At 44.3% G+C, this 251,799-nt stretch overlaps 1 protein-coding gene across 2 annotated transcripts; it reads right to left on the bottom strand.

Annotated features, from left to right (window-relative positions):
• Positions 1–10,415: 10,415 nt before the first annotated feature.
• NQO2 (N-ribosyldihydronicotinamide:quinone reductase 2) lies at positions 10,416–140,944 on the bottom strand. Of its 2 annotated transcripts, none has more exons than XM_040431968.1 (6): positions 140,747–140,944; positions 138,378–138,542; positions 134,531–134,661; positions 133,591–133,701; positions 120,361–120,462; positions 10,416–10,680 (listed from the first exon to the last, which is right to left on the bottom strand). In XM_040431968.1, exons 1-6 carry the CDS (start codon positions 140,751–140,753, stop codon positions 10,660–10,662), a joined length of 537 nt encoding a protein of 178 aa, XP_040287902.1. In that variant the 5' UTR covers positions 140,754–140,944; the 3' UTR covers positions 10,416–10,659. The 2 variants fall into 2 exon arrangements, with proteins under 2 accessions (XP_040287902.1, XP_040287901.1); XM_040431967.1 differs by lacking the exon at positions 10,416–10,680 and adding an exon at positions 110,914–111,996.
• Between the last annotated feature and the right edge of the window lie 110,855 nt (positions 140,945–251,799).

Below are 251,799 nucleotides of genomic sequence, written 5' to 3'. Positions count from 1 at the left end.
TGAAGTATCTAGATAAGCTGTATACATCATGGGATATTAGATGTCCCTTCCTGACCACCTCATAGTAGCCATTTCATCTGAACATTCCCGCTTTTTTATGGGGTTAATGACAGCACACACTTCATTATCTACCTAAAAGGATGACGACAGCCAGCCAGAGGTGCATCTCAACACAAGGACCACCCCGGAGTAATCCCCGGTGAAATCACGCTTTTAGGGCATTGACTCTTCTTGTAGGAGTGGTGCTCAAACTGCTAGGGTGCATCTGTGGGACCCTCTTTCAGAGATGATGTCCTCCACCCAACTCTCAAAAAGCTGAGGGGTCTTCAGGAGAGGTGGGCAGTCGAGCTGGGCTATCAGACGGTCAACTCTGTAGCTGTGATGTCATCCTTCCTACAAAATGGAAATATACACGCCCTCAACTAGGAATATAACATATTAATCATTTCCAAGCAATAATTGAATGTTATATCAATAGAGGAGAAGTAGGAAAGTGGAAAGAAACCAGACATGAACCAAAACCCTGATAATCATTGATACAAGAAATAAGAGTTATTTCTTTCCTTTCACATTTTCTCCTCTTTTGATCATTACATTATTACTCATATATGCATTTCTTATTGAATTGTTAGCTAACTATCTGTGCTAGCTGTCTAGAAAAGGCCCCTTAATGTGCATGTACTGCATGAAGTATCTAGATAAGCTGTATACATCATGGGATATTAGATATCCCTTCCTGACCACCTCATAGTAGCCATTTCATCTGAACATTCCCGCTTTTTTATAGGGTTAATGACAGCACACACTTCATTATCTACCTAAAAGGATGACGACAGCCAGCCAGAGGTGCATCTCAACACAAGGACCACCCCGGAGTAATCCCCGGTGAAATCACGCTTTTAGGGCATTGACTCTTCTTGTAGGAGTGGTGCTCAAACTGCTAGGGTGCATCTGTGGGACCCTCTTTCAGAGATGATGTCCTCCACCCAACTCTCAAAAAGCTGAGGGGTCTTCAGGAGAGGTGGGCAGTCGAGCTGGGCTATCAGACGGTCAACTCTGTAGCTGTGATGTCACCCTTCCTACAAAATGGAAATATACACGCCCTCAACTAGGAAGATAACATATTAATCATTTCCAGGCAATAATTGAATGTTATATCAATAGAGGAGAAGTAGGAAAGTGGAAAGAAACCAGACATGAACCAAAACCCTGATAATCATTGATACAAGAAATAAGAGTTATTTCTTTCCTTTCACATTTTCTCCTCTTTTGATCATTACATTATTACCCATATATGCATTTCTTATTGAATTGTTAGCTAACTATCTGTCCTAGCTGTCTAGAAAAGGCCCCTTAATGTACATGTACTGCATGAAGTATCTAGATAAGCTGTATACATCATGGGATATTAGATATCCCTTCCTGACCACCTCATAGTAGCCATTTCATCTGAACATTCCCGCTTTTTTATGGGGTTAATGACAGCACACACTTCATTATCTACCTAAAAGGATGACGACAGCCAGCCAGAGGTGCATCTCAACACAAGGACCACCCCGGAGTAATCCCCGGTGAAATCACGCTTTTAGGGCATTGACTCTTCTTGTAGGAGTGGTGCTCAAACTGCTAGGGTGCATCTGTGGGACCCTCTTTCAGAGATGATGTCCTCCACCCAACTCTCAAAAAGCTGAGGGGTCTTCAGGAGAGGTGGGCAGTCGAGCTGGGCTATCAGACGGTCAACTCTGTAGCTGTGATGTCATCCTTCCTACAAAATGGACATGTGCACGCCCTCAACTAGGAATATCACGTATTAATCATTTCCAGGCAATTTTTGAATGTTATATCAATAGAGGAGAAGCAGGAAAGTGGAAAGAAACCAGACATGAACCAAAACCCTGCTAATGATTGATACAAGAAATCAGAGTTATTTCTTTCCTTTCACATTTTCTCCTCTTTTGATCATTACATTATCACTCATATGCATTTATCATTGATTTGTTAGCTACCTATCTGTGCTAGCTGTCTAGAAAAGGCCCCTTAAACTCCATGTACTGCATTAAGTATCTAGGTAAGCTGTTTACATCATGGGATGCTATATATCCCTTCCTGACCACCTCATAGTAGCCATTTCATCTGAACATTCCCACTTCTTTATGGGGTTATTGACAGCACACACTTCATTATCTACCTAAAAGGATGACGACAGCCAGCCAGAGGTGCATCCCAACACAAGGACCACCCCGGAGTAATCCCCGGTGAAATCACGCTTTTAGGGCATTGACTCTTCTTGTAGGAGTGGTGCTCAAACTGCTAGGGTGCATCTGTGGGAATCTCTTTCAGAGATGATGTCCTCCACCAAACTCTCAAAAAGCTGAGGGGTCTTCAGGAGAGGTGGGCAGTCGAGCTGGGCTATCAGACGGTCAACTCTGTAGCTGTGATGTCATCCTTCCTACAAAATGGAAATATACACGCCCTCAACTAGGAATATAACATATTAATCATTTCCAAGCAATAATTGAATGTTATATCAATAGATGAGAAGTAGGAAAGTGGAAAGAAACCAGACATGAACCAAAACCCTGATAATCATTGATACAAGAAATAAGAGTTATTTCTTTCCTTTCACATTTTCTCCTCTTTTGATCATTACATTATTACTCATATATGCATTTCTTATTGAATTGTTAGCTAACTATCTGTGCTAGCTGTCTAGAAAAGGCCCCTTAATGTGCATGTACTGCATGAAGTATCTAGATAAGCTGTATACATCATGGGATATTAGATATCCCTTCCTGACCACCTCATAGTAGCCATTTCATCTGAACATTCCCGCTTTTTTATAGGGTTAATGACAGCACACACTTCATTATCTACCTAAAAGGATGACGACAGCCAGCCAGAGGTGCATCTCAACACAAGGACCACCCCGGAGTAATCCCCGGTGAAATCACGCTTTTAGGGCATTGACTCTTCTTGTAGGAGTGGTGCTCAAACTGCTAGGGTGCATCTGTGGGACCCTCTTTCAGAGATGATGTCCTCCACCCAACTCTCAAAAAGCTGAGGGGTCTTCAGGAGAGGTGGGCAGTCGAGCTGGGCTATCAGACGGTCAACTCTGTAGCTGTGATGTCACCCTTCCTACAAAATGGAAATATACACGCCCTCAACTAGGAAGATAACATATTAATCATTTCCAGGCAATAATTGAATGTTATATCAATAGAGGAGAAGTAGGAAAGTGGAAAGAAACCAGACATGAACCAAAACCCTGATAATCATTGATACAAGAAATAAGAGTTATTTCTTTCCTTTCACATTTTCTCCTCTTTTGATCATTACATTATTACCCATATATGCATTTCTTATTGAATTGTTAGCTAACTATCTGTCCTAGCTGTCTAGAAAAGGCCCCTTAATGTACATGTACTGCATGAAGTATCGAGATAAGCTGTATACATCATGGGATATTAGATATCCCTTCCTGACCACCTCATAGTAGCCATTTCATCTGAACATTCCCGCTTTTTTATGGGGTTAATGACAGCACACACTTCATTATCTACCTAAAAGGATGACGACAGCCAGCCAGAGGTGCATCTCAACACAAGGACCACCCCGGAGTAATCCCCGGTGAAATCACGCTTTTAGGGCATTGACTCTTCTTGTAGGAGTGGTGCTCAAACTGCTAGGGTGCATCTGTGGGACCCTCTTTCAGAGATGATGTCCTCCACCCAACTCTCAAAAAGCTGAGGGGTCTTCAGGAGAGGTGGGCAGTCGAGCTGGGCTATCAGACGGTCAACTCTGTAGCTGTGATGTCATCCTTCCTACAAAATGGAAATATACACGCCCCCTCAACTAGGAAGATAAAATATTAATCATTTCCAGGCAATAATTGAATGTTATATCAATAGAGGAGAAGTAGGAAAGTGGAAAGAAACCAGACATGAACCAAAACCCTGATAATCATTGATACAAGAAATAAGAGTTATTTCTTTCCTTTCACATTTTCTCCTCTTTTGATCATTACATTATTACCCATATATGCATTTCTTATTGAATTGTTAGCTAACTATCTGTGCTAGCTGTCTAGAAAAGGCCCCTTAATGTGCATGTACTGCATGAAGTATCTAGATAAGCTGTATACATCATGGGATATTAGATATCCCTTCCTGACCACCTCATAGTAGCCATTTCATCTGAACATTCCCGCTTTTTTATAGGGTTAATGACAGCACACACTTCATTATCTACCTAAAAGGATGACGACAGCCAGCCAGAGGTGCATCTCAACACAAGGACCACCCCGGAGTAATCCCCGGTGAAATCACGCTTTTAGGGCATTGACTCTTCTTGTAGGAGTGGTGCTCAAACTGCTAGGGTGCATCTGTGGGACCCTCTTTCAGAGATGATGTCCTCCACCCAACTCTCAAAAAGCTGAGGGGTCTTCAGGAGAGGTGGGCAGTCGAGCTGGGCTATCAGACGGTCAACTCTGTAGCTGTGATGTCACCCTTCCTACAAAATGGAAATATACACGCCCTCAACTAGGAAGATAACATATTAATCATTTCCAGGCAATAATTGAATGTTATATCAATAGAGGAGAAGTAGGAAAGTGGAAAGAAACCAGACATGAACCAAAACCCTGATAATCATTGATACAAGAAATAAGAGTTATTTCTTTCCTTTTACATTTTCTCCTCTTTTGATCATTACATTATTACCCATATATGCATTTCTTATTGAATTGTTAGCTAACTATCTGTCCTAGCTGTCTAGAAAAGGCCCCTTAATGTACATGTACTGCATGAAGTATCTAGATAAGCTGTATACATCATGGGATATTAGATATCCCTTCCTGACCACCTCATAGTAGCCATTTCATCTGAACATTCCCGCTTTTTTATAGGGTTAATGACAGCACACACTTCATTATCTACCTAAAAGGATGACGACAGCCAGCCAGAGGTGCATCTCAACACAAGGACCACCCCGGAGTAATCCCCGGTGAAATCACGCTTTTAGGGCATTGACTCTTCTTGTAGGAGTGGTGCTCAAACTGCTAGGGTGCATCTGTGGGACCCTCTTTCAGAGATGATGTCCTCCACCCAACTCTCAAAAAGCTGAGGGGTCTTCAGGAGAGGTGGGCAGTCGAGCTAGGCTATCAGACGATCAACTCTGTAGCTGTGATGTCACCCTTCCTACAAAATGGACATGTGCACGCCCTCAACTAGGAATATCACGTATTAATCATTTCCAGGCAATTTTTGAATGTTATATCAATAGAGGAGAAGCAGGAAAGTGGAAAGAAACCAGACATGAACCAAAACCCTGCTAATGATTGATACAAGAAATCAGAGTTACTTCTTTCCTTTCACATTTTCTCCTCTTTTGATCATTACATTATCACTCATATGCATTTATCATTGATTTGTTAGCTACCTATCTGTGCTAGCTATCTAGAAAAGGCCCCTTAAACTCCATGTACTGCATTAAGTATCTAGGTAAGCTGTTTACATCATGGGATGCTATATATCCCTTTTTGACCAACTCATAGTAGCCATTTCATCTGAACATTCCCGCTTCTTTATGGGGTTATTGACAGCACACACTTCATTATCTACCTAAAAGGATGACGACAGCCAGCCAGAGGTGCATCCCAATACAAGGACCACCCCGGAGTAATCCCTGGTGAAATCACGCTTTTAGGGCATTGACTCTTCTTGTAGGAGTGGTGCTCAAACTGCTAGGGTGCATCTGTGGGACCCTCTTTCAGAGATGATGTCCTCCACCCAACTCTCAAAAAGCTGAGGGGTCTTCAGGAGAGGTGGGCAGTCGAGCTGGGCTATCAGACGGTCAACTCTGTAGCTGTGATGTCATCCTACGAAATGTAAATATCCACACCCTCAACAAAAAATACAACATATTAATCATTTACGGGCAATAATTGAATGTTATATAAATAGAGGAGAAGCAGGAAAGTGGAAAGACACCAGACATAAACCAAAACCCTGATAATGGTTGATACAACAAATCAGAGTTACTTCTTTCCTTCCACATATTCTCCTCTTTTAATCATTACATAATCACTCATATATGCATTTCTCATTGATTTGTTAGCCATCTGTCCTAGCTGTATAGAAAAGTACACTTAGACTACATATACTGTATGAAGTATCTAGATAAGCTGTATACATCATGGGATATTAGATATCCCTTCCTGACCACCTCATAGTAGCCATTTCATCTGAACATTCCCGCTTTTTTATAGGGTTAATGACAGCACACACTTCATTATCTACCTAAAAGGATGACGACAGCCAGCCAGAGGTGCATCTCAACACAAGGACCACCCCGGAGTAATCCCCGGTGAAATCACGCTTTTAGGGCATTGACTCTTCTTGTAGGAGTGGTGCTCAAACTGCTAGGGTGCATCTGTGGGACCCTCTTTCAGAGATGATGTCCTCCACCCAACTCTCAAAAAGCTGAGGGGTCTTCAGGAGAGGTGGGCAGTCGAGCTGGGCTATCAGACGGTCAACTCTGTAGCTGTGATGTCACCCTTCCTACAAAATGGAAATATACACGCCCTCAACTAGGAAGATAACATATTAATCATTTCCAGGCAATAATTGAATGTTATATCAATAGAGGAGAAGTAGGAAAGTGGAAAGAAACCAGACATGAACCAAAACCCTGATAATCATTGATACAAGAAATAAGAGTTATTTCTTTCCTTTCACATTTTCTCCTCTTTTGATCATTACATTATTACCCATATATGCATTTCTTATTGAATTGTTAGCTAACTATCTGTGCTAGCTGTCTAGAAAAGGCCCCTTAATGTGCATGTACTGCATGAAGTATCTAGATAAGCTGTATACATCATGGGATATTAGATATCCCTTCCTGACCACCTCATAGTAGCCATTTCATCTGAACATTCCCGCTTTTTTATAGGGTTAATGACAGCACACACTTCATTATCTACCTAAAAGGATGACGACAGCCAGCCAGAGGTGCATCTCAACACAAGGACCACCCCGGAGTAATCCCCGGTGAAATCACGCTTTTAGGGCATTGACTCTTCTTGTAGGAGTGGTGCTCAAACTGCTAGGGTGCATCTGTGGGACCCTCTTTCAGAGATGATGTCCTCCACCCAACTCTCAAAAAGCTGAGGGGTCTTCAGGAGAGGTGGGCAGTCGAGCTGGGCTATCAGACGGTCAACTCTGTAGCTGTGATGTCACCCTTCCTACAAAATGGAAATATACACGCCCTCAACTAGGAAGATAACATATTAATCATTTCCAGGCAATAATTGAATGTTATATCAATAGAGGAGAAGTAGGAAAGTGGAAAGAAACCAGACATGAACCAAAACCCTGATAATCATTGATACAAGAAATAAGAGTTATTTCTTTCCTTTTACATTTTCTCCTCTTTTGATCATTACATTATTACCCATATATGCATTTCTTATTGAATTGTTAGCTAACTATCTGTCCTAGCTGTCTAGAAAAGGCCCCTTAATGTACATGTACTGCATGAAGTATCTAGATAAGCTGTATACATCATGGGATATTAGATATCCCTTCCTGACCACCTCATAGTAGCCATTTCATCTGAACATTCCCGCTTTTTTATAGGGTTAATGACAGCACACACTTCATTATCTACCTAAAAGGATGACGACAGCCAGCCAGAGGTGCATCTCAACACAAGGACCACCCCGGAGTAATCCCCGGTGAAATCACGCTTTTAGGGCATTGACTCTTCTTGTAGGAGTGGTGCTCAAACTGCTAGGGTGCATCTGTGGGACCCTCTTTCAGAGATGATGTCCTCCACCCAACTCTCAAAAAGCTGAGGGGTCTTCAGGAGAGGTGGGCAGTCGAGCTAGGCTATCAGACGATCAACTCTGTAGCTGTGATGTCACCCTTCCTACAAAATGGACATGTGCACGCCCTCAACTAGGAATATCACGTATTAATCATTTCCAGGCAATTTTTGAATGTTATATCAATAGAGGAGAAGCAGGAAAGTGGAAAGAAACCAGACATGAACCAAAACCCTGCTAATGATTGATACAAGAAATCAGAGTTACTTCTTTCCTTTCACATTTTCTCCTCTTTTGATCATTACATTATCACTCATATGCATTTATCATTGATTTGTTAGCTACCTATCTGTGCTAGCTATCTAGAAAAGGCCCCTTAAACTCCATGTACTGCATTAAGTATCTAGGTAAGCTGTTTACATCATGGGATGCTATATATCCCTTTTTGACCAACTCATAGTAGCCATTTCATCTGAACATTCCCGCTTCTTTATGGGGTTATTGACAGCACACACTTCATTATCTACCTAAAAGGATGACGACAGCCAGCCAGAGGTGCATCCCAATACAAGGACCACCCCGGAGTAATCCCTGGTGAAATCACGCTTTTAGGGCATTGACTCTTCTTGTAGGAGTGGTGCTCAAACTGCTAGGGTGCATCTGTGGGACCCTCTTTCAGAGATGATGTCCTCCACCCAACTCTCAAAAAGCTGAGGGGTCTTCAGGAGAGGTGGGCAGTCGAGCTGGGCTATCAGACGGTCAACTCTGTAGCTGTGATGTCATCCTACGAAATGTAAATATCCACACCCTCAACAAAAAATACAACATATTAATCATTTACGGGCAATAATTGAATGTTATATAAATAGAGGAGAAGCAGGAAAGTGGAAAGACACCAGACATAAACCAAAACCCTGATAATGGTTGATACAACAAATCAGAGTTACTTCTTTCCTTCCACATATTCTCCTCTTTTAATCATTACATAATCACTCATATATGCATTTCTCATTGATTTGTTAGCCATCTGTCCTAGCTGTATAGAAAAGTCCACTTAGACTACATATACTGTATGAAGTATCTAGATAAGCTGTATACATCATGGGATATTAGATATCCCTTCCTGACCACCTCATAGTAGCCATTTCATCTGAACATTCCCGCTTTTTTATAGGGTTAATGACAGCACACACTTCATTATCTACCTAAAAGGATGACGACAGCCAGCCAGAGGTGCATCTCAACACAAGGACCACCCCGGAGTAATCCCCGGTGAAATCACGCTTTTAGGGCATTGACTCTTCTTGTAGGAGTGGTGCTCAAACTGCTAGGGTGCATCTGTGGGACCCTCTTTCAGAGATGATGTCCTCCACCCAACTCTCAAAAAGCTGAGGGGTCTTCAGGAGAGGTGGGCAGTCGAGCTGGGCTATCAGACGGTCAACTCTGTAGCTGTGATGTCACCCTTCCTACAAAATGGAAATATACACGCCCTCAACTAGGAAGATAACATATTAATCATTTCCAGGCAATAATTGAATGTTATATCAATAGAGGAGAAGTAGGAAAGTGGAAAGAAACCAGACATGAACCAAAACCCTGATAATCATTGATACAAGAAATAAGAGTTATTTCTTTCCTTTCACATTTTCTCCTCTTTTGATCATTACATTATTACCCATATATGCATTTCTTATTGAATTGTTAGCTAACTATCTGTCCTAGCTGTCTAGAAAAGGCCCCTTAATGTACATGTACTGCATGAAGTATCTAGATAAGCTGTATACATCATGGGATATTAGATATCCCTTCCTGACCACCTCATAGTAGCCATTTCATCTGAACATTCCCGCTTTTTTATGGGGTTAATGACAGCACACACTTCATTATCTACCTAAAAGGATGGCGACAGCCAGCCAGAGGTGCATCCCAACACAAGGACCACCCCGGAGTAATCCCCGGTGAAATCACGCTTTTAGGGCATTGACTCTTCTTGTAGGAGTGGTGCTCAAACTGCTAGGGTGCATCTGTGGGACCCTCTTTCAGAGATGATGTCCTCCACCCAACTCTCAAAAAGCTGAGGGGTCTTCAGGAGAGGTGGGCAGTCGAGCTGGGCTATCAGCCGGTCAACTCTGTAGCTGTGATGTCATCCTTCCTACAAAATGGAAATATACACGCCCTCAACTAGGAATATAACATATTAATCATTTCCAGGCAATAATTGAATGTTATATCAATAGAGGAGAAGCAGGAAAGTGGAAAGAAACCAGACATGAACCAAAACCCTGCTAATGATTGATACAAAAAAAATCAGAGTTACTTCTTTCCTTTCACATTTTCTCTTCTTTTGATCATCACATTATCACTCATATATGCATTTCTCATTGATTTGTTAGCTAACTATCTGTCCTACCTGTCCATAAATGGCCACTTAGACTTCCCGTACTGCATGAAGTATCCAGATAAGCTGCATAGATCATGGGATGTTAGACATCCATTCCTGGTTGTCTGATAGTAGCCATTTCATCAACATTCACAAATCTTTATGGGGTTATTGACAGCACACACCTACATCATTATCTTATAGAATGATGATAGTCAGCCAGAGATGCATCCCAACACAAGTACCATTCTGGAGTAATTCCCCAGTGAAATCACTCAGGGCATTGACTCTTCTTGTAGTAGTGGTATTTAAACTGCTGGGATGCATCTGTGGGACTCTCTTTCAGAGATGATGTCCTCCACTCGACTTAAAAAGCTGAGGGTCTTCAGGAGAGGTGGGCAGTCAAGCTAGGCTATCAGACGGTCAACTCTGTAGCTGTGATGTCATACTTCCTTCAAAATGGACATGTGCACACCTGCAAGGAAGAATACAACATATAAATAATTTCAAGGCAATTGTGGAGGCATTAGAGGAGATATTTAAAACTTGATGTAAACTAGAAATAAACCAAAACCCTGATAACGATTGATGCAAGAAATTATTTCAACTTCTAGAACAATGGTCTCCAACCTCTGGCTCAGCAAATGCTGCTGTAGAAATACAACTCCCATCATCCCATAATAGCCTGCAACTGTCAGAACACGTTTGGAGTGGTTTTCCACTCACCAAACATCTCAGGGGAGATTTATCAAGAGCAAGGATGCATTTAATTTATCATGAAGTTCATGCCTGGTTAAAAATTAAGTGCATCCTCTGACAGTCTATGCGCCCTGAATGAATTCTTGGCCAGCTCGCAGCTGCCATAGATTTCGGTCATCATTTACAGCAGAAAACTGGCATACATCAAGTAAATCTGGGGCTGCTGTCCAAGCCCACCCCTTTCAAAAAATGGAGAGGGTGGCAGTAAAATTCCATTTACAAACATTTTAAACAGAATTTGCAGCTTTTGTTTATCAGTTTTCTGGTGTACAGGAATGATAAATCTCTCCTTGTGCCAGTGGCTGATCCAGGAAGGGGGCAACGGGGCAATTGCCCCCCCCCAGCTGGCGGCGGGGCACAGGGAGATGAGCGCTTCCATTGTGGAAGCGCTCATCTCCATAGTCATCTGTATCGCCGTCCTCAGGACAGCGATACAGATGGCTGTGCTGAGGCCGGGGAGGGAGAGGCGTATCCCTTTCCCTTCCTCTGATAGGCTGCAGGCACTAGTGTCTGCAGCCTATCAGAGGCCGGCGCAGGTGGCGCGATTATGTCATCGCGCCGCCTGAGCCGTACAGCGCGGGACACAGGCCGGAAGAGGCCTGCATTGCATCGCTGACATGGAGGTAAGTATAAGTGTTTTTTTTTTTTTTCTATATACAATACTTTTATTGGCACATGGGGGGGCTGTTATTGCTGGCACATGGGGGGGCTGTTATTGCTGGCACATGGGGGGCTGTTATTGCTGGCACATGGGGGGGCTGTTATTGCTGGCACATGGGGGGGCTGTTATTGCTGGCACATGGGGGGGCTGTTATTGCTGGCACATGGGAGGGGGCTGTTATTGCTGGCACATGGGGGGCTGTTATTACTGGCACTTGGGGGGCTGTTATTACTGGCACATGGGGGGGCTGTTATTACTGGCACATGGGGGGGCTGTTATTGCTGGCACATGGGGGGCTGTTATTGCTGGCACATGGGGGGGCTGTTATTGCTGGCACATGGGGGGGGCTGTTATTGCTGGCACATGGGGGGGCTGTTATTGCTGGCACATGGGGGGCTGTTATTGCTGGCACATGGGGGGGCTGTTATTGCTGGCACATGGGGGGCTGTTATTACTGGCACTTGGGGGGCTGTTATTACTGGCACATGGGGGGGCTGTTATTGCTGGCACATGGGGGGGCTGTTATTGCTGGCACATGGGGGGGCTGTTATTGCTGGCACATGGGGGGCTGTTATTACTGGCACTTGGGGGGCTGTTATTACTGGCACATGGGGGGGCTGTTATTGCTGGCACATGGGGGGCTGTTATTGCTGGCACATGGGGGGGCTGTTATTGCTGGCACATGGGGGGGCTGTTATTGCTGGCACATGGGGGGCTGTTATTGCTGGAACATGGGGGGCTGTTATTGCTGGCACATGGGGGGGCTGTTATTGCTGGCACATGGGGGGGGCTGTTATTGCTGGCACATGGGGGGGCTGTTATTGCTGGCAGGGGGGGGCGGTTATTGCTGGCACATGGGGGGGCTGTTATTACTGGCACATGATTGGGGGGGTTGCTCTTGTTACTAGAACATCATTGGGGCACTATAGGGGCATCTACTGAGGCCACAAATAAGGGGTATTTTATATGGGGACACATTATGGTGGGTACTATGGGGAATGGGGGAGAGGACTACTATGGGGTCATCTACGGGGGGCACTAAGAAGGGGTATTTTATACTTGCAAATTATGGTGGACACTGAGGGCATCTACTGGAGCATTGTATACTGGTGCATTATGGGGGGCACTAGGAGGAAGGAGGGTGTGGAGCACTATGGGGGCATTTACTGGGGGCACTATATAGGGGTATTTTATACTGGCACATTATGGGGGCACTATGGGGACATTAGCTCACCTGGGGCATTACAAGGGGGTATTTTTTGCACATTATAAGGGGAATTATTTCTACTGGGGGGTATTATGGTGGGCTTTATTACTCCCCCATGGTATGACCCCCTAGTAGCAGCACCAGCCTCTCCCTGCTCTGCTATCCCTCTGCCCCTTCTCCAAATCCTTATTATGAAATCTTTCTCATTAGGATAAAACACATCAGCTCCGCCATGCCCCCCGGTCAAAGTGTTGAAGTGGTGTCCGAGATCCCCAAGGGCCAAGCCAATTAATTGTAAGTTTTCATGTGGAATATGTTTGTTATACACATATAGCATACACTGTGCCACACAATATACAGTATACCGCTACACTGTGTAGTCTGTTCTATAAGCACCATTGTTTTGTGGCAGCGGACAGAAAATAATCTGGAAGTGCCCCTCCCGAGACCAGGCTCTGGATCCGCCACTGCCTTGTGCTGTGAACTACCAAAAGCAGTGGACAGGGAGCGTGGCTTGCTCATAGCGGAGTAGGACGCAGGATAGTGAAGCTCTCCCGCCATCTCCGCTTGATAAGCTATTTTTGCCTACATTCCTGCTCACTCACGATTCCTGATGGGTCGTAGGACTGCCAAGGGGTAACAGGAGCCTGCACAACAGCCGGAGGGGTCCGGAATTGAGAAGTTCTTTGGATCCCAGTCGAGTGGCACAGGGCCGGCAGAGGCGCCCAAGATGGCGACCGGGAAGAGTGTGCCTGCGACCGCTGGTAACTCTAGCCCGCCACATGAGGACAGAGAGTCAGAAAGCCCGGTGACCGTCACTACGGACGGCGAATGGGATATCCGCACGTTTTTGCAGGCTCTCCCTACCAAAGAAGATCTAGCCCAATCGGTGCAGAGGCTGGAGCAGACATATCGCTCAGAAATGGAGACCCTGAAAGGGGAAATCAAACACCTGGGCACCAGAGTCGAGGCTGCTGAAAAGACACAGGAGTCCTTTCAAGACCAGCTGGATGATCAACACAATGTACTGTCGGCGCATTCACAGCAGATCAGCCACCTTCTATCACATGTGGATGACCTAGAGAACCGCCATCGCAGGAATAACCTGCGGATCCGTGGGGTGGCGGAATCAATATCCACGTCTGAATTAGAGGCAACGATCCAGACCTTTTTTAGTACACTGCTGGGGGAATCAGCACAGCTACCGGTGGAGTTGGATCGCCTGCACAGGGCCTTGGGGCCTAAATCTACGGATGTTTCCAGACCAAGGGACATAGTGTGCCGTGTGCATTTTTTTTAAAGTAAAGGAGGAGATATTAAGAGCAGCTAGGCAAGCGGACACTCTGGAACTTGGAGGTTCTGTGGTACAGATCCTGCCGGACCTCTCTAGACGTACTCTTCAACTTAGAAGGGCGGTGAAGCCTCTACTCGCCTTACTCAAAGAGAGAGAGATACCATATAGATGGGGCTTCCCCTTCCAACTGCATGTTAGGAGAGATGGAAGATCAGCGGTTTTCAGAGATCCGGAGGACCTTCCCAAGTTTCTGGAGACTTTGTCGCTCCCACGTGTCTCATTACCGGAGTGGCCGTTGGTTCTGGAGCCTGCACCTAGGCCACAGAGAGAAAGATGGTCTGAGGTCTCCCCAAGGGCTTCTAGGCAAAGAAAGTCCCCATGAAGATGGTCTATTTAACCTTGGGGTTACTTATCTTTTTACAGCGGTCGTATAGTAGACCACTTATGTGAATTATAACCTGCCCCATACTAATGCGGTTATAGCCGATAGGCTTCCCTGTTATGTTCGCACATGATGTGTGCAGTTGGTTCAGGATAGTATGGGGGACGAAGGTTATTATGTCATGGGATACGTTGTTTTCCAGTGAGTTCCAGCCAGGAATTGGGTGGGCCGTAAGGGCCTATATAGTTCAAGTAATGCAGGATGTATTTTAGCATTATTTCTATGTTTAGCTTTTCTTTAAAATATCAGTTGATAATATCGGATGGAGATGGGGGGGAGGGCCTGCTCTGTCATCTTGGGCTTCCTCTTCTCCCTTAGATGTGTGGGTTGTGGATGGTTGCTTTATTCCACTACCTAATGTTAATTACAAGAAATATCATTTTCATCGCCCAATATTGTGGGGGCTTATTTGTTATACGTGTTGTTTGTATGTCCCCCCTGTTGTGTCTTGTCTCCCCCAGGGCAGTGGTTCTGCCTTTATATGTTAGGTATCCAGCAATTTCATAAGCATATCTCCCAATAGTTATGGCATCCATTAAGGTATGCTCCTATAATGTCAACGGGCTAAATGAACCGGTCAAGAGAAATCAGGTACTATATAGCCTGCATAAACAGAAAGTGGGTATAGCCCTCCTGCAAGAGACCCATTTTAAAGAAGGTCACATCCCCTCATGTAAAAACAGGTACTTCACCACATGGGCTCATAGTACTTATGCTGAATCTAAATCAAGGGGGGTTGCCATAGCTATACATAAAAATGTACCCTGCACTGTGCTGGATACCCGCCGAGACGATAAAGGTCGTTTCCTGTTCCTGAAAGTTAATATTGCCTCCAGAGTATTGATTCTTGCTAATATATATTGTCCCAACACAGGTCAGAGTGGCTTTGCGAATTCGGCCTTTGCCGCATTGGAGGACTTTGCGGATGGTGTAAAGATTATCCTAGGTGGTGACATTAACCCCCCTCTTGAGGCTAAATTGGACACGTCCTCAGGTGAGTCCTCTGCTTCTCCTGGGGTAGCCCGTGGTTTCCAGAGACACTTACATGCATTGCGTTTGGTTGATGTGTGGATAATACTGCACCCGTCAGGGAAGGACTTCACATTTTTCTTTTATGACACATAACTCATATCACCGCCTGGACTACGTGTTCATTTCACATGAGCTATTAGACCTACATCCGACTGCGGCGATAGAGCCTATCCTCTTCTCTGACCATTCAATGACCTGGGTAGCTTTAGACCTAGGAGATCCCACTCGTTCAAGGAGCTCTTGGAAATTGAATGATAACGTATTGAAAGACAGTGTGTGTGTGGCTGACATTAAGAAGGTAATTGAGGAATTTGTGGAGGTTCACAAGGGGGACTCCTCCAGGTCCACTATTAAGTGGGAGGCGCTTAAGTGTGTGATCAGAGGTCATCTGATTTCCCACGCGTCCCGACTCAAGAAAATGAGGGCCGCTAAGATTATTGAACTATTAAGGAAAGTAGCGGATCTGGAGAAGTCCCATAAGAACAGTCTGGATCCTGGAGTGTTTCAGGAGCTCTGCGACACTAGAAGTGCGTTGCAGAAACTCATTGACCAGAAATATTTGGGGGCCAGAGACAAATTGAAAAGTTTGTTCTATGGCTTAGGTGATAAGAGTGGTAGACTCCTGGCGAGGGTGTTGAGACCACGCACAGCTTCGGGGTATATACCCTCTCTCAATTGTAGAGTAGGGGGGAAGGTCCATGCTACGGAGGACATTCTGAGGGAGTTTCGGGCCTATTATGAGGAGCTTTATAGCTTAAAAGGGAAATATGCTGATTTAGCTTCTGAACTTAAAGCCCAAAAAATAAGACAGTATCTGAATGAGCTAAAGGGACCTAAACTTTCGTCTATAGATAGTTTGGACTTAGAGAGGGAGGTGACTGATCAGGAGATAAAGGGGGTGGTGAAGTCATTGGAGGTAGGCAAATGCCCAGGCCCCGACGGGTTTACGCCTCATTTTTATAAAAAGTTTTTGGCAGAGATAGGAGGGCCTCTGAAGGATATGTGTAATTCTTTAGATCATGGAGATGTGTTTCCGGCGCAGGCAGTTACGGCACACATATGTGTCATCCCTAAACCAGGGAAGGACCCCCTGGCCTTTTGTAATTACCGGCCAATTTCTTTAATCAACGTGGATGTGAAAATCAACGCGAAAATACTGGCAAATAGACTAAGGGGGCATATTCCTTCCCTGGTTTCGGCAGATCAAGTGGGGTTTGTACCCGGCAGGGAAGCTAGGGACAATACCATCAGATCTCTGGCTCATATCGCTAAGGCTAGAGCTGACGGGTCGCCTTTATGCCTTCTCTCAGTCGACGCGGAAAAAGCATTTGACCGCGTCGACTGGGATTTCCTCAGGGAGACCTTGTTGGCGTTTGGGCTGGGCCCTAATATGTTGCTCAGAATAATGGCGCTCTACAATAAACCACGAGCTCAGGTGAGAGTAAATGGCGCTTTGTCTTCTCCTTTTGAGATCCACAATGGGACTCGCCAGGGGTGTCCGCTATCGCCATTACTATATATTCTGGTCATGGAGTTTCTGGCAAGGGCACTGAGAGCTAATGCATCAATTAGAGGTCTGTATTTTGGTACATTGGAATCTAAAATCGCAATATATGCAGACGACTTACTGATATACTGTACAGATCCAGTTGTTAGCTTACCAAATATTACTAAATAATTCTCCATATTTGGAGACTTGAGTAATTTCAAGGTGAACTTCCACAAGTCTGAGATATTGAATGTCACGGTTCCACACACCACAATGCATGCTTTGAAACAAGCCTTTAGAGGATTTATATCAGCTAAATTTCTCTACGTTAATAGAGGAGATTAGGAGGGATCTGGCGGTCTGGAAGGGCTTACCCCTGTCGTGGTTTGGCAGAATACACGCATTAAAAATGAATGTACTTCCTAGGATTCTTTACATTCTTAGGACTATTCCCATCCCACTGCCGGGCGTGTTCTTCAGGACCATAAGATCCTTGTTTATAAATTTTATTTGGGCCGGATCCGCTCCTAGGTTGGGGATCAAGTTCCTCTTTAGGACTAAGGATAGGGGCGGAGTCGAGGTCCCTGATATTAAATTATACCATAGAGCGGCAGTTCTGGCATACATATTTGACTGGTTTCACAACAGCTCCAGCAAGAGATGGGTTGGATTTGAGAGGAGCGAGATGGAAGTCCCCCCTCAAAATCTTCTGTGGATACCAAAAAGTTTGCGTGGCAAGGTACTCCCGACTATTACAGCTGGGGTACTACAGGTGTGGGACAGGTGTGCGGCTGCACTCGGTTGCTCATCTTCCCCGAGCCCTATGATACCATATTTGATAATCCAGCTTTTCCGCTGTGTAAGGGTAGGAGAGAAATACTGGGTTATCGAAAAGAGGAAGGACTTAGGGTACGACAATTGATCTCGGGAACCTCTATCTGTACTTTAGATGACTTGCTGGGGTGTAGGAATAGAGGGGCGTGGATTTTGTATAGAGGACTGAGAAATTACATACTATCCTTAGGTCCGACGGAAGCCCTTGCTAGGGATCTGACCCCCTTTGAAGCAGTATGTTCACAGTCATCTCCTCCTGCGCATTTGGTGTCTCTGGTGTACGGGCTGCTACAGGAGAGTGCTGGACCTGCCTCTACCTTGCCTTATGTTCGGGCTTGGGAGAAGGAACTGGGAAAAGTGTTCTCTAAGGATCAATGGGAGAAATCATTTATGTTGTCTCACAAGTCCTCCATATGCTGTGGGGTGCAAGAAAAGAATTTTAAAATACTTTCTAGATGGTACAGGACCCCTGCTATTTTGCATTCCTTTTTCCCGGAGTGCTCTGACCTGTGTTGGAGATGTTTGGAGGAGGTGGGTACAATGTCCCATATTTGGTGGCGGTGTAAGAAAATTGTTCCCTTTTGGTCGGCCCTGAATGAATTGTACAACAGTGTGGTGGGTACGACATCTGTTTGGACTCCGGAGGAAGCTTTGTTATCAATGTTTGCCGGTCCCACTCTGGTAGTCAAGAGGGGCCTCCTGAGATTTTTCATGCAGGCGGCTCGTCTGGTGTTGCCTAGACATTGGAAGTCACAGGACGCTCCGAGGATGTCAGAATGGCTAGAGACGTTTGAGAACTTACGTAGAATGGAGGAATTGATTGCAGAAGATGCGGGACTGGACCAGAAATACTTGAAAGTGTGGATGCCATGGATTTTGTTTAAAGGGTCTCAGGGATTTTCTGAATGGCTGAATCGGTACAGTTTGTCTCCGGTTGTATAAGATTGTAGATGTTTGCTTATATGGAAGATACCTAGTAGTTTGTCTTTTTCCTTATGTGTTTGCCTGTGATGTCTGTGTTTGTCTCCCCCGTTTGTCTCGTTTCATGTTTATGCATAGGCTTCAGGAAACACTCTTTGTTGTGAATCCTATAGATGTAAGGTCTACTTGCTTAAGTTCTGTAACCTACTGATGTCATTTTAAATATGATGTGTTTCTCGAAGTGTACTGATTCATGTTGTTACATTTTTATGCCTAAATAAAATTGATTGAACAACAAAAGCAGTGGACATAATAATAAGGCTACTTTCACACTCGCGTCTGGTGCAGATACGTCATGGATCTGCACAGAAGGAACCGTTTAGATAATACAACTGTCTGCATCCGTTCAGAATGGATCCGTTTGTATTATCTTTAACATAGCCAAGACGGATCCATCTTGAACACCAGTGAAAGTTAATGGAGGACGGATCCGTTTTCTATTGTGCCAGATTGTGTCATAGAAAACAGATCCGTCCCCATTGACTTACATTGTGTGTCAGAACGGATCAGTTTGGTTCAGTTTCGTCAGACGGACACCAAAGCGGAATGGAGACAGAACGAAGGCAAACTGATGCATTCTGATCAGATCCTTTTCCATTCAGAATTCATTAGGCCAAAACTGATCAGTTTTGGACTGCTTGTGAGAGCCCTGAATGGATCTCACAAACGGAAAGCCAAAACGCCAGTTTGAAAGTAGCCTTAATCATCGCCTCTCCTGACCTTGGTGTTATGGTTGCTGTTGTTTGTGTGACCAGTGACAGTGACCAGTGAAATAGGGGGAACATTGACCAGTGAGGCTACTTTCACACCTGCGTTCGGTGCGGATCCGTCTTGTATCTGCACAGACGGATCCGCACCGATAATGCAGAATGGATCCGTTTGCATTATTCTTTAAAAAACAATCGGATCCGTCTTGACTTACATTGAAAGTCAATGGGGGACGGATCCGTTTTCAATTGCACATATTGTGTCAGTATATTGTGTCAGTGAAAACGGATCCGTCCCAATTGACTTACATTGTAAGTCAGGATGGATCCGTTTGGCTCCGCATCGTCAGGCGGACATCAAAACGCTGCAAGCAGCGTTTTGGTGTCCGCCTCCAGAGCGGAATGGAGACTGAAAGGAGGCAAACTGATGCATTCTGAACGGATCCTTATCCATTCAGAATGCATTGGGGCTTAACTGATCCGTTTTGGGCCGCTTGTGAGAGCCCTGAAACAGATCTCACAAGGGGACCCAGAAACGCCAGAGTGAAAGTAGCCTAAGGCCTAGTTCACACAAACGTTTTTTTTTGCGAGTGTACGGGCCGTTTTTTTGTGTTCCGTATGCGGAACCATTCATTTCAATGGTTCCGCAAAAAAAAAACGGACTGTGTTCCGTATGCATTCCGTTTCCGTATTTCCGTTTTTCCGTTCCATTGAAAGATAGAACATGTCCTATATTTGGCCGCAAATCACGTTCCGTGGCTCCATTAACCTCCTCAGGACCGCCGTACGCAGGATTGCGTCTTTGCGGCGGTCCTGTTACTCTAGGTGGACACGCCGGTGCGTCCTCTCGCGAGACGCGAGATTTCGGGCAAAGCCGGACCGCACATGCGCATCGCGGGCCGGCAAAATTTAAAAGACAAGTTCGTCATCAACCTGCCAGCCAATGATCGTCGCTGGCAGGTTAATGATTTTCAAAAAAACTAATCAGAAGCCATCAAACACATTATATTTATAAATATAATGTGTTAAATGGCTTCTGTGCTCCTCTGCTGGTCCTTTTCGTCGGTTGGTTCCAGCAGAGGAGCACACATCACTGTGAGTACCCACCAACACCACACTTAGCCCCCAGATCACCCTCCATCACCCCAATTAACCCCTTGATCACCCCTTGATCGCCCCTGTCAATCACCTAGTGAAAGGGAAAAAAGTGATCAGTGTAAACTGTCACTTTTTTTCCCCACTGGTATTGACTTATAGTTTTAGGATAGTTTAGGACCCTTGGTCGTTTAGCGCCCAGCCCACCGCACCGCAGTCACTGATTCGCTGATTAGCGTAGTCTCAGGGAATACCCCTAAATTTAGTAGTCCAAATGTCAAACAGGAGGTATTCTTCTGAAGAGGCCTACAGGCTTCTGACCCAGTCGGATGAGGAATGGGAACCCTCATCTGACGAATCTAGCGGGTCAGAATATGAACCTGTAGAAAGCAGTGGCAGTCTGACCCAAAGTTCGGACGAGGAGGTTGAGGTCCCTGATAGCACCAGGCGTACCCGGCCCCTTGTTGCTAGACCACAGGTTGCGCAGGATCTGTTTCAAGGGCAGCAGAGTGGGGCTGGCACTGTCAGATTACGCGGTGAGGCATACACCAGCAGCGCAGCCCATCCTGGACCTAGTACCAGCACTGCCGTACAACATGGTGAAGTGGCGAGCACCAGAAGGGCAGTTAAAGCTGGTACGGTGGCACGTGCAATAGTTACCCCGTCGCAGCCACCGCACAGACAGGCCCGTAGAGCCCCTAGAGTCCCTGAGGTGCTGGCAAACCCTGATTGACAGTCCCCAACTTCAGCCGCACCTGTAGTTCCCCTTTTCACCGCCCAGTCTGGAGTTCGGGTTGAGACAGCTCAGATCGGTTCGGCCCTGGGATTTTTTGAGCTGTTCTTGACTGCGGAGCTCTTGGACTTAGTCGTGGCAGAAACAAATCGGTATGCCACTCAATTTATAGCCGCCAACCCGGGAAGCTCTTATGCCCAGTCTTTCCAGTGGAAACCCGTCCAAGTTTCCGAATTTAAAATTTTTCTGGGCCTTCTCCTGAACATGGGTCTAACCAAAAAGCATGAATTGCGGTCATATTGGTCCACGAACCCAATTCATCACATGCCCATGTTCTCTGCTGCTATGTCCAGGACACGTTTTGAGACCATCCTGCGTTTCCTGCACTTTAGCGACAACTCAACATCCCGTCCCAGATGCCACCCAGCTTTTGACCGGCTCCACAAAATTCGACCCCTCATAGACCACTTCAACCAGAAATTTGCAGATTTGTATACCCCTGAGCAAAACATCTGCGTAGACGAGTCCCTTATACATTTTACCGGGCGACTTGGCTTCAAACAATACATCCCAAGCAAGCGCGCCCGGTATGGGGTCAAATTGTATAAGCTCTGTGAAAGGGCCACAGGCTATACCCACAAATTTCGGATCTATGAGGGAAAAGATCAGACCCTGGAGCCGGTCGGTTGCCCTGACTACCTGGGGAGCAGTGGGAAGACAGTCTGGGACTTGGTGTCACCCTTATTTGGCAAGGGGTACCATCTTTATGTGGACAGTTTTTACACAAGTGTGCCCCTCTTCAGGCATTTGTTCTTAGAACAGATTGGCTGCTGTGGCACCGCGCGACCTAGTCGCCGGGGCTTCCCCCAACGGCTCGTTACCACCCGTCTTGCAAGGGGGGAGAGGGCTGCCTTGTGTAACGAAGAACTGCTCGCGGTGAAATGGAGAGACAAGCGTTACATTTACATGCTCTCCTCCATTCACGCAGACACGACAATCCAAATTGAACGGGCAACCAGTGTCATTGAAAAGCCCCTCTGTGTCCACGACTATAATGCGCTCATGGGAGGGGTGGACTTCAATGACCAGATGTTGGCTCCCTATTTATTTTCCCGACGCACCAGACGCTGGTATAAGAAGGTGTCTGTATATTTGATTCAATTGGCTGCATATAATAGTTTTGTTCTCTACAGTAAGGCTGGGAGAACAGGATCCTTCCTCAAATTTCAGGAAGAAATCATTGCGAACCTCCTGTATCCAGGAGGTTCCGTGGCCCCAACCACCAGTGTAGTGAGCCGTCTACACGAGCGACATTTCCCCAGTGTCGTTGCTGGTACCTCAAACCGACCGCAACCCCGAAAAAAATGTCGTGTTTGTAGCAGGAGTGGAATAAGGCGTGACACCCGCTATTTCTGTCCTGACTGCCCTGAAAAACCCTGCCCTATGCTTTGGAGAGTGTTTCCGGAAGTACCACACACAGGTACACTTAGCATAGGGATTGCATCTCACAGGACAGGCACACAGGGCTATTAGGGCCCTTTTACTCACACCTGCTGCAAACCTCTCCTTTCACCTGGGATAAAGTGCATAATGTACTTCGCCACATCTTTGGGCTATTTGCGCTTTGCACATTGACCCATGGGGAAGGAGAGGTTTGTCCTATAAAGGTAAAAAAATAAATAAAAAAATCACCGGTAAGCAAAAAAGTTAACGTTCAATTCAAAAAGTTAAATAAAGTTTATATGTTCCGTTCAAATTTTATTATAAAGTTAATAAATTTATTGCGTTGCGGCCTGGTTTTTTCTTTTTTGTTTTGTTTATTTTACCTTCCAGGTGGACCAACCGATCGACTAGCTGCAGCACTGTTGTGCATTCTGACAGAAGCATTGCGCTGTTGTCAGATTACACAAAAGTCGGTGTATGCGGCGCTGCAAGACGAGATTTCTCCTCTGCAGTAAAAGATACGTTTGCCGAGGCATATGAGCTAAGGAGGCGGCGGTGTTCATATGCTTTGGCAAACACTTTGCATATAAAAAATAAATAAAAAATCCCGGCAATGATTTATTCATTCACATCGATTGATGTGAATGGAGAAATCTTGTTTGCCAGGGCATACGGGCTAAGTGGGTATGGATGTTGGGCGGAGCTCCTATGTCCTGGCAGACGCCTTTCCTCTCCTTTATTTTTTTTTTGGCTGAGATTTTTTCATCCACATTGATCGATGCGAATGAAGAAATCTGTGCCGTTCATTTTTTCTTTCAGCCCAGAGGCTGAACGAAGAAAAAAATAAATCTCATTACCCGTATGCTCAATATAAGGAGAATAGCAGAAACTCCTAATGCTGGCCATACATGTAATGATTGCGGAGACCCTCAAATGCCAGGGCAGTACAAACACCCCACAAATGACCCCATTTTGGAAAGAAGACACCCCAAGGTATTCACTGAGGGGCATATTGAGTCATGAAAGATTGAAATTTTTGTCCCAAGTTAGCGGAAAGGGAGACTTTGTGAGAAAAAAAAATAAAAAATCAATTTCCGCTAACTTGTGCCAAAAAAAATTATGAACTCGCCATGCCCCTCATTGAATACCTTGGGGTGTCTTTCCAAAATGGGGTCACATGTAGGGTATTTAGACTGCACTGGCCTTTTAGGGGCCCTAGAGCGTGAGAAGAAGTCTGGGATCCAAATGTCTAAAAATGCCCTCATAAAAGGAATGTGGTGGCGACTTTGCGCATCTAGGCTGCAAAAAAGTGTCACACATGTGGTATCGCCGTACTCAGGAGAAGTTGGGGAATGTGTTTTGGGGTGTTATTTTACATATACCCATGCTGGGTGAGAGAAATATCTCGGTCAAATGCCAACTTTGTAAAAAAAAAATGGGATAAGTTGTCTTTTGCCAAGATATTTCTCTCACCCAGCATGGGTATATGTAAAATGACACCCCAAAACACATTGCCCAACTTCTCATGAGTACGGCAATACCTGATGTGTGACACTTTTTTGCAGCCCAGGTGGGCAAAGGGGCCCACATTCCAAAGAGCACCTTTCGGATTTCACCGGCCATTTTTTACAGATTTTGATTTCAAACTACTTCGCACGCATTTGGGCCCCTAAAATGCCAGGGCAGTATAACTACCCCACAAGTGACCCCATTTTGGAAAGAAGACACCCCAAGGTATTTAGTGATGGGCATAGTGAGTTCGTGGAAGTTTTTATTTTTTGTCACAAGTTAGTGGCATATGAGACTTTGTAAGAAAATAAAAATAATAAAAAATCATCATTTTCCGCTAACTTGTGACAAAAAATAAAAAGTTCTATGAACTCACTATGCCCATCAGCGAATACCTTAGGGTGCCTACTTTCCGAAATGGGGTCATTTGTGGGGTGTTTGTACTGTCTGGCCATTGTAGAACCTCAGGAAACATGACAGGTGCTCAGAAAGTCAGAGCTGCTTCAAAAAGCGGAAATTCACATTTTTGTACCATAGATTGTAAACGCTATAACTTTTACCCAAACCATTTTTTTTTTACCCAAACATTTTTTTTAATCGAAGACATGTAGAACAATAAATTTAGAGAAAATTTTATATATGGATGTCGTTTTTTTTACAAAATTTTACAACTGAAAGTGAAAAATTTCATTTTTTTGCAAAAAAATCGTTAAATTTCGATTAATAACAAAAAAAGTAAAAATGTCAGCAGCAATGAAATACCACCAAATGAAAGCTCTATTAGTGAGAAGAAAAGGAGGTCAAATTCATTTGGGTGGTAAGTTGCATGACCGAGCAATAAACGGTGAAAGTGTAGTGCAGAAGTGTAAAAAGTGGCCTGGTCATTAAGGGTGTTTAAGCTAAGGGGGCTGCAATGGGTCTGCAAAAGAAACGGAACACATGCGGAAATGCATCCGTATGTCTTCCGTATACGTTCCGTTTTTGCTGAACCATCTATTGAAAATGTTATGCCCAACCCAATTTTTTCTATGTAATTACTGTATACTGTATATGCCATACAGAAAAACGGAACAGAAACGGAAACACAACGGAAACAAAAAATGGAACAACGGATCCGTGAAAAACGGCCCGCAAAACACTGAAAAAGCCATACGTTCGTGTGAACTAGGCCTAAGATAGAGCAGCATCCAGTAAGATTGGGGAGATAGTAAGCAGTAAGATAGGACAGAGACCAGTAAGATAGGATGAATAATAACCAGTAAGATAGGGTAACGACCAGTAAGACAGGACAGTGGAAATGTTAGACTATTAAGACCACTGATAGATACGATAATTAATAATGGGTAAGTTGTGAGAGTCACCCACAATAAATATCATCCATAAGCCCAACTGTAGTTTAAAAAAACTGATTTTACTGATTCGTGACCATATCCAAAAACAGGACATTGAGATAACCCATAATTCCCAACATATCTTCTTTGGTGTTCTATATCATCAATCTCAGTGAATTGAAGATAGGACAGTTAGCAATAAAATAGGGCGGATAGAGACCAGTAAGGTAGGGCAATAACCAGTAAGTTAGGACAGTGACCAGTAATATATGGAAGTGAATTGTGAGATAAGGCAGTGATCTGTAAATTAGGGTGGGAAGTGACCACTAAGATAAAGGGGGCAGTGAATAGATGAACCAAAGGCACTTTCCAAATGGTCTGAAAGCTGGAACCTTATTGGCTGCTATGAACAAGCTCCACTCGTCTTATTCAGTGGTTTAGATGAACCTCTTCATACACATAAATCATCCCATACAGTTCCCTGGTATAGTAATGACCCCCTCCTGCAATGTCTGACTGAGAACTTACCATGATCTAAAGAGGGGTCGCAGACTTCACTACAGACACGCGGATGCTTCTCTCCTGCAGACAGAGAAGGGAGACATCTTCCTCCTCCTGCAGCCGGCAACCAGGAATGACAGTTTGTAACAGCAATTATCATTCATGTTTCTGAGGGGAAGTGCTGATTGGTTGATCAGATTCTAATCCACCAATCAGCAGCTCTCTGTTCTCTACAGCCTGGGACTGGAGGAGCACACAACAGCCCGAGCCCTGAGTGCAGTACAACCGATGTGTGCGACTGTGAGGTGGACCAATTATTACCCCCATAGCAAAGTGTTGGTAGGTTTGATGTAAATTAAATTTCATATAAGTGTCCATACTTTTGCTCTTTTTCCCCACTTTTTTTGTTTATAGCAGGGTACATATGGTTAAAGAAAATGTTTTTTTTAAATTTCACTATGCCATAAATAAGCATTATTATTAATCCCACTAGATGGCTTTAATCCCGTTCCTGTTATTTTTCACCTTCCTGACGGAGCCTAGTTTTAAAAGTGTTTAATAGAATGCTTTAATGAGAGATCTATTGGATGAGATGGCAAACATCCTGGGCATCATGGAAGCAGCCTGGCACTTCCCGTACCACAGTCCCCCATGAACCTGTGTGTGGGATCAGATGCAGGCCTGGCACCCAAATGTACACCGAGGGGGCAGTGCCATGTCATGAAAAGGATGTGTGGCCTATTACAATTGGGCATGGCCTGCAGAAAGGGGCTGTGCATTGTGCCTGTGTATACTATGAAGGGGACATGGCAGACTCCAAGCAATCAAACACTGATGGCCTAACCTAAGGATAGGGCATCAGAATTAAAGTTGCAATGAAAACTTGCTCTGCTATATGGCTGCCTAACTGCAGTGCACAGTACATTACACACCAATCAGCCATAACATTGGAACCACATACCGTAGGTGAACTGAATAACATTATATTGTGTCAATATCAATTGTGGATTATACATATAAGGTGACAAGTGAACATTCAGTTCCTGAAGTTGATGTACTGGAAGCAGGAAAAAGGAGTAAGGATTTGAGTGATTTTGACAAGAACCAAATTGTAGTTGACAGACAACTGCATGGTCGGACTGAGGTTTCTTGGGCCCACTAGAGCAAATTTTTTGGGGGCCCAAACCCCATATCATCAATAAAGTCTAACAGATTTTGATTGAAAGAAATAGACCTTAGTAGCAACGTATTGGCTCCAAAGGCAGTTCCACATGTTTTTTTCTCTTGAATCTTTGGGGCCCACTATGGCATCAGAAGCTGGGCCCACCAGAGGATCCTCTGGTTGTCTGGTGGGCCTGTCTGATGCTGGACACCTGAGTCAGAGTATCTCCAAAATGGCAGGTCTTGTGAGTAGTTTAAGGAAGGACAATTGGTGAATCTGACAACAGGGTACCCAAGACTTATTGATGCGCAGGGGGAGCAAAGACTAGCCTGTCTGATGCAATCCCAAAGAAACAATACAGTAGCACAGACTACTAGGAATGTTAATGCTGAATGTGATAGAAAGGTGTCAGAGCGCATCGTGCATTACAGTTTGCTGTATATATAATTGAGACCCCAGACCTGACCTCTGAATTAATTCAGACCCAAACCAGGCCAAAAAATTTATTCTAACCTCTGACCAGAACCCTAAATTAATTCAGACCTGATAGCAAAGCCCTAAGTTAAAGGAGCTGTCACTCCTTCACTCTTTGTTCACTGAAAATGTGGCCGCTGGAGTCATCAGCTGATGTTCTCTCAACATCTCCAGAAAACCACTAATTTTGCTGGGGAAAGCCTCGACCATCCACATCCAGCCAGGTATTTCATTTCAGATGAATGACTGTCCTTGTAATATAAGGGTGGCCTAAGTCTGACTGAGTCAGGGATGCTCATACAAAGCAGCTCTAAGTTTTAGCTCTTAGAGGGGAGTCCCAAGCCCTAGCACAATGTCCTGATGCCAGGTTTCCTTTCTACTCCAGAAGAACGGGAATTCCAGGCCCAAATACAACGTTCTGATGCCAGTTTTGTTTGCTAGTCAGGAAGAACGAACTGCAGTGTGTAACCCCTATCAGTTGTGAGACACTTAGTAAGAGGATGGAATGCTGGCAGGGAATTAGGTTCCAAGGTTGGGCCCCATTAAGCCTGGGAATTTAGGTACAGGGCTATGCAGTGAACTGAATCTTTGTGTAGGAAAGCCTAATTATGATTCTGGAGTCTTGGATGAGGGCGACAGGGCAGACACGCATCTCTAGGCATGTGACTACACAAATCAGCATTGAAAACTATTGGTACAACGATGGTTCTGCTGTCCTGTGGCCAAATGTGCTTGAAGTTTATAGTCAGGGAATAGCTCCTTCTGCTTACAGAGAAATGACATTTCTTTAGTTTTTAATCGTCTGTAAGTAAATGACAATAATTATTGACCAATTCAAGACCATTTACCTAACCCCCCCCCCCCCCCTCCCCTTCCCTAACAGACACATCTTCCATTTATTTAGTACATGTGTCTTCAAAAGCCATAACTTTTCTTTTCCTATCTGGTCATTTAGATAATGTCTGCGTTTTTTTTTTTGTTTTTTTTTTGTGATAAGTGAGACATTTAATGTCGTTTTTATTTTTTATTGTTTTTTACCTGGGAAAATGAAAAATGAAAAAATAGTCTGTTTTCATGTTTTCCTAAGTGTTTCTGTAAGTATTCCCACGGTCCCAACCACCAGAGAGGCTGACACTTTTTCCTATGGTGTGCAAGCACGACCACCGCTGATGAATTGCAGGGTGGTCATGACACCTGGATATTAGCAGTGTATAATGTGATGGAAAATTGAATCAAGCCAGCAAAGGAAGCAATATAGACAATCACAATACATTAGTAAGTGCCTTTCATTAATTTTGTTTACGTGATATATGACATTTGTCAAATTGAGTTAAAAAACTTGAAAACAGACTATTTTTTCTTTTAACCCCTTTAACCGCTTCCCGACCGCCTAACGCACGGATGCGTCCTGGCGGCGGTCTATTCATTCCTCCTGGACGCATCCGTGCGTCATCTCACGAGATGCGAGATTTCCTGTGAACGCGCGCACACAGGCGCGCGCGTTCACAGGAACTGCAGGTAAGCGAGTGGATCTACAGCCTGCCAGCGGCGATCGTTCGCTGGCAGGCTGTAGATGCGATTTTTTTAACCCCTAACAGGTATTTTAAACGCTGTTTTGATAACAGCGTCTAATATACCTGCTACCTGGTCTTCTGGTGGTCCCTTTTGCTTGGATCGACCACCAGAGGACACAGGCAGCTCTGTAATAAGTAGCACCAAGCACCACACTACACTACACCCCCCCTGTCACTTATTAACCCCATATTAACCCCTGATCACCCCATATAGACTCCCTGATCACCCCCCTGTCATTGATCACCCCCCTGTCATTGATCACCCCCCTGTAAGGCTCCATTCAGATGTCCGTATGTGTTTTACGGATCCACGGATCCATGGATCGGATCCGCAAAACACATACGGACATCTGAATGGAGCCTTACAGGGGGTGATCAATGACAGGGGGGTGATCACCCCATATAGACTCCCTGATCACCCCCCTGTCATTGATCACCCCCCTGTAAGGCTCCATTCAGACGTCCGTATGTGTTTTACAGATCCATGGATCGGATCCACAAAACACATACGGACGTCTGAATGGAGCCTTACAGGGGGGTAATCAATGACAGGGGGGTGATCACCCCATATAGACTCCCTGATCACACCCCCTGTCATTGATCACCCCCCTGTCATTGATCACCCCCCTGTAAGGCTCCATTCAGACGTCCGTATGTGTTTTACGGATCATCGGACCCGCAAAACACATACGGACGTCTGAATGGAGCCTTACAGGGGGGTGATCAATGACAGGGGCGTGATCACCCCATATAGACTCCCTGATCACCCCCCTGTCATTGATCACCCCCCTGTCATTGATCACCACCCTGTCATTGATCACCCCCCTGTCATTGATCACCCCCCTGTAAGGCTCCATTCAGACGTCCGTATGTGTTTTGCGGATCCACTGATCCATGGATCAGATCCGCAAACCACATACGGATGTCTGAATGGAGCCTTACAGGGGGGTGATCAATGACAGGGGGTGATCACCCGATATAGACTCCCTGATCACCCCCCTGTCATTGATCACCCCCCTGTCATTGATCACCCCCCTGTAAGGCTCCATTCAGACGTCCGTATGTGTTTTGCGGATCCACTGATCCATGGATCGGATCCGCAAAACACATACGGACGTCTGAATGGAGCCTGACAGGGGGGTGATCAATGACAGGGGGGTGATCACCCCATATAGACTCCCTGATCACCCCCCTGTCATTGATCACCCCCCTGTCATTGATCACCCCCCTGTCATTGATCATCCCCCTGTAAGGCTCCATTCAGACGTCCATATGTGTTTTGCGGATCCACTGATCCATGGATCGGATCCGCAAAACACATACGGACGTCTGAATGGAGCCTGACAGGGGGGTGATCAATGACAGGGGGGTGATCACCCCATATAGACTCCCTGATCACCCCCCTGTCATTGATCACCCCCCAGTAAGGCTCCATTCAGAGGTCCGTATGTGTTTTGCAGATCCGCTAATCCATGGATCGGATCCGCAAAACACATACGGACGTCTGAATGGAGCCTTACAGGGGGGTGATCAATGACGGGGGGGTGATCACCCCATATAGACTCCCTGGTCACCCCCCTGTCATTGATCACCCCACTGTAAGGCTCCATTCAGACATTTTTTTGGCGCAAGTTAGCGGAAATTAATTAATTTTTTTTTGTTTGTTTTATCTTACAAAGTCTCATATTCCACTAACTTGTGACAAAAAATAAAATCTCACATGAACTCACCATACCCCTCACGGAATCCAAATGCGTAAATTTTTTAGACATTTATATTCCAGACTTCTTCTCACGCTTTAGGGCCCCTAAAATGCCAGGGCAGTATAAATACCCCACATGTGACCCCATTTCGGAAAGAAGACACCCCAAGGTATTCGCTGAGGGGCATATTGAGTCCATGAAAGATTGAACTTTTTGTCCCAAGTTAGCGGAAAGGGAGACTTTGTGAGAAAAAAAATATATATATCAATTTCCGCTAACTTGTTTTTTACCCAAACATTTTTTTTTTATCAAAGACATGTAGAACAATAAATTTAAAGAAAAATTTATATATGGATGTCGTTTTTTTTACAAAATTTTACAACTGAAAGTGAAAAATGTCATTTTTTTGCAAAAAAATCGTTACATTTCGATTAATAACAAAAAAAGTAAAAATGTCAGCAGCAATGAAATACCACCAAATGAAAGCTCTATTAGTGAGAAGAAAATGAGGTCAAATTCATTTGGGTGGTAAGTTGCATGACCGAGCAATAAACGGTGAAAGTAGTGTAGTGCAGAAGTGTAAAAAGTGGCCTGGTCATTAAGGGTGTTTAAGCTAAGGGGGCTGGGGTGGTTAAAGTCAATGGGTTCGCAAAAAAAACGGAACACATACAGAAATGCATCCGTATGTCTTCCGTATACGTTCCGTTTTTGCTGAACCATCTATTGAAAATGTTATGCCCAACCCAATTTTTTCTATGTAATTACTGTATACTGTATATGCCATACAGAAAAACGGAACAGAAACGGAAACACAACGGAAACAAAAAACGGAACAACGGATCCGTGAAAAACGGCCCGCAAAACACTGAAAAAGCCATACGTTCGTGTGAACTAGGCCTAAGATAGAGCAGCATCCAGTAAGATTGGGGAGATAGTAAGCAGTAAGATAGGACAGAGACCAGTAAGATAGGATGAATAATAACCAGTAAGATAGGGTAACGACCAGTAAGACAGGACAGTGGAAATGTTAGACTATTAAGACCACTGATAGATACGATAATTAATAATGGGTAAGTTGTGAGAGTCACCCACAATAAATATCATCCATAAGCCCAACTGTAGTTTAAAAAAACTGATTTTACTGATTCGTGACCATATCCAAAAACAGGACATTGAGATAACCCATAATTCCCAACATATCTTCTTTGGTGTTCTATATCATCAATCTCAGTGAATTGAAGATAGGACAGTTAGCAGTAAAAATGGGCGGATAGAGACCAGTAAGGTAGGGCAGTAACCAGTAAGTTAGGACAGTGACCAGTAATATATGGAAGTGAATTGTGACATAAGGCAGTGATCTGTAAATTAGGGTGGGAAGTGACCAGTAAGATAAAGGGGGCAGTGAATAGATGAACCAAAGGCACTTTCCAAATGGTCTGAAAGCTGGAACCTTATTGGCTGCTATGAACAAGCTCCACTCGTCTTATTCAGTGGTTTAGATGAACCTCTTCATACACATAAATCATCCCATACAGTTCCCTGGTACAGTAATGATCCCCCTCCTGCAATGTCTGACTGAGAACTTACCATGATCTAAAGAGGGGTCGCAGACTTCACTACAGACACGCGGATGCTTCTCTCTTGCAGACAGAGGCGGGGGGGAGGGGGTGATGCAGCAGAGCTGGGAGAGATCTTCCTCCTCCTGCAGCCGGCAACCAGGAATGACAGTTTGTAACAGCAATTATCATTCATGTTTCTGAGGGGAAGTGCTGATTGGTTGATCAGATTCTAATCCACCAATCAGCAGCTCTCTGTTCTCTACAGCCTGGGACTGGAGGAGCACACAACAGCCCGAGCCCTGAGTGCAGTACAACCGATGTGTGCGACTGTGAGGTGGACCAATTATTACCCCCATAGCAAAGTGTTGGTAGGTTTGATGTAAATTAAATTTCATATAAGTGTCCATACTTTTGCTCTTTTTCCCCACTTTTTTTGTTTATAGCAGGGTACATATGGTTAAAGAAAATGTTTTTTTAAAATTTCACTATGCCATAAATAAGCATTATTATTAATCCCACTAGATGGCTTTAATCCCGTTCCTGTTATTTTTCACCTTCCTGACGGAGCCTAGTTTTAAAAGTGTTTAATAGAATGCTTTAATTATCCAAGCCATTAAAAGACCCTTTTTCAAAATTTTCTAAATTTTGATTTCTCTGCTCTTGTATTTCACTTTTTTTGCGATATGTTTAATATAATTCTGTATTTGAGCTAAAAAGAAAAAAAAGAAAAAGAAAAAAAAGAAGAATATCCAGGAGGCTGCTGAAAAATGGAGAGATCTATTGGATGAGATGGCAAACATCCTGGGCATCATGGAAGCAGCCTGGCACTTCCCGTACCACAGTCCCACATGAACCTGTGTGTGGGATCAGATGCAGGCCTGGCACCCAAATGTACACCGAGGGGGCAGTGCCATGTCATGAAAAGGATGTGTGGCCTATTACAATTGGGCATGGCCTGCAGAAAGGGGCTGTGCATTGTGCCTGTGTATACTATGAAGGGGACATGGCAGACTCCAAGCAATCAAACACTGATGGCCTAACCTAAGGATATGGCATCAGAATTAAAGTTGCAATGAAAACTTGCTCTGCTATATGGCTGCCTAACTGCAGTGCACAGTACATTACACACCAATCAGCCATAACATTGGAACCACATACCGTAGGTGAACTGAATAACATTATATTGTGTCAATATCAATTGTGGATTATACATATAAGGTGACAAGTGAACATTCAGTTCCTGAAGTTGATGTACTGGAAGCAGGAAAAAGGAGTAAGGATTTGAGTGATTTTGACAAGAACCAAATTGTAGTTGACAGACAACTGCATGGTCGGACTGAGGTTTCTTGGGCCCACTAGAGCAAATTTTTTGGGGGCCCAAACCCCATATCATCAATAAAGTCTAACAGATTTTGATTGAAAGAAATAGACCTTAGTAGCAACGTATTGGCTCCAAAGGCAGTTCCACATGTTTTTTTCTCTTGAATCTTTGGGGCCCACTATGGCATCATATCACTGTCGTTTGGAACGCTATATTACTGTTAAAACTAATATTTTATTGATTCAACACAAGAAAAAGGGAAAGGGAACTACCTATATTAAAATACTAGAGCACCATCTAACCAGTGTACGGTCGATGATATGGACCTATAGAGCCGCAGATTGCGGTACATGCGGCTATAGATGGGGTCACTAGAAGTGCCGCAACTAGTGCTATACTACAAGCTGGATCATAAGGCCATGGGGCCGTGCTAGATCCAATCCACCAGAAGTAGGCACTGTGGCGCGGTCAAAAGTGCTCTGAACCAATCCCAGCTAATAGTGCCCTAAACTAAATTTAAGATGGACTAATCCATTGATAAACATCTGCCTGCAGAAGCCGACCTCACTGGAGACCATCCGTTCAGGGTGAATCAGATGTCTGAGTGTTGGCTCTGCAGGCACGAATCAAGGGACACTAGGCTAAGCTGGGTGGAACAGAAAGCTTGATTGCATTTGCTCATCAGCTGCAGAGGGCTGAGAACCGCAGACCTCAACTGCAGTGTGAGCACAAACAAGCAGTAAGATCATTGATTTATCCCCACACCACGCTCGACGCGTTTCACCGATGTCGGATTTCAGAACGGCATCTAGTGAGCTACAAACCAGGTTTAGGAGTAGGGGGTACCCGCAACATGTATTAGCCAAGGCATACCATCACTCGCTGGCCCAAAATCGGGATGCCCTTCTTACCCCTAGGCCAGGATCATTGGGAACAGAGCAGTTGCGCATCATAGCCACATATGATGAAGCACATAACACAGTGAGAGAGCTGTTGAAGACCTATTGGGGTATTTTAAAATCAGACCCAGATATTGGAGATATGATAGGCGACGCGCCATTGATTACATACAGGCGTGGACGCAGTTTGAGAGATCGCTTGGTCCACAGCTTCTTTCAGGGTCCTATTACATCTACTTGGCTGAGTACCAGCCTTAAAGGGACCTTCCGTTGTGGCGGGTGCGTGGCTTGCCCTGCAATTCGGACTGGCGCAACATTTACTTGCAGCGTCACTGAACGGAGATTTACTATTAGATCTTTTGTAAATTGTAAGACGAGAGGCCTGGTATACTTGGCCACCTGTGTATGCGGAAAACAATATGTGGGTAAAACCACAAGGGAATTCCGCAGAAGAGTAGCAGAACACCTAAATGACATCCGCAATGGGGCTGATACCCCTATCGCCAGACATATGTCAACTGTACATAACGGTGATGCGGATGCCATTAAATTTCAGGCTGTGGAGGTGGTTAGAAGATCGCCAAGAGGAGGCGACTTTGATAGGCGTCTGTTGCAAAAAGAGACACAGTGGATCTACCGCCTGTATGCGCTCCAACCTCATGGATTGAATGAATATAACTCCTTTGCGTGTTTTCTCTAACCTCCATGACAAGAGAGTGCAGCAGGGGTATAAGTAGATCCCTGTGTCTCAGGAGTATTATGCATTAGACAGCTTATCATTAATAAATTAATATTTGACTCACTTTTGTGTCACCACCTGAGATCAATAAGACTGCATGGTCCCTTTAAGAGGTGACCCTGTGGTATTGTGTTGTCTGTTACCGATTGATGTCCTCAACAGGAGGAACTGATGACCACTCAGCAGTCCTCATCCCGATCGCTGCTGTACTGTGCCGCTGGATCAGTAAGCCGCCGTATGCATCAGCTCTATCTTTAATGTATGAATGTTGTGACATTCATCTGGGCCCGCCTCATAGAGGGGGCGGTACAATGGGGGCGGGACGGATGATGCGGCGGTGCCGCGCCTCCTGCAATCTCATTGGCCGCCCTGAAGGCGTGACTCAGTAGAGGGGAGGAGGACTCTCCTTATATTCCGTGCACTTGAGCGGCCGCGTTCGGCCACCTCGTACTGACAGCTGCAGCCTCTGTCACGGAGGCTTAGCAGCTTTGACCATTTGTCCATGTAACCACAGAATTATGCTCCTGACGAGCCAAATATGGTGAAACGCGTCGAGCGTGGTGTGGGGATAAATCAATGATCTTACTGCTTGTTTGTGCTCACACTGCAGTTGAGGTCTGCGGTTCTCAGCCCTCTGCAGCTGATGAGCAAATGCAATCAAGCTTTCTGTTCCACCCAGCTTAGCCTAGTGTCCCTTGATTCGTGCCTGCAGAGCCAACACTCAGACATCTGATTCACCCTGAACGGATGGTCTCCAGTGAGGTCGGCTTCTGCAGGCAGATGTTTATCAATGGATTAGTCCATCTTAAATTTAGTTTAGGGCACTATTAGCTGGGATTGGTTCAGAGCACTTTTGACCGCGCCACAGTGCCTACTTCTGGTGGATTGGATCTAGCACGGCCCCATGGCCTTATGATCCAGCTTGTAGTATAGCACTAGTTGCGGCACTTCTAGTGACCCCATCTATAGCCGCATGTACCGCAATCTGCGGCTCTATAGGTCCATATCATCGACCGTACACTGGTTAGATGGTGCTCTAGTATTTTAATATAGGTAGTTCCCTTTCCCTTTTTCTTGTGTTGAATCAATAAAATATTAGTTTTAACAGTAATATAGCGTTCCAAACGACAGTGATATAATTTTGATAGGTGGAACGTATACCTCATACCAGTTGTATCAGTGAAATCCACTATGGCATCAGAAGCTGGGCCCATCAGAGGATCCTCTGGTTGTCTGGTGGGCCTGTCTGATGCTGGACACCTGAGTCAGAGTATCTCCAAAATGGCAGGTCTTGTGAGTAGTTTAAGGAAGGACAATTGGTGAATCTGACAACAGGGTACCCAAGACTTATTGATGCGCAGGGGGAGCAAAGACTAGCCTGTCTGATGCAATCCCAAAGAAACAATACAGTAGCACAGACTACTAGAAATGTTAATGCTGAATGTGATAGAAAGGTGTCAGAGCGCATCGTGCATTACAGTTTGCTGTATATATAATTGAGACCCCAGACCTGACCTCTGAATTAATTCAGACCCAAACCAGGCCAAAAAATTTATTCTAACCTCTGACCAGAACCCTAAATTAATTCAGACCTGATAGCAAAGCCCTAAGTTAAAGGAGCTGTCACTCCTTCACTCTTTGTTCACTAAAATTGTGGCCGCTGGAGTCATCAGCTGATGTTCTTTCAACATCTCCAGAAAACCACTGATTTTGCTGGGGAAAGCCTCGACCATCCAGATCCAGCCAGGTATTTAATTTCAGATGAATGACTGTCCTTGTAATATAACGGTGACCTAAGTCTGACTGAGTCAGGGATGCTCATACAAAGCAGCTCTAAGTTTTAGCTCTTAGAGGGGAGTCCCAAGCCCTAGCACAATGTCCTGATGCCAGGTTTCCTTGCTACTCCAGAATAACGGGAATTCCAGGCCCAAATACAAAGTTCTGATGCCAGTTTTGTTTGCTAGTCAGGAAGAACGAACTGCAGTGTGTAACCCCTATCAGTTGTGAGACACTTAGTAAGAGGATGGAATGCTGGCAGGGAATTAGGTTCCAAGGTTGGGCCCCATTAAGCCTGGGAATTTAGGTACAGGGCTATGCAGTGAACTGAATCTTTGTGTAGGAAAGCCTAATTATGATTCTGGAGTCTTGGATGAGGGCGACAGGGCAGACACGCATCTCTAGGCATGTGACTACACAAATCAGCATTGAAAACTATTGGTACAACGATGGTTCTGCTGTCCTGTGGCCAAATGTGCTTGAAGTTTATAGTCAGGGAATAGCTCCTTCTGCTTACAGAGAAATGACATTTCTTTAGTTTTTAATCGTCTGTAAGTAAATGACAATAATTATTGACCAATTCAAGACCATTTACCTACCCCCCCCCCTCCCCTTCCCTAACAGACACATCTTCCATTTATTTAGTACATGTGTCTTCAAAAGCCATAACTTTTCTTTTCCTATTTGGTCATTTAGATAATGTCTGCGTTTTTTTTTTTTTGTGATAAGTGAGACATTTTATGTTGTTTTTTTTTTTATTGTTTTTTACCTGGGAAAATGAAAAACGAAAAAATAGTCTGTTTTCATGTTTTCTTAAGTGTTTCTGTAAGTATTCCCACGGTCCCAACCACCAGAGAGGCTGACACTTTTTTCTATGGTGTGCAAGCAGGACCACCGCTGATGAATTGCAGGGTGGTCATGACACCTGGATATTAGCAGTGTATAATGTGATTGAAAATTGAATCAAGCCAGCAAAGGAAGCAATATAGACAATCACAATACATTAGTAAGTGCCTTTCATTAATTTTGTTTACGTGATATATGACATTTGTCAAATTGAGTTAAAAAACTTGAAAACAGACTATTTTTTCTTTTAACCCCTTTAACCGCTTCCCGACCGCCTAACGCATCAATGCGTCCTGGCGGCGGTCTATTCATTCCTCCTGGACGCATCCGTGCGTCATCTCACGAGACGCGAAATTTCCTGTGAACGCGCGCACACAGGCGCGGGCGTTCACAGGAACTGCAGGTAAGCGAGTGGATCTACAGCCTGCCAGCGGAGATCGTTCGCTGGCAGGCTGTAGATGCGATTTTTTTAACCCCTAACAGGCATATTAAACGCTGTTTTGATAACAGCGTCTAATATACCTGCTACCTGGTCTTCTGGTGGTCCCTTTTGCTTGGATCGACCACCAGAGGACACAGGCAGCTCTGTAATAAGTAGCACCAAGCACCACACTACACTACACCCCCCCTGTCACTTATTAACCCCTTATTAACCCCTCATCACCCCATATAGACTCCCTGATCACCCCCCTGTCATTGATCACCCCCCTGTCATTGATCACCCCCTTGTAAGGCTCCATTCAGATGTCCGTATGTGTTTTACGGATCCACGGATCCATGGATCAGATCCGCAAAACACATACGGACATCTGAATGGAGCCTTACAGGGGGGTGATCAATGACAGGGGGGTGATCACCCCATATAGACTCCCTGATCACCCCCCTGTCATTGATCACCCCCCTGTAAGTCTCCATTCAGACGTCCATATGTGTTTTACAGATCCATGGATCGGATCCAAAAAACACATACGGACGTCTGAATGGAGCCTTACAGGGGGGTGATCAATGACAGGGGGGTGATCACCCCATATAGACTCCCTGATCACCCCCCCTGTCATTGATCACCCCCCTGTCATTGATCCCCCCCCTGTAAGCCTCCATTCAGACGTCCGTATGTGTTTTACGGATCATCGGATCCGCAAAACACATACGGACGTCTGAATGGAGCCTTACAGGGGGGTGATCAATGACAGGGGGGTGATCACCCCATATAGACTCCCTGATCACCCCCCTGTCATTGATCACCCCCCTGTCATTGATCACCCCCCTGTAAGGCTCCATTCAGACGTCCGTATGTGTTTTGCGGATCCACTGATCCATGGATTGGATCCGCAAAACACATACGGACGTCTGAATGGAGCCTGACAGGGGGGTGATCAATGACAGGGGGGTGATCACCCCATATAGACTCCCTGATCACCCCCCTGTCATTGATCACCCCCCTGTCATTGATCATCCCCCTGTAAGGCTCCATTCAGACGTCCATATGTGTTTTGCGGATCCACTGATCCATGGATCAGATCCGCAAAACACATACGGACGTCTGAATGGAGCCTGACAGGGGGGTGATCAATGACAGGGGAGTGATCACCCCATATAGACTCCCTGATCACCCCCCTGTCATTGATCACCCCCCTGTAAGGCTCCATTCAGACGTCCGTATGTGTTTTGCAGATCTGTGGATTTGCAAAACACGGACACCGCGGATCCGCAAAACACATACGGACATCTGAATGGAGCCTTACAGGGGGGTGATCAATGACGGGGGGGTGATCACCCCATATAGACTCCCTGATCACCCCCCTGTCATTGATCACCCCCCTGTAAGGCTCCATTCAGACATTTTTTTGGCACAAGTTAGCGGAAATTAATTAATTTTTTTTTGTTTGTTTTTTTGTTTTTTCTTACAAAGTCTCATATTCCACTAACTTGTGACAAAAAATAAAATCTCACATGAACCCACCATACCCCTCACGGAATCCAAATGCGTAAATTTTTTAGACATTTATATTCCAGACTTCTTCTCACACTTTAGGGCCCCTAAAATGCCGGGGCAGTGTAAATACCCCACATGTGACCCCATTTCGGAAAGAATACACCCCAAGGTATTCGCTGAGGGGCATATTGAGTCCATGAAAGATTGAACTTTTTGTCCCAAGTTAGCGGAAAGGGAGACTTTGTGAGAAAAAAAAAATATATATCAATTTCCGCTAACTTGTTTTTTACCCAAACATTTTTAGAACAATAAATTTAGAGAAAAATTTATATATGGATGTCGTTTTTTTTTACAAAATTTTACAACTGAAAGTGAAAAAAGTCATTTTTTTGCCAAAAAATCGTTAAATTTCGATTAATAACAAAAAAAGTAAAAATGTCAGCAGCAATGAAATACCACCAAATGAAAGCTCTATTAGTGAGAAGAAAAGGAGGTCAAATTCATTTGGTTGGTAAGTTGCATGACCGAGCAATAAACGGTGAAAATAGTGTAGTGCAGAAGTGTAAAAAGTGGCCTGGTCATTAAAGGTGTTTAAGCTAGGGGGGCTGAGGTGGTTAAGTCCCCTTTCAATTTCAGTAATTTTTATATAGGGAATATATGGGCGTCAAAAAGTAAAAACATTCGGGGCTTCGGCCCTGGATGTTTTGTCCTAGGCCCAAATCTACTGCCTGCTGGACCCATATGACTGTACAATTGAATCCCTGCGCTGCAGCACTACCATACTGAATGATTTGCCCTGGGCCCCCTGCTAGGCTGGTCCACAGATAGTGAAAATACAAGGGCGACTACTGACCAGGATGCACAGTAGGAGCTGAAAGCAGGGCCGGCCTTAGGGTTGTGCAACCAGTGTGGCAAAACAGGGTGCATTGCCCTGCATTCCTGAAGGGGACGCCAGAGCAACTTTCCAAAAGGCAATGAAGCTATTTATTTTCACCTTGCTCCATCCCTCCTTCCCCGTCATCAGCTCTTACCTAACAACTGTGACGGCCCCTGAGTTTCCTGTGAGCTGTGAAGTCTCTTTAGAAGGAAAGCAACAACTGCTTCCTCCCACATGCTGTTTTGTTGGGAGCAGTTTGTGTGGTTCACTGTGCCCTGACATGCTTCAATAAGTTACTGAAAAGGCTTCAAGTGGTGAGTCTGTCTATATCTACCTCTATCTATCGATCTATCTACATAATCAAAGAATGAACCAGTGCAAGCTACCATGCTATGCTAACGAGCTATATATATACAAATAAAGTAGCAGCACACCACTAAAAGCACTAAGATACAAGATATCTATCTATCTATCAAATATCTATCTATCTATCCTCATACTGTAAGTATTTATCTCTCATATCTATCCATCCATACCTCTATGTCAGTCTATCTATCCATCTGTCTATCTGCAACGGGCGCCTCCCACCAGGGCCCTCCTATAACGCGTCCCAAATGTAGGAAATGCCAAGTGGTGTAGTGCGGCCTAAATGTCTCTTTATGTGTCACGGTGCTACTACCTGGATACTGCTGGACCACAGGCTTTGGCTCCGAAGCAATGAAAAGGGGGAACAATTAAGGGATTGGAAAGAACTTGAGTCCAGACCTTCAGATAAAGTTTAATGGCAGCTTTACTTTTAATAAACATTTCTTCAAGCAGTTCACAGGCTTTGTCTTGGTTCTAGCAGGATTTAGAATTAAACTGGCAGGCAAACTCAACTCTGCTCTAGCCTTCTCTCACTCTGCTGTACTGACAAGCTGATTGAATAACTTGGCTTCTTCTTTATGCTGCACTTCACTTTTTAGTCGTTCTTATCGTCCGCCAAAGAACTTTACTCCTGGCTCCTGAGGCTTTAGGCTTCTGCCTGCATGGCCAGCAGAGCTTAAGGTGCTCTGGCTGGAGTGGGCACGTCCAGCAAAGACGTGCCCCATCACACCCTTCCCCTTGCAGGGGGTAAACTAAACTAACTCTAATTGGTCCCCACCCTTCTTGCAGGAAGTAGGACTAGCCCACTTCTCTCTGGGGGGGATGGAATGGTAAGTTCCATTCTATCTAAGATAGCTCTGCCAGAAACGATGCCACCTGCTGGTGGACCAGGCACATGAAATGAACAGTTACATAACAATATTATAAATGCACAGTGTTGAGTGACCTGGAAATAAATATATAGGTGACAAAGGTTAGACCATAAAAGATATAAGCAAGGTGCAGAAGTGGTAACATCACTCTGGGGTGTTACATATCCTCATACTGTAACTATTTATCTGTAATATCTATCCATGCATACCTCTATGTCAGTCTATCTATCTGATATCCATCTATCAGAAGTTCAGTGTTTATTCACACGTTAGAAAGTTCACAGAACAAAAAAACACTTTCAAGCAAAAAGGTCACTGTGGCAAACCCAGCCACTGTATATTGTCATTCCTGTATGTACGATGTTATTGCATATGTGTATGCCACTTTAAAGAACCAAGCGTACAGTATATATGTTTTGTGTAAAAATGGTTCAGGTGGGCTGTAACGTTCCTATGCTGCCTGCATGAAAACCGCCAGCATTCATGCAATTGTATGTTGTTATGTGAGGGGACCCAGATAGCTAATTGTATTGTATTTGTGTATTCTGAGCGGCATTCACCTAATGATATGCCCTCAGACTGGAGCTATCTGGGATATGTTAATGTCTGTGTTTGCTGGGAGGGTGTGACATTGTGTGTTTGGGTGGGGATTCCCGTCCTGTTGTCTGCACATGTGTATTGGCGATGTCCTTTGTCCTGAGAGATAATTGAATTACTTCTCGGTTGTCTCCAGGACAGAGGATATTGTGTATTCGTCTGTCTGTGATGATTGCATCAACCCAGTGTGAGGTAATTCTATCACGGACAGAGGGGAGGATTTTGTGGGGATGTGTTGTAATATATTGATTGGTTGTATTTCAAAACCCTGTGGGCAGTACTATGTTTTTGGTTTGTGAATAAAAGAGGCTGTACGTGAAGTACAGTCAGTTCCTGTTTTACACTCAACATAGAGCCTCGTCTCATGTGTATGGGGATTGCTATACGCTGTATACTCCCCTGGCTATTACTCCTAGCTCTTGTAAGAGCTTGCTCCTGGTTCCTGTCTCTGGATTTAGGAGAGGTTCACCCACTGGAGCCTTGTCATAGGTCCAGGGTGGGTAGGAGACGGCGAGACCTCCACCAAGCTTCGGCGGTTCGTGGGGTCTGCAGTGCTGACGGGGTCAAGTGGAGTGCTTGGAGTCCTCTGGAAGCACTAGGAGCATCTATTGACGGAGGTGCTAGGCGTTCCGTTACAGTTCTTGGGAGGGAAGGATTGTATGCTGTACCGGCCTATTTGGATCATTGCCTGCTTTTCCTGTCTACCAGCGGAGACCTTGTGGATCCTGCTACCCCTCCGCTACAGTCACCTTGCAGTATTGGTGTCCGTTCACACCATGTGGCCTGTTCTGCCAACAAGAGTCCATCAGCAGGCTTTAGTAGGCCTGTTTCCCCTCACATGGGGCTCAGTCCTCCTCCTCCCCGACACAAGCCTCAGATCCCAATACAGAGATCCCCTTTGCATGAACTCAGCTGTCTTTTAAAGGCAGTAGGTGTTAACAAAAACCGGACCGGCACCTGCGATCCAGTCCGGTGTTTGACCTTACCTGACTGCTAATTAATCCAGCAGCACACACTGGGAGGAAAATACCTACCTCCACATACAATTCCCTTTAGGCCTCATGCACACGATAGTGTTTTTTCACTGTCAGTGATTTGGCTTCAGTGGTTCGTGTCCGATATTGCTTCAGTTGTGTTTCCTTGTGTCTTCCTTTTTTTTTTGTCTGACAGGGAAAAAAAAGGAAGGTTAATGAAAAGTGTAATTTTATTGCACCAAGGTCTTGTAGAAAAAAACAGACGCGGACACGGATGACATACCAGTTGTGCATTTGTTTTTTTTGACGGACCCATTGACTTGAATGGGTCTGTCCTCCGTCTTCCACTGACAAGAAGAGGACAGGTTATATTTTTTTGACGGACTGGAATCACGGATCACGGAGGACTATCATTTTTTTTTCACAGCTCCATAGAAATGAATGGGACCTCCGCTAAACTGTGAAAAATGACGGAACGGACGCGGATGCACACAACAGTCGTGTGCATGAGGCCTTACTGTGTCACAGTACCTACATAGATACCCCCCCATAATAGATTTGGATTTTTGTATTCCTTTTATTTGGTGTGTTGGGATATGATCCCTGTCCATATGACTTATTGCTCCATCCAATCTTCATGTAGGTGGACACACTGTTCAAGAGAACCAAATCCGCAATGAAAACCTGGCATAATTATGTGTTACATGCAAATTTGTTGTGGATTTTACTGCAGATTTGCCATGGATTTCACCCTATACATTGCAAAGGGCGAAATCCACACTAAAACCAGCACACATAATTGACGCTGTACATTTCAAAATGTTAACGGCAGATCATTTTCTGCTTGGAAAAAATATTCAAAATATACATGAGATGTGTCAGATTTCATTCACTTTGTAGGCACTGTATTATGCAGTGTTTTTTTCCACAGAAATATCCACGTGGAAAAACTGCACATAATCCGCAAAGTGTGCAACCCAAACCTCACCAAAAATCACAAGTGTTAATTGCGAGTTTCGGTGTGCATTAGGTCAGATTTGCCACAGATCTTACCCTTCCTTTAAAAAGAGTGAAATCTACACCAAAGCCACAAATATAGCCGACACGCTGCAGATTTCTAAATCCGCACGGCAAAGTGTACATGAGTTTTGTGCAATCTCATACACCTTGCTGTACATTTAGGCCAGCTGCACACTGTGCAGATTTGTGTGCAGAAAATCCGCATGGATTCCTCACCAAAGCCACACAGTGTGGTTATGTGGTTTTTGGTATAGATTTCCCGCAGATCTCATCCTTCCAAAATCCACATATCAGGTCAATTTCTGAACTTAAGGAAAAAAGAACGTGTAGATGAGATTTGTCTACTCTCATACTCTGGTACTCTATTACGCTGAAAATCTGCACCATGTGCAGGCATCCTAAAAGTGATCTCCATGGTAAAAATATTTAGAAATCTGCATTTCAGGTCAAATTCTGTGCTGAAAATGTTCGCTTTATGTAGATGTGGTTTGTTAAAATATCATTAGGGCTTTTTAGGAAATTAGTTCTTTCTTTTGTCTTTTAAAAGAAATTGTGTTTAGTTAAAGGGGTTATCCCCCGATTAATGTAATAAATAAAAACCAGACATCATATAGTACATGATAATCTCTTTCTAACAAAGCTAGAACCAGCCCTGTACCTCACATGGATCCAGAGATCTCCCCATTCATTGCCCTGCTAGATTTATATTAAGCTGACCGCTCAAGGGGAGTGTCCTTTCTCAGGGGGCGTGTCTTTCTTCTGGAGTTCTCTTCCTATCACAGCTTAGGAGGCAGTTGAAGGATAAAACAGAGCATGTGTGGCTGTCTCAGTAAGTAGAACAAAGAAATAAATTTAAAAAAACAGCAGGTGGCCCTATACAAATACATTTTATTGAGTAACTCAGTGGCTATACAAAATTTTAAATTAAATGCAATTACAACAGTATTCAGATCCAGGTGCTGGTTTGAAAACTGTAGAATATTTTTCATGGGACATCCCCTTTAACACTTACCTGTCCTTTGCTTGGGGATGGGGACGTGGCTTCACGGAGCTGGGGGCATAGTTTATACATTTGGGGCCGTAGCCGGTAAGGTCTGGCTTAATGGGGTGAAGTCAGTGGCTATCCTAAAAGGAGGGGAGTGATGGTATTCACATGGGACTGTATGTTGGAGGGGCTGAAGGCAGGTGAGTGATGTTATTTACATGGGACTGTATATTGGAGGGGCTAAAGGGAGGGGAGTGATGTTATTTACATTTGACTGTATGTTGGAGGGGCTGAAGGGAGGGGAGTGATGTTATTTACATGGCACTGTATATTGGAGGGGCTGAAGGGAGTGATGTTATTTACATGGGACTGTATATTAAAGGGGATGAAGGGAGGGGAGTTATGTTATTTACATGGGACTGTATGTTGGAGGGGCTGAAGGAAAGGGAGTGATGTTATTTACGTGGAACTGTATATTAAAGGGGCTGAAGGGAGGAGAGTGATGTTACTTACATGGGACTGTATATTAGAGGGGCTGAAGGGAGGGTAGTGATGTTATTTATGTGGGACTGTATGTTGGATGGGCTGAAGGGAGGGGAGTGATGTTATTTACATCGGACTGTATATTGAAGGGGCTGAAGGGAGGGTAGTGATGTTATTTACGTGGGACTGTATATTGTAGGGGCTGAAGGGAGGGGAGTGATGGTATTTAAATGGGACTGTACACTGCGTGCAGAATTATTAGGCAAATTAGTATTTTGACCACATCATCCTCTTTATGCATGTTGTCTTACTCCAAGCTGTATAGGCTCGAAAGCCTACTACCAATTAAGCATATTAGGTGATGTGCATCTCTGTAATGAGAAGGGGTGTGGTCTAATGACATCAACACCCTATATTAGGTGTGCATAATTATTAGGCAACTTCCTTTCCTTTGGCAAAATGGGTCAAAAGAAGGACTTGACAGGCTCAGAAAAGTCAAAAATAGTGAGATATCTTGCAGAGGGATGCAGCACTCTTAAAATTGCAAAGCTTCTGAAGCGTGATCATCGAACAATCAAGCGTTTCCAAGCCACTTGCCACCAGTTTGGCCATATTTCAGAGCTGCAACATCACTGGAGTGCCCAAAAGCACAAGGTGTGCAATACTCACAGACATGGCCAAGGTAAGAAAGGCTGAAAGACGACCACCACTGAACAAGACACACAAGCTGAAACGTCAAGACTGGGCCAAGAAATATCTCAAGACTGATTTTTCTAAGGTTTTATGGACTGATGAAATGAGAGTGAGTCTTGATGGGCCAGATGGATGGGCCCGTGGCTGGATTGGTAAAGGGCAGAGAGCTCCAGTCCAACTGAGACGCCAGCAAGGTGGAGGTGGAGTACTGGTTTGGGCTGGTATCATCAAAGATGAGCTTGTGGGGCCTTTTCGGGTTGAGGATGGAGTCAAGCTCAACTCCCAGTCCTACTGCCAGTTTCTGGAAGACACCTTCTTCAAGCAGTGGTACAGGAAGAAGTCTGCATCCTTCAAGAAAAACATGATTTTCATGCAGGACAATGCTCCATCACACGCGTCCAAGTACTCCACAGCGTGGCTGGCAAGAAAGGGTATAAAAGAAGAAAATCTAATGACATGGCCTCCTTGTTCACCTGACCTGAACCCCATTGAGAACCTGTGGTCCATCATCAAATGTGAGATTTACAAGGAGGGAAAACAGTACACCTCTCTGAACAGTGTCTGGGAGGCTGTGGTTGCTGCTGCACGCAATGTTGATGGTGAACAGATCAAAACACTGACAGAATCCATGGATGGCAGGCTTTTGAGTGTCCTTGCAAAGAAAGGTGGCTATATTGGTCACTGATTTGTTTTTGTTTTGTTTTTGAATGTCAGAAATGTATATTTGTGAATGTTGAGATGTTATATTGGTTTCACTGGTAAAAATAAATAATTGAAATGGGTATATATTTGTTTTTTGTTAAGTTGCCTAATAATTATGCACAGTAATAGTCACCTGCACACACAGATATCCCCCTAAAATAGCTAAAACTAAAAACAAACTAAAAACTACTTCCAAAAATATTCAGCTTTGATATTAATGAGTTTTTTGGGTTCATTGAGAACATGGTTGTTGTTCAATAATAAAATTAATCCTCAAAAATACAACTTGCCTAATAATTCTGCACTCCCTGTATATTGAAGGGGCTGAAGGGAGGGGAGTAATGTTATTTACGTTGGACTGTATGTTGGAGGGGATGAAGGGAGGAGAGTGATGTTATTTACATGGGACTGTATATTTGAGGGGCTGAAGGGAGGGGAGTGATGTTATGTATATGGGACTGTATGTTGGAGGGGCTGAAGGGAGGGTAGTGATGTTATTTACATGGGACTGTATATTGGAGGGGCTAAAGGGAGGGGAGTGATGTTATTTACATGGGACTGTTTATTGGAGGGGCTGAAGGGAAGGGACTGATGTTATTTTCTTGGGACTATATGTTGGATGTGCTGAAGGGAGGGGAGTGATGTTATTTACATGGGACTGTATATTGGAGGGGCTGAAGGGAGGGGAGTAATGTTATTTACATGGGTTGATATATTGAAGGGGCTGAAGGGAGGGGAGTTATGTTATTTACATAGGACTGTATGTTGGAGGGGCTGAAGGAAGGGGAGTGATGTTATTTAGATGGGACTGTATATTGAAGGGGCTAAAGGGAGGGTAGTGATGTTATTTATGTGGGACTGTATGTTGGATGGGCTGAACGGAGGGGAGTGATGTTATTTATAGTGATGGACGAACATCGGCCGGGACGGTTCGCGAACGCGATCAAATGTTTGCGAACCACAAGTTTGCGGTGGGCCCCATTCACTTTAATGGCAGGCGAACCTGAAAAACATTCAGCTTATATTTGCAGCCACCAAATAATTACAAGAAGTGCACAAATGGTCCCACAACATGGACAGTGACATACCAGAGGGGGATCAATGGCAAAAATTCCCACAAAAATATGTATTTTAATCAGGGGCCATTTTTATGCGTCTTAAATTGAAACTCTCAAAAATGTGCCATGCTGGAGCCTTTAAAATTTTTATTTTAGGCCATCAGAGTACAGGCCCCAAACATTAGGCATTCACCGGACAGAAAACATTAGTAATTATGTGGCTGGAGGTATATTAGACGTTCTTTAGATATCAATTTTACTGTAAGCCAGTGGAGTACAGGCCCCAAAAATGATTCATTCAATGTACAGAAAAGAATAAGCTTCGTCTTCTTCTCATGGTCTGTCGCTAGTAGAGGCCTAAGCATGGCAGGCAGGTTACCCCAGAAGTATCTTGCTGGATGAGCAGCCAATACCGCACTTGCATCAATCTTGGCAGGATTCAGCTCCAGGTGTAGAGCAATTATTTTTTTGGAATGCTTTCTCCATCGCAGCACCCTCCACGTCGTTGAATAAACTGAAGACTAGCCGATTCTCTCCTAAGAAAAAAATTTAAAGTTATTATTACATTTTTTAAACATTTTGTTATGAAATTTATTCCATATATATTATAAAATTTGTTGTCTCCATGATAAATCTGCATGGGTTCTACACACTGAGTTGTTTGTGAGTCGGCCTTATGCTCCTGTAATTTGCCCACTGGCTCCTGGTATCGCCCATACGGCTCAGGTAGGAGAGTGTAGGGTCCCGGGCTACTTGAGAAACCTTGTCGTGGTGTCCGGGCTTAGACATGTTCTACACCGTAGGACATGTTGACTAATCTCTCAATTTTAAAATCAGTTTGAGGATTTAGTGAGACTGCAGAGTGCACCTGTGTTTGTTTTTGTTTTGTTATATTGTTATATTAATTATGACATCCGCACTTGTTACCTTGTGTAGGATGTCTATTGTGGTACTTGTGGTTCGCCGCGGGCATCCTCCATTGTATGCATTTTGCTGGGGATTGCCATTAGCAACGGGCCACAAGTGCAGGATTTGCTCCCCTATATATATGCACAACTGCATGTGGGTTTGAGCACCTCCTGCTAATGCCAACCTGTCTTCTTAGTTTGTATATATAGATTCCTGGAGGTGTATAAACTCCTATTTAAATGTGCCTGTTTTCCATCTACAGGTCACATTTAGGTGCACCTGTGAGGCCTGGGACATATCAGCAAGTCTTGAGTGGGACTCACAGACTCCTCCCTCCTCCCATTGCAAGCATGGCCACATGCTGGAGGTAACTGGTGAGTTGTTTGTGAGTCGGCCTTATGCTCCTGTAATTTGCCCACTGGCTCCTGGTATCGCCCATACGGCTCAGGTAGGAGAGTGTAGGGTCCCAGGCTACTTGAGAAACCTTGTCGTGGTGTCCGGGCTTAGACATGTTCTACACCGTAGGACATGTTGACTAATCTCTCAATTTTAAAATCAGTTTGAGGATTTAGTGAGACTGCAGAGTGCACCTGTGTTTGTTTTTGTTTTGTTATATTGTTATATTAATTATGACATCCGCACTTGTTACCTTGTGTAGGATGTCTATTGTGGTACTTGTGGTTCGCCGCGGGCATCCTCCATTGTATGCATTTTGCTGGGGATTGCCATTAGCAACGGGCCACAAGTGCAGGATTTGCTCCCCTATATATATGCACAACTGCATGTGGGTTTGAGCACCTCCTGCTAATGCCAACCTGTCTTCTTAGTTTGTTCTACACACTTCCAAAATAAAGTGGGGCGAATAGATGACGAATGATCTTCCCAGGAGCTGCTTTTGGGAGCCGCGGTTCATTTCTGAGACATCTGTGTGGGAATTCAAAGACCATGGCAGGCAGGTTCCACCAGAAGTGTCTTGCTGGATGAGCAGCTAATACCGCACTTGCATCAATCTTGACAGGATTCGGCTCCAGGTGGAGATTAATATTTTTTTTTTATGCTTTCTCCATCGCAACACCACGTCATTGAATAAACAGAAGACTGGCCGATTCTCTCCTGTCTTACGCAACATAAAATTTTTATTATTACATTTATTAAATATTTTAACATAAATTTTATTAAACCAAAACTTTATTAAAATTATAAGAAAGTATACTTAAATTTGCCAAACCTGGCCTAATAACTTAAGTATGAACTCTGCCTTATAGGTCGATGTTAGTGTCAAGAAGAAGTGCACTCCTTTTACACCCTTGTCAGCTGATTCCACATAGATGTCTACAGAACCTGTTCTATTACGCGCTTATACAAGTAGAGCCCCCCTGACAGAGTGGACGTCACTGATTAATTTGCCCTTTCTCTGATCCGTCAGAACAATAACCCACAAAAAATAGATCCTGTCTTTGGAGCATACGCCTTCACTCGGTCAGCATTTGCTCAGTATTGCTAATGCCAATGAAAACAAGAGTGGATCTAAAACAGAGATGACACGTGAATGGAATATTTGCATGTCTTCTGTGTTTTGTACCCACTCCTGCTTTTGTCTACCAAATCACAAGCCAATTCTGATGGGACCATACAGGCCTTACAACTGCTACACAGACAGGATCTGTTGTGCGTCTCATTTTTCCTTCCTTCTGACAAATCAGAAGAAGGGTCAAATAAATGATGATGTCAGCCAGGCGGAAAGCCAAAATAGTGGCCCAGTCATGAAGTGGGGAGGGTGTGAACAGCATGTGAAGTCCACAGAGTGTCCCTATGACAGAGTGGTGAGGTGGAAGCAGCATGAGGAGACCACACAGTGGCCCAATGACAAAGCCTGGATGTGGCGGCAGCATCAGAAGGCCACAGAGTGGCACAATGATAGTGTGGAGGTGGCAGCAGTGTGAAGAGGCCACCGAGTGGCACAATCACAGAGTATGAAGTTAACAGCAGTATGTGGAGGCCAGCGAGTGGCCAGGTTACATAGTGTGGAGATGGCAAAAGCAGCATGATACAACAGAAGTGGCACTGTGACATAGTGTGGACATGGCAGCAGCAGCAGCATGATACAACAGAGTGGCACGGTGACATAGTGTAGACATGGCAGCACCAGGAGGCCACAGAGTGGCAAGGTGACATTGTGTGGACATGGCAGGTGACAGTGTGGAGGTGGGTGGCAATACTAGTACTCGCTGAAAATGGTGGATGAAAGAAGGAGCACTTGGCATCAGATTTCTGGCATCAGGCGGGTAACAGCATCAGAATAGTAGCTGAGGCAGGTAGCCAGAAGAAAACAGTCTCTTTTGGCAAAATGTTGGTGTGGCACCATGGATGATCTAGTCTGATGCATCAGGCATTGCTGTGTTGAAATCCTGGCTGATCCACGCCTGATTCATCTTAATGCAGTGTCCCACTATGTGCTATATGTGGGCACTTTAAACTCTTTCTAAATGTCATATCAAATGTATTGTGGTATCATGCTGATAGGTAATCAATATTAAAATCCTGGAAAACCCCTTTAATAAATATGAAGGCCACTGTGCTCTTGAGAAATTTCAGTGGAGCACATATTTTTGTACCCTTCTCCAGATCTGTGCCTTCACAAAATCCTGTCTTTGATCTTCAAAGGCAGTTCTTTCCTTGTAAAAAATTGCATTACGTTAGTATACCCACTATATGCGTATTCCCTTAGGATTTTTCAGTTCAATTAAAATTCTACATATTTTTAGTTCTCACTCATATCTGGATCTAAAGGGTATGACATTCATGCCCCTGGCCACAAGGCCATATGAGCTGCAGCGGGGTCCAGTTAACTATTTTGGACCACACTGTCATACAACTGTGTTTTACTCTACCACAGTGTGGCCACGTTGCAACAGTGTCAGCACCACGCCATGTAGTTGTATCCTAAAGATGTATTCACATGTTCTGACTGAAGTGTGGTTCTTGCTGCCCTGCAAAAATCGCATGTAGTTTTACCACTTACTATCACAGTTTTAAAGTTTTAACCCGTAGGATACCAGCGCTGTACATGTACGGCACTGATATCCGGTCTGAATTCCCAGCAGGAGATGCGCCCGCCCGATCAGCGGCAGGGGTCCGGCAGTCACTGATAGCCGGACCCCTGCTGTATGTGCCGGCATCGGTGAAAACACCGATGCCGGCGCATTAACCGTAGATGTGCCGCGGTCAGCACTGACCGCAGCACGTGCAATGTGTGGAGAGGGAGGTAGCTTCCAGGGATCGTGACTGCCTTCCGTGACAGCCTGTGAGATCCAGCCCCCTGGATCTCACAGGCAAGCTGGCTGAAGTGTATTATACAGTAGTGTGTAATACACTTACAGCCAATGCATAACAATACAGAAGTATTGTGATGCATTGTAAAGGGGATCAGACCCCCAAAAGTTGAAGTCCTAGAGTGGGACAAAAAATTAAGTGAAAAAAAGTAAAAAAATAAAAAGTAAAAATTTTTTTTTTTAGGTTTAAAGTAAAAAAAAAAGCGTCCTTTTCCCAAAATAAAGTAAATATTTTTTTTTAAATAGGGAAAAAAAGAGAAGTAGACATATTAGGTATCGATGCATTCATATCGACCGGCTCTATAAAAATTTCACATGACCTAACCCATCAGATGAACACTGTCCAAAAAATAAAATAAAAACTGTGCTAAAAATTTTTTTTTTTTTGTCACCTTACATCACTAAAAGTGCAACACTAATCGAAAAAAGGTGTATGTCTCCCAAAATTGTACCAATCTAACCGTCACCTCATCCCGCAAAAAATGTCCCCTACCTAAGACAATCGCCCAAAAAATAAATAAAAAATATGGCTCTTAGACTATGGACACTAAAACATTATTTTTTTTGTCTCAAAAATGCTTTTATTCTGTAAAAAGAAAAAAAGTATACATATTAGGTATAGCCACGTCTGTAACGATCTGCTCTATTAAAATATCACATGACCTCAGGTGAACACGGCAAAAAAAACTAAAAAAAACGTGTAAAAAATGCCATTTTTGTCAACTTACATCACAAAAAGTGTAACAGCAAGGAATCAAAAAGTCATATGCACCCCAAAATAGTGCCAATCAAACTGTCATCTCATCCCGCAAAAATTATACCCTACCTAAGACAATCGCCCAAAAAATAAAAAAGCTATGGCTCTCAGATTATGGAGACATTAAAATGTATTTATTTATTTTTCAAAAATGCTGTTATTGTGTAAAACTTAAATAAATAAAAAAAGTATACATATTAGGTATTGCTGCGTCGTAAGAACCTGCTCTATAAAAATATCACATGATGGATCATGTGATGGACCATGTGATGAGCGTAGTGACATCACAAAAGGTCCTTTTCCTCCCAGGTCATCAAAGAAGAAGAAAGAATACGAGCCGGGCAGCGCGAACAAGTGGATGGTGAGGTGAGTTTAATAATTTATTTATTTTTTTAACCCCTCCATCCCTAATTTACTTAGCAGTCTGTATTAAAAATGCTATTATTAAGGAAAAATAATAATATCTACACAACACCGATCCCAAACCTGAACTTCTGTGAAGAAGTCCGGGTTCGGGTCTGGGTACCAAACATGCTGATTTTTCTCACGCGCATGTAAAACGCATTGCACTCGCGCTGAAAAATCACACATATTCCCGCAACGCACCCGCATCTTTTCCCGCAACGCCCGTGTGAAAGAGGACATACACACCCCAAAATTGTACCAATCAAGCCGTCATCTCATCCCGTAAAAATGAGACCCTACCTAGGACAATCGCCGAAAAAAAAAGAAACTATGGCTCTCAGAATATGGAGACACTAAAACATGATTTTTTTGGTTTAAAAAATGCTGTTATTGTGTAAAACTTAAATAAATAAAAAAAGTATACATATTCGGTATCGCCGCGTTCGTAAGAACCTGCTGTATAAAAATATCACATGACCTAACCCCTCAGCTGAACACCGTAAAAAAAAAAAAGTGTGTCAAAAAAGCCATTTTTTCTCACCTTACATCACAAAAAGTGTAATACCAAGCGATCAAAAAGTCATATGCAGCACAAAATAGTACCAATCAAACTGTCATCTCATACCAAAAAAAAATTATGGAGACACTAAAAAAATTTTATATATTTTTTTTAAATGCTTTATTATATGTTTAAACTGTTTTTATTCAGTTCAGTTTATCAAGCAATTAACATGTCCACATTTCTTCCATTGAAATACATATCATATACGTGTATTGACATGAATACATGACAGCCAAAGTATTTCTGCAATGCGCATGTTAATTAGTATAACATGGGGACTAACCCCAAGACTTTCTGTGAGAAAATAACATTAAGCTTACAACAAAGAGACAAACAGAAAAAAGAGAGAAAGGTGAAAATAAAGAAAAAGAAGCAGGGGGGGGGGAAGAGGACGGGAAGGGGAATGTATGATGAGAGTGCTAGCCATCACGATGCGAGTATTGATATAAGTTCCGGAGAGTCTTGGAACTCGATCCATTGCGACCATATCTTATGAAATTTGTTCGAAAGGTCCGAAGCCTCAGCAGAGATCTCTTCCATCCTATTTATTTGCAACATTTCTTGATACCATTCTCTAATGTTAGGCGCATGTGTAGAGCGCCAATGCCTAGGGATCACTACCCTAGCCGCTGAGATGAAGAATCTCAACATGTTACGTTTCTGAGATGCGATAGAACCTGGTAGGATGGAGAGGAGCGCTATTTGAGGGGTGTTTTCTATTGACTTCCCTGTCATTTTCCTATATAAGTCAAAGACTTTGTTCCAAAAAGGTTGCACCTTATTACAGCCCCACCAAATGTGCAGCATAGTTCCTTTCTCCGTACCGCATCTCCAACAGGATTCTGGAACTGATGGAAATATCCTATGAAGTCTAACTGGGTACCTGTACCATTGCGCCATAATCTTATAGTTTTTTTCCTGTGCTGAGCAAGCCATTGATAGTTTGTGAGAAAATATGAACGCTTTCTGTTGATCCTCTTTTGGTATAGAGGAACCCAATTCTTGCTCCCAACCTGAAATAAAACTTGGTCTGCCCTCATGTGTATCGTCCATCAGATTTCTGTACAGCAAAGAAATCAAGTGAGTCGGCGGAGATGACAGCATAAATAATTTCTCAGTTTCGGATAAGGATGTTCCAAAGGAGCCCTTCTCACCTTTTGAGGAAATATAGGATTTCAATTGTTCGTATTCTAGCCACGATATATGGACATTCGAGTGTTTTGCGGACAGGTCCTGAAAAGACGGCAACGGAGCTCCTGATAGGAGGTGATAAAAACGCGGGTCCGTAGATGCCTGCATCCCTAAGAAGGAATCTCTATTAGAACTCGCTGGGAAAGCTGGGTTGTGGAAGAGTGGTGTTAAGGGACTAAATTTCCTAGAACAAATGCCTTTCCGTACGTATGAGTCCCATAATTTCAGGGTTTGTTGTGTCAGTTTGTTATAATTTTTAAGCTGGGGACGAGTTTCCGCGTCTATCCAAGGAGTGTGATTAAGGGAAAAGGGATAAAGGGACTGCTCTAGCCGGACCCACTGTTTAGATCGATTATGGTATTGCCAGTCAAATAGTCTAATAAAAGAGGAAGCAGCGTGATAAAGTTTAAAATCTGGTAAGCCCGCCCCCCCTGAGGATTTCGGTCTATTCAATGTGTTGAGTGCGATTCGAGGACTAGAAGCGCCCCATATGAATCTGGTTATTAAAGTCTGCATAGAACGAAAAAATGCAGGAGGAGGTATCAGCGGAACTGTTTGAAAGATGTATAGGAATTTCGGCAAGATATCCATTTTTAAGACATTCATTCTCCCAAACCAAGATAAACCTTTTTTATTGTAGTTGGATAAGTCTTTTGTTGTCCGATCTAACAGTGGGAGATAATTTAATGTATACAAAGAGTCTGGGTCTATGGGGATCTGTACTCCCAAATATTTTATCGATGACGGTTGGTGTTTGAATTGGAACGCTGTGAGCAAATTGCTAAATTCTTGTTGTGGAATAGATATATTAAGGATATCCGATTTCGTGTAGTTGACCTTAAAATTACTCAAATGTCCAAAGCGTTCAAACTCCTTTAAGATTGAAGGGAGGGAGATATGTGGTTGAGAGACATATAGCATCAGGTCGTCTGCGTATAAGGCCATCTTATATTGTGTTCCCTTTATCGTGGTTCCGTGTATTGAGGGATTCATGCGGATTGCTTTGGCTAGGTGTTCCATTACAATAACGTATAGTAAGGGGGATAGTGGGCATCCCTGCCTGGTGCCATTACTTACTTTTATTGAAGGCGACAATAGTCCATTCACCTTCACCCTTGCCGTAGGGGTAGAGTATAATGCGCGGATTCTGTTCACAAATTTAGAACCTAGTCCTAATTGTCTCAAGGAGGCGTCCATAAAACTCCAATGGACTCGGTCAAATGCCTTTTAGGCGTCAATTGATAATAGGCACAAAGGGGAGGAATTACATTTTGCCGCATTGGTTAGTATTAAAGTCTTAATAGTGTTATCTCGAGCTTCCCTGCCTCTTACAAAGCCCACTTGATCTGAGTGTATTATCGGTGGGAGTAAAGGGGCCAGTCTATCCGCAAGGATTTTTGAGTATGTTTTGATATCTATGTTAATTAGGGATATGGGTCTATAGTTTGTTGGAACGGAGTGGTCCTTGCCAGGTTTAGGTAAGATGCTGATGTGAGCTTCTAGGGATTGAGTGACGAATGGTGCGGTCGCATCAATACTATTAAAAACCTTCGTCAAAAAAGGAGACAGGAGGTCTTTAAATTGTTTATAAAATGCTGGTGTAAAGCCGTCTGGGCCTGGGCTTTTCCCTGTGGGAGATGCGGAAATGGTATTTGTGACTTCAGTGACTGTAAAATCTGATTCAATGGCCTCTGTATCTTGTATTGGTATTGTAGGAAGTGCTGTTTCCTTTATGTACTCATCGATACGGGTATTCAGAGCTGCAGTAGATAAATCTGCGAATTGTCCTTTTATATTGTATAATTGGGAATAATACGTATGGAACACTTCCAATATTTCTGTGGGATTGTGAGTTTTGTGGCCATTAGTTTTCTTTATGGAAGGGATAAATGTTTGAGTCGACCTAGGGTGTATTAAACGTGCTAACGGTCTGCCGCATTTGTTGGAATATTCGTAAAAGAAACCCTTCCCTCTATCTGTATATCTTTTATATTTTTGGTCAATTAGAGACTTAATGGTATCCCTGACTTTTAGTAGTTCTATGTGAGTTGTTGGGGATAAGGTTCTTTTATGTTTCATTTCTAAGTCATGAGCTTGAGTTAATAATGAGGATAATTTGTGTGCCTTCTCTTTCTTTAATCTAGCCCCATGTTTGATAAATGTTCCTCTCAAAACACATTTTAATGCCTCCCACTGTATTGGTAAAGAGGTGTTGTCTGTGGAGTGAATCTGAATGAATTTATTCACCGTCTTTTGAATATCTGCGACACAAACTATGTCCTTAAGAAGATTGTCATTCAGTCTCCAATTCCATGGTTTGTGGGCAGAGTTGGGAAGGTCTATGGAAACATAGATGGGGGCATGATCGGAAAACAAAATGTCTCCTATGGATGCTGCTGGTTTCCATGCCAGTGTGTGATGACTGACCAGGAAAAGGTCAATGCGGCTGTATGATTTGTGGGGAGTTGAGTAAAATGTGTAGTCTTTACCTTGTGGGTATAGAATTCTCCATACGTCCACGAGTTGTAGAGAATGAAGCTGTGAGAGTAAAGATCTCAGTTACCGTCTTGAGGAGGAGCCCTGACCCGAACTGGAGTCCATATCTGGATCTAGTGTGAAGTTAAAATCTCCGCCGATCAACACCTGACCTTCCGCAAAGTCAGACATCTGATCCAAAAATGATCTACAAATAGAAAGCTGTTTTTGGTTAGGCAAGTACCAGTTAACTACAGTGAATAAGTTGGAATGTACTCTCAATTTGATGAAAATCTAGCGCTCCTCTCCATCCACCTTAACATCTTCCACTGACCCCTGTACAGATTTGTGTAATGCTATTGAGACCCCCTTAGACCTAGCGTCCGAACTTGGACTGTGGAGTAATATCTGAGAGTAATATCTATCTCGGATGGATGGTATGTGGCCGTTTTTAAAATGCGTTTCCTGTAATAATAGTACCTGAACCTTCTGTTTGTGCATATGGTAAAGAATCTGAGATCGCTTCTGAGGAGTGCTGAAATCTCGGACATTCAGAGACCCCAATTTCAGGGTAGCTATCTCTCCTCAATACTGGGAAGGGAGGGAAGGGAAGGAGAGGGAAAAAACAATTAGGGGTAGGGAATTAGGAGAATTAAAGAAAAGGAATAGTAGAAATAATAGAAATGAGATGAGGCAGGGTACTAGACACGTCCAGTGAGGGCACAGGGATAAGTATGACCCCACAACTATGTGATGTGATCCCTGAGTGGGGACGGACTTTCAACAGAGGAGCTACTCCCCTCTGACCATCGTGGAGAGACCAAGAACAAATATTCTAAACATTGCATATATAGCAACAAAACATTGCAGGAAATGTACTAATTGAAATTATGTAACGGACCCGAACTACGCCAACAATAGGGCGTAAGAAAAGTTAACAAACTCACTGGTAAGTTATTAGACCCACATATATTGAATCCCTGAGCTAAATAATTCAGATGAGATACAGCATGAAATAACGTATATCAGCAAACTTGTCCAATGGAGATATACTATCTAGGATGATACCCACTGCATATAAATTACTGGAATCTCATTCATCCAATATTCCATTCCTAACCGCAATCACAGGAAACACCCCCCCCCCCAGCTATCTCCCAGAAATAAACTGAGAAGACTCCAGGAAGCAGATCCCCGCAAGGCAGTCAGAGATGGAAGACCTACATCACCTCAAAAAGGAGGGAAAACATACGCTATGTCACCGACTCGACTGACTATAATTGTATCCTAGTACGGTCTATAATATGACAGCCCTCATGTATATTTCAGTATGACCTAACTTTCCAGTGTCACTGTCCTAGCATCTACTGATGTCTTATGAAGAAATTCTTCATGAAGATACGTGATCGCACGTGAAAGGTCAATTCAGTTATATAACTAGTACTGTGCACTGGGCAGAGAGTCCACTGTCTCATTATATAAGGATATGGAGCTAATCTCCAAACATCATTTCACATATAAATCGTCAGAGAACAGCTATAACTATTATATTATATATGTGCCATCTACCATATTCAGCTGAGGTATCTGAGTTTTACATGTAAGCTTCTGTATATATATTCAACATATATCTGTATAACGGGATATTTATAAGAAACTACAATCTGATCACCGTATCTTCTGTACATCCTTTCAAAATTATACAGTCCTAGAATATTGGGTCTGTCTTGGAGGCGGTGATCTAGCTAACTAACATTACCATAAACAGATAGGATCAGTAGGTGATCAAAGAGCTGATTCTATTCATCCTAAACTTATAGAAGCAAGGCAGTGTTCTCAGGTATCATGACCCTAGGATTCGTATCCCACGATCAGGCTTTTCGTGTCGTGCTGTATAGGACCAGTGGGTCTTAAATTGGGTGATACATCAAAACACATCAGAAATCTATTCTGCGTGAGAGTCATCACCCGCATCCATGCTTCTGGGTGTACAGTGTTTCTTCTGACGAGGCGATCTAGGAGCCCTCTGAGGAAGCGGTGCCCCCCCTTTCATGGGGTCAGTAGGTAAGGATGGCCAATCATGTACCGTCACCGGGGTAATATCTAAGGTTGCTGTAAAAGATGGTATGTCTCTGGGATGACGCAGTGACACTACTTTGCCATTCAGGCGGGTTTGTAAACAAAAAGGAAATCCCCAGGTATACGCAATCTTATTTTGTTGTAGTACGTCTAATAAAGGACGCAGGGCTTTCCTCTTCAGCAGAGTAACTCTAGATAAGTCCGCCAATAATTGAATTGGAGTGTCGTTATAAAACACTTGGCCGGCTTGTCTAGCCTTATTCATGATGGCCGCTTTCAGCTGATAGCGATGGACGCGGCATATAACGTCCCTAGCACTATCTGAGTTATCCGGTTTAGGACCCAGAGCTCTATGGGCCCTGTCCAGTTCCAACGGATTATCAGGTGGTGCTTGTAAAACATTATTGAAAATGAGGCGTAGGGTAGTGTCCAAATCTTTAGAGGCTACAGACTCAGGCAGCCCCCTTACTCTGATGTTATTGCGTCGCCCTCTATTTTCAATATCATCAAGTTGATCTGCAAGATAATGCAATTGGTACGTGTGAGATTCCATCTTGGAACCCTGTTGCTCCTGTCTGGCGTTCACTGCCCCAATGTCCTGTTCCACACATGCCACTCTTTCCCCATAGCGATAATTTCGCTCTTGATGTTGTGGACTTCATTCCTGTAACCCGTTTCCAATCTGGATACATAGGTTTCCATGTCGTCCTTTGTGGGAATAGAGGAGACTCTGATGAGAAAGTCTCTCAATTCAGCCAGGGTAGGTGAGCCCTGGACGGTTTGGGGAGTTGCTAGTGAGCCGTTAACATCCCCTGACATAGGGAAGGTTGGAGGTGTTTTAGGGGAGGGAGGGTTAGAGATGATGATATTTCCCTGTAACGGGACCTGTTCCCCATCTCCCTCTCCCCATGCGTCAGACAGTTCCCCAGCCATGGCGGTTTCCCGCTCTTCCTGGTACTGATCGCAGGATGGTGCGGTAAGTGAATCCCGCGACTCACTCCCTCCCGTTACCTCTGAAGCCACTGTTAGGCTGTGTCGAGGCGAGGGCTTCACTCCACTATGTTCCCGGACCACCGACTTCTCAGGTGGGGATTCGGCTCTGCAGGTCCCGATCTGTGTATCCTGATGGGGATCCCAGGAAGATGGCGCCGATGAATCACGCTGTGATCCAGAGGTCAGGAACTTCTTGATTCCCTGTGGGGTGAGGGACTCGGGTTGGCTAGAAAACACAGACCCACTCTTCTTAGGTCTTTTAGGTCCCATGTTGTCAAAATTTGCAAGGTTTTGGCCGTGTGAAGGTCTCTCCAGAGATCTAAGAGCAGGAGCTAAAGTAGCATGCGTCTCTACTCCTCCATAGCCAGGCCACGCCCCCAATGCTTTATTATATAAAACTGAAACAAACAACCACATATATATTTGGTATTGTTGCATCCGTAACAACCTGCTCTATAAAAATAGCACATGATCTAACCTGTCAGATGAACATTGTAAATAACAAAAAATAAAAATGGTGCCAAAACAACTATTTTTTGTTACCTTGCCTCACACAATGTGTAATATAGAGCAACCAAAAATCATATGTACCCTAAAATAGTACCAACAAAACTGCCACCTTATCCTGTAGTTTCCAAAATGGGGTCATTTTTTGACTTTCTACCCTAGGGGTGAATCAGGGGGTCTTCAAATGTGACATGGCAACTTAAAATTATCCCAGTGAAATCTGCCCTCTAAAAACCATATGGTTTTTCTTTCCTTCTGCGCCCTGCCGTGCGCCCGTACAGCAGTTTACGACCACGTATGGGGTGTTTCTGTAAACGACAGAATCAGGGCAATAAATATTGAGTTTTGTTTGGCTGCCAACCCTTGCTTTGTTTCTGGAAAAAATTTATTAAAATGTAAAATCTGCCAAAAAGTGAAATTCTGAAATTTCGTCTACATTTTCCTTTAATTCTTGTGGAACACCTAAAGGGTTACCAAAGTTTGTAAAATCAGTTTTGAATGCCTTGGGGATGTATTTTCCAAAATGGGGTCACTTTTTTGGAGTTTCTACTCTAGGGGTGCATCAGGGGTTTTTCAAATGTGACATGGCAACTTAAAATTATCCCAGTGAAATCTGCCTTTCAAAAACCATATGGTGTTCCTTTCCTTCTGCGCCCTGCCGTGTGCCCGTACAGTAGTTTACGACGTTATATGGGGTGTTTCTGTAAACTACAGAAACAGGGCAATACATATTGAGTTTTGTTTGGTTGTTAACCCTTGCTTTGTTACTGGAAAAAATGGATTAAAATGAAAAATCTGCCCATAAAGTGAAATTCTGAAATTTCATCTGCATTTTCCTATAATTCTTTTGGAACACCTAAAGGGTTAAGAAAGTTTGTAAAATCTGTTTTGAATACCTTGAGGGGTGTAGTTTCTAAAATAGGGCAATTTATGGGTGGTTCCTATTATATAAGCCTCACAAAGTGGCTTCAGACCTGAACTGGTCCTTAACCACTTCTCATCCGCCCATAAGATATAAACGTCCTATGGGTGGATGTTTATTTCTGAATGGACGTTCTGGAAAGTCCATTCAGATATCGCAGCTGCTTGCTAATCGTGCAGCTGCCGAGCGGGGGGCCCCGCTGTCAGTGACAGCAGGGCAACCCACAGGGAAGGCAGGGACAGTTCCCAGATGTCCCTGCCTTCTAGATCGCTGTATACACAGCGCTCAATGAGAGCTGTGTATACAGATCAGGAAGAGCTATGCGCTTCCGGTCCCGGCCCGGTGGTCATGTTTTCTACAGACCTCGATCAGCCCTGCACTAAGGCTGTACAGCATTGTATTCTGCTGTACAGCCTCTCTGGGGGCTGTATTTCCCCTGTAACTAAGGCTACTATGTCAGCCCCAGTTACAGGAGAAATCAATGGTGAAAAAAAAAAAAGTGAAGGTAAATGTCCCCCAGAGGTCTTGTATGACCTTATGGGGGATGCAAAGTGGAAAAGAAAAAATTAAAAAAATAAAACAATAAAGTGTTTGAAAATAAATAAATAAATAAAAGGTTTCACATGTAAAAAAAACCAACAATTAAGTAATTTAAAAAAATGTTTAAAATAGAAAAAATAAATAAAAATTGACATATTTGGTATTGCCGCATCCTTGACGACCGGCTCTATAAATATATCACATGATCCACCCCGTACGATAAACAACATAAAAAAAAAACTGTGTAAAAAAAAAGCAATTTTTGTCATCTTACATCACAAAAATTGCAACTCCAAGTGATCAAAAAGGCGTATGTCCCACAAAATGGTACCAGTAAAACCGTCACCTCGTCCCACAAAAAATGAGACCCTACATAAGAAAATCGCTCAAAGAATAAAAAAAAAAGTATTCATATTAGGTATCGCCGCATTCGTAAAAACTAGCTCTATAAAAAGTACCAATCAAACAGTCACCTTATCCTGCAAAAAATGAGACCGTACCTCAGACAATCGGTCAAAAAAAAAAAAAAAATATGACTCTCAGAAAATGGAGACACTAACATATGTTTTTTTTCTTCAAAACTGCTATTATTGTATTAAATTTAAATAAATAAAAAAGTAGACATATAAGTTATCACCGCATCCCTAAAAACCAGCTCTATAAAAATATCACATGACCTAACCCCTGAGGTGAACACCGTAAAAACAAATATATAAACAGTGCCAAAAAAAGCGATTTTTTGTCACCTTACATCACAAAAATTGCAACACCAAGCAATCAAAAAAGCGTATACCCCCAAAATAGTACCAATCAAACAGTCACCTCATCCTGCAAAAAATGAGACAGTACCTCAGACAATCGGTCAAAAAATAAAAAAAACTATGACTCTCAGAAAATGGAGACACTAAAATATGTTTTTTTACTTCAAAACTGCTATTATTGTATTAAATTTAAATAAATAAAAAAAGTAGACATATTAGTTATCACCGCATCCCTAAAAACCAGCTCTATAAAAATATCACATTATCTAACCCCTCAGGTGAACACCGTAAAAAAAAAAAAAAAAAAAAAAACAGTGCCAAAAAAACATTTTTGGTCACCTAACATCCCATAAAGTGCAACACCAAGCGATCAAAAAGGCATATGCCCACTAAAATAGTAGCAATCAAACTGTCACCTCATCCTGCAAAAAATGAGAACCTAACTTAGGCTACTTTCACACTTGCGTTCGGAGCGGATCCGTCTGGTGTCTGCACAGACGGATCCGCTCCTATAATGCAAACGATGGTATCCGTTCAGAACGGATCCGTCTGCATAACTGTTTTTTTCAGATCTGATTTTTCAGTTCGTGAAAACTCAGATCCGACAGTATATTCTAACACAGAGGCGTTCCCATGGTGATGGGGACGCTTCAAGTTAGAATATACTAAAAGAACTGTGTACATAACTGCCCCCTGCTGCCTGGCAGCACCCGATCTCTTACAGGGGGCTGTGATCCGCACAATTAACCCCTCAGGTGCCGCACCTGAGGGGTTAATTGTGCGTATCATAGCCCCCTGTAAGAGATCAGGTGCTGCCAGGCAGCAGGGGGCAGACCCCCCTCCCTCCCCAGTTTTAAATTCATTGGTGGCCAGTGCGGCCCCCCTCCCTCTCTCCCCAGTATTATATTCATTGGTGGCCAGTACGGCCCCCCTCCCTCCCCAGTATTATATTCATTGGTGGCCAGTGCGGCCCCCCTCCCTCCCTCCCCAGTATTATATTCATTGGTGGCCAGTGCGGCCCCCCTCCCTCCCTCCCTAGTATTATATTCATTGGTGGCCAGTGCAGCCCCCCTCCCTCCCCAGTATTATATTCATTGGTGGCCAGTGCGGCCTCCCCTCTCCCCCCCCTAATTAAAATCACCCCCCCATCATTGGTGGCAGCGGAGAGTTCCGATCGGAGTCCCAGTTTAATCGCTGGGGCTACGATCGGTTACCATGGCAGCCAAGACGCTACTGCAGTCTTGGCTGCCATGGTTACTTAGCAATTTTAGAAGCATTATACTTACCTGCGATGTCTGTGACCGACCGGGCGCTCCTCCTACTGGTAAGTGAAAGGTCTGTGCTATAAGCTGCCATGGTAACCGATCGGAGCCCCAGCGATTAAACTGGGACTCTGATCGGAACTCTCCGCTGCGACCAATGATGGGGGGGGGTGATTTAAATTAGGGGGGAGAGGGGAGGCCGCACTGGCCACCAATGAATATAATACTGGGGAGGGAGGGAGGGGGGCCGCACTGGCGACCAATGAATTTAAAACTGGGGTGGGAGGAAAGTCTGGCACCTGAGGGGTTAATTGTGCGGATCACAGCCCCCTGTAAGAGATCAGGTGCTGCCAGGCAGCAGGGGGTAGTTATTACACAGTTTTCAGTATATTCTAACTTGAAGCGTCCCCATCACTATGGGAACGCCTCTGTGTTAGAATATACTGTCGGATCTGAGTTTTTCACGATCTAACTCAAATCCGATGGAATATTCTAACATAGAGGCGTTCCCATGGTGATGGGGACGCTTCAAGTTAAAATATACTATCGGATTGGAGAAAACTCCGATCCGAAGGTATATTAATAGGGACTCCTGACTTTACATTGACGGTCACTGGGGGACGGATCCGTTTGCAATTGCACCATATTGTGTCAACGTCAAACGGATCCGTCCCCATTAACTTGCATTGTAAGTCTGGACGGATTCATTTTGCTCCGTACGGCCAGGCGGACACCCGAACGCTGCAAGCTGCATTCGGGTGTCCGCCTGCTGAGCGGAACGGAGGCCAAACGGTGCCAAACTGAGGCATTCTGAGCGGATCCGCATCCACTCAGAATGCATTGGGGCTGTACGGATCAGTTCGGGGCCGCTTGTGAGAGCCTTCAAACGGAACTCACAAGCGGAACCCCGAACGCAAGTGTGAAAGTAGCCTAAGACAATCAGTCAAAAAATACAAAAGCTATGGCTCTAAGACTATGGAGACACTAAAACATCATTTTTGTTTCGAAAATGCTATTATTGTGTAAAACTTAAATAAATAAGAAATAGTATACATATTAGGTATTGCCAGGTCCGTAACAAGCTGCTCTATAAAAATGTCACATGACCTAACTCCTCAGGTGAACGCTGTAAAAATAAATAAATTAAAACTGTGTTAAAACAACCAATTTTTTGGTCACCTTGCCCCATAAAGTGAAATAATAAATGATCAAAAAATCATATGTACCCAAAAATGTTACCAATAAAAACATCAACTCTTCCTGCAAAAAACGAGCCCCTGCACCAGACGATTGGCAGAAAAATGTTAAAAAAATATCGCGTTCAGAAAATGGAGACACAAAAAACTTTATTTTTTCAAAAATGCTTTATTATGTAAAACTGAAACAAACAAAGAAAGAAAGTAGATATATTTGATATCATTGCATCCGTAACTACTTCCGTAACTACTTGGTCTATATAAATAGCACATGATCTACCCTGTCAGATGAATGTTGTAAAAAATAAAAACAGTGCCAAAACAGCCATTTTTTGGTTACCTTGCCTCACAAAAAATGTACTATAGAGCAATTAAAAATTATATGTACCCCAAAATAGTACCAATAAAACTGGCACCTTATCCCCTAGTTTCCATAATGGGGTCACTTTTTGGGAGTTTCTACTTTAAGGGTGCATCAGGGGGGCTTCAAATGGGACATGACATCTAAAAACCAGTTCAGGTATATCTACCTTCCAAAAACCATATGGCACTCCTTTTCTTCTGCACCCTGCTGTGTGCCTTTACATCAGTTTATAACCACATGTGGGGTGTTTCTGTAAACCGCAGAACCAAGGTAATAAATATTGAGCTCTGTTTGGATGTTAACCCTTGATGTGTTAAAGAAAAAAATTGATTAAAATGGAAAATCTGCCCTAAAAGTTGAATTTAGAAATGTCATCTCCTTTTTCCTTTAATTCTTTTGGAACACCTAAAGGGTTAACATAGTTTGTAAAATCAGTTTTGAGTAACTTGATGGGTGTAGTTGGTGTAGTTTCTACAATGGGGTCATTTATGAGGGGTTTCCACTATGTAAGCCCCACAAAGTGACTTCAGACCTGAACTGGTCCTTAAAAAGTGGGTTTTGGAAATTTTCTTAAAAACTTTAAGAATTGCTTCTAAAATTCTAAGCCTTCTAACGTCCTAAAAAAATAAAATTACATTTCTAAAAGGATGCCAACATAAAGTAGACATATGGGGAATGTTAAGTAATAAATATTTTATGAAATATCACTTTCTGTTTTAAAAGCAGAGAAATTGAAATTTTGAAAATTTTTAATTTTTCAAAATTTTTGGTAAATTTGGGATTATTTTATAAATAAAGGTGAGATATATCGACTCAAATTTACCACTGTCATGAAGTACAATGAGTCACGAGAAAACAATATCAGAATGGGAATGGCTTGGATAAGTAAAAACTTTCCAAAGTTATTACCACATAACGTGACACATGTCAGATTTGCAAAATTAGGCTCTGTCAGCAAGGGGGAAATGGCCCAGATGTGAAGTGGTTAAAAAGTGGGTTTTGTCAATTTTCTGAAAAATTTCAAGATTTGCTTTTAAACTTCTAAGCCTTCTAACGTCCCAAAAAAAGAAAATGTAATTTACAAAATGATCCAAACATGAAGTAGACATATGGGAAATGTAAAGTAATAACTATTTTAGGAGGTATCATTATCTGTTTTAGCAGAGAAATAGAAATTGAGAAAATTGCAATTTTTTCAAAATTTTTGGTAAATTTGGTATTTTTTTTATAAATAAAAATGAAATATTTTGACTCAAATTTACCACTGTCATGAACAGGGGAGGGCTGGGCCGGGGGGCAGGGAGGCAATTGCCCCCCAGGTCGCCCTAAAAAAACGGTGGCACTAAGGGGGCATTTTTTACTGGCACATTATGGGAGGCACTATAGGGGAGAGCGGCACTATGGGGCATTATTTGGGGGCACTATGGGGGAGTGGAGCACTATTGGGGCATATGGTGGCACAAAGAAGGGGCATTTTTTACTGGCACATTGTGGGGGAGAGGAGCACTATAGGGGCATCTGCTGGGGGCATTAAGAAGGGGCATTTTTTTACTGCCATATTATGGGGGACACTATGGGGAAGGGGGAGAGGAGCACTATGAGGGATTTACTGGGGCACTATATAGGGGTATTTTATACTGGCATACATTATGGGGACATTAGCTTAACTGCAGGCACTAAGCGGGGGTATTTCATGTACTGTCATATTATAGGGAGAATTATTACTACTAGGGGGTATTATGGGGAGCTTTACTACTACTGGGGGGCTATGAGGAACATGATTACTAGTATGGGCACTATAGGGGCATTATTACTACTAAGTGTGCTCTGGCAGAGAATTATTTCTATTGGTGGGATTTTGGGGAGCACTGTTACTTTGGGGGCTCCCTGGCATAGTATCAGCTTAGCACAATTATTTTTGGGGGCATTATCTTTATACTATTAGTGTCTGGGCGCAGTTATTTTTTAGAGCACTGTGTGCCAATAATTGTTGAAGGGGGCACTATCTGTGTGGTAGTAGCATTTCTAGGGGGACTGTATCTGCAGTATAGTATTGGGGGCACAGCGGGCACAGTATTGGGGGCACTATCTGTGTGGTAGTAGTATTTCCAGGGGGACTGTTTCTGCAATATAGTATTGGGGGTGGCAGGAAAGGGTGTTCAGAAGATGTGAAGATGATGGAAATGTGGGAAACTAATGTCTGTTTCTCAATCTCTGCAGAGACGGGAGATGGCAGAAAAATCATCATGGCGGTCTGGTCTGAATGGAGAAGATGAGGAAAGACAACGTCTACAACAAAGGTGACATCACAGGATGTAAGAGGTATGGGGCGCTATTTAGGAGAGGAGATGCTCTGGCTCCTCCCCCTGCCATTTGCAGAAGGAGGATTCAGAGCTAGGTGAGGACGGCAAAGGGGGATAGCAGGCCACGGGCGGGTGGCAGATGGTGGGGGGGAACCACAGGCCTTGAGCAGGATCTGGGGAGAGAGGAGCTTCCTGGCTGTAGCCTGCTGTTTATTGTATAAAGTGAAGCAGGCAGTGCAGCCAGGACAGGCCTCCCTTCTCTGTATGATGTGTAGAGACAGGCCTCAACTATAGAATGTCAGCTGTACAGTGTTTGTTGGGAGTGGTCTATTATATGTAGGAGGGGCTTTTAATAATGGGCGGGGCTAAAATGGGCCATTTGACTGGATTTGCCCCCCAGGACTAAGGCTGCCAGCCCTCCCCTGGTCATGAAGTACAATATAAGCTGAGAAAACAATCTCAGAATGGCTTGGATAAGTAATTGTCAAATTTGCAAAAATCGGCCTGGGATTTAAGGTAAAAAGTGGCTTGGTACTGAAGGGGTTAATAAATTTCACCTGCATTAGCCATGGAACTATAGCAGCAGTGATGTACCTGCAATAGAGGCAGGCGTCGCTACTGTTATGGGGCCTGGGGGAGGGGGGCCCAGCACAGAATTTGTTCTACTCTTCCTTGCTTGAAAACACAGCATTTTTATGCAACTACCACTAGGGGAAGCTCAATGCAAAGAGATTTTTACAGCTTCCAATGTAGTTGTATTAATTCCTATTTACTGAGCTCCGCTAGTGGTGGCTGCAGTCAGCTAGGTGGATTTGTAATAAAAGAGAAGCAGATTTATCAGTGTATTTTCGCTAGTTTTCTGCTGTAAATACATTGATTTGCAGAAAGAATACCATATGATTGAAACACCTGTTCTACTTTTTCTTATATAAACATAGTATAAGGCCAAAGACAACTTTTTTTTCAATTTGATTAAAAAAAATGAAAATTTATTAGATATCTGGGTAGTGACTGATGCATGTACACTAGGAAATGTTTACACATTTAATAAAAAGGAAACACTAAAATTGTGCATGGACATAAGTATTTAACCCCTTTGATGACCTCCCATTTCTCTTGATCATCTTTAAAGGGTTTCTACCACCACATTTTCCCCTATTTAGCTGTCAGACACTAGCGATCTGCTAGTGTCTGCTCTACCTAACCATGCTATTGTAATCCCTTTCTGTGCGGCGGTTACCCTAAAAAACGTAGTTTTATTGGTATGCTAATGAGCCTCTAGGTGCTATGGGGGCGTCTTTTCAGCACCTAGAGTCTCCGTCTACTCACTATTTCTGCCACCCAGCGCGCACCAGCCCGCCCCTCTCCTCTAGATTGACAGCCCACTCGCGCCTGCACCGTGTGCTTCTGTATTCGGCGCAGGCGCAGTGACTGTTGGACTGCTCCCTGCGCCGTAATCGGCGCAGGCGCAGTTAAGATGCTGGCGCAGGGAGACAGTCACTGCGCCTGCGCCGAATACAGAAGCACACGGCGTAGGAGCGAGAATTCGGCCAAGATGCAGAGAAGTAGTCTTTCAATCTAGAGGAGAAGGGCGGGCTGGAGCGCGCTGGGCGGCAGAAATGGTGAGTGGACGGAGCCTCTAGGTGCTGAAAAGACGCCCCCATAGCACCTAGATGCTCATTAGCATACCAATAAAACTACGTTATTTAGGGTAACCGCTGCACAGAAAGGGATTACAATAGCATGGTTAGGTAGAGCAGACACTAGCAGATCGCTAGTGTCTGACAGCTAAATAGGTGAAAATGTGGTGGTAGAAACCCTTTAAGATGTTTCCACACCTTCACTAGAGTTCACCTGTGGTAAATTCAGTTAATTGGACATGATTTGGAAAGATAAACCCCTGTTTATATAAAATCCCACAGCTGATAATGTAAATCAGAACAAAAACCAAGCCATGATGAGGGGAAAATGCTTTTAGAGCTCAGAGACAGGATTGTGTGGAGCCACAGATCTGGACAGGGTTAAACAAAATTATGTTCCACTGAAAGTTCCTAAGAGCACAGTGGTCTCCATAATTCCTAAATGGAAGAAGTTCGGAACAATCTGGACTGTCTGGTTGTCTCACCAAACTAAACCATGGGGGAAAATGGCACTTGATTTTTCAAAAAGCTTGTTTCAGATTCAAATTGATTCTACCCAAACTAGTCTGCTAGGACTCAGAATTTTTTAGGAAAATATGTTTTTTTTTGTAAATTTTTTTAATGAATTTTAGCATTTTCCCTCCTCCTTCCCTCCTTAAGCTCTTGAACACAATGACAGCATGACAATGACATAGTAACATAGTAGATATGGGTAAAGGCATGGTTCACGTTTAAAACACACTGTGCCCCCACATGTTATAATCTAACAAGGACAGAATGCTTGCCCATATGACACGCACAAGTGTTACATGTCAGAAGAAAGAGTGGCTTGGTGGAAACAAGTCTCCAAAACTTATGTGTTAATGGGGGCAGAATGCTTGCTGGTATTTCTACCTACACAAGTGATAATCGCCAGGAGAAAAACTGTCTTATTTTGAATGAGCCTAGAAAAATTATTTATTTTAATTGAGAGCAGCAGGAGAACAGTTTGGAATGGGTAAGATAATAGTGTCATGTAGCCGCAACAGTAGTGGCAGCAGTAGCAGCATAGCACTGAACAGACAAAGCAGTAGATTGGCTGTTTAGGGGTAGCAGTAGTAAGATGTATAGCGTTAATAGTGGTGGCAGTAGGGGATTAGCAATGAGGAGTAGCAGCTTTGGTGGTGGTGGTGGCAGCAGCAGCCGTATGATATATGATGATGGCAGTGACACTAAGGCAGCAACAGCTATGGGACATGATGGTAGGCAGGCAGACAGCAGCAGTGGCAAGGTGGGCACGGCCAAATCTATTCATAGGCCTCAGGCTGAAAAGTGTACACATCCTCCTGGATCCATTCTTCATTTATTTTGACAAAAGTGATGATTTGGACACTGGTGGAGGACAAGATAATCCGTTTAGGTGTCATCACAACCCCTGTCGCTCTGAAAACTCTCTCTGAGATGACACTGGAGGCTGTGCAAAAAAGAAGAGAGAGCGCATACTTGGCCAATGTTCCAGTCTACCTGCCAAGAAGTCCATGGGGTCAGGAAACAGGGTATAAGTTGGAGAAAGGCCAGGTAAAACTGAACCTGGTAGTTTTCTTTTTGCTGATTTGCTCCAGACTAGAACAGCGTGAAAAAACTGTTCCATCATGTTGAGGAGACTTAACTGGCTACTACTGCTGCTGCAGATGCTGCTGCTGCTTGTGGCAGAGGAGACAGCAGGAGGTTGGTGACTCTGCTGGGAATGTAGAGGGGCCCCCATATCGACACAATGGCAGGCTGCGGCTCAACAAAAGCTGTGGCAAGCTGCGCGCACAGTGTTTCCTGGTAATAAAGTAATTTGCCCTCTCTTTCAGCAGGAGGAAAACATTCCCCCATTTGGCTATCCAATAATCATCAGACTGCTTGATGTGAATGATACGCCTGTCAGTACGTAAGCAAACAAGCATACTGCTTGCCATTCTGGCCAGCATGCCAGGGAAACATTTTTATCTGGCTCTATCCCCCACTGGGAAGATTGGGTATTGTGGCCTGTGACTCCTCCTTCTCCTCAAGTGGCAGCTCATTATCCTCATTTTTATCCTCCTCCTCCATGGGACTTTCTCCTTGTGAGTCCCTTCAGCTACACGGCGGGCAGTAAGATGCGTTAGCTTCCACCGTTGTCGCCTGTTAGATGAGTGTTAGTGTCTGCTCTAAGATAATTATTAGGGGGGGTGACATTGTATGTGCCGCAGTTGTCCGTACTTAATACTTTTGTAGTCTTAACAAATGGCTTCAGCATGCAACAGGGATCTCCTATAAACTGCCACTGCCTGACGTCGATACAACATATGCTTTCCGGCTTTACGCTGCTTGGACAGATGCTCTAGCATGTGTATAGTAGAATTCCAGTGAGTTGGAATGTATGCTGAGGGTGAGACACAGGGGAGGGTATGTGTGTGTGTGGGGGGGGGGGGGGGATGACGTGAATCTCACCCTCTCTTGAAGCGAGAATGCTCAACAAGTCTGTAAAAGATATAGAGGTTTTGTTATGCAATCATTATACATTAATAAAAAAATCCCATTCTCTGTTTAGTCCATTGGGTGTTTAAAGTGCCCAGTTTATGTATCCAATATGACTTCCATTGTTTAAGGAGCCTAATCCTACTACCTCCTCGTCTTGGTTTTGGTACTTGTTCCAGTATCTGGAATCCTAACTGTGATACCACAGGCCCCCCTATTGTCGTTGTTGTTTTCCTGAGTGATGGGTCTTTCTAAGTTAGTAAGGGTCTTTGTTAAAAGAGTCTCAGGATAGCCTCTTTGAAGAATTTAATTGGTCATGTCATAGAACCTATCCTGTTTCATGTCTACTACTAAGGCTCCGACCTTGTTGGCGGGTTTGATGACGATGTCATCGTTTTTACTCAGTTCATCAAAAGAAAATCTCTCCTCAGATGTTAAATTATTGGTGTGTCTGAAGTGTTCAAGTTTGTTCTGTGTTACAATCCCCTGTATTACATCCCATAGGATGTTTGGTTTTTGGGGGCATGAAGGAGCTCTTGTTGTGTAGACCTAGGTGTCCTATGGAAAGTACAGTACAGGTGAAACTCGAAAAATTAGAATATCGTTCAAAGTTCATTTACTTCAGTAATGCAACTTAAAAGGTGAAACTAATATATGAGATAGACTCATTACATGCAATGTGAGATATTTCAAGCCTTTGTTATAATTTGGATGATTATGGCTTACAGTTATGAAATCCCCAAAGTCACAATCTCAGGTACCCTTTGCTCAGGGGGTATAGATTAATTAGCTTACTAGAGTGTGACTCTTTGAGCCTAGAATATTCAACCTTTTCACAAAATTCTAATTTAAGTTGCATTAATGCAACTCCTTTTAAGTTGCATTACTGAAAAAAATGAACTTTTGCACGATATTCGAATTTTTCGAGTTTCACCTGTATATTAGCTGGATTGGTATCCTCATGACGTTGGTAATGGTTACTGGTCCGCCATCTTACCACACCAATTGTTACCTTCCACTACCTACTCTTAAAAAAACTCAGACACTATAGTGGATTTTATCGGCCACAGCAGCCGTTTTATTCAAACATACAAAAATATAAATAATACAACCGACGAAGGAAGGTCCTTGGAGCCTACATAATTAATTAACTTAAATTCCCATGCAGGGAACTCCACCTTGCCTCCAACCGTTGATCACCGGCTCGGAGACACCAACTGATGGACCCCTCAAATCTGCCACCAATCAAGGGAGTCCAGCCCCAACCGTGGAGCCCTCCCCTCCTCAGCAACCAGGCAACTCCGAGGACCTCCCACCGCCACCAACACACAGGCTTGACACCTTAAACCTGAGTGTCCCTCCACCACATAGACAATGCTGTCTCAATTCCACCTTGCAACCCCAAGCACCATAAATCCGTCCCTACCGCATTCAGATGAACCGCATCCCGCCTCCAAAACTCACTGACCCCTTGCTCCAACTCACGATGCCGCACTGCCACAGCACCATTCTTAGCCAAAAAACGTCCCACCGCTCGATTTACTTTAATTCTGGCTTTATTTATGCGCTCCACTGACCTAGCGTCCCTCCATACCTTCCGAGGCACTATGTCGGACCATACCGTTGCCATGCCCGGAAACAGCTCCAGCAACGACAAATTACGCACCCAATCTCTTGAGAACCTCTGGTCGGGCCAGCGGTCCGCACACCATTGACCCTGACAAAACACTCCAAACCCCACCGCACCAGCTGCATCTGAATTCAACTCAAAATCAAATGAATCCACAACTCCAGCCATGCCCAACGCCCACACATTAAAAGTATCCAAAAATGAAGTCCAAACCCGCAAATCCTCCCTCAAATCCCTACCTAACCGAATAAAATGATAGGGGGGAAGCCACCCCAGCAGTAGCCGCTGCCAATCTCCTGCAGAAAATTCTCTCCATCTGCATAATGCGACAGGCAAAATTTTGCTTACCCAGAAGAGACTGTAACTCCCGTAGCCAAATCTTCCTCTTCAGAACTGCCACTTCTTGCCGCAACCCACACAACTTGTCCTCCGGTAAACAACACTCCATTCTTTCCGTGTCGATAACAATCCCCAAAAAACTGAGCTCAGTGGTCGGGCCAACAGTTTTTTCCCACGCCAATGGAACACCAAAACTCTTAAACACCGACTGTAACGGATCTCCTGGCACCCCGACCGGGTACCTCCGTTGATGGATGCTCCTAGTGCTTCCTGAGAACTCCAAGCACTCCACTCGACCATGATACCACCACAGGAACAAGGAACAGGAACAGCTCTTACAAGAGCTAGTAGTTATAGCCAGGGGAGTATAGCAAATTGTCACGGAACCATGAACCAGACGTACAACAAGAGATAAGTGAAAATAAGAAGGCTTTATTGAAAATAAAGCTGTAAAGCAAAAGTCCAAACGAATGGTGAAACCGAAGCAGAGTCTTTGAGAGGCCAGAGATAAGGAACCAGAAGGGTAGTCAGACGAAGCCAGGATCAGGAACCAGCAGGGTAGTCAGACGAAGCCAGGATCAGGAACCAGCAGGGTAGTCAGACGAAGCCAGGATCAGGAACCAGCAGGGTAGTCAGACGAAGCCAGGATCAGGAACCAGCAGGGTAGTCAGACGAAGCCAGGATCAGGAACCAGAAGCAGCAGCAGTCTTAGAAGCATGTGAACACAGGAGGACCAAGCAAGGAACTGAAGCCACAGACCTCCTATATATATGAGCTAGGCATCCAGCTCCTCCCAGTGGGAAGGAGGAGCCGCAGGGTGGAAGGCTACAAGAAACCCAGAAACCAAGATGGCCGCCAGCACATGTCAAACGAAGGAGAACAGCAAGAAGGTAAGACCATGACACAAATCTTCAGCGTATAGCAATCCCCAGTGTCGATCAGTTACCCAAACACCAGCCTCAACATGATGAAGGGTAAAAACAGGAACTCTCTATTGAACACACAAGCATTGACTTATATACACCTGTTCCAACAAGGGTACCACCCCCGTGGACCTGGTTGTGAACTGAGGACATAACATAGCAGCCAATCCTTACAGTTTACAGTTTAAACACAAAAACTATACATTCAACAAACACAATGGCATTGTCTGTGACGCAATTAACAGAATGGCATTACCTGTGATGCACTCAATAACAGAATAGGCATTGTCTTTGACGCAATCAACAAAATACAATTACCAAAACACAATGGGCTCTGCCTGTGATAAAATTACCAAACATAATGGGCTAACTTAATCACTTACAGGCAGAAAACACACATTTTTCTCCAAAACACAGAAACCACCTCAAAACCCCACGTATCCCCAGAATTTATACATCCATTGATAGCTCTGATTTGAGTGAACAACATATCCAAAAATCACCCAGATCCGAGCAGGGGTTCCCGAATTTCATGGAAGTCACATTTGGCCATCCGCAAGCATGGCTTTCCTGCCCAAAACAGTTCCACAGATTTAGGCTGTGCGGCCGGTCTACCTTCTCCTTCAAAGTTAGTATATGGGCCATAATCCTGAGGCAAGAGGCTGGCAAACAGGCCCCTCCAAAACTCAGTGGCGAGGTTATTTTCGCCACACCGACTCCAAAGAATGCAACAATAAGGAACACACTCCAGAATCCGGATGGCCCAAACACAAAAAATCATCCAAGTAATGGATGATGGATGAACAACATCGGACACTACCTATTCTAGGAATGTGCTAAACATTTCAAAGTATGCGCAGGACAATGAACACCCTATAGGAAGGCACCGGTCCACAAAATATCTCCCCTCCCAGTAACAACTCAACAGATGTAAACTTTCCGGGTGCACCGGAAGCAAACGAAACGCCGCCTCAACATCCGTTATTGCCAACAAAGCCCCGATCTCCAACGGCCTGACTTACTCTACTGCAGTGTCAAACGAGGTATAAACCACCGAACAAAGCTCAGGGTCTATACCATCATTGACCGGCGTACCCCTTGGAAATGACAAATGATGAATGAGTCAAAATTTATTTGTGTCCTTCTTCGGCACAACACCCAAAGGAGACACCCTTAAATCCTCAAACGGAGGCAAAGTAAATGGACCATCCCACCAATAGCACATCCTTTGCTAACTTTTACAAAACAACCCCTGGATATTCCCTTGCTGATGGTAAATTCCTAGTGCCCAAAACTGCCCCTGGCGGAACAAACGGAATCCGGAACCCAAACTGAAAACCCTCCCGCAATAACACCGCCGCTTCCTGATCGGGATATCTACTTAGGAACGGCTCCATCTTTTCCAGCCGCACTGGCGTCATTCCCTTTTGCAGCAGCGTCTCCCCATTTCTGCTTTCCCCCTTTTAAAACATCTATTGGCGCCATCACTGCCCCCGCAAGTGGAGCACTCGTGCCTGAACTTTGCTTCAAATTTACATCCCCCTTCATTGAATAGGAAACATAACCCTTTTGAAGACGCTGCTGCAAAACTGGATTGACTCGATCCGCCACCCTCTGAAAAAAAGGACTGCCCCGACCTAACTGGCACGGTCACCTTCAGCCACAAAGCAATATCCTTGTGGTCCCACCTAATACTCGGGCGCACCGCCTTCCGTTGCCTGAATTGCTCATCATAACGCAACCAAGTCTGCCCCCCATAAACCCTATAAGCCTCCCCGATAACTTCCAAATAACAAAACAGAGCCGAACAATTTTCCGGCGATTTCTCCCCCACCACGCTAGCAAAAATAGCGAATGGCTGAAGCCAATTCGAGGAGGTGTGAGGAATCAAACGATATCGCCTCTTTTCCTCCTCATCCTTCTTGCTCTCGTCCTTCTTTACCCTATCCAAATTAAACCGCTCCAGCGGGAGCAGGGAAAATATATCCACATACTCCCCTTTCCAAACCCGCTCTCTCCCTTCTTGTTTCAAGTGCGCCCCTAATGGCCCCTCAAAACAGACATAGACTTCACCCTTTGCCGCATCATCCAAGCACGGACCCTCATCCATGGTACCCCCCACTTGTGTCTGCACAGGCACAGACACAGCCTCCCTCACTGTTGTTGCCATAGCATGCCGCAAAGCTGACCCCACGGACACCCCAGTACCACCAGCCGCCAATCCGGTTCTGCCAGACCCTCCAGCACCCCATGCCTGACTCAGCGATGGCTGAGCGACTCCTTAATTCCCCAGGCAGGATTACCGCCCCACTAACTCCCGGACCGGCCGCCAACTGCGAAAATTGACACATTGCGTACTCACCAAGCTGCCGGGGCGCTGTAAACCCCGCAGCCACAACTCCAGAATCCAGACGCGACGGGCCGCTGACTTCTCCACCCGCAGCGGAACGGTTGTCAGATGATCTTGAACTTCCGCGGACTTGACATTGCGAAGTCGTCTCAGGGGATGAAGGTCCAATTCTGAAGGAATGGGCTCCATGAAAATGAACTTGAAAAGGCTGCCCTCATGCTTCTGGACAGCAGGTGGTGCTGTTACCAAAGGAAAGAGCGTCTATCAGTGCAGGCTGAGCCAGGCCAGCCCCGTGCTGCCCGTTCCCGACTGCTAGGCCTGAAGCCTCCTCACCACCTCCTGCTTGTGGTGCCAATGTCAATCCCACACCGGGCAGGCCCCACAGAGGGCCTGCTGCTCTGGAGGGGGAAGGGGAAGCCCCCCCCCCTCCCTGGGTCCCACGCACAACAGGATTCCACCCACCCCGGGGAGGCCTAGAAGAAGGCTGTCCCCTAGCCCCCTGGCACGGAGGGTCCCCGGAGGGCTTAGACACGTTCATCTCGCTACCTGCTGCGGGGAGGCATCCACCACAGCAGCCCCCAGCACACTCTCCATCTGCCCCAGAAGCCACTCAGGACCCCGGGATTCAGCTGCTGACCGCAACTGCTGAAACAAAGCTTCCAAGTCAGCCATGGATAAAAGGTAATGGGATCTGTACAAAGTGTTACAGGGCAGGTATGGATTGTCCCTTTCAATACCCAAAATGGCACCTCACTCTCCCCCTTGCCTCACTTTTTAACCCTAACACCCACCCCCCTTCAGCCTGCCCCACCTCCCCATTTAAATCCACCACTCACTATCCAGCATGCTTCCCTTAACCACCCCCCGTCATGCCGGCCTCCCCCAAAGCCTCCAGTCCGGTCTTACTGGATAGGTCATCAATATCAGATTGGGGGGGGGGGGTCTGACATCTGTCACTCACGCCGATCAGCTGTACGGGGAGACGGCGTGTGCATGTACTGTCTCCCTTCTCTCTTCCTGTCCGCTGCTGCTGTCCCATAGACATACAGTGGAGAGCAGGAAGAGATAAGGGAGACGGCATGTGAGCACAGTCTTCCCGTACAGCTGATCGGCGGTGGTGACCGGTGTCAGACCCTCGCCGATCTGATATTGATGACCTATCTTGATGTTTCTGAAGTACTCCAGGGGCGCGGCTGTCCTGCCAGGTAGTATAGCTAATAATTTGGCAATGCCATACCCCCCTTAGTCTTTGGACATCTCAGAGTGTCCAAACTCAATTTAAAACTTGAGTTGTCCGCTATAAAAACCCTTGTAAGAGAGTCTAGTTCCCTAATGTAACATTTGCCTATGTGCACTCCCATGGTCTCGGCCACCAGAGAGGCCAGTGCTTTTTACTATAGTGTACAAGCACGGCCACTGCTGCTGGATTGCAAGGTGGTCATAACCCTGGGAAACGAGCAGTTTATAATTTGATGGAAAAATGAATCAAGCCAGCAAAGGAGGCAATATGGACGATCACACTACATTAGTAAGTGCCTTGTATTAGCTTTTTCTACATGATGAATACCATTTGTTGAAATGAGGCAACCCCTTTAAATCCATTCAAATTGAAGATGACTTAAATTTTCATGCCCTTTTTGTCATAGCTATTGGCAAGATTAAGGTGGGTAGATAAATCCTCCCTGGAAATGAGGTAATGGAGGTAAACAAGTGAATAGGGTAATAAGTGAATGTTATCTGAGAAAATACTGTAATAAGTCTATGAAACAAAGTTCCCCTTTGTCATCGTGCCTGTTCTTGAAATCCCATGCCAATAGTTTGGCGCTTGTGCAGAACAGCCCTCTGTCCTGCCTTGTCCTTAATGGACTGTACTGTCCATACACCAAACTTTGAACTTATGGCACAGGTGCAGTCCATGTGCCTAAACTATAGAAGATACATAAAAAATGTACCTCATGTGGTGTTCTGAGTCCCAGAAGTCACGTGCCATTCATGCATACCTACCCGCTTAGGCCATTGATCCACATCAGTGGATACAGAATGTTCTGGTGGAAGATACTTCTGTTCTAGTGGGGGACAGAAACCATGAAGATAAGTGGCCACTCATTCCTAATGGATGTTGAGCAACCTCCACCTTATAAATTCCTTTTTATAATTTCAATGTATAATTCAAAAATGTTCTCACCTAAGTGTACGGCCTTAATGTCGAATAAATGCTGCTTTGTTTTATAGTGAACAAATCTTATCCACATGCTGCATAAAAAAAACATGCAGCGGATATTGTGATGAGGATTTTAATCTGCAGCATTTTACATTTATGGTGCGGACATCCACTGTGGATTTCAACCTTTGCAATTTATAGGTTGAAGTCTGTTACAAATCTGCCACTTCCAAAAATACCACTCTTGGTATTTCTTCACCCACCATTATTTTCAGTTGCTTGCCTGCTATTGCTGCCTACATCTTAAAACATCTCTAAAATCTTCCTTTTCTTACTGTGGAAACAACAAAATCTCTCATTGTTGCCCTAATCCATTCTCACCTTTATTAGGTCCAGTTCACACATCAGTTATTTGGTCAGTTATTTCCATCAGTTATTGTGAGCCAAAACCAGTAGTGAAGCCTACTCAGAGATCAGGTGTAATATTTAGATTTGCAACCTGTCCATTTTTTTGAACCGGCACCAGGTTTTGACTCACAATAACTGATCAAATAACTGAAGTGTGACTTGGCCTCATTGTAACTTATTACTTATTGGCCCTTCCCTTCGTTAAAGGGGTTGTCTCAGCCAAATGGCATTTATCATGTAGGCAAAGTTAATACAAGGAACTTACTAATGTATTGTTATTGTCCAAATTGCTTCCTTTGCTGGCTTGATCCAGTTTTCTGTCACATTATACACTGACCGTTTCCATGGTTACAACCACCCTTCAATTCAGCAGCAGTGGCCATGCTTGCACACTGTAAAAAAAAGTGCTGGACTATTCACACTCCCATGGCCACCAGAGTAGCCGCCACTTTTTCCTATAGTGTGAAAGCAAGGCCACCACTGATGGATTGCAGGGTGGTTGAAAACATGGAAATGATCAGTGTATAATGTGATGGAAAAATGAATCCAGCCAGGAAAAGAAACAATATTGACAATCACAATACATTAGTAAGTGTCTTTTATTAGCTTTCTCTACATGAAAATTCCATTGCTGAAGTGACACAACCCCTTTAAACTCTACCTTCTCCAATCTGTCCTGAATGCAGCAGGCTCATCTATCTATCCAACCACTACTACGATACCTCCACCTTTTGCTAGTTACTGTTGTGGTAGCCCATGCAATAAAGGATCCAATATAAACATCTAAAGCCTATATTAGACAGGCAGATCAGCAAGCGATTGTTGGGAGGGTAGTGTTCCCTTCTGGCAATCGCCTGCCTCGCTAGCGGAGGAGACCGCTGCTGTTACATGCAGTGATTTCCACTGCAGCATGGGGAGGAGCGATTGCTATGCCACCGCGTGTCCCCATACTGTCTAGTGGTTTGCAGGCAGCAGATCGCTTAGACAGTGAGACCTGCCACCGGCAAGCACTGATTTTTAAGCATGCTTAAAATAAAAATTGCCTGAATGAACAAGTGTTCGCAACGTTCATCCAGCAGTCGGGTGGCAGTACTGAATGGCAAGATGACCGCTCATTAGTGATTATCGGCCAAAATATCAGCCATTGTAATACAGACATAACTCTGTCTCAAGACTCTCCACAGTGCTGCACCCCCCTACATCTCTGTCTATTACCCTACCCATTCTCTGCGCTCTGCCAAAGATTTACAACTACCGCCCACGAATCTTTCAAGCCTGTATTATACACGCAGATCAGCAAGCGATTGTTGGGAAGGAAGTGTTACATAGAGTGATTTCCTCCACAGCATGGGGAGGAGCGATCCCTATACCAACACTCGTCCCTAAACTGTCTATTGGTTTGCCGGTGGTAGATCACTATTAGACAGCAAAATTTGCTGCCGGCAAGCCCTAATTTTGTTCATCGAGCAACCTCCGGCTGCATTGCACTGTGATTATGGGCCAAAATATTAGCCAGTGTAATACAGGCTTTAGGCCTATCACATTACCTACTTTAATTTTTATGTCTTCCCAACCCCCACCCCTCAACAATACTCCTCAGAATATGATCCTTTCATCCTTGATTAGTTTGTTCCTCTGTAATGTCTGACTTTGCTTGTACATGTACCGCTAGTTGTAATTGCTGTGGAATATGTTGGCACAGATTATTATTATCAAAACCTATTATTGACATCTGCGTTGGTGTATAATACAGTGCTGTCACACGTGTTTCTGTCTGGCATCCAGCTGTGGCATCAATAAATGTCTTTGTGTCTGGCAAGCTGATGTGTCATCACAACTAGAAATGAGCAAAGCGAGCTTCGGATGTTACATCCGAAGTCGCTTCGTTCAAAACTTCGGATCAATACTGTACCGAGATCTGTCTCCGTACAGTATTAAAATGTATGGGCACTGATGATCCGAAGTAGTTATTCACAAAGTCACACGCACTTTAGTAATTGATTTTAAAGTGGAAAACCACTTTAAAACTTGAAACTGGATTCGGCTTCGGTTTCCGACTGGTACCAGTTTGGTTTCAAGTTCCATGCAGTATTAATCCCAAGTTTTGAACAAAAAAACTTCATACATATGTAACATCCGAAGCTCGTTGATCTATTTTCACCAAGCTGCTTGGCAATTGCCCTGCAGCCCTTTCCAGCCTTGGGGAGGGTCCACAATTTTGTCCTGGTGTCTTTTGACAGCTCTTTGGTCTTGTCCATGGTAGTAGATAGCGTCTGACTGACTGGGGGTGGACGGGTGTCTTAAAGAGCTCAGACAGGTGCTACTAAGTTAGATTAATGAGTGGAGTAGAGGTGGACTTTTTAAAGGCACAGTAAACAGGTTTTTGAGAGCCAGAATCTTGCTCTTTCTCAGGTGTTCAAATACTTATGTTTAGCAGTGCAAGACAAATAAATTCTTTAAAAATCATATATTATTCTGTCTCTCAGAGTGGAATGCACCTACAATGTGAATTCAGACCCCTCCATGATTTCTAAGTGGGAGAACGTGCAAAATCGCAGGGTGTTCAAATACTTCTGTTCCTCACTGTATGTATATATATATATTTGTGGTCATGGCTAAAAGTTGGACCCCGGGCAGGTGTTCCCGTCTCGACATCTAACCGGCTGAGTTGTGCCTGGAGCCAGTTACGAGAGCAGCCCATAAGGGGGCTGCCCTGGAGGAGAAGATTAGAAAATAAGGGGAATGGGAGGGTGGGTCGATAACCGAAACGCCTGCCGGGTAAACAATGAGAGGGGCTGATATAGGCTCAAGCCCCTCCCACAATGCAGGTTGAGCTTCAGCCTTTCTAACTTGTGGTCGTGGCTAAAAGTTGACCTGGGCAGGCGTTGCCCGTCTCGACAACTAACCGGCTGAGTTGTACCTGGAGCCGGGTACGAGAGCAGCCTATAAGGGGGCAAAAAGGAAACCAAGGTAGTTAATGCAAGGACTTTATTGAATCACAATACCAGAGAATGAAAAGCTTGCGAAATTTCTATCTGTGGGTCTGGTATGTACCTGGCGAAGCATGACGAGCGCCAGCGTCCTATTCTCCGGATGACATGAGCGGGGACCCTGTGCTTGGAAGCTGCGGATGCGGCTCCTATATGGAAGGAATGGCCAGAGATTGAGCTAGGGTCGAAGCCTAAGCCTGATGCAAGTGTACGGATGTGGCATATGAATTGTGCAGAGGTGAGAGGGCCATTGAGATGAGGTAGCAGTGGGCTGTTAGGGGGAGCTTCACGGATGGCGTTCATGAGCTGCCTGAGGACTTGTACCGGGCACCAATTATTGCTAGATTGGAAGAATTTCAACCTGTCTGCTTGTCTTAGTGGAAAATAACCTGAGTGTATAGTGCCCTGGCTCCACACTAGTTGCTCCTTTAACAGACCGCTGCGCCCTGCTGAGCTGCAAGTGAATTCACCTGGCCTAAGGAACCCATACAAGCCCAGGTACATGGCAGCTTTGATGACTAAGCTGGAGAGGGCCCAAAAGGGTTGCCATCAAGGGCTGATGACATCCTCCGGAACATCTCGCCCGTGACCGCCTGTCTGCGGGAAGGGGGGGTTGACCCTGCCTTTCTGGACCCCACGCAAGGTGGCCTTGACTGCATGCGATTAAAAAATGGAGCCCCCTCCCGGGTTACGGAGCATGGTGTGGTGTTGGAACGCCCGCAAGGTACACCTTGATGGTGTTATGTGAGAGATGTAAGTGTTAATGACACTGGGCGATGAAGGCCATGATGTACGGGATGTCCGCTAGCTCGCCGTGCAGGTGGAGTCTGGAAAATCCTGGTAGGTCTCACGTCCAAATTGGTAGTTCCTGGCTGTATTTGGGGCGAGGGACTGCTGTGCCAGGCCCCTTGCTGAGGAGATGAGAGGCACTTAGTCCATGGTCAGGGAACTGAATGCCGGGGTGGGGACATCAGAGAGGATCAGCTTCGGGCATGACCTTGGAAAAAGAGGGGGAAATTAAATCAGGACAATGCGTCTGCCGCGATGTTATGCTGGCCAGGATGTGGCTGCAGTGCAATGGAAATTGTGAGAAAGGGCAAGCCAGACCAGCCGGCGCAAAAGTGTAATTTTTTTTTGGGACTTAACCCTACCTTTGGTTCAGATGTCAACTAGGGCCTGATTGTCGGTGATAACATCACCGGGCGTGTTGGCCCACTGATGACCCCAGCCTGAGCGGGCTGCGACAATGGGGGTACAATTCCAACAGGGAGGAGGTGCTGATGGATTTGGCATCCACCAGGACGGACGTGGGCCAATGGTCAACCAGCCAATGGTGACCCTAAATGGCTGAGTAGCCACAGGAAGCGGCAGCATCCGAAAAGATAGTAGGGAAGGAGGGCGACCATGGAGGGACGAAGAGGGAGATGCCGTTCCACCCGGGAGAGGAACAACTCCCACATGGCCAGGTCCGCCATTGCGTGGCTGTCAATCGGATGACGCTGTCCTGGTCGGGCGCCTGAGGGAAGAAGCTGGAGTAGCCTCGATATGAACGTCCTGCCCTGGGGTATGATCTTAGAGGTGAAATTGAGCCGGCCCAGAAGAGATTGTAACTCGATTTTTTTTAAGGCACCCGGAGGAGGCAGCATGGGCAATAACCTCTCGGCATTGGGCGAGCTTCTCTTCCGGGAGGCTGGCTTCCATTCTGACGGAATCTAGGATGATGCCCAGGAATGTGACCCTAGAGGCGGGACCTTCAGTCTTGGCTGGGCGACCGGAACTCTAGACTGGCGAATATCTCAAGGAGGGTGGCGAGATTGCCTGATCTGTCCTGCGGGCCCTCAATGATCAGAAAGTCATCCAGGTAATGGATGACCGTCTGCAGTCCGCGTGATCCAGTGTAGCACCTTGGCGAACTGGTCGAACAACCAAGGGGCTGCTTTTAGAGCCGAAAGTAGCCTTTTGGCGAAGTAATATTGGCCGGCCCACTTAATGCCATAGTACTGCCACAACTGAGGTTGGATGGGGAGGAGCTTGAATGCAACCGCGATGTCCGCCTTTGCCAACCAAGCGCCTCTGCCATACAACAAAATGGACTCGTATGGCGTCGTCTATGGAGGAATACTTCATGGAGAACTCTTCCGAAAGAATGAGTGAATTAAGGCTAGGAATAGCAGAAACATGAGGGGTGGGGACAGGTCATAGATCAACCTTTTTTTATTAGTGTTTTTTTTAAACACCCAGGCCGATAGGGTTGATGCGCCATGAATGAAAGGGTATGGATGGAAAGGGACCTATAAGGAAACGTTATCTACTTCGGACTGTATTAACTCCGCCCGTTGCTGTTGGATCCCAGTGGCTGATAGAAGATTCCTGCCTTCCCAAGGGACCTGCAGTAGTGCGATGAGCCCGGTGTGGAACCCTTCCGAGAAGCCTGCCAACAGGAACGCCACGAAGTTCTCATCGTGGTGGTCCCGGAGGAGGAGCCCGCCAGGAGGGTCCACATTATGTCGGCTAGTCAGGATTGTTTAGCCGCCCTCTTGGGACAGGAGGAACGAGGGTGAGCCCTAAAACACAGGGAGCAAACTTGGAGGGGCTCTGCAACTGCTATAGGAGCAACCACCTGTGTGTCACGGCCTATGGTCGTGACTCTTTGTGTCGCATGCAGTGCAGCGGTCTGCTTGTTGTCTACCGGAGGTGAGGACAGTTTGTATGTTTGTCTCACGTGTGGTTGCCGCTGGCAACATAATGATGTTTGGCAGTGTAGCAGCCTGAGCTGGTTGCTAGGCAGCTCGCTGTCAAGGAATGCGGTTGCATCTGGCAACATATGTATGTATGTGTTCACTTTCTATGTTTTGGTGTGGCACGGGATTTATGTTATGTGTGCATTTCCCCTTTAAGTGACACTACCTTGTCTGGTGTTGGAAGGGTTAACTCCTTTCCTAGTTTGTGTGTGTGGGTGTGGCTACTTGGGCTATTTAGGCCTCGCTGGATCCCTGTAGCTGAGGGGTACTCCAGCCATGCCTTATGCTGGAGTCATCCTCCTGGTCTTATACCATCTGTCCAGTGAGGGCCACCCTCGTGGTCATACTGTCATGGCTGAGAGTGGGGGAAACCCTCAACCGTGCGATGTTATAGGAATAGGGAAGCTGCTAAGCCAGGACAACAGAATCAGGGAGCAGGTCACCTCCTAAAGCGTCCTTAACTCTGACCCTGACTCCTAACCATATGAGCCAACCCAGATGGTAGGAGGGCTCCTACTCAGGAACCTCAGGTCCCTACTAGCCCTCAGGAAATCCCTGGACTAGGAGCAGGGTAGACGCCCTGTTCCTCCTAGGACACGGACGAACAGGAGTCTAAACTGGCCAAGCTGCAAGGAAAGGGAAAACATATACAACATATGTATATGGCAGGTGAGTGAAACCACTTCACACCTACCTGCCACAGACACACTGACTGGAACCCGTGCTAAAATGCTGATGTCCACACCAAACATAGAGGGAGACAGCACACACACAAACACACAGGAAACCAGATCCATAGCTGCAATAAGGTAAGACACCACACAAAATAAGCTTAACATCAATACATGTTTTATGACCACAAGGGTGGCCCTCACTGGACAGATGGTATAAGACCAGGAGGATGACTCCAGCATAAGGCATGGCTTGATTTTGTATCAGCTTGTCACTAATTGTAATCACTTGATTAAATGATGTTGTACACATGTATTGAAAAGCTGGATATGTATGTAGATGCCAGCATGTTGTTGGTCTGTGCACTTGGCTTGAGAAGATCCCTGAAGGGGATTGAAACGTTGCCTATTTTGTGTCACATGTGTGAATAAAGACACTGCGTTTTTTACAAGAAGAGCGCTGCTTTGATTTTCTATGAATATACAAGCCTGTTGTCAAAGGCGAGACGCTTGCACCGGATAATCTCTAAAGTGAGTGCTGCCGGAATTCACTATAATATATATATATATATATATATATATTATGTGAATTCCGGCAGCACTCACTTTAGAGATTATCCGGTGCAAGCGTCTCGCCTTTGACAACAGGCTTGTATATTCATAGAAAATCAAAGCAGCACTCTTCTTGTAAAAAACGCAGTGTCTTTATTAACACATGTGACACAAAATAGGCAATGTTTCAATCCCCTTCCGGGATCCTTCTCAAGCCAAGTGCACAGACCAACAACATGCTGGCATCTGAATACATATCCAGCTTTTCAATACATGTGTACAACATCATTTAATCAAGTGATTACAATTAGTGACAGCTGATACAAAAATCAAGTGTTCTTTTTTTAAAAGACCATTGTCTCGTTAAACACATCAATAGGGCATGAACAGGGACTTGAAGCGGTACGTAATATGCTACAATATTCCCAGTATACGGAACAGGCGAGGAGTTTTTTGCTTGATATGCTGGAGATCACGTTGCGGCATAACTACTTTGCTTTTCAGGACAGGTATTACGTGCAGAGGGTGGGCGGGGCGATGGGTTCCAACGTCGCGCCCACCTATGCAAATATCTTTGTGCGATCATTGGAAGAACGCATCATCGATGACTCTCCCACTTCAGCAATGTGCTGGGGTGGTGGAGATTCATAGAGACGTGTTCATTATTTTGGAATGGTACCAGCGATTCGCTACATGTATTTCACGACTTTTTGAATAGTATGGATACCAATATAAAATTTACGTTAACAGCCTCGAATGAACGGGTGCAATTCTTAGATACTCATGTTTTATGTGGATAATGGGAGCCTACATACAGATTTAAACATTAAAGCTACAGATAAAATACGATTTTTACATTTTGCAAGTGGGCACCCACGCAAACTGATCAGGTCATTACCCTACGGCCAGATGCTGCGGGTAAAAAGAATTGTAGATAAGAAGAGCACGCGAAAGGGCGCCTTAAAAAAATTGGAAAATTCATTTAAAATAAGAGGTTATCTAAAAAGGTTTTATTCAGGAGAATAGATGAAAGCTGATCAAGTAACTCGTGATACTTTGTTGAAGGGCAAAAATAAACTTAATACAGAGAGGATACCATTTGTAACACATTTAATGAGCTAAGTCCGTCAGTGGAGCGGATTGTGCGTTCACATTGGGGTGCATTGAGGAGCGGATTCCTGCGATTTCGGCCTTCGCTGCACCACCTTTGATGTCATCTAAACGCTCCAGAAACATCAAAGACCGAGTGGTGAGAACTGAGGTAGAGGGACAGAAAAAACAGGTCCAGCAGACTTTGTTTAAGCCAAGAGGACAGGTTGTTACCCATGTCTGCGGTGTGTGAATTTCAAGTATCTGCAGAAGGGCAGGGAATTCACACATCCGCAGACTGGGGAACGTTTTGAGATTAAAGAATATTTGACTTGTGATTCGTCGAGGGGTAGTATACGTTTTAATGGTGCCCATGTCACTTACTCTATGTAGGGGAGACTACGTGTGATATCAAGGCGAGACTAAATAACCATCGACAGTCTATTAGAGATAAAGGAAAGATCTGCCTGTGGCTAAACATTTTTCGGACAAACAGCATAGGAAAAAGATCTGAAATTTGCAATTCTAGAAAGAATTAATGTGTTAAAAAGAGGGGGGATAGAACTACTCTTTTGAAAAAATGTGAATTAAAATGGATACATCGCCTTGGTACATTGAAACCGCACGGTTTAAATATAGATTATCGTGTTACAGTGGGTATGAGATAGAGGGTATTGGCTCCCGATTGCAGGATTTCCGGATACATTATTACATTGAATGTATAGACCAGTTATGAATTTTTTGCAAAAAAATGATATTTTTTCTGTATTACAGATATGGAGTTTCATGGGATGAGAGAGTCGTCCTGCAGGATGATGTATATGGCCCAAAAAAAATTTATGCGACACTTGATTTAGACGGGAAGTATACACAATGCCACATGCGGGTATTGACTCTCAAGCATGCGTTTGTTTGTGGGGAAAGTGTTGTCTATGTGATGTGGATGAGTGACTGCACATGTATTATTAGTGCGTTGAGGTGTAGTGCAATAGAAAGATATAATTTATTAGAATATGAGAATAGGAAGATGATTCCATATAACAATTTTTTCCCGGGGGGAGAAATGGTTATCTTATGCGCAATTTATGCGCCACACGATCTCACGCTACTAGGAGTACTGTGCGGACTGATCCGCACCTCAAGAGATAACATCGGCATGAGCGTTAAAGTAAAAAAAAAAAAAAAAAAAATTGTTTTAAAATATTTTTTTTTGGGTACCCTGCAGTTGGGTGGTGTTCACACCATGCTTTTTTTTAAACAAATTATAAGTTGGATGAATTGCATTCAATTCCAGCACGCGTCTCTCTATCCTGATGAATTGATGAATTTATTATAGCCAAAGTGATTTTATTGTGATTTTAAAATGCACTTGCACTTTTATAATATGTGATTGTTTATGTATACTTCAATGTGAAGCTACACCTTATCGGCACAAGCACTTTATATATATATAGATGTATGAGAATATATACCAAGATCACAATACAAGAAGACACTGGAAATAGTGGAATGGAATGGATCGAATTAAAAAAAAAAAGAACACTTGATTTTGTATCAGCTGTCACTAATTGTATCACTTGATTAAATGATGTTGTACACATGTATTGAAAAGCTGGATATGTATTAGATGCCAGCATGTTGTTGGTCTGTGCACTTGGCTTGAGAAGGATCCCGGAAGAGGATTGAAACGTTGCCTATTTTGTGTCACATGTGTGAATAAAGACACTGCGTTTTTTACAAGAAGAGTGCTGCGTTGATTTTCTATGAATATATATATATACACCTCACCTAAAGAATTATTAGGAACACCTGTTCTATTTCTCATTAATGCAATTATCTAGTCAACCAATCACATGGCAGTTGCTTCAAATGCATTTAGGGATGTGGTCCTGGTCAAGACAATCTCCTGAACTCCAAACTGAATGTCAGAATGGGAAAGAAAGGTGATTTAAGCAATTTTGAGCGTGGGCATGGTTGTTGGTGCCAGACGGGCCGGTCTGAGTATTCACAATTTGCTCAGTTACTGGGATTTTCACGCACAAACCAATTCTAGGGTTTACAAAGAATGATGTGGAAAAGGGAAAAACATCCAGTATGTGGCAGTCCTGTGGGGCAAAATGCCCTTGTGGATGCTAGAGGTCAGAGGAGAATGGGCCGACTGATTTAGCTGATAGAAGAGCAACATTGACTGAAATAACCACTCTTACAACCGATGTATGCAGCAAAGCATTTGTGAAGCCACAACACGCACACCTTGAGGCGGATGGGCCTACAAACAGCAGAAGACCCCCACCGGGTAACCACTCATCTCCACTACAAATAGGAAAAAAGAGGCTACAATTTGCACGAGCTCACCAAAATTGGACTGTTGAAGACTGGAAAAATGTTGCCTGGTCTGGATGAGTCCTCGATTTCTGTTTGAGACATTCAAATGGTAGAGTCCCGAATTTGGGCGTAAACAGAATGAAACAGGTAACACATCCTCTGATGGCTACTTCCAGCAGGATTAATGCACCATGGTCGCAAAGCTCGAATCATTTCAAATTGGTTTCTTGACATGACAATGAGTTCACTGTACTAAACTGGCCCCCACAGTCACCAGATCTCAACCCAATAGAGCATCTTTGGGATGTGGTGGAACGGGAGCTTCGTGCCCTGGAGGTGCATCCCTCAAATCTCCATCAACTGCAAGATGCTATCCTATCAATATGGGCCACATTTCTAAGAATGCTATCAGCACCTTGTTGAATCAATGCCACGTAGAATTAAGGCAGTTCTGAAGGCAAAAGGGGGTCCAACACCGTATTAGTATGGTGTTCCTAATAATTCTTTAGGTGAGTGTGTGTGTATATATATATATATATATATATATTTAATGCTCAATGAGACAGTGCCAAATTGAGTTAACCAGGAAAAATGTCAAGCTGCAGTAACATGGAGAAGCTGTGCTTATTGCTCTGTTCTCAGTGTTAGCTACATTGCTGGCAGCTGGTGGGCTGCTTTGAAATGGATTTGTGTAAACCAAAGTTGCAAAATCAGCTTATTGTGCCCATTGACAAGTTTTTCCTCTTCTTCATATGAAGGCCTCATTCTCATATCCGTAGTGCCACCATGGCAGTGTTGCAGTCCGCAAACTACAGGTCCGCAAAACACAGGCACCAGCCACGTGGATTCCGTAACGCGCTGCAAACCTATTGACTTCAATAGGTCCGCGATTCAAAGGAGGCCCACAGAAACATATACAGAAGCCCTTCCATGGCCTTCCAGGTCTGTGCCTCCGTGCCACAAACGATAGAACATATCCTATCTTTCGCTGCATCTTTCGGATCACGGACCCATTGAAGTCAATGGGTCTGCACCGAAATACAGAGTATACACGGCCGGTGGCCTCATGATCATGTGAATGCAGCCTAAATTTGAGAAAGATCTTGAATTTAGGGTACTTTCACACTAGCATTATTCTTTTCCGGTATTGAGTTGCGTCCTAGGGGCTCGATACCGGAAAAGAACTGATCAGTTTAATCCCCATGTATTCTGAATGGAGAGAAATACGTTCAGGGTGCATCAGGATGTCTTCCGTTTAGTCTTTTTGACTTTTCAGGACGGAGATAATACCGCAGCATGCGGCGGTTTTATCTCCGTTCAAAATTCCGGAACACTTGTCAGAATGCCGGATCCGCCATTTTTCCCATTGACATGCATAAATGCCGGATCCGACCCCGAGTGTTCCGGCAAAACGGATCCGGCAATGCGATCTGTGCATGCTCAGACTGCAAAAAATGTGAAAAAAATAAATGACGGATCCATTTTTCCGGATGACACTGGAGAGACGGATCAGGATTCTGATCCGTCTGACAAATGCCATCAGTTTGCATGCGTTTTGACGGATCCGGCAGGCAGTTCCGGTGACGGCACTGCCTGCCGGAATCCTCTGCCGCAAGTGTGAAAGTACCCTTAGGCTGGGTTCACACTTGAGCGTTTTACAGCGCGTTCAAACGCGCTGTAAAACGCTCAACACATGAAAACCAATGCTTCCCTATGGCCCTGGTTCTCACTTGAGCGTTTTACAGCGCTGAAAAACGCGCTGTAAAACGCCCTACGCTCAAACAAGTACTTGAGCTTCTTTGGGGCGTTTTGACGCGCGTTTGTGGCCATATGACATTGCAGTCAATCACACAAACGCGCGTCAAACGCGCGTTTACTATTGCAAAAAACGCTCGTCAAAAACGCGTGTTAAACGCGCATATCAAAGACGCTCAGGTCTGAACCCAGCCTTAGACCTTTGTAAAAAGACACCCTGACACATTAATTGCAATTAACAGTATCCTGCATGTGCTATGTAATATGTAGGTCCAACGGATACTAAAGCAATCTACAATGCAAAAGAAAAGATGGAGCCACATGATGTGCAGTACTCCAGAATAGAGTATTTGCACAATTGTTTCTTGTTATGTAATGTTGTTTGATGTATTGGAATGTACCCATATAGTTCTGTATGGATACATCAAGGTAAACAGGTCTGCCCCAAGTTTAGTGTGATTCTAATGTTAGCTGAGGAATAGAGAGAAGCTATATGTGCTCACTCTTCAGAAGACTAGGCTTGTGTACCAGAGAATCAATATCTCTGAGATATTTGCATCAAGAAAGCCATTTCTACTCTGCAGTACTCCAGAGAGAGAGAAAAGGAAGAACTAGAAGGTCCAGAATGTACAAGATCGAGCACTTGAGTTAGTCAGTAAAGTATTAACCCTTCCACACTTTGACATGGTTCTGGTCCACCGTGATCTTAATCTTGTACCCCTCAGTTGGGAATTACAGACAAGTTTTCCTTATTGCCAGTCCTAGATTCTGCAGAAAGATGGAGAGAAGGAGTGCTACAACCTTCATCAGCGCTCATATCCATACATTGGTATCGGGGAAGATTTGCACTGTGAATTGTTTGGAACTGTGTTTTGATACTGTTGGATGTACTACTGTACTGTAATACATTGAACTGGTAGGAGGTAAAGGTATTCTGGATACGAGAGTATGAAGCGCGGGGGGGATGTTAAAGTTACCAGTCACATTAGGAAAATAGTCTAAACAGAAATCCTATAAGTGACTGCTTGAGATTAGTGTTGAGCAAAACGAGCTTCGGATCATTTGATCCAAAGCTCGCTTCCCTCAACGCTAGTTGAGATAGTCATGTGGTATATTATACTCCTGAATAAGGCCACATACACCAGCAGTGACAAATTAGATGGGGAAGGAAATCCCTTTTGATGCTTTAGGTCACGTGGTCTTTTAATATTTCAAAAAGCAAAGTTGATCTGCACTTTTATCATGGTAGACTTGTGAGTATAATAAAGTGTTTTTGAGTGAATCTGAAATTGTGGCGCCTCACCGTTGGTGGCATTTCTGCCTTCCTGATGCCAAACACTATACACTACATCAGGTGAAGTGTGTCTCGAAGGAAGAAATCCGTACGGAAGTGGGGAGGAGCAGGATTCACCATGAAGGCAAGGGGTGCTGGGATTAGGGAGTGGAGTTTAATGACATGCGAGAGTTTGATCACTGATCCTGTAAGTAGAATACTGCATTTGCAGACATCATTTCTATGGCAATATTACACTATTGGAGATTTTTCTTTCTTTGAGTGTAAACCAATGAAAGAGGATGGAAATATATGATTGTCAGAAGAAACATACACCAATGATTGATTACATAGAGGAGTGAAGGAAGGTTGCTCCTGTAGCTTGTCTTTCTCCGGTGATACGAGGAGCGCAAATCAAATAAACATACAGTGTACTACAACTATTCACGATGTTCGGCCGAGTACCTCGTGATGCTCGAGTCAGTGTATTTAAATCCAATTTAGCCTCTATTTCTGAAATGTTTCTGCCAGGATTTGAACTCACAACCTTCTACATTAGAGGCAAGGACTTTAACCACTCAGCTATAAAGCTGAATGATAAACTGTGTCAGAAAAACCTCATCGTAGTTTGTCATGTAGTAGGTATTCCTATACAGCAGAAGTATCATTTAATATTTCACTGCAGGTTAACATGTAGCTGTATAGCGTAGTGGTTAAGGTTCTTGGCTCTAATGTAGAAGGTTGTGAGTTTTTAGCCATAATATATTTACATATATTATTATATATTTAGATGGCTAAAACATCAATAGTAGTTTCTTACATATTATGCATTCATATACAGTACAGACCAAAAGTTTGGACACACCTTCTCATTCAAAGAGTTTTCTTTATTTTCATGACTATGAAGGCATCAAAACTATGAATTAACACATGTGGAATTATATACATAACAAACAAGTGTGAAACAACTGAAAATATGTCATATTCTAGGTTCTTCAAAGTAGCCACCTTTTGCTTTGATTACTGCTTTGCACACTCTTGGCATTCTCTTGATGAGCTTCAAGAGGTAGTCCCCTGAAATGGTCTTCCAACAGTCTTGAAGGAGTTCCCAGAGATGCTTAGCACTTGTTGGCCCTTTTGCCTTCACTCTGCGGTCCAGCTCACCCCAAACCATCTCGATTGGGTTCAGGTCCGGTGACTGTGGAGGCCAGGTCATCTGGCGCAGCACCCCATCACTCTCCTTCATGGTCAAATAGCCCTTACTTTCAAAGTTTTCCCAATTTTTCGGCTGACTGACTGACCATCATTACTTTAAGAAATGATGGCCACTCGTTTTTCTTTACTTAGCTGCTTTTTTCTTGCCATAATACAAATTCTAACAGTCTATTCAGTAGGACTATCCGCTGTGTATCCACCTGACTTCTCCTCAACGCAACTGATGGTCCCAACCCCATTTATAAGGCAAGAAATCCCACTTATTAAACCTGACAGGGCACACCTGTGAAGTGAAAACCATTTCAGGGGACTACCTCTTGAAGCTCATCAAGAGAATGCCAAGAGTGTGCAAAGCAGTAATCAAAGCAAAAGGTGGCTACTTTGAAGAACCTAGAATATGACATATTTTCAGTTGTTTCACACTTGTTTGTTATGTATATAATTCCACATGTGTTAATTCATAGTTTTGATGCCTTCAGTGTGAATCTACAATTTTTATAGTCATGAAAATAAAGAAAACTCTTTGAATGAGAAGGTGTGTCCAAACTTTTGGTCTGTACTGTATATCAGAAGTATGATTTTATATATATATATATATATATATATATATATATATATAAAAAATGGAAAAAATGAAAAAAGGGCAGCACTCCACTGGATTAAAATAAAATAAACTTTATTTACCCATAGGCTACAGCGACGTTTCGGCTCATACACAGGAGCCTTCCTCAAGCAGTGTGCATACATCAAAACTCTGGGTACATATAGTGTTACAGCCAATTAAGAACAATTACATGTTAAGTGAACATAATTAATAAAAAATCAAAATACATGATGCCATATAAATATCAAAAGCAATAAAACCAAACATATGTGAATATTAGATCGTGATACATACAATTGTGAAATAATATGGTAGATATAAATAGTACAATACATTTGTATTACACAAATCACATAACAAGTGCCAGCTGAAGATGATTGCATAAAGTGCAAAGTGCTTACTGTTACAGGTGATGACTATAATGGAAGCGGGAGGGAGAGTGGCTGTTGTCCATGTAGACATGTGCGATCCGGCGTACCTGAATCCCCACTGCGCATGCCCCCATGACGCATAAACTGTGTTTCCGTCTAGCATTAGCCTCGTCACGCAACGCATGCGCTCTTAGGCTATAACGCTATCGCGGCCATTTTGGATAAGGGCAGAACGCCCACTGAGTTACGCTGCTATTAAGGACAACTAATAGTCCCGGCATACCGCAGGTTAGGGGTGAAAAAGGACATATATACATGTCCGAGTGTCTCAGTGGCTAAGTGGACTAAGCAGAGGGCCAACACCTGCAAATTGAAGTGGGGCGCCCCACCAAGGCTATAAAGCGGTAGCGCATCCGCATGTAGATGCAGAGTCGCACCGCTACTTCAGTCAAAGTCCATCCATCGCCACCTCACTCTGAGGGATCTCCTCACCACACCCCGCCATACTAGTAACGGAATCTGAGTTAAAAATACAGAGGTAGTTATTTAAGGAAATACACAAGCCTAAAGATCATGTAGTGCATGAGCAGACGCGTCCAGACATCGTGACCACACAGCCCCAATGGACATGACGCCACTTCCCCATATCCCGAATCCAATGAAAATTTATCTAAAAGAAGAAGAAGGAAGAGAAAAAAAGAGAGAATACATTAAAAAAAGAAAAGACTTGGAGAATAAACATAAGATATATGCTTTGTATACACAAATCACATACTACACAGAAAGACAGTCGACATGAGTGCAAAGAGAGAGGGCAAACCACGCAACTAACTCACTCCAACCCTATAGTCCACATTGAGACCACATGGCTGTAGAGAATTAGGTGTATAAATCCATTTGAGCTCTCTCTTTTTTAGGAGTCCAATCCTGTTGCCACCTCTCCTTGGCATTGGTATATGGTCAATAATGTAACACCTCAGATCTTTCTCAGTGTGTTTGTGGCTGGTAAAGTGTTTAGAGACTGGTAAATCCAGCCGTTTCTTCCTCACACTAAGTCGATGATTATTAAATCTTGTCTTGAAGTCAGTTGATGTTTCTCCAACGTATAGCAAATTACACGGACAAACAATCACGTAAACAACGTGATTGGAGTCACAGGTCAGATAATGTCTTATCTGATATGAGACTCCAGTCTGTGGGTGCATAAAGGACCTACCCTTGATCATGTATTTGCAATTTACGCAGGACAAACATGGAAAACAACCAACACTGGCACCAGTCAGTGTACGTTGTCTTGACGCTTTTGAGGTTCCTACGTCTGCCCTAACCAACTGGTCCTTAAGACTCTTGGATCTGCGATAGGACATAATAGGGGGGGAAAGAAATTCCTTGACCGTGTTGTGACAACCACCCAATATGCCCCAGTGACGTCGAATAATGTTGTTAATGTCGACGCTCTGTTCACAATGGGTGGAAATGAAAGGAATCCTATTGGTTTTCACTTGTTGTACTTTCCTTTTAAGGATGTCATCCCTGTTAAGTTGACCGACCAGTTTCTTTTTCTCATGCAGCAATTTGGTTGGATAACCTCGTTGCTCAAATTTATGCAATACTACATCTAGCGTATTACTCGATGTAGTGGGGTCAGAGACTATACGTTTGACTCTCAGAAACTGAGAGTATGGGAGAGATTTTACCATTGATCTAGGATGATTGCTGTTGTAAGTCAGTAGTGTGTTCCTGTCGGTAGGTTTCGTGAACAATTCTGTCTCTATTTTACCAGCCGACAGAATCACACGAGTATCGAGGAACTGCATCTCAACAGGAGAATGTACCAAGGTGAACTGCAGTGCCTCATCAACTCCATTAAGGAAACCATGGAAATCAAAGAGTTCCTGCAGATCACCCGTCCAGATGAGGAAGATGTCATCTATGTACCGCCACCACGCCCTAATATGTTGGAAGTGGTGGTTTCCATAGACGACATCTTCCTCAAACTGACGCATAAAAATATTTGCGTAAGTTGGGGCCACATTGGACCCCATCGCCACGCCCTGTTCTTGTACATAATATGAGTCCTGAAATAAAAAGTAATTTTGTCTGAGTACAATTTCAAGCAGAGATAATATAAACTGCTGAGCACCCTCTGTAAATGTGGATTTATCCAACATGGAAGAAACGGCTGTCAAACCCTTATGATGATCTATTGATGTATAGAGTGAGGTTACATCAAACGATGCTAATGTCACATCAGACACACCAGCCAGATCAATCATCTGCAGTTTAAGTAAAAAATCGCTGGTATCGCGAATGTATGAATTGCCTCCACATGCAAAACCGCATAAAATCTTATCAAGAAAAATGGATATATGACTAAATATTGAATCGGAGCCCGAAACAATGGGGCGGCCAGGTGGATCGACGAGGGACTTGTGGATCTTGGGCAACACATAGAGTACCGGAGTAACAGGATGTGCCACCGTAAGATAATCCACAAGCCCCTCGTCAATGACCCCCGCATGTAGGGCTTCCGTCAATACATTGTCAATCAACCCTGCAATTCTAAATCTTGGGTCAGAGTCAATGTGTCTATAGATGGTTTTATCACCCAATTGCCGCTTGATTTCGGCAATATACTTATGGGTGTCAAGGACGACCACCGCTCCGCCTTTATCGGCGGCCTTAATGGTGAGTTCGTGGTCGAGCTTGAGTTCTTTAAGGGCTACCATCTCTTCTGTTGTCACATTGGGATGACCGAAGGGTTGAGAAGAATATGCAGCTTTCAAATTCTGTATGTCAGATTTAACAGCAGCCATGTACGCCTCAACTGCAGGCTCATTGATGACTGGGTTAAAACTGCTTCTAGGTGAGAGATCGAGCATGCCAAGAGAGAGTTCACTCATCCTGGCATGCTCGATCCGCTCCCTATCATGAAACCAAATTTTCAACTTGATCGCACGAAAAAAAGTACACAAATCAAAATCAAGTTCGAACCAATCTGCATTGGCTCGGGGGCAGAATGAGAGCCCCTTACTCAGCACACTCACTTGGGCTGTCGGTCAAATTTTTAGAAGAAAGGTTAACAACCATCACTTCTTCCTGACGCATGTTTCGGCCCTGAGGTCGGGATTTGTTGTTGCGTTGTTTTCTGGCATCTCCTGTGTCTACGGCCTCCACGCGGATACGTTGTCTCCGGATTGTTCCACCTCTCTTACCCCTAAAAAAGCCTGGTCAACGGAAGAAGCATCATGTGTGGTTTTATATTTCTTTTTCCATGCATCCTTGTTTGTATGAACATTTTTGTCGCTGGATTGCCAGGAATAGATGTTTCCCTTTTTATAGTCGTCACAGGTCCCGATTTCCATGGTTTCCTTAATGGAGTTGATGAGGCATCTGCAGTTCACCTTGGTACATTCTCCTGTGTGAGATGCAGTTCCTCGATACTCGTGTGATTCTGTCGGCTGGTAAAATAGAGACAGAATTGTTCACGAAACCTACCGACAGGAACACACTAACTGACTTACAACAGCAATCATCCTAGATCAATGGTAAAATCTCTCCATACTCTCAGTTTCTGAGAGTCAAACGTATAGTCTCTGACCCCACTACATCGAGTAATACGCTAGATTGTAGTATTGCATAAATTTGAGCAACGAGGTTATCCAACCAAATTGCTGCATGAGAAAAAGAAACTGGTCGTCAACTTAACAGGGATGACATCCTTAAAAGGAAAGTACAACAAGTGAAAACCAATAGGATTCCTTTCATTTCCACCCATTGTGAACAGAGCGTCGACATTAACAACATTATTTCGACGTCACTGGGGCATATTGGGTGGTTGTCCAACAGACACGGTCAAGGAATTTCTTTCCCCCCCTATTATGTCCTATCGCAGATCCAAGAGTCTTTAAGGGACCAGTTTGGTTAGGGCAGAACGTAGGAACCTCAAAAGGCGTCAAGACAGACGTACACTGACTGGTGCCAGTGTTGATTGTTTTCCATGTTTGTCCTGCGTAAATTGCAAATACATGATCAAGGGTAGGTCCTTTTATGCACCCACAGACTGGAGTCTCATATCAGATAAGGACATTATCTGACCTGTGACTCCAATCACGTTGTTTACGTGATTGTTTGTCGTGTAATTTGCTATACGTTAGAGAAACATCAACTGACTTCAAGACAAGATTTAATAATCATCGACTTAGTGTGAGGAAGAAACGGCTGGATTTACCAGTCTCTAAACACTTTACCAGCCACAAACACACTGAGAAAGATCTGAGTGTTACATTATTGACCATATACCAATGCCAAGGAGAGGTGGCAACAGGATTGGACTCCTAAAAAAGAGAGAGCTCAAATGGATTTATACACTTAATTCTCTACAGCCATGTGGTCTCAATGTGGACTATAGGGTTGGAGTGAGGTTAGTTGCGATGGTTTGCCCTCTCTCTTGCACTCATGTCGACTGTCCTTTCTGTGTAGTATGTGATTTGTGTATACAAAGCATATATCTTATGTTTATTCTCCAAGTCTTTTCTTTTTTAATGTATTCTCTCTTTTTTTCTCTTCCTTCTTCTTCTTTTAGATAAATTTTCATTGGATTCGGGATATGGGGAAGTGGCGTCATGGTCCATTGGGGCTGTGTGGTCACGATGTCTGGACGCGTCTGCTCATGCACTACATGATCTTTAGGCTTGTGTATTTCCTTAAATAACTACCTCTGTATTTTTAACTCAGATTCCGTTACTAGTATGGCGGGGGTGTGGTGAGGAGATCCCTCAGAGTGAGGTGGCGATGGATGGACTTTGACTGAAGTAGCGGTGCGACTCTGCATCTACATGCGGATGCGCTACCGCTTTATAGCCTTGGTGGGGCGCCCCACTTCAATTTGCAGGTGTTGGCCCTCTGCTTAGTCCACTTAGCCACTGAGACACTCGGACATGTATATATGTCCTTTCTTCACCCCTAACCTGCGGTATGCCGGGACTATTAGTTGTCCTTAATAGCAGCGTAACTCAGTGGGCGTTCTGCCCTTATCCAAAATGGCCGCGATAGCGTTATAGCCTAAGAGCGCATGCGTTGCGTGACGAGGCTATTGCTAGAACGGAAACACAGTTTATGCGTCATGGGGGCATGCGCAGTGGGGATTCAGGTACGCCGGATCGCACATGTCTACATGGACAACAGCCACTCTCCCTCCCCGCTTCCATTATAGGTCATCACCTGTAACAGTAAGCACTTTGCACTTTATGCAATCATCTTCAGCTGCACTTGTTATGTGATTTGTGTAATACAAATGTATTGTACTATTTATATCTACCAATATTATTTCACAATTGTATGTATCACGATCTAATATTCACATATGTTTGGTTTTATTGCTTTTGATATTTATATGGCATCATGTATTTTGATTTTTTATTTATTATGTTCACTTTACATGTAATTGTTCTTAATTGCTGTAACACTATATGTACCCGAGTTTTGATTGTATGCACACTGCTTGAGGAAGGCTCCTGTGTATGAGCCGAAACGGTCGCTGTAGCCTATGGGTAAATAAGTTTATTTTATTTTATCCGTGGAGTGCTTGCCTTTTTTCATTTTTTACCATTTGTTGATTGGCTTATATCCACATCTGGGCCTGTGCTACCCTTTTCTTCCAAGTTTCTTGTGACGGTGCTGCCATCCCCTTTTTCTTTATCTATATATATATATATATATAAATATATATATATATATACTATATATATATATATATATTTATTTTTAGTAATTACACATTTATTTTGTGCCATACAATTTTACAATTACAAAAAAATAAAAAAATATATAAATTTAATTTAGCCTCTATTTCTGAAATGTTTTCTGCAGAGATTTGAACTCACAACCTTCTACATTAGAGCCAAGAACTTTAACCAGTACGCTATACAGCTACAGGTTTAACCTGCACTGAAATATGAAATTATACTTCTGCTGTATATTAATAATTACTACATGACAAACTACTATGAGGTTTTTCTGACATAGTTTATCATTCAGCTTTATAGCTGAGTGGTTACAGTCCTTGTTTTCTAATGTAGAAGGCTGTGAGTTCAAATCCCAGCAGAAACTTTGCAGAGATAGAGGCTAAATTAGATTTAAATACACTGGGTGTCCCCAAGCACTGACTCCATATATGGACATAGGCTATATATGGAGTCAGAGCACGGATGCCTAAGCAGCGGACTCACACTGGTGATTCCCTCACTGTACAGTGATCTTCTTGCATAGACCTTAGTGGGAACCCGGCACCCTCCCCTCTTCAGAGCCTGGTTTTCCTCCATTTTTTTCCATCTGCTTGGTTTTCTCCCATTTTTTTCCTATCTGAAGTTATGATTCCTCACTGCTTAAGTTGCTTGTCAAGCAATTTAAGCAGGAAGGGATCATGACCTTCAGATGGAAAAAAAAATGCTGAATATCCTAAAAAAACAAATATATACAGTAGCACTATTTTCAATATAGTGCTATATATTAGTTTTTTAGAATATTCAATGAATGAATATTCAAAAAAATTTATATATAGCATTTTTTTTTCCATCTGAGGTCATAGAATTGTGTCGGCAGATAAGAACCATTTGGCCCATCTAGTCTGCCCAATATACTAAATACTATGGATAGCCCCTGGCCCTATCTTATATGAAGGATGGCCTTATGCCTATCCCAGGCATGCTTAAACTCCTCCACTGTATTTGCAGGCTGCCACTTCTGCAGGAAGGCTATTCCATGCATCCACTACTCTCTCAGGTAAAGTAATACTTCTGATATTACTTTTAAACCTTTGCCCCTCTAATTTAAAACTATGTCCTCTTGTAGCAGTTTTTTCTTCTTTTAAATATCTTTCCTCTTTTACCTTGTTGATTCCATTATGTATTTAAAAGTTTCTATCATATCCCCCTCTGTCTCGTCTTTCTTCCAAGCTATACATGTTAAGGTCTTTAATCTTTCCTGGTAAGTTTTATCCTGCAAGCAATTGACAAGCAACTTAAACAGGGGAGGAATCATACTTTAGATGGAAAAAAATGACGAATATTCTTAAAAAACTAATATATTAGCACTATATTGAATATAGTGCTATATATTCCTTTTTGACCACCCGCCTGTATTGATCGCTTAATATTTGCATATTTACGCAATCATTACATTGCCGATTTTCAAGTAAAAAAAAAATAATAAGTATAACATAAACGAATATTCGAATTTGCAAATATTCGCTGCATATTCTACAAAATATTCGCGAAATATTGCGAATTCGAATATGACCCCTGCCGCTCATCACTATTTGTCATGGAGGTGCAGAAAATTACTAATTTAGCAAATTATTAAAGACCATCTGCCAGCATGATAAACCTTAATAAACCAGGCATACTGCCTGGTAGGGTTGATCATGCTGAGTGCAATGACACAATCAGAGGTGTCACTTTACAGAAATGTGTACTTTTATTTTTATGTTAATGAAGTGCTCAGATCACCAAGGAATGGGCCTAGCCTAGCATCGCAAATTTTTAAAGCTTTTGACCTCACAGTACTTGTCAACGTTTTAGACTTTACATGTACTAACTAGTGGTCCCTAGGGACCTATTTACGTTTTTTGGATCCAGTACTGCTTTTTCTTTTAAAACTTCACTTTTATTTCATTATTTTAATAAATACAATCCTTTTATTCAAATATTTATTGTTACTATGTTACAGACAGGTTTAAAACTATCAGTGATGCGTAAAATCTCTGAATTCTTTACTCTTAGTGATATATATTCTTATATTAGTGCGTATCGTTTATTGCGACCTTCTTGATAGATGGCTCTTTCTTCCTTCCTATTCTTGTGTGGCAACTAGGGGAAGGGGGGAGGGGTGGAATGGAGGAGAGGGGGACAATGGGGAGGAGGGAGGGTGAGGAGATGTTATCTATTACCCTCGCTATTGGGACGATAGGTTATAGGAGCGTCACGATCAATTACTTGTTGCTGTTCCCTTAGATATAGGGACATGTATCCTACTATTACACTAGTGGTAACACCTATTGTTTTTCTATTGAGATGTTCCTCCTCTCACTTCTTATCAGTCACTCTCTATCTCCTATATACAATCCTCCTCTCACTTCATATCACTCTATCTCCAACTCCTATGCGCTTTTTGTAGCCACTTCCTCCTATACTACCGTAGCTACATCTATTCAGGTCTATGTGCTATAGTTCGCGGCTGCTATAAGCGTTTTCTTATTATTAATAGGTCTTTTCCGGCATATCACTTGCCTAAAAAACACTAACTCTCACACGCCCTGCTTCCCCTGGTCAAAATAGTTGCCACACAAGAATAGGAAGGAAGAAAGAGCCATCTATCAAGGAAGGTCGCAATAAACGATACGCACTAATATAAGAATATTGTCATGGGTCTTACCTGCTTCCTGCTCTCCTTCGTTTGACATGTGCTGGCGCCATCTTGGTTTCTGGTTTCTTGTAGCCTTCCACCCTGCGGCTCCCCTTCCCCTGGGAGGAGCTGGATGGCCTAGCTCATATAGATAGGAGGTCTGTGGCTTCAGTTTCCTTGCTTGGTCTCTTGTGTTCACATGCTTCTAAGACTGCTGCTGCTTCTGTTCCTGATCCTGGCTTCGTCTGACTACCCTGCTGGTTCCTGATCCTGGCTTCGGTCGACTACCCTGCTGGTTCCTGATCCTGGCTTCGTCTGACTACCCTGCTGGTTCCTGATCCTGGCTTCGTCTGACTACCCTTCTGGTTCCTGACCTCTGGCTTCGCAAAGACTCTGCTCGGTTTCACCATCCGTTTGGACTTTTGCTTTACAGCTTTATTGAAAATAAAGCCTTCTTATTTTCACTTATCTCTTGTTGTACGTCTGGTTCATGGTTCCGTGACATTAGGACCAAGCCATGAATTCTGACGGTACAGGGCCATCCTCGCTACCCACGCTGGTTGCCAGACTTGATCAGCAGGATCACCTGTTGGGTCGGTTCGCTGTGGCGTTGCAAACCCTGCTTGAACGCACGGCTCATTTCGCTCCCGTTGCCGATGGGTCGGTTGTCGCTCCTGGGCTCGCTCCTACTGCCGCTCCGGTTGTTGCGCCAGAGTCTACCCCGACACCTGTTGTTGCGCCTGCGGTGTTTCGGGGTATGACCGGTTCTGCCCCTCTTCCACAGCGCTTTGGGGGAGAGCCAACTCAGTGCCGAGGTTTCCTTAACCAGGTGGGCATTTATTTCGAGTTGCTGCCACATGCCTTTCCTACTGAGAGATCAAAGGTGGGCTTCTTGATCTCGCTGCTCTCGACAAGGCCTTGGCCTGGGCCAGCCCTTTATGGGAGAACAACAATCCGGTGGTTGCCGAGTTTTCCGGTTTTTGTTGCTTCTCTTCGGAAGGTATTCGATGTGCCGGCTCGTGCTGCCTCTGCTGCGAAGCTCCTTATGTCCATCAGACAGGGTTCACGATCCGTAGCTGAATACGCCATTGAGTTTCGTACCCTGGCAGCAGAGGTGGGCTGGAATAATGAGGCTCTGGTCGCTGCTTTCTCTCATGGTCTCTCGGATGCCTGAAGGATGAGGTTGCAGCTAAGGACCTACCAGTTGAGCTCGAGTCTCTTATTTCTTTCCTGATTTTGATTGACACCAGACTCAGGGAGAGACCTTCCTTTAAGGAGAACCTGCGGAGGTCTTCTAACAGATTGGTGCCTACGTTTGCTGTCCCACCCGTGCCTCCCTCTCCTCCCACGCCTCCTGGGGATGACTTGTCTGGGGGTGAACCCATGCAGCTGGGGTTTGCTCGCCTGTCCGAGGGGAGAGGGCACTCCGGAGACGCGAGGGCCGATGCATGTACTGTGGTCTCGGTGGGCATTTTCGGTTGGCATGTCCGAACCGTCCGGGAAACGCTCGTACCCTGAGATTCCTGTCGGGGGCAGATCTTGGGTGGAGTCTCCTCGTCCCCGTTTCCCGTGTTGACAAACCACTGATCACTGTTGTCCTCTCCTGGGTCGGGGGCTCGGTGACGACCCAGGCGTTGGTGGACTCTGGTGCTGGTGGTTTGTTCATTGATAGTGTGTTCGCTGCCCGCCAATTCCATTCCTCTGCAGGCTCGAGGTTCCCCACTGGCTCTTGAGGCGATAGACGGCAGACCCCTTCTGCCGCCACACGTGACTCATGAGACCCTTCTAGTGGGGATAGCCATTGGTGCCGTTCACAGAGAGTCGGTCTGCCTCCAGTTATTTCGTCTCCACACTTACTCGGTGGTCTTGGGGTACCCCTGGCCTCCAGAAGCATAATCCGACTTTCGATTGGAGATCGGTTCGAGATCCTCTCGTGGTCACCGCAGTGTGGGGCTAGTTGCATCATGGGTCTGTCAAGTTGCTGTGTACTTCCTCGGACTCTCTGTTGCCTCCTGAATACGAGGAGTACCGGGATGTATTCGATAAGGTGCGCGCGGTTGCCCTACCTCCGCACCGCCCCATACGATTGTGCCATAGAGTTACAATCTGGTGCCGTTCCTCCTCGTGGCAAAGTCCTATCCACTGTCGGTAGCGGAGAATGATGGCCATGGAGGAGTACGTGAGGGAGGCGCTTTCACGCGGACACATTCGCAAATCTTCGTCCCCGGCAGGGGCTGGATTTTTCTTTGTGAAAAAGAAGGGCGGTGAGTTGAGGCCTTGCATCGATTACAGGGGTCTCAATCGCATCACGATCAAGAACGCTTACCCGATACCCTTGATTTCCGAGCTGTTCGATCGCCTTAAAGGGGCCACGGTCCTTTACCAAACTCCGACCTGAGGGCGGCATATAACCTGGTAAGGATCCAAGGCGGGCGATGGTGGAAGACCGCGTTTAACACCAGGACCGGTCAGTACGAATCCTTGGTTATGCCCTTTGGGTTGTGCAATGCGCCCGCAGTCCTTTCAGGAATTCATCAACGATGTTTTCCGTGACCTGTTTGCAGCAGTGTTGTGGTAGTCTATTTGGATGACATCTTGGTATATTCTGAATCCATGGAGGCCCACATTCTGGATGTCAGACGAGTGTTGCAACGGTTACGAGAGAACAAGCTGTTCGGTAAGCTGAGAAATGCGAATTTCACCGATCCCAGGTAACCTTCTTAGGTTACATCATTTCCGCTGAGGGGTTCTCCATGGATCCTGAGAAGGTTTCGCTGTCCTTACAGTGGCCCCAGCCCAGTGTTCTTCGTCCCTGCAGCGCTTTTTGGCTTCGCCAATTATTATCGGAAGTTCATCAGGGACTTTTCCATGCTGGCCAAGCCTCTCACGGATCTGACCAGAAAGGGCAGTAATTCCCAGGTCTGGCCGCTCGAGGCCATCCGAGCTTTGAGGCCCCTAAAGTCCGCCTTTGTGTCGGCTCCGATTCTGTCGCATCCCAACCCTGGGTTGCCCTTTGTCCTCGAGGTGGACGCGGTCTGAGACGGGAGTAGGCGCCCTTCTGTCTCAGAGTAGAACACCAGAGGGGTCCTCTTGCTTCCTTGTGGGTTTTACTCCCGGAAACTGTCTTCCGCGGAGTGCAACTGTCAGATTGGTGACAGGAGTTATTGGCCATCGTGCAGGCCCTTAAAGAATGGAGGCACTTGCTCGAGGGTTCGGTGGTTCCGGTTCTCATCCTGACGGACCACAAGAATCTGAACCTACCTTTCTGAGGCCAAGAGATTGACACCACGTCAGGCCAATGGGCTTCTGTTCTTGTCTCGTTTTTAATTACGTGGTCTCCTACCTACCCGGTTCCAAGAACATCAGGGCGGATGCCTTATCACGGCAGTACTCCGAGCTGTCCAGGGAGGAGTCGATTCCGACTTCGGTCATACCACCGAATCAGATCCTGGCCGCCATTCGGCACCAGCTGACCTCTCCCCTGGGTGAGCAGATTTTTGGGCGGCTCAATCTGGTGCTCCCTCTGGGAGACCCAACGGCAGATGTTTTGTGCCTGAGGAGTTGCGCACTCGGTTTGTTGCGAACCTACCCATAACTCCAAGACCGCAGGGCATCCTGGAAAGAATCAGCTGTCCTGGCTGTTTTCACGTCTGTTCTGGTGGCCTTCCCTACGTTCCGACATCGCCGCATATGTAGCGGCATGCTCCGTTTGTGCCCAGAGTAAGTCCCCTCGGCACCTTCCGTTGGGCCTTCTGCAACCCATAGCCACCGGGGAGCGCCCATGGTCACACCTGGGATGGATTTCATTGTGGACCCTCCCTGCATCCCGAGGCCATACGGTCATTCTCATGATTGTGGATCGGTTTTCCAAAATGTGCCACTGTGTGTTCCTCTCAAGAAGTTACCCTCTGCACAAGAGTTGGCCACGATTTTTTGCCAGGGAGGTCTTCCGGTTTGCACGGTTTGCCTAAGGAGATTGTGTCGGATCGGGGGAGTCAGTTTGTGTCCAGGTTCTGGCGCGCCTTTTGCTCCCAGTTGGGGATTCATCTCCCCTTCTCCTCGGCCTACCCCCCCTCAGTCCAATGGGGCCGCAGAACGATCCAATCAGGCCTTGGAGCAATTCCTTCGTTGCTATGTCTCCGATCACCAAGACAATTGGGTTGACCTCCTGCCTTGGGCTGAGTTTGCCAGGAACACGGCGGTGAACTCTTCCTCTGGGACGTCTCCCTTCATGGCCAATTATGGGTTCCAACCTGCCGTGTTACCGGAGGTATTCTCTCCCCAGGATATTCCGGCTGTGGGGGGATCACCCTTTCCGTCCTACGTGCTTCTTGGGTACAGATCCAGAAGTCCCTTGAGGTCTCTGCGCAGCGCCAGAGACTCCAGGCTGATCGCAGACGAGCGCCTGCTCCTTCCTACCAGGTCGGAGACCGTGTATGGTTGTCCACCCGCAACCTCAACCTTCGAGTGCCCACTCCCAAGCTGGCGCCTCGCTTTGTTGGTCCCTTCCGAGTGCTTCGCAGGGTAAACCCGGTAGCCTATGCCCTTGCGCTTCCTCCTGGCATGCGGATCTCCAACGTGTTTCATGTCTCCCTGTTGAAGCCACTGGTGTGTAATCGTTTCACTTCCTCGGTTCCTCGGCCTCGTCCGGTCCAAGTGGGCAATCGTGAGGAATATGAGGTGAGCAATATCCTGGACTCACGCCTGGTCCGCGGTCGGTTGCAGTTTTTGGTCCATTGGCGTGGTTATGGTCCAGAGGAGCGTTCCTGGGTTCCCTCCGCAGATGTCCATGCTCCTGCCTTGCTCCGAGCCTTCCACGCACGCTTCCCTCAGAAACCGTTTTGTGCTCCGCGGAGGAGGGGCCCTTGAGGGGGAGGTACTGTCATGGTCTTACCTGCTTGCTGCTCTCCTTCGTTTGACATGTGCTGGCGGCCATCTTGGTTTCTGGGTTTCTTGTAGCCTTCCACCCTGCGCTCCTCCTTCCCCTGGGAAGGAGCTGGATGCCTGGCTATATATATAGGAGGTCTGTGGCTTCAGTTCCTTGCTTGGTCCTCTTGTGTTCACATGCTTCTAAGACTGCTGCTGCTTCTGGTTCCTGATCCTGGCTTCGTCTGACTACCCTGCTGGTTCCTGATCCTGGCTTCGTCTGACTACCCTGCTGGTTCCTGATCTGGTCTTCATCTGACTACCCTGCTGGTTCCTGATCCTGGCTTCGTCTGACTACCCTTCTGGTTCCTGACCTCTGGCTTCGCAAAGACCTGCTCGGTTTCACCATCCGTTTGGACTTTTGCTCTTACAGCTTTATTTTCAATAAAGCCTTCTTATTTTCACTTATCTCTTGTTGGTACGTCTGGTTCATGGTTCCGTGACAAATATATATCACTAAGAGTAAAGAATTCAGAGATTTTTCCGCATCACTGATAGTTTTTAAACCTGTCTGTAACATAGTAACAATAAATATTTGAATAAAAGGATTGTATTTATTAAAATAATGAAATAAAAGTGAAGTTTTAAAAGAAAAAAGCAGTACTGGATCCAAAAAACGTAAATAGGTCCCTAGGGACCACTAGTTAGTACATGTATAGCCTAGCATCGCTTCACCTCCTCAATGCCCCTGTCGCCACTTCCTCTCCATACTGATTGACTGGCCAGGAATCCTCACTTTTCAGATGCCTGGCTGTAAAATCTTGAGCATGCACTGGTAAGAGTACAGTCATCACATGCGCAGATCGAATCTCAAAGTAGGGACAGCTGTCCCTGCTCTAAGATCCATCGAGAGTACAGATGAGACATGCGCAGTTTCAGATCTTTAAAGCAGGCTCCCCGTTTTGAGATCTGAAATGCGCATGCGCTGACTGTACTCTCTCTGGCGCATGGATGGGATTTCAGTGCCAGGCCTAAACAGTGAGGATGCCGGGTAGAGAAGGAGCTGAAATGGTGCTCCGAGGGGCTAGACCAGCCCCACAGTGGCTCCTAGAACAATATGGCATACAAAAAAGGTACAAATTTCTACTACATATCTGATTACTGCAACAAATATGTCACAGCATGATCAATCGTACCAGCAAGGAAGTATCCCTGGTTTACTTGGATTAATTATGCTGACAGATGCTCTTTAAATTGATAGGAAATGACATGCTGCCTTCTATGAATTTGCAGATTATATCGATTTCTGGAAAGCATAGTAGGTAACTATTCTTTCTATGTTTTTACATAGCTACTATTTGGACGTTTATTAGATACGTATGCAGAAAATCGACAGAGTTTTGTTTGTCATTACATTATTCTATTACAATAAAGAATATTTAATGGAATCCATATAATAATAATAAAAAATAATCATTTGAATTTACTGCAATATACAGTTTGGCTGGTGCATTTACAAAATGGGAACCTGAACACTTTCTTCTGCTCACCATCAAGGCCCTAAAGAGCAATAGCACTGAGAAGGTTAATACTTTTCTAGCAGAAACAGATGATGTTGTTTCGCCAACCATCTAGTGAGAGTACCAAGTCGGTTTACAATCTATTGGATTTTCATGCCAAATGTTTTCTAGTCTTTGAGTCCCAATTGTTCAGCATTTCTTTTCCTTCTTTCATCACTCACATGCTCTGGTTGCATAGGATATTTGAGGGAGCAAGGACTTCAAATCCACAGAAGTGCATTATGCCGTGCTAAGAAAGCAACAGGAAATAAGATCAGAAGGTCAATTTCAAATAGTTTAATATGGGGACAGAAAAGTGCCCGATTATGCTGGTGTAAAATTGGCCAAAAGATCCTCGGCTGTTGACAGGTATATTACCTCAAAATCCCCATTTTGTATAAGTATACTGAGCATTATATCTAAATGCTATGAAAAAAACAATCGATTTCTGAAAGTAGGTGAAGCCGATTTATCAATATCCCAAGACGAATCTATGCCACTTGAGCAAAATTTGTTAATGTGGTGCATGTTTTCAGTGGCGTAACTAGAGGTCTATGGACCCCAGGGCAAACTTTGGATTGGGGACCCACACCCTCATTAACCTGCAAACCCCATTACCCCGCCCCCTCACCGCTACTCGCTCTGTGTATATATATCATTTGGCCCCCACCCAGACTATATATATTTCACTTGACCCCCACCCAGACTGTATATATTTCATTTGGCCCCCACCCAGACTATATATTTTATTTGGTCCCACCCAGACTATATACATTTCACTTTGTCCCCACCCAGACTATATATATTTCATTTGGCCCCCACTCAGACTGTATATATTTATTTGGCCCCCAGACTGTATATACCTGTATTTAATTTGGCCCCCACTCAGACTGTATATATTTCATTTGGCTCCCACTCACTCAAACTGTATATATTTCATTTTGACCCTCTGTATATAATTGAATGATTGGCTGCCCCTGGCTCCCAGCTCACTATGTATAGATTATATTTTTTGTGGCCCCCTCTTATATGGCTGGTGCGGGCCCATCTTTCTAAATTCAGTTCATAGGGCCACTGCCAGGTGCCCCCAGTATGGCACAGCGCCTGCCAGGCTGCCACCCTCTCTGTATAGATTTTATTTTCTTTTTGTGCCCCCCACCCTTCCCCGGCCCTTTCTTAAATTGAATTCATAGTGCTGGGTGCTCCCAGCATGTGTATACCTAAAAAAAAAAATCTAAAATACTACTGCTCTGCTCTGTTCCGCTTTCGGTCGTCCCGTCTCACTGGCAGCATTATCACGTCTTCCCAGCGAGACCCGTGACCTCCAGCGCCAGGTCTCACCGACAATGAGCCAGAAAGGGTGGAGGTATGGGGATGTGCGCAGCCGCACTAGCCACTTACTTTTTAAATAGACAAAGCAAAGCGGAGGGAGACTGGGCTGGCTAAAAGCACTTGCGGGCCCCCTCCCCTGGGGGGCCCGGTAGTGGTCGCACCCTCTGCATGTTTTTTTTTTTATAAATTTGGCGCTAGTGCAATGTTGCTTCTCCTATTTCATTGAAAGTACTTCTAGGGGGTAAAACCGGCATGGAGTTGCAACTGGCTGTAACGTTTTAAAAGTCACACTTCATGTGAATTAAAAGTGATCTACCAACAAAACCTGAGCAACTTCTCACTCAACTTCTGAAAGTAAAATCAGTGAAACCAGTATTTTATTTATTGTTTATACTCCTTTTGATGTACAGTTTAAACCAGAAGTATACATACACAAAAAAAAAATGCATGTTTTTCTCAATATCTGACATGGAATGTGAATAAATCTTTCCTGTTTTTGGTCAATTAGGATTACCATAATTATTATTATTGCCAAATGCCAGAATAATGAGAGGGAGGATGTTTTTAGGCATTTTTATTACTTTCTGCAATGTCAAAAGTTTACATACACTAAGATTACTATGCCTTTAAACAATTCTGGACCGCCCATATGATGATGTCATGTGTTTGGAAGCTTCTGTTAGGTTTGTTTGGGTGAAATTTCAAGTTACCTGAAGGTGCCTTGTTCATCTGTACAAACACTTATATGCAAGTACAAACATGATGGGAATGTTCAGCCATTATACCGCTCAGGAAGGAGACGGGTTCTGTGTCCCAGAGATTAACGTGCTTTGGTCCGACATGTGAATATCAACCCAAGAACAAAAGCAAAAGACCTTGTGAAGATGATGGAGGAAGCTGGTAAGATTGTGTCAATATCCTGTCATGACCATGGTCATGGTCGTGACTCTGGACCCGCATGTGCTTGCCTGCGGTTTGGTAGTTGTCAACTACATGGTGAGGGCCACTTGTTTGTTGCCTCACGTGTGGTTGCCGCTGGCAACAAGATTGTGTTTGGCGGTATAGCATCCTGAGCGGTTGCTTAAGGTTAACAAAGTCAATGTTTTGGAGTGGCCATCACAAAGCCCTGATCTCAATGCAAAATTTATGGGCAAAGCTAAAAAGGCAGGTGCCAAACAAGGCGACCAACAAACATGGCTCAGTTACACCAGTTTTGTCAGGAGGAATAGGCCCAAATTCTGACCAACTATTGTGAGAAGCTTGTGAAGGATATCCAAAACGTTTGATCCAAGTCCATACAGGTAAAGGGCAATGGTACCAAATATTAATGAAATGTATGTAAACTTTTGACTTTGCAGAAAGTAATAAAAATGCATTAAAACATTCTCTCTCTCATTATTCTGGCATTTGGCAAATAATATTTATGGTAATCCTAATTGACCAAAAACAGGAAAGGTTTATTCTGATTTCATGTCAGATATTGAGAAAAACATGCATTTGTGTCTTTTTATATAGTGTATGTAAACTTCTGGTTTCAACTGTATCTATATTTGCTCCTATGACTGATCTACATATATTTTTGTATATATTATAGGCTGTGACCAAGGTCTGGAAAAGACCAAAATATAGTTGCTGCCCCCTAACAGTTATATTTGGAGCTGCTGTGAATGAGATGACATCACCTCCACCAGGGTGCCGACCATAGACCTTTTTTTCCTTCTGAAAATGACGTGGAAAGGCACAGGTTGCCAAAAGGAGCAAAATGTGGACATTTTGAAAACAAAATGTGGCGTGCAACATCGCTTGTGACATTTTTTTATGCCACAAAGCTGACGTAGCAGATTTCATAAATGCCCCACTTTATTTTTTTAACTGGCTTAGACTACGTCTACATGGGACAAAAAATTAACCAAAAAAATGCATCACAGCTCAGTTACTATGCAGGTTTTTCTGACAGTGTCGGATGAGATTTGTTAAACTCTCAACCACTCTGCTGCTAATGCAATACTCTACAGTTTTCAACCCCCAAATCTAGACTTCCCGCAGCCATGGTATTCTCCCCAGAGAATACTCCTAGGGCAGAATACATCCGTAATATTGCATGTATGAAACACATGAGAAAAAAATAATCCTCCATGTATCTATATGTGAAACTGAGAGCATGTGGCTCTGTAATATGGTTTTGTAAGATATAGGTGGGCAGGTGGACTTAGACTGGGTTGCAAGTAGCTATGTGGGTGGTCTTATAAAGGATTGACATCCTTGTACAGTATGTACAGTATATGTGTATGCAGAGATAGCTAGCAGTCAATAATCAGATGGGCCACTTGGCTCAGAAAGAGCAGAGATTTAAAAGAATAAATCAAACATTTTGCTGGATCATTTCCTATAAAATTAGATATAAATCTGCTCAGCTTCTCTGCTCTATAACATGCTGCATGCAGAATGCACTGCATTTTCACAATGGCAGGTTCTCTTTAAAATGTGAACCTTAAAAGGGATTATCCCATGACTAATGTAAAAAATCTGACATCATATAGTACATGAAAATATTTTTCTAACAAAGCTAGAACCAGCCCTGTTCCTCACATAGATCAAGAGATGTCCACATACATTGCTCTACTAGACTGATATCAATCTGGCAGCTCACAAGGAGTGTCTGTTCTGCTGCATCTTAGGAGGCATGTCCATTCTCCTGCAGCTCTCACCCTATCACAGCTCAGGAGGCAGTTGAAGGATGAAACCAAGCATGTGCATCCTTCTCAGTGAGCCGGGACAAAGAAATACGAAAAAGAACAAAGCGCAGGTGGTGATGTACAGATACATTTTATTGAATAATTCAGTGGTTATGCTGAATTTTTTATTACATTCAGTTACAAAAGTATTGAGATCCAGGTGCTAGTTTGAAAACTGTAGAATATTTTTCATGACAACCCTTTTAAAGGGTTGTTTAATTCTGGACAGAACCAAATTACAGACACCACACATATAGTACAAAAACATCTTTATTGTGTCTCATTAAAAAGATATATATCATATAAGTATCGATAATAATAAAAAGTCAATGCAGAAGGTACTAAGAGAGTGATACCCCTCCAGTCACTAGGCCCCACTGTATGTCCCACTTATACACATATCATGACTGTGATAAGATGATGAATCCCTCCTATATAAATATAAATACAGGGTGGGCCATTTATATGGATACACCTTAATAAAATGGGAATGGTTGGTGATATTAACTTCCTGTTTGGGGCACATTAGTATATGTGAGGGGGGAAACTTCTCAAGATGGGTGGTGACCATGGCGGCCATTTTGAAGTCGGCCATTTTGAATCCAACTTTTGTTTTTTCAATAGGAGAGGGTCATGTGACACATCAAACTTATTGGGAATTTCACAAGAAAAACAATGGTGTGCTTGGTTAACTGTTCATCTAGGGAATGCTCGGACCTGACACCCATAATGTGGTGGTGCACCATCTTGCTGGAAAAACTCAGGGAACGTGCCATCTAGAGAACAGTTTCCTGGAAAGTGGATTGGTCGTCTTGGGCCAGTTGAATGGCCGCCAAGGACTCCCGATCTGATCCCCTTAGACTTTTATCTTTGAGGTCATCTGAAGGCAATTGTCTATGCTGTGAAGATACGAGATGTGCAGCACCTGAAACTACGGATACTGGAAGCCTGTGCTAGCATTTCTCTAGCGGTGTTGCTATCAGTGTGTGAAGAGTGGGAGAACAGGGTTGCATTGACAATCCAACACAATGGGCAGCACATTGAACACATTTTATAAGTGGTCAGAAACTTGTAAATAACTCATGAAAGAATAAAGTTACGTTAAAACCAAGCACACCATTGTTTTTCTTGTGAAATTCCCAATAAGTTTGATGTGTCACATGACCCTCTTCCTATTGAAAAAACAAAAGTTGGATTCAAAATGGCCGACTTCAAAATGGCCGCCATGGTCACCACACATCTTGAAAAGTTTCCCCCCTCACATATACTAATGTGCCACAAACAGGAAGTTATATCACCAACCATTCGCATTTTATTAAGTTGTATCCATATAAATGGCCCACCCTGTAGAGTCTCCCACCATAAACAGTTCCCTATCTATCAGTATATAGTATTGCAATCCATTCCCCAATATTCTATAATATTGTTATACATATGAATAGAATGGGGCATCACTAGATCAAATAGTCATCACAATACACCCAACAGGGATCTGAAATGCCTCTGTAACAGGTAGCTGGCGACGCGCTTCCTTCTTGCAGCGCCGCCAGCATCCCGTCTGTGTGCAGGAGCGAGGACGCATCCTAGTCTCCATGGGGACCAGGGGGCGGGGAGGACCCGGCCGCGCACGCCTCCTCAGTGCGGCCGGCGTTCCCCTAGACCACGAGCAGCAGAATTTGTCTTGGAAGGTACCCTCGAATAAGTTTGCACCACGGTTTATTGGGCCTTGTGAGATTGTGGGCATTATTAATCCTGTATCTTTTAAGTTAAAATGACCCGACTCCTTTCGTATCCATAATGCTTTTCACAAGTCTTTACTTTAAAAGTATGTGTCACAGAAATCTCCACCACCAGTGGAGATGGCCAATCAACCAGAATTCGAGATCTCTAGGATTATTGATGCGAAAAAGTCCGGAACTCTCTACAATATTTGGTCCATTGGAAGGGCTTTGGTCCTAAGGAGAGGTCTTGGGTGCCAGCTAGTAAGATGCATGCTGCCAAAGCAAGTGAGAAGATTCCACATAACTCCAGTAATTATGGGTCCTGTGGCCCCTCGTAGAAGGAGGGGTACTGTGATGGGGAGCCAGCGACGCGCTTCATTCTTGCAGCGCCACCGGCATCCGTCTGTGTGCAGGAGCGAGGACGCGGCCGGCGTCCTCGTCTCCATGGGGACCAGGCGGCGGGAAGGACCCGGCCGCACATGCCTCCTCCCTCGCGGCGCCGGTGGTCCCCTAGACTACGAGCAGCAGGGAAGCTGAGCTCCATAAGATGAATTGGTGCTCGCTGTGTTGGGCTGTGTAATGTGAGTCACGTGACGCTGGCCACGTCATGTGACTCATCAGTCAGGGGGCATTTAAACAGTTTTGACCTCGGCTTTGTTTGTGACCTCGCTACCTCCATTTGTATTTGACGTGACCTCTTGGCTTTCGACCTCGGCTTTGTTTGTGACCTTGCTATTGTGTTTTTCCCCTGTTTACTGCATGACCTCCTAGTTTTTGACTTTCTTCCCTGACTCTGTTCACGGTATTCCTTTGCTTTTAGGCCCCTGCACGTATTTAAGCTAGGGACCGCTGCCAAGTTGTATGCCATCAGATAGGACGGGTTTTGCAAGTAGGTAGGGACAGAGGTGCGGGTGGAGTCCAGGGCTGCACTCTTCACTTCCCTCCATGACAGCCTCCTTAGTAAGAGCTTAAAAGTATGGCATGAGAAGAATACAATACATAACTGGTACGGAGATAAGAAAGGTATGCAGACCAAGAGCTGGGGGGGGCAGAACAAACCCTGACGTACGTTTTGCCGCGCTTCCTCTGGGGGGCGTGTCAATCTGATCTATATCCATGCTTTTATACCCCATTCAGTCTAATGAATCCCTCCTATATCATTATCTATTAGGTTTTCACCTGTGTATTGAAAATGATGGCTTCTGTATGGTGCGGGTAGCGTCCTGTGGGAATGGCGGCGAAATCCGGCGAAACATTGTGAGATCGCCCAGACTAACCCAGATCAGTGAAGGAGCCCACACATGGTTTTCTGTTGCATGGTGGTTCTTCTTTGGTTTTTTAATTCTGGACAGGTATGGACATGGTCACCTGCGCAGCTACAGTCAATCACTGGCTTCAGCAGAGACATGTCCCCAAGCCGCACATTACTGCGGTCTCTTGCCATTTTGGGACATGTCACCACTGAAGCCAGTAATTGACTGCAGGTGCAAGTGACCATGTCCATATTCAGCCAGAAGTATACAAACTAGGGTTCATAAGTTGGCCAAGCAGGAGCCAGGGAGCAGGACCATAGTATGAATCCTTCAATAGGTTGTGCACACTCTGGGGGATAACTGAACACCTCTTTAAAAGTTCCTTTTTTAGGACTTATTTAGCCTTTTTTTTTATGATGCGGCCAGATGTTACTTTAAAGTCTGTTATGAAATTCACTACAAAGCTTTTTTTTTAATGGCATTTTTTACACTGCGTTTGTGCGTTTTAGCGTATTTGCAAAATGTTGTATGTCGTGCTTTCATGCATTTTTCCCATAGGAATCTCTATGAGACCTGAAAAATTACTGAAATTATGCCTGTTCTAAATTTAAAAAAGAGAAAATAAATAAATAAGAAAACTAGTTAAAAAAATGAAAATTGTCAACCAATTTTAACCACTGAAAAGAAAGCGCACACAAAAAATGCTCTTCAGTTTGTGCAGTGTCCTGAAATACACCACAAAGCACTGAAATGTATTATGTACTACAAATCCCATAAGGTTGTGAGGTCCCATGAGGCTAGTTAGGGCTGGCTCCACCTTTCCTCTCTAGGAGAAATGGCTAAAAATGGCTACAGCCTCCTTTGTATGTGGTGGAAACACTGTAAGCTACACGCTGCCCAACATAACCAAAGGACAGGCTGGCCCCCTGTTCATAGACTGTATTCCTCTGAAGATACTGTAGATATCATAAACTTATATATCTGATTATAGAGAGTGCATCCCGTTAGGCCGGGGAAAGGAAAGATTGACCAGTCTGATTGTGAGAGGGAGAAGCTAGCCTCCATATACAACCTCTGGGAATTATTTGAGTCGACTGTAAATTCTGCATTTCATGTGATTATTGCTTGTGTGGATCATCTGCTGCTCGATTTCAGTAAAGTACTGTGGATTTGTTATACCAACACCGGTCTCATAAAATGTACCACACTACATTTGCACCGCAAGTTGCTGGCATCACAACTACTGGGACCCTGCCTCGCACCGTAAAACAGCAATATCAATGGCACCTCCACTGCCATCATGCAGGAGAACCCCAAAACCAGAGTGTGTTCCGAAGGGAAGAACCGGTGCACCCTTCCCATCACTACACGCCAGCCCAGTTAGCTTCAGGAAACCGTGAGTACGACTACTGCACCCAGCCACCCACACTCACGTGCGACCCAGTCACTGCATTTTCTTCAGCAGCTTGCACGGGTTTAAAAAGGTGTCGTTAGTATCATGCAGTGAACTACTTTATATTCTGCCTCATAAGGTACTGCATATTGGAAACATTATTTATTTGCAAAAGCTTACCTGAATAGGCCAAAGAAGGTAGCGGATATTGCCACTTATGCCTTCTTTACTGAACATATGTTCTGTTCCACCAGTCGTAAATGAAAGTAACGCTCGTTTACCCTAAGCAGCAGAAAAACGAGAGAAGGCAATTCATTAGTGTTATAAATAACGTAGGCTTTTACCTACAACTTCCCACTTTCGTTGTCATCAGATCTCTTCACTCACTTATATTGTATAGTACATAGTTAGGCCTCACATTTAGTGTTGAGAAAATCGAAGTATCTGATGACGCGGCATCTTCGGGGATAAATGATGGGGGGGGGGGGCTCAGCACGATAGTCATTCCCCGTCATTGTACCCGCTCCATACAATGGAAAGCAATATGTGACAAAGTAATTTGTAATTAATCGATTTTCTTGTTGAAGTTCGGTGAAGCAGCCGATTCGAATTTTCCAAACTTCGATCATCTCTACTCACATTTTTTGCGGACAGTACACTGACCCGCCCATTTCTATCAGTTTTTTATGCAAATAAAGCCAAAAATCAAGGGGCAGACTCGCCATGAACCCTACAGGGAATTTTCCGGGTGGACTGATGCCCATAGGGCCACCCAAGCCCTCCTCACTGCCGCTCTCCGGGTACATACTACTGGGGGAACTCTAGGGGTCATTATCATAGAAAGTCTAGGCAGAATGCTGAAGGTAGGGCTGGCTTGGTGTTGTGGCCCACATCTCACCTCCTAAGCCTCCTGCTACATACTAAAGACAATTGGAGGATGAGAACAGAACATGGATATTGATGACCACCACAGAGAGACAGCTTATGGGGATGTATTTTGTTCTGCACTGTGGTATTTGGTTCTGTGGGATAGTATTCTGTGCTGCCCTATGATATTACTGACCTTGCCAACTTGTCTTGGACCCATCTACTTGTCTTGCCCCACCTTCTGTCAATTTTGACACTGGGGCCACTTTTAGTTTTTTTTCCAGGGCAACTTTAAGTTCCCAGTCCGCCCTTGCATAAATGTACGGCAGCTCTGAGCTGTTGTAGATTTTTGTTTAGGTGCACAGGCCTGCACCTCGTCATAAATTAGACGCATCCTCCAACGGTGCAGGAGAGATCAAGACCGACATAGAAAGCACAGATGTTGATAAATCTCCCCTTAGTCTGCTATTTACAGTCAGTAATATGGACAGCAGTCACACGTGGAAATTCCTTGTCCTAGATTAACCACCGAGTCCCTCAGCAAGCCTAAAAAAAAAAAAAATGGTCTTGCGATGTCACATCACTGAGAGCACAAGGTCCTGCTGCCTAAAGTGTTCCCATGCATACCTGTGATGAGCTGAGTTTTTTTTTTTTAATTGTTGGCATTATCATGGGTTTATATACAGGGGGCAGTATTGGGGCATTTCATACACAGGGGGCAGTATTTATATATATTTTTTTAATTCCCTGCCTTCTGTGCCACTCATATACCTGCGTACTTCTGTGTAAACGGCAAATGGCCTATTGATTTCAAAGGGGTACATCTGGCTGTCAAAATGGACAAAAAATAGGACATTATTGATGACCGCTAGAAAAACAGCCCCATAGAAAAACAGCCCCATAGTCTGCAATGGTACTGAAAATGGCTGTGTGGCAGTCAGAAAAAGGCATAAAAAAAGTTTTCCATTTTTGTGTGAATCGAGCCAATTCATTTTGTTCACAGGGGAATGGAAAATAAAGTAAATCTATTGTTTTATTTTTTTTGCTTTTTTATGGCATGCACTGTGCAGTATAATGTGTAACCCTTATTAGCACTATGTCAATACATATAAAATAAAGTTAGATTTTATTATATTTTTACTTGTGCCTGTGCCACCCATGGACTGTAAATGCTATATTATTATTATTACCCTGAGGTGCCATGGTTGGTATTGACTGTGGAAGCTTTGGGGTTAAACTGTAGGGTTGGTAGTTATCTCTTATCCCAGCCGTAAGGATGTTGTCACATGTAGCGGCTGCTGCATAGCCAAGCTGTGGCCAAAAGCCTGAAGACCTTGGAGTCTACAAATAAATTAAGGGTTTACTACTTACTAACAGTTAAAGGGATTCTCTGGGCTTTTACTATTGACTCAGGATAGGTCATCAATATCAGGTCGGCGGGGGTGCCAGGTGTTGCAAAGACCATAGACAGCAATAGCCAACAGGAAGACAGAAGGGAGACGGCACGTGCACACTGCATGCGTCGACTCCTCATACAGATGATTGGCAGCGGTGCCAGGAGGATAGATCTTCAATAGTAAAAACTTGGAAAACCCCTTTAATGGTTGTGTGATTTTAGGCTTTTGAGTTCTCCAGACACTAGCATTGGCCGCAAGCTATTCTGCTCTTGTCCCGGGTGTGGGCGCTTATTTTCCTGTCCAGCTACATTTATTACTATGTAGCTGAACAGGTAAAGAAGCGCAAACATCCAGACAGGTCAAGAGCTAGCGACCTGTGCGAGTGCAGCAGGGACAATGGCATTAGTGAAGCAAGGGACAGGTAAGTATTAATGAAACTAAATTTCTTCCACAGGTCCACCGAACTCTTGTATTTTTCCTGATGTCTGGAGAACCCTTTTAATTTATTTGTATATCGTACAGACTTCTAGTTTGTCAACAGCAATTGATGTTGATTCTTGGAACATAAGGGGCCGTTCACATGGCAGAATTTGCCTAGTGGTATTTTGGTGCAGATAATTCCTCCAGCGGCAAGGTTGCCAACCAGAATTTTTCTGGACAACTTATCCAAAAATTACGGACTTCCAACATTTTTTATGGACAATTTGGAAAACCATATTGAATGATAAAGGTTATAATACTTAACATACTGACATACCCATTACTAGCATTTACTGTACCACCAGTCAGGTACCACCAGTCAAAAAAATAATAATCAGACACCTCTATTTTTTTCATGGACACAGGAAAAAAACACGCCTATTTTTACAGATTGTCCAGAAATTTCTGTCTGGCGGCCACGTAGTGTTTGCCTCCCATAGTTTTCAATAAGAGGCTGCACTTTGCAGTGCGGAAGTTTTAACTCATGACCGTGGTAAGAAGGGACATGTCTCTTCTTGGTTCAGTGTCTGCACAGATCTGTCATGTGTACAGGGCATGAGCTCTAACAGTACAGTGTTTAGCAGTAATGAAAACTACAACTCCCAACAGGTCCTGAAGGTCTACGTGCTTCGCTTCTGTAGCTCTGCCTGTGCCTTCCTGGTTGTCACATAAACTGAAATCCCGCCACCGCGTTCTGCACTGACTCAGAATATGGGCGGGCGGCAGGGCTTCTCCTGCTCTGCATGCAGCGTCATCAGTAAGAGCACAGGTCAGGAGGCAGGGCCCCCCAGCGCTGCCGCAGCCATACTAAATGAGAGGTAGTGAGATGATCTCAGAGATCATTTGGCCACTTGCTGCAGCCTCATGTCCATTGATGTGTGCCGCACTGCTTATTACAGCGACAGGCAGTGGTGCTTTCCAGCAGGCAGCTGGGGCTGCCGCCGATTAGTTATTATATGATTAGAAATTTCCAGGTAAGGGGCCCGCCAAGGATTTCACGGCTCCCCGGTGGGCCAGTCCGAGCCTGTTTCTAATGGTCTTGTTCGTATTTCAATACGTTGCCCCATTGTGGAGAAATCAACCTTTTTTTAATGCTAATTAGCCTTCCATTCCTGACTGAGTCCCCATCACTTTGACAGGCAGTGAAGGTGTACTCATGCTTGGCCCTGAAGTCTCGCAGCAGTGTATTCCGCACATGCACAGTACATGGCTGGAGATTGCCGGGCACTCCAGCCATGTACAACATGTGCGTGGAACGTGCTGCCGTGAGACTTCAGAACCAGGCATGAGTACATCTTCACTGCCTGTCCTTATCAGTCAAAGTGGTTGGGGACGCGGCCAGGAATGAAAGGGAGCAGAGCCTTGGGGGTAACAATGTGCAATGGTACTGCCCTCATTACACCCAGGGGCTAATTAGCATAAAATAAAAAGGCTGATTTCTCCACAATGGGGCCACGTATAGTAACAACAAGGTTTTTGGTGACAGATTCCCTATAACCCTAATTCTGTTGTCACGCACTGTTTCATGTGGGTTTTGTGCATTTTTTTTTTTCTGTAAGACCTCTGCAGCCAGATGTTACTATTGTAGGGATTTGCTCTGGTAGGCAGGGTAAGCGGACGCAGTACAGAGGCAAGAACACGGTAATAAAGCAAAAGTTCAGTGTTGATTCACACAAAAAGCAACAAAGCAAAAATAACACTGTGCAGAGTCCTGGTGTTAATTCACACCACCTAAAGTCCACAGCACAAACGTGTCACCTGGTGGACTGTTTTGTCCAGGGCAATCCACAGCTGTCCACCGCAGGCTTTAGGGCGCCTGATTTTCAGCGTGCGGCTCTCCAGCGCGCTACCAACTGGTTGGAACCCAAAAACCACAGTGCTTCACAGATCCACTATGAAAATGCAGGGTAAGGCCTCATGCACACGACCGTTTTGGTCCGCATCCGAGCCGCCATTTTTGCGGATCGGATGCGGACCCATTCACTTGAATGGGGCCGCAAAAGATTCGGACAGCACTCCGGGTGCTATCCGCATCCGTTGCTCCGTTCCGTGGCTCCGCAAAAAAAATATAACATGTCCTATTCTTGTCCGTTTTGCATGTCTACAATGGGCCGCCCATTCCGTTCTGCAAATTGCGGAAGGCACACGTGCGGCTTCTGTTTTTTGCGGATCCACAGTTTGCGGACCGCAAAAAACAGCACGGTCGTGTGCATGTAGCCTAATCCACACACAGCTGTGACTGCTGGCTGGGTTTTTATTCCCAGCCCAAAACATGGCCTGGACGTGGGGAACAGCCACCCACCCTGCTCTTTGGCTGCTCCCAATAAGAACCGGGCCGGATTGGCTTTACAGCCACACTAAGTAAAACAGTGTCAGCGAGCACTAGCTGCCGCTGACACAAAATTACCGGTTTTTATCTCACCAAGGCCAGGAACCTCGGTGACACGTACCTTCCGTCAATGACGGACCCTTGCGCCCTCCTACACTATGAATTCCATTTTAAACTATTAACAAAATCTACATGCACTGGCCCACATTTACTAATGTCACTGCATCTAGGCCTTGTCATAAATTGTGCCAAAATTGAGCACAGATTTGTCAGGCAGCCAGGGAGACAGACGCAGTCTCACCGGAAGCATATCACCAAGCAAAGACGTGTCTCTCATTCTCCCAGGTGGTCTCCGGCGGGACATTCCTCACCCCTTGCTGGCGACGAGGGCTGGGATGTCCCCCCCCCCGGAGGGTGAAGCTAGCAAAGATTTACTTTGGGGTTTTGCCCAACTGCGACCGGTGTGCCCAGCCACCAGCCGCCCTGCTATTTGACACGTGGGAAGGGCTCTGCAAAAGTCACCCTTCCTGCTGGCAGGTGGGTGAAGAGTACCCAGGCCCTCAAGGGTGTTCAGAGTGTGACGGCTTGCGCAAAGTTAGTCTGGTACGCTGTGTTTGCTGGCCATCAGTTTGGCTTTATCGTTACATTAGCATTACAAGACTTTGTGCATTTGGCACATCAAGATTTAGAAAAATCACTTACGCCTTGTTTAACAATGGGGTGCTTTGTGGAAGAGTGGAGTGGCTTTGTGGGAAAGAGGCATGGCCTAAGATGTGACATTTTGCTTCAAAATTGCACCACAATTCTGGTGTAAAATTCTGTCACAAACTAAGCAAACCAATAGTTCTTATAAAATCAAACAAAAAAGTGTCTAGCCATGTAAAATATTTATGACCCAGCCTGATGCATGCCTAGGCAGCCTGTCTAAGTTTACACAGCCTATACAGTAAATATGCTCCTAACATAGTATATAAGGCAGAAAAAAAGACATTTGTCCATCCAGTTCGGCCTGTCATCCTGCAAGTTGATCCAGAGGAAGGCAAAAAAACAACAACTGTGAGGTAGAAGCCAATTTCCCCCACTTAAGGGGAAAAAAATTCCTTTCCGACTCCAATCAGGCAATCAGAATAACTTCTTGGATCAACGACCCCTCTCTAGTAGCTACAGCCTGTAATATTATTACACTCCAGAAATACATCCAGGCCCCTCTTGAATTCCTTTATTGTACTCACCATCACCACCTCCTCAGGCAGAGAGTTCCATAGTCTCACTGCTCTTACCGTAAAGAATCCTCTTCTCTGTTTGTGTACAAACCTTCTTTCCTCCAGACGCAGAGGATGTCCCCTCGTCACAGTTACAGTCCTGGGGATAAATAGATGATGGGATAGATCTCTGAACTGACCCCTGATATATTTATACATAGTAATTAGATCTCCCCTCAGTCGCCTTTTTTCTAAAGTGAATAACCCTAATGTTGATAATCTTTCAGGGTACTGTAGTCCCCCCATTCCAGTTATTACTTTAGTTGCCCTCTTCAGTATCGTCTCCAGCTCTGCTATGTCTGCCTTGTTCACAGGAGCCCAGAACTTTACACAGTACTCCATGTGTGGTCTGACTAGTGATTTGTAAAGTGGTAGGACTATGTTCTCATCACAGGCATCTATGCCCCTTTTGATGCAACCCATTATCTTATTGGCCTTGGCAGCAGCTGCCTGACACTGGTTTTTACAGCGTAGTTTGCTGTTCACTAAAATTCCTAGGTCCTTTTCCATGTCAGTGTTAGGCCTCATGCACACGACCGTTGTGTGCATCCGTGGCCGTTGTGCCGTTTTCCGTTTTTTTTTCGCGGACCCATTGACTTTCAATGGGTCCGTGGAAAAATCGGAAAATGCACCGTTTTGCAGCCGCATCCGTGATCCGTGTTTCCTGTCCGTCAAAAAAATATGACCTGTCCTATTTTTTTGACGGACAATGGTTCACGGACCCATTCAAGTCAATGGGTCCGTGAAAGAACACGGATGCACACAAGATTGGCATCCGCGTCCGTGATCCGTGGCCGTAGGTTACTTTCATACAGACGGATCCGAAGATCTGTCTGCATAAAAGCTTTTTCAGAGATGAGTTTTCACTTCGTGAAAACTCATATCCGACAGTATATTCTAACACAGAGGCGTTCCCATAGTGATGGGGACGCTTCTAGTTAGAATATACTACGAATTGTATACATGACTGCCCCCTGATGCCTGGCAGCACCCGATCTCTTACAGGGGGCTGTGATCCGCACAATTAACCCCTCAGGTGCTGCACCTGAGGGGTTAATTGTGCATATCATAGCCCCCTATAAGAGATCAGGGGCTGCCAGGCAGCAGGGGGCAGACCCCCCTCCCTCCCCAGTTTGAATATCATTAGTGGCCAGTGTGTGGCCCCCCCCGCCCCCCCCCCTGTTGTAATATCATTGGTGGCCAGTGTGCGGCCTCCCCCGGCCCCCCCCTCCCTCTATTGTAATATCATTGGTGGCCAGTGTGCGCCCCCCCCGGCTTCCCCCCTATTGTAATATCATTGGTGGCCAGTGTGCGGCCTCCCCCGGCCACCCCCCCTCCCTCTATTGTAATATCATTGGTGGCCAGTGTGCGCCCCCCCCGGCCCCCCCCCCCCCGCCCGATCATTGGTGGCGGCGGAGATTCCGATCGGAGTCCCAGTTTAATCGCTCTGGGGCTCCGATCGGTAACCATGGCAACCAGGATGCTACTGCAGGCCTGGTTGCCATGGTTACTTAGCAATATTACAATATTAGAAGCATCATACTTACCTGCTGGCTGCTGTGCTGTCTGTGTCCGGCCGGGAGCTCCTCCTACTGGTAAGTGACAGATCATTAAGCAATGCACCGCACAGACCTGTCACTTACCAGTAGGAGGAGCTCCCGGCCGGACACAGACAGCGCAGCAGCCAGCAGGTAAGTATGATGCTTCTAATATTGTAATATTGCTAAGTAACCATGGCAACCAGGCCTGCAGTAGCGTCCTGGTTGCCATGGTTACCGATCGGAGCCCCAGAGCGATTAAACTGGGACTCAGATCGGAATCTCCGCTGCCACCAATGATCGGGCAGGGGGGGGGGAGAGGGGAGGCCGCACACTGGCCACCAATGATATTAATACAATAAAGGGGGGGCCGGGGGGGGGCGCACACTGGCCACCAATGATATTAAAATAGAGGGGGGGAGGGGGGCCGACGGAGGCCGCACACTGGCCACCAATGATATTACAATAGAGGGGGGGCGCACACTGGCCACCAATGATATTACAATAGAGGGGGGGCCGCACCCTGGCCACCAATGATATTGAAACTGGGGAGGGAGGGGGGTCTGCCCCCTGCTGCCTGACAGCCCCTGATCTCTTACAGGGGGCTATGATACGCACAATTAACCCCTTCAGGTGCGGCACCTGAAGGGTTAATTGTGCGGATCAAAGCCCCCTGTAAGAGATCGGGTGCTGCCAGGCAGCAGGGGGCAGTTATGTACACAGTTCGTAGTATATTCTAACTAGAAGCGTCCCCATCACTATGGGAAAGCCTCTGTGTTAGAATATACTGTCGGATCTGAGTTTCACGATGTAACTCAAATCCGATGGTATATTCTAACATAGAGGCGTTCCCATGGTGATGGGGACGCTTCAAGTTAAAATATACCATCGGATTGGAGAAAACTCCGATCCTATGGTATATTAACTCCTGACTTTACATTGAAAGTCAATGGGGGACGGATCCGTTTGAAATTGCACCATATTGTGTCAACGTCAAACGGATCCGTCCCCATTGACTTGCATTGTAATTCAGGACGGATCCGTTTGGCTCCGCACGGCCAGGCGGACACCAAAACAAATTTTTTTTCATGTCCGTGGATCCTCCAAAAATCAAGGAAGACCCACGGACGAAAAAACGGTCACGGATCACCGACCAACGGAACCCCGTTTTGCGGACCGTGAAAAAATACGGTCGTGTGCATGAGGCCTTACCCAGTGTTTTACCATTTAGTATGTACGGGTGACTTACATTATTCCTTCCCATGTGCATAACCTTACATTTGTTAGTGTTAAACCTTATCTGTCACTTATCTGCCCAAGCCTCTAATCTATCCAGATCCATCTGTAGCAGTATACTGTCCTGTTCCATGTCAATTACTTTACACAGTTTAGTGTCATCAGCAAAAATGTATATTTTACTGTGCAAGCCTTCTACAAGATCATTAATAAATATATTGAAGAGAATAGGGCCCAATACTGACCCCTGAGGTACTCAACTAGTGACAGTGACCCAACCTGAGTGTGTACCGTTTTCTATCACTGAGCCAGTTACTTACCCACATACAGACATTTTCTCCCAGTCCAAGCATTCTCATTTTATATACTAACCTTTTATGCGGTACAGTGTCAAATGCTTTGGAGAAGTCCAGATATACGACATCCATTGATTCGGCGCTGTCAAGTATAGAACTTACCTCCTTATAGAAAGTGATTAAATTAGTTTGACATGACCGATCCCTCATAAAGCCATGCTGATATGGCGTTATTTGCTTATTTTCTTTGAGGTACTCCAAGATAGCATTTCTTAGAAAACCTTCAGACTGTTTACCCACGACAGATGTTAAACTTACCGGCCTATAGTTTCCGGGCTCTGTTTGTGGACCCTTTTTGAATATTGGCACTACATTTGCTATGCACCAATCCTGTGGAACACTCCCTGTCAGTATAGAGTCCTTAAATATCAGAAATAAGGGTCTGGCTATGACATTATATAATTCTCTTAGGATATAGGGGTGTATGCCATCTGGTCCTAGCAATTTGTCTATTTTAATCTTTTTAAGATGCCGTTGTACTTCTTCCTGGGTCAGACAGGGCACTTTTAATGGGGAATTAACCTTTACATTCTGCATTGCATCTGACAATTTATTTTCTTCAGTGAATACAGTGGAGAAAAAAATATTTAATAGCTTTGCTTTCTCCTCATCGCTCTCTGCAACTCCCCTCCTCATTACTCTGTAGAGGGCCGACACCTTCAGATTTATACTTTTTACCATTTATGTACCGATAATTGAAAAACAGTTTAGGGTTAGTTATGCTCTCTTTGGCAATTCATCTCTTGGTCTCTAGTTTGGCTGCTTTTATTTGTTTTTTACATATTCCTGAGAGTTTTGTTTGTGGCATATTTGTGACATCATTTTTTTCTGGCCTTTCTTTTATACTCTTTTCTATAGAACTTCATAAATGACAGGAACAGTGGTACAAAAACTCCACTATACACGCTGAAAAATAGTGTGTGCGTGAAAAGGGCCTAAGGTTGTATCCTACTCATGGGCCACAATGGGTTCATATATTGGACAGGGGGCCGGACCAAGAGTAGATGGATAGGGCATTTGTGTGAATTAATATAAATAAAATTTTAATTTCGTAACATTAAAGGTTTAGTTTAATTCAAGATAGAAAATCATAAAAATTTTTATTGTACAAAACTTTTATGAAATGTATTTCTTTCATAACATAGTATGTATAACTCACCTTCAATTTTAGTGGGAACAGTGTTGTTGGTCTCCCTTTTTTGCTAAGGCATCAAAGTCTGGAGTTAGCTTTGTTGTTGCAATTCGCAGAATAGATACTGTGCCAGTATATAGGGCCCCCATAGTGCCCCCCATAATGTGCCAGTATATAGGGCCCCCATAGTGCTTCCCCTCTTCTCCATAGTGCCCCCTATATTGTGCCAGTATATAGGGCCCCCATAGTGCTTCCCCTCTTCTCCATAGTGCTCCCCCATATTGTGCCAGTATATAGGGCCCTCAGTGCTTCCCCTCTTCTCCATAGTGCCCCCCATATTGTGCCAGTATATAGGGCCCCCATAGTGCTTCCCCTCTTCTCCATAGTGGCCCCCATAGTGCTTCCCCTCTTCTCCATAGTGCTTCCCCTCTTCTTCATAGTGCCAATCCATATTGTGCCAGTATATTGGGTCCCCACCCCTCTTCTTGCCACAGTATACTATAAATAATAAAAACAATAAACACTTATACTTACCTTATGCTGCTGTCAGTGATGCGATGCAGGCCTCTTTCGGCCTGTGTCCCGCTCTGTACGGCTCAGGCGGCGTGATGACGTCGCGCCACCTGCACCAGCCTCTGATAGACTACAGGCCTAGTGCCTGTAGCACATCAGAGGAACGGGCAAGGGAGACGCCTCTCCCCTGCTCCTCCGCACGATTCATCTGTATCGCTATCCTGAGGACGGCGATACAGATGAATATGGAGATGAGCGCTTCCACAATGGAAAGCTAGGGATTGTGGGGATCGTAGTTTTGAGAGGGAAGATCAGGCGCATTGATGCTCTGTGTGTTGCAGGTTCACACAGGAGATAGACAAGTGGATTGCAAGATAAATTGAAACTCTGGTTATATGTATAGGTATGGGTTCTGGTTGGGTCACACCTTGCAGCCTTAATGCAGTTGTTCAAAAATTTACCGGCATACCCCTTTGATGCGAGAAGCATACTCACCTGGTCCCCGCCCTTCAAGTCCTGCACCCTTGCTGAAGTCAGCGATCTCTCACTCCCAGGCTTGTGGACCTCCAGTTGGGATGCCCGCAGGGCCACATGCGGTGCTGCAGCCAATAACTGGCCTCATCACTGACATGTCACATTACTGCTGGCTCATGTGCCACTTGGGGATATGTCACTGCTGAGGCCAGTCATCGGCTGCAGCAGTGCACCTAACCCTGTCCACAGCTAGGCCAGAGTCAACAAGCTTGTGACCGGAAGATCACTGAATGCAGCCAGGTTGCAGGACTGGTGTGGCGGGGACCAGGTGAGTGATTCTTTTATCAGGTCTACCACACTAGAGGAGCTAACAAAAAAAAACAATGGGATCCTCAAAAACCCCTTTACCACACTGAATAAGATACAGCCACAAAGATTCCAGGGCTCATTTAAATGAGCAATGTTTATGTCCATTTTCTTTTGGACCTGTGCACATGGACTGAACACTGACAAATTAAAGTTAATGGAGTAATTCACATGTCCATTTTTCTTGATTGGACATGGATCATCAATTTTTGATAAGAAAATCTCAGCTTGCACTACTTTAGTTCAATTTTTGCACTAGTTTGTGAAAAACAGGTAGCACACAGACATCATCTGTTTATGGATCGTTTTTCACAGATGGTTGGTAGGAGACAAGAAAAAGAGGTTTTTTTTGGTGTCTGTTTTTTTAGGAAAGTTACAAAAGTATGACATACTGAAGCACTACACAGCAAACTCCCAGTTACCTCCAGCATGCAGCCATGCTTGCAATGGGAGGAGGCTGTGAATCCCACCCAAGACTGACTGATAAGCCCCAGACCTCATAGGTGCACCTAAATGTTTTTTGTAGTCTGTATATAGATATGTTTGGAGGTATATAAACTCCATATTTAAATGTGCCTGATTTTCATCCACAAGCAACATTTTAGGTGCTCCTGTGAGGCCTGGGCCTTATCAGTCAGTCTTGGGTGGGACTCACAGCCTCCTCCCTCCTCCCATTGCAAGCATGGCTGCATGCTGGAGGTAACTGGGAGTTTGCTGTGAGTTGGACCTTATGCTCCTGTAATTCGCCCACTGGCTCCTGCTATTGCCCATACGGCACAGGTAGGTTAGAGTTAGGTCCCAAGCTACTTGAGATACCTTGGCTCGGGCTCAGAACACCAGTTTGAGGGTTTAGTCAGACTTGTTTGTTTTACAGCCACAGTAGTGCACCTTCCTTATTAATGTTTATTTCATATAGCTATTTACATCCACACATTTTTCTATTATGTGTAGAAAGTCTTTTTGTGGTACTTGTGGTCCGCTGCGGGCATCCTTCACTGTATGGATTTTTTGCTGGGGATCGCCATTGGCAACAAGCCACAAGTGCAGGATCTGCTCCCCTGGGTATAGATGCCCAACTGCATATGGGGTTGAGCACTTCCTGCCTTTTGACACCACGCCATTTTTTGTAGTTTGTAATTCAGTAAATACCACAACATGAACCTGCACACGAACTTCAAAATATGAAATTCACTCCTGAAAATGATAGAACATGTCCTATTTTTGTCTCATTTTACAGCATTAGGCATTTTTACAATGGGACCCGCGAACAGGGTGGGATGCAAATGGATCTGTGATTTGTGTACAAAATGTATACAGCCATGTGAATGTAGCCTTAGTAAAACGTCTCATGGAGTAAGATGTGGTGGATTTATTAGTATAGCACAAATCTGGCGTACAGGCTTGATACATTTCCCCCATTGTAGTGCGTGATTCAATCCAATTATAGTGGTGAAACATACCTTCAGTAATCCAGTTTCATAACCTGGGGTGTCAAAGGCAAAACCTTGTACAAAGCATCGATCAATCCAGCCCTTCATGATTGCAGGTAAGCTGAACCAGTACAAAGGAAACTGAAAATAAATAGGTACATTAAGGGTGGGTTCACACATTTTTTGCCACTGATATTTTGTTAACTAGGCGGTGTATTTTTGGGTCCCTGGCATTTTTTTAAATGCAGCATACTGAAGCCTTTGTCTTTTTTTTCTAACATCTCTATATGGATAAAGTCACCAGAAGAAAAATTCATGTGTGTAACAGGGGTTGATTGGAGGACAGAGGGAGCCCTATCCCAGTGTCTGACCACTCAGATGCCACAGTCACTATTGACCGATAAATAACTTTAAATGACAGGGATCAGAGTTATCTCTGACCCTGGTCACTGCAGGCAGGTGTCAGCTGTATTGCAGTCGGCACCTGATGCTTATGGAGATATAGAGTGAACTCAGCTCCATAATCTCCTTCTGGCATTATGACTTGCATGCATGTGAAATGTCACAAGGGGGATAAAAAAAAGTATTGGGTTGAATACAATTGTAAGATTATTGTTCCCCTGTGTGATTATTCCCTGTGTGATAAAAATATTATAGAATTTATCAGTACAAGTAAGAGGAGATCCTTCATGGACTGTATAAAGAAAAATCAGCCCAAAAATGCTGCTGTGCTAAAATGTGAGAGCTAGTAAAGGCAGTAGCATCCTCGACACATGGATCTCACATCTACTGTAGTATGCATCACTGGGATGGACATGCCAACATGAGAAACTGTTTATCGAGGGGTTTGCAGCCTGAAACATGGTCAAACTTTTTAACTTAAGTAAACCACTAACATGTAATCATTTTTTCCACATCAAAAATATCAAAAGTCACATAGGACATTTTTATAATATTTAAAGTCAATCACCTGGAAGATGACAAGATCAGCATCATGAATTTTATTCTGTTCCTTAAGTATGTCATCACATAAGCATCCATTCTTAAAAGCTTCCATTGTTTCAACTCCATAGCTGAAATGCTGAGGATTACATAGGTCTCCTGTTAATTACAAATACACATTACATTGCTTCATAATATCAACTGTAGTGCAACTCATTAAAATCTCACTTCACATCTCTTAGTTGTATATTTTGTAGTGTTCCTCTAGCTATAAATGGTTATGTCCAAAATTCTGTGCCGATGAAATTTTGCTTACCAAAGGTAATATATAGTTTAAATTCTGCCTGCTGCCACCATCTGGATGGAGGGGAGCTATTTGTGTATGGAGTTAGACAACTCTATTGAACTAAAAAAATATATTGTAGCTAGTAAGGTCTTGAGCTTCACTTAGTATTTTCGTGTTTTGAATTAATCCAAAATCTGTAGTGTAGTGCCCTGGAGCAGGAGGTACTTTGACATTTGGGACATTTGCCTATATTCCCTATGCGAAGTTAAAACTTCTTACTTTATTTCTCTTGAAAGGGTTAACTTATACTGTTTATTATTGTGTTATTGTATTATTGTGTTATTGTATTATATATATATATATATATATATATATATATATATACACACACAAACATACATACACTCACCTAAAGAATTATTAGGAACACCATACTAATACGGTGTTGGACCCCCTTTTGCCTTCAGAACTGCCTTAATTCTACGTGGCATTGATTCAACAAGGTGCTGATAGCATTCTTTAGAAATGTTGGCCCATATTGATAGGATAGCATCTTGCAGTTGATGGAGATTTGAGGGATGCACATCCAGGGCACAAAGCTCCCATTCCACCACATCCCAAAGATGCTCTATTGGGTTGAGATCTGGTGACTGTGGGGGCCATTTTAGTACAGTGAACTCCTTGTCATGTTCAAGAAACCAATTTGAAATGATTCGAGCTTTGTGACATGGTGCATTATCCTGCTGGAAGTAGCCATCAGAGGATGGATACATGTTTCTCATTCTGTTTACGCCAAATTCGGACTCTACCATTTTAATGTCTCAACAGAAATCGAGACTCATCAGACCAGGCAACATTTTTCCAGTCTTCAACAGTCCAATTTTGGTGAGCTCGTGCAAATTGTAGCCTCTTTCTCCTATTTGTAGTGGAGATGAGTGGTACCCGGTGGGGTCTTCTGCTGTTGTAGCCCATCCGCCTCAAGGTTGTGCGTGTTGTGGCTTCACAAATGCTTTGCTGCATACCTCGGCTGTAACGTTGCTCTTCTATCAGCTTGAATCAGTCGGCCCATTCTCCTCTGACATCTAGCATCCACAAGGCATTTTTGCCCACAGGACTGCTGCATACTGGATGTTTTTCCCTTTTCACACCATTCTTTGTAAACCCTAGAAATGGTTGTGGGTGAAAATCCCAGTAACTGAGCAGATTGTGAAATACTCAGACCGGCCCGTCTGGCACCAACAACCATGCCACGCTCAAAATTGCTTAAATCCCCTTTCTTTCCCATTCTGACATTCAGTTTGGAGTTCAGGAGATTGTCTTGACCAGGACCACCCCCCTAAATGCATTGAAGCAACTGCCATGTGATTGGTTGACTAGATAATTGCATTAATGAGAAATAGAACAGGTGTTCCTAATAATTCTTTAGGTGAGTGTATATATGTTGTGATATATATCCTGCTCATTATCACTGTATTTACATGGCTCTGTGAAAAGGGTTAATGAATACTAAGAGACTTATGACTTTGATTGAGAAGCTGGTAATTTTCCACAGCTGCCATAGGGTTTAACCCCTTCAACCCCGGGCCTGTTTCCACCTTCCTGCCCAGGCCATTTTTTGCAATCTGACATGTGTCACTTTATGTGGTGATAACTTTAAAACACTTTTACTTATACAGGCCATTCTGAGATTGTTTTCTCGTCACATATTGTACTTCATGACAGTGGTAAAAAGTAAAAAAAAAACAAACATTTTTATTCATAAAAAAAATACCAAATTTACCCAAAATTTTGAAAAATTTCCAAATTTCAATTTCTCTACTTTTATAATAGATAGTAATACCTTCAAAAATAGTAATTACTTTCCCCATATGTCTACTTCATGTTTGGATCATTTTGAAAATGACATTTTATTTTTTGGGGATATTAGAAGGCTTAAAAGTATGAAAGCAAATCTTTAAATTTTTCGGAAAATTTCCAATACCCACTTTTTAAGGACCAGTTCAGGTCTGAAGTCACTCTGTGAGGCTTACATAATAGAAACCACCCAAAAATGACCCCATTTTAGAAACTACGCCCCTCAAGGTATACAAAACTGATTTTACTAACTTTGTTAACCCTTTAGGTGTTCCACAAGAATTGATGGAAAATGGAGATGAAATTTCAGAATTTTACTTTTTTGGCAGATTTTACATTTTAATAAATTTTTTCCAGTAGCAAAGCAAGGGTTAACAGCCAAATAAAACTCAATATTTATTACCCTGATTCTGCGGTTTACAGAAACACCCCACATGTGATCGTAAACTGCTGTACGGGCACACGGCAGGGCGCAGAAGGAAAGGAATGCTATATGGTTTTTGGAAGTCAAATTTAGCTAAACTGGTTTTTAGATGCCATGTCCCATTTGAAGCCCCCCTGATGCACCCCTACAGTAGAAGCTCAAAAAAGTGACCACATTTTGGAAACTACGGGATAAGGTGCCAGTTTTATTGGTACTATTTTGGGGTACAAATGATTTTTTATTGCTCTATATTACGTTTTTTGTGAGGCAAGGTAACAAAAAATTATTTTTACAGCGTTTACCTAAGAGATTAGGTCATGTGACTTTTTTATAGAGCAGATCGTTAAGCACGTGGCAATACCTAATATGTCTACTTTTTCTTATTTATTTAAGCATAGAAGGGGTAAATCCGCCAGCTTTTACAGCGATGCCAGGGGATACAGCAGGGGCCCCGGCTACCACGGACTGCCGGGCCCCTGCAGTGATCGCTCGCGCACCGCTCCGGTGCCCGCGCGATCACTATGACGTACTATTACGTCAAATTGCGGGAACTCAGTGGTTCCTATGATGTAACAGTACGTCAAAGGTCGGGAAGGGGTTAAAGAAGACCATCTGGTGGACACTCCCCTAGGGGGACCCCATGGAAAAACCCAGACTTGTTTACCACCAAAAGCAGACAGTCTGACCTTTTAAATGTCTGGTTTTAGCTATGTTATGTCTGAAAACTTGTTTTTGTCTGGAAAACCTGCTATGTCATTGCCACTGTGTATCATTGAAGCTCTAATGTAAGTCTATACCAGAAGGGAGCTGAAACAATGTATACAAGTTTGTGCTGAGTTTCTGCACTCCATCCTTCCCGCTAGAAGTTTCGAGTCTAGCAAAAACTGTATATAAGGACAGCAGTCAGAGCCTCTAGTGTGCTGCAGTTAGGGAACAGTGCTTGGAAGAGGAGACTCTGCAAGTTTACTGAGTGACCAGAAGACGACGCTGAGACGGGGATATGCTGCCACAGACCCTGGATCACCAGCCTTGGACCAGGGTAGCAGTCTTCTGAAGAGAGAGAGGGACAGCTAGCTCAGGCCTTTCCTCAGCATCAAACCCTTTTTCTGCCAGAGAGACTGGAGAAGTCAGCCCAATGAATTCATCCAGTAAAGAAGCACCTTGATTTACTGCAGACCCTGACTCTCTGGACTTATTTCCCATTGGGGTGCACTACGCCTTACCATTCCTTCCGTAGAGCAGCAACACGTGGTACACAGCGTAGCATTGGGGCCACCCCAAACCCAGCCACTGCACATGTTTAACTCTTACCTGTAATATCGCTTCTGGTTGCAGCTGCATTAAAATTCATAGCATATAAGTCAGAGATGGTAACTCTGCATCCCATTTTACTCAGGACATCAACTGCAGTATTTTTTAATGAACCGTTCATTGACTTTGGCTCCTGATGAGCATACACAATCAGAACGTTTTTGCCTATTGAGGTATGCAAAAAGGAGAGACAAAGATAGATTTAAAAATTTACAACAAAACAGATAGGTGATTGCTGCACATAACTAAAAGGCTACACTTTTTATTTCTGCTGATTTTGTTGCTTCTTTAGATATGCTTTATGCAGTGTTAGCAGCTAAAGGGCTTGTCCACCTTTTGGGGGCCTTGGACACATCACCACTGTGGCAAGTCAGTGGCTGCAGCAGTAAACATAACCGCCATCAAACCAGATGTTGACTAGCAGGAATAGAGCGCAGCAGTGGCAACTGGGGACCGGAGGAGTTGGAACCCAGAGCAGGTAAGAATTCTTCCCTCTGCAGTTCAGCTGTTGATGTTCTCTTTCTTGGAGATGAGCTGTCATTTTTTAGGGGCCATTTTCACATACACATAAGTAAGCATTCATTTTATATGAACTTTTATTATGGGTTAGATGAAAAAAGGCAATTGGGCCTGTTACGGTTGCCTCAGACTGGCTGAGGGTTGGACCGCTTAGATGTCCATGTCCCCGAATTCTAGAGACCGCTGTTAGGTTCCTTTTAGCAGTCATCCATGCTCCTGTAAGTGTAGATGAAATCCAGAGAGCTCTTACAAGGGCTAGTGATTAGTGATGCTCTACAAAACGAGTCAAAGCACGAATTGAGGGTAAGAAGCAGAATCTCTCTTTACTGAGGGCTACCCGCCCGTATTTATGCAGGTCCCCATCTGGTGGACACTCCCCTAGGGGGACCAGATGGAAGACTGACACAGGACAGATAAACAACAATTCAGGACACACAGACACAAGACATCCCCACAATGCATCCTGGTTTCCTCCTCTCTGCCCCGGAGACAACCGAGGAGTAATTCAATTATCTCTCAGGACAAAGGGAGATCGCCACTATACACGTGGGGACAACAGGACAGAAATCACTACTCAAACATACAATGTCACAACCATTACAGTAAACATAGACATGTAACACATCCCCAGATAGCTCCGGTCTGAGTGCATATTATTAGGTAAATGGCACTCAGACTATACGAATACAGTAGAATCGCCATGGAGCCAAAGTCTTTACATTCACATAGTCTTTTGTTATCCGAATGGGCTCCATGGCATAGCAATCTGGGGTATCACTGTTCAAATCGGGCAAGTACCAAATGATAATTAAATAACCGAAATACATTGTTGCAACAAAGTATCAGCCAGAGTATAACTGTAACATAACTGTAACATAGCTCCCTCCTTGTGGAACACTCTGGCAGACATGGTTTGACCCCTTTCCGGGGCAACTTGAGGCTGTCCAGAACAACAATACTCTGGGCTGATATCAGTCTGCCGGGACAAACCATCGGCATTACAGTTTTGTTTTCCTGGTCGGCATTGAATGGTAAAATTGAAAGGTTGTAATGACAGGCTCCAGCGCAATAACCGACCATTGTCCCCAGAGACACGGTTTAGCCAGACGAGAGGATATGAGCCATTGTGCTCTTGAGAACTTTCAGTGCAGCAGAAATTTTTGTATCCTCTAGATCTATGCCTCCACACAATCCTGTCTCTGAGCTCTATGAGCAGTCTTTTCCTCGTTATGGCTTGGTGTTTGCTCTGATATGCATTGTCAGCGGTGAGATCTTATATAGACAGGGGTGTGTCTTTCTAAATCACCTCCTATCAACTAAATGTACCACAGGTTAACTCCAATCAAGATGTAGAAACATCTAAAAGATGATCAGGAGAAATGGGAAGCCCCCAGAGCTAAATTTCAAATGTCATAGCAAAGGGCTGAATACTTATGTCCATGTGAAATCTTAGTCTTTCTTTTTCATTTGCAAAAAATTCTAAAATTCTGTTTTTCCTCCCCCATTATGGGGTATTGAGTACAGACTGATGGAGAGGTTGATTTTTTTATTTTTATTTAGCACAAGGCCGCAACATAATAAAATGTGGAAAAAGTGTACAGGTCTGAAGACGTTCCAAATGCATTGAATATCATACTGCAAAAATATTTCTAAATCTGTTACCCCATGCATAATTTAAAAGTGAATGCATCTGTGCAGCTATGACAAAGCAAAACATGATACTGGTCACTATTCTATCACTTACGTCTTACAGTATATGACACAAGATAAAAATTCAATTTTTTAAACTATATCACACTAAAAATTGTCCTTACCTGCCAACTAGCAATGGATGAATCTGGTTTCCTTACCTGACATTTTAAGAGTCCTTTTCTCTAAATAAGTCTTCTGATGTGTCACTGTTAGTCTATGATGTATCAAATGTATAAAGCAAAGTGCATCAGAATGAAAAACAGGCAGCCAGTCAGTGCTCCAAGTCACTAGTTTCACAAGATCAGCATTGTCAATAGAGAAGTGAGTGCAGACAAAGCCAGGAGGCAGCCTGTGTCATCAACATGCAGAGAGTGTTATTACCAGGATTCACTTTAGGCCCGGGTTTTATACTTCATGCTGAATTGCATTCCCTTGGAAACCAGAGCTGTGCAGATCAGTTCCCATCCTCTTCCACAGAATTTAAATGTGCAGAAAAGCAGCTGGTGATCATCACAGATGAGAAAAAGTAGCATATATATTGTTTATACCCAACAATACTAGAGAGGTTAGCAACTTGATAAGAACAGATAACAGAGCTGCGTATGGCTTATACATACACTAGCATAGAGGTTAGCAGTTTAGTGTTTTTATAATCCTTTGTAATACACAAAAGCAGCAGGAAAAAAAAGGTCAAGGGTCTTAGTTAATCACTGAAGCGAATACTCCGATTCAATCTGCTGGAGCTCTTCGGAATTTATCAGCTAAACACTTAAAATAACCTAATCCTCAAAAAAACAAGGGGATAAATACAGTTCATACTCACAAAATTCATAGATAAAAACCAGCATTGGATTGTACTGGTCAAATATTGATCCCATGAATCCAGAGCTGCATGATGTGCAACAGAATGGGGGGAATTTATCACGCCCTGCACCCCAGAATTCTGGCTTCAAAAAGTCACAAAAGGGGGGGCTTTGCGAGATATATCTATATTTTATTTTTAAGCTTACATGCACAAAAAATATGGCACTTTTCCCTTTTTTTTGTTTTTGTTTTACATCACTCACTTCAGTTTGGGTAAGTGGGCAGGCATATTAAGTAGTTTCACCAGTTTGACTTTTTAAAAGGTCACAAAAAAAGTTGCAACCTCACTCCAGTAGGGGGGTGGTGAAAATAAAACTGGAGTACCATTTCCCTACTAAAGTGTTAGGCTACTTTCACACTCGCGTTTTTGCTTTCCGTTTGTGAGATCCGTTTCAGGGCTCTCACAAGCGGTCCAAAATGGATCAGTTTTGCCCTAATACATTCTGAATGGAAAAGGATCTGCTCAGCATGCATCAGTTTGCCTCTGATCAGTCTCCATTCCGCACTCTGCCTGCAGCGTTTTGCTGTCCACTTGATGAAACTGAGCCAAACAGATTCGTCCTGGCACACAATGTAAGTCAATGGGAACGGATCCGTTTTCTCTGACACAATCTGGCACAATAGAAAACAGATCCGTCTCCCATTGACTTTCAATGAAGTTCATGACGGATCCGTCTTGGCTATGTTACAGATAATACAAACGGATCTGTCCATGACGGATACATGCGATTGTATTATTGTAACCGATCCATTTTTGCAGATCCATGACGGATCCGCCCAAACGCAAATGTGAAAGTAGTCTTAGCTTTAAAGATGCACCAAAATGAACAAAGAACATTACATCTGGTGCAAAGTATGAACGCCGACTCAAACAAAACTGACTTCAAACATTACCCTCATGATAAATTATGCCCAATATGTTTGTGTCTAGTTGGATTTGTCATTGTTTTACTAACTAGGCTATGCATTATGGCTCAAGCATGTTTGAAGCTGTGGATAGCCTTCATTTTGGTAGAAGACCCAAATTTCTTTCTTTTCTGAGATTGAGGCTTATCTGCCTCCCAAACTGGATTCACCTTATTTAAACATGCAGTCAAGAAAACATATCTTTTACCTTACCCCTTTTAATTCATATATTTAGCACATTATGTTACCTTCAATCATCTTAAGGTTCCTTTAGGCGGGACATTTCAGTAGGCGATTGACGGGAAGGAAGCGTTCCATCCTGGCAAGAGCCTCCTTGTCAGTGGAGGTGAAGCAATGCATTTACATGAAGTGATCTCATACACATTATGGGGAGGAGTGATCTCTAATGCCATTGCTTCTCCCCATACAGACTCGTTGGTTGCCAGCAGCAGAGTGTGTTTAGAAAGCATGATCTGATGCCGGCAAATGATGATTTAGGTGCCTACACAAATGAGCATTTCTGTGGTTCATTTGGTAATCGGTAGCATCTTTACACTGCCGCAAAAGATGCGGACAAAAAATAGAACATGTCCTATTCTTGTCCGTTTTGTGGACAATAATAGGCGTTTCTACAATGGGGCGCCCGTTCCGTTCCATAAATTGCGGAAGGCACAAAGGCAGCTTCTGTTTTTTGCGGATCCGAGGTTTGCGGACCGCAAAAAACTGAATGGTCGTGTGCATGAGGCCTAAGTGTATGTGTGTGAATTTAATTACAGTAAGGCAATACCTGAGTGTAAATGTGTATATTGTGTGTTTTTATGTAGGTATGTGTGTGTGTGTGTGTGTATATATATATATATATATATATATATATATATATATATAGATGTCAGTATATGTGAATATATATATATATTGTGGCAATGTGAACATTGAGGTGTTGTTTTCACCAGGAGCGTGTCACCAAGGGGCCCGGCCTTGGTGTAGTAAAAGCCCTAGTCCAGGTGTCCACTAAAGTATTTGGGGGACACCATATAGATAGTGTAGCTGGTTCAGCTATTTCAGGGCGGGCTTTTACTGGGAACAGGTAATGTGTTAGGTGGGTGCCTGTTCCCCATGCTCCCAGGGCCGGATTAAGAGCATCATGGGCCTGGTGCTGAGGATTTTGCTGGGCCTTTTTATGGAACTGCACTCAGTGTCTTAATTACATATATATTTTATCGATACCATTAAAGTATTTTGTTCCTGCAACTACCCCTTCATTTGGCGTCTATCTTGGCAACATGGAGGGGGACCACGGGAGGGGGACCCTGAGGGTGGGGGCACCCTCAGGGCACTATAGTGTCAGGAAAACCGCTTTGTTTTCCTTACACTATAGTGATCATTTAACATGACTATGAAGATTACTGTTTTCTAGCTGCTGTGGACTGTGGACAACAGCAGCTAGAAACAGTAATTTTCATAGAGCTGTGTTATGATTTATGGACACAGCACTCAGCATGCTTAGCCAGTCAGATAGAAGGCTGGCTAAGCATGCTGAGAGCTGTGTCTAAATAACATAACACATTAAAGGGATTCTGTCACCAGATTTGACCCCTGTCAGCTAAAAATATGCTGATGTTCAGGGCGTCTTCACGATTCCTAATGTGGGCTTATAAATGTCATCTGTGGGCTTATTTAGCTAAAAAACAGCTTTTACTAACCTGTCAGTCAAACAAATAAGGTGCCCAAGGGGATGTTAATGGATGCAAGGTGCCGGCCGCACCCGCCGCCGTTCGTGCCCAGCGCCGCCTTTCCGGACTTCTGCGCCGCCTCCTAATCCTCTGTGCCGCCTCTCGCTCTCCCTCCCTCCCCCCTCCTCCTGCTGTAAGATCTCGCGCATACAGGGGTTGAGCAAAGTGCCGGCGCATGTGCACTTCGCTGTAAGAAGCCAAATGGAGAAGTCTGCACAGGCGCATCAGGCAGAGCCCTGTGCGCAAGCGCGAGATCTTACAGCAGAAGGAGGGGGGAGGGAGAGCGAGAGGCGGCACAGAGGATTAGGAGGCGGTGCAGAAGTCCAGAAAGGCGGCGCTGGGCACGAACGGCGGTGGGTGCGGCGGGCATCTTGCACCCATTAACATCCCCTTGGGCACCTTATTTGTTTGACTGACAGGTTAGTAAAAGTTGTTTTTTAGCTAAATAAGCCCACAGATGACATTTATAAGCCCACATTAGGAATTGTGAAGACGCCCTGAACATCAGCATATTTTTAGCTGACAGGGGTAAAACCTGGTGACAGAATCCCTTTAAAGAAATTACTGTTTCTAGCTGCTGTGGACTGTGGACTGTGGACTAGCAGCTAGAAACAGTAATTTCTTTATGTGTTATGTTATTTAGACTGAGCTCTCAGCATGCTTAGCCAGTCAGTAATTTTCATAGTGCTGTTATGATTTATGGACACAGCTCTCAGCATGCTTAGCCAGCCTTCTATCTGGCTGTGCTTCTTGAGAGTCACAGTCCACAGGCTCAGAAACAGCCTGTGGACTGTGACTCTCAAGATGCAAAGCCAGATAGAAGGCTGGCTAAGCATGCTGAGAGCTGTGTCCATAAATCATAACAGCACTATGATTGCCCTCCCTTCCAACTGGATGAGTTTATCTGATACCTGCTCCAGAAGCTCCTGCTGTCTCACGGGCTGGTGTGGCTGAGCGCTGTGGGCCATGTGCTGGTCGAAACTGCTGAGTAGGTTGTACACAGCGCAGCGTGCAGGAGGGATAACCGCGGGCGCACTGAGGTCATATCCGGCGGGCCGGCATTACAGGAACCGCACCAGCTGCTCTGACGTCCTGCCGCCGGATATCCTGTGACGTATATCCGGCGGCAGGACGTCAGAGCAGCTGGTGCTGTTCCTGTAATGCCGCGGCCCGCCGGATATGACCTCAGTAGTGATAGGAAGTTCGGATCTTTCAGATGAATCGGTTCATTTGAATCAGCTCATTCAAATGAACCGATTCATGAATCGGATCTTCGGTTCACTTGCTGAGTCACTGACTGCTGAGCTCTCGCAAGTGAACCGAAGACGCTAGGTACCGCTGCGCATGCGCAGATGCTATCCATTCGATTCACTTGCTGCTGCTGACTCAGTCGGCTCTTCAGCTCTCTAATGAGTGAGTCCGGATCAGGAAGAGTGATTGATTATAGTGATAGTGAAGGGAAGCTGAGGCTGACGCCGGACAGGAGGACTCAGGACAGGAGTCAGGAGCTGTCACTGTGGTGTGCATTGTTGTCTGTTGTGCATTGTTACCCACAGTGACAACAGTCTGACACTGACAGTAGTACAACGAACCAAGTGAAGTGAAATGTGAATGCACGCACAGGGAAAACTATGTGCTGAACTGATAACAGTATTACAGTAACACAGTCACTGGCTGATAATAAAATAGTCCCCACAGTCCCCACTTAATGGAATCCATAAAGGAGATGTGAACCCACCCTTAGTTATATAGCTACTGAATGAGATGCCTTTAACATATATATCTCCTGAGAAGCCAATTTGATCCTAAAGGGTTAATTTAACCTGTAATCTAAACTCTGTGTCATCTGTCACTTCTCTTATCTCTCTGCTCCTGTCAAAGGCTTACATAGAAATCACTGGGCCCCATAGCAAGAATCTAAATTGGGCCCCCATTCCCCTTTTATAGCCCCTCCCACTACCCATTCCAGGCCTCTTTCTTTGTTCCATGAACTATGTTCGCTGCTGTTTTATAATTTATGCCATCAGGGCCGGATTGGGATTACAAAACAGGCCTGGCACACAAAAGAGGCATAATAGATACAGTGTGTACAGATGTATAGTGTATACAGCAGTGTACTGATATGTGAGGAACATGGTATAATATATGCAGTGTGTACAGGTATATAGTATATACAGCAGTGTACTGATATGTGAGGAACGTGGTATAATATATGCAGTGTGTTCAGGTATATAGTATATACAGCAGTGTACTGATATATGAGGTATAAATTACAGCTCGTACCTCACATATCAATCCAATACTGTATATACAATATACCTGTACACACCATCTATTATACCTTGTACCTAACATATCAGTACACTGCTGTATATACTATATATCTATACACACTGCATATATTATACCTTGTACCTCACATATCAGTACACTGCAATATATATTATATATCTGTACATATTGCAACTATAATACTGTTTAATATATGCAGTGTGTGTATATATATATATATATATATATATATATATAGATGTGAGGCATACAAGGTATAATACTGTGGATGCAGTGTTTATATAAATATGTGGTCAGTTATGCATTATAGTCACTGTGTGTGTGAAGTACATGAGGTTGTGGTCACTGTACCTGTCTGAAGTATTATACATGAGTGAGCATTGAATAAAAACAGGGCATGGAGGGGGGGTAAATGCAGAGCTGATTGTGAACTTCTAATACTTGCTGTTAGGGGTTGAAGGACCTGTGATGATGTCATCACAGGTCCTGGCAGATGTACCTTTCAAACCTAGGAACTACAGCATTTTTGGTGCTGTTCCTTTGCTAGATTCTGCAGGACCTGTGATGCTGAAGATGAGGTCATCACAGGTCCTGGCAGATGCACTGTTCTAACCTGGGAACTACACTTTACACTGTGCAGTTCCCTTACAGGACCTGTGAAGACTCCCTGTACTACTCAGACCTGCCAGTGCTTGCCTTGCCTCAGCTCCGATTGGTTGGTGGGCGGGGAGGGGAGGGGCTGGCAGAAGCAGCTTCCACTCTAGGATCATATTACGCTCCTCCCGAGTCCCTCCCTCAGGCTCCCTGCTGCCAGCGTGAGGTGAGCGTCTCTGCATTGTCTCTGTGCTATGTGACGCTGTGTACAACAGAGGACTTTTAACCCTCCCGACGGCCCTTTGGCTGGCAGATGGGCCTATTTTATGGTAGGGGCCTGGAGCTGCAGCTCCATCAGCCCCTACGTTAATCCGGCCCTGCATGCTCCAGTCCGGGACTTAGGGCATGCTCATATCCAGGGATCCTATTTAATCCTGCTACTGGATCTTGGGTGTATCTCATTCTGGAGTGTCTTGTGAAGCACAGTCCTGGTGAGGCTCTGTGTGAGTGGTCTCAGCCGGGTGGGCTGAGGGGCCACGAGGCTAGGCGATAGCCTGAACTTTGGGGGACGCGGTGACGCCTGTGAAACAAGAATCACGATGCCAGAGTTGGGAGGACTACTGGGCCACAATCCCCCAAAAGGTATTGAAGTGTCACAGCCTGGAGGTTGCTGGACTGAATGGCTGAGGAAAGCCGCATTTGTGTTCCATGTGTTTAGTTAGAGCCTAGCCGGGCAAGGGTTTGTTATTTTGTGTGGATGTCACACGTGATAAGTTGAAGCTGCGACTTCTTAACCTGTGCTTTGCTAAAGTGTCTGAAATAAAGCAAGAGTTTGGACATTATAATCGTGTCTGCGAAGATATCTGTGAGTGTGACCCCCTGAAAAGAGACAATCCCTTACTATATATATATATATATATAATCAATGAAAAAGACCGGCACTCGCTGTTGATAATTCTTTCTTTGTATTTATTCAGTCACATGTACAGGCAATAAGTGACGCGTGCGTTTCGGTGCTGCCGCACCTTCCTCAGACTTATCCTCATACAAAGAACATTTCATGTTTAAATAGAGCGCCCAAACACAGAGAAATGACATCACACAGAAAACCACACCCACCAATCAGTGTTAAAACAAAAACATATGAGTTCCTTTAAATTCACTTTAGTTTGTTCCTTACTTCTTTCTTCCTTCATTATGTTCGCTGTAAATAATATATAGAAAAAAATCCATTTATTTTCTTACAAAGGATATTTTTGTCAAAAAATTATTATTTTCATTATTTTCTTTTTTATTTTTTATTTTCATTTTTTGTTTTAAAGTTTTTTATTTGTTTTTAATTGCACTATTGCAATACTCAAAAATATAACATTATAGAAAAATTATTATCCTGAGAAAAATATTATTATACCAAGGTGATCTATCAGAGGAAGCTTTGTACATTATACTCCCGGTTGAGTCCGTGGGGCTCAATCGTTCGTAATCGATGTATCCAATAAGCCTCCCTCTGCAGCAATAACTTGTTCCTATCTCCACCCCGACGTGGAAGGGGTACACTGTCTATAATCTGGTAACGCAACTGTGCCACTGTGTGTCTATGTGCATGGAAGTGGAATGGTACAGGAAATAATAAATTTTGCTTGCGGATGGTGGACTTGTGGTTACTAAGTCTGTCTTTCATCCTAGTGGAAGTCTCTCCCACGTACAATAGACCACAGGGGCACTTTAAAATATATATAACAAAACGACTGTCACAGGTGAAATTTTTTTTTATAGGTATGCGTTCGCCAGATTGTGGATGTGTATAGGGGGTACCCTTAATCACACTAGAGCAGTGTACGCAATTTAAGCAGGGAAAAGTTCCCATTTTAGGAGTAGCCAGTACTCTCTGTATAGATGCAGTTTTACTACTTCCAATGTCAGCCCGTACTATCTTATCACGTATATTTGTGGCTCTTTTGAAGCACATCATAGGTGGTAGTTTAAACTCCACTACTTGTGGGTATGACTGACACTACATTCCAATGTTTATTTATTATTATTGCTGCAGAGGGAGGCTTATTGGATACATCGATTACGAACGATTGAGCCCCACGGACTCAACCGGGAGTATAATGTACAAAGCTTCCTCTGATAGATCACCTTGGTATAATAATATTTTTCTCAGGATAATAATTTTTCTATAATGTTATATTTTTGAGTATTGCAATAGTGCAATTAAAAACAAATAAAAAACTTTAAAACAAAAAATAAAAATAAAAAATAAAAAAGAAAATAATGAAAATAATAATTTTTTGACAAAAATATCCTTTGTAAGAAAATAAATGGATTTTTTTCTATATATTATTTATAGCGAACATAATGAAGGAAGAAAGAAGTAAGGAACAAACTAAAGTGAATTTAAAGGAACTCATATGTTTTTGTTTTAACACTGATTGGTGGGTGTGGTTTTCTGTGTGATGTCATTTCTCTGTGTTTGGGCGCTCTATTTAAACATGAAATGTTCTTTGTATGAGGATAAGTCTGAGGAAGGTGCGGCAGCACCGAAACGCACACGTCACTTATTGCCTGTACATGTGACTGAATAAATACAAAGAAAGAATTATCAACAGCGAGTGCCGGTCTTTTTCATTGATTCTACATTGGGACGCCATCCCATAGACTCGTGCACCGTGACCATATACAGCAGTGCCGACCTGTGATTATTATATTATATATATATATATACTGTATGTGTATATATATGTGTGTGTGTGTCTATATACAGTACAGACCAAAAGTATGGACACACCTTCTCATTCAAAGAGTTTTCTTTATTTTCATGACTATGAAAGCATCAAAACTATGAATTAACACATGTGGAATTATATACATAACAAACAAGTGTGAAACAACTGAAAATATGTCATATTCTAGGTTCTTCAAAGTAGCCACCTTTTGCTTTGATTACTGCTTTGCACACTCTTGGCATTCTCTTGATGAGCTTCAAGAGGTAGTCACCTGAAATGGTCTTCCAACAGTCTTGAAGGAATTCCCAGAGATGCTTAGCACTTGTTGGCCCTTTTGCCTTCACTCTGCGGTCCAGCTCACCCCAAACCATCTCGATTGGGTTCAGGTCCGGTGACTGTGGAGGCCAGGTCATCTGGCGCAGCACCCCATCACTCTCCTTCATGGTCAAATAGCCCTTACTTTCAAAGTTTTCCCAATTTTTCGGCTGACTGACTGACCTTCATTTCTTAAAGTAATGATGGTCACTCGTTTTTCTTTACTTAGCTGCTTTTTTCTTGTCATAATACAAATTCTAACAGTCTATTCAGTAGGACTATCAGCTGTGTATCCACCTGACTTCTCCTCAACGCAACTGATGGTCCCAACCCCATTTATAAGGCAAGAAATCCCACTTATTAAACCTGACAGGGCACACCTGTGAAGTGAAAACCATTTCAGGGGACTACCTCTTGAAGCTCATCAAGAGAATGCCAAGAGTGTGCAAAGCAGTAATCAAAGCAAAAGGTGGCTACTTTGAAGAACCTAGAATGTGACATATTTTCAGTTGTTTCACACTTGTTTGTTATGTATATAATGCCACATGTGTTAATTCATAGTTTTGATGCCTTCAGTGTGAATCTACAATTTTCATAGTCATGAAAATAAAGAAAACTCTTTGAATGAGAAGGTGTGTCCAAACTTTTGGTCTGTACTGTATATATATATATATATATATATATATATATATATACTGCCTGTCCAAAAAAAAAAAAGTCGCCACCTGGATTTAACTAAGCAAATAGTTATTAGCTTCCTATTGGATAATTACTGCATGGGCGATTATCTTTCAGCTGGCAACAAGTTATTTAACCCCAACTGGTGCAATGAGTTGCTTCTCATTTCTTAAACAACCATGTCGAAAGACACATCTCGTGGTCGTGGAAAAGATGTTAGTCTGTTTGAGAAGGGTCAAATCATTGGTATGCATCAAGCAGAGTAAACATCTAAGGAGATTGCAGAAACTACTAAAATTGGGTTAACAGAAACAAATGAAGAGAGAGCTCATAATACCAAAAATATATATAAATTTTATTGTAACATGTTAAAAATAACAAACATAGATAAAATTAGTACATAGGATGCCGTAAAGCAGGGTGATGAGAGCGGAGAACAAAAAAGAGCGCCACCCTGGGAGGACAAGCACACGAATATATAGATGGAAAAATATGGTATATGAAGATATATAGCATGGGGACAAGAAAAGTAATGGGTACAGTGCCCAACCCATGAAAAGAGTAGACAAATAATCTAACCATAACATGCCAGGTAAAGCCAGGTCAACTCATGCACCCCCAATGGCAAAAGCTGCAAACATATAAGAGATGGAAGTATGTTGCAGGAAGAAAGCCAAGTGCAAGTGGATGAGGGATCACACAGCCAGAGGGGGGCAGCAGGAGACCGGAGCTCACCTGAGAAGACCGTGTGCAAAAAGACCCAGGGTGGCGCCACCCCAACGCGCGTTTCGGCGTGCCTTCGTCAGGGGGTAGCGCCATCACTGTGAACCAGGTATAAATAGGCTCTCTTAGCCAATGAAATGAGTACTCACTCATCCCCAGGTGTGCATGTTGGAGAGGCGCGCAGAAATCCAGGTGAACCGCATCCAGCCGCCCCACGGCCTGTGTCCTGCCGACACGCCCACATCATGTGACAAAGTCACATGATCGAGCGGCTCTGGCGTGAGGACGCACGGGCGTGAGGCGTCGGAGGCGGCACCCGGATGACGCGCGCACACATCACAGAAGGGGAGGAGAGTCAGGAGGCCAGCGAATAGCCCAATCATTTCAAAAAAGAGAAAGAAAAGAACACAAGCTACCTCTCAAAACAGGAACAGTAACCATGCCATGTGAATGCATAATAATACAACCATGCCATATCACCGCATCGGTGCGGCATGTGTACCTATATGTCAATATATGTATAAATGAACAATTCAAAGAGAAACATGCCGGTACAGTAAAATGCATTCATGAAATTGTATGCATATTGTGCATAAAGAATAAGTTAAAAAATAATAATAATGAATGATAAATAATAAAAAATAATAATGACAAATAAATAGACAAATGAAATATATATGCATACGATGACATGATTAAAAATAGCAAACATGATTGTAACACAACATAATTACAAAGCAGAGGACAATAATAATTATCTAAATAGATAGATAAATAAATAAATAAATAGAAAAGGGAAGGACATGCTAAAAAAAAGTGCAAGAAAGAAGATTATACATATGGTATAAATATGTGTAAAAAATGGTGCGGACCAAGGAACTAATAAAGTTCATAAGTGGTGAATAAGAAAAGTGCATGATGTATAATAATGGATAATAATTCATGATTAGTAATAATAGAAGAAAAAATTGAAGTGCATGATGGTGAGGTGAAGGGAGTGTGATTAAAAACAGAATGAAGAATCATGAAAGTGAAGTGAAGAGTAAACAAGATAATTATGAAAAAAAGAAGAAGAATTATATAGAATATTTATATATATACCTGGCTGGAAAATAAGAATATATAAGGCCAGGAAAAGAGAAAGAAATGATGTAATAAAGTGAGTACAGCCCTGGGAAGGGCCAATGTGATTATATACTGGCATAAAGACACCAGTTATATATTAGCATGAAAAAACAAATGTACATATGGCCAGTGCCAGAAAGCAAGTACATGGTAAAGTGCTGCATGAAAAATGCAGAGAATGAAGTTGGATCAAAAAACAATCCAGAAAGAAAAAACCGATGAGTATATAATAGCTATGTCCATAGATTGGTCCCACCAAGGAACCTTGCTAAAAAAAACACAATAATAACATCATGTTGAAGATAATCCATTCCTGAACCGGTCAGAGAGAAGCAAGGCAGCTGGATATCAATCAAATGGGAGACTAAAGAGAGAGAGGATGATAATAATAATCATCATGGACTACAAGGCCAGAGAACTTTCCTGGCTTTCTCAACTAGATGCCGTCTTCAGGGATGAGGGAGCGGTTGGTGGTCCCAGCGGTGGTATGAGTAAGGAGGTCCAGAACTCATTATTGTTATTGCTGCACAAAAGGGCCCGTATCTGGTGGAACAAGGCTTTCTTGGAGAAGTATCTCCAGAGAAGCCTAATACCCAGGGGCCTTAGAATACAGGTGTTCCCCTCTTTTCCCATAGAGGATGATGCTTTTGTATCGAAATGGGAGGAGACCTGCAATCAGAGCTCATTTACGTTCATGGAGCTTCTGATTGGTCACAATAAGAAAAGCCTGGAACAACTAGATGTGGAGATTGAGCTCCTACAGACACGTTTGTCTAGTATCTGTAACCCAGAACTTTTGAAGACGTTTCAGGAACAACTGGATATGAAATACCCTGTCTGGGAAAAAGAAATTCAGGAGGCCAAAATCCAAAAGTTCTCCAGAGATAATAACGATGCACTACAAAACCGTATATACAAATGGAAAAGCCGAGATTCCAACCGCATTAGATCTCGTAGCCGATCGTCCTCAGTCTCTTCCGTGTCATCTATGGGGGAGTCCCAGGCACAGGGTACCTACCCTGCTCGCCAGACCCGTAATAAAAGAAAAATGGAGCAGGGCAATGGACCGGGACGGAAGAGACAACCGGAACCAACTACGACCACGAAACATCTGGACAGGGAACCTAAGGTAATTAATTTATCTGGTTATACCCTCTCCGGCACAGATACTTCTCTGCTGGAGAAGGGATTATCATATGTACCTAGCTGTAGGTTCGATTGTTTTACTGCCATTAAGGACTTGCACCTTTTTGGACGTTCCTTAATGATGAAGAGGTGGCATTATAGGAGTGATTCAGTTGGTTCCCTGAACTCCGAGGAGGAACAGCGAGCCCTCCATATTCTGGAGGACCTCCTATTAGAACAGGAGAGACCCGCTACCAGCATTGCCAATGAAATACCATTGGCCATAAAAAAGAGATCTAAGAAATTCCCCCCCCTGTCATTATGTCCGGCAATTGACCTCTTTGTTAATCCCTATATCCGTTCCGTATGATAACTTAAACAAGGACCAACGACAGAGCCTTGATAAACTCAAAAATCTTCCGGATGTGATTTATAAACCAGCTGATAAGGGGGAAATTTGGTGATGTGGCCCCGTAATATGTACTTAGCGGAAGCTTATCGACAACTAAAAGACCCCATCTGCTACCGTAAGTTAACCTTCAACCCTACTATCTCTTTCAGAGGTGAACTTCTGAAAATTTTGGATGCCGGATTGGAGGAAAACATCATCTCTAAACAGATGTATGAAGCTCTCATCATTCAAGAACCATCTATTCCTACATTATATTTACTACCTAAAGTCCATAAGAACTCCTCTGTACCTCCAGGTAGGCCCATTATATCTGGATGTAACAGCATGGTAGAGAATATCTGTAAGTTATTAGATTTCCATCTTAAACCTATTGTGGAAACTCTACCATCATATGTTAGAGATACGTCCGATTTCCTGCAAAGGATACAGGGCATTACTCTTGAGGAAGACTATATTATGGTAACATGTGATGTGGAGTCTCTCTACACGAGTATCCAACATGTAGATAGACTACGGGCAGTGGAGTTTTTTCTCTCTGTCGGTAATCTATCCAAGGAGTTTTCTCTTTTTCTGCTGCAACTCCTCAAGTTTGTGCTGACGAGAAACTTTTTCTCGTTCAACAGGTCCTTCTTCCTGCAGCTCCAGGGGACAGCTATGGGCGCGGCATGTGCGCCGGCGTATGCCAACCTGTTCCTAGGGCTGTGGGAGAGGGACCTTTTCCTGTCAGACAGACACGTCATCATGGACCGCGCCATTTTATGGGCGCGGTACATAGATGATGTCTTTCTGATCTGGCAGGGTACTGAAGAACAACTTCATGCTTTCTTTGAATTACTAAACATGAATTCCAGAAACATCAAACTGACCTACACCTATAGTAGGCAGAGAGTTGATTTCTTGGATGTCTCTGTTTTTAGGGATGTTGGCGGCCTTCTTAGGACGGATGTTTTCCGTAAAGAGACGGCGGTTAATTCTTATCTACATGCCACATCCCTGCATCCCACCAGCACTATTTCTGCCATCCCTGTCGGCCAGTTCTTACGCATCCGTCGAATTTGTTCGGACGATGCTACTTTTGAAAGACAGGCCAATGAACTGAAGGATCGGTTCCTTGCTAGGGGCTACAGCCATCGGGCAATCAAAAAAGCCTATTGGCGCGCTAAAACCCAGGATCAAGCTCTTTTGCTACAAACCAAAGGAGACAAGATGCCGGATAATAAAATCAGATTTGTAAGCACATACCACTCACAGTGGACAAGAATGAGGGAGATTTTGGCCTCACATTGGTCCATCCTATTGACGGATCCAGTCCTAGAAAAGCTTCTATCTACACGACCTCTTGTCACGGCACGTAGGGCTAATACCCTACGGGATAGTCTAGTTCGAGACTATCTTCAGCCGATACCATCTCAACTCTGTATTGGACAAGGCAGCCCTAAGATCGGCTTTAGACCATGCGGCAGATGTGCCGCGTGTCCTAATATGGAGCGCTCTTTTGATTTTGTGGACTCTTCTGGAGCGAGATCCTTTAAAATCCTTCAGTCCCTCACATGTTCCAGCACGCGAGTTTTTTATTACGCTGTGTGCCCATGCCCTAAGGTATACGTTGGCTTGACGACCCGTGAGCTGAGGATTCGCGTGCGGGAACACGTGAGGGATATCATTAATGCACAGGAGGTGAAGGAGGTTGAGACCTTGAAACCCATCCCTAGACATTTCAAGGAATTCCACTCTTGTAATCCGAGATGTCTTAAAGTCAGAGGTATAGATTGTATCCAGGTAGATTTACGTGCAGGCAATACATCCAAGCGGCTGGCCCAAAAGGAGAGTCGCTGGATATGGACCCTTGGGACATTGCGCCCTAGGGGCCTTAATGAGAATCTGGGCTTTTCTTCTTTTTTGTAGCCGCTGGGCCCACTACTGTGGACCCTACTTCCTTTTGCTTTTAATAGTCTGTTTGTGTATACATTTACTGATTTCTATCATTATTATTATCATCCTCTCTCTCTTTAGTCTCCCATTTGATGGATATCCAGCTGCCTTGCTTCTCTCTGACCGGTTCTGGAATGGATTATCTTCAACATGATGTTATTATTGTGTTTTTTTAGCATGGTTCCTTGGTGGGACCAATCTATGGACATAGCTATTATATACTCATCGGTTTTTTCTTTCTGGATTGTTCTTTGATCCAACTTCATTCTCTGCATTTTTCATGCAGCACTTTACCATGTACTTGCTTTCTGGCACTGGCCATATGTACATTTGTTTTTTCATGCTAATATATAACTGGTGTCTTTATGCCAGTATATAATCACATTGGCCCTTCCCAGGGCTGTACTCACTTTATTACATCATTTCTTTCTCTTTTCCTGGCCTTATATATTCTTATTTTCCAGGCAGGTATATATATAAATATTCTATATAATTCTTCTTCTTTTTTTCATAATTATCTTGTTTACTCTTCACTTCACTTTCATGATTCTTCATTCTGTTTTTAATCACACTCCCTTCACCTCACCATCATGCACTTCAATTTTTTCTTCTATTATTACTAATCATGAATTATTATCTATTATTATACATCATGCACTTTTCTTATTCACCACTTATGAACTTTATTAGTTCCTTGGTCCGCACCATTTTTTACACATATTTATACCATATGTATAATCTTCTTTCTTGCACTTTTTTAGCATGTCCTTCCCTTTTCTATTTATTTATTTATTTATCTATCTATTTAGATAATGATTATTGTCCTCTGCTTTGTAATTATGTTGTGTTACAATCATGTTTGCTATTTTTAATCATGTCATCGTATGCATATATATTTCATTTGTCTATTTATTTGTCATTATTACTTTTTATTATTTATTATTTATCATTCATTATTATTATTTTTTAACTTTTTTCTTTATGCACAATATGCATACAATTTTATGAATGCATTTTACTGTACCGGCATGTTACTCTTTGAATTGTTCATTTATACATATATTGACATATAGGTACACATGCCGCACCGATGCGGTGATATGGCATGGTTGTATTATTATGCATTCACACGGCATGGTTACTGTTCCTGTTTTGAGAGGTAGCTTGTGTTCTTTTCTTTCTCTTTTTTGAAATGATTGGGCTATTCGCTGGCCTCCTGACTCTCCTCCCCTTCTGTGATGTGTGCGCGCGTCATCCGGGTGCCGCCTCCGGCGCCTCACGCCCGTGCGTCCTCACGCCAGAGCCGCCCGATCATGTGACTTTGTCACATGATGTGGGTGTGTCGGCGGGACACAGGCCGTGGGGCGGCTGGATGCGGTTCACCTGGATTTCTGCGCGCCTCTCCAACATGCACACCTGGGGATGAGTGAGTACTCATTTCATTGGCTAAGAGAGCCTATTTATACCTGGTTCACAGTGATGGCGCTACCCCCTGACGAAGGCACGCCGAAACGCGCGTTGGGGTGGCGCCACCCTGGGTCTTTTTGCACACGGTCTTCTCAGGTGAGCTCCGGTCTCCTGCTGCCCCCCTCTGGCTGTGTGATCCCTCATCCACTTGCACTTGGCTTTCTTCCTGCAACATACTTCCATCTCTTATATGTTTGCAGCTTTTGCCATTGGGGGTGCATGAGTTGACCTGGCTTTACCTGGCATGTTATGGTTAGATTATTTGTCTACTCTTTTCATGGATTGGGCACTGTACCCATTACTTTTCTTGTCCCCATGCTATATATCTTCATATACCATATTTTTCCATCTATATATTCGTGTGCTTGTCCTCCCAGGGTGGCGCTCTTTTTTGTTCTCCGCTCTCATCACCCTGCTTTACGGCATCCTATGTACTAATTTTATCTATGTTTGTTATTTTTAACATGTTACAATAAAATTTATATATATTTTTGGTATCATGAGCTCTCTCTTCATTTGTTTCTGCTGTCTCACTCGGGAGCTTTTACCGAGTTATACTTTAGGTGTATCCCCTTTGGCTATATTGGGTGGGCACTGTTCCTTACCCGTCCTGGGGATACCCTGGGTCTGTTTTGTTTATCTAAAATTGGGTTAAGAACTGTCCAACGCATTATTAAAAACTGGCAGGATAGTGAGGACCTATCGTATTTGAGGAAGAAATGTGGCTGGAAAAAAATCCTGAATGATCGTGATTGGCGATCACTTAAACGTTTGGTGAAATCAAGTCGAAGAAAAACAACAGTAGAACTCGGGGCTATGTTTAATAATGAAAGTAAGAGCATTTCCACACGCACAATGCGAAGGGAACTCAAGGGATTGGGACTGAACAGCTGTGTAGCCGTAAGAAAACCACTAATCAGTGAGGCAAACCAGAAAAAAAGGCTTCCATTTGTTAGGGAGTATAAAGATTGGACTCTGGAGCAATGAAAGAAGGTCATGTGGTCTGAGTCCAGACTTGCCCTGTTCCAGAGTGATGGGCACATCAGGGTAAGAAGAGAGGCGGATGAAGTGATGCACCCATCATGCATAGTGCCTACTGTACAAGCCTATGGGGGCAGTGCTATGATCTGGGGTTGCTGCAGTTGGTCAGGTCTAGGTTCAGCAACAGTATGTGCTCCAAGAATGAGGTCAGCTGACTACCTGAACATACTGAATGACCAGGTTATTCCATCAATGGGTTTGTTCTTCCCTGATGGCACGGGCATATTCCAAGATAACAATGCCAGGATTCATAGGGCTCAAATTGTGAAAGAGTGGTTCAGGGAGCATGAGACATCATTTTCACACATGGATTGGCCACCACAGAGTCCAGACCTTAACCCCATTGAGAATCTTTGGGATGTGCGGGAGAAGGCTTTGAGCAGCAGTCAGACTCTACCATCATCAATGCAAGATCTTGGTGAAAAATGAATGAAACACTGGATGGAAATAAACCTTGTGACATTGCAGAAGCTTATCGAAACAATGACACAGTGAATGCGTGCCATAATCAAAGTTAAAGGCGGTCCAACGAAATATTAGAGTGTTTGACATAATTTTTTTTTGGGTGGTGACTTTTTTTTGGGACAGGCAGGGTATACATATATACAGTACAGACCAAAAGTTTGGACACACCTTCTCATTCAAAGAGTTTTCTTTATTTTCATGACTATGAAAATTGTAGATTCACACTGAAGGGATCAAAACTATGAATTAAACACATGTGGAATTATATACATAACAAACAAGTGTGAAACAACTGAAAATATGTCATATTCTAGGTTCTTCAAAGTAGCCACCTTTTGCTTTGATTACTGCTTTGCACACTTTTGGCATTCTCTTGATGAGCTTCAAGAGGTAGTCCCCTGAAATGGTTTTCACTTCACAGGTGTGCCCTGTCAGGTTTAATAAGTGGGATTTCTTGCCTTATAAATGGGGTTGGAACCATCAGTTGCGTTGAGGAGAAGTCAGATGGATACACAGCTGATAGTCCTACTGAATAGACTGTTAGAATTTGTATTATGGCAAGAAAAAAGCAGCTAAGTAAAGAAAAACGAGTGGCCATCATTACTTTAAGAAATGAAGGTCATTCAGTCAGCCGAACAATCGGGAAAACTTTGAAAGTAAGGGCTATTTGACCATGAAGGAGAGTGATGGGGTGCTGCGCCAGATGACCTGGCCTCCACAGTCACCGGACCTGAACCCAATCGAGATGGTTTGGGGTGAGCTGGACCGCAGAGTGAAGGCAAAAGGGCCAACAAGTGCTAAGCATCTCTGGGAACTCCTTCAAGACTGTTGGAAGACCATTTCAGGGGACTACCTCTTGAAGCTCATCAAGAGAATGCCAAGAGTGTGCAAAGCAGTAATCAAAGCAAAAGGTGGCTACTTTGAAGAACCTAGAATATGACATATTTTCAGTTGTTTCACACTTGTTTGTTATGTATATAATTCCACATGTGTTAATTCATAGTTTTGATGCCTTCATAGTCATGAAAATAAAGAAAACTCTTTGAATGAGAAGGTGTGTCCAAACTTCTGGTCTGTACTGTATATATATATTTGTGAGACAGTGACAGGTCTCACGCAGGGTAGAGGCAAGGAAGGGGTGGATAGTTCGGCCCACACCCCTATTCCACCACAGGCGAGACCAGCTGGAAGTAATCAGGCTGGCACAAAGCACCTCCCAGGGTGTCAGCAAGGGGGAGTGTGTTACCTGTGGACAGAGGCCTGGAGGCTCTGTCAGTGTGGTCCAAGCCAGGAGGGCTGAGAGACCACGATTCCCCAAGAGACACTGGACTGGAGACAGTTGGCGTACTGTTCCCTGTACAGCCAGGAGGCTGTGGGACATTGGCTCAGAAAGCCGCACGTGTTTACAGGGTGTGAACAGGGACTTTGTGAGTCAGGGATCTATTTGTTTAGTTAGAGCCCAGCCGGGCGAGTGTTTATTATTTTGTATTATTGTTTATGTTTATGTGACGCAATAAAGCACCGTGTGTCGGGATTCGAACCCGTGACCAGCCACATCCCAGGCGGTAGCCCTGCTTACTAGGCTACCGTCCTCTCTGGACATTACTCCCTGAAACCTATTATGTAACCTCAGTCTTGCCAAGCCTTGCTCATCACCCTTGATTCCCCACACCTGGTACTTCCCTATATAAGTCCAGCCCCTTGCACTCTAGCTTGCTGATTATTGAGCTCCTGAGCCTTGATCAAGCTTCTCCTCATCTGCTGCTCCTGCTACTACTGAAAGTCCACTGCTGACCAGGAATTGCCTACCGACTACTCTTCTGCTTGTCCCTACCTACTGAACTGCTACCACCGTTGCCATCCGGATTGTCTGACCACGCTTACTGCCGCCTGCCCTGACCCACCGCCTGCCTACCGACTACTCTTCTGCTTGTCCCTACCTACTACCTGCCTGCGGTCCTTGCCACTGGGCTCCACTTCTACCTCCAGCCAGCGGTCCTCTGACTCAGGTGAGCCTGTAGGATTGTTACAGAATAATCAGCCCCACTATGGAGTCCGCAATGGCCACTCTGTGTAAGCAGGTCTCTGAACTTCAAGAATTTGGTACTACATATCAGGAGAAATTTGCCCAGCTCCAAGGCGTAGTCCAAAGCCAACAGAGGGAGATTATTGAACTACAGAGGCAACTCCTGGACGTCCGCGGCGCACCCGCAGACATCCGCATGCCACTCCCATCAAGATTCAGCGGCGACAGACGCCAGTATCGGGGGTTTCTAAACCAATGCCGCATCTATTTTCAGATGTACCCGGCCCCCTTCACCACCGAGAAAAAGAAGGTGCTATTCGTGGTCAATCTCCTGACGGATGAAGAATTAGCATGGGCATCACCATACGTGGAGACTAACAGTCAGCTCCTGGACAACCTAAACAACTTCATCACCGCCATGAGCCAAGTCTTCGATGACCCCAACCGCTGTGCGACAGCCGAGGCGCGACTACATGGTCTGCGGCAAGGGAGACGCTCCGTCGCCGAATACACCGCCGAGTTTCGCCGTTGGGTCACGGACACCACCTGGAACCCAGCGGCACAGAGAAGCCAATTCCGGCGAGGCCTGTCAGAATTAATAAAGGACGAACTCGCGAGAGTTGAGGCCCCGGACGATCTGGATGACTTCATTCAGTTATGCATCCGGATAGATCAAAGACTCTCCGAGAGGAAGAAAGAAAGACTCTGGTCCTCGGACCACAGACCCACTTACTCCTTCTCTTCCACCGCCCAGCGCGACCCCCAGTCAGTAACTGAACCTATGCAGGTCGACGCTCTACGTAGGTCTCTATCCACAGCTGAGAAGGAGAGAAGGCTGGCCGAAAACCTCTGCCTCTACTGTGGGGAGCCGGGTCATTTTGCCATCAAATGTCCTCATAAGATCCGAAAGACTATTGCCGTCACGGAGCTAAAGGAGCAACCACAGACTCCAACCCTGCCAGCAGCCCCTGAAAATAACAACACGGCGGCTCATGGATCCCACTTCATCGTCCCCATCCTCATCGACATTGAGGGGCGACAAATCCCCTGTTCAGCGATGTTAGACTCCGGGGCAGGAGGCAACTTCATGGACCTAACCTTCGCCCGCGAAAAGAACATTCCACTGACAATCAAGGCAGCCCCCGTTGACCTGGAAACCGTCGACGGATCCCCACTCTCCTCGGGGCCGGCCACTCACGAGACCACCGAACTACAACTCCTCATAGAACCAGATCACCGTGAAAAGATCCACTTCTCTCTGATCGCCTCCCCGAAGTTCCCAGTGATCTTGGGCATCCCATGGTTGGCCACCCACAACCCCTCGGTGGACTGGGAAACCCGCTGCATACGATTCCCATCCGAGTTCTGCATGCTAAATTGCTCCCACAAACCCGTCCTTCCACCCGAAGACACCACCATCTCAAAACTATCCATCAAGGATCTGCTACCCCCTCAATACCGCAAGTTCCAGGATGTCTGCGACAAGAAAAACGCAGACAAGCTGCCACCACACCGACCCTACGACTGCCCTATAGAACTGTTGCCCGGGGCCGAAATACCCTTTGGCAGTATCTACTCCCTCTCAGAGCCTGAACTCAAGGCTCTGAAAGAGTACCTGGACGAGGACCTGAGGAAGGGGTTCATCCGGCCCTCCACCTCCCCCGCGGGAGCCCCCTTTTTCTTCGTAGAGAAAAAAGACTCCTCCCTGCGTCCCTGCATAGACTACAGAAAGCTTAATGACATAACCGTAAAAAAACGGTACCCGCTCCCACTGATTTCCGAACTCCTTGAGAGACTCCGGGAAGCGAAGATCTTCACCAAACTCGACCTTCGAGGGGCCTACAACCTCGTCCGAATCCGCCCTGGGGACGAATGGAAGCTAGCCTTCCGGACACGTTATGGTCATTTCGAGTACCTGGTCATGCCTTTCGGACTCTGCAATGCTCCCGCCACCTTCCAGCACTTCATTAACGACGTCCTCAGGGACATGCTGGATCTGTTTGTAGTCGTTTACCTGGACGACATCTTGATCTTCTCTAAAGACCTCGAGCAGCACCGCAAACACGTCCGCAGAGTACTGCAGAGACTCAGACAGAACTCTCTCTATATCAAGCTATAGAAATGCGAGTTTGAGCGAACCACCACTCAGTTCCTCGGATACATCATCTCCCCAGAGGGCCTAAGTATGGACCCGGGGAAGGTCCAAGCTGTGATGAACTGGCCCGTTCCGAAAAACGAGAAGGAGATACAAAGATTCATTGGCTTCGCCAACTTCTATCGGAAGTTTATCCGGAACTTCTCCAAGGTCATAGCACCAATCACCCAACTCACCAAGAAGGCAGTCCCCTTCTCCTGGACACCCGAGGCCCAGGAGGCCTTCACCAAGTTGAAACTCCTTTTCACTTCTGCCCCACTCCTAATCCACCCGAACCCCGAGCTCCCATTTACAGTCGAAGTGGATGCATCAGACTCTGCGGTGGGGGCAGTTTTGTCACAACGGACAGGGGAGAGGATGCTATTACACCCGTGCGCATATTTCTCCCGCCAGATGTCCCCCTCCGAGAAGAACTATGACATCGGGAACAAAGAACTACTGGCGATCAAGGATGCCTTCTCCGAGTGGAGACACCTGCTGGAGGGAGCCACCAACCCCATAATCGTACTAACTGACCACAAGAACCTCGAGTTCATCCGCAGCGCTAAGAGACTCTCAGCCAGACAGGCCAGATGGAGCCTATTCTTTTCCCGCTTCAACTATCTCATCACCTATCGCCCTAGATCAAAAAACGGCAAGGCTGACGCCCTCTCCAGAATGTTTTCCGAGCCCTCACAGAGTAACAAGGGCCAAAATAACATCTTACCCGAGAGAAGGGTCGTAGGGGCCACCTACTCTAAAGAACTCCTGGGCACAATCAAAGAAGGATACGAAAATGACCCCTTCCTCGCCCACCCCACAGGGAATGTCAGCCTTACGTTTAAGAACGGTCATTGGTTTCATCAGGACCTACAACTATATGTACCAGAAATCGCACGGCTCGAAGTGCTCAAACTCAACCATGACTCTAAGCTGGCCGGCCATTTTGGCACAAGAAAGACCCAGGAGCTTCTCTCCCGCTCCTTCTGGTGGCCAACATACAAGGAGGACATCAAGAGGTACATCTCCTTGTGCGCGGTCTGTGCCCGCAATAAGACTCCTCGTTCCTTCCCCGTGGGTCTGTTACAACCCCTCCCTATTCCCTCCCGCCCCTGGGGCTCGATCTCCATGGACTTTGTGGTAGACCTTCCTCCTTCAAAAGGGATGAACACTATCCTGGTCGTGGTCGACCGTCTCACCAAGATGGCCCATTTCATCCCCTACAAAGGCATACCCACCGCCAAACAGACGGCCGATCTAATTCTCAGAGAGGTCTTCAGGCTGCATGGGATCCCGGACGACGTGGTCTCCGACCGAGGCGTACAATTTGCCTCAAAGTTCTGGAAGAACTTCTGCCTGGCGCTCGGGGTTAAAGTGAACCTATCCTCCGCTTTCCACCCTCAGTCAAACGGGCAGACTGAGAGAACTAATCAGACCCTAGAGCAGTACCTACGCTGTTTCAGCTCCCACCTGCAGGATGACTGGCTTGACCATCTCCCCACGGCCGAGTTCGCCTACAACAATGCTGAGCATAGCTCAACCAAGCACAGCCCCTTCTTTGCTAACACAGGCTCGCACCCGGTGTTCATTCCCCACCTGCCCGTCGCCTCCACCCTCCCAGCAGTGGCCGAACGCCTAACAACCCTACAGGAGGCACAAAAGAACATTATAGACAACCTCCAGCTTGCCCAGAGGCGTTTTAAACAGGGAGCAGACAGACGTCGCAAACCCACCCCGGGCTTCCATGTGGGAGACAAGGTGTGGCTGTCCACCAGGAACCTTAGATTGAAGGTCCCCTCCAAAAAGTTGGCCCAAAGATACATGGGTCCGTTTCGGATCACCGCACAAATCAACGAGGTCACATTCCGGCTCGACCTTCCGGACTCCATTAGGGTGCACCCTGTCTTCCATTGCTCACTCCTCAAGCCATACGTGGAGAACACCTTCACAGGCCGCCACTCGCCCCCTCCACCACCCGTGAGGGTACAGGGTGAAGAAGAATACGTTGTCGCAAAGATCCTCGACTCCAGGATCCACCGGGGAAGACTACAATACCTAATTGGGTGGGAGGGTTACCCTCCCGAGGATAACTCCTGGGAGCCAGAAGAAAATGTCCACGCCCCCAGACTGGTAAAAGAGTTCCACCAACGGCACCCCGGTAAGCCTGCCCCTGCGGTGCCCGGAGGTCACCTTGGAAGGGGGGGAGTATTGTCGGGATTCGAACCCGTGACCAGCCACATCCCAGGCGGTAGCCCTGCTTACTAGGCTACCGTCCTCTCTGGACATTACTCCCTGAAACCTATTATGTAACCTCAGTCTTGCCAAGCCTTGCTCATCACCCTTGATTCCCCACACCTGGTACTTCCCTATATAAGTCCAGCCCCTTGCACTCTAGCTTGCTGATTATTGAGCGCCTGAGCCTTGATCAAGCTTCTCCTCATCTGCTGCTCCTGCTACTACTGAAAGTCCACTGCTGACCAGGAATTGCCTACCGACTACTCTTCTGCTTGTCCCTACCTACTGAACTGCTACCACCGTTGCCATCCGGATTGTCTGACCACGCTTACTGCCGCCTGCCCTGACCCACCGCCTGCCTACCGACTACTCTTCTGCTTGTCCCTACCTACTACCTGCCTGCGGTCCTTGCCACTGGGCTCCACTCCTACCTCCAGCCAGCGGTCCTCTGACTCAGGTGAGCCTGTAGGATTGTTACACCGTGTTTGGATCTTAAACTTGGTGTCCTGAAGATATCTGTGAGAATGACCCCTGAAAGAGAGCTGATCCCCTACAATATATACTTCTGCCTACTTGCTCACTTATTTAAGTGAACAAGGAGGCAGAAGTGCTCAGTCAGGTGTTGTCCCTCCTCGCTAGCTGAAGACTCGGTAAGGTCTCATGCACACAACTAATCTTCTTAGCCGTCCGCAAAACACGGATCTTGGCCATGAGCATGCCATCTTTTTTTCCAGTCTAGAGAAAAGAACATGCTCTATTTTTATATGAGGCCACGGAACAGAAGTACGGATGTGGACAGCACACAGTGTTCTGTCTGCATCTTTTGTGGCCCCCTTTAAATAAAAGTGTCCTCATCCGAACCGCAAAAAATGTGGAATGTATGCAGAAGATAGATACTGTCATGTCCATGAAGTCTTATAGAAAGTCTGTGATCCAGCCTTTCGTTAGTGAGGAGGAATAGTACAAGGCTTGAGCATTTCTGCCTCCTTGTTTAAGCGGGGTCTCAATACCCTGATTTCCAAAATTGGCATGTCACTATGAAATGTAGAAAGTGTTTTTAAAGGAGAGTTACATTATATATATATATATATATATATATATATATATATAGTTTGTCTTTTCAACCTGCTTCTTGTTTTTTCACCTAAAAGGTTTACCTGGGAATTTGATATGGATGGTCTATCCTCACCATAGGTCATCAATATCAGATCAGTGGGGATCCGACTACCGACACCCCCGCTGATCAGGTGTTTGAAGAGGCCACGGCGCTCACCAGAGCTGTGGTGAGCACTGCTGTCTCTTTAAAGCTTACCAAGCACAGCGCCGTACATTAGACAGCAGTGGTGCTTGGTATTGCAGCTCATCTCCTTTCACTTGAATGGGACTGAACTGCAACTAGGCCATGTGACTGATATAAAGTGACATCACTGGCCTCCCAACAGTTGATCGGCAGGGGCCCTGAAAGATGGACACCAGCCGATCTGATATTGATGACCTATCTTAAAGATAGACCATCAATATTGAATCCCCAGATAACATGTTGTTCTTCCAAGCTCCTGTGTAGAACTAGTATCTACACTTTATGGTCACTGTATGGTGGTAATATTGGTCTTTGTGTAGTGATTTTTATTCAGTAAGACTATGGTAATATTATTCAGTTACTAGTGGTAATTCAAACTGTGGCAAAATAAAAAGGGGAAAGGCACTTATAGGGTGATATGTATGATAAATTAGGATAAAAACTAGATGATTATGCTCACCTTTAGGTGCAATCATAGGCACAACACTAGTGAAAGGTATGTAGGTGCCATTGGTCGTTGCTGCCAGTGTCGCTAGGTCCTCAACACAAGGGGTAGCCAACCCTCCGGAGGAAAGTGAATAGTATAAGCAAGGGGGTGCAAACGGTCGACACTGTACAATGTTCTGACACCTCTAAGCGCAAACACGACCACAGTAGGATGGAATAGATTTTTCTTATTTTTTTATTTTGTTACCAATAAAAAAAATCTATTCCATCCTATTGTGGTAGTGTTTGCGCCCAGAGGTGTCAGAGCATTAAAGAGTGTTGATTATCTGCACCCCCTTGCTTATACTATTCAGTAGTTTTAATGGTATGGTAGTGGTTATGATGCCCCATATAGTGGTACTGTTTTTTTGGGGTTTTTTTTAAGTGTGGACGTTGGACTAGATAAACCTTCTTTTTTAATCTTATCAACTACATAACTAATTCATTTATATTTAATCAATTTATAGTGGTAACATTTGGTCCTGGTATAGTAGTATTATTTGATAATTACTGTATATACATGACATTCTGCGGATTTCTAAATCCAAATGGCAGGTCACTTTGCACAAGCAACAAAGAAGCAAAATGTACATGAGATTTGTCTAATCTTATACACCTTGCTGGTACTGTATTACGCTGCTGTTTCTCCGCATGAGAGTGTGTTTGTGCAATATTTCATTTAGGGCCCCACTTAACATTTTGCCCAGGGCAACACTTTGTCTAAAACTGGGCCTGCCAGGATGTACCCTGAAGGGAAGAATGGTGTGCCCTTCCCATCACTGCATGGTCCAGGGGAGTGTCAGAGTGAGCAACTACAATCTCCATTATTGCTACTCCTCCTATCCTCTCCCCTCTCCTGGGATTGCTGCTGGAGGCTTAGAATGCACCATCTTGTGCCAAAGATCTACCTTACACCAATTTTAAAAATGACCCCAATAATTTTTAGGAAAACTTGTATCTGTTTTCGTTTATATTTTATGAATATTTTTTCCCCTTCAACATGCTCCCTCCCCAAGCACTGAAACACAATGACAGCAACAGTAAATGATGTCTGAGTGACACTGACATACTGGCTATGGTTAAACACATTTGATGCTGTTATCATACAGCGTGTTTAAAAAAAACACACAGCACTGGCACATGTCTCATGTCTCTAATATGTATACTTTTTCTTTTTTATTTAAGTTTTACACAATAATAGCAAAAAAAAAGATGTTTTAGCGTCTCTATAGTCTGAGAGCCATAGCTTTTTTATTTTTTGACTGTCTTAGGTAGGGTCTCATTTTTTGCGGGATGAGGTGACGGTTTTATTGCTATCATTTTGTGGGACATACGCCTTTTTGATCGCTTGGTTTTGCAATTTTTTGTGATGTAAGGTGACAAAAATGGCATCAGGCTGCCTTGTAACCCATCGGGTCCCCGCCACAGCAGCATGGGGACCCGATGTGCTCCCTCACCTGCCCCATGCATCTTCTATGCCACGGTCAGCACTGATCGTGGCATAGAAGGGGTTAATCCGCCGCCATCGGCTTTTACAGCAATGCCGGCGGATACAAAAAGGCTATCAAGGATCAAAAAGGCTATCAAGGACTGCCGGACCCCTGCAGTGATCGGGCACGCACCGCTCCGGTGCCTGGCCGATCACCATGACATAATAGTATGTCAAAATGCGGCAAGTCACTTGCCGCCATGACGTACTATTACGTCTTATGTCGGGAAGAGGTTAAAAACATTTCCCCCCCCCCCCCCAATTATTATTTTTTTACATTTCAGCACTGTGGAAAGTGATGCTGATTTCAACTTAACACACACAGGTAGATTTCTGCCACACCATTAGTATTGCTGCAGTAATCACATATATATGCTGCTTAACCCCTTAAGGACCTAGGACGTACCGGTACGCCCTATTTCCCGAGTCCTTAAGGACCCAGGACGTACCGGTACGTCCTGACTTAAAATCTGTATTCCGGCGCCCCAGGGGTTAATTGGAACGGGATTTCGGCTGAAATCATTCAGCCGGCATCCCGTAACAATGCAGGGGGGGGTCATTTGACCCCCCCCGTATCGGCGATCGCAGCAAACCGCAGGTCAATTCAGACCTGCGGTTTGCTGCGCTTTTTGCAGTTTCTGATCGCCGCAGTCCCTGACCGCGGGGATCAGAAACTTTAGAGTGGCTAAAATAAATATTTTTCACCCCCCCCTGCACCCCTGCACGATTTTATGCCGGAGGGTGGTGCGGGGGGGGTGTCGCAGGCGGTGGGGGCGTTGCGGGAGGCGGGCGGTGCGGCAGGCGGGATCGCGATCCCCCGCCCGCCTCACCATGAACGATCGTTGGCTTTTAGTGGTTGTACCAGGGTGCCAGCACATTGCTGGCACCCTGGTATAAACGGCTGACATCTGTGAAGATGTCAGCCGTTTAACCCTTTCCATACCGCGGTCCGTACGGACCGCTGTATGGAAAAAGTTAACTGTCAGGGAGCTCCCTCCCTCTCCATCGGGGGGCTGCTGTGGCTTTGCAGCCCCCCGATGGAGAGGGAGAGAGCCCCCAGAGAGCCCCCCTCAGCCCCGTGCTTACCCTTCCCCGTCTGCGAAGTTCTGAGCAGACGGGGAGGGTTCCCATGGCAACAGGACGCCTGCTCAGGCGTCCTGCTGTCCATGGTGCTGAACAGATCTATGCTAAAAGCACAGATCTGTTCAGTGTAAGTAAAATACAGTACAGAACAATATATATTGTTCTGTACTGTATTATACAGACATCAGACCCACTGGATCTTCAAGAACCAAGTGGGTCTGGGTCACAAAAATGTAAAAAAAAGTGAAAAAAGTTAAGATAAAAAAAAAAACATTTATCACTGAATAAAAATTAAAAAAATAAAATAAACTACACATATTAGGTATCGCCGCGTCCGTAACGACCTGATCTATAAAATGGTCATGTTACTTTCCCCGCACGGTGAACGCCATAAAAATAAAAAAATAAAAACTATGAGAAAATTGAAATTTTGCCCACCTTACTTCCCAAAAAAGGTAATAAAAGTGATCAAAAAAGTCGCATGTACGCCAAAATAGTACCAATCAAACCGTCATCTCATCCCGCAAAAAATGAGACCCTACTCAAGATAATCGCCCAAAAGCTGAAAAAACTATGGCTCTTAGACTATGGAGACACTAAAACATGATTTTTTTTTTTTCAAAAATGAACTCATTCTGTAAAACTTACATAAATAAAAAAAAGTATACATATTAGGTATCGCCACGTCCGTATTGACCGGCTCTATAAAAATATCACATGACCTAACCCCTCAGATGACCACCGTAAAAAAATAAAAATAAAAACAGTGTAAAAAAAGTCATTTTTTGCCATCTTACGTCACAAAAAGTGTAATAGCAAGCGATCAAAAAGTCATATGCACCCCAAAATAGTGCCAATCAAATCGTCATCTCATCCCGCAAAAAATGAGACCCTACTCAAGATAATCGCCCAAAAACTGAAAAAACTATGGCTCTTAGAATATGGAGACACTAAAACATTTTTTTGGTTTTAAAAATGAAGTTATTGTATAAAACTTACATAAATAAAAAAAAATGTATACATATTAGGTATCGCCGCGTCCGCGACAACCTGCTCTATAAAAATACCACATGATCTAACCTGTCAGATGAATGTTGTAAATAACAAAAAAAAAAACGTGCCAAAAAAGCTATTTCTTGTTACCTTGCTGCACAAAAAGTGTAATATAGAGCAACCAAAAATCATATGTACCCTAAACTAGTACCAACAAAACTGCCACCCTATCCCGTAGTTTCTAAAATGGAGTCACTTTTTTGGAGTTTTTACTCTAGGGGTGCATCAGGGGGGCTTCAAATGGGACATGGTGTCAAAAAAAACAGTCCAGCAAAACCTGCCTTCCAAAAACCGTATGGAATTCCTTTCCTTCTGCACCCTGCCGTGTGCCCGTACAGCAGTTTATGACCACATATGGGGTGTTTCTGTAAACTACAGAATAAGGGCCATAAATATTGAGTTTTGTTTGGCTGTTCACCCTTGCTTTGTAACTGGAAAAAAAATATTAAAATGGAAAATCTGCCAAAAATGTGACATTTTGAAATTGTGTCTCTATTTTCCATTAAATCTTGTGCAACACCTAAAGGGTTAACAAAGTTTGTAAAATCAGTTTTGAATAGCTTGAGGGGTGTAGTTTCTTAGATGGGGTCACTTTTATGGAATTTCTAATCTAGGGGTGCATCAGGGGGGCTTCAAATGGGACATGGTGTCAAAAAACCAGTCCAGCAAAATCTGGCTTCCAAAATCCAAACCGCGCACCTTTCCCTCTACGCCCCGCTGTGTGCCCGTACAGTAGTTTACGACCACATATGGGGTGTTTCTGTAAACGGCAGAGTCAGGGCAATAAAGATACAATCTTGTTTGGCTGTTAACCCTTGCTTTGTTAGTGGAAAAAATGGGTTAAAATTGAAAATTAGGCAAAAAAATGAAATTCTCAAATTTCATCCCCATTTGCCAATAACTCTTGTGCAACACCTAAAGGGTTAACGACGTATGTAAAATCAGTTTTGAATACCTTGAGGGGTGTAGTTTCTTAGATGGGGTCACTTTTAGGGAGTTTCTCCTCTAGGGGTGCATCAGGGGGGCTTCAAATGGGACATGGTGTAAATAAACCAGTCCATAAAAATCAGCCTTCCAAAAACCAAACGGCGCACCTTTCCCTCTACGCCCCGCTGTGTGGCCGTACAGTAGTTTACGGTCACATATTGGGTGTTTCTGTAAACGGCAGAGTCAGGGCAATAAAGATACAATCTTGTTTGGCTGTTAACCCTTGCTTTGTTAGTGGAAAAAATGGGTTAAAATGAAAAATTTGACAAAAATATGAAATTCTCAAATTTCCTCCCCATTTGCCAATAACTCTTGTGCAACACCTAAAGGGTTAACAATGTATGCAAAATCTGTTTTGAATACCTTGAGGGGTGTAGTTTCTTAGATGGGGTCATTTTTGGGTGGTTTCTATTATGTAAGCCTCGCAAAGTGACTTCAGACCTGAACTGGTCGCTAAAAATTGAGTTTTTGTAAATTTCTGAAAAATTTCAAGATTTGCTTCTAAACTTCTAAGCCTTATAACATCCCCAAAAAATAAAATATCATTCCCAAAACAATTCAAACATGAAGTAGACATATGGGGAATGTAAAGTCATCACAATTTTTTGGGGTATTACTATGTATTACAGAAGTAGAGAAACTGAAACTTTGAAATTTGCTAATTTTTTTCAAATTTTTGGTAAATTAGGTATTTTTTTGTGCAAAAAAAATAATTTTTTTGACTTCATTTTACCAGTGTCATGAAGTACAATATGTGATGAAAAAACAATCTCAGAATGGCCTGGATAAGTCAAAGCGTTTTAAAGTTATGAGCACTTAAAGTGACACTGGTCAGATTTGCAAAAAATGGCCTGGTCCTTAAGGTGAAAATGAGCCCGGTCCTTAAGGGGTTAATTAAATTGAAACCCCCGCCAAAAAAAAAAAAATTTAAATTGCGACAGTGTGATGAGACCTTGTTTGTGGATGCAAATAAGGGGGACATGGTGTCATGACCCCCCACTATTTACATGTGCAAGTATTATATTTATCAGTGTTACTTACCTGGTAACAGATTTGAATGGAGCAGTTTGAAGTCCTCATGAAGGTGAAGTAAAAGCTTAATTGGAGGATGGATCAACGTTCAGTCTCGAGGATACCTATAAAAGAGAAGACATGTCAGTTGCTGCACACTCATGTAATTGGCAAAAGCTGAATCTTATGGTGGAGAAGCTTGGCTCAGACGATGCCTTTAGGAAGATTTCACAGGCGAACATCAGGATCCATGATCTATTCATCCGGTCTGCGCTGCCTCTTCATCTAGGAGCGCAGATCCGGCACCTAGAAATTACCTCATCGCGGCGCTCACTCACAGCGATGCTCCGGCTTCTCCTCCACCTACAAAAAGGACCAGAAAGGAAAAAAGAAGTTATTCTCCTCCCCGAATAGCTGTAAAACCTTTAATTTTACTGCGTCACACAGCTCGAGGTGCAGAGAGAAGAAACAAAATACTCACCAACGTTCTCCATCTCTGACAGCCAGGACATCTTTAACCGTCAATCAAGTCAGAGCACCTAGCAACACACAGGATGGTGAGAATTACATTACAACAACACCAACTAGTGACTGTATCTTGCAGGACACTAATCAATCAATTAGACATAATTCTTTGAATGCTGACACCTTTTATAATGATAAGGTTCAGTCATTCAAAGTTTTCATTTATTTTATCTCTTAAAATAAAAACACTCAAAATACAAATTCTGTCTGGTCATCACCAGGCAGTGGTTCAGTTTTGGAGTGTCCTAATGTAAACGCAAACAAATCTGACAATAATTGTACTACGGGAAAACTGGGATTTCAGAATGACAAATGTTTAATCCCATCGTTGGAGGCTGGCTGTGGGATAAAAGAAACATCTTTAAAAAAAACTATGTCCTGCCAGGTTTTCCCACTGGGATTCGATTTGTCACTTCAAACAAAAGAAAACATTTGGAAAAGAGAATACATTTACATTTTTTACTCTCCTCCCCTCTTCAAAAGAAACTGTAAAATTAGACAAAAAAGAAGAGGAAGAGAGAAAAAGAAACCAACAAAAAACTTTTTTTAAACTGGCTTCAAGTATTTAGCCTCTATGTAGCAGTAATGGGTGAGAAACATCCGATATACTGTAGCGGATTATTTCATCATCTGGATAGCATACTTGAAGCATATAAAACTATGATGAATCCTATCGAACAGTTTACCCAGAACTAAATTGGGGGTTCAAGGACGTGGGCCTTTGGATCAACCTCATGTTGCCTCAAAGGTCCAATCCTTTTCGCCAGCAAATTCCTAAAAAAGGAGTTTGCTTCGCCTTCAACGAGTCAGTATGCAGATTGCAATCAAACTGTAAATAGAAACACGAGTGCACTTCTTGCACCGGGAATCACCCAGCGACAAAATGTTTTAAAAAACATGGTCAACATTATACAAACAATAAAGAATCCAATAGAGGAGATGACACCATTGATACTACCAAGGCTCATCCACTATTTAAAAATATACCCAGACAAAATGAAAGCTCAAATATTAATTGAGGGTTTTACGAATGGTTTTTATGTACCTACTTTTGTTGGTTCTGGTTGTTCCTTTGTTAAAAACTTAAAATCTGTAAATTTTAACAAAAAAGCTGTTCAAGAAAAAATAGATAAAGAAATTTCAGAGAACAGGGAGCTGTCCCCTTTTTTCAGCCCCCTTTAAATAACTTTAGAATTTCACCTCTTGGTTTAGTACCACAAAAGGAGGTTAATAGCTACCGCCTAATACATAATTTGTCATAACCAAAAGATAGTTCTCTAAATGATTGAATTGAAAAAAATGCTTCAACAGCTTATTATGCATCTATCTATTATCCTTACTTAACAAAGCAGGTAGAAATGCTCACTTGGCAAAAACAGACATTAAATTTGCCTTCAGATTGTTACCTATTAACCCAACTGGTTATAACTCTCTAGGCTTCCAATTTGAAGGGAAATTTTACTACGACAAAGCACTTCCTATGGATTTTTCCCTATCCTCCTTTTTAGGCATTTTCAACATTTTTACACTGGATGGTAGAAAGGCATACAAGTGGAGGTTACATAATCCATTACTTAGATGATTTTCTGTTCATCGGTAAGGATAAATCAGACGATTGTATCAACTTGCTTAATACATTCAAAAATATTTCTGAATACTTTCAAATTCCACTAGCGGAAAAAAAACTGTATACCCCACAAAAAATATAAAATATCCATAGATGCGGAAAAAATGGAATTCAAGATTCCAGAGGAAAAAATAAATTATTACATAATCTATAAAGGTCGAAGAAAACCACATTAAGACGCTTACAATCCGCTTTGGGATCTTTAAATTTTATAGCCAGGGTGATCCCTATGGAGAGAATCTTTTCTAAACGTATGTATTCTGCCACAGTTGGAAATAAACATCCTTTTGATCATATTCACCTGACTAAACAAATGAAAGATGACATTTAAATTTGGCAATGCTTCCTGGAGGATTATAATGGTAGATCCATGTGGCAGCGGGAATTTATTGATTCTGACTCACTTCAATTGTTTATAGATGCTGCGGCATCAGTTGGTTATGGAGTAATTTTTAAGAATCAGTGGTCATCTGAAAAATGGCCAAAAGATTGGTTAGGAGAACCATTTATAAAAAACATTAATTTCTAGGAACTCTTTCCGATACTGGTAGCTTTAACAATTTGGCAAAGTAATTTAAAAAACAAACGCATCTTATTGTTCTCTGACAATAAGGGTGTGTTTTTTTTCAATAAACTGCTTATCTGCAAAATCTGAGGTAGACAAATTGTCTTAATATGTTTAAAAAAAAATATGTTTAAAAAATAATATTTGGATAAAAGCCAAATATTTAGAAGGTAGGTCTAATATAATTGCAGATTCTTTGTCTCGGCAGAATTTCTCGGCAGGTGTCCCGACACCTAAAGTATACTAGTAGTGAGCGCTTCCATTCAGCGGTGCAGTTATGTGTTCTAAAGCCTTTTGTGGTGTGCATAAGTAGAAAAAAGTAAGGGCCTATTTGCCATTCAGGGGTGAAGTTATATGTTCTAAAGCCCTTTTTGGCGTTTATTAGTGGCAAAAAAATATATATTATTTGCCGTTCTGCTGTGCAGTTATATGTTCTAAAGCCTTTTATGGCATCTTTTTGGCATGTATTAGTGGCGCAAAAAAAAGTATATGTCATTTGGTGGTGAAGTGAGAAAATTACAGCCCTTTTTGGCGTGTATTAGTAGCAAAAAAATATATATTTGCTATTCAGCACTGCAGTTATATGTTCTAAAGCACTTTTTTGCGTGTATTAGTGGCACAAAAAAAGTATTTGCCGTTGTGTGGTGAAGTGAGCTCCTGTACTAGAGACCGTTGAAGAGGACATGAGTGACGTGCAGACAGTACTCGATAATGATGATGTAGCTGATCACACTTGGGAGCCGGGTGAATTTGGGGGTAGATCATAATCTGGAGCTTGCCCGTAAAGGTGGCAGCTTGCCCGTTAGGCAGCGGCGGAGCCAGCAGGGTGGCAGCAGTGGGAGGTCAGGAGCAAAACGTGCCCGGGGTAGGAGCAGGAGCCTACCTGCCCGGGAAGTATTGGTGTAGGGGTTCATGGAAGCAGCGGCGGTAGCAGTCAGTCAGTGCGGAGTGTTGGGGATAAAATCACCTACTCGGCATTGTGGCAGTTTTTTGTTAAGCCGCTAGAGGAGGTGAAAATGGCCATTTATAGAATCTGTGGGCAGAAGGTGAAGTGTGGCCAGGCTGTTAATGTTGGCACTAGGGCCCTGCATCAACATATGCAGCGTCACCATCAAGTGGCCTGGGAGAATCGTGGCTCCAATGTGGTGGTCCAGCCTGCCGCAGCAACCGCTGCATCACCCAGTGACACGCACCCAATTTCAGGCAGTCAAGGCTCCACCACCTCAGTCGAAGGGAGCTGTCTGTCCTTCCCATCATCTGCTGGTCCTGAAGCTCCTGCTCCTCCTCCTACTCCTCGTCAGTCATTCCGTCAGCAATCGATCACCGAAGCGATTGCCAAGAAACAACAGTATGCATGCATTCATCCAATGGCGCAGAAGCTGAATGTGCTCCTGGCCAAGTTGCTGGTGCTGCAGTCCCTACCTTTCCAAGAGGGGGACTCTGCACCTTTCAGAGAACTGATGGCTTGTGTTAAGCCCTGGAGAGTCCCAAGCCATCATTTGTTTGCCAAAAAGGCAGTACCAGCCCTGCACGCGTAGAACAGAAGGTGGGCCAGTCCATGAGCCTGTCGGTGCCTGCCAAAGTGCCGACGTGTGGAGCTGTAACTACGGTCATGGACAATACATGTCCTTTATGGCCAACTGGGTGAATAAGGTTCCTGCACAGCCACACCAGCAACTTGGCCAGGTGACACCGCTTCTGCCTCCATGTTCTCACGCTGTTGGTCCTGCGACAATGTCCAACTCTGCCTCCTCATCCTCCACCGTGTCCTAAGCCTTCACTGCAGGGACAATTCATAGTGCCCCTCAAGCATACTACATAAGCAGGGCACGGCAGTGTCACGCTGTTCTGCACCTCATTTGCCTGGGCGAACTGAGTCCCACAGGGGAGGAACTGCTCTGTGTCCTTCAGCAAGAAATTAAATCCTGGCTTTCTCCGCGACAACTCAAAATCAGAACCATGGTGACGAACAACGGGAAGATTATGGTGTCGGCGCTGCGTCAAGGAGGGCTGAGCCATGCACCCTACATGTACACGTGTTCAATCTGGTTGTCAAGCGGTTCCTGAAGTCTTCCACCCATCTGCAACACATCCTAAAAATGGCCAGGAAACTTTTCATGCACTTCAGCCACTCTTACACCGCAAAGCACACCCTTCTTGAGCTGCAGCAGCAGAACAGCATCCCCCAGACTGGTTGATATGCAACTTTTCCACCCTCCATATGATGGACAGACTATACCAACAGAGAGAGGCCATAAACGATTTCTTGGTGATCCAAGCGGACAGGAGTACTCCCCTGTGTAACTTCGATGTCAGCCAATGGCAGCTCATGCGTGACACCTGCCGTTTGCCGTTGGCCCCCTTTGAGGAGGACACTTTATTTGTCAGTCGTCAGGACTATGAGATGAACAACGTCATTCCACTGCTTCATGTCCTGGAACAGATGCACATAAGTCTGGCTGGTCAGGGGACTGGAGACATGGCGCCTACATCTCACGGCCACATGAGCCCTGTGGGGGCTGAACTGAAGGAGGAGGAGGACATTGGAGCACAAGCAATGTGTAGCAAAATGGGTGGTTTTTATACTCAGGTGACAGGAGAGGAGGAGCAGGAGCAGCCAGAGGAACTACAGGGCAATGAGCAAGATGAGGCAGAGGAACCAGACACACAGTGGCAGTGGAGATGGAGGCAGGGAGTCCCTCTGAGTCACTTGCACAAATGGCCCGATGCATGCCCACTTGCTTGTGTAGTGACAGCCGAATTGTCAGCATTTGGCAGAGGGATGACTTCTGGCTCTCCACCTTGTTGAACCCTCGCTACCTGTTCAAAATGGGGGCCTTTTTTACACCTGCTGACAGGGAGGACAAACCAGGGCCGGTGCAAGGATTTTTGCCAACACAAGCGAAGCTACATTTTTGTCTGCCCCCCCCCCCCTTTCGCAGCTCACCTGGCCCTGGTCCCGTCTGCAGCAGCTGGCTTCTCCTCTGTGTGGTCCTGGTATCTTCTCTCTGCTTCAGACAATCGCTGGTTTGAGAACTGTATTTTTCGCCCTCTAAGACGCACTGGCCCATAAGACGCACCTAATTTTTAGAGGAGAATAATAAGAAAAAAATATTTTCCATTGCACCTCAGATCAGACCCCTAATGCCTCAGATCAGCCCCCCATGTCAGACATCAGCCCCCCATGTTAGCCATCATACCCCCATGTCAGCGCTTCATTAGTATTCGCCCCATAAGACCCAGGGGTGAAAAATACGGGGGATTTTTCGCCCCCCCCCCCCCATCTCTGCGCCCTAAGGCAGCCGCTTGGTCTGCCTTATAATAGCACCGGCCCTGGGACAAACTGAACTACTATAGAGACATCCTATGTAGTCAGTTGACTGCTGCCTATCTGAGCCATCGTCCATCCTCTCACAGATCTGACCTGGGGGGCCCCCTGTGCTCACGTTCCTCTGCCATGGCTGCTGTGGCAGGGTGGGAGGTAGGAGCAGTTCCAGGTCCATCAGCAGCAACTTGAGTCTAGAGTCGCTGATGAGCAGCTTTCTTCACCCGCCTAGTGACGAAACTACTTGCCAGCAGCAGCAGCTAGACCTGAAGCCGGACCTGAACCAACAGGTGGTGGCATACTTGGACAGTACCCTGCCACTGCACATTGAAGATCTGCTGGACTACTGGGCAGCCAAATTGGATTTGTTGCTGCAACTGGCGGAGTTTGCTCTTGAAAAACTGTCCTGCCCGACCAGTAGTGTGGCTTCAGCTGGTACTGGTATTGCCACCCACCTCCCCACTCTGTCACCGGGTCACTCTGTGGTCTCCTGATGCTGCTTCCACTCCACACTATGTCACCTTTCCACTCTGTGGTCTCCTGATGCTGCTGCCACCTCCACACTATGTCACCTTCCCACTCTGTGGTCTCCTGATGCTGCTTCCACCTCCACACTATGTCCCCTTGCAACTCTGTGGTCTCCTGATGCTGCTGCCACCTCCACACTATGTCACCCTGCCACGTTGTGGTCTCCTGATGCTGCTGCCACCTCAACACTATGTCACCTTGCCACTCTGTGGCCTCCTGATGCTGCTGCCACCTCCCCACTCTGTCTGTCACTCCCTGCCCTGTGAGTGATCTGAGAAGATCTGTCAGACTTGCTGCATGTGAATCTACTGTATCGGACAGATTGCTTTGTTGTGGCTTTGGGCAGGATCCCAGCCCCTCACAGGTTCAGCTCATTAGTTAGTTAGTGATGCTATTTATACCTGCCTCTCACTATAGCCCTTGTGGTTTATATTTTCTCTTGGAAATCTCTGCTGGTGTTTGGTGGATCTCCTGCTCCCAGTTCATCTTCAGTAAAGTTCTCTCTCCTTCCCTTCTGTGGTTTGTACTGGCTAGGCCTTAGGTAGACGCTGGTTCCTTCATCTAGTGCAAGGAACTGGTTGTCTTTTCGCCTTCTCCCTAGCTGAGGGTTTGTGTCAGTTGCAGCAGGGCCTAGGTTGGTGTGCATGAACACTTCTACCATTGAGATTTGTTCATGTTGGTAGCAGTCAGGGAAAGGCTCAGGGTGTAACAGTCCTACAGGCTCACCTGAGTCAGAGGACCGCTGGCTGGAGGTAGGAGTGGAGCCCAGTGGCAAGGACAGCAGGCAGGTAGTAAGCGTGGTCAGACAATCCAGATGGCAACGGTGGTAGCAGTTCAGTAGGTAGGGATAAGGCAGAAGAGTAGTCGGTAGGCAGGCGGTGAGTCAGGGCAGGCGGCAGTAAGCGTGGTCAGACAATCCGGATGGCAACGGTGGTAGCAGTTCAGTAGGTAGGGATAAGGCAGAAGAGTAGTCGGTAGGCAATTCCTGGTCAGCAGTGGACTTCCAGCAGTAGCAGGAGCAACAGATGAGGAGAAGCTTGATCAAGGCTCAGGAGCTCAATAATCAGCAAACTGGAGTGCAAGGGGCTGGACTATATAGGGAAGTACCAGGTGTGGGGAATCAAGGGTAATGAGCAAGGCTAGGCAAGACTGAGGTTAGCTAATAGGCTTCAGGGAGGAATGTCCAGAGAGGACGGTAGCCTAGTAAGCAGGGCTACCGCCTGGGATGTGGCTGGTCACGGGTTCGAAGGGCACCGCAGGGGCAGGCTTACCGGGGTGCCGTTGGTTGAACTCTTTTACCAGTCTGGGGGCGTGGACATTTTCTTCTCGCTCCCAGGAGTTATCCTCGGGAGGGTAACCCTCCCACCCAATTAGGTATTGTAGTCTTCCCCGGTGGATCCTGGAGTCGAGAATCTTTGCGACAACGTATTCTTCTTCACCCTGTACCCTCACAGGTGGTGGAGGGGGCGAGTGGCGGCCTGTGAAGGTGTTCTCCACGTATGGCTTGAGGAGAGAGCAATGGAAGACAGGGTGCACCCTAATGGAGTCCGGGAGGTCGAGCCGGAACGTGACCTCGTTGATTTGTGCGGTGATCCGGAACGGACCCATGTATCTTTGGGCAAATTTTTTGGAGGGGACCTTCAATCTGAGGTTCCTGGTGGACAGCCACACCTTGTCTCCCACATGGAAGCCCGGGGTGGGTTTGCGACGTCTGTCTGCTCCCTGTTTAAAGCGCCTCTGGGCAAGCTGGAGGTTGTCTATAATGTTCTCTTGTGCCTCCTGTAGGGTTGTTAGACGTTCGGCCACTGCTGGGAGAGTGGAGGCAACGGGTAGGTGGGGAATGAACACCGGGTGCGAGCCTGTGTTAGCAAAGAAGGGGCTGTGCTTGGTTGAGCTGTGCTCAGCATTGTTGTAGGCGAACTCGGCCGTGGGGAGATGATCAAGCCAGTCATCCTGCAGGTGGGAGCTGAAACAGCGTAGGTATTGCTCTAGGGTCTGATTAGTTCTCTCCGTCTGCCCGTTTGACTGAGGGTTGAAAGCAGAGGACAGGTTCACTTTAACCCCGAGCGCCAGGCAGAAGTTCTTCCAGAACTTTGAGGCAAATTGTACGCCTCGGTCGGAGACCACGTCGTCCGGGATCCCATGGAGCCTGAAGACCTCTCTGAGAATAAGATCGGCCGTCTGTTTGGCTGTGGGTAGGCCTTTGTAGGGGATGAAATGGGCCATCTTGGTGAGACGGTCGACCACGACCAGGATGGTGTTCATCCCTTTTGAAGGAGGAAGGTCTACCACAAAGTCCATGGAGATCGAGCCCCAGGGGCGGGAGGGAATCGGGAGGGGTTGTAACAGACCCACGGGAGAGGAACGAGGAGTCTTATTGCGGGCACAGACCATGCACGAGGAGATGTACCTCTTGATGTCCTCCTTGTATGTTGGCCACCAGAAGGAGCGGGAGAGAAGCTCCTGGGTCTTTCTTGTGCCAAAATGGCCGGCCACCTTGGAGTCATGGTTGAGTTTGAGCACTTCGAGCCGTGCGATTTCTGGTACATATAGTTGTAGGTCCTGATGAAACCAATGACCGTTCTTAAACGTAAGGCTGACATTGCCTGTGGGGTGGGAGAGGAAGGGGTCATTTTCATATCCCTCGATTGTGCCCAGGAGTTCTTTAGAGTAGGTGGCCCCTACGACCCTTCTCTCGGGTAAGATGTTATTTTGGCCCTTGTTACTCTGTGAGGGCTCGGAAAACATTCTGGAGAGGGCGTCAGCCTTGCCGTTTTTTGATCCAGGGCGATAGGTGATGAGATAGTTGAAGCGGGAAAAGAATAGGCTCCATCTGGCCTGTCTGGCTGAGAGTCTCTTAGCGCTGGGGATGAACTCGAGGTTCTTGTGGTCAGTTAGTACGATTATGGGGTTGGTGGCTCCCTCCAGCAGGTGTCTCCACTCGGAGAAGGCATCCTTGATCGCCAGTAGTTCTTTGTTCCCGATGTCATAGTTCTTCTCGGAGGGGGACATCTGGCGGGAGAAATATGCGCACGGTGTAATAGCATTCTCTCCCCTGTCCGTTGTGACAAAACTGCCCCCACCGCAGAGTCTGATGCATCCACTTCGACTGTAAATGGGAGCTCGGGGTTCGGGTGGATTAGGATTGGGGCAGAAGTGAAGAGGAGTTTCAACTTGGTGAAGGCCTCCTGGGCCTCGGGTGTCCAGGAGAAGGGGACTGCCTTCTTGGTGAGTTGGGTGATTGGTGCTATGACCTTGGAGAAGTTCCGGATAAACTTCCGATAGAAGTTGGCGAAGCCAATGAATCTTTGTATCTCCTTCTCGTTTTTCGGAACGGGCCAGTTCATCACAGCTTGGACCTTCCCCGGGTCCATACTTAGGCCCGCTGGGGAGATGATGTATCCGAGGAACTGAGTGGTGGTTCGCTCAAACTCGCATTTCTCTAGCTTAATATAGAGAGAGTTCTGTCTGAGCCTCTGCAGTACCCTGCGGACGTGTTGGCGGTGCTGCTCGAGGTCTTCAGAGAAGATCAAGATGTCGTCCAGGTAAACGACTACAAACAGATCCAGCATGTCCCTGAGGACGTCGTTAATGAAGTGCTGTAAGGTGGCGGGAGCATTGCAGAGTCCGAAAGGCATGACCAGGTACTCGAAATGACCATAACGTGTCCGGAAGGCGGTCTTCCATTCGTCCCCAGGGCGGATTCGGACGAGGTTGTAGGCCCCTCAAAGGTCGAGTTTGGTGAAGATCTTCGCTTCCCGGAGTCTCTCAAGGAGTTCGGAAATCAGTGGGAGCGGGTACCGGTTTTTTACGGTTATGTCATTAAGCTTTCTGTAGTCTATGCAGGGACGCAGGGAGGAGTCTTTTTTCTCTACGAAGAAAAAGGGGGCTCCCGCGGGGGAGGTGGAGGGCCGGATGAACCCCTTCCTCAGGTCCTCGTCCAGGTACTCTTTCAGAGCCTTGAGTTCAGGCTCTGAGAGGGAGTAGATACTGCCAAAGGGTATTTCGGCCCCGGGCAACAGTTCTATAGGGCAGTCGTAGGGTCGGTGTGGTGGCAGCTTGTCTGCGTTTTTCTTGTCGCAGACATCCTGGAACTCGCTGTATTGAGGGGGTAGCAGATCCTTGACGGATAGCTTTGAGATGGTGGTGTCTTCGGGTGGAAGGACGGGTCTGTGGGAGCAATTTAGCGAGCAGAACTCGGACGGGAATCGTATGCAGCGGGTTTCCCAGTCTACCGAGGGGTTGTGGGTGGCCAACCAAGGGATGCCCAAGATCACCGGGAACTTCGGGGAAGCGATCAGCGAGAAGTGGATCTTTTCGTGGTGATCGGGTTCTATGAGGAGTTGTAGTTCGGTGGTCTCGTGAGTGGCCGGCCCCGAGGAGAGTGGGGATTCGTCGACGGTTTCCAGGTCAACGGGGGCTGCCTTGATTGTCAGTGGAATGTTCTTTTCGCGGGCGAAGGTTAAGTCCATGAAGTTGCCTCCCGCCCCAGAGTCTAACATCGCTGAACAGGGGAGTTGTCGCCCCTCAATGTCGATGAGGATGGGAATGATGAAATGGGATCCATGAGCCGCCGTATTGTTGTTTTCCGGGGCTGCTGACGGGGTTGGAGTCTGTGGTTGCTCTTTTAGTTCCGTGACGGCAATAGTCTTTCGGATCTTATGAGGACATTTGATGGCAAAATGACCCGGCTCCCCACAGTAGAGGCAGAGGTTTTCGGCCAGCCGTCTCTCCTTCTCAGCTGTAGATAGAGACCTACGTAGAGCGTCGACCTGCATAGGTTCAGTTGCTGATTGGGGGTCGCGCTGGGCGTTGGAAGAGAAGGAGTAAGTGGGTCTGTGGTCCGAGGACCAGAGTCTTTCTCTCTTCCTCTCGGAGAGTCTTTGATCTATCCGGATGCATAACTGAATGAAGTCATCCAGATCGTCCGGGGCCTCAACTCTGGCGAGTTCGTCCTTTATTAATTCTGACAGGCCTCGCCGGAATTGGCTCCTCTGTGCCGCTGGGTTCCAGGTGGTGTCCGTGACCCAACGGCGAAACTCGGCGGTGTATTCGGCGACGGAGCGTCTCCCTTGCCGCAGACCATGTAGTCGCGCCTCAGCTGTCGCACAGCGGTTGGGGTCGTCGAAGACTTGGCTCATGGCGGTGATGAAGTTGTTTAGGTCGTCCAGGAGCTGACTGTTAGTCTCCACGTAAGGTGATGCCCATGCTAATGCTTCTTCCGTCAGGAGATTGACCATGAATAGCACCTTCTTTTTCTCGGTGGTGAAGGGGGCCGGGTACATCTGAAAATAGATGCGGCATTGGTTTAGAAACCCCCGATACTGGCGTCTGTCGCCGCCGAATCTTGATGGGAGTGGCATGCGGGTGTCTGCGGCCGCGCCGCGGACGTCCAGGTGTTGCCTCTGTAGTTCAATAATCTCCCTTTGCTGGCTTTGGACTACGCCTTGGAGCTGGACAAATTTCTCCTGATATGTAGTACCAAATTCTTGAAGTTCGGAGACCTGCTTACGCAGAGTGGCCATTGCGGACTCCATAGTGTGGCTGATTATTCTGTAACAGTCCTACAGGCTCACCTGAGTCAGAGGACCGCTGGCTGGAGGTAGGAGTGGAGCCCAGTGGCAAGGACCGCAGGCAGGTAGTAAGCGTGGTCAGACAATCCGGATGGCAACGGTGGTAGCAGTTCAGTAGGTAGGGATAAGGCAGAAGAGTAGTCGGTAGGCAGGCGGTGAGTCAGGGCAGGCGGCAGTAAGCATGGTCAGACAATTCGGATGGCAACGGTGGTAGCAGTTCAGTAGGTAGGGATAAGGCAGAAGAGTAGTCGGTAGGCAATTCCTGGTCAGCAGTGGACTTCCAGCAGTAGCAGGAGCAACAGATGAGGAGAAGCTTGATCAAGGCTCAGGAGCTCAATAATCAGCAAACTGGAGTGCAAGGGGCTGGACTATATAGGGAAGTACCAGGTGTGGGGAATCAAGGGTAATGAGCAAGGCTAGGCAAGTGTCATGGTCTTACCTTCTTGCTGTTCTCCTTCGTTTGACATGTGCTGGCGGCCATCTTGGTTTCTGGGTTTCTTGTAGCCTCCCACCCTGCGGCTCCTCCTTCCCACTGGGAGGAGCTGGATGCCTAGCTCATATATATAGGAGGTCTGTGGCTTCAGTTCCTTGCTTGGTCCTCCTGTGTTCACATGCTTCTAGACTGCTGCTGCTTCTGGTTCCTGATCCTGGTTTCGTCCGACTACCCTGCTGGTTCCTGATCCTGGTTTCGTCCGACTACCCTGCTGGTTCCTGATCCTGGCTTCGTCTGACTACCCTGCTGGTTCCTGATCCTGGCTTCGTCTGACTACCCTTCTGGTTCCTGACCTCTGGCTTCGCAAAGACTCTGCTTCGGTTTCGCCATCCGTTTGGACTTTTGCTTTACAGCTTTATTTTCAATAAAGCCTTCTTATTTTCACTTATCCCTTGTTGTACGTCTGGTTCATGGTTCCGTGACATTAGGACCAAGCCATGAATTCTGACGGTACAGGGCCATCCCGCTACCCACGCTGGTTGCCAGACTTGATCAGCAGGATCACCTGTTGGGTCGGTTCGCTGTGGCGTTGCAAACCCTGCTTGAACGCACGGCTCATTTCGCTCCCGTTGCCGATGGGTAGGTTGTCGCTCCTGGGCCCGCTCCTACTGCCGCTCCGGTTGTTGCGCCAGAGTCTACCCCGACACCTGTTGTTGCACCTGCGGTGTTTCGGGGTATGACCGGTTCTGCCCCTCTTCCACAGCGCTTTGGGGGAGAGCCAACTCAGTGCCGAGGTTTCCTTAACCAGGTGGGCATTTATTTCGAGTTGCTGCCACATGCCTTTCCCACTGAGAGATCAAAGGTGGGCTTCTTGATCTCGCTGCTCTCGGACAAGGCCTTGGCCTGGGCCAGCCCTTTATGGGAGAACAACAATCCGGTGGTTGCCGAGTTTTCCGGTTTTGTTGCTTCTCTTCGGAAGGTATTCGATGTGCCGGCTCGTGCTGCCTCTGCTGCGAAGCTCCTTATGTCCATCAGACAGGGTTCACGATCCGTAGCTGAATACGCCATTGAGTTTCGTACCCTGGCAGCAGAGGTGGGCTGGAATAATGAGGCTCTGGTCGCTGCTTTCTCTTATGGTCTCTCGGATGCCTTGAAGGATGAGGTTGCAGCTAAGGACCTACCAGTGGAGCTCGAGTCTCTTATTTCTTTCCTGATTTTGATTGACACCAGACTCAGGGAGAGACCTTCCTTTAAGGAGAGCCTGCGGAGGTTTTCTAACAGATTGGCGCCTACGTTTGCTGTCCCACCCGTGCCTCCCTCTCCTCCCACGCCTCCTGGGGATGACTTGTCTGGGGGTGAACCCATGCAGCTGTCCGAGGGGGAGAGGGTACTCTGGAGACGCGAGGGCCGATGCATGTACTGTGGTCTCGGTGGGCATTTTCGGTTGGCATGTCCGAACCGTCCGGGAAACGCTCGCACCTGAGATCCTGTCGGGGGCAGATCTTGGGTGGAGTCTCCTCGTCCCCGGTTTCCCGTGTTGACAAACCACTGATCACTGTTGTCCTCTCCTGGGTCGGGGGCTCGGTGACGACCCAGGCGTTGGTGGACTCTGGTGCTGGTGGTTTGTTCATTGATAATGTGTTCGCTGCCGCCAATTCCATTCCTCTGCAGGCTCGAGGTTCCCCACTGGCTCTTGAGGCGATAGACGGCAGACCCCTTCTGCCGCCACACGTGACTCATGAGACCCTTCCAGTGGGGATAGCCATTGGTGCCGTTCACAGAAAGTCGGTCTGCCTCCAGGTTATTTCGTCTCCACACTACTCGGTGGTCTTGGGGTACCCCTGGCTCCGGAAGCATAATCCGACTTTCGATTGGAGATCGGCCGAGATTCTCTCGTGGTCACCGCAGTGTGGGGCTAGTTGCATCCATGGGTCTGTCAAGTTGCTGTGTACTTCCTCGGACTCTCTGTTGCCTCCTGAATACGAGGAGTACCGGGATGTATTCGATAAGGTGCGCGCGGTTGCCCTACCTCCACACCGCCCATACGATTGTGCCATAGAGTTACAATCTGGTGCCGTTTCTCCTCGTGGCCACTCTGTGGCCTCCTCCTGATGCTGCTACTGCCGTCACCTCCACACACTGTCATTGTGCCGCTCTGTGGCCTCTTGATGCTGCTGCTGCCACCTCCACACTGTCATTGTGCCACTCTGTGGCCTCCTCCTGATGCTGCCACCTCCACACTGTCATTGTGTCACTCTGTGGCCTCCTCCTGATGCTGCTGCCAGCTCCAGACTGCTACTTCCACCACCTTCACACTGTCATTCTGCCACTCTGTGGCCTCCTGATGATGCTGCTGCCACCTCCACACTGTCATTGTGCCACTATGTGGCCTCCTGATGCTGATACCACCTCCACACTGTCATTGGGCCACTTTGTGGTCTCCTCATGCTGCTTCCAACTCACCACTATGTCATAGGGCCACTCTGTGGCCTCCTGATGCTGCTGCCACCTCCACACTGTCATTGCGCCACTCTGTGGTCTCCTCATGCTGCTTCCAACTCACCACTATGTCATAGGGCCACTCTGTGGACTTCTCATGCTGTTTACACCCTCCCCACTTCATGACTGGGCCACTATTTAGCATTTTGGCCTGGCTGACTTCATCATTTATTTGACCCTTCTTCTGATCTGTCAGAAGGGAGGAAAAATGAGAGGCACAACGAATCCTATTTGTGTAGCAGCTGTAAGGCCTGTATGGTCCCATCAGAATTGGATTGTGATTTGGTAGCCAAAAGCAGGAGTGGGTACAAAACACAGAAGAAATGCTGACCGAGTGACGGCGGATGCTCCACAGACAGGATCCGTTTTTTGGGGGTTATTGTTCTGATGGATCAGAGGAAGGGCAAAATATTCAGTGATGTCAACACAAACGTACTGCTGACACACTCCACTCTATCAGGGGGCTCTTCTTGTATAAGCGTTTAATAGAACAGGTTCTGTAGAAATCTATGTGGAATCAGTGAATTGGTGTAAATGGAGTGCGCTCTTTAACGCTATAGTAGAATCTTGGGCTTCTGCATGGTTCTTTATACCTGGCGCTAACATTGACCTGTAAGTTTGAGTTCACATATGAGTTATTTGGTCAGTTTTGACCCCATAACTTCCCAAATAAGTGAGGTCTGCAGTGATTCTAAGAGCGACACCTGTAATGTGCGTGTCATACTGACTCACAGTATTGTTTCACTACCACAGCAGACTCCCTATGCCTGTTACTGCAAGGCACAGTGTTATACACCACTATACAGGCTCTCTGCAGGCAGGAAATACATTTATTTTTTTACGCGATTCGCAGCGCATAAATTCAGATCGAATCAAATCTTTTTGGAAAATTCGTCGAACCAGCCGAATTACATTTTTGAAAAATTTGCTCATCTCTATTGGGCGTCTATGGAAGTTCTGTCTATCATAGGGTCAATTACTTTGTTGTAGTCACCACAAAGAACCAGGAACCCTTGTCTTATAGGCGTTAATCCAGTAAGAAAGCGTTAAAAAAAGCAAAGTTGTGATTTACTAGGTGTGTATAAGGATGCTATTGTGAATAGCTGATTGTTGATTAAGCATACAATAAGGACATACTGGCCTTGGGAGTCAGTAGTGGTGGTTATGAGTTTGAATGACACTGTCTTTAATGGCTAACATCACCCCCGCTTTCTTCTTATCAGGATGGGAGTGAAAAATATGAGGGAAATGCCTATTCTGAACCCTAAAGCTATCTTTAGCCAATAGGTGAGTTTCTTGGGCACCTACAATATCGCAATGTAGATAAGATATTTCTTTCCAAAAACAGGCTCTTTTGAATGGACTATTTAACCCTTTAATATTGAAAGAGGAGATTTTTAATGCCATGGCGGGTATCTGAGAGTGTTTATAATCCCCTAATTTGCTATACACATCACCTAGTAAAAAAAACACCCTCTAAAAAACAGAAAGTATAACAATAGAACTGAAACTTTTCAGAAACCATAAAGTCTCTAGAAAATCGCCAAACCCAGTCACAATTGCCTTGTGTAGGGTTGGGGAGAAGCAGGGGTTCAATTTACAGTGTAAAACAGCAACACTGGTTATAAAGTAGTAGAATAAAATGCAATCTATCATAAATTGATTAGCAGGCACTCACCATCTGTATTTCATACACGTAACAATTTTATTTTTAATGGTAGTAGTATTGATACAATCTATCATATATTATATAAGACATCCAATTAAAACAAATAGTAAAAACATACAACATCAGATAAGACCATATAGTAAAATCATACGACATCAGATAAAAACTTGCATCATCTGATAAAACTTGTAATATTATAAATCTTATCATGGATCTAAAAGGTATATTAATAATGGATATCAATGAAGTCCATACAATGACACAAATTAAGAGTCCAGTTTTGGTGGTGTGTATATAAAGTGTATTGATGGTCGCACATAGGATTATTTATATCTTGTTCCAAACAATATACATAGCCATCCGGGTATATGGTATTAATTTGGCAATATCCTATAACTCAGTTCGCTGTTGTAATCTTGTAGTTGATACACTGTTTTATCGGATGGAAGCACCTGAACAAAGCAGTATTTCTTGCCTTGGGTACATCTTTGTTTTATGTTTCAGATTGGTATGTGTGTGTGTATATATATATATAATATAATCTTGTTTTATACAGTTTGTTATTATTGGGTTTTTGATGAAATATTTTTTTAGGCAAACCTTTCTAATGAATTTTTCGACTCCAATAAATGTGCCAAATTTGCTTAATTTAGCCGTGATGATATCCATTATTAATATACCTTTTAGATCCATGATACAAGATTTATAATATTGCAAGTTTGATCAGATGATGCAAGTTTTTATCTGATGCAAGTTTTTATCTGATGTCGTATGATTTTACTATATGGTCTTATCTGATGTATGTTTTTACTATTTGTTCTCATTGGATGTCTTATATAATATATAATAGATTTTATCAATACTACTACCATTAAAAATAAAATTATTAAGTGTATGAAATACAGATGATACCTGCTAATCAATTTATACTAGTATACTACGAAGAGATTAGGTGAATCACTCATAGCAGAGCACCATAGCCACAGTGATAAGAGAGGTGAGCCACTATATACTAAAGTCTGTTAAAATGCAATGTATGAAGGGTAAAATCTGGAGTTTGTCTAACTCTGGTCATCCAGCAGCAACAACCAAAACAAAAATTGTTAAGTGTCCCAATAAGGCAGTCAAAAAACTTGGTCGGATAGAGGTCAGTTCATTCAACTATGGAATGTTGTGAACTCGAAGACTACAAATGTCTGTGTCCCTGGTGCAGATGTATTGTGTGAGGATTCGAACATAAGTTTGTTGGGTGAAGAGAGTGCAGAAAAAGGAGTACATTAGGCCTCTTTCACACTTGCGTTGTTGGGATCCGGCGTGCACTTCCGTTGCCGGAGGTGCCCGCCGGATCCGGAAAAACGCAAGTGTACTGAAAGCATTTGAAGACGGAACCGTCTTCAAAATGCTTTCAGTGTTACTATGGCAGCCAGGACGCTATTAAAGTCCTGGCTGCCATAGTAGGAGCGGGGAGCGGGGGAGCGGTATACTTACAGTCCGTGCGGCTCCTGGGGCGCTCCAGAATGACGTCAGAGCGCCCCATGCGCATGGATGACGTGATCCATGCGATCATGTGATCCATGCGCTTGGGGCGCCCTGACGTCACTCTGGAGCGCCCGGGGAGCCGCATGGACGGTAAGTATACTGCTCCCCCGCTCCCCGCTCCACTTTACCATGGCTGCCAGGACTTTAGCGTCCCGGCAGCCATGGTAACCATTCAGAAAAAGCTAAATGTCGGCTCCGGCAATGCGCCGAAACGACGTTTAGCTTAAGGCCGGATCCGGATCAATGCCTTTCAATGGGCATTAATTCCGGATCCGGCCTTGCGGCAAGTGTTCCGGATTTTTGGCCGGAGCAAAAAGCGCAGCATGCTGCGGTATTTTCTCCGGCCAAAAAACGTTCCGTTCCGGAACTGAAGACATCCTGATGCATCCTGATGCATCCTGAACGGATTTATCTCCATTCAGAATGCATTAATGCAGAATGCACGACGACGGAACTCTATGCCGGAAGAAAAGAACGCAGGTGTGAAAGAGCCCTTACATGGTTAGTACTCACACAACGTTTATCATTTTGTGGATTTCACCACAGTTCATTCCTGTGTCAAAGTACCGGAGATGGCTTCTGTTTTCCTGGAGATCTGTCTCCCTCTTGTGTCTGAAGTAGGGACCATTTCTCATTTCTCCAAGAGACTTGCAGCTTGTGTTAGAGAGAGCAAAATAAACTTAGTACCATTTCTGCTAATAATAAGTTTCGGAAAAAACAAGGTATAAGACTGGCACTCAATATGTGGGTCATATAAGAAGTAGTAATTTAATACATTGTTCACAACAATAAAATAAGCACGTAATGATAATGACAGCTATAAAAACCAAATACTAAGTGAGTCTGCTCTAGCTATCCACAGTTGAATCTATATCTGTGAATGAGACAGAAATAGGAGCAAAATTTAAAATCGCAATATAAAATATCAATAAAAAACAATCGCAAGGAGTCACAGGATAATCGCACGTTAATCGCAAGGAGTACAATAATCGCAAGGATGATCACAAGAACCATGTGAGAGCATATGCACAAGGTTCCTTAATGCACTGGCACGAAGGAATTTGGGATTGTCATATGAAAACAAATCCTTTTAGTCTTGGCAATATTTATTCAGAAGGTAGCATCCAGTGGGCGATAATATATTTCGAATCTCCTGGATGGGAAAGGTCAGTCTTTAGGCTACACACACTGTGTACATACAGTGGTTTGATCCGGCAAAGACAGTCACTATTATTGAGGTTGAGACTTTGCCAATAATGTCACTGGCAGTTGAATACAGGTGGTGAGTAAGGCAATAGTATGTATCTTACCCGTGGAGGATCGGGGCTGATAGCTGGAGATTCTATCTCACAAGCCACTACTCACCACACCGTACAGCTTTCTTCTCTTGCCGTTGGCGTCCTCGCTCGCAAGTGCGTGTCACGTAGTTGCTGTCAAAGAATCGCGAGAGTAGCCTATTCAGTCCTGTTATCATCGAACAGTTTCCAGATAAAAAGTTTTGGAGCGCTCCAATCTTTGTTGTTTGTTCAATGTTCCACGGTGTATCCGATTAATGTTGTTACAGGGGTGAATTACGCCAGACGCGTTTCGGGAACAATGTATTAAATTGCCAGACGCGTTTGTTGTGAACAATGTATTAAATTGCTACTTCTTATATGACCCACATATTGAGTGCCAGTCTTATACCTTGTTTTTTCCATTTTTACCTCTTACTGATTGGGTGATCAGTTAAGACTAGAGCACCTTTTCCACTCTGAAAAGGTGGTGAGCTATCCACGTCAACCATATTGTATTTAATAATAATTTTCACTGGGAAACCCCAGCGATATCGATATGGGATTCTGTTTTCCCTTAGAATGGCAGTATATTTTGCAAATTCTCTCCTCCTTGCCAAAGTTGCAGGAGAGAGATCAGCAAAAAATGAAACTTGTTTAAAGCGCTCTGGAATTTCTTTCTTCCTTCCTGCTTCTCTGAGCAGCTTATTTTTGAAGTGGAAAAAATTTAAGCGGGCTAGCACATCCCTTGGTGTGCTGGCAAACAGAGAAGTAGTCGGCACTCGATCCTTTTTGCACGCCGGCACGGGAAGGAACAAAATCCCCAAACTTAATATAAAGAAATCCCAGCTGGCGCTTGAAGTCTTCTATTATGTACTCTTTATTATGTCACATCATATCTCGAAAAAAATTTACGCGTTTCGGCTAATCCAGCCTTTATCAAGGCTGATAAAGGCTGGATTAGCCGAAACTCGTCCATTGTTTCGAGATATTGATGTGACAAAATAAAGAGTACATAATAAAAGACTAAGCGCCAACTGGGATTTCTTTATATTACGTTTTGGTGTGCTGGCAGGCATCGGTTTGGGGATCCGATGTGCCCTATCTATGAGGAGGTCTCTCTCCAGGGTGTCGATGTAAAAAGATCTATCAAGTAATCATGGAGGGAGTCCTCTTTAATGTTTTCAGGAATATTTCTGAGCCTAATATTATTTCTCCTGGATCTATCTTCAAGATCTGCTAATTTTAGTTTCATGGCAGCAACTTCATCTTGTGTTTCATTATAGGAATCTACCAGGGAGTTATGTGCTTCTTTAAACTCCTCCATTATTTCCTCAAGGTGTGCAGCGTGGTCTCCAATAGCTGTAATGTCTGCCCTTTCAGAGCTGTTTGAATGTCTAAATGTATAGAACTTTTCAATTCCGCCATTAATTCTTGCATAACAGATAGTGTAATATTATCCTCATTAGGGCTCATACTAACATCTGATTTTGCCCCGGTTGGAGAACTTTGTGCCGATCCTCCACTTATATAACTTGTTCTACTTGCAGGAGAAGAATGTCCTACCTGTCTGGTAATTGTTAATTAGTCCTGCACATGGACTTGGTGGAATTTTAGCCCATTCCACCATACTAAACAAGTTCAACCTCTGTTATGTTGGTAGGTTTCCTCCAATGAACTTCTCTCTTCAGGTGCTTCCACAACATTTCTATTGGAGCAAGGTCAGGACTTTGATTTGACTATTCCAAAACATACCTTTATTCTTTTCTAACAATTCTTTGGTAGAATGATTTGTGTGCTCAGGGTTGTTGTTTGGCTGCATGACCCACATTCTCCTGAGATTCAACTGACAGACAGATGTCCTGATACTTTTCTTTAAAATTTGCTGGTATCTTATAGATTGTAAGCCCTTGTGGGCAGGGTCCTCTCTCTATTGTACCAGGTTGTAACTTGTCTTGTTCATGCTTATTGTATTATTTTTTTTTATTATGTATGTATTAGGGTTGTTGCGGGTATCGAAATTTCGATACCCAATCGATACTTTTGTCCCGGTATCGATACGATACCGGGATTTCCGTTTTTTCGATACTGGGCTGCGCTGCTGCGCAGTCTAGTATCTCTGAACATGAGTGCGCTGCTATCGGCGCGCTCATGTTCTCTCTCAGCAGCACGGGGAGAAGGAAGCTGTCCTCCCTCCCCCTGTGCTGCTGCCGCTGCCACCAATGAGAAGAGAGGGGCGGAGGAGGGGCGGCAATGAGAAGAGAGGGGCGGAGGAGGGGCGGCAATGAGAAGAGAGGGGCGGAGGAGGGGCGGCAATGAGAAGAGAGGGGGTGGAGGAGGGGCGGCAATGAGAAGAGAGGGGCGGAGGAGGGGCGGGCGCACTGCGCCCCCAATGATAGGATTACTATCGGAGCGATGGGAGGAGACATCAGCTTCACTAGTGGGCGTTCCTTTTCCCTGCGCTGCGATTGGACAGCGCTACAGCCAGGGAGAAGGAACGCCCACTAGTGAAGCTGATGTCTCCTCCCATCGCTCCGATAGTAATCAGCAGCATGTGGAGCAGGAGAGGAGACAGTAATGGGGCACTGCGGGCGAACGGAGCGGCGCCCAGGACTAAATGGTGAGTGCTGAGACATCGCTGGGCGCCGCTCTGTGTGGCCTAATAGTGAAAGTCTGGACTCATACAGTAGTCAGTCTTTAACACATACAGGAGGCGGGTGCCGGCAGCAGAATCGCATTGCCGGCACCCTGCCCCTGACAGGGAGCTGCGATCAGCGGCAGTTAACTGCCGCTGATCTGCTAGTACCCGCCTCCTGTATAAAGGGGTAAAATCATTGGTGGTGCAGTGTGCCCCCCCCCTCAATCCCCCCATCCCATTAAAATCATTGGTGGCACAGTGCGCCGGCCCCTCTCAACCCTCCAGTATTAAAATCATTGGTGGCAGTGGCCACAGGGACCTCTCCACTCCCCCTCATTGGTGGTGCAGTGGCAGCTTCTGATCGGAGCCCCAGCTGTGTAAGCCTGGGGCTCCGATCGGTTACCATGGCAGCCAGGAAGCCCTGGTTGCCATGGTAACATCCCTGATGCTGTGTGCACAAAGCACAGAGCAGCAGGGACAGTGTGGAGTCCTATTCACCCTGATAGAGATCTATCAGGGTGAATAGGAAAAGGGATGAAAGATCCCAGGTTCTAGCCCCTAAGGGGGGAAATAGTTATTAAATAAAAAGTGAAAAAAAAAAAAACACTAAAATATGAAGTATAAATCACCCCCCTTTTCCCAATTTCACATATAAAATATATAAATAAACATATTACATCGCCACGTCAGAAAAGTCCAAACTATTAAAATATAAAAAAAAAATCTAGGTGGTGAATGCCGGAACAGAAAAAATAAAATAAAAACTGCGCGATTCGCCATTTTTAAAAATGAGGAATGCACGTGGCTTTTTTTGTTTATTTTTTTCGCGTGGTATCGAATGGTATCGAGTATCGCAATACTTTTTCATGGTATCGAAACCGAATCAAAAATTTGGTATCGCAACAACTCTAGTATGTATACCCTTTTTCATATGTACAGCATAATGGAATAAATGGCGCTTTAATAAATAATAATAAAAAGACAAATAAAAATGCATTGTTCCATCATGTATGGCAACTTGTCCTGGACCAGATGTAGCAAAATATGCCCAAACCATGATACTGCCAACACCTTGTTTTACATGTGGGATCAGGTTTTTATGCTGGAATGCAGTGTTTTCATTTCTCCAAACATAACGTTTCTGATTTAAACCAAAAAAGTTGTATTTTGCTTGTTTCTGTCCACAAATCCTGCCATGTACACCATTGTTGTTCGTTGTTCTCTTGATGGTGTACTCATTAACATTAGCTAATGTTAGAAAGCCCTTTAATTGCTTAAAGGTTACCATGGGTTCCTTTGTGACCTTGTGAACTATTACATGCCTTGCTCTTGGCGTGACCTTTGTTGATCGACCAGTCCTAGGGAGGGTAATAATGTCTCTCTAGAGATGGTTTTGTAAACTTTTCCAGCCTAATGAGCGTCAACTCTTCTGCTGAGTTCCTCAGAAATGTCCTTTGTTCGTGCCATGACACACTTCCACAAACATATTGTGAAGATCAGACTTTGATTGATCCATGTTCTTTAAATAAAACTGACTCTAATGTTGCCTTCAAGTGGTCTGGAAGGACAGTTTTTTTTTCAGCGGAGAACAGCAATGGGTCCAATGTGGCCCCTACTTATGCTAATATATTTATGCACCAAACTGAGGAGGACCTTATATATGTGTCCCACCATTTTCAGAATGTGTTCAGATAGTGGCATTACACAGATTCCGTCTTCCTGGTCTAGACTAGACTAATGATTTGCACTATATCATTTTCTGAATGTTCTTTATAATTTTTGGGCACACAGCTGCATTTGGGTTTTTCAAAACAAGGACAAAAATGTAAATTTCTAGCAATCACCTCAGATCAATACTTATATCCTCACCTTTTAGTCATCTATTACAGGTGTGAAAAGTGGTCAGTGAAGAGGAAATGGTAGATCATCGACTAGATCAGATGCATAAAAAAATTCTTGATAGGGGTTATCCTAGCAGGTTGCTGGTGGGACACAAGCAGAAAGTGCTCTTTATGGCCATGTGCTTATTTCTTATGAGTCAAAACATAATCAGGTCAACTAAACGTGACAGTTTGTATCTACCTTCTCTAGTTTAAACACCAGGATAAACTGCATTATATGGATTGACACCTGTTCACGACAGCATTTCCTAGAGTTGATAAATTCCAACAGATGCCAACAATGGTTTATTGGAAGGGAAATACAATTAAAGACAAGTTGATGAGAGCTGATCTTGGGTTGCGAGAATTATTTATTCAAACATACCGTATTTAGCATCCCCTTGGACAGGATAATTCCCTTGAGAAGTCTACAATAACTGTAATATGAAAAAACCTTCTATTATCCCCACATAGGTAAAAGGTTCAAGATAAACAATTTCTATTCTTTTTAGTCACCATCAGTGTTCCCTCTAAGCTGCATGGGTGCGCGGCCGCGCAGCATTTATTGTGCCCCCGCTCACAAGTTTATAGTGTCCGCTCAGGGCACTGCTTACCCTGGTTACTGGTATTTTTTTGTTGTACCGGTATTTTCTAGCCTTCACTATTTGGCCAGATCAGATAGTGGGCCGCCTGTTCCAGCCCCATAAATAAAACTGTTTATTTACTTATCTGTCAGGAGTGCAGGCTGAGGACTGCAGGGCAGCAGCATTATACATCAGCAGGCACGTGCCTGCTGACGCTGATTGCTGCTGCCCATATTTGTGCCTACCATATATATATATATATATATATATATATATATATATATCTATGTATGTATATATATATTTGCCTATATTTATCTATGTATAGTTGTGTGTATGTGTATTTATATATATATATATATATATACATGTGTGTCTATATGGTCTATATGTATGCATGTACGTGTGTATATATATGTGTCTATATTTATCTGTGCATGCATGTGTGTGTATATGGATATATATATATATATATATATATATACTGTATATATACACTGCTCAAAAAAATAAAGGGAACACAAAAATAACACATCCTAGATCTGAATTAATTAAATATTCTTCTGAAATACTTTGTTCTTTACATAGTTGAATGTGCTGACAACAAAATCACACAAAAATAAAAAAATGGAAATCAAATTTTTCAACCCATGGAAGTCTGGATTTGGAATCACACTCAAAATTAAAGTGGAAAAACACACTACAAGCTGATCCAACTTTGATGTAATGTCCTTAAAACAAGTCAAAATGAGGCTCAGTAGTGTGTGTGGCCTCCACGTGCCTGTATGACCTCCCTACAACGCCTGTGCATGCTCCTGATGAGGTGGCGGACAGTCTCCTGAGGGATCTCCTCCCAGACCTGGACTAAAGCATCTGCCAAGTCCTGGACAGTCTGTGGTGCAACGTGACGTTGGTGGATTGAGCGAGACATGATGTCCCAGATGTGCTTAATTGGATTCAGGTCTGGGGAACGGGCGGGCCAGTCCATAGCATCAATGCCTTCGTCTTGCAGGAACTGCTGACACACTCCAGCCACATGAGGTCTAGCATTGTCTTGCATTAAGAGGAACCCAGGGCCAACCGCACCAGCATATGGTCTCACAAGGGGTCTGAGCAGTCAGGCTACCTCTGGCGAGCACATGGAGGGCTGTGCGGCCCTCCAAAGAAATGCCACCCCACACCATTACTGACCAAATGCCAAACCGGTCATGCTAGAGGATGTTGCAGGCAGCAGAACGTTCTCCACGGCATCTCAAGACTCTGTCACGTCTGTCACATGTGCTCAGTGTGAACCTGCTTTCATCTGTGAAGAGCACAGGGCGCCAGTGGCGAATTTGCTAATCTTGGTGTTCTCTGGCAAATGCCAAACGTCCTGCACAGTGTTAGGCTGTAAGCACAACCCCCACCTGTGGACGTGGGGCCCTCATATCACCCTCATGGAGTCTGTTTTTGACCGTTTGAGCAGACACATGCACATTTGTGGCCTGCTGGAGGTCATTTTGCAGGGCTCTGGCAGTGCTCCTCCTGTTCCTCCTTGCACAAAGGCGGAGGTAGCGGTCCTGCTGCTGGGTTGTTGCCCTCCTACGGCCTCCTCCACGTCTCCTGATGTACTGGCCTGTCTCCTGGTAGCGCCTCCTTGCTCTGGACACTACGCTGACAGACACAGCAAACCTTCTTGCCACAGCTCGCATTGATGTGCCATCCTGAATAAGCTGCACTACCTGAGCCACTTGTGTGGGTTGTAGACTCCGTCTCATGCTACCACTAGAGTGAAAGCACCGCCAGCATTCAAAAGTGACCAAAACATCAGCCAGGAAGCATAGGAACTGAGAAGTGGTCTGTGGTCACCACCTGCAGAACCACTCCTTTATTGGGGGTATCTTGCTAATTGCCTATAATTTCCACCTGTTGTCTATCCCATTTGCACAACAGCATGTGAAATTGATTGTCACTCAGTGTTGCTTCCTAAGTGGACAGTTTGATTTCACAGAAGTGTGATTGACTTGGAGTTACATTGTGTTGTTTAAGTGTTCCCTTTATTTTTTTTGAGCAGTGTATATACGTAAGGAAAGGCCAAGGCAGCACACAGATATCCGTGAAAAAAAGGGGAATTTTATTCACCCATGTGTAGACAGCAACGTTTCAGCTCACTCAATGGAGCCTTTGTCAAGCCATAATACAAAGTGCAAACTCAGGTGCTTATATAGCATACATGATTAACAAAAAGTGATTACATGATTAAACAGCAATTTTCACAAAAACATTGATAAAGACAATAAATCTCAAATATACATGATTCTAATATAGTGAAGACAGATCATATATCTGAAAAGTGCTAAGTGCCAAAAATATTAACCATCGGATCATCAGATTACAGTGCATAACATCATAAATTGATATTGCCTTTCAGGTGTGCATGATCGTGTTGAATAAAAACAAATAATTCATTTAATGTGTAACTCTCACATGTAGCTGGAGACGGCAGGACTCAGTCGGCGTCCGGAACTGAACATGCGCAGGCGTGAGAAGCACTTCATCCCACGAGACTAACTTTCGCATAGGGCACATAGCGGCCCACATCCAAGATGGCGACTCCGCACCAAACACAGACTGGGCATGCTCGTTCCCAAGGCAAGGCGGACACAGTCTGACGCACACAGAGATCATGTGACGAGTCACCTGATCACCATTCATCACAGAGGACCAGTTGTATTACAACATTTCCTTATTATTAACTCAAAAAAAGGGGAGTCCAATGGTGTTAAACGGGCTAATGGCATACTGCCACTGTCACCCTTAATCACCTCTGCCCCATACTCTTATGATCATAGTTTTCTCTCCAATGGTCCACACGTCATGCAGTATCACAATTAATTTCCAGTGGTGTGACTTCACCGCCAGGTGTTACCCTAGCAGAGGCAGCACACCTGGAGGGGAGCGGCATACACTGTCATCACCGTGAAGTGACTCGGTGTCCCGATCCCCATCATAGGAGAATCAGCCATACATATCAAGACTGTGTATACATTGGTCTTCTTATGGTCTTCTTATGCCGACACAGTCTTGATATGTATGGCTGATTCTCCTATTATGGGGATCGGGACACCGAGTCACTTCACGGTGATGACAGTGTATGCCGCTCCCCTCCAGGTGTGCTTCCTCCGCTCGGGTAACACCCGGCGGTGACGTCACACCACTGGAGATTAATTGTGATACTGCATGACGTGTGAACCTTTGGAGAGAAAACTATGATCATAAGAGTATGGGGCAGAGGTGACTAAGTGTGACAGTGGCGGTATGCCATTAGCCCGTTTTACACCGTTGGACTCCCCTTTTTTTGAGTTAATAATAAGGAAATGTTGTAATACAATTGGTCCTCTGTGATGAATGGTGATCAGGTGACTCGTCACATGATATCTGTGTGCGTCAGACTGTGTCCACCTTGCCTTGGGAACGAGCATGCCCAGTCTGTGTTTGGTGCGGAGTCGCCATCTTGGATGTGGGCCGCTATGTGCCCTATGCGAAAGTTAGTCTCGTGGGATGAAGTGCTTCTCACGCCTGCGCATATTCAGTTCCGGACGCCGACTGAGTCCTGCCGTCTCCAGCTACATGTGAGAGTTACACATTAAATGAATTATTTGTTTTTAATCAACACGATCATGCACACCTGAAAGGGAATATCAATTTATGATGTTATGCACTGCAATCTGATGATCCGAAGGTTAATATTTTTGGCACTTAGCACTTTTCAGATATATGATCTGTCTTCACTATATTAAACTCACGTATATTTGAGATTTATTGTCTTTATCAATGTTTTTGTGAAAATTGCTGTTTAATCATGTAATCACTTTTTGTTAATCATGTATGCTATATAAGCACCTGAGTTTGCACTTTGTATTATGGCTTGACAAAGGCTCCATTCAGTGAGCTGAAACGTTGCTGTCTACACATGGGTGAATAAAATACCCCTTTTTTTTACGGATATCTGTGTGCTGCCTTGGCCTTTCCTTACGTGTATCTAGCTGGACCAAGTCCGTGGTCGGTTTCAAGGAATTGCACCGCCTTTTGATGTGTGTGCTGCTCATCAATTTTTCTATATATATATATATATATATATATGTTTCTATGTATCTGTATGAATGTATGCGCATACCGTATATGTGTCTATATATATATCTATGTATGCCTGTGTGTGTGTATATATATTGTAAGGGATCGCTGTACTTGGGGGGTCATTCTCACAAGAATCGTTGTCCACCGCAGCTTTCGGGGCCAAACATTGCATTTATTGGGACATTTTTCATACACTGAACAGTCCAGTTAATCACTGGGTGTGATGAGGTTCCCACATACATCAAAACAAAACAAATACCTGCCCGGCTGGGCTCTCACTACACCTGTTAACGTGGCCATGACTCAGCTACAGAATCCTGTTCACACACGGAACCCATATGCGGCTTTTTCTCAGCCCGTAGTTCCCCAGCCTCTCCGACTGTAATCAGTCCCGTACCTGTATGGGGAAGTGTGGCCCAACAGTCCTCCCGACTCCGGCCTTGTGACCCTTGAATCCCGGCGTCACGGCGTTCCCCAAACTTCGGGCTGTCACAGTGCCCCAGGGTCTCTCAGCCTGGCGAGCTGAGACCACGAACAGAGCCTCTGCTCTGGGTCTCTGTATCTCACAGCGTATCTCTCCCCAGACTGACCTACTCTGAGGTGCTTAATGCCAGCCTGATTACAGCAGGCCTCGCCTGCGATCACCTCAGGTAGAAAGGAAACCCATACTGGAAGGGTGTGGACTGGCAACTCCCTCTACCAAGCCTAGCCACCAGTCCAAGTAAAATCCAGTCCAGAAAATGTATACAAAAATGTCTCAGCAAACTATGCTTTGCTGAGACTACTGCCACTCTCTGGATTTTATCTGTCTCACCTATCTGAGGTACCTGAAGTGGGACAACACACCTTCCAGCACTGTTCACATTACCACTAATTTTTATATATATATAATGTGTATCTTTACGTGTATAGGTACCTATTGTCTATGACTATGCATGTATTTGTCTCTCTCTCTGTGTATATATATATATATATATATATATATATATATATACTGTATATATATAAAAACATTTTTTTTTAGGAAATATGTTGGTGATCATATTTATTGTATGTATGTGTGTGTGTGTGTGTCACCATCACCATGCCCACAGTGTTCCTATGTCTTGACGCTGCTGCATCAGGACGTTCTGTGTGGGGGAAGAAGAAAGAGGAAGGAGAGCCACCAGCATGGAGTCCCCTGGGAGAGGCACAGGGAGGCACACTAAGGACGTAGGTAACACTACCACATGATCTACACTAGTGTTATCTGTGGTTTTACATAGGACTGCAGGTAACACTACCACATAATCTACACTAGTGTTATCTGTGGTTTTACATAGGACTGCAGGTAACATTACCACATTATCAGCACTAGTGTTATCTGTGGTTTTACATAGGACTGCAGGTAACACTACTACATTTTCAGTAATCAGAGAGCCATTACTGTGTTATCTGTGATGTTACATAGGACTGCAGCGGTCATTTACTATATTATCTGTACTTAGAGATTTATTACTGTGTTACCTGTGGTGTTACATAGGACTGCAAATGATATCAACAACATTATCTGTACTTGTACTGCCCCAGAACTGGCAGGACAGTCTCCGAGTTCGGTGGCTGTCCTGCCTTCCTGGGAGGGCTGTGGCATGTCTTGCTCTTACTTGTCTCTGCATTTTTATGATGCAGAGACAGTTGAGTGCAGTGGTGCTGTCATGTGTGTTCTATTCACCAGGGGAACAGGACGAGTGTTATTTTTTACTTTATTAACAATTCAGGGGCCGGCACTACTGTGAGGGGCCACTAAAGGAGGCTTTTTACTGTAAGAAGAAATTCTGTTTTGTTGGGCCCAAAGGGGACCGGGTGGAATTGGGACCTGTATAGATAGACATTAAGCAGAGTTAGAGGCATGGCTGCTGCTGATCATGGTCTTCCTTGGGCTTTTTAACAATTGAAAGCTATTACCATATACTGCATTATTTGTATTCAGAGAGTTATCACTGTGTTATTCGTAATGTTACATAGGACTGCAGATAACACTTTTATGGAATATCCACAGGAGTCCCATAGATTCAGATACCACAGGTCCCATTCTCCCATAGAAGAAAATGGAAGGAGCCACACATGTTGAGCCACCTCTCCATACACTGCCATAGGAGTCAGCATCTGTCGCACTTTTATTGTAAATCCACAGAAACATTAGATGAGAATTCTCCTTTGAATTATGGTCACACAGTATTGCAGGTTACCCCGTGGTTACTACATAGGAATGCACCATTAGTAAGAGATTGCCCACCTTTCACGATGTATCGCCCAGCTACCTAACTGCTCCGCTCAGCAACAGCAGAGTCTTAGAGGGAACACTGGTTGCCATTTATTACAGTGCACTTGTAGCCAACTATATGAGAAATCATAAATCAACAATTAGAAAATAAAAATTAGAGATTGCAGTACTGAGACTCTTGTGAGTTTAACCATATTCATTCCCGGTTATGTTTCAGATTTATTGTATTATGTTACTCCAAAGAGATAAGGAGTAAATTCTCAAATAGAAAGAACTTGAATGCAAATATATATTAAACACTATGGCCCTTAGGCCCCAAAGGGTGATTGCTAACACCTCTTTGCAGACTGTCTGTTTGTCCTTCTTGGTCTAATAAGTATAATATTCAGGGGAATAATTGTAGGGTGTGCAGATAGAGCAGTTGCACCCAAGTCAAGGAGCCATATGAAGAGAGCAGTACTAAAATGAAGAATGATAAGTTTGGTTGGGCCCTGTTAATAATCTTTTTAATGGGGCCTGGGTGCTACAATTTACAATTCTGGTAATACTAATTATAGAGAATATTAGTATGTATTTTTATGTACTGTATTTTTCGTTTTATAAGACACACCTGATTAATAAGGCACACCTAAGTTTTAGAGGAGTAAAATATTTTTTAGTCAGATTAGGACCCCAATCAGACCCCCAAATCGGACCTCAGATCAGACTCCCAATGTTTATCAGAGCTCAGATCAGACCGCCCGATCAGACTCCCAATCTTCATCAGACCTCAGATCAGCCTCCACAATCAACGCCCCCAATCTTTATCAGACCTTAGATCAGACAGTAAAATAAATAAAACAACTTGTCTCTCCTTCTCCAGATGGTGTGCACTCATCGCTCTCTGGTGTTCTGCTTGTGCCTCGCTGCACTGTGACCTGAACTCGCACAGCATTAGGTCATAGTGCACACCTGAAAGAAGACCTGTGAGTGGTGAGTACAGCCACTGGTGAGTGGTGAGTAGCAGAGCTACATTCACGCTCCCCCAGCCTCCTGCCATGCTCTGACTGGCCCACAGGTCAACAGGTGAATCCCTCAGTGGGCACTTGAGCAAGGGGAGCCTCTAGTTCCCCACCTCCTGCAAACGTGGCACATGACACAGTAGATAGGCAGCATACAGTATCTCAGTCAGCCTATGTTTATATAAAATTGGGTAGATTATTTATTAAACTACCCAGTTTATTATTATAGATGCATCAGGTGGCTGAGATGACTTTTAGGCAGTCAGGCTAGCCTGTATTCTCTTTCCCCTAGGACTCACCTTCTTAATGTCACTGAAATCAATTGTCTGGTAACATCTTGCTGCTTCTCCTGCTGTGTGAGCAGATATTTACTTGTAGCTGTACAGTGGGCCCCCAGAATGAATTTTACTGGTGGGCCCTAGGCATCTCAGTATTACTTTGTCTCCTGCATACTAATGAGCGCTTCAATAATGAAAGCTTTATAAGACACACTGCCATTTCCCCCTTTCCCCCACTTTTGATGGAAAAAAAGTGCATCTTATATACATCTGTATAGTATGTGTCAGAATAAAATACTGTATTTTTCGCTTTATATCTAAAGGGTCCAATACATGAGGATAATTTACTACACACTTACAAAATCATTTAATTGTTGAATAATATATCATAGATTGTCCTCTAATACTTTTGGATTGATCCATTTATTTATTATTCACAGGCAGCATGAAGGCACAAATCATTTTGAGCAGAAAAGGATCCAACAAGTCCAGAAGCCACATTTGAAGTTCAGTGTGAGGAAAGACTACTAGACCTGTGCACTGCAGTGGCTTGTCTCCTTGGCATGCACACTGAATTACTGATGCTGGCATATGCACTGTAGAATGTATGCCAAGCAACAATGGGCATGGTATTCTGTTTTATAAACTAGTTTATGAACTTTGTCTGGACACATGGCCTGTTATTTATTATGTACTTATTGAATTAAGGAATATGGAATTTCTCATCATGGAATTAGGCACTGTTGTGTATTTTTAAAGAATCGGTACATTGTACTAGACATGCACCTTTTACCTGATAAACTGCTGTGCACATTATTTGTGTACTTTTAAAATTGATTCTTTATGTTGTAATATAAAAATTTTCTATTCATGAAAACATTCAAAGAGAGAAATAAAGCATATATAAGAGACTATACCTCGTGTAACAAAATATATTCTTTATTCCATATTTTCAGATAATAAAAACATTTAAAAGCACATAAAATAATAGGGTTAGTACCCACAATTTGATTAAAGTTCAACCACCACATAGAAAGCAAATGAAACCATACCCAAAGACATGATATATACTAGTAGTGTGAATATATCTTTAAAAAAACAAGGAAAAAGTAATAAAAGATCATGCAATGTCAATCCATATTTAATGGATCCAAAACAAGGGGAGCCTTGGCAGAAATAACCAAATATATTGGCCTATTCATCCATCTGGACATAAGAGCCCTATTGTCACGGAAGTTCCCGTGACAGGTGACAGGAGATCAGTGAGACTGGCAACACGTGGTTTGGTCTGACAGGTTCCTTGTGGATCAATTAGTGTCTGTGTTGTTTCTGGTAATGGCCACACCCCATGCTTCAGGTGTTGCTTATGTGGTCATTTGACCTTCCCTATTTATTGTGGCTTCTCCCACCATGCTGTGCGGTTTATAGCTTCAGTCTTGTTGTGGATTGCTGGTGTTTGGATCTCGGCGGAGTTCCTGTGCTGCCATAGCCATTTGAAGTTAAGTGTCTTCTTCCCCTTTTTGTTTATTGTGTGGGTTTACTTGTGTTGCTATTTTCCCTGTTATTTGTGTTCAGGCCTGAGGGAGACCTCAGGTTTTCTCTTGTCCTGACTTTAGTATCAGGGTCCTACAGGGTGAGTTAGGACTTTAGGTTCCTGTGTATGAACTCACATACCTTCGGAGTCAGTTCATACTTGCAGGCAGTCAGGACTTTGATTAGGGTTTCTATAGGAGGTGACCTGCTCCTTTCCCTAGTTTCCAGGCCTTTTCCCTTCACCCCTTTCCCTCCTACATTTAGTGCAGCTTTCCCTCCCACACCAAAGCGTGACACCTATGCAGGGGTGTAGCTATAGGGGAAGCAGGAAAAGTGGCGGCTTTGGGGCCCGAAATCAGAAGAGGCCCACCCAGGAGAAGGACATTTATTGTCAGAGCCCCCTCAACAGTATTATACAATGACATTATATACAGTGACAAGGGTCCAAAACAAGGGGAGACTTGGCAGAAATAACCAAATATATTGGCCTATTCATCCATGTGAAAGTAAGAGCCATATGTGTATTGCTGGATCCATGGCTTCATGAGCTACCCTGTTTACACCCTCCAAAACAGCAAAGTGTGGAGTAAAAATATACACATTGTGCAAAAGTACCGGTGGCTATACTTGCATCATTTGGAGGGAGAACCCTGGAATTTTATTTACCAGTGTGCCCTTCTACGATTGGTACTACTGGTAAGATTGTGTGGGATTTATTTTACTTTCTTACAGAAGGGGTATCAAGTATACATGGGCAGCTTTTAGACCAGTCTGCTTTTACTTAGAGACCCACATGCTGCAAGCACCAGAGCCTGTGGCAAAATACACAGAAATCAGAACAGATTTCCACACCAGCGTGTAGACACAAGGATACCAAAGGGGAGGGAGTCATGCACCTTTCAAAGTGAGGAGACGCCGGAATTGAAATTTTGTGACCACAAAGATGTCTACGTGCAACAGGAGTGGTCATAGAACGTGGGACTTCTTCAGGATTACAAAAGCCTGTGTGTGCGCTTGCTTACAAGTTCATGGGTAGTGTAGATTTGTGTGACCCTTTAAAGTAAAATCAGAAGATGGTATAAAAATGTGATAATATACCTCATGTAGGTATTAATACACAACAGATTTATCCTATACAAAAACAAAAAAATTCAGTTAGCAGGGATATGTTTAATTAATTTTAGGAGAAGGCTATGGAAGATCTCCTATTTCAATCTGCATACCAGAGGCTAGTTCACGAGTTAAAGGAAGCATGCAGACTTGTTGAAGGGGGGGGGGGGGGGGGGGGGGCAGGTGAGAGGCCTGTTCCAGCAAGCCAGTACTCTCTACTCTGCACTGATGAGAGGCAATCACCCCGAAACAGCTGTCTGCAGATGAGGTGCTGGCTTATTTAATATCCAAGTCATGTCTCAAGGCTTAGTTAAAGAGCTGAACATTGACGTATAGTATAGCTGCCTTACATCTGGTGGTATTAGAGGCAGAGCTTGTTAAGAGCTCATTTGCATCCCTTCTCTCCCAGAATTCCAGAGGAGCATGTATGGCCTATAAGTCTCTTCACGCTGATTAAGGTGCTCTCTCCCTAAGGAGAGATAGTACCCCCCTAACCCTGACAGGCCTCTCACCCAGCAAGCCAGTACTCTCTACTCTGCACTGATGAGGGGCAATCACCCCGAAACAGCTGTCTGCAGATGAGGTGCTGGCTTATTTAATATCCAAGTCATGTCTCAAGGCTTAGTTAAAGAGCTGAAAATTGACTTATAGCATAGCTGCCTTACATCTGGTGGCATTAGAGGCAGAGCTTGTTAAGAGCTCATTTGCATCCCTTCTCTCCCCGACTTGTTGAAAGACATTCTTTACACCCTATTCCTTCCATACAGAAGCAAAAATACTCCTCAAAAACCTGCCAGGTGTGTAGCAAAGAAGGATGGTAATGTTATTCACAATATTATTGCTCTGCTTGTCCTTTTGATCCTGGCTACTGCATAAAGCCCTTTTTTAAATTCATCATACTTTTTCTATCATTACAATTTTTTCCCTAAATAATGAGGAAGTTCAAAATGCAAGCTTTATTTAGGATTTATTTTTCTCATTTTTGTATGAAATTCCTACAGTTGTAAAAGTTATACGGTATACTGTACAGCATTTAGGAGAGGTCAAAATATAAGGTTCATTAGGGATTTCTTTTTTTATTACATTCTTTGGGACGGGGTCTAGTTTTATTGATTGAGTCCTGATATACCCCAAAGTTATAGAAAGTTGAATGGGACCTGAAAATCATACAGACTAAAATGGGCAGCATGGTGGCTCACTGGTTAGCACTTTTGCCTTGCAGAGTTTGGGTCCTAGGTTTAAATTTGACCAATGACATAATGTACAGGGAGTTTGTATGTTCTTCCCATGTTTGTGTGAATTTCCTCTGGGTAATCCAGTTTCCTCCCATACTCCAAAGACATACTGATAGGGAACTTAGATTGTGAGCTCAATTGGAGACAGCAAGCAATTGTAAAGCACTGCAGAATATATCAGCGCTATATAAGTGAGTAAAATAAATAATACTATATAAAATTGTGTTCTTTTTTTCTTTTATGATCATGTCCTCTTACCGACTATGGAAATCACAGAGCACAGATCTCAGATCTAAGATCTGCAAAATACTGCATACAAGGGCTGCTGGGGAGGTTCTTATATAGTAAGGGATAGCCAACTTTCCTATTGGTTGCTAGGGATGTTGCTAAGCTCAGACAAAGACATTGCAGTCTTCTCATTGGCCCACAAGCAAGAAAGGAGGTTACTGACGAAAAAGAATCTAGAATATTTGAAATTACGAATATATATCACTATATTCTAATTATTCGCAAATTCTCGAAGTACCGATACCAGCTAATGAATAGCTTCAGCGATTATGTGGCTACAAGCAGTATGTCACCTCTGAAGCCAGTCATTGGCTACAGTGGAGCATGTGACCATGCCCATGCAGCTCCCGAAGAAAACAAGTCAGGGACCAGAACATGGATGCAGCGGAGGCAGCGCGGATGAATGGAGAGGCGGGAAGCAGGTAAGTATGAATCTTCAATTCATGGATGCAGGCTGCGGGCACTTGGTAAAAACTCCCTTTAAGGTATTCCCTTTAAGACCCTTTCTGGCTGAATCATTAAAGGGATTGTGGAAAGTTTTTAAGTTATTCCCTAGCCACAGGATAGGGGATAATTAGCTGATCACTGGAGGTCTAACCACTGGGACCCCCACCAATCACGAGAACAGGGGTCCTATTCCAGTGCACTGCTGCTCCATTCATTCTCTATTGGAGCACTGTACTTGGCTATCTTCAGCACTCCCATAGAGAATGCATGGAGCGGCAGCACGCATACATGACCTGATCTTTGGGGACCCAAGAGGTGGAACCCCAGCAATCACCTATTTATCCCCTACACCCTACACTAGATGCAGTGTGTGTGTATATATATATATATATATATATATATCATATTTTTAGCCCTATAAGATAAAGTGGGGGGAAAATGTCAGAGCGTCTTATGGGGCAAATACTAATGAGCGCTTACATTATGGAAGTGCTCGTTAGTACAGGAGGAACGGAAGGTGGTGCAGCGGGGCTCTGTACTCACCGCATCATGGTCTTTGTCGGCCACTCACTGTGCTGTGACTGCGTACAGCATAAGGATGTCGTTGCTCTGTGACCTCAAGCTGCGCAGCGTAGGATCACAGTACAGCATGTGGCAGGAAGAACAAGAAGAGAGCTCTGATCTGAGTATGGCATTCTGATCTGAGGTCTGATTGAGGGACTTATTATTATGCGGGTCTGTTCTGAGGTCTGATTAACATTGGAAGTCTGATTAGGGCTCTGAGATGAGGTCTTATTAACATTGGAGGTCTGATTAGTGGTCTGAGATAAGGTCTGATGAAAAATATGTTTTATCTTATTTTCCTCCTCTAAAACCTAGGTGTGTCTTATGGGCAGGTGCGTGTTATAGGGTGAAAAATACAGTGTGCGTGTGTGTATATACAGTTGCAAGAAAAAGTATGTGAACCATTTGGAATGATATGGATTTCTGCACAAATTGGTCATAAAATGTGATCTGATCTTCATCTAAGTCACAACAATAGAGAATCACAGTCTGCTTAAACTAATAACACACAAAGAATTAAATGTTACCATGTTTTTATTGAACACACCATGTAAACATTCACAGTGCAGGTGGAAAAAATATGTGAACCGCTAGACTAATGACATCTCCAAGAGCTAATTGGAGTGAGGTGTCAGCCAACTGGAGTCCAATCAATGAGATGAGATTGGAGGTGTTGGTTACAGCTGCCCTATAAAATACACACACCAGTTCTGGGTTTGCTTTTCACAAGAAGCATTGCCTGATGTGAATGATGCCTCGCACAAAAGAGCTCCAGGAAGACCTGCAATTAAGAATTGTTGACTTGCATAAAGCTGGAAAGGGTTATAAAAGTATCTCCAAAAGCCTTGCTGTTCATCAGTCGACAGTAAGACAAATTGTCTAAAAAAGGAGAAAGTTGAGCACTGCTGCTACTCTCCCTAGGAGTGGCCATCCTGTAAAGATGACTGCAAGAGCACAGCTCAGACTGCTCAATGAGGTGAAGAAGAATCCGAGAGTGTCAGCTAAAGACTTACAAAAGTCTCTGGCATATGCTAACATCCCTGTTAGCGAATCTATGATACGTAAAACACTAAACAAGAATCTATATCATGGGAGGATACCACAGAGGAAGCCACTGCTGTCCAAAAAAAACATTGCTGCATGTTTATAGTTTGCACAAGAGCACCTGGATGTTCCACAGCAGTACTGGCAAAATATTCTGTGGACAGATGAAACCAAAGTTGAGTTGTTTGGAAGAAACACACAACACTATGTGTGGAGAAAAAGAGGCACAGGACACCAACATCAAAACCTCATCCCAACTGTGAAGTATGGTGGTGGGGGGATCATGGTTTGGGGCTGCTTTGCTGTGTCAGGGCCTGGACGGATTGCTATCATTGAAGAAAAAATGAATTCCCAAGTTTATCAAGACATTTTGCAGGAGAACTTAAGGCCATCTGTCCACCAGCTGAAGCTCAACAGAAGATGGGTGTTGCAACAGGACAACGACCCAAAGCATAGAAGTAAATCAACAACAGAATGGCTTAAACAGAAGAAAATACGCCTTCTGGAGTGGCCCAGTCAGAGTCCTGACCTCAACCCAATTGAGATGCTGTGGCATGACCTCAAGAAAGCGATTCACACCAGACATCCCAAGAATATTGCTGAACTGAAACAGTTCTATAAAGAGGAATGGTCAAGAATTACCCCTGACCGTTCTGGATGTTATCTGCAACTACAGGAAACGTTTGGTTGAAGTTATTGCTGCCAAAGGAGGTTCGACTAGTTATTAAATCCAAGGGTTCACATACTTTTTACACCTGCACTGTGAATGTTTACATGGTGTGTTCAATAAAAACATGGTAACATTTAATTCTTTGTGTGTTTTTAGTTTAAGCAGACTGTGATTGTCTATTGTTGTGACTTAGATGAAGATCAGATCCCATTTTATGACCAATTTGTGCAGAAATCCATATCATTCCAAAGGATTCACATACTTTTTCTTGCAACTGTATATATATATTATTTATACAGGGGGCACTTTCTTTTTAAATTATATTTCAGACCTTAGAGCAAACTTATTTGCAGTATTTTTAGTTGCAACGGAAGCCATATGAACAGATGCTGCTCACCAGGAAGGACATCTGCACCGCCTACTTAACAAACTACTAAAGAGAAGGGTGTAGCAGTGGAAGAAAGATTTCTAGCATGGAAGGAACTAGAAAACACCTTTCGAAACATCTCACCTACTTCCTCCAAACATTCAGTGTGTGCAGAAACCTGAAATCACTGCACTTAAAAGAACACTTTGATTGAACTAATTTACACAATCAGTACTTCATGTTCTCCCACATTGTTTCTACTTCCTAATTTCACTTTATCTTATTAGTTTGATAATATTGGTGGAAAATTCCATCATTCCATTACCACCTAATTTGTCCACTTTCCTTAAAGGGGTTCTCTGGGAACCAAGAAAATGAAAATATTTAAATATTACTTCATTATAAATATATTCTCAAATATCTTTCATTATTGATAATGGATCGCTTTGTCTATGGAGCAATCATCAGGAGAAATAAAAAGGCAGCAGTCCTATTAGCACACAAAACCTGTCCTAATCACACAGGAGGATACCGTATTTTTCTCCCTATAAGATGCACCGGCCCATAAGACGCACCTAAGTTTTTGAGGAGGAAAATAAGAAAAAAATTTTTTTTTACCAAAAGGTGTGCTTTTGGTGGGTTTGAACTAATGGCGGTCTGTGCATAATACTATTATGGGGGATCTGTGGATGATGCACTGTTATGGGGTGGGGGATTTGTGGATGGCACTGTTATGGGGGGGAGCTGTGGATGGCATTATGATGGTAAGGGGTCTGTGGATGGCATTATGATGGTGGGGGGGATCTGTGGATTGCATTATGATGGTGGGGGGGATCTGTGGATGGCATTATGATGGTGGGGGGATCTGTGGATGGCATTATGATGGTGGGGGGATCTGTGGATGGCATTATGATGGTGGGGGGGATCTATGGATGGCATTATGATGGTGGGGGGGATCTGTGGATGGCATTATGATGGGGGGGATCTGTGGATGGCACTGTTCTGCGGTAGTGGATCTGTGGATGACACTGCTATATGTGTCATCCACAGATCCCCCCATAACAGTCCCATCCACAAATCCCCCCATCATAATGCCATCCACAGACCCCCCCCCCATCATTATCCCATCCACAGATCCCTAAGGAGGGTCTGTAGTAGGCGGGGAGAGCGGCGGGGCCGTGCAGGCACTGTACTCTGGCCCTGCCGCTCAGTATGTACTGTATACGTAGTGTTAATCATCATATCTAAACTGCGCTCACCCTGCTCCCCATGTGTACCGTACTTACCGGTCCACGTCACGCTCCTGTAGTAAGCACTAGCAGCTAGCAGGCAGGCCGGGCTGCAGGCGGCCGTAACTCACGGAGGTCACGTGCCTGCTCCGCCTACTTTATGAATGAAGTAGGCGGAGCAGGCACGTGACCTCAGTGAGTTACGGCCGCCTGCAAGCTGCTAGTGCTTACTACAGGAGAGTGACATGTACCAGTAAGTACGGTACACATGGGGAAAAGGGGGAGCGCAGTTTAACCTATGATGATTAACACTACATATACAGTACATACTGAGCGGCGGGCCAGAGTACAGTGCCTGCACGGCCCGCCGCTCTCCCCGCCTACTACAGACCCTCCTCACTAATACATCGCAGTCTGCAGCATCGCAGACTGCGATGTAAATTGCCAGCATTCGCCCCATAAGACGCAGGGGCACTTTTCCCCCACTTTTGGGGGGGGGGAAAGTGCGTCTTCTGGGGTAAAAAAATACGGTAAGTTACTTTACAACACTGAGCGAAGGAGCTGCCTTGTCCTCTTCTCTGCTAGTCAGGGATTATGATCCTGAATACAGCTGATAAATCTTCGGCTGAGTCTCTGTAAGAATGGAGTTCATGAGGAGACATGAAGTACAGAGAGGACTGACAGGACAGACTGTAATGGAGACTACAGACAAGTGCTGCTGCTCATAAACACATTCCCACCTCCTCTCTGTACTTCATGTCTCCTCATGAACTCCGTTCCTACAGATATTCAGCTGAAGATGTTATCAGTTATATTCAGGATGATAATCCTTGACAAGTAAGAGAGGAGGATGAGGCAGCTCTTTAGCTCAGTGTCCTGAAGTAACTTGTCCTCCTGTGTGATTAGGACAGGTTCTGTGTGTAATAATAGGATGACAGCCATTTTGTTTCTCCTAATGATTGTTCACTAGACAAAATTAGCCATTATGTCTAATGAAATGTGTTTGTGAATATATTTATAATAAAGTCATATTTAGGTATTTTAGTTTTCTTAATTCCCGGAGAACCCCTTTAACCACTTCCCATCTGGGCCCTTTGCCCCCTTCCTGACCAGGCCAAATTTTGCAAAACTGACATATCTCACTTTATGTGGTAATAACTTTGGAACACCTTTATTTATCCAAGTCATTCAGAGAATGTTTTCTCGTGACACATTGTACTTCATGATAGTCATAAATTTGAGTCAAAATATTTCACCTTTATTTATGAAAAAATCCCAAATTTACCCAAAAATTTGAAAAATTCGCAATTTTCTAAATTTCAATTTCTCTGCTTTCAAAACAGAAAGTGATACCTCATAAAATAGTTATTATTTAACATTTCCCATATGTCTACTTTATGTTGGCATCATTTTGGAAATGTCATTTTATTATTTTAGGACGTTAGAAGGCTTAGAAGTTTAGAAGCAATTCTTCAAATTTGTAAGAAAATTGCCAAAACCCACTTTATAAGGACCAGTTCAGGTCTGAAGTCACTTTGTGGGGCCTACATAGTGGATACCCCCATAAATGACCCCATTGTAGAAACTACACCCCTCAAGGTATTCAAAACCGATTTTACAAACTTTGTTAACCCTTTAGGCGTTCCACAAGAATTAAAGGAAAATGGAGATCAAATTTTTAAATTTCACTTTTTTGGCAGATTTTCCATTTTAATCAATTTTTTTCTTTAACACATCGATGGTTAACAGCCAAACAAAACTCAATATTTATTACCCAGATTCTGCGGTTTACAGAAACACCCCACATGTGGTCGTAAACTGCTGTATGGGCACACGGCAGGGCGCAGAAGGAAAGGAACTCCACATGGTTTTTAGATGCCATGTCCCATTTGAAGCCCCCTGATGCACCCTTACAGTAGAAACTCCCAAGAAGTGACCCCATTTTGGAAACTAGGGGATAAGGTGCCAGTTTTATTAGTACTATTTTTGGGTACATATGATTTTTTGATCATTCATTATAACACTTTATGGGGCAAGGTGACCAAAAAATTGGTTGTTTTAGCACAGTTTCTATTTATTTATTTTTACAGCGTTCACCTGAGGGGTTCAGTCAAGTGACATTTTTATAGAGCAGATTGTTACGGACGTGGCGATACCTAATATGTATACTTTTTCTCATTTATTAAAGTTTTACACAATAATAGCATTTTTGAAACCAAAAAATTATGTTTTAATGTGTCCATGTTCTGAGAGCTATAGTTTTTTTTATTTTTTGAGAGATTTTCTTATGTAGGGGCTCATTTTTTGCGGGATGTGGTGACGGTTTTATTGGTACTATTTTGTGGGACATACGCGTTTTTGATCACTTGGTGTTGCACCTTTTGTGATGCAAGGTGACAAAAATTGCTTGTTTTGACACAGTTTTTTTTATTTATTTTTTACGGTGTTCACCCGAGGGGTTAGGTCATGTGATATTTTTATAGAGCTGGTTTTTACGGACGCGGCAATACTAAATATGTCTATTTTATTTTATTTTTTTTATTTTTTTTTATTCCTTACTTGGGATTTTTTTTTTTTTTACATGTGAACCTTTTTTTTATTTTATTTTTTCAACACTTTATTTTATTTTTATTTTATTTTACACTTTTCGTCCCCCATAAGGTCATACAAGACCTCTGGGGGACATTTACTTCACTTTTTTTTTTTTTTCACTGTTGATTTCTCCTGTAACTGGGGCTGACATAGTAGCCCCAGTTACAGTGGAAATGCACCCCTATAGAGGCTGTACAGCAGCAATCCTGCGCTGTACAGCCTCACAGCAGGGCTGATCGAGGTCTCTGAGAGACCTCACACAGCCCCTGCACTCTCCGGTCCCGGCGGTCACATGACCGCCGGGCCGGAACAGGAAGCGCACAGCGCTTCCTGCTCTGCAGACACAGCGCTCGGTGAGCGCTGTGTCTGCAGCGATCGTGAAGGCAGGGACACCTGGGCACTGTCCCTGCCTTATCTCTGGGTTGCCCTGCTGTCACTGACAGCGGGCAACCCGATCAGCAGCTGCACGATTAGCGTGCAGCTGCTATTTCTGACAGGACGTTTTAAAACGTGCTGTCAGAAATAGACGTCCACCCATAGGACGTTTATATCCTATGGGCGGACGTGAGGCGGTTAAGGACAAAAAAAAATATAATGTAGGGGTAATATTTAAGAAAAGTTAGCTACATACAGTCACATATGATTAATGGCCATGACTTTAAGGTGGCCATACACATTATATAGAAATTGGTTGATGGATGAACAGCAGTTGAACAAACATCTGATGGACATTTGTTTCACAGACACAGCCATAGATATTGTGGTCCATATTACCCACTACAGTTGTTCACACTGGCTATATTTATTCAATGAAACCGGTTGATGGACAAAATATCTTTCTGGGAATGTTCTGTCAAAAATAGGCCTTTAATTTGCAAAAGATATTTCTTTACACGAAAGATTGTTAATCCAACTATTGGACGAAAATATTAAACACAGCCGACTTTTCATACAGATGATAATGGTCTGTCATCGGTCAGCTAAAACAATCATTCGTTGTTACATTTCCCCAACAAACATTTGTTTTGCTTGAAATCGTTTATTTTGATCAACTTAGGTCTAACTTGTATGGTCACCTGTAATAGTACATAATAACAAATTTAAACATAGTAATATCTAAACAAATACAAAAATGCTTAATTATTATAAAAGATAAGAGGTACAGATTCAAGTGAATCCATCAGGAAATGACACCTGGAAATTAATGGTTGTTTGTTTCCAACTGGATTCCCTTTGTAAAATCTGATCAGGTCAACCAATGATGGTCATCTTGGCTTTTTTGTCTGACCATCTATGGAGCAAGGTGGCTCCCTGCCTGCTGTTTAGCTTTTGGACATTTTTGTTTTAGTTACAGTACTGCTTTTTACTCCCAGGGCCCTCTTCACTTCCAAACTTCCAAGAATTACCACAACGAACATCCTGTGCAGTGGCGATCTGGAGTGAAAAGGGCTGCAAATGAGGAGCGGTGATTCCTATTTTGGACCTGATATTTTTTTCTGGCACTGTACATATAATAGTGACACTATAACTCTTAAAAAAATAATAATAGAAACATAGAAACATAGAAACGTAGAATGTGTCGGCAGATAAGAACCATTTGGCCCATCTAGTCTGCCCAATATACTGAATACTATGAATAGCCCCTGGCCCTATCTAATATGAAGGATGGCCTTATGCCTATCCCATGCATGCTTAAACTCCTTCACTGTATTTGCAGCTACCACTTCTGCAGGAAGGCTATTCCATGCATCCACTACTCTCTCAGTAAAGTAATACTTCCTGATATTACTTTTAAACCTTTGCCTCTCTAATTTAAAACTATGTCCTCTTGTAGCAGTTTTTCTTCTTTTAAATATTCTTTCCTCTTTTACCTTGTTGATTCCCTTTATGTATTTAAAAGTTTCTATCATATCCCCTCTGTCTCGTCTTTCTTCCAAGCTATACATGTTAAGGTCCTTTAATCTTTCCTGGTAAGTTTTATCCTGCAATCCATGTACCAGTTTAGTAGCTCTTCTCTGAACTCTCTCCAAAGTATCAATATTATATATATATATATATATATATATATATATATATATTGTAGGAAAGCGCAAGGAGAGCAGCCAAAGTGCAGGGTGGATGGCTGTTCCCCACGTTCCAGGCCAGGTTTTGGTTAGGGATATAAAACCCAGCCAGCAGTCTCAGCAGGGGGTGCCAGTCTCTGTGTTGGGGCCTGAGAGTTTGGGCCGGGATTAAGGCCTGCTATCTTGCTTGGATTAAAGCACGTAGACTTCTGTTTCACTCAAGGACTTATGTATTGCTGCCTGGTGTGAACAAACACCAGACTCAAGGTGACAGTTTTTTCCTTGAAACTGACTTTTTGTTTTCACTTTCCTTATGTGTGAATAAAACACTGAACTGTTTAAGTTAAAGACGTTGTCGTTGCCTCTATACTGCGTCCGCAAGCCTGTCTACCAGAGCAAATCCCCACAATTGGTGGAGGATGCGTCCAAACGCAGTGAGGCAGGCCTGAAGGCCGAAAAATTTTTGGTTTTCCCCAACACAAGTGCATGTCCTACATTAAGCCGGCAAGGTTGCGACCCATGTCCCCTGACAAAATGGAGGCGGTCGTGAAAACCCTCGTGGAGGCTAACTTGCAGCAGCGGCAGGCTAACAAGCAGCAACAAGAAACTAACCAGCTGCTATTACAACATGTAATGGCATTGCAAGCGGCAGGAGCGTCCCAGAATTTCCAGGATGCCCGGAAAGCTGTCCGCTCAGCGATTCCTAAGATAACCCCCTCGGATGACGTCGAGACCTATCTGGCGGTCTTCGAAAAGGTGGCCGTGAGGGAAAAGTTACCCCGAGACCAGTGGGCTGAGGTCGTCGCTCCGTTCCTGGCGTCTGGTCCCCAGCAAGTATTTTTTGATCTCCCCGATGATCAAGTGGCCGACTACCCAACAGTAAAAGGTGAGGATCTCACCTCTCGAGGATCCTGGCGTGAATGTATTTGTCCGGGCCCAGCTGGTGCATCAGTGGGAATTTAACCCGATGAAAATTATAGAAAAAAAGTCCCAATCTGTATGACAAAAATTGCCGCAGCGGTTCCCAATTGTGAAGTGGGTAAAGATCACAGTTCAGACCATGCGTTTTTGAGGGACTGCGCGTTCCCTATTCAGGAGGTCAAACCTCTTCAATCTTGAGGCATCCAAGATTTCTGACACAGGCAAGTAAATCAGGTCCCCACTATCAGTACACTAAGGCACCTGTGGGATAACAGAAAATCCGCATATAGTGAAGCACTGCAGGTCACCAGGAAATTCCTTGTGTGTAAATACTCACAAGCACAGCTTGATATATAGGCACATAGTATAGCTCCACGGCTCTCCTTTATTCATGTCTCTTCACCACCACTAAAACAAGGATTCCTCTAATAGTGAAGCACCACTAGCAAGTGGTTATATAAAAAGTATTTATTATACTCACAAACATATGGTAGAACAAAGCAGTCAAGGCTGTCTTTCTCAAATCTGCCCAACCCGGGTTTCGCTCCAAGCTGTGCTTGTGAGTATATACACACAAGGAATTTCCTGGTGACCTGAAGTGCTTCACTATATGCGGATTTTCTGTTATCCCACAGGTGCCTTAGTGTACTGATAGTGGGGACCTGATTTACTTGCCTGTGTCAGAAATCTTGGATGCCTCAAGATTGAAGAGGTTTGACCTCCTGAATAGGGAACGCGTGGTCCCTCAAAAACGCAGGGAATTTAACCCGGCTGAACCCGCCAGACCACAATATTATGATCTGCTGCACCGATTTAAAAAATGGCTGCAGCCTGACATATTGACTCCCACTGCTATGTTGGATCGGCTGTTGGCGGATGTGTTTTGGAGGGCTTTGCCGTACCCTCTCCAGCACTGGATCGGCCAGGTGTCTCCGGATAATGCCTTGGAGATGGTCGACCTGGTGGAGCGCTACAAGGCCACCAGAAATTTGCAGGGGGGTTCTATTGGGAGGGGGCCAGTCAAACCCCGGAAATCTCCACTCTAAACCCGGTGGCTGGTGCCAGCCAAACCCGCTCGGGACGTACCCCCTGCAGACCCAGCCCCGGTGGTCTGCTGGCGCTGTCACGAGCCTGGACATATAAGAGCCGACTATCCCCATCGGGGTGAACCCATGGAAACCAACTATGGCTACCGCCACTCATTGTATGCCAGGAAGCTGTGCCCACAGGTACCTCCGAGACTGTAGACAATAGTCAACTGTGCCAGGTTGAAGTGGGGGACACTCTGGGAGTGGCACTGCTGTATTCCCTGGTAAGAGCTGCCCTGGTGCAGCCCGCCGAGTATACTAGCCGAAAAGTCGGCGTTGTCTGCATTCATGGGAACTTAAAGGACTATCCCACCTCCCTGGTCTCTCTGTCAAATGTAGCCGACAGGTGGATGCATGAGGTGTCCATCGCCACAAAATTACCGTATAAGTTAATAATTGGGAGAGACTTCCCCGGTTTCCCGGCACTATGGCCGGATACGAAAGTTACCGATACACTGGAGACAGATGTAACCCTAGAAGAGTGGCCAGGCTCAGGGAAGAGACCAGAACCCTGGGAACCTGAGTCAGAAGGGCCAGCAGTAGGGATGACCGCCACTTCGGTGGAAGAGGGGGAGACAAACCCACTAAGTGTGATGGTGGGAGACGTGGAGAACTTGCCTCCGGGTCCTGGTGGGAGACGTGGAGAACTTGCCGCTGGGTCCTGAGCTGGCAGACCTCAATGTCTCTGGGGATAATTTTGGTACAGCACAGCACCTGGACCTGACTCTATCTCGAGCCTGGGAAAATGTGGTAATAGTTGAGGGTGAGCCGCAACAACCGGGGGCCGAGTCTATGTTCCCCCGTTTTGTGGTTCAACAGGAGATGCTGTACCGGATAAATCAACTACGGGGTGAACATATTGAACAGCTGGTGGTGCCCAAGGTGTATCGCAAGTTCGTGTTAGAGTTAGCCCACCAACATGTTCTTGGGGGACACCTGAGCCAGCAGAGAACGCAGGACTGGATTCTACAGCGGTTCTACTGGCCCAATGTGTTCAGAAAGGTGAAAGAGTATTGCAAGTCTTGTCCAACCTGCCAGATAACCAGCCCCCAGCCACATTTCCGTAGTATCCTGGTCCCTCTCCGATTATTGAGGTTCCATTCGAGTGGATTGCTATGGATCTCATAGGCCCAGTACCAAAGTCTGCTAGAGGGCACCAACACATCTTGATCATCCTCGACTACGCCACTCGGTACCCGGAGGCGGTGCCACTGCGTCAAACATCAGTCAAACTCATAGCTAAGGAGTTAATGGAGATGTTTTCCCAAGTGGGTCTGCCTAAAGAGGTTCTGACTGACCAAGGGACCCCTTTATGTCCAAGGTCATGAGAGAACTCTGTAAGTTGCTCCACATAAAACAGTTGCGGACGTCCGTCTATCACCTGCAAAGAATGGCCTGGTGGAGAGGTTTAATCAAACATTCAAAAATATGTTAAAAAGAGTGGTGTCTAAGGATGAGAGGGACTGGACATATTTTCAGTTGTTTCACACTTGTTTGTTATGTATATAATTCCACATGTGTTAATTCATAGTTTTGATGCCTTCATAGTCATGAAAATAAAGAAAACTCTTTGAATGAGAAGGTGTGTCCAAACTTTTGGTCTGTACTGTATATATATATATATATTTCTTTTTCACAATATTGGTGACACATAACTCTCTGGTGCACAGTGTAAATATCTGGGGGACAGTATACACATATTTGTTGGCACAATATATAATATTTTTCAGGGCTGCACTTTATCTATGGAAACCATTACTGGTGAAACAATAACTCTCTGGATCACAGTATATATCTCTTGGGCACAGAATATATCTGGGGCACAGTATTTTGGAATGGCAGGTAAAGTATTAGAAGTAGTATTCATGTTAGGCTACTTTCACACTGGCGTTTCTGGGTCCGCTTGTGAGATCCGTTTCAGGGCTCTCACAAGCGGCCCAAAATGGATCAGTTTAGCACCAATGCATTCTGAATGGATAAGGATCCGTTCAGAATACATCAGTTTGCCTCCGTTCAGTCTCCATTCCACTCTGGAGGCGGACACCAAAACGCTGCTTGCAGCGTTTTGATGTCCGCCTGACGATGCGAAGCCAAACGGATCCGTCCTGACTTACAATGTAAGTCAATGGGGACGGATCCGTTTTCACTGACACAATATGGTGCAATTGAAAACGGTGCAATTGAAATACGGTGCAATTATCATGGTAATGCAAACGGATCGGTTCTGAGCGGATACAAGCGTCGCATTATAGGTGCGGATCCGTCTGTAATGATACCAGACAGATCCGCACCTAACGCAGGTGTGAAAGTAGCCTTAGATGGTTATGATCTTCTGGAAAATTGAGGCAAAGATGTTTGAGTGGTGAGATATGTGCACAATACTTGGCTCAACAACTGTCTCACCCAGCAACCAGCAACATCACTAGTAAATTGGGGCCAGTGTCGGACTGGGCCACCAGAGTGCCAGAAGATCCTCCAGTGGGACTAGGCTCTGACAATAATGGACCCTAATAAATCAGGGCCCTTAATGTCCTATATAAACAGAGGGTGGGCCCTCAGAATAATTTCCTCAAGGGACTTCAGTCCAACACTGATTTGGGCTGATGTTAGTGGATGACATGTGTGGGGTTTGGTGCCTCAGCTGTTCTTTGTTCTGCTCTGGGGTACAGATGATGCACTTTTGCTGGCTTCATATAGTTCAGGAGTGGGTGCCATTTTGTTGTAGCTTTCTCTCTAGTTCTCGTTAAGTGCATGAATAGTGATTTGGAAACCATTCTGTTCAGTTCAGGAAGTGCTGGCAGGCTATTTATTTGCACAACGCAGTACTGCATGTCCTGCTTGCTAAACTGTCTAGGCTCTTTCTTATTGATTATAAGGTAGATGTGTTTATTGATGCCGTCCCTGCATTTTAAATGTAATTTTTCATGTGGTGTTTCTAATTACACTCTGTCTCTTTTATATTTCTTCTATCCAAAGGATCTGGAAGGAAATCATCTTGGAAGTCCAGGAATCTGGCTTGCAGAGCATTTAATTTCCACAATGGGTGTGAATTAATGTTGGGGCGAGCATGCTCGGCCGAACACTTTTTTACTCGAGGATCGCATGTGCTCGAGCGCGATGCTCGAGTCTCCGCCCCGCACGTTTTTTGGCAGCCAATAAACGTGCGTGGAGGTACTGGCACTCACTGTAATGCGGTAGCCATGTTGGTTACTGGCATTAGAGTGATTGGCTGGCCGAAATGCGTCAACGGGTGCTATATAGCTCCCGATGACATGTGGTTCGGCTCAGTCTTTGTCAGGGAGAGCTGCAGCAGAAGGGACAGATAGTGTAAGGACTAGTGTTGATCACGAATATTCAAATTTTTATTGCGAATATCGGCACTTCGAGAATTCGCGAATATTTAGAATGTAGTGATATATATTCGTAATTTCGAATATTTAAGATTTTTTTAATCAGTACACATGATCCCTCCCTGCTTCTAGCTTGTGGGCCAATGAGAAGGCTGCAATATCTTTGACTTTAGGAGTAGTGTTGATTGCGAATTTTCGTAATGCGAATTTTTGTAATGAGACTCAAAGAGATCGTGAAAACTCAGATCCGATTGTATATTCTAACCCCTAGGCATTCCCATGGTGACGGGGACGCTTGTCGGGAAGGAGTATGCCAAAGTGGAACAACTGTACAGATAAAAAAAAAAGACTTATGAAAAGAATTATGAAAATTCGCATTACGAAAATTCGCAATCAACACTACTCCTAACGAATATTCGAATTTGCGAATATTCTACGAAATATTCATGAAATATCGCGAATTCGAATATGACCCCTGCTGCTTATCACTAGTAGGGACAGGAATAGTTTTTTTTTAGCCAGGTGGTTTACTGGTGAAAGGTGTTAGGGACCCAAAATTCCTTTTAAGGACTACTGTTTTATCTGGTTGCCATATATATTATTAGCGCAACCTGCGCTAAATTGTGTGCAATTGTTTGGCCGCTGCTGACAGTGACACAACCTCTGCTACATCTGTTGTGTTACATTTGTGCTGTGAAATTCAGCGCAATTGTTTGGCCGCTGGTGACAGCGACATTACCTGCGCTACATCTCCAGTATAACTTTAGCGCATCCGAAATATCAGTGACATTAAGTGTAATTTTTTCGCTGCTGGTGGCAGCGACATTACCTGCGCTACATCTCCTGTATAACGTTTGCCCATTCTAAATATCAGTGACATTCAGTCAAATTTTTTCGCCGCTGGTGGCAGCGACATTAACTGCGCTACATCTCCTGTATAACGTTTGCCCATCCAAAATATCAGTGACATTCAGTCTAATTTTTTCGCCACTGGTGGCAGTTACATTACCTGTGCTACATCTCCTGTATAACGTTTGCCCATCCTAAATATCAGTGACATTCAGTCTAATTTTTTTGCTGCTGTTGGCAGCGACATTACCTGCGCTATATCTCCTGTATAACGTTTGCACATCCTAAATATCAGTGACATTCAGTCAAATTTTTTCGCTGCTTGTGGCAGCGACATTGCCTGCGTTACATCTCCTGTGTAACGTTTGCGTATCCTAAATATCTGTGTCATTCTGCCTAATTTTTTTGCTGCTGGTGACAGCGACATTACCTGCGCTACATCTCCTGTATAACGTTTGCTTATCCTAAATATCTGTGACATTCAGTCTAATTTATTTGCACATACACTTGCAAAACCTGTGCTACTGTACATGTGACATACTTGCAAGCATATATACCATTTAATATGCTCAAGGCGAGCAGTAAGGGACGGGGACGTGCTGCTGATGGTGCACGCAGAGGCCGTGGCCCTGGGCGCGGTGAAACTGTGCCTGCTGCCAGAGCACAAGAAACACACTCATCCACGATACCTAGCTTCATGTCCCAGTTTGCAGGGCGGCGCAGAACACCACTCTCGAAGTCACACCAGTGCGACCAGGTGGTCGGTTGGATTGCAGCAGATAATGCTTCCAGTCGGTTAAGCACCACCCTGTCTTCCACAAAGTCCAGTCTCAGTAGCCAAGAGTCTGGTCAACAGAATCCTCACCATGATCCTACTTCCTCCCACAATGGAGAGTCTTGGCAAACAAGTGTTTCCACGCTCGGATATTCCGAGGAGCTCTTTTCATCGTCATTCTTTGCTTTGGGCCTCTCGCCAAGCCCACTTGAAGAGGGACATGAGGAAATCTTGTGCACTGATTCCCAGACTCTTGGGCATCCACAGTCAGAAGAAGATGATGATGAGGAACGGAAATTAATGTTTTACGGGGTGGATGATGATGATGAGACACAGTTGCAAATAAGTCAACAGCAATTAGTGTCTCAACAGGTTGATGATGAGGATGAGACACAGTTGTCAATAAGTGAGGTTCTTGTTAGGTCAACAAGTCAGGAGGATGACCAGAGTGAAAAAGTGGAAGATGAGGTGGTGGACGATTAAATCACTGACCAAACCTGGGAAGGTGGCAAGCAGAGCGAGGACAGGAGTACAATGGGGGAGGTATCCGCAGCACCGCAACAGGCTGGAAGAGGCAGTAGGGTGGCAAAAGGTTGAAGAAAGGCTACACCAAACAGGCCCGCAACTGTTCCCTGGAGCACCCCCTTGCGGCAATCGCTTTGGAGCTCGGCAAGCTCACACACATACCATGCCTAGCCCACGTGTTCAACTTAGTGGTTCAGCGGTTTCTCAAAACCTTCCCCAATTTGCCTGAGCTACAGATGGAATAAACCTGCTATGGGTACTACCCTCTGTAGCAGAGGCAACCATCTCCTGCTCCTCATCCTCCTCATCATCAACCAATTCGCACTGAGAAGACGAACTGAGGGTGGTCTGGCTATCCCCCATTTCCATCTGTTCCACATGCAAAGCGTCTGCCTTCATTGTGAAAAGCGTCCGCCTTCATTGTGAGCAGCGAGCGTTTCAGTAGACACAGAAGTGGGATAATCGTTGGTGGACTACCTCTTGAAGCTCATCAAGAGAATGCCAAGAGTGTGCAAAGCAGTAATCAAAGCAAAAGGTGGCTACTTTGAAGAACCTAGAATATGACATATTTTCAGTTGCTTCACACTTGTTTGTTATGTATATAATTCCACATGTGTTAATTCATAGTTTTGATGCCTTCAGTGTGAATCTACAATTTTCATAGTCATGAAAATAAAGAAAACTCTTTGAATGAGAAGGTGTGTCCAAACTTTTGGTCTGTACTGTATGTCACTGTGGATGAAAGATTTTGTACATTCCTTTGCTGGCTTTAAAGAGTCTCTAGCGTAAAGGAGATATCTAAAGTATCTTCTCATGCTCAGAATATATGATCAAAGCCTGTATCTGGCTCTTCACCTAGGTTCTCAAGAGTTTTTTGTCATTGGAGTCCATGATGAAGTCAATACATCTCCTTCTGAGTATAAGAGTGATCAATAAGTTAATCTATTTCACCTATAGAAGATTCCTTGCTTCATAAAGGCTATATGTTCAGATGACCATGTTCAATATGGCTGCATATTCCTTGTTAAGAGCTCATTTGCATCCCTTTCTTCCCAGAATTCCAGAGCAGAGGAGCATGTATGGTCTATAAACCTCATCATGCTGGCTTATTTATTATCCAAGTCATGTCTCAAGATCTAGTTAAAGGGTCGAATATTGACTTATAGGATAGCTGCCTTACATCTGGTGGCATTAGAGGCAGAGCTTGTTAAGAGCTCATTTGAATCCCTTTCTTTGCATATTCCTATGTCTCAAAGTACAGAAAGTTTCTCTGTACAGCAGTATGTAAAAAGCAAAAAATGGCCAAAGAGAAGAGGCGCTCATAGGGTAAATAAGTAGAGGTGCAAATTCCCTCAAGAGAAAATGTATACTGCTCACCTGTTGGTTGGGCACAACTCTAGTGAACACTTGAAATGCAAATATGGAGGTCAGTGCTATCTGAGTCTCCAAAGGCAGGAGCCAATCGACCAAAGGAGCGAAGGCGCACAAGAAAAGAAGCGGGTGGTAGCTGGCAGGTGCAAAACCATGACCAATGAGTAACAAACTGTAGGGCCTTTATTAAATGCTTTCACGTGAAAATATTCAATAATGACAGTTCATTATATCATCAGTCGTGGTTTTGCATCTGCCAGCTATCGCCCTAAAGTGAGAATCAAATAGTCCACCTGCTTCCTTCAGTATGGGAAAACTGAAGAATGACTCACCTATAATTCACAGCACTGCCCTTTGGTATATCTATTAAACATGAATTGCTTTAGACATAAACAACCCAGAGTATTGTGGCTGTTGCAAAACCCGGCACTGTTTATGCAGTATCTCCTAAAGCACTAAGTTTCATAAACATCTATACTTGAGTGTAACTTTCTTGTATTATATTTGGATTGCTAATAAATCAAAGCACACCATATATCTGAGCCTTTGAGTACTCAGTTTTCTTATTTGTTGTAATACAGAGTGAGATCCCATCTATGTACCCGTACCTACTGGGATTGAATGATTTAAAAAATTCAGAGGAATAAAGATAATTCCATACTTGAACAATTGGCTAGTAAAAGCTGGCTCAACAGAACTTCTCACAGATCATCTGCTCTTAGTCCTCTGAGAAATTCAGTCATTGGAGTGGATCGTCCATGAAAGAAAAATCCTATGTCAGCAGTTTCTGGTATTTCTGCTAGATACTCATCAGAAGATGATTTTTCTTCCTGTGGAGAAGCTGCACCATGTGCAGTGAGGCAGGTGTCTATTCTGTTGACTATGAGAGTTCTGAGGTTAATGACCTCAGTCAGAGAAGGAATACACTGGGAAAAGTGTGATATGCAATAAGTTCTCATGATCTCCACAAAGACTAGCTCCTCCCTGAGATGGTGGTTTAATCTATGGAATGGGTGATCACATTCTCCCCATTATGGGTTGACATTTTGACTGAAGCATCAAGCTCTGGCTGGGAATCTAATATGCAAGGTCGAATGCTGAGGAAAACATGGGCACCTGGAGAGAGGCTATTCTCTTCCAATTGCCTAGAGATGTGAGTATTTATCAAAGTTCTCTTACACACCAGACTGTTCAGGGGCGAGAGATCTATTCAGACAATATGATGTCTTGCAAGCCCCAGAGGAGCATAGCAGAAGAGGGGAGTGGTAGTGGCTCTTACTGCAATAATTATCCACACTGGCAATCTTCACACTGATGCTCCCCAGGGCCAGGGTAGTGATAGGAGGTCGCACCCATTCTTCCCTGAGGGCCCAACCTGATGTTGGGGCTCCTAAATGATGGTAGTTGGGATGCCCTTGGTGTTGTAGGTTTGGTGCAAGAGCAAGGCAGGAGATGTACTGTAGGTGCTGAGGCCCACCTATGATGCTGGAGTCAGCACCCAGGCCAGTTGTAGGAAAATAACCGTCTCTTTACTTAATTGCAGAATATGAGGTGTAGTACATTCAACGGTATCAAGACAGTCCCACAGTTCTCAGTGCAAATCTTTCCAGATAGCAATGTATAGATATAGGCCAGAATAGGGATTGTAGTCCTTCCCTCTATTTTCCCAAAGTATTTCAATGCAGAGTCTAAGGCTGGCAATTTTACTCTTACAATGGTGGCTATAATTCCCAAATCAGGAGTACAGAATTAAAATACAACTGGCCAGGCCATGCCCAAGTGTGAAGGGTGTATTAACAATGTATAGATAATAAAGAACAGCGGCTACACCCACGGATCAGTATTGGATATGAGGTGCTCACCTCCAAAAGGCCTCACCTCAGGCCTAGGTAGACAGAGTATATGAATAAATATAAGAGGGGCACTCTCTACAGAAGGGAACACACACAAATCTTGGACTTGGTTATCAATTAATATAATTTAATATCTTCACTACAAGATAACACTCATGGGCAATCCTTTAAAATGTTAATATACACAATAAAAACACTCCAATCAATATAAAATGAATTCCTAAAATCAATATGTGTGAAGAAAAAAAGATAGCTAATTGGTCCACCTTTTCAGGGATAGTAGGTCCTTGGTTATAATATAGTATCGTATCTTCAAAGAAAAGATTAAAGTGCACTAGTGCCGTTCTTTGATGGATATATGCAATTTGAGCAGTCCAATATATCGTTGTCCTGTTTGAATGCTGTAGGTCAAATCGACCTCAATTGTCCCTGAGTCCGTAACTCTGGTGCGCTGTGTATATCAGCCAGCCGGCTGTAAAGTGCGCTAGTCGTATCCAGAGGTGAACATAGATTTGCTTACCGGATTCTCAGGTGTCCTCCTCGGCGTCTCTTACCGGCCTCCCGCTCCACGGCGTCCTCCGCTGCCCTGCTTCTCACACTACACACAGCGTCCCACGTGGTGACGAAGCTGGCGTCGGTACGGCGTATTACGTAGCGGAGCTCCCCCTGCTGGTCAGCTGGGTATACTTGCCGGAGGTTGGTTTATTTCTTAGACAGGCCTGTCATGTTATCAGTCAAATGTCCTTATGTGAACATCGGATATTAGCGCTCACTTCCTGGGACCATACGCGTTTCGGGGACAACCCCTTCCTCAGTGGATCTCCACTGAGAAAGGGGTTGTCCCCGAAACGCGTATGGTCCCAGGAAGTGAGCGCTAATATCCGATGTTCACATAAGGACATTTGACTGATAACATGACAGGCCTGTCTAAGAAATAAACCAACCTCCGGCAAGTATACCCAGCTGACCAGCAGGGGGAGCACCGCTACGTAATACGCCGTACCGACGCCAGCTTCGTCACCACGTGGGACGCTGTGTGTAGTGTGAGAAGCAGGGCAGCGGAGGACGCCGTGGAGCGGGAGGCCGGTAAGAGATGCCGAGGAGGACACCTGAGAATCCGGTAAGCAAATCTATGTTCACCTCTGGATACGACTAGCGCACTTTACAGCCGGCTGGCTGATATACACAGCGCACCAGAGTTACGGACTCAGGGACAATTGAGGTCGATTTGACCTACAGCATTCAAACAGGACAACGATATATTGGACTGCTCAAATTGCATATATCCATCAAAGAACGGCACTAGTGCACTTTAATCTTTTCTTTGAAGATACGATACTATACTATATTATAACCAAGGACCTACTATCCCTGAAAAGGTGGACCAATTAGCTATCTTTTTTTCTTCACACATATTGATTTTAGGAATTCATTTTATATTGATTGGAGTGTTTTTATTGTGTATATTAACATTTTAAAGGATTGCCCATGAGTGTTATCTTGTAGTGAAGATATTAAGATATATTAATTGATAACCAAGTCCAAGATTTGTGTGTGTTCCCTTCTGTAGAGAGTGCCCCTCTTATATTTATTCATATACTCTGTATTAACAATGTCCCTCTCATTGCAATAAGGTTTTTATCATCCTTAAACAGCAAATTACTGACTGACTCCAATTCTTGGCCATGCAGATTCTGTACCTTACCCTACTTTTAGGGTACAGCCACACACTCAGGTTTCTGGATTCAGCTTTGGAAGCCAAAATCAGGAGGGGATCATAAAAGGAGAGAAAGTAAAGGTCAGATACAACTTCTCTTCTTTGTTGAATTAATTCACGGTTGTGGCTTCCAAAACTGTATCAGAAAAAACGGACCATGTGGCTGTACCCTTAGAGTAGAACAGCTTTTTTACTCAGAGATGACCATTCTCTGGAAATCAGGCCTGGTGTTCTGGGTAGTGAGCACATGTAGCTTTCTCTCACTTCCTCAGCTAACTCTAGACTGAGCTAGGGGCAGACCTAGATCCAAACCTAACTTCCTGTAGGATAGTTAACCCTAATTGATCCATACAGAGATATGCTGGGACATTAAATGACGTAAAATAACATGAATTAGTATTAAATAACTAGATAACAAGGACAGTTTGCAAGTACCCTGTTTTAAGGTACTGCAAATGTCTTATCTGAACTGTCAAGGTGGAACAAAATCCAAAGCTCTTCTCATAGAAGTGGCACTGACCCTAGCATGCATTTGAGAAAAATACCACAGCAGTCAATGGGCCAGATTTATCATTAGCTCAGGTCAGAATAATGGAGTGAAAAAGTCCCAAAAAAAGTCCCAAACGCTAAAACTGCGCACAAATTTGCGACTTTTTTCTGCTCTGCACTATGCTCGCCAGTTTTCTGAAAGTGGGCGTGTTTTCTTATGTAAATGAATCTTTAGACAGATTTACTATTGGGACTATTTAAAAAGTCGCAAAAAAGTCGCAATTTCACTCCAGTAAGGACCATGCTTATCTTATGAGACTTTTCAATAAAACATGCGACTTTTTCATAAAAACGCGCAACTTTTTCATAAAAACGTGCGACTTTTGTAAAGCTGCTTACTGACGGATAAACTGCTACTGTCAAACCACATTTATTACAGTCTTAAAGGGTCGATCATAAATCTGACTTGGCTAAAACTGACTTTAGCCATATGTTAAAGTGGAGTGAGCTGTCAGAGTAATGATAAATCTGGCCCAATGTCTTTAATGCAATACCAAATTTTTTCACCAAGAATGTGACATTTCGACTATGACTTTTTCAAGCAGAGTGACCATTGTAGTCGAAATGTCGCATTCTTGGTGAATAAATTAGGAATTGCATTGCAGTATTTCTCCCAAATCATCTATTAACACTGCTAGCACCGCCACTTCAGGAACTGTCTAATTTGGACCTAATGGTAGTGCTGATTAATTTTGGATACTGACCCTAGCATGGGAGGAGGCTCATTCCCTACAATTGATAGCTGCATATGTGAAGGCAGTTTACCACACTTTGGCAGACAGACTGAGACATTCAGAGAGTACCTCCAGGCCTCCTTGATCTCAGCCCCTGGGAAATCTCTTCATCCTAATATGCAGACAGTCCTGCTCACATATCTCCAGTTTTGCAACATTCTCATAGAGATTTTTGAGAGATATTAGAAGCAATATGCAAACTTTTTGAATAGAATGCATGGGAAACCCCAAGTGATTTATGCCGTTGCTCATGTTATTTATGAACATTCCTAAAAAAAAAAAAAAGAAAAAAACCTTTAAACAGAATTCTCAAGCTGTAAAGGTGGGTTCGGATGTTGTGTACTTGTATCAATCACAGATTTTCACTGTGAAAAATGCCCTAAAAAATTATGACAAATTATATCACAAAACTTGTGGATATGAACTGTAAACCCTGTGGGGGAACAAAAGCATACAAATGATTTGTACTAATAATTAAAGGGTAGCCCAGCCTTTTTTAAGTGATGGTCTATCCTCAGTATAGGTCATCAGTAGCTGATCGGCAGGGGTCCGGCTCCCCCACACCCCTACCAATTACCTGTTTAGTTTAACTCTGTTGACAGAAGTCAGCACCGAAGCTCCAGAGCACTGTCAACATTGTAGAGGAAGGAGCTTGCTACTTCGGCACTGCTTACATTGAAGTCAATGGGAGTGGCGCTGTAGAAGCAAGCTCCCTCCACTACAATGTTGACAATGCTGTGTTGCTCTGGCTATGAAACTACAACAAATAGCTGCCCCGCAGGGGTGCGTGGTGCATGACTCCTGCCGATCAGCTTCTGATGACCTATCCTAAGGATAGACCATCACTTAAAGATGTTGGCCACCTTCTGATTACTGTTGACCAATGTGTTTGTGAGATGATTATATGGAACTTACTAATATAGCCTTTGTTGAAATTATGCTCCATTTTCTATATTTCATAAGGTATGCTCCAGGGGTATTACTAGGCTCTCAAAAGATATGGGGCCCAAGCCCCAATGAATATGACCCAGTTCACTAAGTTGCCCCTCCTCCCCCCACACACCGCATTTTGCTGTACTTGGTATACAGCAGCACATACCTGTCACATCCAGTGCCTTCCAGGTGATGTCTCCTCCGAGACATCTTCTCTGTCATCTTCTCCATTTAGTCCGTACAACTTCTTTCAGCCACGCCTCGTCTCTGCAGCGTGTGACACACAGACACCTGAGCTTCCTCACATTTCTATCATCTCCCAACCTAAGAGTGCCCCCATTAGTAGAAGCGCCTTCCAGTATTAATAATACCCTCACAGAGCCCCCAGTAGAAATAAGGCCCCCTATTGTTCCCCCAGAGGTAATAAAGCTATCTACGGACCCCTCAGTAGAAATAAGCCCCCCCCCCCCCATAGTGCTCTTAGTAAAAATAAGGTGAATCTATAAGTCACTCCTATAGAGCCCCCAGTAGTAATAAGACACCTATAATGTCCCTTGCATTTATAATACCCCTACAGTGCCCCCAGTATTTGTACTGCCTCCTACTGTTATAATGCTTACCCTGAAGTTTACCCATTATTTATAATTCCCCCTGCAGTGCCCCCTGCAGTTATATTCCTCCCTCCACTATACAGTCCCATGTAAATAACATCACAACATCTCTCCTACCCCCTCCAATATACAGTCCCATGTAAATAACATCCCTCTCTATTTACAGTCCCATACAGTCCCATGTAAATAACATCACTCCCTCCCACAGCTGCCTTCAACATACAGTCCCAAGTAAATAACATAATCCCCTCCCACAGCCGCCTTCAACATACAGTCCCATGTAAATAACATCACTCCCTCCCCCAGCCCCCTCCAACATACAGTCCCATGTAAATAACATGACCCCCTCCCCAGCTAGCTCTAACACACAGTTCCATGTAAATAACATCCCTCCCTTCAGCTCTGACATACAGTCCCATGTAAATAACATCCCTCCCTTCAGCCCTAACATACAGTCCCAATTAAATAACTATAACAACCAGCATTGCTCTGCCTCTCCCTTCACTTACCTCTCCTCATGTAGCAGAGATCACCACAGCTTCTTCCCCCAGGACTTCTCCTCTTCACTGCCGTCCTCTCCTGCACTGGTCACATGATGGTGACATCATCGCGGGTCCTTCTCAACCACTGCCTGTTTTACTGGTCACATGACCTGTGATGTCATCACAGGTCCTCAGCTCTTCCAGTGCATTAGATTCAATTGTATTGCCGCCCTGAGGATGGCAATACAGTTGTATCTAGATAGCAGGCAGTACATTCGGGGCCTGGCACAAGACATCATGGGCTCAGGCTCCGAATGTTTTAACCTAGCAACGCCCCTGGTATGCTTCCTTGTTTACAAAGTCTTTTGTGCTGTCCACACAGAGGTCCTGTCCATAAGATGGCTGCTGATGGATGGTCAAGTGATCAGGCAAAGACTATGTTAGTAAGTGTTGTATAATCACACATTGACCAACAGTAGCCAGAAAGTGGCCAACCCTTTTAAAAAAAAAAACTGGAAAACCCCTTCAATAAACTTTACTTTAATGCAGTAACTAGAATGCTACTATATACTCATGGCATACATTACTATATACAAAAATATGTTAAACTATATAAAATTACTAGCTTCTCCATGAATTAACTAAGGACTAATATTTCAGCAGGCGATTGGCTGAGAAGGCTCAAACACAAGACATATCTGTATGTTTACAGTTTAGTACTTGATTATGTAATAACAGTGATAAAATATAAGGAGAACTGTTTTACAGTTCATCATACAATATTTAAACACCTTGGGGTAACCCCTTACACACCCACACAGTACTGTAGTAAATGGATTTCCCAGAGTTAGCAGCTATCCTTGCACATCCACCACCGCTTGGCACCTGTCATATGAACTTCCTCTCTGAATATGAACAGTTCTCCTTCAGTGCTTTTCATCCACCCGTGACTTCCCTTTTGTGGCCATACTTACCTGCCAAGCTTCAATTATTTTTTTTAAAACCTTAAAGGGGTTGTCAGAAAGGATGCAACACCACCCCTTGCCTGTGCGTGCTTGCTCCCAAGGCTTCCAGCCCCAGTGCCAGCAAAGTGAAGGATGGCACACGGTGCACACGCAGCCGCCCTCCATTCATTTCTATGGGAGCACCGAAAATAGGTGAGCAGCCACTCAGCTATTTCCGTCAGCCCCATAGAAATGAATAGGGAGTGCGCTCTACATTCATTTCTATGGGGCTGAGCGCGTGATGTAAGATTTTACCTACACCGGTGGCTGGAAATAGTTTACATTAGCTGCTGTGTGAGTGCAGTCCTGCATCATAAATGCCCCGGAGGTCCGAGCGGAAGTTGGCGTTTGCAATCGTATCTGCATATTGGACTTGCCTTGCTCCTGGGACAAGGTATCTCAGTACAATAATCATTCTCCTTTAAGTGAAGGATGTGACGAGGGGACATCCTCTGCGTCTGGAGGAAAGAAGGTTTGTACACAAACATAGAAAAGGATTCTTTACGGTAAGAGCAGTGAGACTATGGAACTCTCTGCCTGAGGAGGTGGTGATGGTGAGTACAATAAAGGAATTCAAGAGGGGCCTGGATGTATTTCTGGAGTGTAATAATATTACAGGCTGTAGCTACTAGAAAGGGGTCGTTGATCCAGGGAGTTATTCTGATTGCCTGATTGGAGTCGGGAAGGAATTTTTTATTCCCCTAAAGTGGGGAAAATTGGCTTCTACCTCACAGGTTTTTTTTGCCTTCCTCTGGATCAACTTGCAGGATAACAGGCTGAACTGGATGGACAAATGTCTTTTTTCGGCCTTATGTACTATGTTACTATGTTACTATATTGACTTTAGTTGCATTATGGATGTACCGTATAATGGCAGAGGACAAACTAAAACTGACTAAATAACTCAAGTGTGAACTCAACCTTTGGGCTCATTCAGACGGCCGTATGCTGTCCGCAATAATACTGAATGCTATCCTTTTTTTTGCGGATCCGCAAAAAAACGGATAGCATTCAGTATTTTTGCGGACCCATAGACTTCAATGGGGCCATGTCCTGATTTTCACGAACAAGTATAGGACATGTTTTATTTGTTTTGCGGAACCGTGGAATAGAAAAGGGCCCCATAGAAGTGAATGGGTCAGCATCTAATCCGCAAAAAAACTGATCTGCATTTTTGCAGATAGCATACGGCCGTTTGAATGAGCCCTTACAGGTCGATGTTAGCGCCAGGTATAAAGAACCATGCAGAGGCCCAAGATCCTACTGTAGTGTGAAAGAGCGCACTTCTTTTGCACTCCCTTCATCAGGAGCATCTTACAATCGGTATTCATGTGTGGGGTATATATACCCTGAGGATAATTAGAAAAAGACCGCCAAAATAAGGAGTCAAGTAATAAGCCCACTACGGTCATGATAAGATTATGTATATAAACATAACAGCAGATAAATGTCAGGGAGTGAGCTCCTATACATATAAACATAGGGCAATGCACTCTAACAACCTTTTCCCCAAAGACTTATTCCTAGGATTTATTTTAGCCACGGAACAATGCGAACCAGCCCAGCTGTTAATTCAGTAGCTGCCTGAACACGCAAGTGTTTGAACGTGCGTTCCAGATTGGAGCGCGCCACACCAAAACCCCACTTCAGGACATGCGCACTAGTCACCGATGCGTTCCATTCTGGAATGCATCAGGCCTACCCTCCTGGTCCTGCGCACCACTGCCTCCTGGCACTTCTGATTTCGGGCCGCCGTGAGCTCCCTCGATAGGAAAGACACTCCCACCTTATTTTGGCGGTCTTTTTCTAATTATCCTCAGGGTATACAGTATATACCCCACACATGCACACCAAATGTAAGATGCCTCTGATGAAGGGACTTGGTGTCCCGAAATGCGTAGAGCCGGATTTTTGACTGTAATAAAGAAAGTTGAAAAGAAGCCCTGACTGACTGGCTGCCTTCATCTTTTAACACCTTAGAGGCGATCCAGGCTGGGGGGTACTTGGTTTACTGGTGTATTATGCTTATTTGGATAAACTACCCACCTCGTGAAGTGAGTACCTGCTCATAATATATGTATACAATTTATACATTTATCTTTTACAGAATTTTATCTTTTGCCAAATTTTATACTGTTCCATATTGTTTTATAATGTTTATGCTGTTTTTTTATGGTACTCTAAGTGACATCCCACCGTTTGCTTCCCACACCTACGGGCACATATCCCATAGGCACGAGCGAGTGTTATATCCTCTCACGAGGTGTTCTCACAGACTGGGGTATATTACCACAAGCCCCATAATTAGAACCGTAATACCTATAGTGCACTGGCGCTTGTTTTGGGTTATTGGAGTAGGTTGCATTGGGTGTTACCCCACCACTTTCCAACTCTCCTGTCTCTTCTATATACTGTCTTCACATGCAGACCACTCGTCCGGGAGGGAGGGACTGCAGCACCAGCAACTTGGCAAGGAGCACGTTCAGCTTCTGCGTCGTTGGATGAGTGCATGCCAGGGGCGGATTAAGTGCATGATAGGCCCGGGGCTGTCTACCCAACTTGGGCCCCTCCCTCCATTTTAGTTTAGTTTTTTTTTGTATGAAGAGACTGCGGTGCTTCATGAGCGCCACAGTCTCTTCCTAGGCCATATGACACCTTCAGACTAAAAAAAATACCCCAAATTGGGTCCTAAACTGAAAAAATTTTTGGTCGCCAAATTTAAAATACATATAATTATAATAAAAAAGACATGGAGGAGAATACAGCACCACATACCTCTTATTACATCCAGTGACATCTCCTGTCATGTAGACCTTCTCTTTCCTCTTCTCCTCCATTTGACCCAGACCACCATGGCAAATTCTTTCAGCCGCATCTCGTCTCTAGAGTTTGTAACACAGACACGTTAGATTTCTCAATTTTTCCATCATCCTCCTCATCCTGGTGTCCCTGCCACCCCCAATACTGTGCCCGTTGTGCCCCCCAATGCCCCAGGTACTATACTGCTGAAAAAATTGTGACCCTAATAGACATAATTGGAGTCATTTATCAAACTGGTGTAAAGTAGAACTGGATTTCCAAAAGAGCTGTCAAATATGAAAGGTGGAATCTGATTGGCTGCTATGGGCAACTAAGCCAGTTCTACTTTACACTAGTCTGATAAATTACCCCAAATGTTCCTATAGAGTCCACAGCAGCTATAATGTCCCCTAGAGTGCCCCGAGTAATAATACCACCCTCTATTGTGCTCCAGGCAAAAATCCCTGTATAGTGCCCCTAAAAATAATAGAATTGCCCCTACAGTGCCTCCCCAATAGCAACACCCCTATATAGTAATTTCCACCACACTGCCCCATATAGTAATCCCCCTATAGTAATTTTCCCCCCACACAGTAATTTCCCCCAAACTGCCCCCATATAGTAGTTTGCCCCCACACAGTAATTTCCCCTACATATTAATTTCCACCACACTGCCCCTACATAGTAATTTCCACCACACTGCCCTACATAGTAATTTCCACCACACTGCCCCCACATAGTAATTTCCACCACACTGCCCCCACATAGCAATTTCCCCACACTGCCCCCACACAATAGTTTCCCCCCACATACTAATTTGCCCCCACATAGTAATTTGTCCCCACATAGCAATTACCCCCCACTGTGTCCCCACATAGCAATTTCCCCACACTGTCCTCACATAGAAATTACCCCACACTGTCCCCACATAGAAATTACCCCACACTGTCCCCACATAGAAACTACCCCACACTGTCCCCACATAGAAATTTCCCCACATAGCAATTACTCCACACTGCCCCCCCATAGTAATTACCCCACACTGTCCCCACATAGAAATTTCCCCACACTGTCCCCACATAGAAATTTCCCCACACTGTCCCCACATAGAAATTTCCCCACACTGTCCCCACATAGAAATTTCCCCACACAATAGTACCCCCACACTGCCCCCACATAGTTATTTGCCCCCACACTGCCCCATATAGTAATTTGCCCCCACATAGTAGTCCCTCCCATAATAATTTGTCCCCACACAGTAATTTGTCCCCACATAGTATTCCCTCCCATAATAATTTGGCCCCACAGCCCCCACATTCTCCCCCTCCCCATGTACTCGATGTCTCTTAATATGTCCTACTGTTTGTCCCCCACATGTCCCCCAAAGTAGGCACATGAAATAAAATAAAAAATAATGAAAAAAAATTAAAAGCTAAATACTCACCTAGGCTATGTCCAGGGCCAGACTCGCAGAGGAAGGCGGGATGAGGCAGTGCTGCGTCCCGGCACAGGCGCGCGATGACGTCATCATGCACGCCTGCGCCGGGACTTAACTTCCGCATAGGCCTCAGGCCTATGTGCGGCCTGAAGCCTATGGCTGTGATCGGCGACGGGACAGGGAGCTATGCGCTCCCGTGCCCTGCTGCAGTATGTGGGCGTTCGGGTCGGCGTTGGGCCCCCCAGCGGTGCTGGGCCCAGGGCTGCCGACCCGAACGTCCCTATTGTAATCCGCCACTGGTGCATGCATACTGTTGTCTCTTGGAAATCGCTTCGGTGATCGATTGTTGACGGAATGACTGACGAGGAGTAGGAGGGCGAGGAGCATCAGGACTGGTAGATGATGGGGAGGACAGACAGCTCCCTTCGGCTGCCTGCCTCCCGGAGGAAGCGGCGGATGTCTCCTCCAGATCCTGGCTGTGCAGTAGCTGCTGACTGTCATCTAGTAGCTCATCCTTGCTGTATAGTGGAGCTGAGCTCACAGCATATAATACTTCTCTGGCTGAGGGAACAGAAAAAGACAGAGGCAGGTTGAAGACAGGTGAGATCACAGAGCCTGCTCCCAGATCATGCCAACTAAGGGTTGTGTCTTACGTACCCACCGACTTTTGGCTGGGGGCGTCTGATGTCACTTGGGACGAAGTGGATGACCGAGGCAACCATTCAAGAACCGCTGGGTTGCTAGTCAAGACCAGCTGACACTGGGAGCTCAGGCCTATGGAAGTGACCCCTGCTGCCACGCCCCTTACTCTGTCTGCAACCTGTGCCTTGCCGCTGCGCCAGCCCCCTTTAGGCCTCTGCCACCTCCCTGATGCAGGGCATGTCACTTCTCTGTCTGACATACTGTTAGATCAAATAAATAAATAAAAAGGAAATTAATACATCCCAAAAAAGGCAGTATTTTGTCACTTCACCACACAACGGCAAAAAATAAAAAAAAATTGCCACTAATACACAACAAAAAAGGCTTTAGAACATATAACTGTACCGCTGAACGGCAAATAATACTTTTCTTTTCCACTAATACACAACAAAAAGGGCTGTAATTTTCTCACTTCACCACACAATGGCTAATAAGCCCTTTTTTCCCCACTAATACACGACAAAAAAGACTTTAGAATATATTGCACAGCTGAACGGCAAATAATATTTTTTTTTGCCACTAATGCACGACAATAAAGGCTTTAGAACATATAACCTGTGACACAGTGAGGGCTTATGTCTGGCAAGGCAGGTCATTTCCTCCCAGTATGTGCGGCTGGGCTGGTTTACAGCCAGGTGAGGTCAAATACCGGACCGGAGTTTAAGTGCCGGTCTGGGTTTTGGCAGCACCTGGCTGTCCTTTAAAGGGCAGCTGGGCTCAGCAGAGATGTCTCTGTTTTTGTGATCTGAGGCTCTGTGCTGTGCTGGAGGACTGAGAGCCGCATGCTGGGGAAACAGGCCTTCTAAAGCCTGCTGTGGACTACTGGAGGCAGAACTGCCAGCAAGGTGACTTGTGTTATATGAACTTTCCTTTGTGTATGAATTAACACCAAGACTGCAAAGTTACGTGCTGTTTTGTGCAATTGCCTCAAGTGTGAATAAACACTGATGTTTTGAGTTAAGAACTTGTATTTTGCCTCTGTACTGCGCCCGCTTACCCTATCTACCAGAGCGATACCCCACAAACTGCACCGCTGAACGGCAAATAATACTTCTTTTTGCCAATAATACACGCCAAAAAGGGCTGTAATTTGCTCACTTCACCACACAACTGATAATAAGCCCTTTTTTTCCCCCACTTATACACACTAAAAAAGGCTTTAGAACCTATAACTGCACTGCTGAACGTCAAATAATACTTTTTTGCCACTAATACACAACAAAAAAGGCATTAGAACATATAACTGCACAGCTGAATGGCAAATAATGCTTTTTTTTGCCACTAATACACGCCAAAAAAGACTTTAGAACAAATAACTGCACCGCTGATCGGCAAATAATACTTTTTTGGGCACTAATACACCCCAAAAGGGCTGTAATTTTCTCACTTCACCACACAACAGCTAATAAGCCCTTTTTTTCCTCACTAATACACGCTAAAAAATGCTTTAGAACATTTAACCGCACCGCTGAACAGGAAAAAATACTTTTTGTTTGCCACTAATACACGACAAAAAAGGCTTTAGAACATATAACCGCACCGCTGAATGGCAAATTATGCTTTTTTTGCCACTAAAACACACCAAAAAGGGCTGTAATTTTCTCACTTCACCACACAACGGCTAAAAGGCCCTTTTTCCCCCACTAATACACCCCAAAATATGCTTTAGAACATATAACTGCACCGCAGAACGCCAAATAATACTTTTTTTTTGCACTAATAGACGCCAAAAAGGGCTGTCATTTTCTCACTTCACCACACAACGGCTAATAAGCCCTTTCTTCCCACTAATACACGCCAAAAAATGCTTTAGAACATATAACTGCACCGCTGAATACACGCCAAAAAAACTTTAGAACATATAACTGCACCGCTGAACGGAAAATAATTCCTTTTTTTTGCCACTAATACACCCCAAAAAGGGCTGTAATTTTCTTTTCACCACACAACGGCTAATAAGCCCTTTTTTTCCCCACTTATACACGCCAAAAAAGACTTTAGAACATATAACTCCACTGCACAAGGGCTAATAAAACATAGAAATATTTCCTGTTAATGGCTGTATCACACAGCACTTGCACCCCAAGTCAACAGTTTGTCAACTTCGATTCACTCATCTCTAATAATAAATTCCTGCAGAACTTACAAGATTATAAAACAAATTCTGTCTATAGCTGGTGGAAGCTATATCCAATAGCCTGTTGACTCAGTCATAAATCTATTCTCAAAAATCAAATCGTAAAAGATATAAGAAAAATCATGGTAATATCGTGAGGGTCAATTTTAGTTCTACTCTAAAAGCACCCCAATATGCTTCTAAGGCAAAAACCGACAAGTGGGGAGAAAGAATAAAAGAGGGCCATCGTTATCCGAGAAGACATCGGAGGAATTAATTGATATTCAAGTGTATAACTTTTCTGCAAAAATCCTCTCTGTGTAACGGTCGCGTACACACACACACAGGGGGGAGGGAAGTGACCACTGCGCTCCACCCTTACCCCTGGCCCTGCCTACTTGCCTCGCGAGTCCTAATGACAGGGGACAACTGGACGGCAATCCCTAACTTGGAATAAGTGCAGGGATGACAGACAGAAAAACAACAGGACGTGAACGGACCGAGTCAATACCAGGAAAGCTACAAAGTACAAATGGAGCAAGCAGAGAATTGTCAGGAGAAGCCGGGGTCATAAATACCAGGAGAGACGCGAAGTACCAAAGGAGTCAGCAGAGGATCATCAGGAGGAGGCTAGGGTCAGAATACCAGGACAGCAGCAAAGTACACAAGGAGCAGGCAGAGGATCGTCAGGAATTCAGCAGGAGGTAAGTACGCCAGGAAAGACCAAATCACAGGTGGAACTTAAATTAACAGGCAACCTGTGGCCAGCAGGCTGCCTGTATTTATAGTGGGGAGTGAGGGTCATGTGACGTGGCCAGCGTCACATGACCGACAGACCAACCAGTCGAGCACCGAGTGATCAGCTCGGTTCTCAAGGCAGACTTAGGAGCAGGGAGCCACCCAGCTAGTAAAGCCGCCCTGGGAATGAGGTAAAACACAGATCCTCGTTCCCGAAGCTAAGCAGCAGGTCTGTGGCTAATGGGGGACCGAGTGTACCTTCGGAACCCCGTTACACTCTGGTGAACAATTGGGGATTTTATCACAAGGTTTGATCTTCTCCCTGGCAAATACCTTTAATTAATATAACACTATATTAGATATGAATATTTTTGCCAGGAATATCACTGTCAGGAAGCTCTTTTTGAAGGATAACAATCCTCCTGAGAATTTGGAGGGTGGGGCTCAGTCAAACAGTGCTTCCTGGAGTGGTTCATTGTCTTTGCCCTTTCATTAATTAAAAATCAGATGTGAATTACAAATGTTACATAGTGATTCTGGCACTGCTATAAAGATTATTATTATTATTTATTATTTAAGCGCCATTCATTCCATAGCGCTGTACATATGAGAAGAGGTATACATACATAATACAGACAATTGCACTAATCATAAACAAGACGAGTTACAAACTGGTACAGAAGGAGAGAGGGCTCTGCCCGTGAGGGCTTACAATCTACATGGTATAGGAGAAGGACACAGTAGGTGTGGGTGAAGTTGGTCATGGAGGTATAGAGGCAGCAGTGTCACCGGTTGTAGGCTTGTCTGAAGAGGTGGGTTTTCAGGTTTCTTTTGAAGGATTCCACTGTAGATTGGTATGTCTACTGCCTTTGTGACCAAAAAACCCTTGCTTTATCCAGTTAACTCCATGTCACCTGCTCTTGATCGATTTCAGAACCTGGTAGAACTCGACTTGGTTAAATTATACTGTATGATGTGAACAAGTCCCAAAATAAAAAATCTAGGAAAGAAAGAGATGCGTTGACCTTGTTAAGTAAACTGGATGATATAATTATAAAAGAAGCAGATAAGGGGAGGGTTATTGTTATTTTGGATGTAGGTCTATATAAGAAACAATGTTTATCAATTTTACAAGATATGTCAACATATAAAAAAATTACCATCGGATCCTACACCAACTTTCAAAAAAAGAATGAAAAAGACTGGTAGCGGAGGGCCTACAAAGTGGTGTTATTATTCTTAAACAATCAGAATATTTTATTCCTGCCTGTAAAGCAGTGCTTCTCAATTATTTTCTGTCATGCCCCCCCTAGGAAGAAGAAAACATTTCGCGCCCCCCGCGCGACTGTAAATAGTATAATTTGTCTATAAAATTGTTATAAGTACACCTCTGCATAACACTGTATCCTTATTAACGTATAAGAGAATAAAAAAAGAAAGAAATGTGGATCGGACACACACTTATGGGGGGATCTGTGGATGACGGACACTTATGGGGGGATCTGTGGATGACGGACACTTATGGGGGGATCTGTGGATGACGGACACTTATGGGGGGGATCTGTGGATGACGGACACTTATGGGGGGATCTGTGGATGACGGACACTTATGGGGGGATCTGTGGATGACGGACACTTATGGGGGGATCTGTGGATGACGGACACTTATGGGGGATCTGTGGATGACGGACACTTATGGGGGGATCTGTGGATGACGGACACTTATGGGGGGATCTGTGGATGACGGACACTTATGGGGGGATCTGTGGATGACAGACACTTATGGGGGGATCTGTGGATGACGGACACTTATGGGGGGATCTGTGGCTGGCACTGTTATATATGTGCCATCCACAGACCGCCCACCCCATAACAGTGCCATCCACAATGCCCCCCCAGCCCATAACAGTGCCATCCACAGACCCCCACCCCTTAACTGTGCCATCCACAGATTCCGTGTGCCCGCCGCCGCCGTTTAAAGTTATTAAACATGCCCCCCTCACTCCTAATAGTACCGTATATCCGAATTCCTTCTGTATAATGCCGGCAGGCGGGCCGGCAGCGGCGCGTCCCTCAGTGACGTCACTTGTCTGCGCCGCCTGCTTCATTCATAAAGCAGGCAGCGCAGGCACGTGACATCACTGAGGGACGCGCCGGCCGCCCGGCCTGCCTGCCGGCATTATACAGAAGAAATTCGCACACCCCAAAGGCCGGCCCTGAACGAGCCCCCCTTTACGGAGCCTGGCGCCCCCCCTGGGGGGCGCGCCCCACTATTTGAGAAGCACTGCTGTAAAGGGAGAATATTAAATTCCCAATATTTATGCAAATATCAATCATTAATATTCATAAATAGGAGGAGTCGTCTAGTGATGACTCCGCCTATTTATACCTTTATATTAATAACACTATACTTTCACCTTGCCTTACGCTAATCACTAAACTAGCTGCATGCGCCTTACTGAACTAACTACCGCTAGTAACCACACATTACACAGTAGGTACAAAAAACACACAGTATTTATTTTCAACCTACAGTACACAATACACACAATACAGCACCATAAATACAGCACTAAATACACTATTCAATCCCAAGTTCCACCCACAAACTAACTATACAGTACACACACACATACATTAGAAGCCCACCCCACCTGGACTAAAAACTATCCCTACAGGGACTCAGCCCATCCAGGGAATTGCTCGTTGTCCAAGGGGGGATCCTCTTCAGGGGGGGCGGCTCGGCTCTTCCCCCTCAGTGCAGGGGACGTCGGATATTTATGTCCGGCGGCCCACACTGCCGCACGGCCCACACTGTGGCGTGCGGGCGCGTGCCACCATCAGGGACACGTGGGCCGGCGCAGTGAGATGACGTCTCTGCGCCAGCCCGCGCATCCCTGCATGAGCGCGTCGGGCCCGCGCTGCTTCCTGACAGGCGGGAGAATCCTTTGATCTCCCGCCTGTAACACTTTCCATTCCGGACAGCGCGACAGTAATCGCGCTGCCGGAATGCACATAATAGAAGGAGGGGAGGTTTCTCCCCTCTTCCTATTATGCATGATTATCTCCAGCGGCGCTGGAGATAATTGATACAAAGGACTCCGATTCTATTGAATCGGAGTTCTTTGAAGCATACAGGATGACCGGACCCTTGTCCGGTCATTCTGATGAAATTAACCAGATGGCATCAGTGTGAATGCTTGGGGCACATTCACACTGATACCTCTGGTTTTATGTGACATTTTTCCTATAAGGGGATAAGGGGACATCATATATAATATACACTCACCTAAAGAATTATTAGGAACACCATACTAATACGGTGTTGGACCCCCTCTTGCCTTCAGAACTGCCTTAATTCTACGTGGCATTGATTCAACAAGGTGCTGATAGCATTCTTTAGAAATGTTGGCCCATATTGATAGGATAGCATCTTGCAGTTGATGGAGATTTGAGGGATGCACATCCAGGGCACGAAGCTCCCGTTCCACCACATCCCAAAGATGCTCTATTGGGTTGAGATCTGGTGACTGTGGGGGCCATTTTAGTACAGTGAACTCATTGTCATGTTCAAGAAACCAATTTGAAATGATTCGAGCTTTATGACATGGTGCATTATCCTGCTGGAAGTAGCCATCAGAGGATGGATACATGTTCTCATTCTGTTTACGCCAAATTCGGACTCTACCATTTGAATGTCTCAACAGAAATCGAGACTCATCAGACCAGGCAACATTTTTCCAGTCTTCAACAGTCCAATTTTGGTGAGCTTGTGCAAATTGTAGCCTCTTTTTCCTATTTGTAGTGGAGATGAGTGGTACCCGGTGGGGTCTTCTGGTGTTGTAGCCCATCCGCCTCAAGGTTGTGCGTGTTGTGGCTTCACAAATGCTTTGCTGCATACCTCGGTTGTAACGAGTGGTTATTTCTGTCAACGTTGCTCTTCTATCAGCTTGAATCAGTCGGCCCATTCTCCTCTGACCTCTAGCATCCACAAAGTATTTTTGCCCACAGGACTGCCGCATACTGGATGTTTTTCCCTTTTCACACCATTCTTTGTAAACCCTAGAAATGGTTGTGCGTGGAAATCCCAGTAACTGAGCAGATTGTGAAATACTCAGACCGGCCCGTCTGGCACCAACAACCATGCCACGCTCAAAATTGCTTAAATCACCTTTCTTTCCCATTCTGACATTCAGTTTGGAGTTCAGGAGATTGTCTTGACCAGGACCACACCCCTAAATGCATTGAAGCAACTGCCATGTGATTGGTTGACTAGAAAATGGCATTAATGAGAAATAGAACAGTTGTTCCTAATAATTCTTTAGGTGAGTGTATATGTATATGGATGCTTGGGGCACATCATACACATGTATACACCATATGGACAGGATTTTGGGCTATGAGGGGACACATAGGGGGGATATATATATACACATAAAAGGAACATATAAGGGGTCACATATTCCCCACAGGGGCCAACAATGATCCCCCGTGGAATACTAAGGATACATGGGTGCAGATGTTGGGCACATCTGCGCACATCATCCTATAATGTGTATGCATATTGTCGGAATATTTATGCTGTCTCCGATTGACAGTCTATATTATTTATGTGAATAAATTAAAATCTATAATAAAGGAGATTCTAATTTATTATCATAAATATCAAGCTAAAACAAGCTCGTGATCTGCGTTGAATTGAAGACAAAACCCAGTTACAGACAAAATATATATGTAATTTATTAATACAAATTTTAGTACAAAATAATATATAATAAAATTGTTGACAATTGAAATTCAATCAATGATATGCAAAATAGTGAGAAAGTCAAAAATTATTGAGAATATATATCTACACAATTATGCCTTCTTATAATGATACCCCTCAATTATATTTTAAATCAATTTAATACTTGATTTCTCTCAGCCGACAAATGTCTGATTAAACCCAAATCTGGTTTATCTTTTATCTATACAGATATTTATACATATATAATCAACCATACCGGTCTAGAACTGAATTCAATTCCTTGGAGATAATACCGTGTTTTCACCAGTATATTTTCAATCTCCCTGTATTGGATTAATTTTCAGGATGATGCTGCAGGTACACCCCAATCTTATTCCAAAACAGATACTATACGCAAGGTATGGTTAATCGAATATATATAGATATGTATTATATTAATTATCCTATAAAATATAGGTAAGGTTATACTATACCAAAATGTCAGCTAGCAGAAATCTGTTTCAATGGTTCTAAGATGGCTGCCTCCAATGACTGAAAAGGTGGTCAGGGCTGGATCTGGTCTTCTCCCTTTTGATGGTTTCCTGATGATCGTCCCTTGATGATAGTTAGAGAGAGAGATCCAGAGCTCCTTTCTGTCAGCCCATACCATCTTTTTATCCTATTTTAGAAAGGGCTTGGCCAAGTTTTATCATTAACTAGTGACCTCACTTTATAATTAATAGAACCTCCCTCTAGGGAAAATACACCCTAGATCTTTATGTTACCCTAACACTAGATGGCACTAGTACTCCATACAAAAGTCGAGGCACTTTATTTCTCTTATCTATTTACTAAATTTTAACTAAAGTTTCAGACACAACCTTGAGGAGATCTTGAATAGACAATGACTTTTGTATTTAGTCAAACACCTCGCATATCCCTTAATCTTTTGACCAGACCTAATTAAATCAAGATACACATGACCATACTCAAGTCATTGTTCTGGGGAAAAGACAGGGTTTGTTTATGATCCACATTTCTCCATTCAAGAAAACCTCAAGGAAAGAAATAATTAACTTGTGTTTTACACCGAGAGAAATTCTAAAAATGACAGAGGAATCTGTACCTCATTTCTAACCTTAAAACTGAATATATCTATGAGGACCACACTCTTATATATACTATATACACAGCACCCGTATTTAAATCTTTGATATAAAAATCAATCTACTCATATGTTGCTTAATACACTGCTCAAAAAAATAAAGGGAACACTTAAACAACACAATGTAACTCCAAGTCAATCACGCTTCTGTGAAATCAAACTGTCCACTTAGGAAGCAACACTGAGTGACAATCAATTTCACATGCTGTTGTGCAAATGGGATAAACAACAGGTGGAAATTATAGGCAATAACCAAGACACCCCCAATAAAGGAGTGGTTCTGCAGGTGGTGATCACAGACCACTTCTCAGTTCCTATGCTTCCTGGCTGATGTTTTGGTCACTTTTGAATGCTGACGGTGCTTTCACTCTAGGGGTAGCATGAGACGGAGTCTACAACCCACACAAGTGGCTCAGGTAATGCAGCTTATCCAGGATGGCACATCAATGCGAGCTGTGGCAAGAAGGTTTGCTGTGTCTGTCAGCGTAGTGTCCAGAGCATGGAGGCGCTACCAGGAGACAGGCCAGTACATCAGGAGACGTGGAGGAGGCCGTAGGAGGGCAAAAAAACCAGCAGCAGAACCGCTACCTCCCCCTTTGTGCAAGGAGGAACAGGAGGAGCACTGCCAGAGCCCTGCAAAATGACCTCCAGCAGGCCACAAATGTGCATGTGTCTGCTCAAACGGTCAGAAACAGACTCCATGAGGGTGATATGAGGGCCCGACATCCACAGGTGGGGGTTGTGCTTACAGCCCAACACCGTGCAGGACGTTTGGCATTTGCCAGAGAACACCAAGATTGGCAAATTCGCCACTGGCGCCCTGTGCTCTTCATAGATAAAAGCAGGTTCACACTGAGCATGTGACAGACATGACAGAGTCTGGAGATGCCGTGGAGAACAGTCTGCTGCCTGCAACATCCTCCAGCATGACCGGTTTGGCATTGGGTCATTAATGGTGTGGGGTGGCATTTCTTTGGAGGGCCGCACAGCCCTCCATGTGCTCGCCAGAGGTAGCCTGACTGCCATTAGGTACCGAGATGAGATCCTCAGACCCCTTGTGAGACCATATGCTGGTGCGGTTGGCCCTGGGTTCCTCCTAATGCTAGACCTCATGTGGCTGGAGTGTGTCAGCAGTTCCTGCAAGACGAAGGCATTGATGCTATGGACTGGCCCGCCCGTTCCCCAGACCTGAATCCAATTGAGCACATCTGGGACATCATGTCTCGCTCTATCCACCAACGTCACGTTGCACCACAGACTGTCCAGGAGTTGGCAGATGCTTTAGTCCAGGTCTGGGAGGAGATCCCTCAGGAGACCGTCCACCACCTCATCAGGAGCATGCACAGGCGTTGTAGGGAGGTCATACAGGCATGTGGAGGCCACACACACTACTGAGCCTCATTTTGACTTGTTTTAAGGACATTACATCAAAGTTGGATCAGCATGTAGTGTGTTTTTCCACTTTAATTTTGAGTGTGACTCCAAATCCAGACCTCCATGGGTTAAAAAATTTGATTTCCATTTTTTTATTTTTGTGTGATTTTGTTGTCAGCACATTCAACTATGTAAAGAACAAAGTATTTCAGAAGAATATTTAATTAATTCTGATCTAGGATGTGTTATTTTTGTGTTCCCTTTATTTTTTTGAGCAGTGTATAAAAACCCCAAAGAAAGATTATAGTCTTTCTATATACTGAAAATCATAAAAACTCAGCACATGTCTAATACATTGTCTTATCTAGGCAATTATTTTTTATTAGACCTTGGGACGTCTCCTTCTCACAAAAACAGACTTGGGTAAACACTTTGGTACATATTGTAAATCTTAGGTTAGTATTTCAGAGTTAAAATCCTGAACTCACCCTGCATTTTTAAAATAATACAAAATGGTTGTCTTTTAGGCTCATGTCCATACATCTTATATAGGCCTTATACTTATGGACTTTATTTATACCCAATAGTTCTGACAATATATATTATACATGCGCGCACGTTCGCATGTATATATATATATATATATATATATATGCATATATTTCAACCCTTCCTCCACACTGCCCATCCAGTCCTTGCAATCTTTCATGCTCTGCCTAAAGTTCATAAAAATTGTTTCCCTCCTCCACTCAGACCTATAGTCTCAGGCATGGATTCATTGAATGAAAGACTGTCTAAATGGCCTGACAGCCTTCTTCAGCCATTGATTGGATCCATGCCTGGTTTTATACGAGACACAAAGCATGTACTACAAGCAATGCACAGTCTCCAGTGGGGAAAAGATTTTTATGGGTAACCGATGTCACGGCACTGTACACGTCTATACCCCAAGGTCAGGCTATATCTGCACTACAGTGGTTTTGATCGACATATAGTGATTATTCTTCTATTTTGGGAGATTTTTTATGTACAGTAATACACTATTTGTTGACACATAACTACTTTATGTTTTGTAATACATATTATCTACAAACATCAGGTGTGTCTATGGGGGCGAAGGTATCACCTTCGATTGCAAACATTTTCATGTGCCTATGGGAACACCAATATCTGTTCTCAGATGATAATCCATTCAGTGATCATCTTCTTTGGTACGGTTGCTACATCGATGACCTGTTGTTTATGAGGGTCGGTGATGTGGCGACCGTGCCAAATTTTATAAAATATATAAATAACAATACAAAAAACTTGAGTTTTACATATCACTGTAATCCTTTTGAAATCTCATTTCTTGATTTAAAGCTGACAGCTTCACCAAATACAGGGAGAATCATTACACTTACGCACAACAAAATCATGGCAGGGAATACAATACTTCATGGCAAATCATGCCATCCTGCACATACGATTAAGAGTATACATGTAGGTGAATTAGTCAGAGAACAACGGAATTGCACATGTGAACAGAATTATCAAAAAGAGTCTATAGATATAGCACAGAGATTAATAACATGCGGTTAACTGGAGTGTGAACAGAGCCTTGAAATTGGCTAGGAATGGACTTCTGGCAGCACATATGTATCTTGAGTCCATAACTCTGTGGAAAACTGGTAATTGGCTCCAAAGACTCAAAATGTCATCCTAAGATAATAGAAGATGAAGAT

The sequence above is a fragment of the Bufo bufo genome, chromosome 5 (genome assembly GCF_905171765.1).
Source record: "Bufo bufo chromosome 5, aBufBuf1.1, whole genome shotgun sequence".
NCBI classification, from domain to species: domain Eukaryota; kingdom Metazoa; phylum Chordata; class Amphibia; order Anura; family Bufonidae; genus Bufo; species Bufo bufo.
The sequence above is the reverse complement of the archived record's forward strand: the minus strand, read 5'-3'. Positions and strand labels throughout refer to the sequence as shown.

Excerpts from the sequence above, each read along its gene's own strand:
- NQO2 (XM_040431967.1), bottom strand. Across the intron at positions 120,463-133,590 it reads ATGAAACTGGATTACTGAAG|GGTAAACGAGCGTTACTTTC; the intron begins GTATGTTTCACC and ends TCTGCTGCTTAG. Across the intron at positions 111,997-120,360 it reads ACCTTCTTTGGCCTATTCAG|CACGGCATAATGCACTTCTG; the intron begins GTAAGCTTTTGC and ends TTGCTTTCTTAG.